General features: G+C 45.1%; 5 protein-coding genes across 7 annotated transcripts; 2 read left to right on the top strand and 3 right to left on the bottom strand.

The window, feature by feature from the left end:
* The first annotated feature begins 356 nt into the window (after window positions 1–356).
* On the top strand, window positions 357–44846 carry RBM44 (RNA binding motif protein 44). Its single transcript, XM_054172918.1, is given in 18 exon segments — window positions 357–1202; window positions 1205–1260; window positions 1262–1814; window positions 1948–2006; window positions 3130–3306; window positions 3822–3996; window positions 5370–5472; window positions 5784–5903; window positions 6533–6603; window positions 6701–6774; window positions 7234–7432; window positions 8190–8335; window positions 8437–8564; window positions 11104–11190; window positions 11536–11732; window positions 12881–13007; window positions 33290–33428; window positions 44061–44846. Coding segments are annotated over 18 exon segments (3513 nt in total). The 3' UTR covers window positions 44317–44846.
* A 3642-nt stretch (window positions 44847–48488) lies between these two features.
* On the bottom strand, window positions 48489–138547 carry UBE2F (ubiquitin conjugating enzyme E2 F (putative)). Of its 3 annotated transcripts, none has more exons than XM_009900832.2 (10): window positions 138434–138547; window positions 135710–135843; window positions 126623–126652; window positions 124194–124259; window positions 116643–116710; window positions 105705–105775; window positions 98392–98449; window positions 84452–84484; window positions 81059–81121; window positions 48489–48872 (listed from the first exon to the last, which is right to left on the bottom strand). In XM_009900832.2, exons 2-10 carry the CDS (start codon window positions 135825–135827, stop codon window positions 48822–48824), a joined length of 558 nt encoding a protein of 185 aa, XP_009899134.1. In that variant the 5' UTR covers window positions 135828–135843; window positions 138434–138547; the 3' UTR covers window positions 48489–48821. The 3 variants fall into 3 exon arrangements, with proteins under 3 accessions (XP_009899134.1, XP_054027843.1, XP_054027850.1); XM_054171868.1 differs by having other exon boundaries at window positions 138430–138543; XM_054171875.1 differs by lacking the exon at window positions 126623–126652.
* A 14910-nt stretch (window positions 138548–153457) lies between these two features.
* Window positions 153458–154665, bottom strand: LOC104300550 (interferon lambda-3-like). Its single transcript, XM_009900846.2, has 5 exons — window positions 154504–154665; window positions 154153–154236; window positions 153835–153978; window positions 153643–153723; window positions 153458–153553 (listed from the first exon to the last, which is right to left on the bottom strand). The coding sequence occupies exons 1-5, from the start codon at window positions 154663–154665 to the stop codon at window positions 153458–153460; spliced, it is 567 nt and encodes a 188-aa protein (XP_009899148.1).
* A 6810-nt stretch (window positions 154666–161475) lies between these two features.
* On the bottom strand, window positions 161476–165483 carry LOC104300538 (putative methyltransferase DDB_G0268948). Its single transcript, XM_009900834.2, has 6 exons — window positions 165332–165483; window positions 164884–165044; window positions 164209–164422; window positions 163096–163196; window positions 162226–162363; window positions 161476–161660 (listed from the first exon to the last, which is right to left on the bottom strand). Exons 1-6 carry the CDS (start codon window positions 165440–165442, stop codon window positions 161570–161572), a joined length of 816 nt encoding a protein of 271 aa, XP_009899136.1. The 5' UTR covers window positions 165443–165483; the 3' UTR covers window positions 161476–161569.
* Window positions 165484–178248: 12765 nt separating this feature from the next.
* Window positions 178249–195721, top strand: MREG (melanoregulin). Its single transcript, XM_009900847.2, has 5 exons — window positions 178249–178411; window positions 182759–182918; window positions 192004–192094; window positions 193832–193995; window positions 194375–195721. The coding sequence occupies exons 1-5, from the start codon at window positions 178320–178322 to the stop codon at window positions 194507–194509; spliced, it is 642 nt and encodes a 213-aa protein (XP_009899149.2). The 5' UTR covers window positions 178249–178319; the 3' UTR covers window positions 194510–195721.
* The last annotated feature ends 48072 nt before the right edge of the window (window positions 195722–243793 follow it).

Genomic DNA, 243793 nt, shown 5'->3' with positions numbered 1-243793 from the left:
TGTAGGGGAAATAAGATTGACTGATCTCTGAGAATGCTTTTACTCAGTTGAAATCACTCAAGCAAGGATGGACAATTCTCTTAACAGCTTTCCAGGAGCTGTTAGGATTACTGTGAGAACATATCATATAATTTCAGTTTCTATAGTAGCATGCAGTAGGTGAAAATAATATGATTGATTTAACATACACTTTTAAATAGTAATGTCCTCCTGTATGGCCTTGGGTATCTTAAACTTCTCTTAATTTTTATTAAAGTGAGAAACTGATAGGAAGAGACAAGGAGGTGACCGAGAGATTGCCATCTGAGTGAGTTGTGTGGATTCCTTCTGGGGAGGAAGGCTGAAGTGTATGTACCATGGAGTTAGAAAAGAAGAGCAATGTTGAAAACAAACCAAGGTGCTTCAATCAGACCTCCCAGCTGTTTTCTTACTCTGAGGAAGCTGAGCAGATGCTCGTCAGAGATGTTGCACCAGAAGCTAACCACTCTGGCTTTGTCCAGGCATGTTCTGCCAATGTTTCAGTATTAAACTGTTCAGAAGAAAACTTACCTTATTTAAGTTCATCGTTAGATGCAGACATTGAAATGTATAATAAAATGAGAATGAGAATTTGCTGTGCAGAGGCAGGTGAAAGCAAAGAAGCTGGTATGTTGGGAAGGACAGGTGACAATATGCACTGTGACTGCGGAGTGTGTGATGATTGCAGGCAAAGCTGTTTAAGTGAAGATTCACAGCTGCAGTATCTCAGTGCTCATGAGCAAGATTTTGATGATAAGAATAGTTCAAGTGAGTTTTCTGAGCAAAGGGAAACTACAGGAATTGAAACTTTAAAGTGCATATCTCCATTTAATGAAGTTCCAAAGGGTGAAGTCACACAGGAACACAATCTCATTGACGTGTCAGAAGATTGCTCTGCTTCTGAATATGGTGCAGGTGACCAGACCTGCCCCGAAGCAGCAATGCCAGAGCTTGCTGACCAGCTTCAGGATTCTCTGTTTCTGCCAGATTCCAATGACATGACATGCAAGCATCAGGAAGAGCAGACAGAGTATCATAGCATTGTCTGTGAAAGCCTGCTGGAAAGTCATTCTTGTGGGAGAAAAGACAGAGTCTGTCCAAGTCTGCTTTTATGTGACAGTGTAGAAAATGGAGAAGTCAAAGACATCCCACTGAGTGGTGAAAAGAATGACAGACACATTTGTAGCATCTCAGTGAAGCAAGATGGTCCTTTCCTGTCACCAGTGGAGAGGGCCTCTGCAGTAGCCATGCAGTTGTATGAATGTGCAGGTCACTCTGACTTCTACAGCTCTGAAGACCTGGGGGTGTGTGCACATGGTGACGGCTGTCTTGACTGCGCTGCAAAGGGTGTTGAAACCCAATTTCCAGTTGCTGAAATTCTCACCACTGAGAATCCCTTTTTTGAGGTGGAAGTTGCAGATAAATCCTCCTGTGGAAATACCAGCTTTCTGAGCTCAGGGACGGAGTGTCGTGAAGCCTTGAAACACGTTCACAGTGACTTTGCAGTTAATCAGGCTGTTGATGCAAGCTCTGATTTTAGAGCTTGCTTTACAACAAGTAGAAGTTCCAGTGCTCAGGTTTCTCTCTCATCCAGAGCTGTTAATACAGAGATAACAATGATGAACAAATCTCGGCCCATGGGTTGTCACTATGAAACCCATACAGACATTGCTTGTAATACAGAGTGGTCATGTGGAGCCAGTGGTACAGAGAAAGTTTGGTCACAGCTTACTGAGGTGCTAGAAGAACGCTCAGAAGGCAATGCTGCAGCAGCTGAAAGAAGGTCACAAATTCAGGTAATTAAAAAACTAACAACCCACAAACAAGCAGTTTCATATATAGAACTTTCTAAATATAAAGTTGCTTGGGACTTGTCCTTATGCATGTTAATCTGTAACCTTTTCTTATGTTTTATGTTTGCCTGTTTAGGAGCAGGAGATATCGAAAAATGAGTTCTGTAGCAGCAGTGTAAAGAGAAATACTGACAGGTGGGTTGTGAGTTGTTTGAAATTCAAGATGCCATGTAATATATTTTTCCATGATTGAAAGATTGTCCCTCACATAGCAAAAATTACAGTATTAGCAATTGGTGAGCTGGAGGGTAGGAAGGGACCTGGGCAAGTGAGAGAAATGAGCTGAAGATTCCCAAAGTCAAACAAATACCAAAGTAGCCTTGGTCTGCAGTTGCAGACTAGCCAAGATCAAGAGTATAAATCAGCAGTGCTCCCATATAGCAAAGATGGGAAACCACATCCTGGGGCTGCAGTAACGAGCACAGCCAGCAGCTGGCTGGTAAGTCACATCTGAAAAGGTATCTCCAGAGTTGTGGGCGAGATAGGCAGACTGGGGGAAGCCTACCAAAGGGCCATAGGGATGGTGAGAGGAGCTGCAGGAGCACCCAATCTGTGGGAAGAGCTGAAGGGTGTAGGTTTGGTAGCCTAGAGGGGGGATGGCTGAGGAGATGGGGACCCTCCCTGCAGTTCTTGGCAATCTGGTGGTGGGTTGCCAAGAAGATTTGAGTCAGATTTTCAGATTTTTAGCAGATGTGCATTTTGAAAGGGTAAGAGCCAGAAGTTTACAGTGGGGAGAATTGTAAGTGGATGTAAGAAAAAGTTTCTTACAGTGGGAGTGGTATCAGTACTTTATCCTTTCTTGGAGATTTAAAGCATAAAAAAACCCCCACCAAACCCAGCATCAAAGCTGGGCAGTCTAAGTCCCCAACGTTGTTATTAGCCCTACTTTGAAGAGAGGTTTGCTCTGCAACCTCCAGAGAGTCTTTCTAACTTAAATTATTGTGTGAGTGGGAACAGAGAATAAGTGTCTCTTAGCAGAGTTTATAAGTTTCTTTTTGTTCTTGACAACCATGCTTTTTGGATAGAAATCATTATGGTGCCTGTGCAGTTCCCACCTCTTGGTTAAAGCTGATAATGTAAAAACTCTGTAGGACTAATTTTTTTTCTGTGTAGTAGCTGGGAGGAACTGATTTAATTTTTCTTTTGTTCCTGAAATCATATCAAAACCAGCTTCTGAAAGCTGCTTGTTTCAAAGTAAAACATAATGAACATAAAGTATTGGTTCAAAGACTTCAAGATTTTGTTTGTTACTTTAAAGGCCAATAGATCTTGACAAACAGGCTGTGAAGAATTCTGCATCAAGCCACTGTCAAAAGTTACTGCAGAGAGCAATTGAAGCTGAATTGCAGATTCTAAAGACTCATTATTACATGTGCTGTCAGCACTGCTTGAGGATTTACAAACTGGCTTTGGAGGAAAGAATCTGTTTTGGCAGGTGTGTACTTAAATATCCTTCTAAATGAAATGGTTAACTTGGCTAAAAGGCAATAAATGTGGCTGGTGTGTTCTGTCTATAGCTGGTAATGGTGTTTATAGTTATGTTTATTGTCCAAAAGAGTTTACATTCTCCTAACTGTCAGGTTTTATTTTCAGGCTAAAATTTTCTGTACCATTTGCAGACCCAGAAAAACACAGTTTGTTTCTAGGAAAGTCTTTCTGTACAGGAAGAAAAGTACTGAAGGAATAGTCCAGAGTGGACAAGATGCATGCAGTGGGTTAGCTGTAAAACCTTGTTCCCTTGATATCCTGTAGTAGAGTTCAAGGGAGCAGGCTGCAGTGCTGTGAAAGAGGGCATGGCTTCAGCGGGCTACTGTGGGGTTGAGCAGTGAGCTCCTCTTGTGCCACGTGGAGGAAGCTTTAAATGCTGTACATTTGGGCAGTTCTATAAGCAGTCAAGTAAATCAAATGTCTGTTGAAGCTGCTGTCATTTTCTTACATGTGTTTTAACAGATGTATTCAAAATGCCGAATTACGTTCATCTGTCACATTGGTTTTGGAAGAACTGAAAAAGAAATACATCATCATGAGAATGCACATAAACAGAGGTGTACCATTAAATGCTCTTCCACCACTATCAGTTGAGATTAAGTTACTCCAAATCTCCTCTTCTTATGTCCCCTGCAAGGTAATTGCTTCACTGCTCTTTGTTTTTTAATAACAATAATTTCAATCATTTTCTTCAGAAAATTAAGACACTTTTTTCCCTTTTTTTTGGCAGCTGTTCAGGCATAATCTTTGCTATAAGTAAGTAGCCCTCGTTTGTGGTATTTATTAAAGTATAAATGTCACTTAAAATTCAATCATAATATAGATGCGAGTTTAAAAGGTGTTAAATGTAGAATTTCTTTATCTCGGGATGCATCTTGTTGCTTCAAACTGCTCACTTGAAAGACTAGCATAGAAATTTGGGTACAGTGGTTTTATTTTAAGGAAGTGTTCACTTTGTAATTTTCTAATATGCAGACTGTGGAGTTTTTCATTTACAGGCAATTCTTCTGTTTCCCTCCTTTCACTACTAAAATCTTTGTCTCTAATCTTAATGCTGCGTGTCTTCTAAAAAAGCTGCCAAACCCCACTAAACCAAAAAGACTGCTGCCATCAAAAATAACACAAGCATACAAGCAGCCTTACTGCTGTGGAGATCATTCAGTTATGAGGAGTGATAGAAAAACAGCTTTGTGTTTCAGGCAAACGTGCAGTATTGCATGTTCAAGAACGGTGTACAGTCACTTTATGTAAGTGGAGATTAAAACACGTTTGGTTAGAAGTGTTTCATGCATTGGGTAAACAACTTGAGATCTTTTTTTCACATTTCTTTAAGTATTTGTAAAAGGAATCAAAACTTGGACAGAGATTTCAAATAATGAGGCCATATGCTGAAATTTCACTCAGAAAGCCATCTCTAGGTATAAAGGAAAACCAGCTTGACGTAAGCCTAGAGCACAGCTTCAAGATTTAGGTTGCGACCAATGCTTTCACAAAATAAAGATGTGGGAAAACTGTGGTTCTATTTTAAGCAAAGCTTTATTAACCACATTTTGTTTTACCATGAGCTTTTTGAAATACTTTAATTTTTCAGAGTACACAGTGTCATTGTAGAATTTAAAATATTTGTGACCTATTTTGTGAGAAATGCTTGGATCTGTTTTAGTTCTGTTTCGGGCATAAATGAAGCTGGCTTCAAGGCATCAAAACCACAAGAGAGAAATACTAATCTCAACAAGGTAGGGTTGTTTTTCTTACTGAGTTTTCTAGACATCATGTTGTGAAGCATGCAGGCATATGCAAGTGCACAGTCCTCAGGACTCAAACTGGGATTCTCTGCCAGTAATGGTAAATGCAGCTGATGTGACTGAAATTTTGCTTGGGAGTCTTCGAGGATGATCAGTAGGTTAACTTCTTTAAATTTACCTCTTTAACCATTTAATATTCTGAGGCTCAGAAAAATACTGTATAATCAGGTGCAAGTGCTATGTCATAATGGAGGTATGTTTGTAGGATAATCCACAGACTCTGTGTTTCACTGATGGCCATCAGTCACATGACTCAGCTTCCTCTAAGACAACTGAAAAACAGCATGAGGATCAGAATGTGAAATGTGGTAAGTGATCTGCCTACATGTACTTGTTAATTAAGTTGCTGGAAAGCAAAATAACCTTGTGCAAAACATATATAGGGATACTCAACCCTCCTTCCTGTGATGAATTGCTTAATGTTACATCATGTTGGCATCTTAGGAAAAATAAAAATTACTGCCTAAAGGTGACACCTAGTATGTGTCACCTGTTCAGTGCCAAGTCATGCAGGTAGCTGGGATCCTGGTAAGCATAGAAATTTAATCTTTATTTATCCATTCATATGAGATACCACAGTCTGAATTCTAACACAGTGAATTTCATTTCAATTGTCAAGGCATTGAAAGGGATGATTATTGGTTTGAAGCTAAGGAGGATTTGACAGAAGCAGATAGTTCAGTAATAGCTGAAAAAACAAAAGAGCAACAAGAAAACCAAGATACAGCTGATTTAAGAGGTGAGGTTGTGTGCTTTAAGGTGCAGTACCTAATAATGATACTTGTTTATCGTTTGAGTATTTTGTTCCTTCTGCAAGCATAAGGAAACTTGGAAAAAATGCCAGCTGAATTCTCAGATTTTTTTTTTTTAGTGACTTACAGTGTATCCTTATTCAGCTCTTTTCATTCATGTTTTTCCTTGAAAACAGTGGATAAATTCAATATAGTAAATGTCCAGCTAATCATGTAGCTAGAAATAATCTTTTTTTCTTTCCCCCCTGTTTCCTCCTCCTTCTGCTTCCTTCCCCATATTGGCTTCTTAAGAGTTACTTGGGAATGGTCTCTGCTGGGAGACTGAAGGCAGATGGTGGGGGTACTCACAGCACTGTTGCCCCAGACCAGTGTTCTCTCTGGTTGTACCTCTTCTGCCTCTTCAGACCTCAGGAAATACTCAGAAAAAAAGAGATTTCACAAACTGAACTGTTCTGCTTCTCAGGACCCTCATTTTATCTTAGAAGATACTCTTCATTATTTTAGGTTTTTCAAAGGTTTTATTTCTACACTTTCTGAAATCTACAGAGATGATGTTAGCTTGAACTGAAACAAGAAGAGTTAGTCACACTTTCTGGTTTCTTACATTTATTATTAGATACAAAGACAGTGGAGAGTGGACGTGAGGACTTCATTCCTGTTAGTGGTCCAAGTTCCTTAGTGCCAGAGGTATGCCTGTTCTTATTTATAAAGTAGTAGTAACCTCTTGTCTCTTTGAGTCATTTCATACTACACATTTGCAACCAAATATGCTTCTCTTTTATAGGGTGATTTAAGATCAAATGTCCAGGAGTATCAGATTTCAGACACTCTTACCTCTGTGACTTCTAGTAACTACAGGTACATTAATAGAAGTTGTAATTGTTTCAGAATTTTTCTGTCAAAGTAAGCAAATAATGAGAGAGAAGAAGTTGTTCATCGAGTTGTTTTAGTAATTAATGTAGCTGCAGACAAACTGATTAAAAATGTGTCATTCCAGACAGCTTCTCATTTAATGAGAAGTTAAGGAGTCTAGAATTTTCTGTTGAGTTTAATACTAGTTAATAGTCCAGAGATGAGAACAACCATGTGTTCTTACTGATAGTAATTTAATGTATATTACCTAGTTTCCAGGTGGTTTTGGTAGTTTTATGCCTTAGATGTGCAATTCCTTCCTGACACTTATCTGTAGAGGAAATGAACCAGAAAAAATAAAAGGAAAACCAGTACTGAACTTGAAAATACTTCATTAGGTAGTAAATATTTGGTTTCTCAAGTACCTACAAATAAGCTCCTGCATGAAATCCCACCTGTTCATAGCAGTCAAAGAAATGGTCAAGATAAAACACTCACTTCAGCCTCCAGTGCTGCAAAAGCACCTAATGCCACCTCTGCTTCTGAGAAAATGCATCTCCTTCCTGGAACAACTTCAAACACTTCTTGCTTTACACAAGTACCTTCAGAAACAAAGTGCCCTGATCTGAAATCATCTACGAAAGATTCGAGAGATATTCAAAAGGTAAATAATTATTACTAAGCCTCCTTTGTATGGCAGATGAAGAGCTTTAAAACTTACTGTACCTTAACACATTACATTTAATATATATAGCGAATGATGCCAGGGTAGGAAAACACGGTCTGTCAGTCATAAATTGCCAGCATGCTGCAGAAGAGTAGGAGCACCATTTATTTGCCCCTGCAGCAAATTGTGGTACTCCATCTTTTTGTTCTTAATCCAAACCATTTGCACTAAATTTTTTTGTCTTGCTTTTCTCCTCTCTTGAGTTTCCACTTGTAACACTTCTGTTCCACAAACACCTTGTGATTTTATGCAGGAAGGGCTTGGGATAATGGAGGGGAAATTCTTGCATTTTTATTGTAACTCTAAGAAACATCTCTGCATAAATATAGCGGTTTGTATTCATCCAGGCTAGTCCTTGAGGGATAAGGCAGACTTTGTAATTGCTGGTGGTGTTCTCATGAACTAGACAGATATGTACCCTCTGTGGATTTAACTTTACACACACTAGTCTTCTGGGTAAGAGAAATTTGATCTAATTTAAAGTAGCAGGAATAAATGTGTGTAGTAGTTTTATTTTGAACTACACACAGGGCAGTATGACTGGTTGTGTCAGAATAAATTATTAATCTGAACCTCTGTCTGTAGTTTTTTTATTTCTTCATGGCAGGAATATTTATTAGTAGTAAAGATACCTTCTGTTACCTGTGTGGTACTTAACTCAGTCATTATTTTGCTTGTTTTGATGTAATTCTAGGATACTGGAGAAGACCTTCTGCAGAAGACATCTGCTTCTTTCTCCTCTAATGCACATGATGCCTTTGTTTTGCCCAATACACTGAACTTGAGCAGCTTTGACAAATTAATGAGGAAACTTAAAGAAATGCATCCAGAGGCTAGCAGGTGAGAGTATTTTGGTTTCATTTCACTCCTGATGGGTAATGGATCCACTAAATGTGTTGCACAAAATGGGACGTAAACAGTTGTGTCTTCTGTTCATATAGAGACAAAATTGTGGATGCTCTGCTAGAAGTGAGGGAAAACAACAAGGGTGTCCTAAGTGGATTGTCCATCAGATCTATTGTGGAAAGGACCTCTGTAGTTCTGAGGAAATCAACCCCCAGTTGTGGGTGATAAAACCAACATAAATGGTGAGTATTCTAGCCTACAGAAATACAGTGAAATAAACCTGCTTCAATTTGGATAGCTGTATAGCCTGACCAGATTAGTAATTTAATTCAGTATAAAGCTCTGCAAGAAATACCTGCATGAATCCACTGAAACAATGGTTTCTAAGGATTGTAGGCTGGCTGCACATCTATAAACAGATAACTCACTAGCTCTATGCACTCCATAGAACTTGCTATGCTGGGGGTTTTGTTAGGCAAACTTTTACTAGGAACTCGGTGAGGAAAGTTGTCATACATAGTGTGGATAAAGGTGACACCTAGTGACCAGTCCGTGTGTAGCATTTCATAGAGAAATGCCAGCATAGGCTCAACTTTGATTTAAAAACGAATCATTTCCGTTTGATGTGTGAGATTCGGTTCTGAACTAGAAATCTAACAGGTTGTAAGGTTTTGTGTCTGCTTGTGTTTTCATGCTGAAGGACATTTTGCATGATAACACAGCACTGGACGCTGCAGGATGCTGTAGCAAGCTGATCATGCTAAAAGCACAGCCCAGAATTCCAGGGATATGTATATGGATTTTTTGCTGTAGGACATGGCATATCTTTCAGCACTGTCCCATGTGTTCTTAGCAATGCTTTATCTCTGCTTTTGTCCACAAACACAATCTGTAAGAGACTTCTTTTCCTGTAGTGTTTCTTCCTGAAACTGCACCAAATTCTTAATGCTCTGAGCTTGGTCTCCAGGCTCCTGTTTCAAGGATGACAAGGAGCCAGTTTGGTTTTAATTGATGCCACCTCTTCCAAGATGAGTGGTATTTATGCTGAGAGTTTTACGTATCTAAGTATCTTTCCTATCTATTGAATGCTGCTTTTCAGACTGCATTCTGCTACTCAGATGCCTCTGTGTGTGTTAACTGGAGTGCAGGAGTGAAGTGTAACACTTTCATAACTGGAATGGAACATTGTTCTGGGAAGTATTATCAGTGACCAGAAAATGTCTTCAGAGAGGCTGACTGTAGGTCATGTTAAATACACAGAGCGAGAGGATAGGATTTTACATGTGGCATGAGATTGTGCCTTCCATAGTGGTGTAGAGCGTGAGAGGGTCTCAATCAGTATGCTTACTTGACAGAGTTCTTTTGAAAGGATTGATGTGGCACATTGGTTAGTTTGGCATTTGCCCTATGAGCTTTTACAGGTATGAATCCAAACAAAACTGAGCAAAGAAAATACTTCATTTTAATCTGCTGACTGACTTCCATGGGACTGCAGATATGGACGTAACAACAAAGGGAACCCAAACTGTCTTGCACTTGAAAGTACTGTCAATTAGTAAGGCTGTAACACCTCAAATGTGTTGTGCCTCCGTTGTCAAGTAATTACTGAGGGTTTCCAAATGGTGTGTTGGCTTTAACATTTTGACTCTTCTTATTACAGTCCTCTTTTTCTGTTGCTTTGCTGAAGACCTGTAACAACTTTTACTTTCATTATGAGGCATCTGTAAAATAGCCAAGTCATTTGTCAGTAATGAGGAAAAAGAATGCTCATCTTTCCATAGTAAGCAATAGATGTATGTTACATGCTTACGGAAAGGTGATTCTGCTCGAAGCTTATTGCACTATTTCTGGTATGTGTATGGCTTCTTCAGGCTTTCCTGAAGGGTAAGCGTCCACTAAGACATACCACCTCAGAGCCTTAACATTCTTGCAAGCTGACGAAATGTCCACAGTTGTACAGATAATACCTGTATGTCAAGCTGGATTACGTAGTATTTAACGTGTAAGAATTTAAATTCAACTTTCTCAATAAGGTTGGAAAAGACAATCTTGCTTTTTTCTTTGACATAGCCCTGAATTGAACATCTGACTGTTTGTAGGTCCTGTATAGTTATTAATTTTGAAGGACTAACTTCATTAGAAATGGGAAGTTATAGATTTTTGGACTGAGAAGTCCTTTTATTCTCATTAGTGAGTAACAGGCATTTTTATCTGAAGAGCATGCATAACCTTTTCCTAAATCTAACTGTAAGGAGCAGTTAGCAGGAGCTGTGATGCTATACAAGTTCCTCAGTGCAGCATTAGGAATGGCTGTGTCTTTAAAATTAATCAATACCACGTGTCCATGCATGCATGGAAGCTTTCTGTGAAATGAACGATCTGCATAGTAGAAGCTGTAAAAACAGTGCAGTGGAGAGGGGGGCTGACCAAAGCATAACTACAACAGTGCTTGGAGAAACATGAAAGAATTGCCTGGAGTCTATGTATGCCTAAATGTTGTTTTGATAACTTGATTTTGAATTAATTAAAGTGTCCACCAGGTATAAATTGTTGCACAAAGATTATCTATTTTAGTGTAGTAATCTCTTTCCTGTAGTTTTTGAAGCTAGGAGACCTCACTCTTCTGTAGTACGTAACAAGATTACTACTGATGCTAGTGGTTTTTTGGGGGGATTAAAACTGCTCATACTCCTTCTGTGTAGTTTGAGTGTGTTCATCCAAAATTTACCTGCACTTTTTTCTTCTGCTTTGTTTTTGAGTAGGTGGCTTTCCAATTACGAAGACTCTGATCATCTCCCTTGAGAAGAGTTTTGCGAGTTCATTCCTCCAGCTTGTTCTGGGATCGTACTGTACTTATTGTTTCATTAATTTCAACAGATCTTAATGAAAATTCATAGCATCACTATGATATGTAGTCTTGTTCAGGAGAATATAACCTGAAGATCAGTTGGAGGTACTTTTCTGTTTATCCAAATGTTAAATGTTTTGTTGTTCCCCATAGTTGGTTCAAGTGTTTCTCAGCAGGTTTCTCTAAGGTAGGAAGGTAATGCTTCAGTGAGCAAGACTTCTCTGCTACTGTCAGGGCATTTCTAGGCTGAAGTACACAACCCCCAGTTCTTGCATGCCGCTTAATTTTAGACAGGATGGTAGCTGCTGCAGTGTTCATAAATAACCAACACACTTGTGCTTTCCAGATAATCTGATTCTGAATAGTCTGTGGAAATTCCGTGTATCTTCTGAATACCAGGGAGGCACAGGGGAGGGCTTCGTTACAGAAAACCAGGCTCAGAGCTGGCAGTGCTGGTGGACACAGTTACATAATGCTGAGCTGCAGCAGAGTCATCTCGTGTCCGTTTTGACTCAGAAGCGTGTTGCGGACTGCAGAGTTCTGGTACAGCCAAATGTTTCCTTCAGCATGAAGCCCAGATGTTAATTTAGTAATTTTGTTCATGGCATTTTGTTGTCTCATATTCCAGTTTTGTTGCTGCAAGCAGAAACTGGGCTTCTAAATCCATTTTTTTTGCTGTCCCCTGGCCTGTTACAGTATAAAGCACACAGTCCCTGAGGCTTTTGGTTTGGGTTGATACAGGGGGAGGAAGAAACCTGGGGACTATACAGCCTTTCATATTTGTGGTGTTACCATACAGAAGAGCTCTGTGTTTTAAATACTCTTCTGGTAAATGAAGGAAAGGCAGCTTAGGTGTACGTGTCTGGTCGGGGGTGAGGGGGCTTATCATTGATTGACGTGGACAGGCTCACACTGTGATACTGCAACAACAAATTGTACATCGCTGTTGTCCATCTCCGTTGTACTTTGTTGCATTTGCTACTGCAAACGGCAGCCCTACTCACCTGTGAATAAAGTTAAAATTTCTTCTTCAGAAAGTTGTGTGGGTGTTTTACTGTTTTCAGGTCTCATCCATTCTCTCCCTCAGCAGAACTGCTGTAGGTAGCACTGTCAGAGCCCCAGCCTTATCTTTGAAAGCCAGATCTGTGAATGTGGCCTGAAGCTGCAGGTGAGGTCATGGCTTTGTTTTTACCCCTCTTCATATCAAGGTGAAAGCAGCTGTAGGCTTTCCTCCACCACATTTTTAATAGAAAAGCTGCCCTTTGTGTTCTCCAGGCCTGATTCTGTAGTTAGGTGGTGTTAATAGTTCAGAACTGGCTTTCTAGCATGCAAGTTGTTTTGTTGGGAAAGCAGCAATGGGTATGATATGAAACACGAAAGTTAGCACATTGAACTGTTCGTTCGCGTTTTCTTTGCTCTTCTCCCTTTGAAAGAGAGAGCCGATTAAAATGTGGGAGAACCAATCTGTGGGGCAGTGACCTCCTTACAGATGGAGCTCTCGCCCAATGGGATGATAATAACATACCATGATCCTGAATGCGCTCCTGAAGGACCCATGTGCAGGCAAGGAAAAACGCAGCTCTCAGCTGTAGGTGGAGCTCTACTAGCTCAGTAAGGATTTTCCGCTCGGTAAAACCCCACAAAACGTTTATTTTCCTCCGAAGATTGCATTACATCCTCTATGTTGATATTCTTACGTCCTGGAAAGCGGAGCAGAGCTGCGACGGGCTTGGGGGAGGATCCCACCCCGCAGGCGAGCTGGCTGCACGGCAGTGGAGATGGCTCTGCTCCCGCGGCGATTCCTCTGCTTCGTCCTGGGTAAGTGTGTGGATCCTCCGGGAGCAAACTTCCAGTGTCCTGCCTGGCACCGGCGCCCACCCGCTGCAGCAGCAGCAGCCTTCGGCTGAATGCCGATGCTGGTCAGGACGTGGGAAGTGCACTGGTACCGTGATGAACGAGTGGAGACTTGTACGGTGCTTGTAACCTGGATATCTGCGGCAAGAGGCTCTGAAGGGTCATGTATTGGTCCTCTCTACAAGAAGTGCCTTTGATTAAGGTTACTTGAAAGGGAAACTGCATACCCTCGTCCTAATGCTGATCTTCCATGTGTGCGCTTTGAGGACGCATGGATTTCCCTTGCCTCCCCTTCCTTCTCTTTCTTTCTCTTGCCTCCCTTTCCTTCTCTTGCCAGTTTCCTATTCTAAACCCTGGTGAATAATGCATTGAGCTGTGCTGCATGTAATGTCCTTAGTGGTACCATGTAATTAACTATTTACTCCTCTTTGCTGGTGGCTGTTTGCAGGGAGGAGAAAGCTATGGCTTAGACCAACTAAATTCTCTGGGCTTGGCTGTGGGGAAAGGCTCTGGGTCCCTGGCTGGGGGAGAGAGCAGTCCCGTGCAGAACCCTGTGATAGATTTTGCTGCCAATGAGCACTAATTTCTTCTTAGCTAGGATTTCTCTCTGCTCTGTTTCCCCAAGTCCTTTTGCCCTTTCCCTGTCCCCTCCTTCTCTTGCTTTGGGCATTATAACTTAACTTTTGGAAGCAAAGAGTGGGAGTTGGTGAGACTCCAGGCTGCCCTTTTCCATACTCCAGGCTGCCCTTTCCCATCTCCCATAAGCTTGGTCGCAGCAGGACGCCTGCCTCTGTGCAAGCCACTTAACTGATGACAGCTAATCATGGTATTGAGTAGCGTATGCAGTCGTCTTTTGCTGCATCCTCCCGAGATTTTTGGGCTCTTGAGCATGTTCTGCACTGCTAAAAAGAAAGAAAGAAAGAAAGAAACAAGCAACCCACAAATCAATAGAACAACCTGTCTGTGTCTTTCTGCTTTCTGGCCCTGCACACAGGGCTGCTCTGAAATTGCACTGACAGCTGAGAAAGCCCAGAAGTTATGATGGAGTCATAAATTTTGAGGCTGCTGATGTATTTGAGGAAGCAGGTGTTTTAAAATGAAAAGAAGTTGTGGTTTGGTTGGTTTTTTTAAAGGGAAATATTAAAGGGCGGGGGGCAGGGAGAGGAGGGCAGAAAGCTCTTCTAACAGGTGTGCTAGGACCTTGCTCATGAGCACTGAGGGGCAGACAAACCTGGAGTGCTTCTGCTCAGCACCAGATCTTAATACCGATGTGAGGAGCGTCAGCTTTGTTCCTGTAGCTTGTGCCACACACCCACCATGGCAGAGTCTCTCTGGACAGGCAGCAGGCAGGGAGGATGAGCTTTACAGTCGTGTGTTGGCATTTTTAGCCAACACCACTGTTTCATGTTGGGACATGCTCACAGACGGCTGCTTTTGTCATTAAAACGCCTTCCCTTGCTGATTTTTGAGAGCTTTATAAACGTTGAGCCCTGAGTGGTGGCTTATGATGCTCTTCTCTCCAGATCCATATTTCTGGAGCTGTGTCTGGTCCTAGAGACTGCCCACCCTGAGCCCAGGGCCCTTTGCCAAGCGTGGTTGTACCCCTTGCTGCGTTTGGCTGCGGTTTGCCGCCGCAGCCCACAGCAGGATGAAGAAGTGGCATGGGGAGGCCGTCTTTCCATTTCAGAAGTAGATAATGTTTGAGATGCCCAGATAGCATCCAGAGTAAAACAGAGGGAGCAAAGTTAAGGCTGGTAGTGTTTTGTTGTGCCTTCAATGAGTTGGTCATTTCTGCTTCAAGGGAGAGCACAGCATCTTCTGCCACCAGTTGGGACCATCCTCCTGCCCTGTTGACCACAGCTTCGGTAAGACTTACTGGCAGTGGGGACTGAACTCCTGGCCTAAAGCAGTGTGTGATCTGTCCTGCCTGATTGGAGCCTTTTTCAGGGTAGTTCAAAGCTGTTGACTCCCAAATTTGCACATGGTCTGGGCCACAAGAGGATGACACAGTCCTTTTCCTGCCAGTGTAACTCCCAAGCTGTACCGGGGGGTCTAGGTCCTGATGAGATCAGCTGAGCTTTCCTCCTGTGCAAGAAAAGCTTTTTTGTTAGAGCTCAAGCTTTAACTTTGCCACTGGCTGCAGACTCCTTGAAGAGCAGAGACGGCTGAGGTATCAGCTTCCTCAGAATACCCTAGTTTCATTCAGCAAGCCTAAGATGCAGCTGTATCCCAAGCTCTCCAATTCCATCAGAGGTAAAATTAGGGATTTTTTTCCTCCGTTTTGGCTGCGGTTGCCTGTAGAGGCTGCTCAGAGAGGAGGAAATGAGCCATGCTCTCACTCATTTTCAACTGGAGCAGTGATGATTAGTACCACAATCTGCAGCCTGATTTCAGTGTTTAAGGGGTTACCTGAGGGCTGGATCTCACAAGGAGACTTGTAATTGCTGGTGATGATGGGTGAAGTGAGATTATGGCTTGGGAGCCAGGTCAAGGTTGCACAACTGAGAGTTTACAGGGAACCCCTGTTATTTCTGCTGCTAAACCCCAGGCAGGTTTGCTGAGAGACAGATCAACACCAATGGCACTTCTGCATACTGGAGCATGATTCAGGGATGTGCCAGGAGCCTCTAGTGTGCCTGGGGATGCTGGCTGGTGTGAGAAGGGCCAGGTGATGCCTCTCACAAATGTGCTAGTGGACGGCTGGAGAACCTCTGAAGATGGATGTTCCCTACACAAGCGTTTCCTGTACTGCTTCTGTTTGCACACAGTGCTGTGCTGCTTTGATTTCTTTTGGGTTTAGATAGCTGTATTATTGAAAGAGATAAGAGGGAACTGCAAGACCAGTAAAGCATTAATATCACATTTGATTCCCTGAACCTTCTGTCTGTGCTGTCCAGCACTGTTTGTGCATGTTCTACAGGAAATCATGCTTTCTTAAAAACAAAAACACTTATTGACACTATTTATGGGCTCCCCTGGAAATTACAAGAGCTTTTGTATCCTCTGTTCAGCTGCTCAGAGCTCTGAAGTCAGAAGGAAAGGTGGCAACTTAAACCTTTGAAGTTCTTTGGAGTGGTTTAGGTTGTCTTAACTTTCTGCATATAAATATAACAACTGTGATGCCTGGACTTTGGACCAAGCTGCCTCTGGAAAAGGAGGTGGCAGTGAGAGGAGTTCAAGAAGGACATTGAGACACTTGAACGTGTCCAGAGAAGGGCAACGAGGCTGGGGAGAGGCCTTGAGCACAGCCCTGTGAGGAGAGGCTGAGGGAGCTGGGGTTGCTTAGCCTGCAGAAGAGGAGGCTCAGGGGAGACCTTATTGCTGTCTACAACTACCTGAAGGGAGGTTGTGGTGAGGAGGGAGTTGGTCTCTTCTCCCAGGCAACCAGCACCAGAACAAGGGGACACAGTCTCAAGCTGTGCCAGGGGAAGTTTAGGCTCGAGGTGAAGAGAAAGTTCTTCACTGGGAGAGTTGTTCACCATTGGAATATGCTGCCCAGGGAGGTGGTGGAGTCACCATCCCTGGAGGTGTTCAAGAGAGGATTGGATGTGGCACTTGGTGCCATGGTTTAGTAGTCATGAGGTGTTGGGTAACAGTTTGGACTTGATGATCTTTGAGGTCTCTTCCAACCTTGGTGATTCTGTGATGCTGTGGGTTTTCTGTATTTGCCTGCATGCCTGCATATTCTCTTTACCTTGTAGCCATCTTTAAACCGTTATACATTTTACCTTAACACCACCAATCAGGGCTTTGCAAGCTGTAGTCAAATCATCACTTGAATTTCCCAAGCTCAAAAATAACAGTAATAGGAAAAGATTCACACTAAAAGTAAAAAGATAGGGAAACTTCTGCCTGTGAGCAGGAGCAGCTTGGTGGCTGCACTGCTATCACAAAATTTTGTAGCACTTTAGGGTTATTTCTGTCTTCCTTCCTTTCTTTCATTAAAATACTGAGTCTGTCTTTAGAGACTAATTGAAGGCTCCCCCATTTCTGGGTAAATCCTCTGAAATATTTAGCATGTGTCATGTTAGAGAACCCTGACAGTAAACGTTCCTCCTCCCTTTCACAGCCTCTCTGAGAAGGAAAGGACTTGAGGCTTCCTGTGCATTAGAAGAAAAGCTTGCAAATAGTGAAACATAAATTGCTGCCACCATGTAATTCCACATCCTGCTCCCGTAAGTGTCAGCTCTATTGCCTCAGAAACTGGTGGCATGTGGCTTTGATCGGCTGGCTGCAGCCTGTGTTATCTGGTCAGGAAGCCACTTGGCTTGGAGAAATTGAATTGCATTTATTAACTCTGGAATGCTATTGAATTAAACAGCCGTTAAGCACCGACACTGTAATTTCGTATTTGTAATGACCCTGGAGGTTGTGGGTAATGAAAATATAAATGCCATGACCTGGAATGAAATTAGAGCCCTCATAATCACTAAAAATGGGGTTGGCGTCCTTCATGGTTTCAAAGGGCTGGAAATCAATGTTGGGTAGTTAGAGATACAGAGGTCTTGGAAACCTGCGGATGGAAATATGGAGTTACTGCTCTGCTGTAGCAGAGGTTCTTCTGCCTCCCCAACAGACTATAAAGTCTAGCTCCATTGGTATTAGCAGGCAGGTTTGGAGGAGGTTCCGGCCCCACAGCAGTGGTTGTAGTCACAGCCCTTGCCAACACAAACCCTGCACTGAGCAAGGACTGAAAGCATGGGGCAGCACTGGGTTTGAAGGAGAGAAGAATTAAAGGGGGATATGCAGCATGTTTTGACTTGCTCAAATAGCTAAATGCCTTTTTCTCTTCTGAAAGATAATTATAGCTGGGGTTTGCTGGGCAGATTCCCACTGTGAATAGGTGGGAACCAGGGAATCTGGGAATCCCGAGCCTGGGGTGCTGTTGCTCTGCCCTTCTGCTGGTGTGTAGCTGCCTATGAGCTCTCTGCTTTTGATCGTCAAGTCCAGTAATGAAGCTGCTTAATGGTTTGGGTCCTTTGCCTCTGCGTTTCTACAACGTGAGCCTTTGAGGATTTAAACCCACAGGCTGACACCTCTGCAAGGCATTCCAGCAGGCCGCTGCACTGGGAAACAGGCAGCAGCCTGGGTGAAAAGCTTTGGCAGTGCTGGGTTTCAGCCAAGGGCAGGGTGAGATCTGCCTGGGCTTTTCCTGTGTCCTTTGGGCGATGTTTGCTGGGACAATCTCAGCACTCTGCGTGGGTCAGTGGCAGAGAAGTGCCATCTCTGTGTGTTCTCAGCTGGAAGAAAAGAAAACTGCATTGAGGAACCTCTGCTTAAAAGGAAAAGAAATTATTCCTGGGCTGCTCCTGTGGCCCAGCAACAGATTTTAGTCTGGAAGCTGTGTGTGGAAAGTATTTATTCAAGCTGCTGTTCTTCACAGCCTGTGATGAAGGCACCAGCAGGACAGAACATCTATTTATTTTGCTTTTCTCCCCAACAAATTTTTACATTCCTTTATTATGTGCTTCTTTATAGGCAATCTGTTTGAGTGTATAACATTTGCCTGGACCAAATTTCTTTATCTCAAAGGCAGTGCAATAGAATGGTTCATAGTCCCTCGTACCAGAACAGGCCGTGTCTAACACACACAGAGCTGTGGAAACCTGAGCCAAGGATTCAAGCACGTTGTCTCTAAACCCATGCCAGGCACTTTTAACCTTGGTGTTAGTTTGCCTGTTCTTATTATAGCCTCCATCAACTGAAATAGGAAAAAATAGTCTGGGGGCAGGGGGAGAAGAGTGCATTTGCCTTTAGCATGTTCTTGAGATCTTGAGCGTGGTAGCCACTTATTTCTCCCTGATTTTCTTCAACAAGGCTAGTACAGCTTTGAGACCCAGCCAGCATCTGGCCTCTTTTGACATCCCATGTTTTGTTGCTCTTCTAAAAATAATTCTAAAGCATAGGTCTAATGCCAGGTTAAGGTGTAGGGATGACAATGCTGGAAAATTTGTGTCCTCCCCTGATAAGCAAGGGAGATGCAGCTGTTTCCTGGGGCTGACATCCCTTCAGTCTCTGGAAGCTGCTGCTGCCCTCCCCGGGCTGTTTGAAATGGTGCAGAATTAAATGGAGATCCTCGGTTTGGTTCATCTAGGTCAGTGAGTGGGTATTTGGTGATGGTAGTGGTCAGGCCCAGTTTCAACTGGGAGTCGGTGAAGTCACTGTAGTCAGAGCTGTAGCATCCCAGACCTCCAGCATATCTACAACCTGTGGTTTTTCCTCCATTAATTTGATCAAGGCAGGTTATTTTTAAAAAGACCCTGTTATTCATTAAGGGTATAATTAAAACTAACTACTCGTGGCAGAATTTTCCTCCTCTTGATTTGCAGTCAGCCAGTAGCTGGTTTTTACCACGCCTGGGCTTTCATTCCCTTTCTCCTTTGCCTCTTCTCAGCTGGTTTTGATTTTACTTTACTTACTAAATGATTTTGGTAGTGGAAAGGAAAGTATTTGTCATTCTGCCTATGCAGAATCAAGGCTAGGGACATGCGAGGTAAGTCCTGTTCCTGGAAATCTGCTTGGCAGCCACTGATGGCTGACAAGGACATACCATAACTCAGGCTGCTACAGCTGGAAACTGAGACAAGGGGAGAAACTGGATGAGGGTCCCGGCTCTTTCAACAGCCTATTCAATGCATTTAGCGGTTAGTAGTATTTAATAGCAATACTAGATGGCAAAAATGGAGCCCCAGCTAACCACCAACTGTCCTGCACTGGGCCATGTGTTGCTTTGATTTTGAATTTGAATTATAATCCTATATGCTGCATCTGAAAGGAGCCCTTATGAGGAAACCTGTATCAGAATGGCATTAAACCTGGCGTGAGATTTAACACATCCAAGTGCCGGGTTCTGCACACTGGCCGCAACAACCCCATGCAGTGCTACAGGCTGGGGTCAGAGTGGCTGGAGAGCAGCCAGGCAGAAAGAGACCTGGGGCTACTGGTTGACAGTAGGCTGAACATGAGCCAGCAGTGTGCCCAGGTGGCCAAGAAGGCCAATGGTATACTGGCCTGCATCAGAAATAGTGTGGCCAGCAGGAGCAGGGAGGTCATTGTGCCCCTGTACTCAGCACTGGTTAGGCCACACCTTGAGTCCTGTGTCCAGTTATGGGCCCCTCAGTTTAGGAAAGATGTTGACTTGCTGGAACGTGTCCAGAGAAGGGCAACAAAGCTGGGGAGGGGTTTGGAGGAGAATCTGAAGAGAGGCTGAGGGAGCTGGGGTTGCTTAGCCTGGAGAAGAGGAGGCTCAGGCGGGATCTTGTTGCTGTCTACAACTACCTGAAGGGAGGTTGTAGCCAGGTGGAGGTTGGTCTCTTCCCCAGGCAACCAGCACCAGAACAAGAGGACACAGTCTCAAGCTGTACCAGGGGAGGTTCAGACTGGATGTTAGGAAGAAATTCTTCACAGAAAGAGTAATTTGCTATTGGAATGGGTTGCCCAGGGAGGTGGTGGAGTCACCATCACTGGAAGTGTTTAACAAGAGACTGGATGAGGCACTTAGTTGTATGGTTTAGTTGATTAGATGGTGTTGGGTGATAGGTTGGACTTCATGCTCTCAAAGGTCTTTTCCAACCTGGTTGACTCTGTATTCTGTATCAGAATGACATTGGGGAGGGTGTGGCTGTTACATTGTAGGTTCAAGGAAAGTTGCTTTCTGCGGTGTTCCATAGAACATTGAATTTGAAAGATGAATTACATGGGGCAGGAGTATCTGTACTACGAAAACATCTCCTGAGCATGGAAGGCATCCAGCTGAAGAGGCTGGATAAACTGTTTTCTGAGGGTTTGTTGAGGCAATCACTTGATGCTTTTGTGAGTCACTGCATCTTGCAGTAGTTTAGTGCTTTGGAAGCCTTACACCATCCCATAGAACTTCCATGTTGCTTACGTCCCTCAGACCCTCAGAAAACTAATCACTTTCATATTTAGAACTGGCGTCATGCTCTCCACCCAGAACTTAAATGCCTTTAATCTGATTTATTAACTCAGTGGAAGAATGAGAGGCTTCATCCAATGGGACCCTGCTCCTGGAATGGTTATTCTCCTTCCTCTCATTACACAAAGCAAAATAAATGGACAGCTTTTTTCCCCCACCATCACTGATGAGATGGATACTTTGCACACAGCTGAACATAATTGTGAAACTCCAAAGGATATCTGAGGTTTTAATTTTGGCATCCTGTTGTGCCTGTGAAGGAACTGAGAGATTTATCCGTCCAGCTGATACGCTGCTGACTTACAGTCATTTAGTTTTACACTGGCATGGGGGTGTTTGAGTTTTTGCCATCATTTTATTGTCATCTCAAGCATTGCAAGAAGGCACAAAATAAACTGCCTAAAAATAACTGCCAGTGAATTATTTGTTGAAGTTGAGAGAGGAGCCAGCTGCCTGTCTGGGGGCTTTTTTTACTTCTTATTTTTTTTTAAACAGGTGCCAAATCAAGCTGATAAGGCAGGACACTTCCAGCCAGTGGACCTGATGGTATTTGTATTAATTGGTGGTTGGAGTTCCCACTCAAGCCCAGCTGTGAGTTGGGGGAGTAGAGTGGCACTGGTCACCTAGGGGTGGGGAGGGTGGCAAGGCAGGAGCTCTGTCAAGCAGGAAGTGGTCACTTTATTGGCAGAGGTGGCCAGGTGAAATTGTAAAATTGTAGAATGGGTTGGAAGGGACCTTTAAAAGGTCACAGAGTCCAACCCTCCTGCAGACAGTGGGGTCATGTTTAACTAGAGCAGGTTGCTCAGAGCCTTTTTCAACCTGACCTTGAATATTTCCAGGGATGGGGCTTCTACCAGCTCTTGGGGCAACCTGGGCCAGCGCTTCACCAGCCTCACTGTAAAAAAGATTAATACTGAAAGGCTGTAATAAGATCCCCTCAGAGCCCTCTTCTCCAGGCTGAACAACTCCATCTCTCTCAGTCTGTCCTCACAGCAGATGGCTTCCAGAGCTCTGATGATTTTTGTGTCCTCCTCTAGACCTGCTGCAACAGCTTCTGTGCTGAAGACTCCAGAGCTGGACACAGCACTGCAGGTGGGATCTCACCAGAGCAGAGCAGCTGCTTTCGGTGCAGCCTGGGCTACAGCTGGCTTCTGGGCTGTGAGAACACATTGCCAACTAACATCTAGCTTTTCACCCACTGGTGTTCCCAGAGTCCTTCTCCACTGGTCTGCTCTCAATCATTTCATCCCACAGCCTGTATTGTTGCTGGTAGTTGCCTCAACCCATGTGCAGGTCCTTGCACCTAGACTTGTTGAACCTTATGAGCTTCACACAGGGCCACTTCTCAAGCTTGGGTAGGCTTGCCTGGATAGTCTGAAGGCTGTAGCAGTTTTCATCTCAGTCTCCCAAATTATTTTCCTTCCTGCAGAGCTGCCACCCTGTGTAGAAGGAAGACACCCCCCACACACACCAATGCCCAAGAAGAAAAGTGCTTCAGGCCAGATCCCTTGTCCCACGGGAAAGATTTTTCACAGTAGGGAAGGCGAGTGCAGGTCCTCAGAAGTATGGGCAGGGAAATCTCTGTTATTATGTGGTCCCTTTGGCAGACAGCAAGAGCCAGGGCAGGGCAAGGAGGTGTCACACTGTGAAGAGAGACAAAGGCAAAGACTTCTGGACTCTTGTACTGGCCCTAATTAGGGACCTAGCTGTGGAGTTGATGGCTGGGCTTGAGAGAATGTGCTGCTGCCCTGCTCCTTGTGCTGCCACAGAGGCAGGGTGGCAGAGTGGGGATCCGAGCTGTTCCTTTGCCTCTCTGGGGAAAAGAAGTCTTCATGCTTGGGTGCAGCTGCTTTGGTAAAACCTGGTGCCTGGTACTGTTTCAGAGCAAGCCTGAGGTGATGCATTTGTCCAACGACCCTTGGGCTGCCAAAAAAAGCAGCAGGGGTGTAGTGGATGGTAGTGCCCTGGTGCTGTGTGCCCTGTTTGCACAAGGAGGGGACCAAGGAATGCAGTGTGCAGGTATGGAGCTGTCACAGGAACTGGGCTGGCATTTGTGCTGAGAGCTGCGTGCAGGTGCTGGGGGGCAGCTGAGCCGGAGCCGATGCTCGTTTCCCATCTGCTTGTTTCCGTTTGACCTTCTCCTGTTACCGCCTTTTACTGTAAATAAGTCTTCATGCTTGGTGATGTTTATCCCCAGGAAGTGTTCCTGGAGCATCTCTGTGTTACCTCCAGCCTGGCACAGCTCTTGTGCTGGCTCTGCTTCTGGGGGACTCCTGGGGATACTCCTCTGGAAGCAGTGGGGGATGGTGCTGGCAGGACCACAGTGTGCCCTTCAGACCCACCACTCCTCCTGACAGTGTGGAAGCCTTTGGCCTGGTTAGAGAGCATCTGCCACCTGAGCTTTCCACATGGCCAGGTTCCTAACAGGGGAATGTCCCCAGCCTGACCAAGCAGGGACTTTCTCTACTAGTTCTCTATTTAGGTACCCTCTGTCTTCCAAGCCATCAAAGTTTTACTGACCCTCTCCATTGCTCATGCCCCTGGCATGGCACTTAGCTGTGGGACTTAATGGAATTGGCTGGCAAGTATTTATGTTGCCCGAGGCTGTTCTGTGAGCAAGCCTGGGTGGAGGGAGATGCAGTACATGGACTTGAGGACCCGTGGCGATGCTCTGCCCTGGAACTGCAGCTCCTGCAGATCGCTCCCCAGAGATGCATAAGCAAAGCCACAAGGGCATGGGTGTTTTCCAGAGGAATAGCTGATTTCCTAAAATAGAGCTTCCCTAGCCTTGTCTCTTTGCATTTAACAGTTTTTCCCCTGCCTGAGTGACTTCTCTCCCTTTGAAATTTCCTGGGTCCTTTGGAAGCTTTACCTGTCAGGGAAAATATGAGGTAAGCCCTCCACTTGCAGACCTTGCTGGGGAGCTCCAGCTGTGTTTCATAGCCACATCTATACCATGCATACAAATGGCTCCATTTAAGTAGGAGCCAGGATAGTTTCCTTCTGCTTCTCCATCTGCAGCCCCTCCCATCCAGGGAAGAGAGAAGGCAGAGAGCTTCCCAAAGCAAGTGGTGGCAGCATGTCCACAACATCCTGGGATCAACCCTCCCAGGTGCCAGGAGAAAGGCAGATGTTCCACTCACCTCCCAGCATCTGCTCTGCTTCTGGAGTCCTTGCTGCCCAGCAACTTAATGGCCTGTTGAAAAATCCCTGCTCCCTTTCAGGATCCCCCCCCCCCCAGATCCTCTGAACTCCCTCTTAGTTTACATACTGAGTGGCTATGTTGGGAAGGAAAAGTCTGCAGACTAAGGAACAGAGTCACAACATGCCAAGTGAAGAAGCGTGCAGCAGACAGGGAAGGCAGAGGCTTCCTGGTCTGGGGACCTGAGGATACTCCAGAAGCATCAAGGAGCAGGTCTGGGACAGAGCAACTCTCTGAACTGATGCTGCCAGGATGAGAAGTGCCCTGCTTGCATTAAACAGGATGGTGAGTGACTACTTTGTGTGATCAATGAGTCCTGAGATCCCCAGGTGGTGTGCTTGGGGGCTGCTAGTGCTAGCATAGGCTCTTCCCACAGGCTCACCTGCCACCAGCCACACACCTGCATCCCTACAGCGAGGACTTCAAACACATTCATGAGTTTTTGAGGTCTCTAAACGGGATGGGTGCAGGGAGCATGGTGTTTTGCTGTGGTGAAGGCAGCAGCACCTTGTTCAAGAAATGGATTAATAAATGAAACCTTTGAGAGGCTGCATATCATCCATTTTCCTTGACCCAACTTATTTTGTCAGAGGTGGCAGCAGGTTAGCTCTGGCAGCATCAGGCCTGGTGGGTAGGTGGCTGTGGGCTCTTTTTCTGCCTGTTAAATAACAGTTACAGATTTTCTGCATTTACAAGTGCTTTGCAGAACAGGCCAAGATGATGATCACAGAATCTCAGAATGTTAGGGGCTGGCAGGGACCTCAAAAGATCATCTAGTCCAACCCCCCTGCCAGAGCAGGGTCCCCTGTACCAGATCGCACAGGAACGCATCCAGGTGGGTTTTGAATCTCTCCAGAGAGGGACACATCTTCATGTGTTGTATTTCAACATGGGTCTGGTCCTCACCCACAGTTGAGGAAAGTGAGATACCTGGAGTTAAAAGCTGTTTCTCAGGCCAGGACAACACGTTGAGCAGGGAGGCTGTGCCTGGGAAGAGCAGAGAAGAGCAGAGAACCCTGTGCCCCACATTGTCCTTTTACCATGTTTGCTGGGCTTGGGAGGAAAAGCTCTCTGGAGCTGTAATGCAATAATCCTCTAATCTGGACTACAAAATCACCACAAGGAGATGCTAAAAGCCTCCATGGATTCTCTCCTGCAATGGGCTAGTAGTGAGAGGGAAAGATGCTGGAGATGAAATATTGCCAAGTTTGGGAGAAAAGAGACCAGAGTATCATGGAATCATAGAATAGAATCATAGAATCAACAAGGTTGGAAAAGACCTCAAAGATCACCAAGTCCAACCTGTCACCCAAGACCTCATGACTACTAGACTGTGGCACCAAGTGCCACGTCCAATCCCCTCTTCAACACCTCCAGGGACGGTGACTCCACCACCTCCCTGGGCAGCCCATTCCAATGGCTAAAAACTCTCTCTGTGAAGAACTTTCTCCTCACCTCCAGCTTGAGACTGTGTCCCCTTGTTCTGGTGCTGGTTGCCTGGGAGAAGAGACCAACTCCGTCCTGGCCACAACCACCCTTCAGGTAGTTGTGGACAGCAATAAGGTCTCCCCTGAGCCTCCTCTCCTCCGGGCTAAACAATCCCAGCTCCCTCAGCCTCTCCTCATAGGGCTGGTGCTCAAGGCCTCTCACCAGCCTCATTGCCCTTCTCTGGCCACGTTCAAGTGTCTCAATGTCCTTCTTAAACTGAGGGGCCCAGAGCTGGACACAGTACTCAAGGTGTGGACTAACCACTGCAGAGTCCAGGGGCACAATGACTTCCCTGCTCCTGCTGGCCACACTATTCTTGATGCAGGCTAGGATGCCATTGGCCTTCTTGGCCACCTGGGCACAGTGCTGGCTCATGTTCAGCCAGCTGTCAATCAGCACCCCCAGGTCCCTTTCTGCCTGGCTGCTCTCCAGCCACTCTGACCCCAGAGGACTGGCTTGTGGAAAGGTTGGGCAGAGCCTTCATAGGAAGGGATAAGGATAGGGTTGGGCATGAGGATGGAAATAGAAGTGGATGGAATAAGGTAGAGGATGGGAATGTGCTGGTGGTGGAGCAGCTTGGGTAGGCTACTTGAGAAGGCGTTGGGTCTCCATCTCCCCTAAGATCACTTGTGGAGTTTTTGTGCTGGTCCATTTCAGTTCCCAAGCTGCTGCAAAGCCCTGACAGCCCCAGGAGCTGCTGTCAGATCCCAGCAGCCTGGGGCAGGTGCCACTGCCCCCAGCCTGACCCAGCCAGGCACGGATGAGAGGCTTTAAAAATACATCCCCAGTGCAAAACCAGAACAGGAATAGCCCAGAGGGGTCATCTGACTGAGGGGGCACATCCCACGCTGTCAGCAAGCAGAGATGTTAGTGGATGGCTCTCTCCTTTCTGACAGAGAAATAGCATTGAGCCAGCCACCCAACACCAACATCTGCAGCTCCAGCTGAAGGGGCTCATGTGTTTGCTAAGCACAAGCTTCATTCTTTCCTGGTGAACCAAGGGAAGTGTTTGCAAGCTCTGAAGTCTTTGCTGAGCTGGTGGCTTCCTGAAGCAGTCCCAGCAGTAGATATATTTTTAAGCAGAGGGTGCCAGGCCGCATCTGGGGGGTTATGAGTCTGTGGATACTAGAACAGTAGTCATGCTTCTCTTCCTGCTTCTCCCTAACTGGCATGGGTGACTTCCCCTCTCTTGTTTCGTGGCATGAGGTTTCTTGCACAAGACCTGAGCTTCCTGCTAGGTTATGTAGTGGTTTGATTTTTTAAGCCCTATCCAGAGCCGTACCTCATGAAGGTCTTTAGAACCAGGCACAGAAGATGCTCCTCAAGTGGGTGAGATGCAGAGGAGGTCGATCCTCAATGGCAGGATTGTAGCTCTGTTGGTACAGCCTCTGTTTTGGGGAGAGCATCTGACTTTCAGCTACTACCATGGGGGCCAGTGGCTCCCTACAAAGCAACAGGCTGGAAATACTGCTGTGCCAAATCTGACTCTGTCTGGGGAGCACAAAATTTGGCTTAGGTGTGGATACACAGAGACAGGCAGTCAGGGAGGTCCTCAGGGCAGGTTTGCAGCAACACTGGCAGTCCTATGTTGATAGTTTGCAGGCAGCAGGCAGAGCTCAGCCCAGCCCTTTACGTGCGAGCGCTGCTGGGAGCAGTGAGTTTATTTTTAGCCCTGTGAGCACTTACTCCATTCCCTACAAAACCATCTGCTGCCTCCAACGAGGCTGGTTTGATGGCTTTGAGTCAACAAAGCAACCCCCTGCCAGAGTTTTCTGTGTGTTGGTCACAAACCGGGATGTTTGTCACACGCATCTTCTGCCTTTTGCCGCTATGTCCTGTCCCTGCTCTCCCACGCGTGCTTTGGATACAAAGTTTTGGGCTGGGTCTGACCCTTCCCTCAGCTTTATGCTTCAGTCTGGGAAGGGCACTGGGGTGCTGGGAGAGGCCTTGCTCTAGCACAACCCACAGAGGCTCCCACGGGTTCATCAGCCCCTTTGCTGGGAATACTAGATGCTCAACAGGCTTCAGATGAAAACTGAAGCTTAATTACTAATTAGCAGTGGATGTGGTGGCTACAGTGAGCGAAGGCAAACATGCTGAGAAATGCATTTGGTGAAGACTGGCTCAGATGGTCTGCTTGCAGATGTGGGTCCCAAAATGAAGTGTTGAAAAGCAACATAAGGCAACCTGAGGCTGATGAAAGTGTGCTCCCCAACTATACAGTGGCTTCCAAGGCTTCTCAGGCCTATGCCTGCAGAATCTCTCTGCTCAAAACCTGCTCTCCCCAAGCCATGTGGTACCTCCAGTGGAGACAGAGCTGTGGTCCCCACTTAAGGCTTTTGTCTTCACAACAAGTGGCCCAGTAAGGACAGCTGTGAGTCCAAGATGGCCAGGCGATGCTGGCTGCAAGAGAGTGGGACAAATGAGGTTTGGGTTAAACACAAGTGACCATCTCCTCCTCAGCATCATTCCCAACAGGTGTGTACCTGGTTTGGCAGCACACAGCACTTGTGTCCAGCTGGGATTTACCTGGTTTCATCTCACAGGTTCATACCTGCTGGGGCAAGATCTATCCTGCTGGATGGGGACGTGGCAGAGGCAGGGCTGGAAGTACACACAGCAAATGAGCTCCAGATTTCCAGCTTTAGCTGGGTTTTATTTTGCAGCCGGGTCCAAGCCACAGGGCTTGTTCTCAATAAAACAGAGTAAACAACCAGACCAAAAAGGAGAGGAAACCAGACTGTTTTCATCATAAGCTTGCTGAGACACCTAATCATCTCATGGAGGGGGTCACAGCATTTGGGAGAAGCTCAGGAGAGGATACTGGGAAGATTGTTCTTTGAGGTTTGGTGGTTCTCAGGCTTGGCTATATGTGGCTTGTTCATTGCCAGCCCTTTTGTGACTGTCACTTTGCAATCATCTGTCATCTTTTGGGCTTTAATGAGGCCTCTCAACTTTTAGAGGAATAACTGGATATTTTCTGCTCTTTGCTATGAAGTTCTGAATGGTTTCCAAAAAAAACCCCTTGCCAGTCCAGCTGCAGCCAGGATGGTCTGGGCTTCCTCCTTGGATGATACTCCAAATGGTTGGGTGCAGTCCAGGTGCTGGGTAAGGAGCCTTCAGCTGCAGGAGGCACCTGACTGATGGCTTAGGGCTAACCCTCAGTAGCCTGAACACTGTTAGGTGTTTCATGGGATGCTTCAGGACATCAATCCCAGGGCAAACAAGGATCTGGGATGCCTGAGAAAACCTTCCTTCTAATTATCTCCTCATGACCTCTCTCCAAATGTTCCCTGTGAGGAGGCAAATTAAGGATCCCTAAAGTTCCATCTTTTAATCAGCAGGGAAGGGCATTCATCAACAGTTGTGCAGGTATCATGCCGAGATAAACGCCACATTGGATGGTGCCTCCTTCAGAAGGAGCCTTTGCCTGCAGAAGGCAGCACACACACATGCTGCAAGAATGAACTTTGGGTGGCTCATAGTGGCATCAGCTGTATGGCCACATAGGCTGGATAGACCTGGGAAGATGGAGATAAGCTACTGCTCCATGTCTAGGTGGCACTGAAAGACCGAGTGGGGCTTTGGAGGTACCACGTGGCTCTGTTAGGATGTTCTCAGGAGATCTCTGTGCAGCTACTGATGTTCTTTTCCCCAAAGGAACAGGGGACACATGAGCAAGGAGCTCTTGGAGGCAGCTCTGCCTCTGTACTGTCAGGTTTTGGAGCACATTTATTCAGCAGCTCCTTACAGCCTTCACGAGTGGATGCTGCCAAGCACAGGGACGTGACCGCTCCATGGCTCAGTTATTCACAGCTCACTGCAGCTGACTTGTGATACCTCTGTCAGCAGAGCTGAGCAGGGAAGGAAAACCTTCTGGAATAAGAACCAGGAGATAGGAAAATCCCTCACTGCTTTTTTGTGCCCCTGGTCATTGCAAACCCTGCACCCATCCCTGCCTGAAGTGTTGATAAATGTGCCTTTGGGGGAAATCCAAGGAGCAGCAGGGAAATATCTGTGGGGTTAGATGGGAACCATGTGGAAACATGGCAGAAGGTTCTCCTCTCTTTGACCTCAAAATGTGCATTTAAAGCTAAGGCAAGTTCTCCCTGGCCAGCTGAAAACAGAAGAGCTTTTTGACATCGCTGTGCCCAGCTTTAACACAATGGGCTCTATTGAGCCTTGCTCCACTTGGATGCTCTTTGCCTCTCACGTATAAAACAAAAGAGCCCTTTGCAACCTTAAAAGTCAAATGTCCTTGTGAAATGTCTTGGACATTGGCTGATGGATCTGCTTTCCCCAGTTCTCTGGGGAAAAGGATTTACAGACAGACCCCATGTGTAGATGTGGGAGATGGGTGGGTAGAAACACCATCCTAGGAGTATGATGTCTACACTGCTTCTTGGGGTTGCCAAGCCAAGCCTTGGGTATTGGCATCTGCAATGGTCACTGCTGCAGAAGTCCTTGTGGGGAAGAAGGAACTCCTGCAGAACGTTGCAAAGAGCTGCCAGAGTGGAAGGAAGGTCTGCAAAGGACTTTCAGAGCTGCAACAGGAGGCAGGAACAACACATGAGTGTACAAGTCACATACTTGGCAATGACAAAGCTTGTGCTCTTTCTCCTGCCTGCCCACACCTGTATTCTGCCCACCACCATGTCCAAACCATCAGTGTCTTTTCAGCTGCTTTGATTGGCAACTGCAGAGAGCGCCTTGGGTTTACATTTTCACTTGGTTTGGGTTGGGGTTTTTTTCCTTTCTTTTTATAGTAGGACTCATTTTCATGCTGCCTACCAGATAGAGAGAGCTTGCAGCCACTCAAGCTGGCTTTGCAGCCGCTTTGCAGTTTTCAGTTGCTTCATCCCCATGGTTTATTTAGTGTTTCTCATCCCTCCACCCAAAGTGGAGCTGCCTATTAAGGTGTTTTCCTCAAGGTCCATCCTGCAGGAGCATCTGTGTGGTCATCAGGAAATGTTTGGGCATCTCTAAGGGTGGTTGTTTTTGTGGTAGCCGAGCTGTCTCTAGGCTCATTCATGTTAATTGGGAGAAGGGAAAAGCAAAGCCAGGCAAAAGGCAGCCTGACCATGCTCAGTTAACTTCTGCTTCTCTTTCTTTCTGTGCTGCATCACTTTGCTGCTGAGTTTCTTAAAGTGGCTTTGTCTTCCACAATCTCTCTCCTTACTTTGCGTGCCTTGCTCATTTCTGCCTGCTTCCATTTCCTCCTTTGCTCCTCGATCCCCTTGGCCACTCGTCTGCCTGTATTTTAACCTCTTCACTTCCCCCACTTTCCTTCCCCCCCATGCAGATCACTCCTGCTCCCTGCTCAATGTGTTCACTGACAGCATTTTCTCTGCAGGCTCTTTATCCAGAAACGTGATGGGTGTGATGTTTGAAGAGTGCTTGTCCTTGACAGTCTGGTGACCTCTTGAGGTGCCACCTGAACCTCCCTCAGTTGCTGGTGTGCACTCAGCCATGTCACTTTTCCACTTGATTCATCCAAATTTGAAGGGATGAGAAGGGGAGGAAAGCCTCCCAGCCATCAATCATCCCTGAGACTGCCAAGAACGAGATTAGCAGTCCAGCTCTCATGTAAAATTATTGCACCTTCCCTCCTCTTTCCTCTCCTCCTCCTCTTCTTCCTTGTTCTGTGTTTCACTTTATCATCTCAAACCTACCCATTCCAGAGTGTGCCTGGCTGAAGCCATGTTGTACAGGTGCTGTGGGGTGAATCCTAGGTGGTAGCATCTGGGGAGAGCTTTAGATTGGGTTTATTACTGCAGCAGTGAGGGTTTGCTGCTCCCTAGCCCCCTTCCCTTGGCTTGATAACCCAAGCTGTTTTATCTTAAGCCAGACTAAAGCAGCTGCCACAGCATGGGGCAGAATCCTGCAGCCATCCAGGAGCCTTGTCCAATGGTCTGGGTGCCTCTCACCATCCCAGTGGGTTCCAAGTTCCCACCCATTGCCATAGGATGCCGGTACCTGAGCACTCTAAGGATCTGGGGGGCTGCAGAGGCACTGCTCAAGGAAGGCATCCCCAAGGTAGGAGCTGCTGGGAGGTGTCCCATGGCTCTCATATGCAGATTGCTAAATAGGTGGCTACATTCTGTTTGGTTAAAAAATAAGACAAAAATAAAGCCCCCCTCTTCTGTGCAGTTATTCACACACAGCAAAAAATAGAGCTGGTATGTGATGCCTGCCTGCAATGTACTCCAGGAGCTGCAAAGGCACTGGCTGGCACGTTTGGACTAAGGGCAAGGTGTTATTTATAGCCAGGCTCAGTAAATCATTCCTCTGAAGGCTTTTTCTGCTCCCTCTTTGTAGCATTACTGTCCTTATCCCTTTCCACTTGCTAGCAACATTGCACTAATTGTGCACAGACTGGTAGGGAAGGAAGCACCACCTCTTTCTTCTCTGGTCCCAGAGCAAGAGGCACCATGTGCCAGGGATATGTACCCAGAGGTGAAATAAATCAGGGCTGTGCAGATGAATTTCACTGTTCTTGTCCCTGTGCTCCATTGGAGATGACAAAATCATAGAATGGCTTGTGTTGGGAGGTCATCTTAAAACTCAGCTAGTTTCAACCTCCCTATGGGCAGGGACAGCTCCCACTAGACCAGGTTGCTCAAAGCCTCATCCAGCCTGGTCTTAAACAATTCCAGGGATGAGGTGTCCACAGTTTCTCTGGGCAACTTGGTCCAGTGTCTCATCGTAATGAAGAACTTCTTCCTAACATCCAATCTAAATCTCCCCTGCTCTAGTTCAAAACTGTTGCCCCTTGTCCTACCACCACATGCCCTTATAAATAGCCCCTCTCCAGCTTTCCTGTAGGCCCCTTCAGGTACTGAAGATGAGATGGATATTTGTTTCCAAGTGTGTCTCTGTGCTGATAATTTTTAAGGGGCCCTTTACTCAGCAGCAGCAGCATGGTACTTGCTGGGACACATGAAGTTATTCCCCAACTCCCTTCCCCACCCCCTCCCCCACCCACTCCCACCCCCACTCCCCCTTCTTCATTTTGTAAATGGAAAAAGCTGAGAATTTACATCCCAAAGATGTGTGTCAGGTGATCAGCAGAGAATAAATCTGTGTCTATATGTGTGACTTACCTGGCCTACGCTGCATGTTGATTTATTTAGTGGCAGGCACTGGGGAGGACAACAGAGGGTGATACTGCAGACTCAGAGGGCTGTGAAGAGGGAAATAAAACCCTGAGAAGGAGGTTTAGAAGAAGGTGATTGAGAGTGGGGCTGCTTTGCTGTCCAGCTTTGCTTTGACAGATGGCTTCTGCAGGAAAACCTGGGGGTTGTAGTGGATGAATGGTTGACCATGAGCCAGCAATGTGCTCTTGTGGCCAAGGTGGTCAATGGTATCCTAGGTTGTATTAGAAAGGGTGTGGTCAGTAGGTCGAGGGAGATTCTTCTTCCCCTCTACTCTGCCCTGGTGAGGCCACATCTGGAGTATTGTGTCCGGTTCTGGGCCCCTCAGTTCAAGAAGGACAAGGAACTGCTTGAGAGAGTCCAGCGCAGAGCCACAAAAATGAGGAAGGCAGTGAAACATCTTCCTTACGAAGAGAGACTGAGGGAGCTGGGGCAGAAGCTAACCGCAGTGACTGTTGCCTTCCAGCCCATCACTTCATCACGGCGACGGCGTGCCAGGAGGCCGACTACGGCTGGATGATTCGGCACTACTGCCTGAAGCAGTTCCAGCTCAGCATGGAGGGCATCGGCCAGCGCCTCTGGTGTGACTGGGACGAGACTGTGGGGTAAGTGAGGGCCCTCTGCTCACCACTCCTTTCCCAGCATCCCATCAATGGGATTAGTTAGACCTTGTTTTCCTTTTCCAGCCAATGGTGGCTTGTATAGAATAGAATAGAATAGAATAGACCAGCTTGGAAAAGTCCTTTGAGATCATAGAGTGATAGGTGCACTCTGCGCTGGGTTAGGAACTGGCTGGATGGCTGAGCCCAGAGAGTGGTGATGAATGGTGCCACATCCAGCTAGCACTTTGGCCACAACAACCCCATGCAGCACTACAGGCTTGGGTCAGAGTGGCTGGAAAGCAGCCAAGCAGAAAGGGACCTGGGGGTGCTGATTGACAGCTGGCTGAACATGAGCCAGCACTGTGCCCAGGTGGCCAAGAAGGCCAATGGCATCCTGGCATGCATCAAGAATAGTGTGTCCAGCAGGAGAAGGGAAGTCATTGTGCCCCTGGACTCTGCACTGGTTAGTCCACACCTTGTGTCCAGCTCTGGGCCCCTCAATTTAAGGATATTGAGACATTTGAACATGTCCAGAGAAGGGCAACAAGGCTGGTCTTGAGCACAAGCCCTATGAGGAGAGGCTGAGGGAGCTGGGGTTATTTAGCCTGGAGAAGAGGAGGCTCAGGAGAGACCTTATTGCTGTCTACAACTACCTGAAGGGTGGTTGTAGCCAGGTGGGATTTAGTCTCTTCTCCCAGGCAACTAGCACCAGAACAAGGGGACACAGTCTCAAGTTGTGCCAGGGGAAGTTTAGGCTCAAGGCAAGGAGAAAGTTCTTCACAGAAAGAGTTATTGGCCAGTGGAATGTGCTGCCCAGGGAGGTGGTGGAGTCACTGTCCCTGGAAGTATTCAAAAAAGGACTGCATGTGGCACTTGGAGCCATGGTTTAGTTGTCATGAGGTGTTAGGTATTAGGTGATAGGTTGGACTTGATGATCTCTGAGGTCTTTTCTGAGCCTGATTCTATGATTTACATTCTACCACTTTTTTACTCAATCTGTGGAAAATTCTCCTAGGCATCAGCCTAAAACTACCACCATGTGTAAGGAGCTCAGTGGTGTGTTTATTTCATGGTGGGGGAAAACAAAGGAGACATTTCACTTTGCTTTGCTGGTGATGCTGCCCTGAGTCCATCACTGCTACCCAGTGTGAGAGAAACCAGAACATGCTGAACAGAGTCCAGTGAAGGACTGCAAAAATGATGAAGGGACTGGAACATGTCTGCTATAAGGGAAGGCTGAGAGAGCAGGAGCTATTCAGCCTGGAGAAGGGGAATCTTATTAAATTCTATTAATGTCTGAAGGGAGAGTTCAAAGAGGATGGAACCAGGCTCTTCTCAGCGGTGCCCAGTGAGAGGAACCGTGGCTGTGGGCACAAATGAAGCAAGGGAGTTTCCCTCTGAACATCAGGAAACACTTTTTTCACTGTGAAGGTGTCCAGGCATTGGCACAGGCTGTCCAGGGAGGTTATGGGGTCTCCTTCCTTGGAGATATTGAGAAGTTATCTGGATATGGCCATGAGCAACCAGCTGTAGGTGGCCTTCCTTGAGCAGAAGTGTTTGGATGAGATGGGGTAGACCTCCAGAGTTCAACAGTTTTCAACATAAGTAGTTGAATGAGCCCAACATAAGCCATGCTTGGAAATCAGGATATCAGCCTTGCTCAATACAGTTCTGCATGTATGAGAAAACCACATGCCCTAGTGGAGGAACTTTGATGGGAGAAGACCAGTTGTGCTGGGTATTAAGGCAGCAGTAGGTTGGAATCCCTGTCACAGCTCCATTACCTCTTCTGGTGACTTGATGGACATATTTTCCATTAGATTTTTCTCTTTTTTTCTCAGCACTCAAGTCCTCCAGACAGTCCAAAATGCCCTAGCTCAGCTTGAAAACCCACACCCCACAGAGATGCTCTCAGATCCTCTCTATTGGAAAAATCTCAGGCTGTCCCACTGGCCCTACTGGCTTGCCCCCTGCTTCTAAAAGCAGCGTGTTGAGGGAGAGGCTGGCACGGTACAACATGGCTGTCTTTTGCCAAGCCTCCTGTTTGTAATCAGTGTCAGGGAATTAGTGCTGGTTTGTGACTCAGGAGAAGCAGAGATGTGGTCTGCTTTCCTGCTGGAGCACTCAGCAGCAGCCTTGTGGGAATAATGAACCACAGAATGGTAGGGTTTGGAAGGCACCTCTGGAGATCATCCAGTCCAAACCCCCCACCAAAGCAGGGTCACCTAGGGCAGGCCACACAAGCGTGCGTCCAGGTGGGTTTTGGAAGTCTGTAGAAAAGCAGACTCCCCAGCCTCTCTGGGCAGCCTGTTGTTCCAGTGCTCTGTCACCCTCACTGTAAAGAAGTTTTTCCCCATGTGGAGGTGAAACATCCTATATTCCAGTCAGTGCTCCTCCTATCACAGGGCACCAGTGAAAAGAGACTGACCCTTTCTTCTTGACAGCCACCCTTCAGATATTTGTAAACACTGACCAGATCCCCTCTCAGCCTTCTCCAGGTCTTTCAGGCTTCCCCCACGAGTTCCAGTCCCTTAATCACCCTCATAGCTCTCCATTGGACACTGCAGTATATCCCTGTCCCTCATGAACTGTGGAGCCTGGAACTGGGCACAGGACTCCAGAGGTGGTCTCACTAGTGCAGAGCAGAGGGGAAGGAGAATCTCTCTTGACCTGCTGGAGAGAGGGTGATAAGGGAAGCCTACGTAATGCAAGAGCATTGGGAAGAGCAGTGACATTGCCTTTGGGGAAGGTGCTGCTCTGTGTGGGTCACACTTAGCTTTTCTTTTTGTTTATTTTTATTACAAACCACCTGAATGATGTTCACTTTGGATCAGCTCTTCCCCGGTTGTCATCAGCAGAGCTGAATCTTTCAGTACCAACACAGTGGAAATCATTCTCCTGGTGAGATGGTTTTGATTAAAGCGCTGAAGACCAGTCCAGGGATGTCTGTGTCTAGCTTGAAGGCCTACAAAGAGTTAAAAAAAATCCCCCGTGGTCCACTCTGAGCTGGAGTTGTGCACCACAGAGTGTTGTGCTGTCACTTTTCTCCAAGCAAATGAAGCAGTGGACAAAAATGAGCTCTTGTGACACAAGGGGGGATTGAGATCAGTTGGAAAGGATGAGCAGATGTTGCTGTATGCCTTGAGTGTTTTGCACAGAGAGAAAAAATAGAGGGGTTTGTAAGATTTTGGTTGATTTCTTGATTTCTTGCTTCAAGCCCCTTCATGCCCCATGTGCCAAATTAATAGATATCTATGTGTGTATGTAAACAGACATCTATATGTATCACAGTATCACAGTATAACTAAGGTTGGAAGAGATCATCAAGTCCAACCTGTCTCGACAGACCTCATGACTAGACCATGGCACCAAGTGCCACATCCAATCTCCTCTTGAACACCTCCAGGGATGGTGACTCCACCACCTCCCTGGGCAGCACATTCCAATGACGAACGACTCGCTCGGTGAAGAACTTTCTCCTCACCTCAAGTCTAAACCTCCCCTGGCGCAGCTTGAGACTGTGTCCCCTTGTTCTGGTGCTGGTTGCCTGGGAGAAGAGACCAACCCCCTCCTGTCTACAATCACCTTTCAGGTAGTTGTAGAGGGCAATGAGGTCACCCCTGATCCTTCTCTTCTCCAGGCTAAACAATCCCAGCTCCCTCAGCCTCTCCTCATAGGGCTGCGCTCAAGGCCTCTCCCCAGCCTTGTTGCCCTTCTCTGGACACATTCAAGTGTCTCAATGTCCTTCTTAAACTGAAGGGCCCAGAACTTGACACAGTACTCAAGTTATGTATAGTTAGTTAGCTGTGGAACAGGACAGCTTGGATTTTCTTTCTCTTTATGGGTGGCAAAATGGAGGGGAAGAATGTTTCTAGTTCTGGAAAACCTCATCTGATCCTTGCAAGTATCCAGGGATGCTGCCACTGCTCCAGCCCCCAGATGCACTGGGGGTCTCTGCAGGGCCTGTCCTCCTCTGCACCTTTGGAGGCAGCTTCCAGATGTGGTGAGTGGCAGGCAAAGGTGATAACCATCTCCTTGGTGTCTCCTGGCTTTGCTTGCGGTGAGCTTCTGCCCCTGAGGCCATCCCAGCAGAACTGTCACCAACCACAGCTGCCCCAGCAGCAGGATCTTGTTTTGGTCCAGGTTTGGTGCTACCTACAAGCTTGATGAAAAGCAATCTACCTCCTCCTCTAGATCTTTGGCACAGCCCTTGCAGAGGAAGCAAAGGTGTATTAAAGAGCTTGTTCTTTATCTCTGACATCCTGTTTTATTTCTAAATAGCTTTCACTAAACTTGTTATCTGTGAGGCACTTGGAGGAAATGTTGATAAACTTGCAATGGTTAATGTCATTGTGTGAGGCCATTTACTCCGTGCCAGCACACAGCTCAGGGTTATTTAAGAGACGACATGCCTCTGATCCTCCTGTGGCTGCAGGGCACTGGGAAAATTGGATAGAAATAGCTCAGCTACTCTGTAAATAAGCTTCTCTGGAAGGATATGGGGTTTGGGTGGCTACCTCACTCAGCACCCTTGCTCCTGGGGCATGCATGAGATTCACCATCCCTTTTTAGGAGTAGAAGATCTGACAGGAGATGTCCCTACAGGAGTGGGCAAGGGGGTAGCATAGGTCTGGCTGTTCAACCCTCTGACTTTATGGGGAAGGGTTTGACTTCCACCAGGTGTGAGATGAAGAAAGAGGACATCTGCCCACAGCCTGTTTCCTCTCCACATCTTTCCCCAAAAGAAGGAGTCTTGTTGCTTGAAACCTCTGTCTGAAACGAGAAGAAATGTTTGAAGGTTTTGCCTCTGCCAGGCTCTGTGCCAGCGGCAGCATCGAGTCTGGAGCTGTGATTCTCGTGTGTGGCTTTTAGTGGGGAAATGCCCCTCAGGCCCATCATGTACTGCTCAACTGAGAACCACACCATGGGAACATCTGGATAAATGAGTTGTCTCAGAAGAGTTTGTAATTCTGCTTTATTGGTCTTATTTATAGGCTGTAGACTATCCTCCCATCAGAGGCATTAACCAAGCTCTGGTGCTGCTGTGTTCAGATGTAATGGAATGGCCTCTCTGGGCCAGGTGAAGTTGGGCTTGGACCACATGGACAAGAGCCTGCTCTCTGAAAAGTTGTGTCTGGCACTGTGAAGCTTGGCTGGCTTTCTTAGCTGTGCTTATTTGAGAAAAGTTTGGGTGGGGTTATCTGCAAGCCTTTATCATGCACATGGGGAACTCGTCTGAGCCATCAGATGTTTCAGGAATGGGGTACCAGGTGGTTGCTCGTTAAATAACTCCTTCCGGGAGTTGGCCGTGAACACTGCTTCCTGGGAAGGGAGAAGGACTGCTTCTGAGAGGTGTTTTCCCTGGGGTCATCTGTTTTCCTTCCCTCTCTTCCTCCCCAAAGGAAGAGCCATTTGCCATGGCCTCAGATGCTCCTGCTGGAGGCATGCATGCCATTGCCTGCCAGGTCAGTTGCCCACCTCCCTGGTCTGTCCAGCCTCTCCATGGCATTTCCCCATGGATCCCTGGCCTGAGAGCAATTTAGACCAAGCACTCTGGTGGATTTTCTTTTCCCCAGGGCTTGCAGCCATCCTGATATTTAAAGCTGGAGCTGCATTGTGATACGGTTGTATGGTGGAGGCCAAGCTGCTTTGACCAGGAGCTCAGCTGTGCGTGACCAATTCTCCTGAAGCTCAATGTGGCTATTTTGATTCCAGGTCCAGATCAATCAGTGTGGCTGTTGAGCCAAAGGATTAGCTGTTGTGACCCTCAGGGCAGCTATTTTGGGGATGTGGAGCTCTGCTGGTAGAGCTGAGGCTGTTGGAGGGGTTAGGCTGCCTGCCCACTCATGCATGAATGCATCAGCAGGGCTGAGGACTTGCAGATATGTTTCCAGCACAGTTTTGGCTCATGGTGGGCTGTGGCCAGGGCACAGCTTTGCAGGGTGGATTTGCACAGTGTTGGTGCACCAGGCAGCAGCAAGCAGGATGGGATGATGCCTGCTGCACAGAGCCCTGCGCAGCTGCAGCTGTCACTCCAGCCCAGCCAGGCACCTTCATCCCAAATATATCTACCCCATGGCATGCCTAAAATTCTCCAGGGAATGCTTGCCCCTCGCTGTGGACATCCTGCAGGAGAGGAGCTCGCCAGTGCTGGTCTGACATCTGCAGCCAGATGCAGAGCTGAGGGATGATGCTGCCAGCTCCCAGCACGCCTGGTGGCCTGCCCTGCCCCTACCCCTGCCACAGGGCTGCTCTCACAGCTGTCAGTCTCCTGACAGCCTGTCTCCAGGTTATTTAGCCATTATCTTATACAAAACAGATGGATCTATTATCTTATTATTTCATTATCTACTTCTGGATACCTCTGCAGCATGTCTCCAAGCTCACCCTGCAACTTTGCAGAGGATGAAGTCAGTTTTCACTTTTAATTTTGTTAGTGGTTGGATTTTTTCCCTTCTGAAGCAGGGGGTTTAGGGAGGAGAAGCCCTGATACTCATGGCCAAAGGGAGAGCTGGCCATCCTGTGATCCCCAACCAGCATCCACCATCGGCACCCAAGTGCTGGCAAAGAATAAATGGCAGATCAGATTCCAGTCTCAGTTGCAGTGGTAAAAAAACAGAGGCATTGCTTAGGATTTACAGCACTGTGAGCATTCAAATCCCATCAAAACATAAATCAGTCCTTGATTGCTTCCCACCAGCGGCTTGTCCCTGTCCTACCCATGGGCATTTGTCCCCACGTGGTCCCCATGCTGCTGGGCCTCTCTCTACAGCAGCATCCTTTAAACCCAAACTGTTTCCATGGCAATGAAGAAAACAGTTTTAATTGCAGTTCACATTGGGTAGGGGAAAAAAGATACTTAGAACTATGCACAGCTGTATTTTTGAGGGTAGGGCTGCCTGTCTCCCTGCTTCAGCCTCTGGTGGTGGGATGGCTTGGGAAAACCTGACCTGTCCCCAGTGCTGCCCTGCAGCAGCTCAATAATCACCATGGTTTTAATACTACTTTCATCAAGTCAGCAATTCAAGCTAGTCTTTTAAGACATTTTTTAAGGATTTTAAATCAAGATGCTAGGATTTTGAGGCAAAACTGAGAGAGGAGGGAGGGCAGGAGAAGGAGTTGGTGTGGGCCAGGAAAACAACCTCTTGAGATTTTTCATCATCAGCATAGGCTGAATTCCCCAGTGGCACATCACTGGCATGGTGCTAATGTAATAAAGCAACTTTGTTTGTGGGGAGAGAATGAACCAGATGCCTCCTTGGAGATGCAACAGGATGAGCACTCTCCATGAGCTCATGGCTGTGGCTGGGAAGAGCACACTCAGCCTCAGGCATCAACACTGCTGCTCTCCGGTGGGATCTTGATCCCTTCTGACAAGGCATCACAGGCAGCAGCCTGGGTCTAAGTGGTCTGGATTATCTGTATCCCAGCGAACGGATCCCTTCGGTACCCACCCTCTCTAGTATCTGCTGGATCACCCTTGGCCAAGAGCTCAGCAGCCCTGCTTGGCATTTCTACATTCCTAGCTGTCGCTGAAAACGTTTCTTGTTTCCTTCCAGTCCCTTCCTGCTCACTCCCCCTGGGCTTTGCGGGGTGTGGGGGGGGTTAATGAGCAACTATGCCCACAATGCCACCCTGCTCCTGCTGAGGACACAGTCCAACTCAGAGCAGGGAGGCTTTAACTAACACAGGGAATATGGAAATAAAATGGACAGATTTGGGGTATCTTCAGTCCACCAGGATGGCAGAACTTCCATCCATGTCTGGACAGACAGTTGTAGCCCCACGGCCACCGCCTTGTCTTGTGGGGGCTGTAGGCACTCTCCTCATGTCCATCCTCTGCCCATCTGGTGCACACAGAGCCTTCGGAGCACTGAAATACAGCTGCTGCCTCAGTGCAAAGTGTAATTACAATTTATCCTCATTTACTGACACCACTTTGCTTTGGCCACTTGCACATCTTCATGTATCCTGACAGGAGCAGCTATTTATCAGCACGAAAGCACACTCGCAGCCAGGACAGGGCTGTTCGGCCCTTCAGCTTTAAAAATAGCTTTGATTCGCTCCTCCCTTAACTCTTTTCGCTCTGGCTTGGGAAGATCCTTCAGCAAGGCCGCTGATGAAGGGGAAATGGTAATTTTACACATCGGGATGCTGAGCAGAAGCTGCTTTCCGTAGCTCCGGGCGCCCCGGTAATTAAATCAGCGGAGTCCGCAGGGGCTTTCTGCGGCGCTGCCGTGTGCCGATGAGCACGGCATGGCACGGCACGGCACGGCCGCCGCCCGCAAGCCTGGCTTTGAGACGCAGAGAGGCTGCAGAGAGTTGCTGTGAAGCTGCTTACAAAATATTTCTTCCCCCCCAGGCAGGTTTTTAATTGAATGGTCAGGTTTTGCTTTGCTTTGCTTCTCTAGGATTAGATGTAATTGGGATTGGGGGGGGGGGGATTATGTGTGTGTATATATATGTGTGTGTATACACACACATATACACACACACACACACACACACGCACTTCCCCGCCCTGCCCCTGCCTCATAGCCAATTTTAAACCAGGATTTGAAGCTCATGGTAGCACCTCTCCTTCTAAAGGATGGCTGGTTGGGCCAGCAGAGGGGCCATGCTCTCTCTGGGGTACCTCTTGCTCAGGTTTCCAAGGATAAGATAAAAAACAAAACAAACAGACTTGCTGGCCATTGAGCGGTGGGATGTGTGGTGGTACTGCAGACTGACAAAGCAGATTGGATGTTAGAAAAGTTCTTCCCCATGAGGGTGGTGAAACACTGGAACAGGTTGCCCAGGGAGGTGGTGGAAGCTCCATCTCTGGAGGTTTTTAAAGCCAGGCTAGATGTGGCTCTGGGCAACCTGATCTAGTGTGAGGTGTCCCTGACCATGGCAGGGAGGGGATTGGAAGTAGATGATCCTTGAGGTCCTTTCCAAACCTTACAAATCTGTGATTCTAAAGCAGGGTGCTGCAGATTGATGAGCCCCACAAGAAATGTCCCCACGTTGCCCCCTTTTCTAGGCAATTAAAATAATTTTGAATAGATTCAATGTAGTTATTTCTGTTCTCTTTTGGATGAACCCACACAAGGTAAAGGAGGGAGGCCTCAAAGGCCAACAGCCAGCTCTGTGGCCCAGGATGGGTTTCCTGAAGATCTGTGCCTAAAGGTCTCAGAGGGTTCCGTGGGTCCAAGTGGTATTTTCTAATAGCAGCAGCCCAGCCATGAAATCCTGCAAAGAGCTCACAACCAAAACCAAACCAAACTTGCATCGGTTTGGTTTTGTTCCTGGTTTTGTTTTTCCTGTAAATATTATTTGGTTTCGTTCTGTAAATGAAACCTCCTTGTGCTTCTGGCTGTGTGTGAGTACTTAAATGTGTGATCAAAGAGGCAAAACCTGCTGGGTATTAGAACAAATACATTCTTTTTATACCTACCTACAATCTCAAAAAAAAGAAAGTACCTAAAAAGTTCGAGTGGCTCAAGTGACAACCTCAAACAGCGTCTCCAACAGGCACACCTTTAGCAGAACCATAGAAGTGTTTGGGTTGGAAAAAGACCTTTAAGATAGAAAGTGTCTAATTTTTCTATTATATTTTAATATATAGTTATATAAACATGGCTATTATAGTTACATAAACATTTCTATATATTTATTAGATACATATATATTATATAATTATATATCATTTATATATAATATATATATATTGACTTGCTGGAACGAGTCCAGAGAAGAGCAACAAAGTTGGTGAGGGGTTTGGAACATAAGCCCTATGAGGAGAGGCTGAGGGAGCTGGGGTTGCTTAGCCTGGAGAAGAGGAGACTCAGGGGTGACCTTATTGCTCTCTACAACTACCTGAAGGGAGGTTGTAGACAGACGGATGTTGGTCTCTTCTCCCAGGCAAGCAGTACCAGAACAAGAGGACACAGTCTCAGGCTGCGCCAGGGGAGATACAGGCTGGATGTTAGAAAAAAGTTCTATACAGAAAGAGTGATTGCACATTGGAATGGGCTGCCTGGGGAGGTGGTGGAGTCACCATCACTGGAGGTTTTTAGGAGAAGACTTGACAGGGTACTTGGTGCTGTGGGTTAGTTGCTTGGGCGGAGTTGGATTGGTTGATGTGTTGGACGCGATGATCTTGAAGGTCTCTTCCAACCTGGTTTATTCTATGTATTCTATGTATTCTATAATACTTTATATATCACGGGGCTGTTTAGTCTTGAGAAGACTGAGAGATCTCATCAGTGTCTATAGGCATCTGAGAGGTGGGTGTCAAGTGGATGGGGGGCCAAGCTCTTTTTGGTGGTGTGCAATAAGACAAGAACCAACAGGGTCAAGATTTCACCTCAACATGAGGAGAAATTTCTTTACAGTGAGGGTCATGGAGCACTGGGACAGGCTGCCCAGAGAGGAGTCTCCTTCTCTGGACACTTTCAAAACCCAGCTGGATTCATTCCTGTGCTGACTACCCTAAGTGATCCTGCTTGGGCAGGCAGGTTGGACCCGATGATCTCTGGATGTCTCTTCCAACCTCTAATGTACTGTGATATATTTTAATCTTACACAGGGTGGCATGCTCGTGGCTGGCTGCTGGTCCCTGATGCCACCCCGGTGGCTTTGTCTGTGTTGCAGCACCTACGGGGAGCTGACGAACTGCACGGCCCTGATCGCCGAGAGGCTCGACTGCTACTGGCCCAACCGGTTGGTGGATGAGTTCTTCGTGGCCGTCCACAAGCAGTACTTCAGGAACTGCTCCCCCTCCGGCCGGGCGCTGCATGACCCTCCCAACAGCATTCTCTGCCCCTTCATCTTGCTGCCTGTCCTCGTCACCCTGCTGATGACCGCACTGGTGGTGTGGAGGAGCAAACGCAGCGAGGGCATCGTGTAGGGACATCCTGCCGCCAATGCAGGGGCGGGATGGGATGGGGGGACCACCCCCTCAGAACATGCTTGGTTTTTTGGGAAACCCTGGCAGAGGGGCATCCTGTGGTGGGGGTTCCAAGCCCTGGAGGCAGAAACAGCAATGCCACCGCTCCTCCCTCACCTGGTGCCGCGGTGCACCGCACACGTGCCTCTTGCCCAGCAGTTTCCAAACGAATCCATTGAAGACATGGCTGCTTGGCGAGGCCCTCATGGGCTGCCTTGGTGGCAGGAAGCCCTCTCGGGTTGCTGGGGAGCACAGCTCGCCCCGGGCAGCAGCACCGCCACATCTCTGCTCAGCCTTTGACAGCTGCTTCCCCCAGCATCGCGTGCCAGCAGAGGAAAAAGTCTAAAGAAAAAAGAAGAAGCAGAAGAAAAGAGGGCGGGGAGGGTGAAATCCTGCTGGCCCTGTGGTGCTGGCCTGGCACTGGGAAGTGCCAGTGGTGGGTTGGTGGGTCTGGGACACAAAGCCACCACAGCTTCCCCTTCCTGTGTTTTTTTTTTCCTCCACACAAGGAAAGGCACCTTCTCCCCATGGCCCCCAGCACAAGGAGGAGGCCTGCAGGGGCTGGGTTTTGCCTAGGCCTTGGGAAGCTATGTGTTAAAGTCAGCAGTTGCACCAGTGGTGGCCTTGGCAGTGCCCTGGGGCTAGCAAGCAACGGGAAGAAGGTGCTTTTCCTGCCTAAATAAATACAGAAATAAACCATTTGCCTGTCTCTGCTTCAAAGCATCAGTGCTCTGGGGTCAAGCTGGATTGAGGGGGCTTCACCAAATGGTCTCCCATGATCCTGGAGCCTCCCCAGCAGCACTGATCCCCGTGCCATGGGCAACCTTTGGGGTGCCATTGGGAGTCCCAGGAGTGGGTTAGGAGGGCCGAGTGGAATCTGCCCCTTCGAGGCAGCAGGGTCACTGGAGGGTGTTCCTCATGTGGGTGGGGGAGTCAGCAGTCCAGGCTGGGGGGAGGAGCAGGGTCAGTTCCCTGGTGGGAGACTATGTAACACCTAAACTGGCAGGGGTTGACCCCCTGACCCTGCCACTCATCTCCATCATCATTGATTGCTTTAGACCATTCCAGACTCCCTTCAGTGCTTTGCTGGCTTTGGAAGGGGTCCCCTGGGGAGACCCAGCCACTGTTCCATCTGGCCCTCACATTTCCCCAGCACCCCCGAAATCGCACACGCTGGGCAGTGGGAGCCCCATTGGACCCAGCCAGGCTCGGCTGCCCAGTCCCAACTCCTGTTGCTCTTCTGGGATACAGCAGAACTTTTTATTCTCTGCCATTTGATACTTGAGGCTTTTCTTCAAGGGCAGTTGAACAATTAATAAATAATCAGCATTATTTGATGGGGAGCAGCCTGGGCTGAGGAATCCACAGCCTCTGCAGCAAGGAAGAGCTGAAGAGACTTTTCTGGAAGTTGGTTACCCATCTAGGATAAAAATAAACATATTTTTAAAAACCCAGACCCAAACAAAAACAACAAACCCACAAGTAAAAAAAAAGGAACAATTGTTGCAAAAGCTGCCCAAAAGTTACAAGAGCTGATTCACACACAGGTACTATTTGCCGATGAGCCTCCACCTACTGACCAGCCCTAGGGGCAGGGGACACTTCATGGCCACTTAGGATAGTTTGCCTTGTGGCACCATACTAGGCCAGATATTAGGAAATACTTCTTCACTGAAAGGGTTATCAAATGTTAGGAGTAGTCTGCCTGGGGCAGTGGTGGAGTCATCTTCCCTGAGGGTGTTCCAAGCAGCTGTGGGCCTGGTGCTTGGGTATGTGGATCAAAGGTTGAACTGGAAGATCTCTGAGGTATCCCCCAACGATGTGTGTGCAGGGAGTCCAGAGGGGTGAAGGGTGGAGATAAGCTCCCCCTGAGATTGCTGTAGGAGTGTTTTGGCCACATGCAGTGAACTGTGCTCCTGGGGACACCCTAGCTTAGTGATCCAGTGAGAGGTGGAAATTGAAGGTGGCTGGTTGCATCTGCACAAATGCACATATAAAGACATAAAATTACATATAAATATATACATATTTATATTTTAAGCTCCTTGTTCAGGAAAAGAGAAGTGGTTTATTTTCCCGGACCATGGGGCCTTTGAGGATGAGGCGTAACATTTTCCTTCCTCTGTGTATTCTGGATGGGAAGAATCTGGTGATCAGACCTTCTACAGTATTTAGTAGTACCAAACTTTTAATGTTCTGCTCACTTCCTCTCGGTAAGCAAAAATATAGTGAAGAAATTATACAGCAGGACTGTAGTGGGAGGTGGGCTTGGTTTAGATGATTGCATCCCTAGTTCTGACAGGGCCCCAAACCTACTGCTCTCTCCACCACAGTTGCTCCTGGCTCTTTGAGGCAGTACCCTCCCTTTTCTCTGCCCTGGGCACATGTGGTTTCTAGGCAAGAGCAGGGAGCCAGGAAACAAGGATTTTGGCCCCTTCTGCTGAAGCATGGAAGGTGATGTGGTACCAGGGTGCCTCTATAGCAAGGAGGGCTCATCTTTGTTACAGCAAACTGGTTCACCATTTTCAGACAAAAAGAATCCTTTGATTCCGTGGGCATAAAAGGGACATACCTCCCCCTCTTCCCATTTTTGTTTTATTCCTCACCTTCTCTGACATTACTGTTTTGGCAGCAAAGACCTGGCACCAGAGTTGCCTGCTTAAAACAACATGGTGCTCCATTGTCACTGTACATAGGCACAGTGGTGATGCTGCCCAAAGCTGAAGCTTATGACAAGGCTCTCCTGGCTGCACTTAGTCTCCCTGTTTTCCTAGACCTCCAGGAATGTCAACAGGAGTCTATGAAGCTGTCAGGGAAGACTTAAGCTCAGTGCAGCCTTGCTTGTTGAAATTTACAACCCAACTCTACCTCGCTAATGATGGAAATAATTTTGACTTGCTGCAGTGCCTGCAGAGGAACAGCAGGAAAGAAGGAAGCTTAGCCACTTGGCGGGGATAAAAAGCCAAGAGCCCCCGCCAAGCGTTACACATACACTTGCTGCGTATGAAACCACACCAACATTTATTTCTATGGTTCATCTATTTATAAAAGCTTGAATCAGTTCCATGACACCTCCTCTGTGTGATCCCACAAGCAAAATGTGTTTCGGTCTCCAAGGCTACGCTGATGCCCCGGCTGGGCAGCCCCAGGCACCGCCGGGGTCGGCAGGCGAGCAGCGGAGGGAGCTCTGGAACACGACAGGCAGCAGACGACTTCTCACGGCATTGACGCTGAAGTGATTCCTGAGGTACATGCTACTCTTTTCTGAGGGATCTCTGCTTGCACAGGCTACGTGTTTGATACACAGCTACTTACAGAAAAGGCAATTACAGCATCATACCCTTCCAAGCTGCCAAAAAAGCCAGGCAGGCCGAGCGGCTAGCAGAGGGTGCCGAACAGCCTCGCTGTTCTCGGCTGTGCTATTAGTCATTCGCTTTCAGTGCAGGAGTTTGAAGAACACAATAAGGGTGGTCTCTGGCTAATGGTGCTTGAATTTACTTCCATCAGATCAAACAGCATCTGATGCTCCCTCACCACATCCAGATCAGAAAGCTAGAGGCAGATTTCTTACCATAAAAAGAAGAAAGAAAAAAAATCTTCCCTTCATTAAATCTTCACAGAAATATATAATATTTATATATATATATATATATATAATTTTACTAATACTACACATTTACTTAAGTTACAGATTAGCCTGCAGTTCTTTTAACTACTTCACACAGCGAATAGGAACGGGGCAAAAAAAAAAATACTGCAGCTCAAACAGGAGCTGAAAATAACAAGGTAAAAATTAAAAAGGAAAAAAAGAAGTACTTACATCAAATGTTGGCCAGAATGGCAACAGCAGAAGCAGTTAACCTGACTTAGCAAGGTGCCTTCTGGCAAGCTCTGCACCTTAGCTGATGACTCTTGGGCAAAGCTTGCACTGTCTCTGCTCATCAAAGGCAACAGTTTTGTCGTTTGGTTCACAGGAGACCATTTTATTGCCAAACTTGAAGTGTTCCAAAACCACACCACCTCTTCCCTTTGGGGGTTTTGTTGTTGGGGTTGGTTGTGGTGGTGGTGTTTTGTTTTGTTTTTCCTTCCTCCCCACCCCCCACTTCCAAACTAGGCAAGAGTTTAAAAAAAAAAAAAAAAATAAAATAAATGGTGTAATTACAATTTCAATAGGGATTTGTTTTACCTTCTCAAGCATCTCTCATCAACAGGATATACAGTACAGTTCAGAAGAGTAAACGTTTTTAAATGTAAGCAAACAACTTTTTCAACCAACATACACAATTTCTTGCTGTATTTATGCTGAACTCTCCTTTTAACATGGACAAGTTATGAAGTTAGTTTTCTTCTTCAGTACAACATGGACACAGGACTAGTACAATCCGGGCTGGTTTTGTTGTTGTTGTTGTTGAAGTTAAGGACAGCTCTAGTGCGGAAGCCATGGTCCTGCCATCCATCTCCCTTCATCATCTCGCATAGCGCTTAATGTAATCTTCAACTTTATTCCGAAAGTCCTCCTGGAAGAAAGCAGAGGCAGAATTACCCTAAGCAGGTCAGAGAGGGACTCAGGTAGCACTGCAGCAGTGGTGGAACCCCATGTGAGCATGGGTAGGGTCAAATTCCCATCAAGCAAAAGGCCTGCTGCTCTTCCTGAGGTTCCCAAGGTAGCAACAGCTTGAGTCTGTGCAAGGATGTCCATGCTCTGCTGGGGATCTCCTCTGGGGAGATAACAACTGAACACCTCTGTGTGCCACCACCAGCTACAAACAAGACTCTGTATGATGGGCTGCTGGTAACAGGTGGCCAGGTCCCAGCATGGCAAAGATGTGCCCTTTGGACAAGGAAGGGAAGCTGGCTTTACTGGATAAACAAAAGCAGGCTGTGGCAGGAGCTGCTGCAAAAGCTGCAAGCTCTGAGGCAGCTCTGTCCCAAACACTCATCCTGTCGTCGTTGTCCCCCGCACAGGGTAACTGCATGCTATTGCCGCCAGCACAAAGCTAAGACATCATCAACCACAGAATGGTCAGTGCTGGAAGGGACCCTGGAGATCATCTAAGCCCACCCCCCTTGCTAAAGCAGGGTCACCCAGAGTGGGTTGCACAGCATGGCAATGTCCAGGCAGGTTTTGTCATTTATTATGGTCCAGAGGATCAGAAGTTCATTGCCCAAGTCACTCATTTGTTGAAGCGGTTCAGAGGGAACAGGCTTCTACACCTGCAGCATTCCACAGAAAACCTACAGGACTGCTGCCTAACCTCTGTAGCTATGGGAAAAGCACACCTTCCTGCAGTTTATCTTTAGAAAGCACAGAGATGCTGAGTGAGAGAAATTCTGACACACTTTCCTCATTTGATTCTTGTCCAAGCCAGGATGTCAGACAGATGCTACTTTACTCTAGTGTTATTCTGAGTCTGAACCTTGCCTTGTGTGCTTACAGCCTGGTATTAAATATAGAATCATAGAATCATTCAGGCTGGAAAAGGCCTTTAACACTGAGACCAACCATTAACCTAATATTGCCAAGTCCACTGCTAAACCATGTCCCTAAGCACCACATCTACACATCTTTTAAATACCTCCAGGGATGGTGATTCAACCAGGCAGCCTGTTCCAGTACTTGACAACCCTTTCAGTGAAGAAACTTTTTCTAATGTCCAATCTAAACCTCCCATGGCACAACTCAAGGCTTTTTCCTCTTGTCCTGTCACTTCTTACTGGGGAAAACCAACCGAACTCCACTTCACTACAATCTCCTTTCAGGTAGTTGTAGAGAGAAAGGTCTCCCCTCAGCCTCCATTTCTCCAGCCTAAATGACCCCAGCTCTCTCAGCTGCTCCTCACAGGACTTTTTCTCTAGACCCTTCACCAGCTTTATTTGCCTTCTCTGGACCTGTTGTACTATGTTCAACACTAACAGATTAAGCGGCCCATGCTTCAGATTCAAGTAGTGGGGTGACAGTAAAGTGCTTCTTGGCTTCCAGCTCCCAGTCTTCTGTGCTGGCTAGAATATAAAAATACCAACACAGAGACACACCAGATGAAGAGGTTTTGAAAACAGCAGAGCTTCCTGGAGAGCAGGGGCCATGGAAGCACTGAAATCCTCTGCTTACCAAGCCAAGGGTCTGCTTTGATTAGAAAGGACACAAAGTCGGTCTGCCATGGTCTGTGGGCTGTCAGCAGGGCACACTCCTGCTCTAATCAATGTAACTCGTCAGCTCCAGGTTTGCTGATACATAAAGCAATGCCCTTTAAATGCACACTGTCTTAGTCAGTCCACTCAGATAACAGAGCAGCAGTTCCTGCCCCCTATAAACAATGACTGCTTATTGTCCAAGGACTTCAATACTGGATCTTTTTCACTTTGTCAACAGTAGATAAGAGGTGAGCACTGCAATATTCACCATGCCCATGTGCTAAAACTGCTAAGAAGTTCTGAGGGGAAGTGAGGAGTAGCTTTGAACTGTGAAGCTTGTTTTAAAAATGGGGGAAGGGGGAGGAGGAAACTGTCCTCCCTTGCAGGGGCAGGCAGAAACCCACCCTGAAATCTGAAATATATGGCAAGACATTTAAAATGGACACAGAAATCATCAAAGCTAAGTATGTCCCCTCAGTTAAATGTGCCTATTTCTATCTTGTCTACACCAGTTCTGCACTTCCCTTAGTGAAAAACCTTTGGATTTCCCCCATGTCCTGATCAGTCTTTAGCTACACACTGCCACTAAAAACTTCTGCTAGACATCACAGGAAAAGCAGCAGTAGATGCTTTTTGCTATTGTTAGCCTTGCAGTACCTCACATGTCCTTGGCCTCAACAGTACGCTTCAGTCAAACACTTCCTGATCAGCTACCTTTACACATTGACTTCTTCCAACAGAGAAAATACAAAGGTTATCTCATGGTTAAAGCCTCAAATCAAAGGAAGAAAAAAGAAGCATCAAAGAAGAACTATGAACTATCAGAAACATTGTGTTTGCTTTTATTGTCCAGCTCATCAGGTGCATCACAGAGATGTCCCTGAACTATATGTACAGTGCTCTGAATCTCAAAGAAGTTGAAAACACAATTTAAGGCCAGGAATATCATAGCTGTGGAAATAAAAATGTAACTGCACTTTAGGGAAAAAAACACCCACCACTAAAGGCTCTTCTTGAAAGAAGTACAGACCTGTGCTTTGGAAGAAATAAAAGCAGAGAGCAAAAATTACAAGCACCCCTTACAGGAAATCATTGCAAGATGCCTGACATCTTGGCATCAGGCAGTAGGAGATCAGGTGCAGAGAGCAGCCCTGCAAAGATGAACAGAAACCAGTTCTTCAGGGCTGCAGAAATCCCTTTTCTCCTTAGAGACAGCCTGCTTGTGGTTCTGAGAAGGAAGGAGCAGCTATTTTGGTACACCATGGCATCTGCTAAACGCAGTATTCTGTGTAGTGACTTTTTAACTCTGCTGCAAGCACACCCATCTTCACACTCACACAGCCATACATGAAATGTGCTAAGAAGCTAATACTACAGAGCTAATGCCATCTTCATTTTAAATAAGATTTCAGATACCAGGCAGCTTCAATCCACAGATGAAAGCTATGATTGCTGAGTGTCACATTAAAGCGTTAACTGGGAACCACATCTGTCAGAGTAGTTCCCAGATTGCAGGCTGCTTCAGGTAAGAAGAACCTCTAGGTACCCTGAGTGTTAAAATACCAGACAGACAAAAGAAAAGTGACCCTTTGAATTTGTTTTCAGCTCTGACACATTGTGGACTAGGTTGATATAAACTGGAATAATTACTCAAAATGGCAACCCTACACTGGAAACCTCTCACTTAGTGGTTGAGGTGGATGTTCTCAGTCAGGGACTGATGGCTCGCAGCAGCAACACTCACTGTCAGCCTGTTTTGGGACACTACAACATTGGAGCACGGGGGTCACAGCCTTGCACCTGAGAAATTAAGCCCTTTAGACTCATCATGTTACTGGGTATAGAGGTACATAAAAGGCAGGTAGCTCCACAAAGTCAGGAAGACCCACCTCAGCAATACTGGGCATCTTTTAGAATGACCAAACTGGTGACACTTCCCAGTAGTTTCTTGCTGGCTTTGCAACCACTCAAGGTCAACCATATGAATTAACCAAGGGCTTGACTGTGTGACTACTCTTACTTCTCTGAGGGATGAGTCACTAAAATAAATTGGGCTCAGAAATACCACTGTACATGCAGTAGGGCTAACTGCATCTTCACCGAGAGCAGCACAGGATGGACAGCTAAGAGCATCCTCCACTCTTTCACCTGTACTTTTACAAGGTTTTCAAATGGGGAGATGGGCTCTCAGCAGTGACTTAACAGAAGCAGGACCTCTGTAAAGAAGGAGAGATGCAGAAACCCAGAAACCCACGCTGTCACTTAGGGTGAGGTGCCTGATGAAGGAACTGAGAGTGTTGCCAGGAATTTATTAATGTGGTACTCGCTGCATGTGAACCTGGTTGCTGAACAGGAGGTTCTCATCCCATAGCTGAAATGCTCCATCTTCACAGGCCATATGGCTTAACAGCTCCCGATTAACAGGGGGCACTTTTCTATGTGCACATCTGTTTATGTGCAGTACTGGATAATCAGAAGTAAAAACAATTAATCAGAGCAGCACGTATTCTGCATTATAAAGAGGCACATTCAAAACCCTGCTACAAATGCTAAGGGAAAGAAGAGGAACTCGTTTCATGGGGAGTGGAGCTGAGACATGGTCACTGTGTGGAAGCAGCTGTCACCAAGCAGCAGAGGCCTGCCCTACCACTCTCCGTGATGCTAAGTGGTGCATTTTACCCTCTCTAACTTCCTATCAAGAGAAGATGCTATGAGTCAAGACTACCAGAGAGATGAGCAAGGTGGCAGCTTGTGACAAACACCTATTGTTTTTCATGAGACTCAAAACTACCTACTCAAATGGAGCTTCTTTCTCTGATCCTTTCTGTGGGTGATTTCTGAGGAACTGTACCCAGCCCTGAGACTGTATGAGTGCCCTGAGCCCCAACCATTGCCAAGACAATGAGGAAATCAATGAGGAAAACCACACCAACTCCTGTGGTATTGATGCTGAGAAGAGGGAAGGGTAGGGCGGGGTTTGCTGCTGGAAATTCCCCACCAAAGCAGTTTGTGCCAATGACCATTTATGCTCCTACCAGGACAATAATCTAGCTGATGGTGTTGGCTGTGTTGCCCTGTGGGGTTCCTGTCATGTCCCTCTGGACCTGGATCACATCCTACTGCTGGCTTGGCCAGAGGCACAGCCACCTGTCTCTACTCTGAAGTAATTTCCTATGTCAAGCCCAAGACTGATGAAGGTTGACTGTTACCGTGACGTTTTACTACTGATAATATGACACACGAAAAACTACATCAGGAACAGCTCAGTCACAGCCTTTAAGCCCTGAAAGGTCTAAGTGAGTGCTGGAAATACCACCTAGAGGAGCTTTTCAGAGGGAAAATCCAATCTTAAACTACCATCATTTGCCTGTCACCAAGCCCATGGTGCAGTATTTCACAGATTTCAAGACAAAAGACAGGTGGACTCAGAGACTGGTAAAGCTGATCTTGGCTTCTCTGGAGATGTGCTGGGTGGTGGGAAGGCTTGGATTTGGTTTCTGTCTGGGAGTGGCACCTGCAATCTTGCTAAGTTAAGGGAGAGGTCTGTGCCTGGTGCTAATCCAGGAGAGATGCCTCCTCCATGCACAACAGAGTGACAAGATTCAGGGACCTCAGTTAGGTAGTGGCCTCACAGGCAGTGTGGGAAACCAAAGTTCAGACAGTGCCAGTGTTCCCTTAGCACAAAGGCCACAGTGCTGCACAGCAACAGGACTGACAGTGCAACTCTCAGATCATACCATTCAACAGATGCCTTCCCCACACCTTCTGAAAAATAAAAATTGGAATTATAAACAAATAAAAATGCAAACAAAACAAACCACAACTCTAAGCATACTCCAGGAAAAGCAGAGCAGGTCCTCTCACAGCTCCATCTGGAGGCTAAGAGGCACAGACAAGCACAGATAAGAGCTCCACAGGGACTGAGGGCCCAACCATCCAGCCCCACACGTCACTCCTATAGCTCCCAGGCACTGGGTTGCACCTGTGCTATCCCAGTCCTCACCCTTGGTAAGTGAGACTCTTGTGTAACTCCAGCTTTGAAGGCTGTCAGTTCTCAAATCCATGTGTGACAAAAAGCCACCGAAAACGGGAGAGTTCTGGAGCAGACCCAGAGCAGCTTTGCCTGGATCTGCCAGGAGGTGAGAGGGAGAGAAGAGTAGCCCTGGGGGAAGCATTTGCTGGATGAGAAATGATGGTCAAATCACTGCTTCATTCAATGAAAATCATATGGAGACAATCAATTGAAAGGAAATTCAAAATCCATCAGGGGATGAAGAGTATGGAATACAAGCCATGAAGTACTTCACAACATCATCACCTGAAACATGAGTCAGGGCACACACCATAAAGTTAAACCTACATCCCACTGTAACTTCTCCTGGGTGTATTTTTGTACTAAAACAAGTAAGTTTAACAAATAACCTTAAAGTAGATAAATACATATATAGAGAGATATATATGCTTTAATAAAAACTCTGACCAGAGATACCAAACAACTGATTTCATGCTTTTCATTTGTACTGCATGTTCCTACCAAACAGCATGATGCATGCAATGATTTGCATGAAGAAAATATTACTAAGCAAATCCTTATCTAATTAGCTTTAGATCAAAACAAAACAAAACCTGACTGATGTAATATTAAAACAATTCACTTCAGTCTCAACTCGTGAGCTGCTTGTCTTAAAAACATGCCACTCTGAAATGAGGTGGAAAAAGCATGGCAAATCATAAGAAGTTGTTACTACAAGATATTTCACAAGGCAGGCATGTGAAACAACCCCAGCACCTGGCTGAAGTGGGAATTTATCACAAGTTCTCTGTCTTTGAGGAGCATGTGGGAGAGGATCTATAGACAATTATGGAAACCAAAGGAAAAGAGCTGTCCCAAAGCTCCAGAAGAGAATCATGGTCTGCAATTTATTAGAACATACTGAGGCATGCACTCAAGAACTAGGCACCTTGTGAAAACTGTTTGACCTCATCTGACTTCTGAAAGAGAAGACTCTTTCCCCAACCATTTATATTGTACTGAGCTGTACTAATGAACTGCTTGTTTATTATATTAAGCTTTTAACTTGAAAAAGAAAGATCAGCTCAGTTATCCAAAGCAAACACCATACTTCTCTGTGACAGCTACCAGAAAACTTTGGAAAAGTTGTAATGGAAACTTTACCTCAGGAATCTTTTTTCTTTCTTCATTTAAAACCAATGTACACATAACAATTAAAAAACAAAACAAAGCAGATTCAGCTCATTGTTGTTAACATAATCACTGCTAGTACGACTTTACATACTACGGTATTTGACAAGATTTTCCTTCTTCCTACTCAGAATACTGGCTTCACTTTCTGTCCTCAAATACAGTAGAGACCAGAGACTATTCCTCCCATTCTAGGGGGCTGTGCTTACAAGGCTGAAGGCCACACAAGCCAGTCCCTACAAGAAAATGCACAGTGTATCTGTCCCTTGATCATGACTACAACTACCTGATACTGTGACCTCTCTGATCCCAAACTGCACATCGTTCAGATTTACAATTCCATAGAATTCAAACAGAGACAAAAAAAGATCACAAAAATACTCACTTGTTCCTCTGCCCTTCCCTTCATGTTAAAGTGAAATAATAATAATAGTAGTAGTAGTAATAATAGTAATAATAATAATAACAACAACAATTTTAAACCCACTATTTTATCAGAACACTATTTGAATCCAAAGTTTATCACCAAGATAAAATTCCAAACAATTTCTGTTAGGCCCTTACTTGCAGTCTTACTTAAAGCGTGGTTTAATAAAGGGGTCGTCTGAGTTCCAGGAACATGACATCACTCAGCTCCAGCCAAAGCTTCAGGAGAAGGTTATAATGATCAGGCAGATTTACCCATTAGCCCTAGGAAATGTATGTAAAGCAACCTTTTCGTTGTCTTCCATCTTACAGGAAACAAACAGCACTCACGCCTATCAACCCCCACATTCCCACTCCCACTTTAGAAGGAGCTGAATGAAACCTTTGAGTAATACAAAAATCTGAAGGATGAGGTGCTTTTCCAATTCATGTTCCTGCCTTGCTATCATTTCCCAGGCATTGTTTTATTTAGCTTGGCCTCTACATCACCTGAACAACTTTCCAAGCTCTGTAATTAAATTTGAGTTCTATGGAGAGGGGGAGATCTCTCTCACAGGCTCCTGTGCCTAGGAGGTGCGGTTGAAACTGTCGATTTTTGTGACCTATGTTCCCTACTTCAGATTTTAAACATCGTTTCTAGACATGAAGCAATTCTGATGTTGCAGAATGATGAGAAGATGTCTTTGGTTGCTAAGCCCTAAGGGGAAAAAATGATAGAATTTTTACTGCAGGGAAAAAAAATAAAACCAGAAAAGAACAGAAAACAAACCAACCTAGAAACACCACTGCTGCTTTTACTATAACCACTTGGGAAAAAACCCAACATTGTGGGGAAGGTACATATTGCACCTTTCTTTGAAAACTATCTGTGCATAGAGGTAGGGTTACAGAACTGACGTGAAAAGCAGTGACCTGCTGCCAGGACACTGCTCTGGGGAGAAGTTGAAGATGTGTTGCAAAGACAGAATGAAGCATTAGCACGCTGAACATGAAGCGGCTCATCCACTAGCTTGAGATTCTCAGATCTTAAGTGGGAACCATTTCCTTCATGCTTCCAAGAACTTTCTGTTGCTTCCCAGTGAAGCAAAGATAAAGGAAAAAACAAAAACTCTTAAATTATCAGAAAAGGACAGGGCTATGGATCAGGTGACAGGGTGTGAAAGCTGTTGTGGTAGCCAGGGATAACTACATCTAAATCTAGAACACCAAGCCAGCTGTAGAGGGCAAAGCAGCTTCCTAAAGAAAATAATTCCCTGGATCAACTGCAATGTGGTCCTGACACTCTCGCCATACCTGCCCTTTGCCTTCTGGAACAGCTTGGCTGGAGGCAGATGATGGAGGCTTTTGCTCATTACCATATAGGATTTCACCTAGGTTGCAGAAAACACAGAAAATCTCCTGGGATTTAAAGCAAGGAGCACAGCGACTTCTCCCCAGAGACTGCTGGGGTCAGCCTGAGGCTGGCGCCAGGCACACTGGCCCTCTTGTTGATACAGCTGTTGGCAAGGCTCATAGAGACAGCCCTTCAAAAAAATTACCTGAATCATCCCAATTACAGTGATGTGAACCGCCTCTGTGCTGCAAACACACTTCCACCCATGAGGACAATGCTTATTCCCAAGAGAGGATACATCCTTGACATCGGAGATCTTAATGGATAAATTACAAGTGCAGAGGAAATGTGAGCTGCCAGGGTCTGGCAAGAGGCTTTCTGCCAGCCATACTCAAGTCCAAACAAACCTGGCCGGGCAGGTGGAGGCACATAGGAAACTCAGCTCAAAGTGGTCGGATTCCTTGTTTGTATTCAACAACCCTCCAGTGTGTTTCCATTTTAAAGCTGTGCATTTTTCCACAGAATGCACGGCAAAAGCTCTCTGCTTTCCTTGTAAGCCACTTATTTGCCTAGAGCAAGTAAAACAAAGGCTTTCAAACATCTGCATTTCTTCCACATTTCTCTCATTACCTCAGCAAGTCAAACCATCTGCAAAAGCTTAATCAACTTTGCTGAACCTGAAAGAGGCTCCATCCATAATCAAAGTGTTATGAAAGATGGCTAATGGTTTCTATAAATACTTTTAGGATTAGAAAAGTAATGTTTTCCTTATTTACAGCTGTTAGCACAATTAGCAGCTGTTCTGCTGCTCATTTGCACACACTGCTTAATGCACTTTATGCTCACTGGGGAAAGGCTTCAAAGCCTGTGACACAGAACATAAAATGGGGAGGCTATCCAAGAAAAACCCCAGTGCAGTTCTCCAAATGCAGGACTACTGCAGAAAAACAACTCCTGTGGCTGCCGCAGTTTCAGTGAGAACAACAAAGACCAAAGAGGGTGGTTGGGTGTGCAAAGGAAGCAAAGGATTTACTGCAATAAATACAGAGATAAATAAATGTAATGACTCACAGGGAGAATTCTTATGCAAAGATGTTTTTGGACTGGCACAGTACTGTTGCTCTTAATAGGACAATTAAGATGTAATTAAGGAGTAACAAAAACCCCACGGCAAACATTAAGCGGCTTCCTAAAAAAACCACATCAAGTCTGAAAGCCTTTTGGGGCTGAATTCTTTTCCAGTATGGTAGAACATTGAAAAGCTAAGGTTAGCCTTGACACAGAGAGGTACTTTGCTTGAGAAGCTACTTCTTCTGCTTACTGTCTGGAAATACGGTCTCCACAGGCACTTGTATTGGCTGGAGAGACAGGATCTAAAACAAACAGCTTGAAGGGAATTTCAGGACAGTGAAGATGCACACACTGACTGTAAGCAATTGACCTGCCAACATCTTCAGGTGTCACAGTGACACATGCACATCCCCACCATCGGCATGAAATCAGATGGGTGCCTGGAGCAGCTGACGTCTGAGCAGCAGCAGTGTACATCAGGAAAATGAGGGTGCAAGGTCTGGATCAGTTATGAGCACTCTGGATTCATTACAAACACGGGGGCAAAGAGTTTGCTTACACAAGAGATGAAAGGCTTGTCTGGCCAAAGGTGAATATATACTTCAATTCCTTAGCTGCACTCCGCTGATGCATTTAATTAGAACAATTCTTCAGTGTTTTGTAACACCTTTTTGAAGAAATCAGGAAATAGACACTTGATTCAGTATCCAAGAATAAATGCAAGTTTCTTATTTTACTTGAAGAAGGTTAAAAAAACCCTCACACTTTCATCATGTCACAGTTCTGTAGTGTAAGATAATCAGTGTTCTTGAAAATGTTCAGAACTAGCTGCTTCCTATTAGGAAGAGAGATTTCAGAATGTCAAGGGCTGGTGCAGGGCTATTAATTTAAGCAAGGGAACGAGGTTAAGTAGAAAACTAGACAACAAAGACAGATCTCAGTCCAGAGAAGCTCAAACGCAAATAAAACTCACAGAAGGATGAGACTACACTAATTTAGCAACACACAGGCTCAAATATTCTACAATGCAAACAATTTAAAAAATGGAGGGCCTGATAGCTAGGCTTGAAGCCAACAATGACAGCAAGATCTGGGAATGCCTCCCCTTGTCAGCTTTTGCCTTGACAAGTACTGCTAAAAAGCCTGAGTTATTGACCAAGTCCAGCACTGAACAAGTTCAAGATGAAAACACTGTACTTTGCATCCCAAATTCTCAGACCCAGAAGACAAATCAAAAGCTTGGGGAAGTTCCTGGAGGCCTAGAACCATCCTGGTAGTACTGAGTCTCTCTGGAGGAGCAGTGGGGGAAAAGAAACGCAGAGTGGGCCAAAGGAATGGAGGTGTCTGTCCTGGGTGGAGAAACCTGCTGCTTGTTTGCAGTACAAAAGGTAGCACTGAAAAGAAAGGTGAGGTCAGCACTCCAGTTTGGAACACTCTAAAATCTTAGAGAGACCATTTGTAACAAGAACCTTGCAAAGCAATTACTCTTAGGTATGATGTATCAGTGTTACAAGCTCTGGGGCAATCCCTGCTAAAATAAACAGAAAAAACAAAACAAGCAGAGAGAAAAGGAGTAAAGAGGTCAAATTATAGCTTACCCATGCCCTTATCCATTTCTTTTGCAGATTAATTGGATAATCCCATAGAAAGAACTGCCTGGAAAGCTGTCATGAAATTTCCAGACATATCTCAACTGGAGATGAAGCATCAGGATATCCAGCAAAGACCAAGGGATTCTCAAAGTACAGTAGCAATCACCACATTTGGCAAGACATTTCTTATACTAAACTGTTTTTAAAACAATACCTTCTTACCCTTTCTATGGGCACAGAAGTAGCTGTATCACCTCAGACTCCCTTTGCCATAGCCCTGGATCCTACAGCAAATACTTGGGAACTTTCTTTTTCACTGTAATTTCTTGCCAAGACAGACTGTGACCTCACAAACTCCACATCAGAGTGATTCCAAGACCACGTGGAAGAGTGAAAGTAAAGAAGGAGAAATCCAGTTTACAGACAAATTGAAAACAACTAAAACCCATCAGAGGTAATCCAGGAAGATGCTGAGATGTTATGAAAAGGGTGGCAGAATGCATGCAAGCACAACAGGTAGTATGACATGGTACACAATTTTACAAGGGGTTTTACAGTGCCACTCTTTCTGTAAACCCTGAGAATTAATCATGCAAGATGAAGAAGCAGTTGCTTCCAAGTCTTGCCCTCAATTTCTTCCTAACCAATCCTAGTAGTATGCATCTTCCCATTGTTGGAGTAAGAGCTATCAGTATGAAAATGAAAAAATGAGTTATGCAAAAATCCCCTGAAAAGGAATGTTTATGGTAACCTGATTACTAATGGCTGCATATATGGCTAAGCACAGGAGAAGGAAAAAGACAAATACAAGTAAAAATATGCAGACCTCACGATCAGTGTGAAGTAATGGAACCCCCTGCCGCGTCTGAATGGCGTGCAGGTAGCTCTCTACCAGAATAAAGCCTCACTTAGCCTGCAACAGTCTATTTGCAACCCACACGTTTTCACCCCCCACAGCTAGGGAGTATCTAGCACAATCAAGAAAGGGCTTTAAGAGACACTTTCAGCAAGCAGACTGCAAAATCTGCCTGCTTATAGATTTGCAGACTATCATTACAACTCCCCTCCCTCTCCACATTATAGCTCTTTTTTGATACTCTTTACCACCTCCTCTCTCCCAGCAAGAACAGCAGTTCCCTCACCCTCCTGCAGCCTTTCTGGGTTGTACCAATGTCTCCTCACCATCAGCTGAGGGAGAGAAAAGCACTTGGTGTGATCTGAGCCAGGCCCAACAGCAGCCCATCTGAAGCAGGTCCTGGCTGAGTTTGCACGGCAGGCTTGGATCACAGCCATGCTGGATGGTGCTTTGAGCAACCTGATCTAGTAGAAGATGTCCCTGCTCATGGCAGGGCAGTTGGATCTTTAAGGTCCTTTCTAACTCAAACCATTCTATGAGTATATGACTTTCCTGGTGGCTCACCCCTAGAACATCTTCTTGCTGCTGCTGCCAGTTTTTGTGATCATTATGGCAACTGGATGTAAGGATTCTACTGCTCTATTAAATGTCACAGAAATTGATGTGTGTGTTTAAAAGCCACAGGAGCTGAAGGGGAGACTGGACTGAGGGAGGGTGCCTTATGTCTTTATAAGGAAAGAGCAAAGCAATGGCTAAATCATAGAATCATTTTGGTTGGGAGAGATCTTTCAGATCATCAAGTTAACTCGGCACTGCCAAGGCATCACTAAACCATGTACCTCAGTACCACATCTACACAACTTTTTAAATACCTCTGGGGATGATGACAGTGACAGGGTGAGAGGGCATGGGAACAAACTGAAACACAGTAAATTTCTTCTAACCATTAGAAATTGGGGTGATGGAACATGGGAACAGGTTGCCCAGAGAGCTTGTGGAGTCTCTGTCCTTGGAGATACACAAAAACTTACTGTACAGAGTCCTGGGCAAGCTGCTTCAGCTGACTCTACCCTAAGCACAGGGGCTGAACTTGAAGATGCCCAGAAGTCCCTTCCAGCCTGAGTGACTTTGTGATTTTGTGAAATACCTTCTGAAAAAGTCTCAAGGATGGAGTGCTGGAAATCCTAGTTACAGAACAAACAGCCCTCCTAATGCAATTCAGAATCACTTTACTTGGTTACACTGGGCATAAGCAAGAAAGAACAAATAAATATTTCTATCAGGAAATTTCACCTGCAACAACATTAAAAACACAAGCTTCTTTTAGTGCAACCTGCCAGCTGCCTAGAAACATCTTCCAATTTCACCCTTATCCATTATTTTGTATTTCTTCAAATTAGTCTGCTGCTGTTACAAGGATCTTAGACTGACAGACTCCAAAACAATATCCAACTTCTATCAGAGAAGCGAAACGATAGAAAAGAGAAATCCTTCCAAACCAGTAGTGCCACTGAAGCTGACACATCTATCCATATCAGTGATGCACCAAACACAGCAACATTTTGTTACAAGTATAAATTTTAGTCTTGAGATGAGAGGAGGAAATGTTGGGCTTACCAGCTCTGCAATTCCTTTACTCTCAGCTCCACAGAAACTCTTTTGTTCTACAGCTAATTACTGTTATCGCGTATTCCAATATGTTCAAGATCAGATTGTTTAGCTTATAACATATGGATGGATTCCCCTCCTCCCACTACCCACTTACAGTTTTACAGTCAAGGCAAGTTTAATAAAAAAATTACTTTCAACCTGAAGCACCCTGCAGTTCTGTCTCTCTCCCCACTTACAATCATTTAATCATATTACACTGATTGCGATTAATGATCAAGACAAAAAAAAAATTCTTTTCCCTTCCACCTGTTTTAGTAGCTATCTGCCCTGTAGCCTTGTCCAGGAAATAATCATCCTGATGGCAGCCTTTATTTTTATTTTTAAAAAGATGGCTGCAGACTTGAATCACAAATTATAGCTGGGTCTGCCTGTAGACTACAGTAATTACATCATGGATGAGTAAACACTCATCATAAGGATGAGTAAATGCTGTGGAGCCACTGCCAAACCATTAAGAGCAAAGCCCCTCTTGGCAGCTGAAGCAGAATGGTTCAAAAAGCCCAGGTGAAACCTCTTTTGGTCAGTGTTAAGCAGTGCCAAATAGGGTGTCAAGGGAGTATGTCTATCTGAACCGATTCAGACCTGAGAGTTAATTACAGTTAGGGACTCAGTCTTAAGACTTGCTCTGATTTCACTGCCAAATGTTCTTCACTCTGTTTATCACAAACATGGGCTGAATGTAGGGTTGAAGTTGCGAAGACACAAGAAAGAAACCCCGTAGGACAAGAGCCTCAGCTGTGATTGTAGTCAGGGAAGCACAGAGCTGCTTTAAACCACAGTCCAATTTCAGTTCTCAAAACCAGAAGAAGGATTTATTTTCCTGGCAGATTTAAAAAAAAAAAAAAAAAGTAGAATGTCGAGCTTTGATTACAAAATTGGTTGCTTCTCCCTTTGTGCATTTTAGCTTTTCTGTGTAATGGGAACCTTTGGCATCTACAAGGAAGAAGGGCAGCACAGCACAGAAAAGTGGTCCGTCTTTATTCCTTCAAACTGAACTTGTCAGAGCAGAGATAAAATAGGTGAGAAAGGTTGTCTGTGTAGGAACATTACAGCAAGACTGAGACACATTCAAGTCAAAATTAAGGAAAGGATAAGAAACAGAATGCAATCTAAATGCCAGGGTATTAATCCAGAACTAAGAGGATCCAAATGAATGTCCAGACTCCCACTGCTTTATCAACCTACACAGGGTGAATCACTTCTGTCTCTTCATCATGATGTTCCCACCAGCAAAACAGCAAAAAAACACGGTGAGCTCTCCATCACCGTGTTCTGTTTCCATTGATGAAATGCCCTAAATAGAGAGCTAGGCAGTAGATCTCAAATTTAACTGAAGAGTTAACTGACTCCAACTGACTTAGTGAACAGAGAATACCTGAGCATCTATAGCCCTTGCTACTTCAGCAATGACAGGAAATAACTGCATCCTCTTACTATGATTAACATGTCCTCACCTGCTTCAGGACTCTGGTAATTTGCATAACTAAGTCCCATCCATAAGAAACTTATGCTCAAAATTGCAGTGCTAGATGATCAGACTCAGACATCTGATATTATTCTACTCACACTAGAATAAGCTATCTATAAATTCTACTGTAAACTGATATTAACCAGCTTCATGAATGCAAAAAAAAAACCAACCTATTTTTCTTTAAACCCATTTCTTCATTTTATAATTAAAGATATGAAACTGAAATCACATACAATCACTACTACTAATTTTAAGAAAAAAAAGACTAGGTGAAAAGCTTGACTTGACTGCAGCCAGTGGAGAAAAAGAACTAACCCAATAAACATGTCTGCAGTAGTGAAACAATCTTCACTACCGATGAAGGAAATAAGAGTCTTAAATCAAAGGACCGTCTTTGTTGCTGCCTGTAAAATCTTTCAGGGTTATTCAAGCTCTGCAGACAGACCTCTGTGAATTTTCAGAAAACATGAAATAAACAGAATATTAAAAATATGTCCAAACCTCTTCCTGCTATTAAATGAAATTCCTATTCATGTTTCAAGAGGGATTTCAGCTTGCAGGTTCATATGCTCAATGACACTGAAGAATCAAAAGCAGCTGTTGTTTTCTACAACAAGCATTCTAAGTACTTTGGAAGTTATAAAAGGACTTCTTTTTAGTTGAGTGATATGCTAATACCCCAGCAGTGCAAGATCAGTGCTTTACTGCAGTAGTGCAAGCAGCTCAGCTACCTACAGCTACAGCAGTCACTAGGTACAGATTTCACTGCTGCTGCATACGTACTCCAGCAGGTTCTTTGGCCAGCAGCACTATTAGGAGTTGCTTCTGTTGCTGCAGCCAAATAAAATGCACTAAAAGCAATTCCCCAGTCCTCTGGGATAAATATTCATAATCTAAGCACAAAATTAGAGTGTCTGGCCATACACCGAGATCATACAAAGTATGACCTAATCAGAGGAGAAGTCATATAATAACTACCATCCTTACGATATCCTCAGATGAGGATGCTTGAAAAGGGCTGTGGATAGACATGGCTGTTACATTGTTCCTATGAAACCCATTAAAAAAACTGCTTTTTTCCCAGTGCTAAAATCAAGTGGAAAATCTGCTGAAATTAATGTCAATATTAATAACTGCTGACTCCAACAGACAGGGCTAGCTACACATGTGATCAGGAATGGCAGCTATGGTCAATCCATACGTTCAACAGAAGGCCATGGGCTCAAAAGTAGTAACCTACTTGTAGCCTCTGCTGAGTAATTAAATATATTGCATGGAAAGGAATTTGCAGGTTACCTGGTGTATGTTTTACTCCTCAAATAAATATCTTCTAGGACAACAGACCAAAAAAATAAAATCTGGCTTCCGAGATTTTGTTACTGAATATTCACAATACTGACAAGGTACTCACTATGTGATGACAAGCTGAAGTTTCCAGAATGCTTCCTCCTAAGTCTGCCAACCCAGGGCTGGATTCCATAGCAAAGACCCAGTTCACTGACAACACTTCATCTGGCAGCTGCAACCAACCCACTTCTCTCCATTTATTTTGCCAAAATAAACTATAGGCTAAACAAGGTAGCATCTGAAGTTAGCACTGGCACAGTGCTGGAAAGAGATTCCAGAAAAATCTGCTTATTGCAGATCTACCACTTTCTTATGCCATGCTCATCAAATGAAATTTCAGGCTATTTTGACAAATATTCCCTTGACTGACGTGTATGCAGATGTAGTTTCATAGATAAGAACACAAACAAGCAAGATGCTGTCAGACATTATCCCTTCGTACTGTGACAAGCATGCCACCGACCACAACACCCAAGAGTGCTGGCAAAGGCTCATACTCTGGATGCAGAAGACTGTGACTAAGGAATCACTGCCTTGAATCATGAAACAGCCAGCACCACCAGATACTCTACACAAGGCAGATGTTCCTTGCTTCCATTTGGACGAATTCATACCAAAATTCTCCCGAGCTGCTTCTGCACAACAGGTGTGCCTGCACCTGTTTCTCCTTGAGTCATTTTAGAACTGGAAGCTCCTCTATCTAAAAGAATTACAAAATAAATTGGACGAAGGCAAAAATCCAAGCAGTTAAAGCAGTTGTCAGCCATGAATTTGAGATTACTGACAAGCATGCAGCAGAAAACAGGTCGGTAATGTGACATGCCAGATTTCATAACTCTACACAATTAGCAAACTGTCAGTCTACCTACATCACCTTGGAGCTGGATATTATATTACATCCTCCCAGTAACAGCAAAGTTACATTCTGGTTTTATCTCCATTCATTTATGCAAGATTGCATCAAGGTATGTTAACCCAGCACGTCACTAACAGCTTGTGACCCCTCTCCATGCTGCCATCAGCCTTTGTTCTTGCACACAGGAGACTGAAACGAGTGGCAGATAATCTGTATTCACACTTCATTACACCCTTGGGTCTTGCAGGAGTAGTTAATACATTTTCATGTGCTGTGCTGAAACGGAGGAAGGACAGTTAGCTAATACTTGTTTGTGGAGCAGTTGCTGCAAGATCGATGCAAACCTAAAGACTCATCCTTAAAAACTCTGAGCCACCTCAATTCTTTTTTAACGGAAGGAGAAACTGAGGGCACCCAGCACTTTGCAGACGTTTAGATGCACAGCATGACTTACAGCGTGTTTTCCAAACTACCACTGAGTGGCACACTCCAGTCTGATCCTTCTGCCCTGCCAATAACTGATAAAAGATGCTTTCCCAGTATTCTAAAGTGACCGTCAAATAATGCTTTGATCGTCTACATTCTCTATTCAAGTTGGCTCAACAGATGAAAGCAGGGGGTTTATTGTAAAAACCTTTTGAGCTTTCAGTTTGCTATACTATTATGTTATTGGACATGTTTAGGGAACGAACTTTGAGTATTATACAGCAATGTGCCCAGTTTTTAATTCCTTAAAAATAATCAAGCAAAACTTCAAAGCATTTAACAGGTTGTTTTCAGTGAGGAAGTACAGGGCAGAGCCTGACATTCAACTAAGTGAAAGACAAGAAAGAACCACCTTGGAAGATGGACTCTAATGCATTGTGACCTGCATAGGTAATGTGAGAAACTGTTTTGAATATTTGGCTTTCGCAAGGGGAATTACTGGGGAGTGTGGGGTTCTGTCGTTGGGCTGATTGGTTGGTTATGGTCTGTATTGTGTGGGGCATTGGGAGAGAAGGGTGAGGCGCCAACAGGTCTGAAGACTGGCCTGGTCAAGAGTGCAGGTTTTGTCTCAGTCCTGATGGAGAGGGGTGGGAGCGTGTTGGGGAATCTATGAATATGTATGTTTTAATATATGAATACGTATGTTTGCCGTCTATATAAGTTCAATTCATGTTGGTAAGGTGCACCTCTAGCAAACTCGCTCTGCGCCCAGCGCTGTGTTGCCTTTATTTTATAATAAACTGGTTATAAATTTCAGCTGTGAGTTCGTTTCTCACAGTAAAGATGTAAAGCTGGGGCAAGGGAGAACCGCAAAACCATGATGACCTTTTAAATACCCACTTACGTTCCACAAGCAGGAAAAAACCTGCACTGTACTGAAAGAGACAACAGTTGTGAATTCTGAACTCACAGAGCCCTCCACTATAGTGGTGATTTCTAGACTAGACACAGGATCACTGCAAATGATATCTTCAGAGTACCTAACCAGATGGTTCCACAGCACCTAGTGGATTTTGGTTGGGCCACCTATGCAGGAAATTTTAGTGACTAACCAGTGAGAGTAACACAAAATAGAAGAGCTACCAAGAAACGTGATTGTCTCTTTAGCCAAACTGCAAACTCAAAACTTTCCACTTTAATCAAAAGCATTTTCACCCAACAAAGCTGTCAAGGTTATTACAATGAAGTGCAAAAGTAATTTTGTGTGAAGGCTCTTCAGTAAAATCTGGTAGAAGAGACTGAAGAGGCTCCCACATCAAACACAAGGAAGAGCTGTGATATCTAGTAAGATCTATTGCTTCTCCGTGGCAACTCTTCCAGTGGGAGAATAGTACTTCTGACACTGGGGAAGCTTGGACTCTGAGGAGCAATTCTTCTTCCCACCACTTGAAGCTTGAGGGAAGTGGCACAAAGAAAAACCAGCCAGATTTCAGCATGCAATCTTAGAAAGAGGCAAAGCACAGGTTTTCCGTCTGTAATGCAACAATGCAAGTCACTTAGACATGCTCTATCACTTCCTCCCACTGTGAGATAACCAGTTTATTATAAAATAAAGGCAACACAGCGCTGGGCGCAGAGCGAGTTTGCTAGAGGGGCATCATAACAACACAAGCTGAACTTAAATAGACGGCAAACAGACATATCAATATATTAAAACGTACATATTCATAGATTCCCCAGCACGCTCCCACCCCTCTCCATCAGGACTGAGACAAAACCTGCACTTTTAACCTGGCCAGTCTTTAGACCTGTTGGCGCCTCACCTTTCTCTCCCAATGCCTCACACAATACAGACCATCACCAACCAATCAGCCCAACGACCGAACCCCACGGTCCTTGCGAAAGCCAAATATTAAAGGCAACACAATTTCTCACACCACCATGTCCCCCTGCAGTTAAACAAGCAGGGAGCAGAGGAGAAACTGCTCTGCATCACTTATGAGCATCTAAGCACAACCAACCTCACGCATGGTTGCTCCAGCTCAAACACATTATTAATGATTTTTTTTTTTTTTTAGAAGACCACTTGAAGTGAACTTCCAAGTTAATGTTCTCAAAATGATGTCTCTGTTTGAAGGCTAATTTTCCAGCTCTCTTGAGCCATCACTAAACTTCAGGCATCAGAGCTTAAAAGAAGAAAAAACAGTAATGATCAGAATTTTTCCAATATCATTAGCACTGTTTGCATGCAGAATTTCATAGGGTTACATCTGGGAAACTGGGGGAAAAAACCCAACACAACAGTATGGCTATGAAGGAAAACTGCTGGCAACGGTAATGAGTTTGACGAAGATAATTGGGGTAAAAAATAATGCAGTGATGAATTAAATGAGCACTGGCTTAAAAAAAAAAAAAATCCTTAGAGAAGGCATTAGAAAATATGGTTTGCCATTAAAAACCTTTGGAGTATACTGTCTGGATACAAACCAATAGAGAAACAAGTACTTAGGGAGAAGAAACAGGATGTAAACTCAGGTAATACAGAGCTGGTTTTTGACTTCTGATGCCTTTGTCTACTATGCAAAATAAAACCATTTCAACTCCTTTCAGTTTCTTTGATGAATACTGCCCCCATCACAGCCACACAGCTATTTCACATAATTCATCATCATCTAGAAAATAGAATGCTTGTTTTAGAGTTATTTCTAGTTCTTTTGACCACAAATAATATCCCCTCTGAAATGTACAGTGACAAGATGCAGCATCTGTGGACCACGAAATTTTATTTAGTGTATTTTGTATACCGTAAATGTTTTGTAATGGGATGTCTTTCACAGAATCCTGGACAATCCTGGTGAGTAGAATCCATGCAAACTATTTTGCACCCAAAGTTAGCAACAGTTAGGACAGACCAGTGGATAATATTTCTAATTCTCAGATAAATTTACTTCAATACTTTCAAGTGTCAACAATTGAATCTAGCAAGCAGAAAACCCAGAGAAGAACACCCAAAGAAAAGCTTTTTGCTTCCAGCCATACAAACCAAAGTTGGAAGAAATGCTCTCAACAAGTCATTTGCTCCTCATTTACAGAGGACAGCCAAGCCAAATTCTTCAAGCAAGAAATGTCAATGCACTAAATGATCCATTCTCTACAATAGTCATGGTACCTCTGTTCTTAAGCTCTGCAATTTGTCTCAAAGCACTAAGCAATTCTGTCCTTGAGTTTTACATGAAGCCAAAGGTAAAACTCTAAAAAGCAGAGTCTAAGCAGTTCTCAGGTAAGGGGAAAATAAAGAAAAGATTCCTCCCAGAGATGCTTCATTCATTTCCAACACAGATATCAGCTAGTGTCTCAAGTGAAGGGCAACAGTTCTCATTGCTCAGTTGTTATATTAGAATACATAGAATACATAGAATAAACCAGGTTGGAAGAGACCTTCAAGATCACCGCGTCCAACCCATCAACCAAACACCACCCAAACAACTAACCCACGGCACCAAGCACCCCATCAAGACTCCTCCTGAAAACCTCCAGTGATGGCGACTCCACCACCTCCCCAGGCAGCCCATTCCAATGTGCAATCACTCTTTCTGTATAGAACTTTTTCCTAACATCCAGCCTGAACCTCCCCTGGTGCAGCCTGAGACTGTGTCCTCTTGTTCTGGTACTGGCTGCCTGGGAGAAGAGACCAACATCCGTCTGTCTACAACCTCCCTTCAGGTAGTTGTAGAGAACAATAAGGTCACCCCTGAGTCTCCTCTTCTCCAGGCTAAGCAACCCCAGCTCCCTCAGCCTCTCCTCGTAGGGCTTGTGTTCCAAGTCTCACCAACTTTGTTGCTCTTCTCTGGACTCGTTCCAGCAAGTCAACATCCTTCCTAAACTGAGGGGCCCAGAACTGGACACAGTACTCGAGGTGCGGCCTAACCAGTGCAGTGTACAGGGGCAGAATGACCTCCCTTTTGTTTCAATATGCAAAGGTGTTGCTCTGCATTGAAGTCACCAGTTTGTGAAGGCGCCTACGCTGGCTGGCAGCCGCTGGCAGCCCCTCCTTCTATTTCTGCAAAGTTTGGGATGGTTCAGGAGAAGCTGCAAGGGAAAAGAGCTAATCTGTTCTGAACAGGAAGAATCACTGCAGGAGCTAAGGGAGCTAATGACCTTGATACCGAAATGATAACCAAAAAAGAGCAGGTATGGCAGAGAAACAGAGAAGTTAGCAGTAAGACCAGTTAAATGAATTACTTCTGCAGGTCTTCTTGTTTAAGACATATGGATAATGAATATTTTTTCCCCTATAGTTTCAAGTTTTACTTTTATTTTGCATTACTATTTGTTTTTAGAGTATTCAACACACCTGTGACATGCCAGCACTTATACCATGTTTTTCATTCACATGCATCACAGCACATTTCAAACAGGCTAACTTTCTGATATATGAAATCACATTAATAGGAGAAAACTAACTTCAAAATGCTCAATGACAAGACATCAAGAAGAATCCCAATTTGAAGACACTATTAAGTTTCAAATGCATTTTGTCAGTTACACAGTAATATGGATTTTCAAGGCAGACTTCAATCTAAATGTAATTATGCCTTTACTATGCATAAGCACAGAAACAAAACGCCAGGAGGATAAAAGTACAGCTGGCCACAATATTGTTTTGGAAGAATCTTTAGAAGGACCAAATCTGAAATGATACACAAGCAGTGAACTCTGGGACTCTTGAAATGCCTCAAAGCATTATTGGTCTGAGGACAAAGTTACTCTGATCCAGCAGAGATGAAAGATCCCAAATCTGCCAACTTCTGTGCTTAGCACCTCACAGGGAGGCTTGGAAAGCGCAAGGCTTTGGGTCTGTGTGGCAGACTGGCTTACGGTGTTTGATAAAACCTGAGCTGAGACAGAACTGCAATTCCTTTCCACTTGGAGAATGGGCTTCACAAATTTCTGATGTGAAAGAAGAAAACAAACCACAAGCAAAGAAAAAAGAAAAACCAAAACAACAAAAAACCCTAACCAATTGCTTCTGCTCCTGGCTGTTCCTCTTCCACCAGAACAAGAGGACACAGTCTCAGGCTGCGCCAGGGGAGGTTTAGGCTGGAGGTTAGGAGGAAGTTTTACACAGAGAGAGTGATTGCCCATTGGAATGGGCTGCCTGAGGGGGTGGTAGAGTCACCATCACTGGAGGTGTTCAGGAGGAGACTTGATAGGGTGCTTGGTTGCATGGTTTAGTTGATTAGGTGGTGTTGGATGATGGGTTGGACACGATGACCTTGAAGGTCTCTTCCAACCTGGTTTATTCTATTCTATAACCCCAAACAACAACAACACCTCCCACCCCCCAAAAAAAACCAAACACCAGCCAACCGAAAAATCAACCAACCCAAACAATGCTCCTGGTGAAAAAGACATTTTACAGCTTCAAACTGTTGCTGGTTTTTGGTGGTTCCAGAACGAAAGAGAATATGCTGGGTGAAAGATTTTGATGCAGAGGGACAATTTAGGGGAAATTTCAACTTACTGTATTTCAAAAGAGATGCCTAAATACCTTGTTACAGACATGTCTGTATTTGTTCTTTATGATTGTTAACTTACAGGCAGACATCCTGCAGACAACTTTAGCTTTCAATAACTTCCCTGTTTTCAGAAGATACTTTAATACCCTCTCCAGGATCTGGCCCAGGAGTTTTGTCAGGTGCTGCTGGTTCTTGCCCAGCTGCCCAAGGAAGGGTTTGAGAAATTATGATTATCCTATAAAAATCCTAAACTGTTTTCTGTTTAAGGACTTGAAAAACTACATACAATTATGGAAGGTTATAAAAGCTCTCCAGTAAAATATGTAGTCGGCAACTGTTCGCAATTATCAATGGAATTTCTAATGGAATTAGATTAATACTCTCACTTGTAAAGACAAAATGACAGTCCTCAAATAATTCAAGGAAAATGTTCATCCCAGAAGACTCATTAGAACAACCTCCAAAGACTGGAATGAATTGAGAGGAGAGACTTTTTCTTTTTTTTGAAGCCTAGCTTCCTCAGGAACTGAAGCTATGCAGGGCAATTAAAATTCTAAGAAGAAACTTTAAAAGAGGCAGCTCCAGACTCCATTAACAACATTAACATTATAAATACATCTCCAGAGAAACCTGAAATAAAAACCTTATTTTATTACCAAGAAAAGCCTTTAATAATAAAAAGAAAACAGCAAAAAGCCAAGCAGTTATGTATTTTCTAGAATTTAAAAACAGGAAAAAGATTCAGTAGCTGTCACAGCACCAAGCAAGTGGCACAAGGAGAAGTCTGCCCCAACACCCCTCCTCCCCAACAGCTTCTGGCTTCACATATCACTGGTGCCAACACTGACTGTGTGATTCATCTGAGGACACAGATAAGGAAAATATAGCACTATATCCCAGGTGAAATGAGGCTGGCAAAACTGTTGTTGGTATCTTCTGGAGGGTTTTTGATAGTGTGATAGCATTGCTGTGGTGAGGAACCAAAGTGGCATGATTTGAGCAGGACCAGAAATTTTACCTGTAAAGGATGAGCTATTAAAAAACTAAAGACCACAAGAATTACAAAGGCTACACTCAATCACATCAGGAAAGTTGGGATTTGTATGTAATTAATGAATTTTCTTCTCAGTAATCTTAGAAATGTTCAACCTCCCCTCCCTCAGAATAAAAACACATCCACATGTCATAACAGTGTATAAAGCTGCCTGAAGACGGATGGAATAGAAATACAATTAGTGACAACTAGAGCTGCTGAAGTTCAGCAGCTGTAGTTAAATTCCACACTTTCTAAAACCTGGGCCCAGAACCAAACTCCTCCACACAAATCTATGCAAAATAATTAATCACTGAAGTATGAACACAACAGCTACAAGCTTTGCTACTGATCTAGCCATGGAAAAGGCATGGAAACAAAACTCCCTTTGCTGACAGCAGTAGGAGATAGCCAGGGGAAAAAAGGCAAAGCCAAGAAATCTTTTACATAGGGATGTTATGCTGCATGTTCTTTAAAAGCTGGCAGAAAACTGGAAATACAACAATGCAGGCACAGGTCAGGATGATCAGTTCCTGCAGTGGAAGCATTCTGATCCCTCTGCATCCAAAAGCAACTGGGTGTTTCCAGCAGTAATTACACTGAATCTGACAACATCCCTCATTCCCCTGGCTGGGGCAAGCAGAGAGACCACAGAAATGTGGTATTAATCTTCTTTTGACGTTATCAACAGCGAGGTGACAGCACTCCTATTCAGTATTGGAAATAGACATTGCTGCTTTCCAAAGATGTAAATCAGAATCATAGAATGTTAGAGGTTGGAAGGGACCCCTGGAGATCATCTAGTCCAACCTCACTGCCAAAGCAGGATCACCTAGGGCAGGCCACACAGGAATGCATTCAGGTGGGTTTAGAAAGTCTCCAGAGAAGGAGACTCCACAACCTCTCTGGGCAGCCTGCTCCAGAGCTCTGTCACCTACACCGTAAAGAAGTTTCTCCTTATGTTGAGGCAGAATCTCCTGTGTTCCAGTTTATACCCGTTGTTCCTTGTCACATTACTGGGTAGCACTGAAAAGAGACTTGATACCCACCCCTGAGATATTTACAGACATGAGTAAGATACTCCCTCAGCCTTCTCTTCTCCAGACTAAATAGCCCCAGTTCTGTCAGTCCTTCTTCATAGGAGAGATGTTGAAGTCCCAGAGTCATCCTTGTAGCTCTCTGTTGGACTCTCATCCCTGCCTCTCTTGAACTGGGGAGCCTCAAACAGGATACAGTACTGTAGGTGTGGTCTCACTAGGGCAGAGGGGGAGGAGAACCTCCCTAGTCCTCATGGTTGGCATTTAAGATGGATCCTTGGCAAACACTTATTCTGGTAAGATTTCTCAGCTTTGGTACTTCAGAGCCACTGGCAAAAGTCCCATGAAAGAAGACATGCTAGATTTTAATAAGGGGGTAAAACCTCCCTCTCAGAGTGGTCTGTCTCACTCTTGCACAACGACACAGCAGGAAGCACTTCCCTACACTGAATACTGACAGATGAGTTTCACTGAGAAGATGGAAAGGCTGCGCAGGAAAATAACACAGGGTAACGTTACTCAGCTGCTCCTATTAAAACAGCTCACAACAGCATAGATGAGCAAGTAAATGAATGTTTGCTAATCTGCAGGATGACAAAAGTTGCTTTTAAACCGCACCAAATACATCAGGCAAATGCAATTAGCATGAGCATTCTCGATATGGCAGGCCTGGGTAAGGAAGAAAGCTAAGAAATATTTGGAAAAGCATTTCTACCTTGAGCCACATGACCAGCATAAGGAACTTTTCTGTTGTGTACTGCATGCACAGCTTGGGAATGTTCTTTGGCAAAGAACTTTTAAGGGACCCAGCAAATTGTGATGTCCTGAACTAGTATCTCAAAGTGACCATGACAGATGGGACATATGGGGAGAAGGCTGAGGGAGCTGGGATTGTTTAGCCTGGAGAAGAGGAGGCTCAGGGGAGACCTTACTGCTGTCTACAACTACCTCAAGGGTGATTGTAGCCAGGAGGGAGTTGGTCTCTTCTCCCAAGCAACCAGAACAAGAGGACACAGTCTCAATCTGCACTGGGGAAGTTTAGGCTGGAGGTGAGGAGAAAGTTCTTCACTGAGAGAGTAATTTGCCATTGGAATGGGCTGCCCAGGGAGGTGGTGGAGTCACCATCCCTCGAGGTGTTCAAGAGGGGACTGGACATGGCACTTGGTGCCATGGTTTAGTCATGAGGTCTGTGGTGATGGATTGGACTTGATCTTTGAGGTCTCTTCCAACCTTGGTGATTCTGTGACTTTCTAGATTTCAGCTAACAAATAGCAGACAGCACCAATAGTACCTTTGGCTAAGGAACACAAAAGTCCTGAACTACTAAGCTGATTCAGTGTTGCATCACCAAATTATATCCCTATTATCTCAGCATTCAGCCTACTTGGCTGCCACAGAGAGCAAATCAATAGAGCTCTATTTGTGCAAACCAGCAAATCCTTTGATTTTTAGCACACAATTTTTAAGTGAGTAGTCATTAATATGTGTATTTAGTAATCTGTGGAATCAATTTGACTGACAATTAATGGCTCTGGTCATCCACACAATTACTGACAGGTTGACTTTTCCACTAAAGCCAAAGCAGTCCCAGCTACTCAGCTAGGACATGGTTCTTTAAATTCAACAAGAAAACTCATGCTACCAAACTGACGAGACTGTACCAGTGTGAGAAGACTGAATGGCTGGAAATACCTTTTGTTTACATAGACACATTCTGATTTATGAAGTGCTAAACCAAGAGAGAATGGTTACTTATCTTCCATCGATTTGGATCTAACTGCCATGCAATGTAGGCATCGGGAACATTCCAGAAAGTAACACTACTAAAATGAACAAAGGAATCTTTCCTTAAGCTGGGAACAGTTATGAGCTAAATGAAGGCAAGAAGGATGGGAAAGCACAACTGTATCTGAATGCTTTATTAGATGGTGAAAGCCACAGTCAACACGTGCACAATAAAGTTTGTTTCAATGTAGAAACTGGCAAAGTGTGGAAATTAGCACCAGATTTACAGAAATACAGCCACTAAAGATGCAGCAAACATGCTGGAAGGCAACCCACCCTCCAGAGGGACCTGCATAGGCCTTGGGAGACCCAGCAAAGCCAGTATGAAGCTCAGTTGCTGGGAGGGACACACTCAGCCCCTGTACAGGGACAGTCCCAGATGCTGGACTGGGGACAGCACTCATGGGAAAGCTTCAGGGTGAGGAAAGACTGAGGGAATCCTTCCATGGAGAAAGACCTTGGAGTCCCAGTGGACAGCAAGTTATTCATGGGTCAAGCAAGGTACCCTTGTGGCCAAGCGGGCTGATGGCATCCCAGGGTACATCAAGGAAAGTGTATCCATCAGGACTAGGGAGGTTCTACTCTGCCTGGAATACTGTGTCCAGTTTAGGGCTCCCCAATTCAAGAGAGACAGGGATCTGCTGGAAAGAGTCCAACGAAAAGCCACAAGGATGACTGGGGGACTTGAACATTTCTCCTATGAAGAAATACTGAGAGAACTGGGGCTGTTTAGCCTTGAACAGGCTGAGAGGGGACCTTATTAACATATACAAATATCTGACAGGCGAGTGTCAAGATGAAGGTGACAGTCTCTTTTCAGTGGTGCCCAGTGATAGGACAAGGAACAACGGATATAAGCTGGAACACAGGAAGTTCCACCTCAACATGAGAACAAACTTCTTTATGGTGAAGGTGATGGAGCACTGGAGAGGTTGTAGAGTCTCCTTCTCTGAGTCTTTCTAAATGTGCCTGGATGTATTCCTGTGTGATCTGCCCTAGGTGATCCTGCTCTGGCAGGGAAGTGGGACTGGATGATCTCTAGGGGTCCCTTCCAACCACTAACATTCTGTGATTCTGTGAACAGAGCTTGTCGGTGGAGATGAGGTGGCCTTGGAAGGACCTAAAAGCTGCCCCCCAAATACTGACAAGGAGGTTATTGACTACAGAGACTTTTTGGAGGTGCACAACAAGAGAACATAAGATTGAGCTCATAAGCTGAAAAGGTGACCATGTGAATGTGTATATGATTACCATGTGGATAACTAAGCTTTGGAGCATCCAACATCACTTAACAGTGCTAAGATAAACTCAAAATTGGGAAAACTGAAGTCTTACAAAGCTGACTGCAGTGATGAGGAAATCACTTGAACAGTAACATTTAATGCAGATAAATACAGGAGGTCCTGTCTCTGCAAAATTAGAAGTCGCACAAAGTGGCAGACAGAATCCTCTGTCACTGAGAAGGACTTTTAATGAATATAACCAAATACAACACAGGCTCTAGAGCACTTGTCAGGTTTTGGATATGTTAGTAGAGGGCTACCAAGTCTGAACATTGAGATAATTTATTTTTCTAGCATTTGTGAAAACGTGTAGTGACATCTCTGCCCAATCGTTTGCACAGCCTTCCAAAAAGTTACTGTCATCTCCCAAAGTGCAGAAGCAATCATATGTGATCTAAAAAAATCATTCATGTAAAATGATCACTGGCTGAAGGAAAGTGGAAAGGAAGAAAATCAGTAACCAACAGATCCTTCCTGGAGCTGAAGGAGGCCCTTGAGGGCTGAAAGATGAAGATGCATGAAACACAGACCTGAAATAGACCAGCTTTTTAAAAGGAGTCAATTGAACAATGTGAGCTCTGAATTTTGAATCATTTTTACATCTTAGAACAAGGCTGCTCTCCCAATGGCCACACCTACATGCTGAGGTGTAAGTCATAATGCAAAAAATGAAGAGGTTTCTTATGCAAGAAGAGATTAGAACTGTCCCTTCCAGCCTGACCTGTAACACAAACATTCACAGCACAACTGTTTTCCAAGAATCAATAATAAGGATTTGATAACTATAATGTGACCTCTTCCAGCATCTACAAGGCAGCAGTCATTTCTGATGACTTATTACCAGCCTGTCTAACTGAACAAACTCCAGTCTCTCATTTTCAATAACCAGAGGCAGGCTTCAGATAAGCTGTTAACCTCTTGGAGAGCCACGCTTAACCTGGAATGTCAGCAAAAGGGATCCTAGGATTTCAAATCTGAAATGACATCAGTGAAATACTGAGTCATTTTCTGGAGAATCACAGAAGACAGCTGGAGGGACATTTGTTTTGGCTGTTACAAGCTGCATACTCCCACACTGTCAAATGACCAGAGGCATTCTCTTACAGTATCTGTTAGACACAGATGTTTGCATACACAACTGAATATACGGATACATTTGCACATCTGTGTGTATGCAGATTGTGCATATGGGCATAAATATTACAGATAAATTATATTACACACAAAAATATCTCAGGGAAAATTCAATGGTATTTCCATACTAACCATATCACGTACTGCAAGTACTTTCTTAAGAGACGGGGCAGGACCACAGCAGTTTGACTTTACAACAAAGTGCTTATATGCTACATGACATCTGTGTCTGCAAGAAACAAAACCAAACTCACTCTGCCATTGCATCTTTTGAGGCTAACTGTAAAAGCAGCAATTTCTCTCCCTTGAACAATTTATTCTCTCCAGACAGACCTCATTAGTTTTGTCTTGATGTTGCTGTATGATACGCCACAGAAAGTCCAGCAGTACCTGGAGTTGTCACTATCAATTTCTTCTCTAAGCTAAAGTCAGATGAACTCAAAAAACCCCACAGTTAACATGGCAGATTATTAATTTTACAGATGCCTGTGAAGAGACTATGCAGCTTACTACATAAAAAGTTTGTTCCAGAAGTATTTTTCATTTTAGAAGACTGTCAAAAAACCACTCAATTTCCCTTTCACTTCTTCCACAGCTGCTGTAATCTGAAAACACCCCAACCCTTCCATGCTATTAGTGCAGCAGGTTGTATTTTGAATGCTCATCTCTTGATCTTAGAGAGGGGTATGTTTTTAAAAGCAGGTAACATCCTTCCTTCCTGTGGATTCATAGGTTTTCCAATTTCTGAATGAGGTAGAGATGCATTTTATCATTTTTTTTGGGAAGAGGACATAACTCTCTGGCTGGTCTGAGGTCTAACAATTTACTTGATGCACTGGTGAGGTTTGTCTATCCCAGTCTCAGCACATCCAACACAAAACTGTAAGTACTTTGGGAGCACTTCTGCTTACAAAAACCTACCCAGACACACTACTTTTCCTTGGCAGCAAGTGCCAAATTTGACACTCAGCCACAGTTGTGTAATCCCACCATTGCCACAGAGCTACAAATTTCCCTGGCACGGTATTAGAGAATAATTCAGTCCAACAATGCAAACAAAGAAAAATATTCAGTCTGCTACCTTCATGACACTGGTTTTGTTTCTTGGGCTGTATTCCTACTATTACAACTTCCAGTGTTTTATGGCTTGGAAGGCTTCCTGGCATCCTTTGTCAAAAAATGTTCCAAAGTAGGTGTCTATTACATTTTTCTCACCTCAGGCTTGAAGTCTCATCCCAGCCATGCAAACACTGACAAAATACTACAATTTGACAAGATCTTATTAAACAAGAAAACAGCTGAAAGGATGAACTTGCAATCCTGATGCTTCCTCTTGAAAAAATGAGATAAATTAGGTGCACTGCTTGACTTTGCATTTTCAATGAACTCTTCAAATCAGCACTTACTTGGAAACTTTCTTCAGTCTTTAAGGTTAACACAACAAAAGTATCAAAAGAGCTTAATTAAAACAAGAGATCTTCGGCACAAAAAAGTTACACTTGGCCTGTTTGAGATATGCATCTACAAAACATAATGTGACACAACTTCTGAGACCCATACTATGGAGGGGTTAGCACTTTTGTTCACCTCTACTTCCATGTTCAATCACAGTTGAGAGGTACACAGATGTTCCTGAGACCACTAATCAATACACTGTCTTTTCCTAGTCCACAATACACAGATTAAGTAAGATCAGTGAAATGAAGATAGAGTTTCCACTCCTATCTTTCAAACAGAGAAGGCTCTGGAGAGACCTTATAGCAACATTTCAAAATCTGAAGGGGACCTACAAGAAGGCTGAGAAAGGATTGTTTAGAGGGGCTTCTAGCAATGGCACAAGGGGCAGTGGTTTTGAAGTGAAGCAGGGTAGACTTAGGCTGGACATAAGGAGGAAGTTCTTTACAATGAGAGTGGTGAAATACTGGAACAGGCTGTCCAGGGATGTGGGCGAAGCCCCATCCCTGGAGACCTTCAAGGTGAGATGTGATGTGGCCCTGATCTAACTTGAGGTGTCGCTGCTGACTGCAGGGAGGTTGGACAAGGCGACCTTTGAGGGTCCTTTCCAACCCGATGCAATCTGTGAATCTGTGGCTTAAAAATAACCACACAACATGTAAGAGTTGTGAAGAACAAGTTGCATTTTGAAGGAGACAAAGAAGGGTAAGATCTTTCTGTGGGTCTTCTAAGGTAAAGGCTACTCCCAGCACTGCACCAAACCAGTTCACTGTCACACAGAGAACACATACAACTTCAGGGAAAAATCTCAGAAACGTGAAAGAAAATATCATCTATTTTAGGGATGTCACTACATTATGGTCAACAACTCTGGCATACGGTGAATAACACTGCTGTGGCAAGTTTACTTTCCCAAAGTACATTTTGTTTGAAGAACTGGTAGCTGATACAGTGAGTCACTCGACCGCCTGAAGTAGCAGCTTGCACGCTTTAAAAGGACTGCCTGGGAATTGCCGAGGACCCTGCGTGCATCTGTTTGGGAACAGCGTGCTTTAAATAAACTGCTGACTCACCTTGTCACGCAAATGATGCTCTGCAGCCTCAATATTCAAAGGATCGTCAAAATTCAAAAGATCCTGGAAAAGAAACAGACAACGTTGTGAGGTTCCCACTCACTGCATCACACCAGGAAGTCAAAATAAGGAAACCAAGCAAACAAGACCAGCAAGCGTAGTGCCATTTCCTTACGACCTTTATAGGCATCCCGGCCAAAGGCAGATGCAAATGAGTTTGATGATTGCAAACCAAATCACAAGTCAATTAAAGGCATTCGACCCTATCAAGTGGTGTGCCAGGCACAGCTCTGGCACACATCTCTCTGGCAGGGATGCCTTTCTATTTGAAATCTAATGCAGTTTTAAATCTAATTTTGAAGGAACACTCAACGTTTCGGAAGGCACAGTTCCCATTGATTTTTGTTCAAAGGTAAACTCAGCTCTTAAGAACCCCTCTACAAACAGCCTGGTGATAAAGCAGGAAGAGTTTCCTTAACACCATCTATGTAGCAAAGCAATTTCATTTCTTCTGTGGAGCAACTGTACAACCTGGAGCCTGACAGGAAAGTTTTAGTGCAATGGGAAAAACAGGACTGAGAAGAACAGGAGTGCAAACACCCCATGAGCTAAGGGGCCAGAAAGCAAATATAATCTCAGTTCTGCCAGTTCAATCTCAATAAATATTAACTTCAGAAGGAGAAAGGGTTTAGGGTTAAAAAACAAGAAACAATGGAGACCAAGATACTGATAGAAGGGGAGTAACACTGAATCACAGTCCCCCCTGCTCTGCCCTGCCTGCAGCCCAGATCCCTTTCCAAGGCTAGCCTGTGATGGCAATATAATACTGTCACAAATGCAACAGGCTCATGTCACTCTCCAACTTGTTTTCAGGCAACAATCTTTGCATTTCATTCAAACCAGGACACCAATCCACTTCATTTTACCATAGAATTGCTTCAGTTGGAAAAGACCTCTAAGATCACTGAGCCCAACCATTGACCTAACAGTACCATGGTCACTAAACCATGTCCCAAAGTGCCATGGCTACATGTTCTTGAACACCTGCATTTTCCAGAGCTGTGGGTTTCCTCACTTGTATGCTATAGTCTGTAGTTCAATATGATGCACCTAAAGAAAGCCTGGTGTGTCTATGCTATCAGCTATCTCCTTGTTCTCTCGCAGCTCCCAGTTGTGCAGTCCTCTGTCCTAGCTGACATGACCTCCAGGTCAGTCCTGGGAAATGCCCTGACCCAGCAGCATGGATGCTGCACTCTCGCAGTTCCTGCCTTGGGCTGTTTGGCAGTGTTTCAGCATGGCTTCTCCTTCCAAGCTGCCGGCGGCCGGCCTGCAGCTAGGAATAATGGAATAGGACTCCGTGTCACCATGCTCATTTGCATGTGTAAGCCCATGTGCACCATTTCTCAGCAGCCTTTGCTCCTTGGCACATCAACAGCCAGGCTGGTGCTGTCACAAATACCTGGGCTGGCCATGGTCAGAACACCTGGAATGGTGTTCAAGGGGAGATTGGACGTGGCACTTGGTGCCATGGTCTAGTTGTGGGGTCTGTTGGGACAGGTTGGACTTGATGATCCTTGGGGTCTCTTCCAACCTTGGTTATACTGTGATACTGTGACCACAGATGTTAAAAGAGATGAGTGATGGTTGTTGGGCTCACGCTCTCCAGGAGCTGAAGGAGGATTTCTGCATCTTCAGTACATTCTGTGGCATCAGCAGTGCGGTGCTGTGGTCTCCAGCTGGCCATCAGGCCACACATGGAAGAGGAGTGGAACAGCTGGCCCAAGGAAGTCATGATACTGCTCCCTAAGAGGTGGGAGGCATCTGCTGCTGCAGACCTCTCAGCTCCAGCCAAGCCGTGCCCTGTTTTGCCCAGTGTCTCAGAGGAGCATGAGATTAACCAGGGTGATCAGCCGCTTCTCCAGAAGACCTGGCAGAGAGGACTTTTCTCTCACCTCTGGGGCTGGAAGAAGCACTGGATAGCAAAAGTAGTCCCTGATAGACCCTGTGGCATCAACGGTGAAGAGACCCCAGGTGAAGAAAATATCTCCAGAGAACCTGTTTTTTCCACCTTTGATTTGTTTTGTGTTTCTGGTTTTTGAGTGTTTCAAATTTAGTCTTTCCTTTTAATGAATAAACCAAAGTGCCTTTTAGACACCTGGGGGAAGCCAAAGCATCTCAAATCATGACAAAGTGGGTTCCCTCTATTTGGTGACTTAGATGTGCAAGAGGATGTGCACCAGGGTGCTGAATGGGCATGTCCCAGAACTACGCACATCTCAGTTGAAAAGGTCCTGGACTGGACAAAGTGCCTTCAATGTGTCAGGACACAGATTTCTCCACTCAGCTTGTTCAGAGGCAGACTACCAAGAGGCAGTTTCATGACTACATGTCACTATCTTCCTCCCATGCACTTTCTTCAAGAAAACCCCAAAAGAATCTGCCAGGCCAGTACAATTCAGTGCCAGCTACTCAAAGCCTTATTATTCATAAGAAGCTGGATGTGAAGGAAATACAAGTGCCAAGCTGGGAAGCACAGCTCTGACTGCCCATGACAAATCCCCATGGTCTCCAATGCCTGACCATCGCTCTTTGGCAGCTGTTTGCCCAAAAGATTATTTTTACCTGCAGCTCTGCCTCCAAAAGCACTTTTTTGTACCTCCAGTGGATGTAGCTTTCTTCCACTTACTTAGCATGCAGTGGGAAACTGTGAAATGCAATTACTCCTTGTTGCAAAGGCAAATGCACTCCAATCTTCTAAATCAATTTACCAAAGAAGCTGTTGAAATAAATCAAGTCTTTGGATGCCAGGAAAGCTTAAGAGACTGTAGGTAGTCAGTGGCTTGGATTTTGCTAGAGGTTTTAGAATCACACCATGATCCTGGTGATGGTGCTGGGAATGAAATCACTGCTCTGCCCCTCCTCCTGCAGATAGCAGCAGAAGGAATTTCTCTCTTCAAAACCAGGCTGGGGCTAGCAAAGCCACAATCTAAACAACCTAGGAATCCTAACCATCACTTTAAATCCCTAAATGTAGTTTTTTTAAAGCAACACAATTCCTTCTCAGACCAATAGGGATTTCTGTTTCCTGCAAACCAGCAGAAAGAATTTCATACTATGTGGAAGATGCCAGGTGACTTGTTACCAAAATACCCCATAATGGATTTGTAATCCAAAGTAGGAATAATGTACATAAAAGTTGGCATTTCAGACCATCCATGTGAGTCTTGCAGTCCTACAAACAAAAGCACAAACTGATTTCATACTTGTACAACACCCTCTGAGGCCAAAGGAAATAACCTTAAGGGGACACAGGCAGGGTTCCTATTAGGTGATGCTGAAACCCAAACAAGCACAGTAAAGGAAAGTGGATATGTAAAATAGTAATTTACTTACAGTAAATAAAGAGTTTAACCCCCAGACAACATCCTGCAAAGGAAAAGCACAGTCAGTGAGGTATGAATTTCAGGTGTTTTGAACACATTCACATAGTTTGTTTTTCTATTAATCCATGACATTACTAGACATTCCATCTAGATTAAGGGTGACATTTTACTAATTTAAATCAAAACATTGACAAATATTTCCCATTCCATGAGTGCTTGATATCTCTAAGTCACCAAAACCCAAATACTGCATATTCAAGCACAAGTTCAGATGTTTCTTTGTATATAGGAGCCTTATTCCTGTTTGTCCTCTGCTCAAGAAGATGAATTAGTATCTCAGCATATATATGCCACCAACTGAAAACTGCACTGCTTATTTCAAAGGGCAGGTAATAAAACTTAACAGACCAATCCATTCTTAAACAATTGAAATGGTGTCAGACAAACATTTGAAGCTGCATCAAAATACCAAAGAGACTGAGGTGTAGTACGAGCATGGAGAAATACTGTTCTTTATACAAACATATCTCAAGTAGAATACATAGAATAAACCAGGTTGGAAGAGATCTTCAAGATCGTGTCCAACCCATCAACCAATCCAACCCACCTAAACAACTAAACCATGGCACCAAGCACCCCATCAAGTCTCCTCCTGAACACCTTCAATGACAGCGACTCCACCACCTCCCCAGGCAGCCCATTCCAATGGGCAATCACTCTCTCTGTATAGAACTTCTTCCTAACATCCAACCTAAACCTCCCCTGGTGCAGCCTGAGACTGTGTTTTATAGCCTTTTAAGTATCTATTGAAACACAGAGAGGGTTTGCAGTTCCCTCAAACTAGAAGCTTCAGGGCAATCATGAATCAGCATCATCAAACACCAATTATTTTGAGGTGGGCATCTCCAAAAAGGTTCTATTAGCACTGATCTCAGAGTCTACATCCTCCATTTGCAAATTTCAAAGACTAAGGTAACAGACAAAATCCAATTATTACAGAAAGAAACCTAGAAGGATCACCTACCACCAATTCCAAGGCTAAGTTCTACCTATAGAAAAGATTCTTTTCTTCAGTAGCAGCATAACTAAGCTACCCTACTTCAAAGTCCCACTGAAAGATGGGCACTGGAGCTCCTACCTGAGCTCAGCTCAGTCCAGCACCTACCACTGCCCACCTATCAGATAACTAAGACCAGCATTGCATCTCCTGCCCTTACAGTGTGCTAGCACATGACATGAAAATATGATTTCCAGTAGCAGGACAAACACTGCACACTAATTGTTTCTCAGCTAAAATGCACCTTTCACAATAAAGCCTTAAAGCAAAAACTTCCTACCCACAGCAAAGAACTTCAACAGATGAGCAAATCTGAGCTTGTTTCCTGCTGAGTAGAGGACAACAGAAATCCATATCCCTTAAGAATGCTATCCAATTATGCCCTAATGAAGAAGACACTATGTCAGCATTATCTGGACACAAGCCTCTCAGGATCCAATTTTCCTTTGCTCTTGCAGAACAAACCTCCTCAGTTTATCTGCTTTTAATAATGTGACTCTGCCTGGTAAAGCTGATACTGTCAGACAGCCTTTTCAGCTTCAGCATCTTCTGAAATCATTGGGTGTGGCAAAGGCATCAACTCTTTCCACTGTAGCCATCACCTATGATGATCACTGACACAAACTCCAAGAAAGGACACATGCAGGACACCCAGAAACTAGAGTTATGTGAATATTTTAGGATGATAGTGCTGAACAGCCATCCCCACTCCCAGTTTGTTGGCAAGTATTATAAAAGGGACTGTTTCAAATAACGGATGGGAGTCATCATTCTACCCTTTAAGTGCTGCACTTACTCTGCTGCAACCATTGTCACAGAAACTGGGCACAGCAGAGTTTAGAAAAACATAGTATTAAAGGAACATGGTATTAAGCAATCCTGGGGATAAACTATTTGTATAGTACTCTAGTGCTGGAGTGAAAATAAACCAAAGTCACTGCTTAAAAGAAGTATTTCAGCAGTGTGGAGAGCCTGAAGAGTAGGAACAGGCATGAAGGTCTTGGGCTCCCACTTCACCCTCCTACAGTCAGGCATAAGAGGGTATGCAGCACAGCACAGGCTGCCACAGTGCCACTGCTCTCTAAGTCTGTTTCACTTCAGTACCCCTGGCATGGATGCAGCCTGAGGACTGACCGAATCAGAGCAGGTAACCAAGGATGGCTGGGAGTGCCTCTGCCTACAGCCAGCCATTCTGCCCCAGCAGATGCTCTGACCTTCAGGGCTCAGAAGCCCATTCCAATGCTGCCCTCAAAAGCTGTATTGTCGTTCAGGGGGGCAAAGTGAATGTCTTGCAATCAATTTTAACCTGCTCTATGTTACCCACAACTGTTGTTAACAGGACCTTACTAAAACACAATAATTTACGTTCTTTCACCTGAAGAAGGAGTAAATTAACTTTTTAAAAGGTTGTCTTTCATCTACACCACAATAGCAGACTGCAGCTGGACAACGTGATGCAGAACTACAATACTGCACATCAAAGACATCCTAAAGAGGTACGAGGAGCTCACAACAGCACACTGGGGAGCAAATGCCAAAACAGCACTCATGGGCTTGCAAACTATGCACAACTGTTCAACCATTTACCAGCACAGCTAAAAAGAAACAAACAAAAGAGCAACCAGTCGCATTGATTCTGAAATCCTGAAGAGAGCATCATCTCTACATCTAACAGTGCTGAAGCTCCAAGTCTCCCAGAGTCTCCCCACCAGGGCACTTGAGCATTTCCAAACAAAATAGTTTGTGCTCCAACACAAACAGCAGTGAGCCATACCTTACCACAAGAAAACACTGCAACTCAAAACAGAGATGTAAACCGAATCAAATTATTTCCCCATTCTATAAACATCTGCTTTTGCAGTTTACCTAAATTGCTCCCTAATTCTCATTTGCTGAATCCTGGTTTTAAGAGGGACTTGACTCACTCAGGCTGGCTTTGCATAGAGTTCTATCAAAAAACCAAAGCAAACCCAACTCAAAAACTCCAGCAAAAACCTCTGTAAGGCTTTGAGTTTTCAGAGTGCTGTATGTTTTTCAAAGCCATTCTAGAAACCAAAAAGCATAAAAGAATTATTAGTATTACTACCAAATAACTTATGTGTGAAATTCTTAATATAGTTTCTGATGTTTCCACCTATTCAAGTTTTATGATTTGCTGGATTTATTTCATGCCACTGCATGGCACCCTAAGAAAACAACGCTAAATTACTGCCAGAGGTAAACACTTTCTGTAACGAAATTGAGGCTAGCCTCAATTTAAAACTAGGATATGGAGAAAGGGAAGTGGGATGGAACAGATGAGCAAGAGTGATGCAAGCATTTCATATTTGAAAGACGTGACACTGTTGCATCGCAAAAATAATCACTTTGCATTATTGACTTCAGCAGAGCTGCTTGCTGCATGCAGATAAGCCCTTGGCTGAACACTTGCTTCACATTTTCCTCACAAGATAAAAAGATTTGCAAGCCACCAAAGATCCTGTCAGATTTATCAGTTCAAAAACTTCCATTTTCTTTTAATGTAACAAAGCAACATCCTTGGCTTCAAACACTTGCTGAACTTCTGGCTTAAATACTCTGAAAACAGGAAGTTAACCCCATGTACATTAATTTTTAAAGGTTACCTTCACACACAGGAGCAGGGGAGATGTCACCTTAAAATGTTAATAATGCTTTATGCTGCTCCATTTCAATGGGAGAACCTACTTGCAAAAGGGGATTCAGACACAGGGATGTGCCTGTTCACACAGTGCATACCTGACAAGGCTGCTTCTTTTACAATGCATTTTTTTGTCTACTTTCTTCTATATGCTTAACATCAAAATTACAGAGTACAGCTGCAGTCACCACTCAAGGGCAACCTCTGAACAAAACTGAGGACCTCTTCTACTTTTCATAACTACGTGGCACAGTCTGCTCATGACAGAGCCTGCAGAATAGACTGCAGAACTCCCTAAAATGTTTTAGCTGGTTTCTGCTCCAGCCATGCCCAGGCAGACTCCCTCTGCATCCCCTTGGTATCCCAGAGGATTTGCATCAGCACAAACATCACTCATGAGGTTAAATGCCTTTGTGAGCCAACTGCAGGCCTCGGGTATGTAAGTGTTTTTCATTTGCATCTCTTCTACATTAGTTCAGAGGATTCAAGTATGACAGCTGACCTGAAGAGCCAGGGCTCCCAAGCAGAGCAGTACCATGTTAAATCCACAGCAGGTGAGTGGAAAGGGGTATAAGTGAAGGAAACACACTCTACTCCACGGCACTGTCACCATTTTGAGCGAGTGTGGGTAAGTCAACACAAGCAAGTCAGAATATAAACAGACTTTTATAAATAACCTTTATAAATTTGAGTGAGAAGTTACATTAAGCCCCTACCCAGATTTATTTATGGCATGCCAAATGAGGAAAGAATAAATAAATAAATATCAATCTGCCACAGCAGCAATGTTTAAAGTTCAAGAGCAATTAATCAAAACCCTGAATACAGCTTTTGAAATAGCCTCTCCTGAGACTAGAGAGCCTCAAAGCATTGCATTTGTAGGAGGTCCTAATTCAGTTAGTCACCAAATCTTCCCAAGTGGCAGTTCTCACAAGCACTTCACAAAGACGGTGTCACTGAAGCCCTGTCACAGACAAGTGTTTAGCTGCACTGGCCAATGTTTGGAAATACAGCCACACAGCACTTCTGGTGAAGAGATATAAACATGGAAATTGTAAATGAAGGTTTTCTTTTAATAGGCAAAGCATATTTAATACATTAAGCAGAGAACAAAGCAGACAAAAGCAGCTAATGAACTTCCAATCAAAGAAATTTCTTTAGAGATCCAAGGAGCATTTCTGATCTAATAGAGTGATTAAATTACAGCTCATTGCTAAACCATTTTTTATACACATAAAAATTAACCCTTCAGATCAATGAAAGGAGCAGCAGTCATTTATACAAACACATGTCTAGAGCAAATTTTTCTATTTTTTTTCCTAAACAAACTGAAGCAGTGGCTCAAATAAAACAAGTACCAAGCTCTATACACCATGGCTTAGAAGACTGAAATTACACCTGAAAACTCAGCATACTAAAAGCCAGGCCACTGCATGGCTGCCTCCTGGACAGCTTTCTGCTATTGACCACCTCAAGACAGCTTTCCCCTACCACCCACACTCTTCCACTGCCTGGTACTAACAAGCCCACCATCTTTCTCTCTTCATTGCAGGTTAGGAAACCAAGCACCCTTCATCCCACCCAGCCTCACTTTCCCCAGGCTCTGCTGGACTTTTCTTCCAGCTTCTTCCACAAACAGCTCGTATTTCCTCTATGGACTAATTACCTGCCTGCAACCGCTACAACATAACTGCCTGCACAAAGCTTATCATAGGTCCAAGGGGGTAAAGAAAGAAATGCTTTCACACCAGAGATGGTAGACACTTCTTAGCTAATGAAACAACTGCTTCCCTCCTAAAGAGTTCTCTAAAACGTTCTCTTTTTTACATTTCTTCTCCTGTTCCTGCTCCTCTCTAACATTGCATTTAATGCTGCGACAGTATCTTGCAAAGTTCCTGCAGCAAGTAAAACACTGCTTCCACCTGACATAAAGTGATGAAGAGAACATCAGCTTTCTTTAGTCGAGGCCATCTCAATTCTCATGTGCCTGCAATCCCAGCTCATGCTTCCCACCCAAACACAACAACAGTAGCTTACTTAGTGGGCTTTGGGCAATTTAAATGGCATGAACTGCTCCAGTTAGCAAACACAAAAAAAGGAGGAAGGCTGGAAAACGATTTCTTCTGTACTCAAACATACTAGAGGGAAGAAAACAGAAACAATAATAGTCTGTTCCTCTCCCAGACGAAGACAGCTGTGAATTGCCAAGTATGCAGGAGCACTCATCTAAAATCCCTTACTTTTGTTACTGACTCCTTGACATTTGTCCCCAAGGTTACTTCACAGCAAGAATATAATCTTTTATAAATTGTTCCCTAGGGAATTCTGTGATAGTTTCTTAATGAACTACACTACAGTGATTACGAACACCGTAGTGATCGCCCTCCGGAGACCAGTCTACTCAACTGATTAAAGTTGACACAAATTGCATATTCAGAAATCAACAATTTGGGGAAAACAACAATGGTTTAATTAAATTTACTAATGTACTGCGTTGTTTTACTGGATCACCTTTTAAAAATCTGCTAGTAATAACAGCTACTGTATTTAAAACAAAGATGCATCTTTAGCAGAGCCATTAAAGAGAGGGGAAAAAAAGTGTTGCAAATCTTGAAGCAAAGATTCCTACCAGACATTCATTTGTCTAAGTATTTTCACTGGCCTGGGCATGGAGAGAGAGAGAAAAAAAAAAATACAATAACTCCTTACAAGACTCATAAAGCTGATTTATAAAATCAGAATACGACACAATGAACCCCTGCAGAAAAAAATCCTGAAGATTATATTAAGAAAAACAGAATATCAGATCAAGATGGAAGATTGTATTCAGTAGCTTATAGCTTCTCTTTACCAAATACTGGGTCTGAAGTTTTTTGTCTGCTGCTTATTCAGTTTTTAGAGGCAAAGAAGAAAGGCACAGAAATGAAAGCTTGTAACAATGGACATTTAATCCCCTTAGAAAGCAAAGGTGTCAAAGTAGTATCAATCTTTTGCAGTGCTCTTTTCTGCCAATTACTTCCTCTCCAGGGGGAGAAGTGAACTATTGAAAGGTACCATGTGATGAAGCTATGTCTTTTGCAACAGCTACAAATACTTATCCAAATTGTGAGCAACAAGGACATTCAGAAATGACATCCAAATCTTCCTCAGTTTGGTTTTCACTGAACACATTCAGGCCCTCCCCAGCCCCCTGTGCTGATCAGAGGGGCAAAGGATGGCCCAGCCTTTGTTGAGAACTGTCCCAAGCTCAGGTGCTTGCACAACAAGCAGGGTGTTGATGAGTGGGTTGCAAGATGGTCCAAAGCTTCTCAAGTGTAATAACCAAGTAGTAATAATAGGCAACTGCCAAGAAGGATCAGGAAAATCAGAGGACATCATCACAGCAGATGACAGAGGAAGCCCCTGCTCTCAAGTCTCAGGAAAACTGTGGGCTAGGGCCAGTCTGACATCTCATTACAGAGGATCTGAAAAAGATCTTTAGTTGGGAGCTCATAATGGAGCTTCTTGCTTATGAATTATGCACACCCTAGGATACACAAGATAATCTAGAGAAGATGATGCTTTAAACATACTCCTCCCTATCCTGCAGAAAATCCTTTCCGGCATACATCCAGGGACACTCCATCATCTTGCTCCTCATCCCAGCTAGCAGCAGCAACTCCCTTGCACTTCTCCCACTTTTAAATGCATAAGCATTCTGCTTTTCTGTATGCATCTTAGGGTGGCATGGGAGTAAGGCTTTAGTAGAAGTTATACATTTGTATATAATTTACGTGTGTGTTGATATATCTATATGAGATGGAGAATAGTGTTGCTGTCTTTAGCAGCATCACTACAGGTTCTGCTCCTGCTGCACTGATGAGAACAGAAGATAGCTTTGAAGGAGTCCATGTTATTTGCAACATAAAGCAGTCTGCAACAGATCAGTGCCCATACCTTCAGGGACATGAAATGGCTGACACACTTGCTTTTCCCTCCTCCAGATTCCTTTGATCAAGGCCCAAGTGCTCACCTCACACCCTTCCGGCAAGTAAAAAAATAGCTCTTCAGGGAATAAAGGATAAGACTAAACACTTGCATTAACCTGTTTCTCTTAAAGCTGCAGACAGAGCTCCCTGCTGCTGTGGTGGCCTTTCCCTAAAGCTACCCCCTTGCAAACATGTTTTATTTTATTATCCACTTTGTTAAGTGGGGAAAAGAGTAAAGATGTTAGCAGGAGGAGACATTGTGCTAATAGGTCCTAGGAACCTCCATGAGACCAACACACAAGGGATAGACCTCCAAATGCACTATGCATGTGAGGGAGGGAGGCAGCTCTGCAAATGAAGTGAATGAGACACTAGAGAGAGCAGGCATAATCCTCCTCTGAACAGTGTTTCAACCAGGTCACCCATGAAACAGCACAGCTGAGGAGGTGAGGACTCCCAGGAAGTTACTCTGCATATTCTTGCTCCTCAGAAATAAAGAAAGCTCACACGCCTGAGTGTCACTGATTCCAGGTGTCCTTCTGGCATAGCTGCTGCAGGCACAGAATTAAATTCACCCCCTTCCTTCCCTCCTAGTGTGCCAAATACTGCTCCAGGTGGGGAGCAGGCTTGGGTGACAGGCACCACCATGTGTCTGGGAAATGACACATGGAGGAAAGCGCCCTTGAGATCTCCTGCTTCAGATGATGCATACAATTTCCCAGCTGAGCAGTTTCGTAACCTTGGTGATCATGACAAAGAAGATCCCAGGAGATGGCTGCAGAATTGCGTAAGTTCAAGAATCTCCTTGCTAAGCTATGATTGACATCCTCCTGCACTAGAAGAGCTGGCATTTGTGCTCCTTGCCACTGCCATGAAGACTAACTTTCTTCTTTTGATGACTTTCTTCTCCTTGCTTTACCATTAGGGGGACAAAGGTACTCCAGATGCACCATTTAGGAAGGCAGCTTTTCCAAGTGCATGCTTTGACATATCTACGTACAGTATGAAGACTTATACAAACCAGAACTTGAATAACTTCACAGCAGAACAATCTTACCAAAATGCTGTCTGAGAAAAATATTAGCAGCAGCAAGAATTAATGGGAACAACACAGAACAGAATTTTTCCTTTCTTCTTGAAGACAGTGACAGTTATTGTCTGTTTAAAATACTCCTCTATACTAACTACATGTCTTTTTGACAGTGGACCACCTGGTTTTGTTAACATGATGAATGAAAGCTTTGTGCTTACACTGAAGCTTTTAGAACTACACAGGCTTATGCTTAAACATTGAGGTAAAGGTAACTGAAAAATTGAGTCAAGAACCACCGATTTATTTCTCCAAGAGATCAGTTTGACATTTGCATGATTTCAAATAAATAATTTCACTGCCAGAAGACAACAGCTGAACCAACCCAATAAACAGGGCACATTTTCCCATTTAGTATTAAACACTAATTAAATAAGCAAGGTTCCTAAGGAGAAACTCCAAATAGCAATAGTTTATTGTAAATGAGTTGTAATTCCTTTTAGATTAGATAATCTAATAGCACAGACATATTTCTTAACCTAGCATCTGAAGTTATGGGAATGGAATTCCTGGGGGTGAGACCCTACCAAAAAACAACCCCCTAAAAAAAACCCCACCCAAACACCACCACCCCACTGTTTTCCTATAGAATAGAATAAACCAGGTTAGAAGAGACCCTCGATATCATCGTGTCCAACCTGTCACCCAACACTATCTAATCAACTAAACCATGGCACCAAGCACCCCATCAATTCTCCTCCTAAACACCCCCAGTGATGGCGACTCCACCGCCTCCCTGAACAACCCATTCCAATGGCCAATCACTCTTTCTGTGAAGAATTTCTTCCTAACATCCAATCTAAACCTCCCCTGGCACAGCTTGAGACTGTGTCCTCTTGTTCTGATGCTGGTTGCCTGGGAGAAGAGACCAGCCCCCACCTGGCTACAACCTCCCTTCAGGTAGTTGTAGAGAGCAATAAGGTCTCCCCTGAGCCTCCTCTTCTCCAGGCTAAGCAACCCCAGCTCCCTCAGCCTCTCCTCATAGGGCTTGTGCTCCAAACCCCTCACCAGCTTTACTGCCCTTCTGTGGACACGTTCTAGCAAGTCAGCATCTATAGGTGCATATAAAAAGCTGTCTGCCTATCTATAGCTGATGAGATGTTGTCTTCATGTTTCCCATTCCTGTGCCTGTCTCTCCTGACAGCAGTAAGAAAAATGACCCCAAAAAAAGGCACTTAAAAATATATCCACAAGGAACTGGAATGCATACAAAACTTGCCAGTGAACATGAAAATCCTACAGAAAGTAGTTCTCCAATTCTGAGACCAACTGTGGCTCTATCAGAACAGGGTTACAAAACACAGGACCAAGCACTCCTTGTGAGCATCCATCACAGATTTTGAAACACCGGTTTTAACATTACCATGCTCAGCCCTCCAGAGTTGCACATGTGTGCTTTGATTATTTTTATGGTTCATGAATCAGTCACTGACCAATTTCCAGTTGCAGTTTGTGAGAGATAATTGCAGAACGAACAGCTTGACTTTTAGAACCAATTAGGCAATCACAATACACAGACTGACTCCTTCCTTTATTTTTTAAAAGCCAATCACCCAAGGTAATTTTATAGCAAGGTGAAAACCAGCTTTTGAAAGAAAGCTGATGAACAGTAGGGAGGCCTATCTTTAACTAGGCACATGATAGTTCATGTTGAGGACAAACAGCAAGCAGCAGGGTGTTAGAGCAACAGCAATAGCATTATTTCATACTAGGCTTTTAAAAGCTGGGAGAATGGAATGGAATTAAAAACATCTATTTGCTTTCCGACAGGAGACCTTCAGTTTTGACCATCAAACTTAAAATCAGGAGAAAAGCAAGTTCACATGGTTTGAGCAGAGGCTCAAAATTAACTTCCACTGTCCTCAGCTTTAGAAACATTGCTTTAGAGAGGAAAGACATCTCCAACAAAATGATGCAGAACGGAACAGAATGGAGAATGGAAGCTCCTGCTGCTAACTCACAGCTAGCTACAAAGGAGTAAAATATTACACAAAGACCAGTTAGAAAGCATTTGCATTAGTTATTAGACAATCCATACTCTGTGGACCAAACTGGTACCAGAAATTGTGTAGGCATTTAGGATTCAGGAGTGTTCATACAGAAAAAGAAAATGTTTACAGTTACATCACCAGTGATTAAGTACATGTAGATTGTTTTAAAACATTAACCTTCCAATGATCTGGTTTAGGGTTCAAGTCCACCTTTCTTCTCAACCTGATTTAAAAAACATCCAATACCAGAATTCAGAAGTAGCACATTCTCTAGTGCCTTCACTAGTACACTGGGGGCTGTTAACAGTGGTCCACGGAAACATATTCAGTAGCAGGAAGAAGTGGAGAAAGGACAATGCTCCACACTTAGTAACTTAAAGAGTATTCAGTCACCGAGTGCAACAAAACACTAGACAATAAAATTGCTTTTGCTTTTTTGCCCCCTTAAGAATTCTCCACACTGTTAAAAAATGCAATATATCAGATAATTCTTACAGAGTATTAAGAAGGCTTTAATTTTTATTTCAGAAAGTTAAAAGGCATCATTTAAATGCCTCTTCAAGTTTCTAACATTTTCTTTAGTATCAAATGGGTAAAAAGGTTACAGCAGATTATTTTGAAGGATTTTTTCACTTAAGAGCTCTGCTGCCACCACAAGGATTCAAAAGATGAGACAGACTCTAAAGCTTCTAAAAGGTTAAGCACATAACATGAATGCATGGAGCTGCACGCAGCAGAGCTGGTTTCTTCACGTGGCTTTTTGAGGTTCTGTGTTATCTATTTGAATGGTTTTACCAATGCAAGCAGAATTGCTTTGGTTGGAAAAGACATCCAAGATCATCAAGTCCAACCATCAATCTAACACCACCATGGCCACTAAACTATGTCACCAAGTGTCACGTCTACATTTTTTTTTGGAACACCTCCAGGACTCCACCACCTCTCTGGGCAACCTGTTCCAATGCCTGACCACTCTTTCAGTAAAAAAGTGTTTTTCCTAAAATCCAATCTAAACCTCCCTTGGACAATTTCAGGTCATTTCTTCTTGCTTTATCAGATGATGCTAGGGAGCAGAGACCAATGCCTGCCTCACTACAACCTCCTTTCAGGGATTTGTAGAGAGCAATGAGGTCTCCCCTCAGCCTCCTTTCCTCCAGACTGAACAATTGCAGTTCACTCACCTGCTCCTCTTAAAACTTGTTCTCTAGACCCTTTCACCATCTTTGCTGCCCTTCTCTGGACATGCGCCAGCAACTCCATGTCCTTCTTGTGGTGAGGGGCCCAAAACTGAACACAGTATTCAAGGTGTAGCCTCACCAGTGCCAAGTACAGGGGAAAAATCACCTCTCTACTCCTCCTAGATGTGCTTTTCCTGATCCAGGCCAGGATGCTGTTGGTCTTGACCACCTGAGCACACTTATGGCTCATGTTCACCTGTTGCCAACCAGCACCCCCAGGACCCTTTCTGATGGGCAGATTTCCAGCCACTCTTCACCAAACATTACATGGGGCTGTTGTGACCCAAATACTGGACCCAGCATTTGGCCATCCATCCCCATTCTCAAACTAAATATTTTACAAGGATTTCAGAATGTTCCATTGAACAAATTTGGCTATTTCTCCACCAGAAAACCAGGCTGCTTTCATATTTTTGATTAATAGAATATGAAATACTGACTTTCAAGTCCACCATTAGTCAAGACTGGATACCATCCATAGCACTACTGTGCAACTCACACAGAATTCATTTGTGGAGATGGGCAGGTTCTCCAAACCATGGTGTCCAAACATCAGAAACAAAGTATTGAAAAAGGCTGCATTAGTGAGTGCAGAAGCCACGCTGAGAGCTAAAATTCACCTGGGTCACACCTCCTGGCTCTGGTTTGCAACTGGTCACTCACTGTTCAATGTAATTCTGTGGTCTATACTCAACATGTACCTGCCACAATTATTAATGCACACTGGCAAATAACTTGGTGGTGTGGCCATACTGCCAATAAACCAGCAACATTCTCTACCTCAAAAGCGTGTGGTGTGGAATTGAAGTACTCTGACACTAACCTTATTTTTTGTGATCATATTTAAATCACAGGAAGTGACCACCAGTGAGAAAACACTGAAACTGCACATTTCCTTCAAAGGGAGACTGAAGATAAAAATTAAAGCTTCTCAATTTGGGGTTTGGTTTGGTTTTTTGTTTTGCTTTGTTTTTAAGGCTACAAAGCATGAGCTTACAATTGTGGTGCCCATGGTGGAGGGAGAAAAAAAAAGTCCAAGGAAGATGCATGATCATGATCTTCTTTTGTTTGTTTTTCCCCCAAAGTTAAGGTATTACCTCTTTTTTTTTTTTTTTGTTGGTGGATCTTTCATTTCAACACCCACAAAGTTCCTGGTTTTGGGGTGTGGGGTTTTTTTGTTTGGGGTTGTGGAGGTTTTTTCCCCTCTTCAACTTATTGAAGTCAAAACCACCCTAAAACACTTCATAATATTCATCCAAAAAAGGACTCTGCTTTATGCAATACCCCAGTGTAGATGCACTGCTCTCCACTTTGAACACTAAGGATGTGACAGAATTCAAGATGGAGCAACACCCTGATTCCATGCCACATGATGCTTCTCCCAAATGCAACTTGCCTTTCACTTTTTCAAATTCTTCTGCTCAGGGGAACTTTGGAGGATGGAAGACAGACAATTGATTTGTCAGGAATATCAGTACAATGGAAGTTACAAGGGCTATAGATTACTGCCAGTCCTGCTCATGTAATGCTTCTGTATTTGTAGGTTTGGTTTAAAATAAAAAGGGGAGGGGGCGGGGGGAACAACAACAAAACAGAAAAACCACATGCCGAAAAACCCAAACAAAAACCCACAAAAAAACACCAAAACACCAACAAAATACACCACCACCACAACCCCAAACCCAAACAAAAATCCAAACAAAAAACCCAAAGCAGACAAACAAACAATATCAAAGCAGTATTTGTGCAGCTATGATAAAAACAGCAAGCATTTTCTAGTCAGTTAGCATTGTACTTGTTATTTCAGTATTGCCATCGACACTTGCTGAAAGACAAAAACCTCAGTTGTTTCTAGAGCAAACCACATCATCTGTCTCGTTCCAAGTCCATAGAAATATTTTTTTAAATGCATCTGTTTTGAGATGTATATCTGAAAGAAAACAGTACCTTTAATGTTCTAGTTGGAGCCCAGCCAGTGCCATCAATTGAATGTTCTCTCAATAAACTGCAAAAAAAGAGACACACATGATACAGTGCAACTTCTGGTTAAACCACCTTTGTCAGAAATCTGCTCAGAATACATTAATAACTCATGAAGAGCTGCAATATAAGAGTTACAGACCTCTTGCACTGTACCTGCTGCAGGCATTTTAAAGCACAAAAACTGGTATGCCTTCCTCAAATGACAATCTACACAGTGTTATTACAGAGCTCCTGATTGGAGCTTAATCTTTGTCAAAAAAGCCAAACTAAATTATTATTATCAAGCACAATAGGATACCCTTGTGTCAGTCTCAACATTGAGACAGACATGTGCTCTGGTTTAGAGTATGTTCATCTTTAGTGAAGACAAGCTTACAGAATGACAGCTCATCAATTCTGCACATTTCCCTCAAAAAGAAAAAGAGAGGAAAAAGAAGGGAGGGGGGACTTCTTAAAAGCAGGGATAGGAAAGTGAAATAGTCTTGGCCTGCCTGCATCCGGAGCCTGCAAGGACACAGTGCAAGACAGTCTAGTGGCAGAGTCTTAACTGTCCTCTTGCAGCAGGTGAGCTATAGCTCACCCAGAACATTTTAAGGCTGCACAAACAAACCCAACACCACACATCCAGCTGGAAATCACAATGAAGACTACTCTGGGCAAGACACACTTCTTACAGGAAGAGAAAGTTCCTTATAAACTGTAATACATGCTGTTGAATTTAAATATAAATACATCTGGATATTAATACAAATAATAAAGATATAAACTTTCCTATATATACACATACTGTGTAGAAACTTAACATGATCTGCATATTATATTGGATGTTGTTAAGTGCAATTAAGTGCACCCCAAAACTTAAGTGCACTTGAGTGCAGCAAAGCTGCTGGGTTATTTACAAGTAGGAATTACTGAGGCACGTTCAGTTGTTTCACTGTTCCTGGACCTTTGAGGGCAAAACATCAGCAGTCATGAGAAGTGAAAATACTGGAGATTAAAGAGCATAATTGAGAAATGAGCTGATGCCTTGCACACATTCATGAAAGCAAAAGTAATCATTGGCATGAGAAAGTCTAGAAAATTCCTTGAAGCACCATTTCACAAACATATCTTCTCTGTTAAGAAGTCATATAAAACTGGAAACTCACAGCACAGTAGCAAAGGAGAAAAACCTCATTGCCACCAGCAGCTTCCTCTACTGAAATGACAGTATTGAAGTGAAATAGTCTCAAACTATTAGGTTTTACCAACCTTCAGGATAATGTGTAGTAAGTAATTTTTAAATTACAACAGATGGCTGGACCATTCTAAGCTATTCATATAGTTATTTATTGAATGAACCAAGTTTCTAATCCAAGGAAATAAACCATAACTAGCATTAGGTTTTGTTCCTAGCCTCTCTACATTGGACGAGATCATCATATTGGACAAAACCTTTCCATCCTAACTGTGCCGCTAATCTCATTTCTGTGCCTTAGAGATGAAGTATGACTGTATCACTACTACAGTTCAAAATTCCAAGAACATTAAAAATAATTTCTCATGGGTGCCAACTTTTTTCGTCTTACAAACGTAAAAGGAAAGACCCTGAACAGGGAAGAGCCAGGATTTTCAGCATTTGAGCAAGTAAGAGGCTGGGAATGGAGTGGCTGGAGAGCAGCCAGGCAGAGGGGGACCTGGAGGCACTGGTTGACAACTGGCTGAACATGAGTCAGCAGTGTGCCCGGGTGGCCAAGAAGGCCAAAGGCATCCTGGTCTGTATCAGAAATAGTGTGGCCAGCAGGAGCAGGGAGGTCATTCTGCCCCTGTACACTGCACTGGTTAGGCCACACCTCGAGTACTGTGTCCAGTTCTGGGCCCCTCAGTTTAGGAAGGACATTGAGACACTTGAATGTGTCCAGAGAAGGGCAATGAGGCTGGGGAGGGGTTTGGAGCACAAGCCCTAGGTAGAGAGGCTGAGGGAGCTGGGATTGCTTAACCTGGAGAAGAGGAGGCTCAGGGGAGACCTTATTGCTGTCTACAACTACCTGAAGGGAGGTTGGTCTCTTCTCCCAGGCAACCTGTGACTGAACAAGAGGACACAGTCTCAAGTTGATCCAGGGGAAGTATAGGCTAGAGGTGAGGAGAAAGTTCTTCACAGAGAGAGTTGTTGGCAAGTGGAATGTGCTGCCCAGGGAGGTGGTGCAGTCACCATCCCTGGAGGTGTTCAAGACGGGATTGGATGTGGCACCTGAAGCCATGGTTTAGTCAGTCATGAGGTGTTGGGTGACAGGTTGGACTTGATGATCTTTGACATCATTCCCAACCTTATTGATTCTATGATTCATAAACCTTTGCTACAGCATTCTCCTTTACCTCTTCACATAGCTCACTGTGAACATAAGAAGAGAGGAATAAAAGTTAACACACACAGAAAAGAGCACAAACATACCTACTGATATAACTCAAAGTGCCTGAGCATGTAAGCTAAGCCTCATTAATATTCTTCCAGCTTTCCAAAGCATCAGAGCTCTCACTGTGTACCTCCAGCTGGGGATATCAGCAACTAGGACTTGAGAGGCCTCATGGCCCTCACAGAAAAGCAATAAAGATACATAAGTGTACCTTTGCCTAATATTTCTCATTTGCTGACATAATTCAGTTTTAGAGCAGTATCCTCTTTATTCCAACAGATTGGGAATGGTCATTAGGCATTTAATCAAAACCTTTTCCCAGCACAGAGTCTAGAGAAATCGCATCTCATGCTCTCCATGGGGCTGACCTAGATATAATTGCCAGTTTGGAGGCCTGAATGGTGATCTGCTCAGACTATCACACTCAGAGCAGAATGAACACCTAAATGCATACAAATACACCAAACACATCATGAACTACTTCAGTGATCAAGCATCTGCATGAAGCTTCTGTTCAAGGACCTGACATCCACATGTCCTGCTGCCATAGGGGAGCTGGACTACTATAAAGTACTCAAACGGCAGATCCTGAAGAGTTTTCATCACCTCACCTGATCTACCAGCTTCAAGATACCTGATGGGCAAGAAAACCTCTTTACTTGAAGTGACTATTCTGAAATCACCAGGACTTGGCTGTCTCATGCTGGATTGCCAGAAAGCTAATCTAGTACTATTTAGATTGAATAAAACATTCAGAAGCTTCCATTATGATGCTTGAGAATGAATTTACAAAAGAGGTACAAACCAACTGTGTAATTTCTGCAGCATTTCAGATCGTTAAAGCTAGTGAGCGAGTGTGTGCCTTAGGGAAGAAGCTGCACGGCTGACAGGAAGGTGAGTGCTGTGGCACCAGCAGGAGTTTGTCAAGTGGAGAACTTCACCAGGAACAGGGAAAGGACACTATTTCCACTTGCTTTGTCTTCAGCTGTAGTAGGATCTGAGAAAAGCTGAGTGCATCCTTAGTCATGAGGGAACGGAACTGAAAACTGCACCTTAACATCTGTGTTTATCTATGGAGACCTCCCAGAATACAGTTTGAAGTCTTTTCTTCTGAGTTCCCATGGGAAGACTGCAAAAATCACAACTTTTGAAGCTATAGTAACCCAAACAGCCACTGGTGTGACCAGCCAGCCAGTCAACTGTCATCTTCACAGGTATCTTCTCATTCTGTAATTCCTGAACAGAGTAAAACTTTGAAGAATTTTTGCTTTTAAATGCTCAGCATGTGAAAGAGTTCTTGTAAAAGTATATATTTATCTGGGAACTTGTGTCTCTAGCAAGTTTAAAACTTCCTGAAACTCCAGCTGACAGGATTCACAGCTTAAGTGACTAAAAACTACAGTCCTGGAAAAAACCCACTGTGTAAAGCTCTCAGATAAATACATTTATCAACATAAAATGCCAGCTGCAACCAACCTTCTGCCTTCCTTTTGCCAAAAGAAAGTATCATTCAAAGTACATTTGAATTAAAAAGCTGTAAAAGCACTCCAGAAATCCTCCACTGGCAGGGACGAATTATAGGAGTTACACTCTTGCTCCACCTCCTGTTGCCCACCTCCCTGCTCAGTTCAGCACAGCCAGTATAACTATTCTGGAGACCACACTATAGACTGGAGAAGTGGGACAATCTATACAGAAAGTCTTTCTAAAAAGCTTTTTGCTCCCACATTGACACATTAGGGAAGACTGGGAAAAGCATTAGGGAAAAGACATGAAACCAGCATAGTCAGATTTTGTAACTGCAGAACTCACAACACTGAGCTATACCAGATAACACAACCAGCCTTCAAACACTTCTCCACTCAGCAGCCTTTAATATTGCATCATGAAGCAACTAAACCTTAACTAATAACATACCCAACAGCACTGACCGCCTGAGCAGAAAAGCAGTGAAATTTCAGAGTGATTAAAACATTCTAAATGCTTATGCACTCAAGGAGGCACAAAACCGCCAGCCACAGGCACAGATCACATCAACAGGGAGGAAAAAGATAAGTAGACATGAATTACATATTTTCCAAAAAAAGTAGTCTCCTGGTGTAGGAAGAGAACAAACATCCTTTCCCAGGTATCTTGATGTTTTCCATCCACATACGCAGTGGAGGTGAGATCCACAAGTACAGTCCAGACCTAATTAATATGGCCCATTATTAATTTGATCCTGAGTAACTGCAATCCATAAAGCACAGACAAACATCATTTTTCCTGCCCAAAACGATTACACTTGACCACAATGTGCACTTGCAGCCCAGAAGGCAAATTACATTCTGGGCTGCATCAAAAGCGGTGTGGCCAGCAGCTTGAGATGATCCTGGTCTGGTGAGGCCTCATCCAGAGTACCATGCCCAGCTCTGGAGCCCCCAAAACACGAGAGACATGGATCTGACGGTGCAGGTCCAGAAGAGTGCCACAAAGATGATCAAAGGGCCAGAGCAACTTTCCTATGAAGGCAGGCTGAAATAATTTGGGCTATTCCAACTGGAGAAGAGAAGGTTCTAGGGAGACCTTATAGCTACATTTCAGTATCTGAAGGGGACCCACAAGAAGGCTGAGGCAGGACTGTTTAGAAGGGCTTGCAGTGACAGGATAAGGGTGAAGTGGAGCAGGGTAGATTTAGGTTGGACATAAGGATGAAGTTCTTTACAATGAGAGTGGTGAAATACTGGAACAGGTTGCCCAAGAATGTCGTTGAGGCCCCATCCCTGGAGACATTCAAGATCAGACTCACAGCGGGGCCAGACAAGATGACCTTTGCAGGTCCCTTCCAACCCAATGCAATTTGTGAAAGCTTAATCATTTAGTGTGTTTTAATTCAGGGATGGTTATCAAACCAATATATACCATAGCATTACGTTTACTAATATATAGTTGGGGAAAATACAGGGATATTTTTTTCTGTTTTTAAAAACAACTGAAGCTATTTTTATGTAGAGAATGTTGTATAAGCTGATTGCAAGTACTATATATAGAGTGCATTCTCCATTATAACAGGCACAAAGCAATCCAAGTTATTTTAGCTTCTTCATCTAAATGGTAAGATGTTTCAAAGGTTTGATATGTTAAAGTACCTGACAATTAAATACAGCTGACACGTCAGTGCAGATGCTAAATTAGAATTATGATGTTCCAACACCACATTCATCTTTCATAATCAAAACTAAAGACAAGAAACAGTGAAATATCCTCAAGAATGTGACGGTTTATTTAGCCTCTGAAGATGTTGCACTGTAGTCACGAGCTCAAGCTTGATTGTTTGATGTTTTGTATTTCTTGTTCCCTGATTCCAAACAGCTGACTTACAAATTCCTCTCCTTGTGCTATTTGACTCAAAGTGTGTAGGTTTTTGTCCACTGACTAGGTCACAGGGACTCTGCTGGAATTTAAACTGTAAAAACCTGATCCCCTAATCAGCCTCAGCACTGACCAGTGACAAATTTAGCTATGTAAAACACAACAGGCCTGTGGGGAGAGAGAGGGAGGGGCACTGAGAAACAACAGGTGGGGTAAATTTGCCAAAAGCAGCAATCCACTTTGGCAAAACAACCTTCCTGCATCAGCAGCATACAGATCCATATTATGGACAACCAGACTTCTAGGTAGTCTCAGTGGTTTTAGCATGTTTTCCCAGTGCTTTTAAATCCTCCAATCCCCAAGTGAGGTAATGCTTAGAGACCAGCCCTTGCAGTCTGTTATCCTTCTGCAGTTTGGCAGGACCAAGCACCAGGAACATACTACAGCCTCCTCAGGATGGTTTTTAGCACCTTTTGACAATATGAGCTTCTCAGAAGCATGGAGCTGACCACTGTGGCTAAAAGCACTCATAGCAGCACTTCAGTTATCAGCTGATGAGCTTGACCTGCCTATGAAGTGTGACAATTCGTGAAAACTTCATTTTCACCAGGACTTTGCACACAGCATGTAGATGATTTTTTAAATCTAGAGGAAAGAAAATACTTTTTTCTTTTTTTATTTTGCTACACATGGTGGCAATGATTTTGGAGTTAAGTAAGATTGAACAGCTTTCAATCTTACTTAGATTCATTGCTTCTGCTTCATCTACTTTTTCTTTTATGCCCCATTAACTTGAAAAACAACAGTTATGCTTCTCACTTCTGTTTACATTAGGTTTCTGGCCAATTTCACCATCAGGTACTCATTATGACACACTGAAATTATAAAGTTTCAAGACACTGATTTTAAAGAGGAAACATTTACTACCAAGCAAAACCACCAGCGACCTAAGCCACTTTGGTACAGTAAACCTTTTGGGCTTTGTACAGAATCATAGAATGTCAGGGTTGGAAGGGACCTCAAGGATCATCTAGTTCCAACTCCCCTTGACTTACACTCTCCCAATTCTTGGGACGTGACACATGTCTTGGAGTCAATATTAAAGGTCAAAATAAGCAAATGGCAAATATAGAATAGCTAGTGTCAAAGTTTAAGGAGCATGTTTTCCCTTCTTTTTGAAATATAAATTATTTTCAAGCACTTAACACATTAAGGAATTAGGAAAGCTGGAAGCCCTCTGAGAACTTTGCATTTATGGAGGGAGAAAACAAAAAACATCCAACGAGATTGCTTCAGGATGGAATTTACATTTCTACCCCAAGCAGAACAAAGCATTAAGTATGAATTCAAAAAGCCAGGCTCTACATAGTCTTACACATGGCAAGAACAATACTCTGTAGATTTCTAAGTTCCTAAGAGTCATATGTCACTGATCTGTAGAATCTATTAAAAAGACCCCTAGCATAAAACTCATACAATGTTTAATCACACAGAAAAACCTCCCAGGTTAAATTAACAGAATATTGTTACTACCTTAGGCAGATTTCTCCCGTCTCTGTAATGTTTGGGTGCCAGATTCTTGTCAAGCATTTTACCTTTGGAGGCTGCCAAGAGACAAGAAAATAAATTATGATGTTATCCTTTAAAATAAAAATCATATAGCCGTTGCAAGTCACAAAACTGGAAAAGGCAAATAGATTTGATATTTACAGCCTAGGTTTGTGTATTAAAGACACTGATAATAAAACCCACAGGAGTTGCACCAGCTTTCTCTGCCCTCTTAGTTTCTCTCAGCTTTTTACAAAAGCTGGGCTAGTGTTTGGCTTTTTCCTAGAAATACAATTGTAAAGACAGTCGTGAAAATCAGGAATAGAACAGGTTAGAAAAGACCTTTGAGATCATTGAGTCCAACCTATCATCCAACACTATCTAATAAATTAAAACATGGCACCAAGCGCCCCACCAAGTCTCTTCCTAAACACCTCCAGTGATGATGACTCCACCACCTCCCTGGGCAGCCCATTCCAACGGCCAATCACTCTTTCTGTGAAGAATTTCTTCCTAACATCCAGCCTAAACCTCCCCAGTGTAGCTCGAGACTGTGTCCTCTTGTTCAGTCACAGGTTGCCTGGGAGAAGAGACCAACCCCCACAGGGCTACCACCTCCCTTCAGGTAGTTGTAGACAGCAATGTCGTCTCCCCTCAGCCTCCTCTTCTCCAGGCTAAGCAACCCCAGCTCCCTCTCATAGGGCTTGTGCTCCAAACCCCTCACCAGTTTTGTTGCCCTTCTCTGGACACATTCCAGAAACTCAACATCTTTCCTAAACTGAGGGGCCCAGAACTGGACACAGTACTTCTCCTGTCTCCTTAAGGGGAAAGAAAATATTCCAAGTCAGTTGCTTTCTTACCACTTAATCAGTAAGACGGTAATTTAAACTGGAAAGCTACCAAGTGTTTTTCCCCAAGGCTTATGCAAGTCAAGCGTTTGAAAACCAGCAGAGGATGCAAACGATAATAACGACGTCAAAAGAACAGCATCTTTTAAACACTGACCTTCCTGTTCACCATTGAGTAAGTATAACAAGAAGCATCAAGAAGGCACCCAAACTGAAGACACTAAAGTAAAACCCCACAAAACTTCTTTTCAGGCAAGATCCCCAGATTTCTGAATGCCATAGCGGGTTTTGAAATACAAGATCTTCAAGCAGTCTCGTTTGCTCTAGTTTCGTGAAGTAAATAAAAGGAGTGGGTCATAAAAATGGTGGTAGCTTAGCAACAGCACGTTGTTGTTCCATCCAAGCTCTCCAAATTACAATTTGCAGCTATCAATCAAGCAGATGATTTCTTATTGTAAGTGTACTGGAATACATCAGCAGAGACCAGTACCTTTCGTAACTTCAATTAAATCACACATTATAGATGTAGAGCTATTTGTCTCCACTACTTCCCAGAAAGTCTTCAGTCAAGAGACAAAATACCTCAAATAGCTGTGCTTGTGTGGGGGCATAATGTGTTTTATGCAATGGCTTTGGTCTCAACTGCCCAATTGCCTTTTTTAGTAAAATATTAGTTTAAATAAGACTTCATGGAAAAGAGGCAAGAGATACGCAGTGTACTGAGCTACCAATAACGTGTCCAGCATTAAAAGACAATCACTCTAGGTGATCCCGGTCTGGCAGCAGGGCTGGACTGGATGACTGTGGCAGTTTAGGTTGGGTGCTTCCTGTTACTGCCACATAAATTACACCTCTGGTGTCCCAAGTGTCCAACCCAGTAATGTGGACACAGGAAATAGCATAGTTCTACCCATAAATCCTGCACCCTATAAATTCATCTGCAAAGTGATTCTCTTTCTTCCCCATCTGCTTCCATGGGATATGCTCCCTATCAGGTAATGGAGGGGGAGTATCTCAAGGCTTCTTAGGCCTGTCTAGGCCTAATGCCAGGAGGAAAAGGGGGGGGTGTCAGTCTCAGACCCAGCCAGCCTGAGACTAGCCTAGCAGTAGGGAGGGGGAGAGAGGGGGATGGGGGAAGAGCACTGGGGGTTTTGGGTATACCCTCAGGTATACCCAGGGGAGAAGGGAAGTGTTGGGGGCCTTTGGGTGTAGTGTAAGGGACTCTGCATGCTTTGGGATATCTTGCCACTATGCTTGCAATTTCTGTAAAATTGCTTTTCCATTTAAACTTTGCATCATTTTCCACTCCATTTGTGTGAGTGGCATTCTCTTATCCTTCTTGGGGCAACATAGGATCTGTCCAGCCTTAAACCAGGACAGAAAGACTTCATGGCAAAGAGGCAAGACATACACAGCATACTGAGCTACCAATAAACTATCCAGCACTAAAAGGCAACCACTCTAGGTGATCCTGTTCTGGCAGCAGGGTTGGACTGGATGACCTTTCAAGGTCCCTTGCAACCCCTAACATTGTGTGATTCTATGATGATACCTCTCACAACACAGCCATAATTCAAACAACAATTTTCCTCCATTCTTCCTTTATGTTTGTTCAGTAACTCAAGGGGTAAGGGCTGCCCCAGTGCTAGATCACAGCATTATTGAAATTTAAGTGGCATACAGAAAACAGAGTTTCTTTCCCCCTTCAAAAGAAATGCTGTTCTTAAGTTTTCAAACAGCATGTCTTTCCATTAGCTACACTTTCACATAGTTTTCAAAGACTAGTTCTCAAGAAAGGGAGAGTAGCAGTGTTTGCTGTGTTTATTCCATGCTGGTAGATCAAGACTGAAGAGTACATTTCTACCATATGTACCTTCAAACACAAAATATACAGAGGAGTAGGAAAAAGTCAAAAACTCTATGCAAACTAAATCTTGTGTGTTTTTTTAAATATCTTATTTCCAAATCCTCACAGTCAGAGTGAATTAACTGGTGTCTCATCTGTTTTTGCATCATGGAAACAAAAGAATTCCTTTATCCTTTCAAAGCCTTCTTCATAGCTAAAAATTAGAAAAACCCACTCCTGACAGTAAGACAAAGATTTTCTCTTTTCTTTCTCTGTTAGACAGGACAACTGCAGCAGAATCAATAGAATTTATCTTCAGACAAAACTTCGAGTGTGTTCCAAGTTATATTTGGCTCATTTCATCGCTTACACTCTTTTCACCTCAAATAATGAAAGCTGCACAGGTAGGTCCACCTTAGCAGGGGGTCACAACAGTGAGTCCCTCCATTCTTTGTATTAATTTGAGTAGTCATTCGTATTTTGGGATCTCTCATTAGTTTTGACTACAGAAACTAACTCCATCATTCTCAGTCCTCTTAAACATACCAGTGAATACACACAGACAGTACAAAGAAAGTGTTGCATGTGAGAACTCCACGTATACTGACTTTAGAATAGAATACAATACAATAGAATTAACCAGGTTGGAAGAGACCTTTGAGATCGAGTCCAACCTATCATCCAACACTATCTAATCAACTAAACCATGGCACCAAGAACCCCATCAAATCTCTTCCTAAACACCTCCAGTGATGGTGACTCCACCACCTCCCTGGGCAGCCCATTCCAATTGCCAATCACTCTTTCTTTGAAGAGCTTTTTTCTCATCAAGTGTCTCTAACTTCTTTTAAAATGCAGCTAATAAATAATCTCTCCCCTCCATTATATTCTCTCATTTGGTGATAAAGTGCTAATCAATACATGAACTTAATTAACAGTTTCAGATCTTGGTCAATTCGTTTCCTAACCTTTTCCCTAGAGAGGTGATGGGAGTTCCTAGCAGAAATTTGGAATTATTTAAAATGTTTTCTCTAGGCACCAGATAGTCCCAAAGCATTCATATGAACTGCCCTGCAACTATGACTCCCATTTTTTTCTCCTCAAAAGAGGCATTAACAGGAATACAGCTTCCAGAGACCAAGCTACCTCCAAGGTATTTCTTGCCACTCTCCTGTACCAGGTCCTGAAGATCTTACTGAGTTTGGCTGAAACTGACCACCAAACATAGCTAAGCACATAGTACAGAGAACGGAGTTGAAAATTAAGCCACATTGCCCTGTGCTTTTGATGGGCTGGATTACCCAAGATATCTTACAGGAGAGTGGTTGCAACACAAGTCGTCATGCACTTTGAATCCCTGAGCTTCCTTGTACTGCCTCCAAATTTCCAGACAGAGGCATTATGAACTTGAACTCAACTCCCACTCCAACAATTTCAAACCAAGAAGTGTACAAATAGGGTCAAAGAAGTAGATGGAAGCCCTTTAAGCGTGTGACATCTGATCCTTTAGGGGGCAAATCCCCTTCAATTGTTTGCCATTTCCATAACTAACTTATTGGCCAGAAAAAGGGCCAAGATTAACAGTCACACTGTTACATTTCCAGTTTCTGACCACTGCTTAAGGCACCAAATGTCACAGAAAAATGCCAGTAAACTGGGGAGTCCCTAAGATTGTCTAAGATGTAAGAAACACAGCAGCTGCAAAACAGACCTGGCTTCCAGTTACATTTGTGAATGTTGAGCCAGATCAGTATTATCGATCAGGCCCCATTCCTTAAAGGACCAGCTCCCCAGTCTTGTAGCACCTATTATTCATCAGTTATACTTCAAGGCAGAAAAGAAGGGAGTATGTTTGTTTGTTTTTTAAAATAAATTAATCCCTTGGTCACTGGGCTGGTTTTCATTTTATTATTTGCTTCCATCCTCCACTGCCCTCTATTTCTGGGCAGCCGGTCAACTGGAAAAACAAAACTGTGCTTGAGGAACAGAAGCTAAGAACACAGAGGTCAGGCAGCAGTACTTGGTGCTAAAGACATTTGCTGTACACACCATTAAGCGCTTTGCTTGCTGTTCTGCAGCTTCCTTTAATGTCTGTACGGACAGCAACATTCCCAGCAGGTTTTGTAAGCACAAACACTAACAAACTTCTGTTTGCTTTACACAAAAGCTCAGGAATGTGCAGCCTGTTTCCTAACAAGTATAAGTCTCTCAAATGGCAAGTGAGAAGTTTACCAAAAGATTTTAACATTTCTAATGGCACAGTAGTTTGAGGAGACCTGAATTACCTAACTGCTCCAGCTTTCTTCTCACCATCTCCCTGCAACATCTGTCTCAGTACCAAATGCTTTGTTGGGACACACTATCCCACCGCCAGAGTCCACAGGCTCTCTGGTAAATGATACATTACATTGTTAAAGAAGTCTTTCCTTCACTCTGCACACCTAAGGTTATAAACAGTACATTTGGAACACATGAAACACACTAAGGGCAGATTCATGCACAAATGGATAGGGAAACAGGGATCAGCCATGTTTGCTCCCAAATATGATGAAATATGAAGTATTTTGAACTGTGGCACAGGTACACCCAACAGACCCTGCCTGGGACGGGAGAAACCACTCTCAAAATCACAGAATGTTAAGGGAACAACCACTAGAGATGATCCAGTCTAATACTCCTGCTGAAGGAGAATCACCTAGGGTAGTCCACACAGGAATGCATCCAGGCAGGTTTCAAAAGGCTCCAGAGAAAGAGACTCCACAACCTCCCTGGACAGGCTGTTCCAGTGTTCTGTCACCTTCACCATAAAGAAGTTTCTTCTCAGTTGAGATGGAACTTCCTGTGTTCCAGTTTATATCCATTGTTCCTTGTCCTATTACTGGACACTACCAAAAAGAGACTGTCACCTTCATCTTGACACCCACCCCCCCAGGTATTTGTAGATGTGAACAAGACCAACCCTCTACTCCCCCCCTTAGCCTTCTCCTCTCATATACTAGTGGCAGCTGGCATTTCTTTTGGAAGAACTGAGAAAGAAAGAAAAAAGTGAAACTCAAAAAAGCCATTCAGAACGGATAAAATTTTTGATTTCCCAAAGGCTTTTAACACCCTAAAATAATTTAAAAGTGAAACATCAATAGTCTTACTCTTCTCACTGTAGGAAGGCAGCCTCTCAGGATGATTACTTTTTCTTTTTGTACTCAGAATATGGACAGTTCCTACAGAAAGGAAAACACTGAAAACATCAAAAGCTCAAGCCCACTGATTCCATCTATGGCATGCCCCTAAAACAGTGCTAGAAAAAAAATAAAAATAAATAAAATCAAGGTAGTCTTGGGTGTGAAAGAGATTGGATCCAAGCAGAGGATTCTGCAGATGTAATACCAGGTTCTCCCAAGGCTCCAAAAAGCAGACAGCCTGACCCAGTTGCCTACACAAAGAACAGATCCAAGATGCTCAAGTTTCTTTTGGAAAATATTTTGGGGGCATGTCTGAGATTAAGCACTCCTTTCAGGATGTTTTTCACTTTGACTGCCCTGGAGAATAGAAGCATTTCCATTCAGGACCATGTTTATATGCTTGTGTCCTTGAAAGCATCACCAGCTACTTCCTTCATTAGAGCTGCAGGGAGCTTCACCTGACTGCCCGCTCCAATGCCACAGAAAGGATGAAGAGAATTCCTCATTCTGGCCCCATTTCCCATTGGGCAGTTTAAAAGGTGAGCAGTAACTTTTAATATTAAGGGTTTCTTGTAGTCTTTTCAACTAGCACTTAAAAAGAAAAAGAAGAAACAAAGCAAAACAAACAAACCCAACAATCCCAGAGTCTGCCTTATTAAGGCAGAAAGAAATTTAACCAAGAACACTGGAGAGAGTACACACTAAAACACCAATCCAAGAGCAGCAAGTGCTCATTAGTGTATTAACTGAACCAACTCAAAAATGCTACTGAGGCATGTGACTTCTTGGGTGCTGCCTTCACAGAGCAGCAGTGTAGAAAGATCACTTACAGAACACAGGTGCCATCAGGTCCACAGCATTTGATTACCAATTGGTTCAGCGTAGCCAACACCAATACTTGCTCAGTTTCAGTATTAAATCAGCAATAATGAAAATACATGGACTAGGCAACACGGCAATGCACAAGTGCAGCACTTGGAAGAGTTCCCCTCTTTGGGCAACACACCATTGCAGGAAAAGCCTCTGGTGAAGTCTCTTAGCTCTCATCAGCCTTGCTGGAAAGCATGCAGTCAAATGCAGGAATAGAGTGACAATCTACTGCCAGCACTGTAGCACAAATCTGTCTGAGCCATCTGTATGCCTCCAATACCTAACTGAAAATAGGAACCCTTACCAGTTCTTACACTCAGCTGATTGTTAAATTATCCACCACTCCCACAGTTTACATAGGTTAATTATGGATACAGAGGAAGAACTCTTACAATATTGTACTGCATTACAGACCATAACAAATATTTCTAATATTCACCACAGCTGTTCACTGGTAGAAAAGTCTTTCAGCCCTACCCTGCTGTGCGCTCTGTCCCACAAGCAAGAGGCACCAGTTCACAATAGTGCTTGCTCCAAAGCATCCCTGCCACGTTTCAAGCTCTTGAATCTTTGCACCAAGGAAATTCATAGCCAAGGTACCAAACACGACCGTACATCCTAGTCAGTTACACCTGTGGTAGTTTTAGGCTATGCCTTTAAGAAATTTTCACACATCTTGAACAGAAAGTAGTAAAATGTAAATAAATCACTATTGTGTGTAAGAAGGAAAATAATGATAGTTCTAAACAATACCATTGGAAGAGATAAAGGACTTAAACTAGTTGTACCAAAACGATCTCTCTCACTTCTTCGGGCTGGAAGATGCTAGCTGGCTTTACTGACCTTGGCTGCATCGCTTTTGTTGTGACTGGTATGAACTTCTCCGCTCTATCTCTTGTCCCTTTTATGCACAGGGCGATGGGAGGTGGGGGGAAGGGGGCAGGGAGGGAGAAGCTATAAGCCTCACCTGGTCTTTGACCAGGAGTTCCTTGTGGTGTTTATTAGTTGTAAATACCTGTAAATACTGTGTACTTTGTACATATTCATTGCACTCAATTGTAGATTGTAGTTTTGCTTGTAAATACAGCTTTTATTTGCTTCTAACTGAGCTGGTCTGGCAAATTTAATGGGGGGTGGGGGGGGTGGGGGTGGATTTTCAACCCACCACAACACCTAAGCACAAAGATAAGTTACTTCTCTGTATTCACAGACCCACTATTTTCTGAACAACCTCCAATGCTTTATTCCCTGTGCAGAGTAGTATGCCACACCTGCAAGACACAACAAAATCTTCCAAGCTTTTCCTCTGTGATTATACATTGTCATACTCTTCCACTGCACCACCAGTCCAAACATTCACTTTTCCCAGTGCAGAAGCTGAATGCTGAATTTGGACTGAAGGGAAGGGGGAAAAAAGAATAAAAAATTTCCCCAGGGCAGAAGCAAACATGCAGGACTTCAGCAACACAATACTACAGAAATTAAAGGATACCATTACAGAAACTGTAACTTACACATCTTGTAGTTTTAGCAACAGGTGCTCTTTTTCCTGCAGGCTAAAAAGATTAACTAGGAAATGGATGTAGGCTCTGAAGCAAGGCTATGACGACTTGCCAGTCTTGTCTGTCCAATGTTTTTACTCCTGACATGTTCAGCAGTCCTGCAAGGAGCTTGACACATGCAACATCCTAACCTTGTTTGTGGGCTGAAAAGAGCACTGGCAGGTCTGACGAGCTCCACTAAAAACACTGTCATCAGACATTTCACTCTTATTCTGGCTGGCAGAAAACAAACCGTGGCCTCAGAGTCATTATCTCCATAAACGTGAACACACACACATTTTCATTAATAACCTGACTATAATCCAACATTCAACCTATGGCAATTTTTTTTTTGGACTTGCACAAAGGCAAACTTTTTACTTTCGTATTGTATGAGAGGTGTTCAGAATCAAAATGTAATTACAAAATGTCTAATTAACATTTGCTGTAGATTTGCTGCCAGTGCTGAGCAGGGAAGCATAACAAATCAGATTTTTTAATTATAGCAATTGGGATTAAAAAAAAAAAACACCAACCACCTCCCAGATCAAAATTAACATTCAGCTCTCCCGTTACCACACAGTAAATACTTTCCAGCTGAGGTGAACATCTAAACACAAGAGTTTGAGAAATCAAAATGAGTATACATTGTTTATGTTCCCACGTGTGGCTTTGCCACAGTGGTTAAATTGCTGTGACTGAGATGACTAAAAATTAGACCAGCAGAGAACATGACAGGGGTGCCCCCTTTATACTGAAAGCCATATTTCTCAGGTATGTGATGGCACAACTTACTCATACGGGAACAAAGAAGTAGTCAACACTAAAACACACACAAGCTAGCAAAAGTCATCTGTATTGCCATATGCAATTCTTTGGTGAAGAGAAACTTAATAAAACCACATAACCAAAACCATCCAACTGCAAGCATGATTAGTACATGTAGGTGTTTTAGACTGAAGTAGATCAATGAAGACAGGCAGGATCTTAAACACTTCCAAAAAACACCACCAGCTTGAGCATACTCCTTGACCTCACTCTACAAGGAGAGAACAACTACCAGAACAAAGGAGGGGGAAATTGAAGGCCAGTTCAGAAATGCTACAGTCCTCAGATAGCCTGAGCTTTTACAAGATGCAAGCTCCATGCATTCATAGACTGTAAATAAAGGAGTATTAGGAAGCTTATGAAGGCATCTCCTGCAATACGAAGCCAACTCTGCTTTCAGAAACAACCTTTCTACTCTACTAGCAGTGTTAATGCACTGTTCTCCAAGCTCTGTCTGGGAACTCAAGCTATTACATTCCAGAACAATGCACCTCCTTTTTATGTGCATGCAAACAACGCTGTGACCACAACTACTACCTGTATATAATGCTGAATTTAGGCTTGGTGCATTTGCACGAGCCAAAGGTCTGCCTGGAAACACTTGTCTGGTATCCTCCACTACATGTTCTTCAGCCTCTCTGAAAAAAGAACTCTGAACTATCAGAACCAAAAGTAAGAAAAAGAGAGAAAGTAGAATGATTGGAAAAAAGTTACTAAAGGAAGCAAAATTATCAAAACCATTCAAAAGAAAATAAAATAAAACTCATATAACTAATTGCAAATACTGCAGCTCAAATGAATCTTGTTTCCTTACACACCAAACCACTGTGAAACAGAGTGGCAAGTGTAATTCCTGAGAACCAGATGTACGCCCCAATCATTTCCCATTTCTGGAGTCAATCTTTGCTGTTTCAACAGCTAAACTCTGAAAACAATACCTCCGTTATTTTTACCACACTTGCAAGGTTCTGCAGTTTCACTAACATATAATAATGAAATACCAACTTGTGCTTGAACAGGCCAAACTGTCTGGAGCTTTCCATTTATCTACAATAAGATATCACAATCATTTATATGTCCTCTGAAAAGCTGTTTACCTAACCACTGAAACTGGTAACCCAGTTGTCTCAGTATCACTGAAGGCTGTTGGGTTGTAACCACTGGATTGCAAAACCACAGCCAGGGAAATTATTATTCCCATGCCCTTGGACTCGTGCGACACTGAACCCAGAATTGCATCCCATTTTTAATCCCCTATTACCAGACAGACTGACAAACTGGAGTGAGCCCAGCAGACAGCCACCACGGTGGTGATCAGACCAGAGCACACACAACAGAAGCAGAGCTGAGAGTCCTGGATTTATTTGGTCTGGAAGAAGGCTGAAGGTGGGGATGCTATTGTTGTCTACAACTACCCAGTGGAAAGGTATAGAGGAGACAGAGTCAGGCTTTTCTTAGAGGTGCACAGTGATAAAGCAAGAGGCCACAGACAAGCTGCAAAAGGGCAATTTTGACCCATTATATGAAAAAAATTCAGAAGGGCAACTAAATGTTGGAACAGAGGTCCAGAGAGGTAGTGGAATCTCCATCCCAAGAGACTGTTAAACGCCAACTGGCTCAATGCCTGGAGCAATCAAACACTAGCCCAACGTCTAGAAGGAGTTCAGATGACCTCCAAAAATTCCAGGCAATCAAGATTTTTCTACAAACTCATGATATTTTAGTAACAGACAGAAGGTCCTTTCTTAGTCTGAATGCCACATTCCCTCTAAAGTCTTATTGCCTAAAGATGTAAAATGACAGATACTCACCACCATGTTGTAGGCATCAGGAACTTCAATTTCAAACTGAAACTTTCCACCTTGGTAATATCCCTCATCTAGAAAAGAAAACCAACAAAATTAAACAGGAGACTCAACAGAATACGAAATGAAATAGCATAGGACTGTCATCAAATATCTAACACAGTCATATCATAACATTAGCTGCTGCTAGTCCAAAGGCAGTATGAATGCAGTGTCTCACTCCCCCTCCAAAACCTTTACAGTGGAAATTGTAAATCAGAGTGACCCAGGAAAACCCACCTTCCTGATCAGAACACAAGGCAATACCAAGCTCAAGGAATCTTTAAGCTTCTCATGTCTGTATGAGCAATATCCTGCCACGTATCAGCCCTATGGCATGCCATACCGCACCACCAGCCCTTGGAATGAGATGGATACATACTTCACTTTGCAAAAGCGTGCCAAATCCTGCTCCTGGATTTAGCACATCTTCTCAGATGCATGCTAGTAATCACATAATCATAAGCAGTATGAATAATGGTATGCAAAAGCATGCTTCAGAGTGTACTACAATAAAAGAGCCAAGTTGCTCTTTTGTTGTAATTATCCTAGGATCATATATCAGGTAGGAAAATCTGCCTGCCTCTCTGTCAGCCCCAGACTCTATACTGAATTATTAAAATAGCTAAATTTTAAAATATGAAATCTGAAAATATCTAGTTGCATTTAACCAGAGATAATATAACAGGGTAATAGCCAGTCTGCAGTTCTTGAGATGGTTGTGCTTGGAAGCTGAACTGCTTCTAAGTGATCTAAAGTGTGTCTGCCTAGCATTGCCATTATGGAGAGGTGTTGTTTTTTTTCATTAAGAAAGAGAAACAGAGAGATAGCCAGACTGGGACACCTCAGGAATTCTCTGGGTCAAACCACCTTCAGTAGTCTCTGCATCACACAGTCCGGCCACAGTGAAGGCCTAAATGTCAGGAAGGCTGGTCATCATTGTGCGACATAGTTTTTTAAATATTGAAACCAACACTGCAAAGGAAAGTTCTGTGAAGCAATCCACACAGTTTACAGAAAGATTAAAAACAGTTTTCTTATTATGTAGCTTATTCTAAACCACACAAAAAAATCCATCTATCTCCTCTACTATAGGCCATCAAAATCTTCATTCAGAATGGTGTCTTGGACCTGCTGCCTTCCCAGTCCCCTACATAGTTTTAGCACAACGTTAATTTCCTTGTACCAACTAACACACCACATCCACTTGCTCAAGTTTCACTCCATGCTACAATCTCACCACTGTCACCACAAGCCTGTAGCTTCCACACGGTAATGGCCACAGGCACAAGACAGCGGCCAGCTTCTACTCTCCTCTTTGTTGTATCTCATTATCTGACTTACTGAAAAGGAGAGGATACCACCCTGTAAAATATCAGACTCTCCATTGTAGGGGGAAGAGAGCAAGCAACTTCTGCAGCTGCCTCCACACTGAATTGCGCAGTGCAAAGTTGCAACCTGTCCAGAACACAGGCTTTTCAAAGGCATTTCCCCATTTCCACTCCAATTCAGTTCTGAACTATGTTTGATTTATTAAGCAGTCTTCTCAGACACACAATGCTTCACCAGAAGGTAAATCCAAATGCACCAATTTTTATGGGAAAAGCAAGATAAAAGCATTTGTCTTTTGTTTCCAAATACTCTACTGATTTTTATCTCAGTGTAAGGCATTTCTAAAGAATGAGATGTAAAAGGTGAGTTCTGATGAAACTGCTCCCTGCCAAATGAAAGTGAGACACTGTTTTGGGAAGGAATGATTAAGGAAATAGATAAGATTTTACTGCCTCAGTGGACAATGCTGTTCACTTTCTCTGCTGTCTGAAGCGTCTTCCTTTTGTCACCTGAAACAATCTTCCTGTCATTGAAAAACATCATTATACCACTACTTGCCTCTGTTCTTATTATCTATGCCAGTACCTTACTGGATCAAAAGCTAGGAAAAATAAGGAGAGAAATTATTAGAACACAGTCAGAGTCCTGCCTGATGCACTAACATTTGGAGCACAAAACTGGAAGCTGAGGCTAAAACATGGCAATGATCTGGGGGAAAAACAATCAAATAAATAAAACCATGAGTTGAAGTAGCAAGCACATGAAGAAAACTAGAAAAATATGTAGAGCCAATGCAATTTTCTTGCAATTCCCAGACAGCTAGGGTAGTTTGGAGGTAGCATGATTGTTTGAGTGTCCTGTTCTTCAGGGAATTAATCAAAGGCCTGTTTTCTGGTTTACATGCCATCAAATGGCACACATTGGTGAGCACAGCTGAGCATCTAAACACTGCCGACTCAAGAAGCTGCTATTAAAAGTACATCCTTTGTGGCCTATGTTAATTATCTTGCATTTTCTTTTAAAGAAAAAAAAAACCAAACCAACAAACCAAAAAACAATTTGAGTTTAGTATTTTCACAGCATTCTTAGCCAAAACACCTTAAAAATGCAAACTACAATTCAGAGTCAGGCTGTTAATGAAACTTGAAACCAGAGTGGGAGAGATGGTTGCTCTAGTAATAGGGCTTGAAGACATAAATTTAAGCAGTAGAAGGAAAACTAGATCTCAGACACAGTCCCTTTTTTGCAAAAGTCTCCTCTGTGGCCAACTTCCTAAGTTATGTGCTAAAGCCATTTTCTTTGACTCTTATTTACAGTACTTTCCTCACTATGAGCTTTGCCAGAACTTCAGTTTTTCCCACCACTGCTACACGCCTCAAAAAATGGAGGGTCTTTGTCACCATCTGTATTCATGCAGTGGGATACAGGGGAAGAAACTACCATGTAGGCGAAGGTCTTTATTGGCTCAAGATGCTGTAAGATGACTTCATTGTGAAGGCTTATCTTGTTAATGCGTTGCAAGGTTTCTGGCTGGGAGCTGAGGCTCTCCAGAGAGAGGAATTTTTAATATACATTTGAGTGATTAATGATGAGCAGCACACTTTATTGCATTGTTCAGTGAAAAGATTTACAAACATACAAGGAGAATTGTGAGGGGAAAAATAGCAAATAACAAATTCAGTAGGGTACCCAGTGTATTTTTTTTGATTAGTGGTAGCATGGCATGATGCCAAGATAAACCTGAAACAAAAGGGGTAGCTGTAGTGCAAGACAACAATGAGTTGTCTGAGGGAAACTCAATCACAATAAACATATGGAAGTGACCTGCAGTGTGAAGTGCGATGTCCAAAGTGCTCCAAGTCTTCCAGAGAATTTTCAGTCTTATACAGAATAAGTAATTTCATAATTAATACATAATGAACCTCTAATGGTCTCTGGAGGTGCTAATACATGGTTAGAAAGTGCCTGAGATAATCTAAAACTTTTTTGCAGAGAAGAGGTATTCTTTCACCATCTGATCCTGCTGCCTTCTGCTGACACTGGTGATAATTTAACCCCTCTGAAGACCATTGCATCTCAGTAATCCTGCAGGAAACTCTGCACTCATTGTGTGAGAAAGGGCTTGTACTCTTCAGCTGAGCTCACCTTGTCTGATTTCATCCTGCACATGGACACGGGGAGTTTCTGCTGTGGCCAGGAGGAATTAGATCCATCCTGAGCTAGGTCTAAAGGGTGAGGAAGAGCAGAGAAAGCAAAGAACAACTGTTCAGCTTTCCTCCGCCACCTTGTGCCTCTCTTAAGCAATGTCAAAGCGATTTTGCTGTCTGTGCTTGGAGTTAAGGGCCTACCTTAATGCTCCTGCACACCACAGACTCTGTGTACATGGTGTTTTCAGTATGCAAAGGGATGTGGAAAGTGGTTTTGCTCTTGCTGCGTGACTGGCAGGAATCTGACAGTCTTTTGGCAGGCTCTCCTCCCTTGGTGCTGCTCTTGGATATTTCTTTTGGACAACTGTATTCCAGGGAGCATTCTTTAAATCTGAGGATTTTTTTGGACACATCCATCAGCAGGCATCCATTTCACATTAGTGGGGTGGAATACAAAAAGCTGCTGCACACTTTGCTCCGAGTCCAGAAAAATCAAGGAACTACTGAAATTAAGCCAAGGAAAATAATCCTCTGCTGTTGGACTTCCTGAGCAACCTTAACGAGAGTTGGTGTTTCCTCTTTACCAGGCTGAATCAGCAGTACACTTCTCCCTGTGCAAGCTGGTGTTCTGTGTGACTGCTTATGCTGGGAAGTGATCCTTGGAAACAGTGAGGAGTTCTGACAGCTGGTTAAAAAGCCATTATAGTGGGTTGCATAGTGAAGGATAAAGTGCAGTTAGCGGTGTACTGTCGGGTAACTTGGTGATGCTCGATCCGTTTGAACTCTCAGGAAATACTGGACCATTTCCCTAATTTTCTAGATTGTGCCACTAGATATCCATCCATGGTGCACTGCAGAAAGCTTTAATGTAAAGGAATCAGAATTTCTCAGGACAAGCAGCATTTTATGTGAAATAAGCAATCACTCTTGCTATGACTTTCTACAATTTGAAATGAAATTTAAAACTCACTGTCACCAGAATAATTCTGTAACATTAAATACTAAGAAAAGGTTACTGGGAGAAGTGGAGAGTAAGAGAGCTGAGAGTATTTGATGGTAAAGCTTATTTTTTTATTCAAATTAATCCTTTTTTTGAGAACACTAAAGAAACTTCCTTCACTGTCCTTTCAAGATCAGCCACATTTGAAGTGACTGCATAAAACAATGCACCCAAGAACAGAGTTTCTCAGTAACAAGGCTAGAACACGGACTGCAAAAAGTATTTCTGGAGTTAAATACCTTCAGTCAGCACCTCATGGTACCCTGACAGCTGACTACTTTCAGAAATTGCCTTGGTGTAAGGTTCCTTATAGAATGTGGTTACAGAATTCCAGCTCTCATGTTAAATCAGAATATAAAAACAATGTAAACATAAAATCATTAGCACTCCTCTACCCAATCTGTCACAGAAAGGTACAGTCTCTGTAACTGCAGATAAGGAAACTGATCACCATAAGAAGTGAGCCAGCAAGAGCCTCTGCTGTGCAGACTACCAACCCTGGCTTACTCACACTTACTACAGAAGCTCTAGCAGTAAGAACTGCAGGGCAGCACTAGACATGCCTTGGGAGCCCTAGCTACACTGAGCCCAGCTCTTGTTACACAATTGGAAAGCAGCAGAGGTATTTGCAAAGCACTCCTTTAAGAACCAGATTTATGACCAGGATTTCTAGAAGTAACACAGGTCCTCAATACAAGAGTGTTCCAGGCAGGAGGAGGAATCTTGACAGTCCAGAGGAAGTGCCAGTTTTCATGCAACATGGTTTCTACACTATAACAATAGTTGCCTCAAGCAAAGACTTTGGCCTATTTATGCAAGAAAAACTCTTTAACAACCACTTAACTGTCTCTCTGCTATCTTACAGAAAACTAAGATTTAGCATACTCTGAAAAAAATCCCCAATAACAAGGGGAATCAGAGTTAGAAAGATTTTCTTGGCATGGGTTGCATTCTGCCTTTAGAGAGCTGTGCTGAGATGCAGCTGATCACAGGATTCTGTACCTGAATTACACACAGCTGAAAATAGATGTTTACTTCCATCAAACTGCAACTGCACAGACTTCAGCTGTGCTGCTATATTTAGCTTAACAAAATGTTAATTAAGATCATCTCATTCCCAAGACCATTTCAGCAATGAAGCTAAACCCATGCTCTGCACTCAATGACTGTCTTCTGACTACAACACAAACCAAAAAATGACTGTATTTAGACCTTAGAATTAGTATGAGGAAGCTATGACTGCTTCAATTCAAGACATCCCTCACCCACACAGTGACAATCCTGTCAAGTCAATTCTCTCCCAAAATATAAGGCAGCATCATATAAACTGAAGGGTATCTGGTGCAAGCAGACTAACATTGGTCAAGTGAATGCGAGTATCTGTCATGCACAGAATGAGAGGTTAAAAGTTCTGTAACAGCACTTGCATTTATTTTTGATTACACTGTCTAGGGCAGCCTTACTCAGTTTTCCATCACAAAAAGGAGTCGCATGAATGGCCATGTTAACAAAGACCACCCAAGATTCCTACTGCCGGGGAAGTACTAATTGATTTTGGGTAATAAGCAGCAACAGTGACATCTAGTGCCCATTTGACTTCAAGATCCTGAATTCTATCACCCTGCTCAGTGTAAACCATTATTTCTCTAGGTAAGACATCAGGATGTCTGCCATATTCCATCTGAATTCTGTCATCAATAAGCATCTACAGAAACTGCATCTAGAAGAATTAGGTGGCAGGGAGACACTGATCCCAACACATCTAACTCAGGGTACTTCACATATCAATCCTCCAAGTAGCTGCAGAGTCTCAAAAGGTAACACAGCAAAAATAAGAAGTGCATGTGTGTGGAGGTTTGAAAGGAAAGGCTCTGCTTTCCCTCCCCCACTGAGAAAGAGACCACGGCTAAACCCAGTCGGAGAAATGAGAGTATATTTTACAAGGAAACAGATTATATGTAACACAACAAATACAGGTATTTTACAACATATACAGAAATATACAGCAAATAAACACAATCAGAAACCAGACCCCCAACAGAGGGGGCTTCCCCCTATGCCCCCTTCACCCCCCTACCTCCCTTCTCCCCCAAAGAGGTAGAAAAGAGGTAGAAAAGAGGGGTTAGCACAGCAGACAGAGGCCTATGCACAGGGAGTTGGTTTCTTATCTCTTGGCAAGAAGCCCAGAAGCAGATCCAGCTGAGAGGGACAGCGAAGAAAGGAAGACTGAGAGAAAGTTCCAGCCGCGCTGGGACTAACCTCGCCTCCCACCTTAACTTGGCCAATGAACTTCGTTTAGAATACCAAAATATTTTATAAACATTTAGCCAGTGTGCCCCTTTCTTAAAGGCACAGCCTCAAACTGCCACAATGTGAACTTTAAATAATCTTCCACGCAAATGCCTCTGTAAAACACAAATACAACTTGCTATTCTAAAATGGACAGCTAGGCAAGCAAACTCTAACTTCAGATAGCTATTAAGAGCCTTAGGTGGAAATGGTACACTCCAAAAATTATTTTATTGCTTAGGATGCCAGCAGAAGCTTCACAGTGTAGTTAAGTTGTATTAATAATAAAAGATCCAATTTCCACATAATTGAATATTCAAAGACTTCAGACATGCCTACATTTGAAGTTTTCCAGCAGTGTTATATATCATCTGTCTCTCCACCTCTGCATAATCAAGCAATCAGTAGGAAAGAAAAAATCTGCACCACACAGGGCTGCAGGACAGTAATTTCTCTAGAAGTACTCCAAGATTTTCTCAGCAATTAAAACGAGGCGATTTGCATTTGGCTGAGAAAAAGTTTTAAGTGAGCAAATGAGCTGAGTATTTCCTAAACATACTTGATTTTGGTGGCCTTTTTATTGGAATCAAGATCTCAAATCCAGCCCAGTTTCTCCATTGGTCTTGTAAAACAATCACTGTATTACAGCCAATCTTTCTTTGACTGGAAAGCTTACTCTATTCTTGAGCAAACTTTCGGAATTACACTTCCTAAGCACCAGCACACACAGAAACAAGAAGCAAAAATTACCTGGGATTACAGTTAGCTGAAAGTAATGAAGCTTGTTTGGATCAGGAAAATTCACTTTACATGTACCTGTGAAGCAAAGGAACAATTTACATCAGACAATTGGTTTTTCACTGTTAGGAAAACAATTATATTACCTTTCATACTGTCCAAATTCACTCCTCTACCTTTCAGTCAGGTGATTCCCTCCTACACTTTGTCTCTAAGCATTTCCCTACACAGCTACAGATCACCTGCAGTGATGCCACTTCACTTCTTTGAACTTTGAAGAAGCTTATTTCCATTGAGTAACGGTCTCAAAGACCTTGCAATACCAAAGGACTTGTTCTACCTCGTAGGTTGTAACTACATGCGAAGACAACAGCATGTAGAATGAGCATCTCTTCCTTACACATTTGCACACAAACAGAAATGATTACAGACTGCAGTCCGCAAGAAGTCATGCCACCATGGCCCTGGGCTAACAAAGCATTATTGATACCTGCAAAGTATAATGAGATACAAGCTTTACTGAAAGCCTCACCCAAAAGCCCATGAAATGTCTATCCAGCTGTCAAGATGAACAAGTTTCTTCTGCGCAATCAACTACATGCATTAACAGCCAAAGTTACGGAACAGCATTACAACACAAACCCTGTTTTTATTCTCAGACTAGATGAATTTAAGAATAGAAAGGAGAACACAAGTGGGGGGGTGGAAATTAAACATCAATCTGATGAAACTAGTCAGTGGTTTCAGTTCAACAGCTGCAAGCTCACAGCATAACAGCCTTTTGTTTGCATTTGATGACACAAACCAAGTTGCACAAAACTGGCCTTTCTTGACTATGACACAGACAAGCTGTCAAGCTGGCACTAGAGGATGTGTATATCAATGGATACATTAGAATCTATGTCAAGCAGCCTTTAGCTTCTTAACCCATTGAGCTGTCTGGTCTCTTCCGTAGTCAAGGAGCTACATTTCTGAGATGTAGAGCCTATTTGCCTGTAAAAATAACTAGAGCTGTACACAAACCCTGGTAATGCATTCACATTGCAATAATGACAAACCCTGATGTGTCCCACTATCAAAGAATCTAAACAAAAAAGTTTAACAGAAGTTAAAAATCACTGAGTAAAGTCTCTATAACTGCCTTAAAGAAACATGTGGATACTGAAAGGAAGTGTTAAATAATTACTTTTCCTGCCCTCCCTTTTTGCAGCTTCTGTTCTGTCTTTTCCCTTTGGTATTCCTTCCACCAGTCTGGACACTGAAAGACCTGACTTTTAAGATCTAAGCATTGATCTGGATTTAGAATCATTAGCAAGTAGAAAAGGCTCATCAGAAGCAGTACACAGAAATATAATCCGGGGGGGGGGGGGGGGGGGGGGGGAGGGGGGGGGGAGGGGGGAGGGAGCGTGTGGAGGGGAAATGGTAAAAGTTTTCATTAAATGGGGAAAGACTAGAAACATCCCAAGCTACCTGCCAGCATAATCAGAGAGAATAGTCACTGCTTTGCCTTTCAGGATAAGCAGACGGACAAGACAGCATGACTGCACAGCACGGTAACAGTCTGCATGTACGCTCTGCCTGCTGCAAGCGGCTCTGCCTCTCTCCCTGCAGGGAAAACATCTTAGATTGCTCTGAAACAGGAACGTGCACCATGGGAAGTTATGTAGAGAAAGCAATGGTCTCTGAATGCACCCCTGAGCGTACCAGGCAATCACTTGTGCTTGCCTGTATTCCAAGAATTCATGGCAGAAGGATGCTGCTCTGGTCAATGTTTGAAGGGAAAGAAAATTTGGCAACAGCTCAGCTTCACTGTCAACAATGACCCTTAGCAACGTATGCAGATAGGTAAGAACTTTACTCCCCTTTGTAAAACAGCTATATGTTCTTCTGTCCGTGACAGGACTAGGCTTTCTTAGGCTAAGGAACAGAAAACCTAACTATCTATTCTCAGTTTAGCAGCAATGAGCAATTTCACAATTAACACACATCAGGTTACAGTTTGCATGTGAAGTGAGAAAAGCACTAGGTCGGCTTAATATGTTTCCTGAGAACAGAGCTATTTCCTCTGCCTCTAAATCAGAATCTGTTTTGAAACAGACAGAATGAAGAAAGTAAAACAAACACACACACCACACAAAAAACCCCAAACAAACCAGGAACAAGGCAATAAAGGCACTTGCCAGTTTCAGGTATCTTTTGGGTGTTTCATGAGAGGGAGGCTACCACTCCATCAGCACTTAAATTCAGGACCCAAAGGATCTATAATGCTTTCCAAGGTCCACCTCTCTACAATCTTTTATCAGGGAGCAACAAAGCAAATCCTGAGCAGCAGGGTTTTGCACAACTTCCCCTAAAGTTAACAAATATCATTAGCATTCGCACTGCAATCCAAACATTTAGTTTGATGATCCCTTACCCTTTAAAATGCATGCTATACTTACAAGGTAAATTAGCTTCAAGTTCTGCAACCTCTGTTGAAAGAAGAAAAAAAAAAAAGAGAGAGATAAATACTGTTACTTATGCAAGCATAAAGCCATTCTTGAAGACCAAATTGGCAGATCTAATTTAAGCCACCCTGTAAATCACATTTTACTTAAAAATATAACTAAGCTGCAAGGGAGTTTTACCTTGAAATTTCTCCTTAAGCCATGCAATTCATTACTAGAAATGCTCATTTGCCCTGTAGAGAAGGCAAATGTATCCTACTGTGATTAGGAGGTTCAGCTCTGCCAAGACTGAAGCATCAAAGCTTCTAATACACAGAGCATTGGCATTTCAAAAGGCATATCCAAACTTGCCTACATAAGGCACTAAAACACATAGAGCCAGAATGTCAAAGCCTGCAAAACACAACGGCAGAAACCCCTCAGGGAATCCAGGTGAGAGTCCAGTGATGGAAACAAGCACAGGAGGTTCACAGCCTGCATAAGCATCACTACTCTCCAGCAGCTACTGCCAATGTACTTCTGCCATCAGCTACACAGGGCCAAGGTTATGAGCAGCTTTTATAGGGAAGCCTCCAGACATGATGAAGTGTCCTGCACACTTGAAAACAGCTACTGAAACCCTAATTCGAGGGCACCGTCATACTAGCTGTGGTCCTGCCTGCAGAAATCAGCATAAGGAGCACCAAAAGAACAGTGAAAGACAAACTTCCATTTCAGGCACCTGGCACTGCAACATGCACTAGTCAGTGACAAAAACTACATCCACTGAGCAACTTTCCCCAAACCACTGCACTGCTGAACAAACTGAGCAGCAGTAGGAGTACTTTGCTCCTGTGCCTGCTGGATAGTCCCCCTGGGGGCACAGCTTGCTACAGACAGGCACTTTTGTTCAACTGTGATTTCTTTTTATTGTATTTCCCATGCATAAAACTTAGAAGCTACTCAGAAAAGAAATACCCTCATACAGCTGCATAGCTCCTAGGAAGACAAGTTTATTCATAAGCTCTTTCTCTGCCATGCTACTTTCTCTTGAAGACTCCCTGCCTTCTCCCTCTTTTGTGTACATTGTTGAAGTCTTACTTTCAACTACCTGTATTTCACAGAAGTGTGAATGAGATACATTGATATACTTCCTTCTTCTAAAGTTCCAGGGAACTTGATATTTTTGCATTTCCTGTAGTCTTCTTTCCCCCATTTGATTTCTAACTTTACTTTCTGGTCTGCACAAACCTAGCTCTTTCCTAGCTTTGTTTTTTGGGGGGGAGCTAACAACATGTAAACAGATTTCAACACTAACTCTCAAAAAGACACCTAAAGAAAACTGTAAGTCAATTTAGGATACAGGGGGTGGTTTCTTGGCACAGAATTCAAACTGATCTGAACACAGTTAAGAGCTCACTAGTTCCCCAGAACTTTTCTTGTATCGTTGCCTACCAGACCTGGCTGGTCTCCGCAGTGTTTATGAGACTCACACTTATCTAAAAAGTTCACAACTGCACTCTTTACCATCCCTCACTCTGCACCACTACAGCAGGCACAGCTGATTTAACCAAAACAGCAAAGAACACACTATACTGCGGCCCTACTTTTGCTGAAGTTTTCCAAGAGCACTGTCTTTATAATATACCAAATATGTAATTTCATTTATAGTAAGAGAAGATATGACCAACTTCTGAAGGCTGAGCTATACAAACCCATCATAAAAGTATTCTCTCACCCCTTTCCCTCTGAGCTCACCAGCCTTTCATACTGGAAGGCATCATTAATCTTCTCCAGAGGGCACAGTTTAGGACATGGCTCTTATTTTAAGGTGTTGACTGCTTTCCTTATTGCTTGTGCATTGCTCAGCTTTACAAGCCCTGCCTGCCTCTTGCTTCAGTTCTGAGAAAAGGGCAGTGAAGAAGAGAAGCACCAAAGGACACAACACATTCAAACCCATCAATGGCATGGCTGCAGCAGCTTTGCTGAGCTGGGACCTCACTTCTGCGTCCTGCAAGGTTCAATAGAGAATTTACTGATCACCACAATTGCCTTGAAGGACGAAAAATGTCCTGTGATGCATTCACACATGTGTTTCCTTGTCTTGGCATAAGAATGAGTGGGTTTTCTTGTGAAAACACGAAAATGAAAGTGCTCACACCCACGAGCAAGGGACAGCACTCTACTCTTTCTTTGAAGGCGTGCAAACGTGGCAAGGACACATGAAAGTTCTGTGACCTAAAACAAGGTCCCTAAAACTAAGAATTCTATCAACTCCACCAAGAAATCACTGAAACTAAGAACAAAGGAACTTTCTAAAGACAAAAAAAACATAGAGACATGCTTCGACCTACATTTTTAAAGCAACATTGAGGCAGGCAACAGATGTTACTAGTAACTGTGCCATATAAATACTGGTAATTAACAAGAGCTAGCACATTTAATGGGCCAAAGCTGCAGTGTCTGAGTTTCACAAATTCCAAGACCCTTTGGCAGTAGCAGTCATGACACTGAAATCACCTGTGTACTTTCTACTCGTCAGAACGCAAACACTTTAACCACATTATCCAAGCTCCATTAAGATTCTGATGTTTTAAGTTATGTAACTTCTACTAAAATAATACTACTGACAGGACTATTCTCCATAAGAAAATACCCCTTGTACAGACTGCCAACTTATTGGCATGGTTTAACAGGTTCATAAGTAAGCTCTAAGGCACTGAACTTCCAAGACCTCCAAAATCCTCACTAAATTAAAATGCAAGCTTCATTTCGCATTTCCCTTCATCTTTCTGGCCTTCTCTATCAAAAAAATAATGTAACTACAGCTGAGCAGTAAAGAAAATCTTTTCATAGTGCTTTGCAGACAATCAGTATGTGTGTCACAATCCACAGTCAGGATCCTCACTGTTTCTTAGCATGCAGAGACAAAACAAACAGATAACTCAAGTCTCTGAAATAGCGTGCGAAAGCACTTCCGAACTGCCACAGGAAAATGGTGCTCATCAGTGTTCATTCAGCACCAGCTTAGACACCATGAGCATCTGAACCTCTCTCGTAGTCAAGGCGGCTTATTGCCAAGAAGTGGCAAAACCCAGAGCACTGCAAGGCCCTGCACCCACTCTGAGAAGCCATCCAGGGTAGGTCTGAAAGGTCCCAAGTGCAGACACATGCCAGAGCTTCTGCAGGATTACAGAAAGACAACAGACCCTCAGGTGCAGACACAGAATCACTAAGGTTGGAAGAGACCTCAAAGATCATCGAGTCCAACCTGTCACTACAGACCTCATGACTAAACCATGGCACCAAGTGCCATGTCCAATCCCCTCTTGAACACCTCCAGGGATGGTGATGCCACCACCTCCCCAGGCAGCCCATTCCAATGGCTAACAACTCTCTCAGTGAAGAACTTTCTCCTTACCTCGAGCCTAAACTTCCCCTGGTGCAGCTTGAGACTGTGTTCTCTCATTCTGGTGCTGGTTGCCTGGGAGAAGAGACCAACCCCCTCCTGGCTACAACCTCCCTTCAGGTAGTTGTAGACAGCAATGAGGTCTCCCCTGAGCCTCCTCTTCTCCAGGCTAAACAATCCCAGCTCCTTCAGCCCCTCCTCATAGGGCTTGTGCTCGAGGCCTCTCCCCAGCCTCATTGCCCTTCTCTGGACACGTTCAAGTATCTCAATGTCCTTCTTAAGCTGAGGGGCCCAGAACTGGACACAGAACTCAAGAAACCTTATGTGATCTGTTACAGAGCACACCCAAGTGGCAGATATATTTGCAGAGTGCTGCTTTTGATACCGGACTGCTTTAGCAGTTACAAATGATCTTTTAAACCATAAAACCAGTAAAAAGGCAAGGGTTGAATTTAAACCTACCACAGACTTGTGAATGAAGAGCTGAATGCAAACTGATTATATCTCAGAAGCAGCTTAGGATCTTTTATAGAAGAGGAGAAAGCCAAGCCTAACACAAGCAACCAGAGCTATTTTATAACTGATTTCACAAACAATAACTCTACCTACCCATGACAATTCTCAGGATAGACATGGAACACAGACTCCTGATATGTGAAGGTTTATGAGACACCCACATAAATGTTATCTTCAATAATGTACAGACTACAATCACATTGTTCTGCTCCTTCCTCTACCCCGTATAAACAAGTCAGAATACAGAAGTGCTTTGTTTATTAGCCATGTCACATCAAGTCAAGCCATATGCTTCCCACTGGAGTTTGTTTTTAAGTACACAAAATGGAAGTATTATTGCCTCAACTGAAATGAGCATCCTCATCCACAGCAATACTAGTTTCTGTGGTTTTATCAAAAGATTTCTTTCCTGTTTAGGTGGATCTCTAACGTACATCTTTAACTGCTAGAGATTAAATACCTTGACACACTGACAAAATCTCCATTTTCCAAGTATTAATTCTAGCTGTATAATTCTGTTTGCTTCCTAATCCATATCCATCTATCTTTATAGCTTTCCCTGCTTAGCTCCAAGCTGTACAACAATACTGTTCTGTATTAGAGGTCAAACAAGCCCCCAGTACTTCCAGTTTTTCAATTAAGAGATGTGTATTTTCTTTCCACTTTCTAACATTCGGATTTTGAATTTTTGGGGTGGGTTGTTTGTTTATTGTTTTAAACAAGGCACCATCAATGCACACGCTCCAGCTTCTATACACTGTTACAAGACTTAGAATGCTGACATCAAGCCACTGTGGTTGGAAATCAGTAATTCTGCAATGTATCACTTCATACTTCAGGTACACTGAATAAATAAATAACCCAGAGGAGCACGATCACTTCCCTTCTCCTGCTGACCACACTGTTCCTGATCCAGGCCAGGATGCTGTTGGCCCTCTTGGCCACCTGGGCACATTGCTGGCTCATGTTCAGCCTCATCAACCAGCACCCCCAGGTCCTTTTCTGCCATGCAACTCTTCAGACACTCTGCCCTATGCTTTGCATGGGGTTGGTGTGACCCAAGTGCAGGACCCAGCACTCGGCCTTGTTAAGCCTCGTACCATTAACCTCAGCCCATTGATCCAACGTGTCCAGACCTCTCTGCAGAGCCTTCCTACCTTCAAGCAGTTCAACACTCCCATCCAATTTGTTGACACCTACCAACTTACTGAGGAAGCACACAATCGCCTCATCCAGATCATTGATAAAGATATTAAACAAAGACCACCCCAAAACTGAGTCCTGGGGAACATCACTTGTGATAGGCCACCAATTATATTTAGCACCATTCACCACAACTCTGTGGGCTCCAGCCAGTTTTTCACCCAGCAAAGAATACACCAATCCAAGCCAGGAACCAACAGCTGCTCTAGGAGAAGTTTTGCCTGGAAGAGACCTTTAAGATCAAGTCCAACCACTAACCCCACATTGCTAGGTCACCACTGAACCATGTCCCTGAGCACCACATCTGCATGTATTTTTAATCCCTCCAGGGGTGTTGACTCAACCACTTCCCTAGGCAGCTTGCTCCCTTGCACAACCCTTTCTGTGAAGAATTTTTTCCTAATACCCATTCTAAACCTCCCCTGACACAACTGGAGGCCATTCCTTCTCATCCTATCACCTGTTACTTGGGAAAGATCAAACCCCCACCTCACTACAAGTTCCTCTCAGGGAGCTGTAGAGTAAGAAAAGTCCTGTTATGCCTCCTTTTCTCCCGACTAAACAACCTCAGTTCCCTCAGCCGTTCCTCTTAAGGTTTGTGCTCTAGACCCTTCACAAGCTTCAAATCCCTACTTTGTACTGTACAACAACACTAGACACGTAAGCAATCAAAGTAACTGCTCAGAAAAAACTAACAAAGGGCATAGTGGAGAAAAAGGAAATTTGTGACCATCACTAAAGACAAGGACATTGCCTGATGACACTCAGCTGATAGCTCACATACTTCCAGTTTTAATAAGAGTATTTCAGATACTGACTTAGAATTTTCTTCCCATTCATATAGTACAGACAGCTAACATGGTATCTAAATTATAAGTTATTTTTCCTCCTTCAAGGCAGCATCAGTTTGCAGACACATAGCAGGTTTATACCAGACCTCCAGAAGTCTGTATGCACTGTCTACGCTTATCAGTGGCTGAGGTCACAAAATGTCATGGATGCATTTACTAGTCAGTGTGCACACTACATCTGAGGACTTCAGGGTTATCAGCGTGGCAACACATTCTTCAAAGAGATCCTGTAATACCTCCCTGGACAGGATTCTCAACACAAACAAGGCTGTTTTTAATTTACTTCCAGATAATAACCAGACACTCTCTTCATCTGGGCAGTGTCTCTAGTAAAACTGGCAGACATCTGTCTGCGGACTTCAATAGACTATCACCAATTTACTGTGGGTCGGGAATAGGCAAGCATCTCTACAGCACAGCAGCACTTGAGCTGGAAATCAGCTATTCTGACCTTGGTTCATACACTAGTACCAGCTCTCAAGGCTGGAGGGATTTAGGATACTGTGCCAATAATCACCCTGAGCTAAGCTTCCAGGACAGCACACCACATGTGGAGGACCACGCACATATCCGCCACCTGCTGTTCTCCTACTGAGTCAGGAGACGACTTACCTGCAGCCAAGATGGATCCATGTGTGTGCTACAGAAAGCACACAGCTATCACTGAGCTCTCCTAATGTATATGACTGTGGTTCCTTGTTCTTTCAACTCAAAGGCTTTATACAGTACAATAAAACCATCTCTACTAACACTGTTAAGAGGTAGAACTCAAGCAGCATAACCTCAGCACAGCTCAATCGAACATGCCAAGCCTTTTCTCATCTCCTCCCTCTCCTTCCTTACTGATGGCCAGCATTTCTTTATTTTGTAGAACAGATAATCTTGTAATTCCCAACTGCCAGGAGACTCACCCGAGCCTTTCACTAACTGTGCAACTGTCACCTGTTAAGTCCATCAGTACAACCACTCTTACACCTCCCTCCTACATCCAATACAAGTCTAATAGAGTTTCATACAATCAAGCAGTAAAAGGCACCTTCATTGTATGCACCCCTTTAGCAAGCAGCTGTTCTTTTCCCACCAAACTCATTCCTGCAGATCTATACATGACCTACAAATGCTATCAACATCAGAAGTCCATTTTGATTCAAGCTCTCAACACCGTAGATGCTGCTGGACCAAGTTCTATAAACTTTCATAACTGGATGGTCTACATTTAGCTTAAGAAGTAACTCAAAAGAGAATATCCCAAATAGATCTTTTTCATACTCTCACTTTCAGAGTAATTATGCTGAACTGCTCTGCTTCTACTGTCAGGTCCCACTTTGGTTCAGAATCGATCGTAAGCAGACTGACAGCTCCTCCTACAACTCTTTTGGGAAAGCCATATGATGCAACTTTCACACATGATCAGATCACAATTTAGCGCACACAGTCGTCAGAAGAATGCCAGCAGTGACCTGCTTTCAACATGTATCAGTTTGGGACTCAACCCATTCAATACTTAGCCTGCACTGCTTTGCTAATGGTAGCTATAGCAATCATAATGCCAATACTAATTTTCTATAGCTTGCATTCTTTCCTCGCCCTGCAAACTAAAACCCAGTAAGGTTTCAGTCATAAGAGCAAAAAACTCAATTGCTCTAAAGGTAGTGTAAAATTTATTATGGCACCATGCACTGTACTTGAAGTGTATTTCTATTACACTGCTATTCTGCCCTCAAATCTACATCTGTAGGTTAGTTTAATTCTCAGATTATATATATATATTTAGTCATTTGGCTTTGTAGCTTAGCCTGGTTAAAGAGCTTATTACTCCTGCCTGAAATCTTTTCCCCTCAGAACTGGAGTTAAATGAGGATTTCCAAACTGGAAGTCTGACTTAAGCCCTTTGCAAGAGTTACCACATCAGGGTTTAAACTGATTAAAACTCCCTGTCCTTTCAACACCACAAGTTTTCACAGAAAATTGTGACATTCCTACAGCCTAGTTGATGCACTTCTCAGTGCACTAAGGCAGGAGCATTTGCAGTGAAACCTCATCCCAGCATACAGTTACATGGCAGAATCTACCCTAACTCAAAAAAGCTGTATGTCATGCCAGAGTTCGGGCCCTGTCACTCAGGCAAACATACCAGTGTCCATCTCAAGTTGCTCTGACCCAAGAGCAGGAAATGCGAGTTTCCTTGGGTTGGCATGAATCCTAATAGTGACAGTTCACACATTTGCAGCTGTCTGTTCACTATTGATCATTTTTAGCAGAAACATCAACCTAAACAATGTCTTCCTTGCTACTAGGTTGAGCATTAAAACTATCAACCAGATGGTGTAAACCTGAGTTTAAGATCATAGTAACTGCAAAGTGTCAGCACTTAGATTTTTTAATATAAGATTACCTATGCTGCAGGGGAAAAAAAAAAAAAAGGCAGCAAGAAAGACCTGTCCCAAATTTTACTATAAAATAGTTTAATTGTTGTCTCACAAACCACCTCACTTACCCAGAATGTAAAAAGTTTGTTGTGGGTTTTTTTTCCTCCCACCAATGACAAGCCAGTTAGTAACAACCTACAGTAACCTTCCGAGAACAGACCATATCATACTACAAAAGTGAGTACTGGCTTTTTATCCACAGCTTCATATTCAACTTCTAAAGATTCCAGGAGTACAAAAAATACCTCTTTGCATTACTTTATAAAGCTTTTTAAAGTCCATTGCCTCTGATTTATACCATTGAAGATCACAGATCATTGATGTTACTTTTGGGACTTACTTTCCTATCACAGAGAGCTACAGTTTTGATTAAAAAAAAAACCAAATGGCCTAAATATTAATTGATTTTTTTTTTAAATCACTTTTTAATTGATGACACATGCTAGTGATGGAGTAATTTTTCAGCAAAGGAGGAGACTTTTTTTTCACATTTTGCATTATTCAATAAGTGTTCCTCAGGCAATGAGCTGTTGGAGATTTGATATATGCCAATATATACCCTACAATATAAATTCCGTATTAAGTCACAAGCAATACTTCTGGAAATCATTTTATGTGCAATTTCATATTGTTTACTAGCAGCACACCTGTAAATGTAACCCCCCCAGGATATTTAAATGTAAGTGCCTTTCACCTTTAACAAGTAACTTGTCTCGAACAGACACCCTCCGAGTTGAGTCAGAAGCTGGATTGGATGCACGGGGTCTTCTGACACCATCATCCCGCTTCAACTTGCTTGCCAGAGTTAGCATTACTGCTGTCTTCAATCTGGAACACAAATATTTACAACAAAGTCAACTGTCAAAACTAAAGCACTAAAGGGAGGGGAAGTACAGGTTACAGTTAATTCCTTATTCAACAATTACCATCATATACTTAGCAATGCAGTCAATATGACAAAAATAAAGGCAAGGATGGCCTAGAGTACTTGAAGAATAAGAGTTTGTTTCAGATGTGAATACTGAGGGAACTAGAGTATCTTAGGCCAAGAGCAAGTTCAGTTTCGCTGGAGAAAGGTCAGACTTTCATCACTGTTTACAAATCCATTTCGGTGCACCATCTCCTGCAGTACATCACTGCTTGACATCGCTCCTTCAACAGAGTTACAGTGAAAACACTGCTGCCAGATCTCTGGACAGACAACCTGCTACAACCATTCTCATCCATACTGGTAAAAGAAAAACCTTTTGAGATGATTAATTAAAAAAAAATAAACAAAGAAACAAAGAGAGAGAAAGGGGAGGTGTTCCTGGAATAATTGTCTAGCACTGGGAAGTGATCTTTTGAGTGAGCTACCAGGACAGAGGAAAGGAAATTAATATAAACAGCAAATAGGGCCATTATTTCTGCAGCTGTCCAGCAGTAGCTCTTCAGTGTTAAAGCAAGAGTGAACAACATTACACACAGACATTTGATAACTGAAGAGGGTATTTTGCTGTGACAGTCCACCCTCATAAAGGATAACTGCACTGATGAATTACAATAAAAGGTGGACAGAATGCCAAAGGCAACATCATGGCTTAATACATTTCAGTACAACTCCTAGTTGAAGGTAACTCGTTCTTCTCAACATTTTGGCCAAAACCAACATAATGCTAACAAGATCCATACCCTTTAGGCCCCATGATAACTGTTTATCCTTCAGTCATGCTGAGTTAGTTAAAACAAACCAACCAACCACCAATTTGTTGAAAGTCAGCATAAAGCCTTCACAGAACCAGTTTGCAGAGATGACCAGATAGGTATGATGCAGCAGTTAGGAAGACATGAAACATGCTCAGGTAACATCAGCCCTCAGAGTATTGAACAGAGTATTCACAATGCAGAAGGCAAAGTCCAGTAAAGCACCAAGGTGAAGACAATCACACCATAAAAATGACAAGATGTGATTAAAAAAAAATTATTTATCTTGGGCAGCTTCGGTTCTGTATGTCTGGACGCTTCTTTCCTTCACCGCAAACAAGCCCTGAAGTGAAATTTACCAGGTCCACAGCCACAGCAGTTACTTGGCTTGTCCATTTCACAAACCAGGAGATAAGCTTCTGGCCTGCTAATCTACTCACTACGTTTGTACAAGTCAACTCCACCGCTTTCCCAAGGTTTGGGAGAGCTGACGGATTTATCCCAAACACCTAGCTAACACCACAACACCAGTGAAGGAGCAAGAATGAGAAATGAAACCACTTACATGACACTCAGATATGGAGAAGAACATAATAGATAAGTGAGTTGCAAAAAACATATTTCACAACAGAACCTAATAGTATGAAACTCTGGTAAGACCTACAAGCAAGTCAAATTCTCTGAAGCCGAGATGGATGTGTGTTAGCTTCAAGACACCTATTAAAAAAAACCAAAACCATACAAAACACCACCAACAAAAAACAATAGAAAAACCCCACCACACACACAAACCAAACCCTAAAATTCAGTAAAATTCCAGTTTGCTCAGCTGAAGCATACAGTAGGTTTTTTCCTATCACTAACCCAGAGAAAGGAGACAAAACACTCTTTCTTTTTTCCCCTAGAAAAGCAACAGCTTTTTAAAGAGGATGGATACTGTATACCAGGGAAGTAGTGACACATGCTCCTAAAAGAAAACAAGAAGAAAAGAAAAAAACAAAAGCACCAACATCCCTTCGACCCTTCCCCCCCAAAATAAAAAGCAATAAACTGCAGACAACACCCTCCTCTCCCACTAGAGAAACTCTTTCAGGTGTCACATGAAATCAACTTCAATGTGAATTAAATATCTAAATGTCTTTATAGATCTGTTTCCTCAGTCTTTATCCTAGAAACCAAAGAGGAGTGTGACCAGTGTGGAAATGCTATGATTCTATTGATTCTGTGATGCATCAATGGAGCAGAGCGAGGAAGCACCCAAAACTTGCTAACCGCAGGGGCAAAGTAAGGCTTTGCCCCTGCACGGCACCGGGAAAACAGGAGACAGAAGAGTGCTGTGCTTATCTATAAGGAAAGGCAAGAGAACCCCGGAATTGCTCCAGCTGCCTTGCGACCGGAGGCAGCGGAGGAAGGAGGAGGGAGGAGGGAAGGAAGGGGCAAAGGGCCGCCCTGCCCCACTCCGCTGTCGTTACCAGGAAGCCCTTCTTCAGGGGGACTCGCTGTGCTCCTGCGGTGGAGCAGGATCAGCTGGAGGCAGGGAGTGGTCCCGAGGACCCAGCGGAGTTGGTCCCCTCCGGCGTCGCCGGGGTCCTGAGGCCTGGCGTATCAGGGCCGCCCCGGGAGATGTTGGAGGGGCAGCAGGTCGGGCAGTGAAGGCCCAGGAACTGGGAAAGGCCCAGGCCTGAGCTGACGGGGTTAGCCATGGCCCGGAGAGATTAGGGGCGGCCTTACCTACCTGAGCGCGGCGTCAGGGCCCGGCTCCCGCGGCCAACACCATCCCCGGGGCTGGCCCGGGGCACGGGGAGGCGGCGCAGCTCCTCCCTCTGCCCGCCCTCCCTCCTTGTCCTCAACGGCGGCGCCGGAAGTGGGCGGGGCAGGGGGCGGAGCAGCACCACCAGTAGCGCGATTGATCTCGCGAGATTAGAGCGGGGGCGGAATTTACTCAGTTCTCGCGAGAGTTGGGCTGACAGCCGGACAGGTTACGGGACGCCGGCGGCGCGGGTCTGTCTTTCGTGCAGCGGAGGAGTTCTGGCCTCGGGGGTGGCTGGTGGCTCCTGGCCTGGTGCCTCATGGCGAAGGGGTCCTGCTGTGCCTAAGGAAAATCATCCCCCTGCCAGCGGGAAGGGCCAAGCTGCAGTAGTTAAACACCTCACTTGCTTCAGTCTACACATTAGTGCCTGCTTAGTTCCATTAATTTACTTTGTACCTGCCAGCACCGTTTTAGTGGAAGCAATGGTCAAGCAGATTAAATGTATATGAAGGACTGATTGTAAGTGCACTTAGTGTTGGAGAGTAAATGGCTTGGATTGCATGACTCTGACTTGACCACTGGAATCTTTAGAATCATAGAATTGTCAGGGTTGGAAGGAACCTGAAGGATCATCTAGTCCCACCCCCTCTGCCATGGGCAGGGACACAGTATCACAGTATAACTAAGGTTGGAAGAGACCCCAAGGATCATCGAGTCCAACCTTTCTCAGTAGACCTCATGACTAGACCATGGCACCAAGTGCCACGTCCAATCTCCTCTTGAACACCTCCAGGGATGGTGACTCCACCACCTCCCTGGGCAGCCCATTCCAATGACGAACAACTCGCTCGGTGAAGAACTTTCTCCTCACTTCAAGTCTAAACCTCCCCTGGTGCAGCTTGAGACTGCGTCCCCTTGTTCTGGTGCTGGTTGCCTGGGAGAAGAGAGCAATCCCTTCCTGGCTACAGCCACCTTTCAGGTAGTTGTAGAGGGCAACGAGGTCACCCCTGATCCTTCTCTTCTCCAGGCTAAACAATCCCAGCTCCCTCAGCCTCTCCTCATAGGGCTCACACTACATCAGGTTGCTCAGAGCCACATCCAGCCAGGCCTTAAAAACTTCCAGGAATGAGGCTTCTACCACCTCCCTGGGCAACCTGTGGTGGTGAACTTCCTAACATCCAATCTGAATCTACCTATTTCTATTTTTTGTTCCATTCCCCCTAGTCCTATCATTGCCTGACACCCTAAAAAGTCCCTCCCCAGCTTTCTTGTAGGGCCCCTTGTGATACTGGAAGGCCACAATAAGGTCTCAGAGCCTTCTCTTCTCCAGACTGAATAGTCCAAACTCTCTCAGTCTGTCCTCACAGGAGAGGTGCTCCAGCCCTCTAATCAGCCTCATGGCCCTTCTCTGGACACATGAAACTCAAGATCAGATCATACCAAGCTGTAAAACTTAACTTGTTGAAAAGAGTTCTACTATTTGTTAGTTTCAGCTGCACAAGGGAACTGTAATTAAGGTATTAGAGAAGCAACTGGGTTAAAAGGCTGGAGGCCAGACAGGGGAAAGTTTAGCAGACACCAATTAAAACACTCACTGCAACCTAAGCATCCATTGCACCAATACAGCTTCACTAAAAAATTAAAGAAATAAATGGAATTTAGCTTGGTCAAATCCAGTCAAAAGAGTGCAGAACTGCAACTTGAAGGCTTTAAATGTCCTTCACCACTTCCAGTTGCTCATGCCTTGATCTTCAGTGGGAAAAAAGTAACCAAAAGATGGGAGAACAAGTAGGCATTTAGAAAAACCTGCTCCCTACTCTGGCTTCAACAGCACGGGAGGCAAGAAGGGAACTAAAGGGAAAAAAACACCCAGTGTGTGTATATGTGCTGATGATGGCTATAAACAGTGAACATGGCAGTCCTTTTCCTGCCCTAGCTTCATGGCTATGCCACAGACACAGCAGCCAGGACATCCAAACATTGCCATCTTTAAGAGGAAAAAAAATCTCCACAATTATCTGAACCTCTAAACCCTAGGGGTGTTTTCTGATTGCTGATTACTCTGAGTGCATGTTGATCCAGAATGAGCCTATCAGCTAGCTGCAGAGATTCAGGAGACAGCTGTGACCCTGGTGGTGCACCTTGCACCAGACATTGTCTGTTCACATCTTGCCACCTGCCTCCTTCCTGGCATTGCCACAGCAATGGGTCTCTTCTCTTTGCCTTGACAATCGCCCTTCTCCTTTGCCAACTGGATGGGTACTATGTTTGTAAGCAACTCAGACACTAAATGTCTTTAAAAAGCCTCTGTGTGACTCTGCATCCAGATTCCCATGCCAGTGCAGCTAGGAACCAGGGAGATGGCCTGAGGATAGTTACACTTTCAACAGCAAACAGCTGCTGTGGACCCTACAACATAGCTTTGTGACCCCCATCCATGGGGATACAGGATCAAAAAAAGGTTGCAAAGTCAATCTCAGCCCCAGGATTTCTTGGCTCATTTGCCTTTTAATAGTGACATCCTGGAAATACAAACTTGACTATTCAAGATATTGATGAGGTTTTTTTGCTGGGTTTTTTTCTCTTTTTTTTTTGCTGTTATTTTTTTGCTCTTCTGAAGCACACTGCCAAAGTCCTAAATTGCCTTGCCCTAACAACAGCTAAGCTGCTTTTCAGAGAAGCCAAGGAATGTTCTTCTGTTTTATCTTCAGTTATCACCAGCTGTTCTTTCTTTGTCTGTGGTACAGCAGTTGAGTGAATATCTGGTCACTGTGACCTGTGCAGGGATTAATAAAATATATTTACAGGCCAGTTCATAATGGTGCTGTCAAGAAATTGCTGCCTCCTCTGAAGACTAATTAAAGCTGACCAATAGTGTGCAGAACAGTCTCCTTGCACCCTCTGCCAATTCCTCTTATTAGCGATGAGCAACATTCAGCATCTGATGTTCAGGGACCTTCTGAATTACTCAGAAATCTCCATTTTCCAACAGCATGAAGTCTTTGAAAATCAGGTCAGTCTAAACCCATGGCCTGGCTGTTCTTTTTCTTCAGACACTGTTCTTGTAAGTCTAGACAAAGAGACAGCAGTGCCATTTGCTGGAAGTGAGAGTCTCCTCTTTTTACTGTGCTCCCTCTCTACCCACACATCATCTCGGCTGGGAAAAACTAGGTGAAGGTGGTGTATATGCACAAAATGTGTATAAGTGATACATGGTGCATTCACACACTTCCCACTGCCACATTTTCTCAACTCATATTTATCCATTTGTTTGTTTTGTGTTTGGCAAGATTTTTTTTTTTCCATAGTCTCACCCCCTTTTGTCTTATAGACTTGAGGAGCATAGTGTAGTCTACTCCTGAAGCTCATCTCTCAGTCCCCCAGGCATGAGGCCACAAGGATCTTGAGAAATACTGTTTGCTTGAAGAGTATCTTGATTTTTCACAACTACCAACTGTTCTAGGGCAAATTCAAATTCCTTCAGTGAAAACTTCCCTGGGAGGGAGAAAGTTCTTCACAGAGAGAGTTGTTAGCCATTGGAATGTGCTGCCCGGGAAGGTGGTTGAGTCACTGTCCCTGGAGGTGTTCAAGAGGGGATTGGACATGGCACTTGGTGCCATGGTTTAGCAGTCATGAGGTCTTGGGTGACAGGTTGGACTTGATGATCCTTGAGGTCTTTTCCAACCTTATTGATTCTATGGTTCTAAACTGGGCACTGCATCGTGTGTGTGAGTCATGAAAAGAAGGTATTTCAGAAGGTGGTGCTGAAGAAGCACAAGTCTCAAAGGTTCTGCACCTAAGGAAATAACCTAAGGAAATAACCACTGGCCAGAGGACATTATAAAGCAATTTCATAATGTTACATCTACACCTGTGTATCACTTAGTACTTAAAAGCACTAACAACTGGGTGAAAATTGCTAATAGTTAAAGCCCACTCTCTGTTGATGCAGATGTGATGGAGTATTTTCTTTTCCCATCACTGTGCCTGTGACTTGGCAAGCATTTCATCTTTCACACAGCAAGAATTTGAGCAGTTGCAGACATCACCTGGTGTGGCAAACAAACCCAAGGTTTCTCCTCTGTTGGATTCCAGGCAATCACCCAGCCACTTTCCATGACCCAGCTGTGACTGTTTTTAAAACTGGAGAAGATGAAACAAGCATCTTGCATTTAAACTATCCCATCATTTAATGACCATTTATGGCTTCTTGTGTCTCTTTTGTTCTTTTTCTCATACTTTTATTTAACACATACATCCTTTTGCTGGAGATGAAGCAGAGGAAGTCTGCTTTTTGTTAAAGTCTCAGCTCCTGCCTTAATGAGCAATTATGGAATTTCTCATATTGTGAGCAAAGAGAGCTAGCTATTATCCCAGCTCCCTCATGGGTTCTCCAAACACAGCTTTTCTATGCTCTCACTTTAAGAACACTATTTCTGTATCCAGACACATTCCATCTGCTAGAAGATAAAGTCCTGGCTGCTCATGTTTTGGTCCCAGCATTTGCAGCCTCCAAAGAGATGCTCGTTCTGTGTTTGTACTCGCATGCTCAAGCAAGCCAGGGCAGCTAGGATCACACATTTTGCCTACAGAAAATTAAGAGGCCTTAATGGAGAAGGGTAAACGATCTTACACCTTAATACAAGGAATGGATAAGCTTGGGTTTAAGGCTTTTTGGATAAGAGATCTGATTTTAAGTACAAAGATAAACACAATAGGATAACACACCATTTGCAGTGTTTAAACAGTGAAGGACTGGCAGAAAATGTCCTCACTAACACTCTTTACTTTTTTACCACCTTTGTTCCTTCTTTGATTTTAACCTCTGCTGGCTTTTTCCACTCCCTCTCTTAAATATGAACATCTGCTTTTAGAATTAAATCATTGTAGACTGACCTGTCACACCAGACATGAAACTGTCTTTGGAGCATCAGAAAGAAAAGGCTGCTGGGCAGCAGTAACTACAGCAATGGTGGAGTATCGTAGCTGCTAGTTTGTAGTCTCTTCTCCCAAGGAACAAGTAATGGGACAGGAGGAGGTGGCTTCTGGTTGTGCTGGGAGGTAGGGAGTGGGGGAAGAGGGTGTTAGGTTGCACAGTAGGAAAGATTTTTTTTCCCAGAAGGGTTGTCAAGCCCTGGAACAAACTGTCCAGGGCAGTGGTGGAGTCCCCATCCCTGAAGGGGATTAAAAAGCCATGTAGATGTGGTGCTGGGGGATGTGGTTTAGTGGTGACCTGGTTAATGGTTAGAGTCAATGATCTTCAAGGTCTCTTCCAACCAAAACAATTCTGCCATTCTGTGATATGCCAAGACAAAGTAAATATGACTGATGTGAATCACATGAGATCATTGCCACGTTTTGCCTTCTGCACAGTTCAGCTTGTGTGTGCTGCAAGCCATTTGGAAGAGCAGCAGACTGCTGTAGTTTCATTGTGGTCATGGTAGCAATATCAAAGCTTTTTCTCGACACTGCTTTATTAAGGTCATATGAAAAGGGGATCTCAAGAGGTCTTGCAGCAACAACTGCCTTCTTATTAATCAATAAAATTGGGCATCACTGTGGACAGCAGAGCACTGAAGGAGAAACATGCCAGAAGAAGACCAAAACCAGCCCCATGGGCTGTGTCTTGTGATGATTACCAAGTGGCTGAGATTTGATGCATTCTTTATAACAATCACACAACCCTCTGATTAAAATCAATGTACATGTCTGGATGCTGATATCTATCAGAGAACTGCATTGACCTGGAATTTAGCTGCTGCTTCCCTTGGGCTCTGTTAAAAGCAGAGTAAAAAACACCAGAGCAAGGTTCAAAATCAGATTAGAAAGTAAGGGTCCACCTGCAAGGCCAGGGAAAAACAGACAAACAAACAAACAAACAAAAAGCCCCACACTGATTTTATTTGGTTTTTGAAGCTGTGGGTTTCTTGCCTAGAAAGTTCTAATCCTGGTGTTTGAGTATTCTTCTCTTTCCATCTCTTAAAGTGTAGTCTGCCCCATGGGGTTACACATCCATGGTGATCACAGCCCCCAGTGACAGCCTGGACTTTGGAGATGGGGTTAATCTTAAGTTCCAGTGCTCTACCACCCTCAACAAAAAGATGTTACTCCTCATGTTTAGATGGAACCTCCTATGTTGAAGTTTGTGACTATTACCTCTTAGGGAGGTGGTGGAGTCGCCATCACCGGAGGTCTTTAGGAGAAGATTGGATGTGACACTTGGTGGCATGGTTTAGCTGATGTCGTGGTGTTAGGTCATAGGCTGGACTTGCTGATCTCAGAGGTCTTTTCCAGCCTCAGTAATTCTGTGGTTTTGTGATTGTGTCCTGACGCTGAGCACCACTGAAAAAAGACTGGCGCCATCCTCCTGACACCCACTCTAAGTGCCCATAAGCACTGACAAGATCCCCCCCCGTCCCCTCTTCTCTAGGCTAAAACCCCCAAGTCCCTTAACCTTTCTTCATGAAACAGATATTCTAGTCCTCTAATCATCTTTGCAGCCTTTTGCTGAACCCCCTCAAGCAGTTTCCTGTCTTTCTTGACCTGGAGAGCCCAGAACTGGACACTGTACTCCAGGTGAGGCCTCACCAGGGTGGAGTAGAGTGGAAGGCAAACCTCCATCAGCCTGCTTGCCACACTCTTCTTTATGCAACCCAGGATACCATTGGCCTTCTTGGCTACAAGGGCACATTGGTGGCTCTTGTTTAATTTGTTGTCCACCAGGACTCCCAGGTCTTTTTCACAGAGCTCCTTTCAGTAGGAAAGGAACAGACCTTAAGGTTTTCAGCTCTGCCTCTGTTATCCACAAACATCCTAACATCTCATCTCTACATGCTGATGTAGTAGAACACATTGCCTGCAGCTGTGATTCAGTTGGGATGGTCAAAACAGGTGACTGACACCACAGCCTATGGAGATGACAGTACCCAAGGCAAGTTCTAGGCAGCATTTTGCAGAGATGAAAAGCCAAACAGTTTGAGACTATCAGGCAAACTCAGCAGCTCTGTTGTGCAAACAGGGCGCTTGAGATTAACCTCTACTCTTTCTTGCACCTACAAGACAACGCTGCAACAGACAACAGCCAGGGAAGTCTCCAGCTCATAGGCATTTAGGAAGAGAAAGAACCTTCAGAATTGTAAGGAGCAATGGACAGCCCAGGAACTGAGAACTCCTTTGCTCCAGTTCATTGTGTAGCTCTTTTTTTGCTACCTAAGATGATTCCCTGTGGAAGTAGCACTTGATGTAGCATCAAGAAAGCACAGTCATGGTCCTCTAGCCCCACCCATATGCATCCTCCTGGACAAGAGACCATGAAGCAGACTAGGAATGACTAAGAGAAATATTTATGAAGTGTATCTGTATTTTTCTCCCCTTTTTTTTTTTTTTCTTTCCCCCCCAGCATTTGGGGATGGAACCATTCAACCATTCTCTTGGGCCTGTGAAGCCTCCTCTCAGAGCTTTCTCATGAAACATCTGGACTTCTCTTATTACTTTGACAACTCGCAGCCATACTCTAGCAAAGGCAAGAGGTGATTCCTTTAAATATTTACACTCTTTAAACCTTTAAATGCCTTCACCAAAGTTACTTCCATTACTACATTTTCCTGATATGCCTTCTCCCACTCCTGACAGGTTTGGCATAAACCACAGCCTTCCATTTTGTAAAGCTACTTTTGGTTTTCTTTTTTCCTTCTCAAAGATTCTGTCAAGTCTTACACCAGCGCTGGTCCCAAAGATTTCAGGCTTGTACCAGAAGCAATTGGAGATGGAGGGATTTGTCCACTGGAAGGAATGCTCAGGCACAGAGAATTGCAGACTCAGGACATTAAAATCTCCTTTCTGAGGACATAGAAATAAGATTTCTTTTGTGATGTCAAGGGTTAGGGCTGTGCCAGCCATTAAACAAGTGACAGATGCTGTCTATTAATCCCTCTCCATTGCCAAAGGAGAAAGAATTATGGATTGGAAGACTAAAGCTACTTTACTTAAAATAATAATAGTAATAGAATGAAATATATACAAGATCAATATTGAGCCCAACCTCCCTGAAGGTAATTGCATCACTGTCACCACTGATACCGTGGCCAGGCCCTGGGGAAGTCCCAGACAGGACTCAGTGGCAGAAGGCAAACTGGATTCAGGAACTCGTGGATCAGGACTGAAGGCAGAATAGTGCCCTCCTCTGGACGCCAACCAGCGAAGAAGAGACCTTACCCCTTGTGGTCCATCAGCTTTATACCAAATATGATGATGGGATTCCTCCTTTGTCAGTTAAGAGTCACCAATCCCGCCTGTCTGCTCTCCCTGCAGGTGCAGCCTTTTACTCTGCATCTGTAACATGGTACACAGGATTTAGCAGTGACCTCGGTCTGTACACCAGTCCTTGGTGCTAAGTATCAACACTGAGTGTTGTCACAGCCAGAAGCATCCACTGTCTGGGAAAACATGCCCTTAGTTGCAGAAAGTGCAGGCACTGAGAAGAGACTGAGCTGAAACCTAAAAATCGCTGAACAGAATTAGTCCTGTTCTGACTCAAACCAAGACAAATGAAACAGAAAATTAAGAACACCCTGGGACTGGAGCATCTTCCCTGGAGGCAGAAAGCTTTCCCAGCCCCATTTGCAAGCAGTTCTATGGGAACCTGAGTGCAGGGGGAGAATCCGAGGACGTGAGTGGCTGGGGGAAGTTCACCAGAGACAGAGGAAGCGGTTCAGTCGTGGCTAGAGGGGTGACAGCCAAAATGAGACTTCTGAAGTGCAGAGGAAGCTCATCATTACTAATTCAGGCAGCAGTCTGGAGTCCCGAGAGCCTTCAGCAGCTGCCTTTTGGCCTGTTCCTCCAGTCCAAAGTGCTGGGTTTTGCATGAAAATGAGTAACCCATCACAGCTACTTACACACGTGCAGCTGAAGTCACCTCCAGTTCAAAGTGAAACTTCACTTCGAAGTTACTTTGCTTCAAAGTTCTCTTCACTTCAAAGGTTATTTGAAAAATAACCTTTTTTGTCAAGGCAAATTAAGAGCAGCCAGATCTCACTGAATAGTCTCCCCAGATAGCAACATGGGAACATAACAAAATGATTCCCAGTACTGCTGATGGACAAGAATTCTTATTTTCAATTATAAACAGCACCAGACAGAAGGAGAAATTGCAACATCAAGAGCACCAGTATCAAGCATATTAAAAGCCAGTACATGCCTGTAACACCAGCAGCTTGTTTTTCTCTTCCTCAAGGTGCCAAGCCTAACACAAAACTCCCCTCACCCACTCAAAGGGAAGCTGGCCAGGAGGTCTCCCAAGCTGGCACAGGCAAGGACTACTGAGGTTTAATGCAAGCAAGATCTTGCCAACTTCTGCCTGTTGGTCACCAGAGAGGAGCCAGAATCACCACTGCCACAAAACATTTTGCTCCCTTCAGCCACAGAGCTGTCTTCTCACGATTGTCTTTATGTATCACTCTCCAACAGTTCAATTATTTCCATGACACAGTACTTTCTCCATGATGTTACAAATCACAAGTGAGCAGCTGGCTCAGGGCAGTCTTTACAGGAGTCACCCCCTCACCCCCATCCTTCTTTTCCAGCCACTTGGTCTACCCTTACTTTCCCCCCATCATTTTCCAGCAGAACTTTTCAAAGAAAGCTCCCCTTCACACAGATTAAACATGCATCCATCTACTTACCCCTTTGGGTTTCTTTCCTGTAAATTTTACCTTTGGGGCTGGAGATCACAGTTTGCATAGAATGAGAGAAGGCACCTCACAAACACCACGGCTGTAGGGAGACACAGCAAAGCTGAGATGTCTAACACAAGGAAGGGCACATCCTTCTCCTTTTCCCTGCAGAGGCTGGAGAATAGCCTTTATTATCCCCCTATGTCAACCAGCCAAGAGCTCAGTGATGCTCAGAAAATCTCTGGCTGCCCACGACCTCACAGGACCATGGGATGTTAGGGGTTGGAAGAAACCTCTGGACATCATTGAGTCCAACTGCCTCTGCCAGAGCAGGAACATAGAATGTAGCATAGATCACACAGGAATGCATCCAGATGGGTCTGGAAAGTCTCCAGAGAAGAAGACTCCACAATCTCTCTAAGCAGCCTGTTCCAGTGCTCTGTGACCCTCACAGTAATGAAGTTCCTCCTCATGTTGAGGTGGAACCTCCTGTGCTGTAGTTTATATCTGTTGCCCTTTGTCATATCACAGGGTGCATCTAAGAGCCTGCCCCCTCCCTCTTGACATCCAGCCCTCAGATATTTATAAACATTTATTAAATCCCCTTTCAGTCTTCTCTTCTCCAAACTAAAAAGCCCCAGGTCTCTCAGCCTCTCCTCAAAGGGCAGTCCTCCAGTCCCTTTAACTATCCTTGTAGCCCACCCTCCCTGAGCCTACAGAAAAAGCTGAAGCACTTCTTGCCTACCTGCCAGCACCCTCCAGAAGAAGCAGAAGGGCTCATGCTGAGCTACAAAAAGCTGTCAGAGGCGTTGGGCTAATGCTGGCCAGCTGCAACTCTTGCAGCTCCACCCCTATCAACCCCCATTCCTGCGCTCTGAGGGACAACTGCCCTGTTATGAGGCCTGGTCCATCTGGCAAATGAACAAAAATCATCACCCCAACCGAAATTTGCAACAAACTTGCTTTGCATGGGAGATACTGGAAGGTTACCCTGCCAAAGGCAGCTGTACAGGGGAATGGGGAAGGTAGCAGCACATCTTTTATTTCCTGCCCTTGCAGGACATGCAGAGTGAGGATCACCGTGATGGAAATGATGCCTCAGGAACCTGGTGGGAAGATAAAGAAGGATTGCTGTTCCCTTCCTCAAGAGTAATTTCTGCCCTCACCTTCTCAGGAGAGCTGTGCTGCGACCCTACTGCTGCTGCAGAAACTGAGCTAAATTCCTTTCCTGGAGAGGGATGTGCAGGCAGCCCTGAGCCTTCCTCCCAGGTGCAGCAGCATCACGTGCCTTTTGGCAGCAGCTGCATTTCACAATGACTTTGTAGATGCCTTAATGAGAGCAGGAAAATCTAAATACATCTGGTTCAGGGAATGAATAAACACCTTCTGCCCTCAACAGGCTTTCCTCTCCAGATCCATGTATTGTTTGGATATTACAGCCTAGCACTTTGGGCTAGAAATGTTTTTAAAACAGCCTCCCCTACAGACGTTGGCTGCACAAAGGCCCTGGAGAGAGGGAGTCCTCACAAGACTTCAGAACTGAGGGGTGAAGCTGTGAGCAGGGCCAGGAGGAGGGGACAGTGAGACAAACCCCTCCAAAGCAGGTACCAACAGCATCTGTGTTTCCTGGGAGTGTGTGGCCAGACAAGTATTGCTGCAGCCTGGGGTTTTTTTTTGAGAGATGAGCTGTGCCTCATTTTAAGCAGAACTGGGAACCAAGACACAGTACTAGACAGACAGCTGGGGCTTTGCTTGCCTCTCCATCTTGTTGACCCTATGGCATTTCCCTCTGGATGGCTTTTCATTGCCTTGGGTGTTACTCCTGACACAATCATAGAATAGTAGAACTTGGAAGGAACCTCTGAAGATCATCAAGTTCACCTCCCCTGCCAAGGCAGGTTCACCTAGAGAAGATCGCACAAGAGCACGGTCAGGCAGGTTTTGAATGTCTCCAGCCACAGAGACTCCACCGCTTTAGTTGGCAGCAGATGGATAATGTCTGGGGCACTGACAGATGATTAAAGGGCCTGGCATCCTGCCTCTGGCTTCTCCCTGTCTTGGTGAAGCCACTTGATGTAGCATGGAAATGCCTCTTGCCTGAGGTTTCTGGTTTTGGGGTGTCATGCTTTCGTGTGCATGCAGCAAAGCATCTGCACACCTTCTTCCCTTGGGATATGCTTTCTTCCCACCTTGATGCAGACACAGTGCAAGTATGCAGGCCAATTCTTGAAGCTGTGTGCTTGGATTTGTCTTGAGGAACCAGGGCCATCAATCCAAGAGAAAGAGGCTGAGGCCAGCTGCAAAAGACAAGCAGCATTTACGTGCTTTACTGCCTGCCTACCTTAGTATAAAGCATAATTTAGGAATAAAAGAGAAAAAACCTTTTCCCCTCCCTGTCAGCATTGAGGTTTCTTTTGCATGGCATCCTTTTAAAGCCTGAGCAGGACCAGTGAGTGGCACCTGGGACACACTTGGTGGCAAGTGTCTCTCTTTGCAGAAAGCCATGGTCATGCTGTGGCTCAGCTGCAGGCAGCTCAGTCACCAGCCCTGCAGTCTAAAGGCAGCAACCACAAAATTACCCCAGCCTCAAGCATCCTCTCCTTTCTGACTCTGAAATCTGCACCTTTTGGGACCCCAGGCCTTGGGTGATCCCCTGGTTCACGTGATCACTCACATCAGATGTGGCCGTCACGTGTATGTGTGGCCACTGTTGCTGGCTGCCACCAAAGAATCATCACCCTGACCTGAGGAAATAGAGATTGAATGAAGTTTGGACCTGATCATGGGTCCTTCTCTTCTCCTTGCTGGGTGCCCACATTTCCTAGCTTTTTTCTCATCCTGACCTCCAGTTTGGTGGTTAAATCATTCAGAGACCTTCTGAGAGTTCCTGGGATGGGCAAACCTCCTACACCAGGATGTGAGCATCAGTTGGCAGCACAAATATTGGAAATAAGAAAGCATAACTTACTGATAGGAATCCACATTTAAACTAAGAATCCACTGCAACTGGGTGAAGGCCCAGCTATCCCTGTTTGTGATGGAAGCCAAGAGGAATGGCTGGGGCCAGGTGTGGGCTCTGGAATTCCTTTTGTGGCAGTTAACTATTCCTGGCCACAATCAACTTCTCCCGGCAGAATTTGATTTTTCACAGCAGAAGATGACTTTTCCTGGCAGAAGACACCAAGTCTGAAAGGTCCGTCATGAAATGCTTGTGCAGCTGCGAAGCCTACTTAGTGATGCAGCTATAGCTCCACCCCAACACTTCACACAATAGCAAACCGAGGTGTGAATACCAGCCCTTTTGGAAACCAACAAGAATTCAACAACAAAGCCCTAGGCACACCTTGATGGGTTTTGTCTTCCTTGCCCTCCCCAGAAGGGATGCCTTTTGGTGAGCTGCACCTGGGCTATGCTATACCTGAGTGTACTTTGTCCTGGGTAATTACGCAGGTATATGTAGTTTGACCTTGTTTTGCCTGAAAACTTTAAATAGAATAGAATAGAATTAACCAGGTTGGAGGAGACCTTTGAGATCATCGAGTCCAATCTATCACCCAACACTATCTAATCAACTAAACCATGGCACCAAGCACCCCATCAAGTCTCTTCCTGAACACCTCCAGTAATGACGACTCCACCACCTCCCTGGGCAGCACATTCCAATGGCCAATCTCTCTTTCTATGAAGAACTTCTTCCTAAACATCCAGCCTAAACCTCCCCTGGTGCAGCTTGAGACTGTGTCCTCTTGTTCTGGTGCTGGTTGCCTGGGAGAAGAGACCAACCCTCTCCTGGCTACAACCTCCCTTCAGGTAGTTGTAGAGAGCAATGAGGTCTCCCCTGAGCCTCCTCTTCTCCAGGCTAAGCAACCCCAGCTCCCTCAGCCTCTCCTCCTAGGGCTTATGCTCCAAACCCCTTCCCAGCTTTGCTGCCCTTCTCTGGACACATTCCAGCAGCTCAACATCTTTCCTAAACTGAGGGGCCCAGAACTGGACACAGGACTCAAGGTGTGGCCTAACCAGTGCTGAGTACAGGAGCAGAATGACCTCCCTGCTTCTGCTGGCCACACTGTTCCTGATGCAGGCCAGGATGTCATTGGCCTTCTTGGCCACCTGGGCACACTGCTGGCTCATGTTCAGCCTACTATTGACCAGTTAAAAAAAGGAACAACAGGAGCAGTAAAGATAATTACAATTGTATTTTCTGCAGGCTGTAGAGCAATTTCTGCAGTTAAGTCCCTATCATTGGCAATGGCAATCCTGTAGAAGTGTAAAAAAAACATGTGTTATTGGTGTGTCTGGCTGCTGAAATGCAAGCAGACCTGCAGCTAACTGGGCTGCTTGTGCATCTGGTGACTGATAACCGCGGGAAATTGTGGTGGTGTTCGTGCATCCCACTACTGCCTTTTAAGGCAAGCAGACCTACAGCAAACCAGGCTGTTAGTGTGTCTAGTACTGGATCTACAGCAACCCATCCTAACTGGGATCCCTATGATGAAATAAGTCCAGCCACCCCTAGCCCCTCTGATCACTGAGGTCTCGGCTAGAACACCACAGGGTTCATCTCTTATTAAGTTTACTCCCCCAATTTCACACAACAGCATCGTGTTAGGCTGTGGGCTCCTCCAGGGTTTATTCCCTGGTTTGCACCACCTAAGACAGATGGCCAGCAGGCTCCTTTCCCTGATCAGGCAGGGACAGCCCTAGCCCCAACAGCATCCCTCTGTCCTTGGGAGGGTGGTCATGGTGCTGGAGATGAGCATGAGTGCCTAAGTTCTTCATTTTCAGATCCTCAGAATTCGTCCCCCTCACCCCCACAGTGACTCACTTTTCCAAAGGGACAATGTTACAGCGAAGAGTAGTAAAGACATACGATGGCAGCTGGTCAGTTTATGGCATCCAGTTTATTTTTCATATTATACAGCATGTAAAAAAATAGTGGATACAGGCAAATGTACATAATATAATCTGTAATAAATAACAGGATAAAAAATAGATGTCATTTTTAAAAAAGAGTGGTTTAAAATCCAGCAAACCAAAGATTTTCAACAAATATAAATATACATATAAATATGAATATAAATATACTCCAGGGTGGGCTTTTCTGTACCTCCCCCTAAGCCATACACCATAAAGCCCAATAATTTAAAAGACTGTGAAGAAGAAACTGCTCCCTGAGCTAAAAAAACCCCAAACCAACCAACCAAAACCAAAACAAAAAAACAGGCTTAAATAGGAGCTACAGCCTAAGGGTGCAATAAAAGTAATTCTTCCTGGTCCTCAGGGCACCCCTTGGTTGGTGAGTGGCCCATGAAGCGCTGGCCATGCTGTGCGCAGGGGCTTAAGTGCACTGGTCCCGGAGAGCTGCACACTGCAGGTCCTTCAGGATGTGGAAGATGTGGAGGATGGCAGAGGCCTCCAGGCAGCCCGTGGTCTCCTGTGGTGGGGAGAAGGGACAGGTTAGCAGCTGGAATGGGGTGCAGCTGCTGACACCCCAAAACCCCTCGCCCCACTGGCCTGACTTACTGTTTTCCTGGCTGTCTCCAGCTTTTGCAGCTGGTGCCTCAGTTTCCTGGAGGGCTGATGTGAAGGTGCCTCTGTGGCCATCTACAAGGAAAACAGCCACATGAGTACTGGCGATGCTCTACAGTGCTGCTGCTGTCAGCCCTGGGGCTGCTGAGCCGGCACAGGGCCAGAGGATTTTGCAGGGGCACTCACGCAGTCTCGCAGGTCCTGCCGGGCCTGAGTGAGGAAGGCCAAGGGGCGCTGGCGCGTCCCAGTGAATCTGGTGGGGGCAGGGAGCTCCAGCATGGTGATGGCAAAGTCCAGCTCAGCTTCTACCAGCATCAGTCGGTCAGGTACCTGCAGGGGGGACCCTCCTGGTTAGGGACCCAAAGTGCTAAGGCTGCCTGTGGGCTGGAGAAAGGGGCTTCGAAGCCCTGCCCAGGAGTGCAGATGTAGGTAGGACTAGCCGATGGAAGGTGCCAGACAGAAAGGGGGCTGTACCCCTATGTTACAGCATCGCCTCGCTCTTACCGACAGCTCTGCCGCCACTAGAGTCTTTTTCCGATGGAAGAGGTTGGTGTGGCATCTGCGGTCTGAGAGCAGCAAGAGGTCATCCTCCTGCAGGCAGAAACCAAAAGGGATTGAAGTGCTGTCATCTTGACTTTTGGGGATGATCTACAACCCCCAGCAGCCTTGAGGGGTTTGAAACCAGGACAAAATTTGGTCCAGCATCCTTGTCCCCAAACTCCCTTGGAAAACAATCCTCCTCATTCCCAAACTGCTGCAGAAAATATCCACTTTGTCACTCAGGGTCTTGAGTGTGGCATCCCATCTGCCTTGCCTCCCACCAGCCCACGGACCCTCATTGCCAGTGGTACTCACAAACTCTTGTTTCATCTTCTGCACAGCCTTCAGCTCATGGGGCACGGGGGACTGGTACTTGGACAGACTGCAGGTCTTCTTGAGGGCGTCTGAGGGGAAGGCATCCCCGAGACTGGCCCCAAGTAACAGAACAATTAGCAGGATGAAGTTGAGGTGCAGCATTTTGCCAATGAGAGCTCAGCAGTGAGCAGGTTACAATATGGCAAGAATCCAGAGGATGAACCAGAGCCAAGTCTTCTAATTCCCTGCTCTGGAGATGCTGGGCGCGTTGACACAGGTGGCTCTCTCGGCTGCGGGGCTGGTCTTGGAGTTCTGCTTTGCTTCCCTCGGTGTGACTGCCTTGCTGCCCCATCTCCCTAGCTTTTTATTCTGCCTGTACCAATTGCACTTTCAGGTTGGCAGGAAAATCCAGAGCCTGGCAGCTCTGGCAACTCTGGAAAGAGGAAAGCGAAAGCGTGTGAGCGAGGGAGGCGCCTCCTGCTGCCGGCCTCGACTGCACGAATGCACCCAGCACCGTGGGAATGCAGGGAGTGCTTGAGCTGCACACACACCTCCAAAGAGCTGAACGAGGGACACTGCTGCCACACTGAATGTCACAGAGATGGTGGGAAGTACAGGGAAGCCTGGGCATGACCCAGCCTAGCACCATGTGAAATCTGTGAGAGTCCCCAAGGCATGCAGCCCCATGGGAACATCAGGCTTGGGACAGCCAGGACAGTTTTAGAGCATCCCAGGTGGCATCAAGAGTTTGTGTCACAACTTCCCTGCAGGAAGTGTAGCACAACAGCCATGGCAGGGAGGAGACAAAAGCAGCATCCAGCAGTGGCTACTGCTCAAGGTAAGCTGTAGGCATGAGTTTTACAGGTGTGTGACCCTGAGGGACCAAGTTCACTACAAAAGCAGGATAAAGGCTGAAAGCAGAAGCACTTCCACATTATGTTTTTCAGGTGGGACAACAGAGTTGTGCGGCAAGGCAGCTGGAGAAAAGTGGGGCTGCCACCCTCACAAGCTGCTGAAGTTTCTTTCCTGTTTAGCCTGGAAATGCAAATATTGTGTACTGACATGCCTTTGCTGGAACTGTGTGCTCATTCAGCAAAATCCATCCTTTCCTTGAGGTAACCTCCTGCAACCTGAAGCCATCATCACTCTGCTTGTAGCTTCATGCATTCATCAAGTGTTAATTGGAAATTAGAGCAATAACCTGTATCTAAAAAGCAAACACACAACAACACAGCAACAGGCATAAATGCACTGTGTGGTGCCTCATGTAGAGGAATGCTGCTCCAGAAGGACCCAGTTATTAATGTTCACATTTGGAAACAGACTGCTGGCTTCAAGGAGTCTGTGCAAACAAGAAAAAGTTCCACAAGGCTGAGGAAAGATACACCTAGAGGCAGGCAGACCAACATGGACACGCTGTGCCAAGTCATGGAGATGGGCTGGGACCACCCCAACCCCTATTATAGCAAGATCAGCTGGAGTAGGTTGCTCAGGATATCATCCAGTTTTGAATATCTCCAAGAGTGGAGGCTTCACAGTCTCCCTGTGCAATCTGTGCTAGTGTTTGACTACTCTCGTGGTAAAAAAGTGTTTTCTTCTGTTCATATGAATCATGCATTTAGGGTTGTGCCCATTGCCTCCTGTCCCATCAACAGGCATCACTGAGAGCTTCTGAGCCTTCTCTTCTCCAGCCTGAAAAATCCCAGATCTCTCAGCCTTTCTTCATATGATTGATGGTCCAATCCTTTCACCTTCATGGTCTTTGTTGAACTCTCCAGTATGCCCATCTATCCTTCACACTGGGAAGCCCAGAACTGTATGCAGCACTCCAAGCATAGCCTCATCAGTGCTGAGCAGTGAGAGGGATCACCTCCTTCAAATGCTGGAAATACTCCTCCCAATGCAGGAAAGGCATCACAGAATAACAGAGTTGTTTCAGTTCAAAATTACTTCTAAGATCTCAAGTCTAACCATCAGCCTAAGACCACCATGGCCATTAAACCATGTCCCAAAGTGCTATGACCACACAACTCAAATCTTTCTGGGCAACCTGTTCCAATGCCTGACCACTCTTTTGGTAAAGATATTTTCCCCAATATTCAATCTAAACCTCCCCTGGCACAATTTCAGGCCACAGGAGGGGGAGGGAGCAGTGTGGCTCGGGCAGTGGCTATCTTGGCTTTGACCAAGTCAGATGGACACGGAACCTGGAGAAGAGCCATGGCAGCCAAATGTGGCACTAAAGCATAGTGGGAGTAGAGTTTTCCTTCATGGCAAGTCGTGGAGGATGTTGCTGGCCCAAATCCCATTCAGGCTGCTGTGCCTGAGCCCCAGCCAGGGCTCGAGTCCCTTGTCTGCACTCTGAGTGAACAGAACCACAGCACTGTCATTCCTTCCTCTCCTATTAAAGAAACATACCGATTTAGAAACATCATTTTTTCATTCAGTGGAACTCATTCATGATCAATAACAGCTACAAAAATAAAGCCCAAGGCAGCATAACTTCACCTATGATGCCTGAGCTCAGCTGGAAAAGATGTCACCTTAGTGAAAAAGCCTGATGGGTGTAAAAATAGACATGGTTCTCATGAGGGAGAGGAGAGAGTGGGGGTCCTGGCTCTGCCTAGAGCTCTTCAGGTCACAGTGAAGGGGCTGATGGTAGCTCAGGATCCCAGGTGGTGGAACCACTGCAGTGGATTTCCTCCTCCAGACCCAGGTACAAGGAAGGTTGGAGTTTTTTGCCACCTGGAATGGGATCTCCAGCAGCAATCAGTGGGGTTGGAGCAAGGTTCCCAGCACCCAGACTGTGATGTCCAGCACCTGCTGTGCTGTGATGGCTTTGCCTGCAGACCTAGAGAAGGGTTGGAAGATTGCCTTCTGTGGTGGTGGTCACACCTTCACATGCTGACAGACCCACCATGAGCTGCTGCTTCATGCCCTGGACCCCCACTGGGGACAGCACTGTGGTCACTCTCGGATCACGTCAGGTCCCAGAGCAGCGTCATATCCTTGAGGTACCCAGCTTCCCTTTGGCTCCTTTCCCCCGTCACTGTGGCTTTTGTCTCATGGGTATCACTTCTGGTTGGAGAAGTAGAGTGAAACTTCATCTCTTCATTCAGGCAGAAGAGTTCTGGAGTCACCAAAGGAAAAGCAAAAGCCAAGTGGGGAAGTCAGGGCTGTGAGCACAGCTCACAAACGGCAGCTGTGATGAAGGGCTGAAGATATCCAGGAGGCCTTGCACAGATATCTGTGCCTTACTCACCACCACCCATAGCCAAGCCCACAGGTGCCTGGCCAGGCAGCAGTGAGGGCTCTTCCCTGAAGGCTCATGGTCTTTCGATCCTGGGCGTCAGCACACCAGCAACCTTCTCACATGGTGACACCACTCTTCACCATACCCTAGTCACCAGCCTGGCAGGCAAATCCTGTCTGTATTTGGCACAAAACTGCACTAGTGCTGGCTCCTGCCATGACAGCAGAGGGTCTCCCAAAGCTGGCATGGGCTGGAGATGCCATGTCATGCCCAGTGGGGTCTGCAGGGTGCTGGGAACTCATTTCAGTCAATTCTTCAGCCCCAGCAAGTCCCAGTTCTGACTGCAAACAATGGTCATGCTGGTAAAGCTGTGCAGATGGCACAGTGGAGTCCCCTCCTGAGATTCACATGGCTCGAGAGGCTAGATCAACGCAAACCTACTCAGAGCAAGAAATTCCAGGCATGTGGGAGATCCCAGGTGCGAGAAGGAAAGTGAAAACAGGCAGGGCTGTGGGCAAGTTTGGTGCCAGTGCAGGTGAGGTAATGGCTCTATGACTCATCGGTGCCGCGTGGCACGAGCATGGAAATGCCTTGGCCACAAGACACGCCGCTGGTGCAGGGAAAAACGAGCCCAGATCACTCCTTCCTGATCCCCTCTGGAGCTGGTGGGCTCATCTGGGAGGAACTGGCACCTACTAAAGTCACTGGTCTTGAAAAAGAAGTTAGAGCCAAAAAAGTCAGCTTTAAAAAAAAAAGGAAAAAATCCCTGTGTGATGTGTGGGAGCCCTGTTCACAGCTTGACACTGCTGGGGCACAGGACACCAGGTGGCTTCTGCTTGGCAGCCATCACCGGGCCCGTCCCCACCAGCCCAGGGTGTCAGTGCCACCAAGTGCTGCTGGTGCCACTGTGCACCCCAGAGCTCTTCATCACCTCTTGGCACGCTGCAGCAGCCACCACGCTGTCAGACTGGTTTGTGCCACCCCACACTGCTGACATCATGCCTGAGCGTAGCGCTGATGCAATCCATGGTGGCACGACAGCCAGGCGCCCACTGTACCCTCCCGGGGGATGCCCCGAGTGTCCTGCTGATGCTGGGGAGGGAAGGACTGCTAATTATTACGTTATCTAGTGAGTGGATTTAAAGGGCTTTAAATTTAAAAGCGAGGAAAAGAAGCACTTCTTCCCCATAGCGTTTGTGCCAGCGCGGTAGGGACACCTACCCGGGACACCTCCCTGCCCAGGCATGGCTGTGGGGATGCACCTCACCAGGACAAGCCCTGCCGGCCGAGCAGGGGCTTCTCCGGCCAGGGAAGCCGTATGGGCTTCCCGGGAGTCTATCATCTGGTGCAGTCCTGGGCGGGGAGGGACCTCTAGTGCTCCTTCAGGAGGTGGCAAGCCATCAGCTCCATGCTCGCCCAGCAAGATAGGTCTTTTTGGCCACTGCTTGCCCAAATACAACCTGTACCTGCTGCAGCTTCTGCACCGAGAGCAGGGCTTGATCCAGCATCACTGCTCAATGAAATCTTCTCCAAAACATGACCACTGACACAAGGCCCAGCCTTGCATCAGCAATGGGCGTTCCTCCCTGTAGCTGCCCTCATGGGACCACACCACCTTCCTAGGAGGCAGCAAGCCAAGTCAAAGCCTTTGCTCTGTGTCACATTACAGGTAAGATCTTGCTCTCTGCCTGTCTCAGGGTCAGGGCTTTTTCTGGAACTATCTGGCAACATTTATATTTGTCTCCCTTTCTCCAGCTCCCTCCAGGTGCTCTTGAGGGCTGGAGCAGAGGTATCACTTTTGCCTTCCTTAATAATGCACTGATGTGAGACAGAGTGAAGCTGCAGCTCTCCCCATGGCATCAGGGTTGACTTCTTGCCCAGAGCTGGAATTACAGGTAAGGAGGCTGTGTCTGGTATTAAAAGTATCCAGAAAGCAAACAGGAGGGAACCTGTACTGGGCTGTGCCCAGCCTTGAACCCCTTGCCTCCATCTGCCCCTCCCAGAAGGTGCAGCCTCTCATCTCCCCTTGGCAGTGCCAGGGAGTGATAGCAGGCTGAAAGCCAGAGGAGCACAAACCTGGTCCCTGCAGCTGCAAGTGCAGAAAGGCTCCCAAGCTGTGAAGACAGTTCACCTTGTGAGGGCCAGAGCTGCAGTGCTAGCACAGCACTGAGCAACCCTGAGGCACAGATCATAGAATCAATAAGGTTGGAAAAGACCTCAAAGATCATCAAGTCCAACCTGTCACCGAAGACCTCATGACTACTAGACCACGTCCAATCCCCTCTTGACCACCTCCAGGGATAGTGACTCCACCACCTCCCTGGGCAGCCCACTCCAATGGCTAACAACTCTCTCTGTGAAGAACTTTCTCCTCACCTCAAGTCTAAACTTCCCCTGGCGCAGCTTGAGACTGTGTCCCCTTGTTCTGGTGCTGGTTGCCTGGGAGAAGAGACCAACTCCCTCCTGGTACAACTACCCTTCAGGTAGTTGTAGACAGCAATGAGGTCTCCCCTGAGCCTCCTCTTCTCCAGGCTAAACAATCCCAGCTCCCTCAGCCTCTCCTCATAAGGCTTGTGCTCAAGGCCTCTCACCAGCCTTGTTGCCCTTCTCTGGACACGTTCAAGTGTCTCAATGGCCTCCTTAAACTGAGGGGCCCAGAACTGGACACAGGACTCAATGTGTGGCCTAACCAGTGCTGAGTACAGGGGCACAATGACTTCCCGCTCCTGCTGGCCACACTATTCTTCATGCAGGCCAGGATGCCATTGGCCTTCTTGGGCACCTAGGCACACTGATGGCTCATGTTCAGCCAGCTGTCAATCAGCACCCCCAGGTCCCTTTCTGTTTGGCAGCTCTCCAGCCACTCTGACCCCAGCCTGTAGGTCTGCCTGGGGTTGCCATGGCCAAAGTGCAGCACCTGGCACTTGGACTTGTTGAATGCCATCATGCTGGACTCTGCCCATCTGGTCAAGGTCCCTCTGCAGAGCCTTTCTACCCTCTGACTAACATCTGTTCCCAACTTGGTGTCATCTGCAAACTTGCTGATGACTGACTCAACCCCCTCATCCATATCATCCATGAAGATGTTAAAGAGGATGGGGCCCAGCACTGATCCCTGGGGGACGCCACTGGTGACTGGCCGCCAGCCGGATGTGGCACCATTCACCACCACTCTCTGGGCTCGGCCCTCCAGCCAGTTCCTAACCCAGCACAGAGTGCTGCTGTCCAAGTCACGGGCTGACAGATGCTGCACATCCACCTGACTCAGGCAGGGATGGGGGCACAGAGTAGGTGAGAAGAGCCTCTTTCCATCTCAGGACTCCAAAACAGCTCCCAGCTTAGCCTGGGCAAATGGCCCTTTCTACCCAAAACCACCTAACACAGGAAACAGAAGGCCACTCAGGGCCTAGGTAAGCTCTGAATGTGAAGCACAGTAATTCCCACAACAGGTACTCTACAGACTCTCTTAAAAAGAGGGACCACAAGTAACTTTTCTTGCAGCTTTTGTTATTATTATTGTGTAAGAAATGCAGTGAGTTTCGTAGCTGTTACTGTGATTCTTCTCGCCACGGCCAGTCCGACCACCAGTATGAAACTGGACCCTTCCAGACACAGAAGGGCACACCACTCAGCAGACTGGAGCACCAAAGTGGACAGGAACCAAGAGCAGGCGTAAGCTTCTGCTTTCCACAGAAAATCAAGCTTCTGAACACCCAAATCATCATCAATCTTCCCAAGGAATATAAGTGATTAAAAGTGGGACAAGCCACTTTCTCCTTCCACCCAGCACCAGACCAGCAGAAGTGTTTGTTCTCATTTTCCTTTGCACCCCAGCACACAGACGTGCCTCACACGAAACTCCACTGGGGTTTCAGGTGAATTAATTCCCATTGTTTCCAGCATCCTGAAACAAGAAACAGAGGAAGAGTTTTGCTCTGCCCAGGCAGAACTATCCACAACCAGAGACGGGGCTCTTCCACCCAAGCACAGACATCTTGATGGCAGAGGCTCCCAACCCGTGCACAAAGGTTGTTCTGGTCAGTGAAGAAATTAGCAGGCACAGAGGCATGTCCCCTTCCCAGCTTTGCAGCAGGCCAGTCTTAGGGGCTAATGCAGACTGGTTAGGATGCAACTGTCAATATTTCTCTGGCTCTCTGCTAATCAAGAGCAAGGCAAAGAAACTCAAGATATCTCTGACATCAGCCTTACATGGATACATCACTGCAAGACCACCACACAGCCATAGGGACTTGAAGTCAACTGACTCAAACTGAAGTCAGTCCTGCTTCAGTGCAGTTGAGGATATGGTGCTTCACCTCTAAGTTTTTGCCTGTACCTGAGGGGCAGAGGGAGCCCGTCGCTGCACAGCTCACATTGAGCTTTGAGAGGCTCTCCAGAACCTCACACTTTGTGCGTGATATAAGGCAGGTCCTCCATAACCTGCTTGATTTCCCAAGCAGTTTTCTCACCTCTTTTCAGTCTCCTGGAGGAGAGATTTTGCAGCTTCAGGGTCATTCTTCAGAAAAACTTGATACGAAGAGGTAGACTCCATATAACCAATCACACCAGCAACTGTCATGGGAATGTTGTCAAAGATATCAGTGATTCTAGGGAAGAAAGGAGCAAGTTAAATCTCCAAGGCAATGGAACAAGGGTAACAGTTTGAGGGAGTGACCAATAAAATGCCTGACACCATCAAAGGACCTCAAAGGACCAACAGAAGGAAGCAACATCTGATAGAGGCACTTTGTGGGTCAGGAGCTCTAATTTATTCACCACTGGAGAAGCACAGATTGCTAGGTTGTCCCTGGGACCATCTGTAACTCAATCAGCCTTTTTGACACAGGCCTATCTGCTGAGTCCACTCCCTTCTGCAGCTGGGACTCTAACAACTCTGCACCACCAGCACATCCTTATTGACTGCAGTGTCAGTGCCTTGGTCTGTGCTGGGGGACCAGGCACTCGCTCTCTGGAGTTCTGAGGCAGGTCTCTTCTCTTATTCCATGTTGTCCCTTCATCCATTAAGTGAGCTGCCCAGAAGCTTCAACAGACCATAAACTACCAGCTGAAAAAAAATCTAACCTAATTCTGCCTTGAGCAGGAAGGCTCCATGCAGCCCTTATGACCACACTTGCTGGCCCAGGATGGAGCAGCATCAAGTCCATCAGGACATGGCTCTGCCACAATGCAAAGGAATCTGCTGAAACCCAGCAGCTACCAGCTCTGCCAATCCCTGGTCCCCTGAGTCCTCACTATGCCAGTGGCAGAGAAACTCTATGGAGGAACCAAGACACCACCTCTGTCCTCTCCCAGTGCTGCACCAAAGGGTTTCTGCTCACCTCTTCTTGTCTGGAAATGGCAAGGCCTCAAAGATCGTTTTGTAGTCGTCTAAGACGTATTTTATCCTACTGTGTGAGTATTTTAAAATTGTGTCCCAGCACTGTAAAAGACAGCAGGTTAGAAAACCAGCACAAAACCAGGTGAAGCTCTCAGGTTCCACTTCACTAAGGTCTACTTGACCCTTGATCTGATGCAGTCAAAAATACACTTTTAAAAATACTTCTTTCATGAAAACACCAAAATCTTCTTAGCATTTGGAATTTAAGGTCCCTATTTTCTTATAAAGGGTTCTGTCCTCCTCCCTATTGTGTTCTTACTCACCTAATGGAAAGTCTCACTCAGTAAAATTATTGAATGGTTTAGGTTGGAAAGGACATCAGAGATCATCTACTCCAACCCCCCTGCCATGGGCAGCGATGCCTCCCTACTAGACTTGGCTGCTCAAGGCCTCATCTGTTCTGGCCTTAAACACCTCCAGGGAGAGGGCATGCACAACCACTCTGGGCAACCTATTCCAGAGTCTCCATCATCCTCATTCTGAAGAGTTTCTTCTGAAGATCTAGTCTAAATCTACTCTCCCTAAGATTAAAACCATTCCCCCTGTTGCTAGACACCTTGATGAAGTCTCTCTCCAGCTATTCTGTAGGTATTGCAAGGCAGCTATAAGGTGCCACTGGAGTCTTCTCCAGGCAGAAAAACCCCAGCTCCCATAGCCCATCCTCATAGCAGAGATGCTCCAGCCTTTGGTCATCTTTGTAGTCCTCCTCTGGACTCCAGCATTAAAACCTCTCTTTCCAAACAGTTTCTATTTCCCATTCATTTCACTGTAATCAAGAGAAGTCTTTCCGATGCTTCCAGCCAGTCAAACGTGCTCTGCAGCCCTTCTCAACACACAAGAGCCTGTCCTATTGTCCTACCCCTCCCTTCATCCATCCATCCCCAGCACTACATGGGAGCCACTAAACCCTATCTCAGCCATGTCCCACCCCACAACAGAGGCCCTCTAGTTGTGCCCCTAAGTGCATTCTTTTTTTTTTCTGCATGCAAGTACGTTTTACCCTGCCCGGACAAGTAAGGGAAACCCTGTGGTTTAGGTTGCATCATCACCTCACCTCCCTGAAGATCTTGGTCAGCTTTTCGGAGTAGTTCCCATAACAAACACTCATGTCCACAGTATAGGTGCTGATGGTCACACAACCACCTGGCTTAAGCACTCTGTTTGCTTCTTTCATGAACTTCTCGATATCAAACCAATGTGCAGCTGCAAATGAAGTCAGGATGTCCACCGAAGCATCCTCAAAGGGCAGCTCCTCTGCAGGGCACACCCTGGACCAGATCACAGACCACAGGATGTTAGGGGTTGGAAGGGACCTCTGGAGATCATCGAGTCCAACCCCCCTGCCAGAGCAGGGCCATAGAATCTAGTGCAGGTCACACAAGAATGCATCCAGATGGGTCTTGAAAGTCTCCAGAGAAGGAGACTCCACAACCTCTCTGGGGAATCTGTTCCAGTGCTCTGTAAAGAAGTTCCTCCTCATGTTGAGGTGGAACCTTCTGTGCTGGAGATTTGGGGCAGGACATGAAATCAGTAGGCATGTCTTTGGAGTCAGTGATGACCATTTAGGATGCAAGACCATGGCTACTGTAAGTCTAGGATAAAGCCTACTTATACCAGGAACCCTATCAAATGGGTTTTACTTTGGCACCCACTGGCTTTGACAAGATTTATACTCACAAAACACCACCTCTGCATGAGGACCCAAAAGCTTGCTTACCCTGACACTCACAGGTAGGAGATGTTTGGCATGGAGAGGGCATCCTTGGCCTCCTGGATCTGTGCTTCACTGATGTCTGTTCCCACCACTTTCTTGAAGTGCTCCGCAAGGAATTGGGTGCCTTGTCCAGACCCACAGCCAACATCCACCACCAGCTCAGCAGGGCTTGCTCTCTACAGGGAGGAGTGGATGCATCTCAGTGGGCAGCCACCCAATTTCTGTGCTTTTACCCCATTCTTTCCTTCACTGCCCACAAACAGTTTCCTCCCAATGTCCACAGAGGAACAGTGTCGGCATGACACAACCTGCCAAAAGGCTCTTCTGTGCCCGTATCTTAAGTGCTACCAACTGCTTCTACCCCATGGCACCAGCCAAGATAACACTCCCAGCAGGACAAACGCTATTGCCCACAATTACTACTACCTCCTTTGTCCCTACATCCTGGCCATACCCCACTCACCTTCTCTTGCAGGTAGGTGAGGATGGTTTTCTGCAGCTCTTTGCCTGGTGCAAAACGGTATTTCTGGTAGACAGCTGCATGCCCTCTCCCCTCGAACATCTGAGCTGACATGCTTGTGTGCGTGACCTGGAACCTGGGAGAAGGACACAGGAAGCCAGGTTTGTCTCAAAGGCATCAAACTCCTCCTTTGCGTGGGACCACAGGCACTAAATTCTCCAGTTCCTGGCAGTGGCCCAGGGAGGACTTTGTCCACGAGGCTTCAGCAAGGGAGCGTGAACCTGCTCTCCAAGTATCCCTCCCACGGTCATGAGCTCATTGCAGAGGCAAACCAGCAGCGTCTGACACGGAAAAGCTTTCTAGGTTTTTAAGCCCTTCTCACCACTCCTTTGCTTTCCCCACCCACCTGGGTGGCACTGATCACTGTTGCAGCTGCAACATCTGTGGCTCTGGGGGCAACTAGCAGTGCATCAGGCAAATTAACTGCAGAAATGTTCTGGTTTGGGTTGTTTAAGGAAATCTGTGCTTCAGCATGAGCAGCACAACCACACCAACTCCATCTTGATTTCCGAACCATTCCATATTTTTATTGTCCCTTCCTGTCCCAGGAACGCTCCGAGTCTCTCAGGCCCAGAGCCCAGCTGAGCCCTTCATCCCCGAACTGCGGCGAGCGCGGCCCCACCGCTGGCTCCCTCCGGCAGCCCAGCGCCATGGCCGCCCGCTCTCCCCTCTCGCACCAACACCCAGCTGCCATCAGCCCCCGGGTCCCGCACAAGACGAGGCCCAACCCTTCCCGGAGGGCTCCGGCCGCACATTGTGTATGGGGTGCCCGAGCAGGCGCTGTCTGTGGCCGCCACCGGGTGCTCCGGGTGCTCCGAGAAGCTTCTCCCACCAGCGAGCCCTAGTCCGCCGCTCGCGAGTAGCTTCGCCCCCCGCCTCTTACCGCCTGCACTGCCCGCTCCGAGAGGCTCCAAAACACCACCGGCTCCCGGAACCTCCCCGCTCCGATCTGCAGCCGCTGCTGGGCCCCGGGCAAAGATAAGGGAGCACCGCCCCTGGCACCGCCCGCCCCGGCAGCGGGAGGACTGCGGGGCTGGCCTGGGCGGAGCGGCCGGAGGGGTAGTGTCGCGTAACGTTGGGTGGCTGGAGAGAGGTGCGAAGTGCTAGGCGGCTTCCAGAGCCTCTACCCCACTGAGGTCCTGGAGCCCGAGAGCCGAGCCTGTGCCTTTGCACAGTTTCCGTGGTTGTTAATTACGGGGAGGTCTCAAAATGCCCACGAAACAAGGGTGGGTTGTGTGCTCAGCAGCACTGCACGTCTCGGGGACGGGGAGTGACGGCCAGCAGACGCTGCAACGTTTACCTGAACGCGGTTTACCTGCTGAAGGTATCGAAAGCCATACTTAAGAAGTCTGGCTGACCTAGAAGCCCCCTCCTGTTGTCCATCAGAATGAGAGCCTGTATAACCCCCGAGCTATAAGGCCACAAAGCATTGCTATTTCAGGACTATGCAAAGTCCTTGCCCTGATTCAGGGCAGGATTTTACCCCTTGGCACACTAGGAGTGATGCCAACTACATCCAGATGAAGCCAGCAGACCCATGTTTCCTTTGAAGCACATTTACTTCAGTCTGGATTTTAGACTGTACTTGTGAACCTTTGCCCACCCTTTACCCCCCTCCTACTTTGAAGAGAAATCAGTGGAACTTCTCTAGGGGCTGGACATAGAGACCACCTTGAAGCTGTTTGCTGAATCGGGGCCTGGATTGAAATTACCAGGCTTGTGTCCTAAATATCTCATTTGAGTCACCTGCTGCTGAGCTGTATCAGGTGCACACCTGCACCAAGAGGAGAAAGAGCACAAGCACCAAAGGCCCCCATAACTTCATAACTCACAGTGTCATGCAGCATCTGGCAGGAGTCCAGCCTCCTGGAAGTTTAGATACCCTAATTTGGTCCATGCTTTGGTGAGAGCATGACTGCAGGCAGGAAGGGATGATGTCCTGAGGTGCCCATTCTTTTTCTCAGTGTAATTACCTGACATGCAAGGGAAACAGCACTGCCTGATGAAAACAAAACATCTGACATAACCTTAGCCAGGTGTTTTGATATTTCTGAAGATTTCCTCCCCCTTCCCACCCTATTCTGGTGTCCATGGGAAGAGCTGCTGTGGTTTCTCCAGACAACGAGTGTCACCCTCGGCCTCTCTCTGTAGCATTCACACTGTCCCCAGCGACAACCTGTGGCAGAAAAATCTTTCCTAATTTCACTTTGTAGAACTTCTTTCTCTGCAGCTATACAACATGTTACAAAACTCATAAACACTTTCTAACTAATGGGATCTATTTCTTAAATGAAAAACTAATTCTCATTTATTTTCTCCATGCCTGTATTTTAAGTGCAGCCACTCTGGGCCTTGTGTGTTTTTACCTAGGCAGATTTATAGATCATAATGAGTTTCCTGTTTTCTCTAATGATGTGTCATTCACCCTCCTTCCACACTCCTTCTCTGCAATGAAATCAGTGTCTCCCTCACCTCCAGCTTATCCCACTCCTGTGCCAGCCTTTCCCCATAGGATTCTGCGTTAGGGCTCAGATACTGTCAGACAAACTAAGCGGCACCTTTCAGAGCATCTACCACTTTCTAAGGCTCCAAGTACTGAAGCACTTCCAAAATGCCTTGCTCAGAGGGTTCAGTTCTCCACCTTTTCTGTGGATAATCCCATATGTGGAAAACACTCCAGGTCACTTTCCACGCCTACCTAGAGGAATTTGAGGAAAACCTCCATGTCTGGCCCACTGCATCCTCACTAGAGAATTTTATTGTGGTTGCTACTAGGTGTGGATGGAAAGGGACACCACTGAACCACATTTTGCTAAACTCAAGGTGCCAAGAAGATGTGTGGTACCCGAGCAAGTTTGGGATACTCATAGTTTACTCATTCCCTCCTTTCCTTGGGCTGGACAGCTCTTACAAGCAGTTGCATAGGGGTAATGCTGCAGGACTTGACCTCTCATAGATGAAGTGACTCCTGAATTCCCTTTCCCTGGTACTGGGAAAGGGACCATCCTCTATTGGCCCTGTATTTAAACAGAGACCTTAAAATTGCAGCAGTTCTGTAGCCTACAACCACGGGCTTGCTGCTTGTCCTTCAGCAGCACCACTGCATCCTGTCCCTGTGAGGAAGACAGCCTTCACATCTGGACAAAGCAGTGATGTGATATGCAGCCCTGTTTGTAGAGATTTTGAATGCTGGGCAATTCCCAAGAGGAACTGGGACATGTAGGGTCCCAGCTCACACATTGGCACCATCCTTACTGCTTGTAATGAGCTCCAAGGCATTATCCTGGGAGAATAAATCCAGACCCAGTATGTTTATCAAGAAATGTGCTGTGCCCACACTGCAGTGAGCTCTGATGATGTCTGGAGCTCTGTTGCACCTGACATTGCTCTGACTCCTCAGCACAACCTGTGGAAGGTGCTGAGGTCTATCCTACACAGCACTAGCCTAATGGCACTGAACCCTGCAAATGGATTGCCTGGGGCATGGGGCTAAAGAGGAGGTAAATCACCCTGTTGTGGTGCTACATTTAATTTCCAAATGTAATTGTTTTACATTTCATTGCAGGTTTGGTTGACTGGGCAGCATTTTGCCATGCTGGAGGGAGGATGCCCAGAAGGTGGGCAGAAAGGGTGAGGAGTTGATGCAGGGAGGGCTGGGTGGCCTGGGGCCAGTCTGCCCATCACCAGGATACTGATCCAGAATGGAGCTGGTACCATCCTCCTACCTACCAAGCGCTTTTGAGTGTGGGAGACATGAGGCTTCAACCTTGAAAGTGTTCAAAACTGGGTTGGACCTGGCCACAAGCAACATAGTCTAGTAGGAGGTGTCTTTGCCCTTAGTAGGGCAGGTGGAAGAGATGATCTTTAAAGTCCCTTCCAGCCCAAACCATTCTATGGTAACTACTGCCAGGAGTCAAAAGAGTCCAGTGGGCTCTTGCTCACTAGCAATAAAGACACATGGAGTAAATCTGCCCACCTTGGAGTCCCACTCCACCAAGAATGTAATGAGACCTCAATGCCCAAGGGAGAATGAGCAAAATAGTCAAGGCACAATGCTCCCTGAAGCATCTCTTCTGTCTCTGTCACCTGGGTTATTTACACTGCAAGAAGCTGGTGATATTTCTCTTACCTTGTGTGAGAGACTAAAGCTTGTCCCTCTTTGTGTAACTCAACAAAGATAAAATCACTTGCTGCTTGCTGCTTGTACTCAGCTCTGGTGAGGCCACACCTCAAGTATTGTGTCCAGTTTTGGGCACAGGAGAGATGTGGAGGTGCTGGAGCCAGTGCAGAGGAGGGCAATGAAGCTGGTGAAGGAGCCTGGAGAATAAATCTTATGAAGGGCAGCTGAAGGAGCTGGGGCTGTTCAGTTTGGAAAAGAGGAGGCTGAGGGGAGACCTCATTGCTCTCTTCAACTGCCTGAAAGGACATTGTAGAGGGGCTGGTAATTAGTGACAGAACAAGAGGGAATGGCCTCAAGCTGTGACTGGGTAGGTTTAGACTGGACATTAGGAAAACATTTTCATTGGAAGTGTGGTCAGGCATTGGAATGTGCTGCCCAGGGAGGTGGTTGAGTCACCAACCCTGGGTATGCTTAAAGGCCATTTGGATACCTTGCTTGGGGCTATGGTTTAGGGGTGAACCTTGTAGAGTAGGGTTGGACTTGATGATCCTGAGGGTCTTTTCCAACCTGAATATTTCTGTGATTCTGTGATTCTGTGAGTCTGCCCCTATGTACCCTCGGGCAGAATTGACAGCTAAGGAAGCTGCTGTGCATGTCAGACCTCTCATTAAAACTGAAGTTTTATATGAGGATGGGGAAACTACCCCCACTATCACAACTGAAAATGCACCTTTCTCCTACACTGTGCCAGCCAAAATTCGTAAAGAATTTACACGCTCTGCTGGGGAATCTGAGGTGGAATATGTGTGGCAAGTTTCAAAAACTGGAGGTGATCAGATTATGTTAACAGAAGCTGAAGCCATGGACTATTGGGGTGATAATGTTTTTCTAACCATGAAAAACAGAAGTGGACCCTGGAGCCTTACCCAGCGAGCTGCCTATTGGGCAGGGGGGTTTGATCCAAAGGAGAGAGGGGAACCTGTAGTTCTGCAGGGAGGGATGAAGCACATAATGGAGAATGTGCAAAAGGCTGCATGCCTGCAAATGATATATGAAAGAGAACTAAAACATCATTTTGAATCCCCCCTTTCTCTCCTGGTGGATGCAAACAGAATAACTCCTTTAATCAGGGGTCTCCCTGACTCACTTAAAATAAGAGGTATCCAGCTCCAAAAAGAAATAGCTAAAACCCCACTTTCTTCCAGGACATGGGAAGAACTGGGAAGTGAGTTATTAGATCATGCCAGACAGTATAGTATTCCTGAAGAAATTAAAAAACCTCAGAGTAGAGGCTTGAGGCATGTGAAAATGATTCACCCAGGGCCAGTTGCGCCGTATTCCTAGTAGGCACCTGGCCAGGGGCAGGGAACACTTGAATACCCGGCAATATTGGTGGGGGGTGGGTCAGAAGAAAGGTATTCCAAAAGAAGTGGTTGATGGGGTATCCACGAGGCAATTAGAAATCATTGTGAAATGCTGGGCCTGAGCCTAAAAAGAGGGCTGAGACCACTGCTCCCCTCTTGTTGGGACTCTTTGGTGAGGGGAGGGGTATGCCCCCCAGGGCAACTAAGGGCTTGACTTCTCAGTGGTGAGTGGGGGGTGAAGCATGAGTCAGGAGATCACCAAACAAATCGTACTTGGTTTGGGAAAAAGCTTTTGTTTATGTTTAGCTTGGCTTTGAGGGAACCTGAAACGATCAACGATACTTACAGGCCCATTCAAAGTAATTAATCCAACTCTTTCAGGGACATCAGTTGAGAGGGTGACTCAGAGAACCTCTGTATGGGAACATGGAAATACCAGTTTTGTATGTTTTAAGGTTGTGTTTCTTATTTAAGTTCTAATGCTAAAGATCACCTGTTATTCAAGTTCTAATGCTGAAGACTACCTGATGTATTGTCAGAAGGACTTGTCTTGTTACAATATAGACCTCTCAAGTGTTGCATCACAGAAGACATCTCTTCAAGGACTGTACTTTCCATAGCCCCGCAGACATTCAGATCTGGAAGGAAGCTCTCACTTCAATTCCAAACTGAAGGACTGACGGGGTGGGGGAGGTATGGGTTTGTTCTCCAGGCTTCCAGGAGGAACAAGGATGCTTTCACCTTGTATAATTATCTGTTTTAATTTTGTTCTATTTTGCTAGTATTGTTAATCTTTCACCTTGTGTAGGTCCCTGTTGTATACAGTGATTGAACATCTAGTGTCCAATATGTAATTTGTGTCTAATGATGGTATACAACAGATTTGTGCCATTAGCCAATCAAAACTTATGTCTATTGAAAAAATTGTTTAAAACTTCCTTTTTTCTTTTCTTTTCTTTTCTTTTCTTTTCTTTTCTTTTCTTTTCTTTTCTTTTCTTTTCTTTTCTTTTCTTTTCTTTTCTTTTCTTTTCTTTTCTTTTCTTTTCTTTTCTTTTCTTTTCTTTTCTTTTCTTTTCTTTTCTTTTCTTTTCTTTTCTTTTCTTTTCTTTTCTTTTCTTTTCTTTTCTTTTCTTTTCTTTTCTTTCTTGCTTTTATCTTTGATTGATGGGGTGGTGTGAGAGACTAAAGCTTGTCCCTCCTTGTGTGACTCAACAAAGATAAAATCACTTGCTGCTTGCCCAGACAATAGCTGACATGTGTTGGGCAGAGCCACTGGAACGACCCTTGGAAGGTGCAAAAGATAACATCAATCACTGGCCCACAGCTGGCCTCACAACAATGGACTGAGGCCACCTGCGGGAATATGCATAAGACAAGATCCTGGGGAACATACCTGGACCTAAGGATGATTTCCTGGCCCCTGAATTCCTGAGGGACAATGCTTGGACACATACCTAAGGACTAAAAACTGTATAAAAGACTTGAGCCACTACTGGCTTGGAAGAAGAACAATGCAGAAGAAGGACCATGCTGCTGAGAAGGAAGGAAAAGCCCGGGACAATGCTGCTCCGGAGAAAAGAGGCCGTGGAGCCTGGGAGAAGCAGACTGAACCCTCTCTCCATGTCCTAAGTCCCGCCTACTGCAACTCATGGAGCTGAAGAGGCTGCCCAGAGGACCACATCTCTTCTCCAGCCAAAGCCTCAGCACCCTTGCTCTACAAACCCAGCATCTCCTGCAGCACCATTCCTCCACGGACTCACACTGTCTTGGGGGGGGGTGGGGTGTGAGGGGTGTGGTAATATAATTCCTTTCCTATTTTCTCTCTCTTCTCGCTCTCCTTCACTATTTTCTCCCTCTCCCCTTCTTATTTCCATTTTATTTATGTAATAAATAGTCTAGCTGTTGATATTTTGGCCTCATTTGTGCCTCTAATTTCACAACATGGGAATATTCAAAAGAACTGAGTCCCTTTCCCTCTCCGGACCGAGACACCTTGTGAAGGAAATTATTTAGTTTTAAGACGTAAGGCTTCAGCTCTCAAGAGACTTCCCTCTGTTTATTTGTTCTCTAATGAAAAAGGAACAAGATTTATTATCACAACAAGGAATAAAGGAACTGGAAAACACTTGGTATTTCTGCAAAGCTCTTCTTAAACCTGGAGGACTCAGACTTTAAATTAATGAAGAACATAATTCTCTTGGCTTACAAGCAGTGGGGCATGGGATAAAATCTCCTTGTAAGGAAGGGAGTTAGCCAGAAATCAAGGATGTCTCAGCTGATTGCAAGGCTCTGTGTGCTCTAACTGTGCCTTGAGGTCTCAACTGGGGTTGGGGCCGTCCTTGCCCTTGGAATCTGCAACCCATCCAAAATCAGCATTCATGTAGAAAGAGGGCACAGATGAGAGAGAGACCCAGTGGATCAACCACTGAGGGAGAGGGGAGGGAGAGGGGAATCTCTGCAGCAGTATTTATTTTGGGGAGCATGCATCCATGCCCGTAAGTGTCATGGCCAATTGCTGGATCCTTTTAATAGCAGCTGGCACGTTGCCTGGCTGTTCTTGTGCTCAAGCACACAAAAGGCTGGAGAAAAACAAAGGCATGCAGGGGCAAGCTAAAGGGCAGAAGAGGAAATCTGCAGAGGAGAGCGCCCTTGACTTTGAAATCCTGCCTCCACCCTTAGCTTATCCTGCCATAAATCCTGGTGAATGACTGAAGCACAGTACATGGGGGAGCTGAAAACCCTGTCTAAGAGCAAAGCTCCAGCACTGGAAGCTTCCAGAAACACTAAGAAACAAGTCCTCCTCTCATCATTTCACCTTTTAATTAAGGAAGATAGGAAGAGTGATTGTGGGGCAGATGAATGAAGTGAAATTTAGAAATCACCTGAGAATCCATGGCAGAACATGCCGAGGTCTCCCATTTCCCACACATAGACTGAAGGCTCCCTGCCACTTACTGGCTCCTGTAACATCTTTATTTGCTGAGGAAAGCAGCACCAACAGCTTGTCCTTGTCTCTAATACCTTTGTAACTGTAGAGACATTGATCTTTCATTACCCGATAGCCTTAAACAGACCCAAATGTCCCAACTCACCTTGTTGGCACTGCAGTCCACCCCTGCAGTCTTCTATGCCAAGTGGGTTCCCACAGCAGCCCATGAGAAGGTACCAGATGGTCATTTTGGTGTTTGTAGGTGAAGCTGTTTCTCAGCAGGATCTTGACAGGCCCATCAGCTTTGTGGTGCTGTTGGCTTTTGCTTTCAAAATTTGCCACCATACGCAGCTCCCCATGCAGCAGCTTTGAGATGGGACTGGAGCTGGGCAGGAGAAGCCCACCCATGTTTTGACTGTAGAGTTTCTCTTCTCCTTACCAGAAATGATTATTTTTAGACACTTGGGAGCAAACAAGATCTCAGAGAGACACAGAGAACTCTTGGTCTCCAGGTTTTGGGTTTGGTTTTTTTGAGAGTGGCAAATGTGAAGACCAGGATTAGACATTCTAGACAGTCCTTCAATAGCTGGGAAGCACCATGCACCTCTACCTCCAGCTTCAGCCCCTGCGTTTCAGGTGCCCAGATGTTTTCTGCTTCCAGTCTCTTCAGGTGGACACAGAAATGGAGAAGGGAGGCGAGTCCCTAGGAAAAGCCACTACTGATGCTGCCTGGGTTTGTGAGTGATGGTTGCGGTGCCATGTGGTTTAGTTGACTCCACTTAAATGTTCTCCAGATGAATTCCCCTTTCTGACCCCAGCTGCTCCTGCACCCTGGCAGGAGTCTGAGAGCCTCCGTGCTTCATCTGCCATGTGAAGTAACCACCAGAGAAACCTCACTAGGGCTGGATTTGGGTGTTACAAAGTCGTCAAGTTGAGTAAATTCCTTCAGGGAATTTTCGAGGCTGTGACAAAATGGCTTGTGTCCTGTCAAGGAGAAAATCTCACTTCCCAGGGCTCTTGGGTTTCCAGGGGACCATAAATTCACTGATGGTGAATGAACAAGCCCTGAAACTAATAAGAAAGAGAGATAAATATGAGTGCAAATTGATTTTATTTCACTTTTCCTTGTGAAAAAGTGTGTGCTGGGCACAATGATAGAGTAGATTATCACAGTATCACAGTATAACTGAGGTTGGAAGAGACCCCAAGGATCATCAAGTCCAACCTGTCTCCACAGACCTCACGACTAGACCATGGCACCAAGTGCCACGTCCAATCTCCTCTTGAACACCTCAAGGGACGGTGACTCCACCAGCTCCCTGGGCAGCACATTCCAATGACAAACGACTCGCTCAGTGAAGAACTTTCTCCTCACTTCGAGTCTAAACTTCCCCTGGCACAGCTTGAGACTGTGTCCCCTTGTTCTGGTGCTGGTTGCCTGGGAGAAGAGACCAACCCCTTCCTGGCTACAACCACCCTTCAGGTAGTTGTAGAGGGCAATGAGGTCACCCCTGAGCCTCCTCTTCTCCAGGCTAAACTATCCCAGCTCCCTCAGCCTCTCCTCCTAAGGCTTGTGCTCAAGGCCTCTCCCCAGCCTTGTTGCCCTTCTCTGGACACGTTCAAGTGTCTCGATGTCCTTCTTAAACTGAGGGGCCCAGAACTGGACACAGTACTCAAGGTGTGGCCTAACCAATGCAGAGTACAGGGGCACAATGACCTCCCTGCTCCTGCTGACCACACTATTCCTAATACAGGCCAGGATGCCATTGGCCTTCTTGGCCACCTGGGCACACTGATGGCTCATGTCGGGTGTCAATCAGCACCCCCAGGTCCCTCTGTTTGGCAGCTCTCCAGCCACTCTGACCCCAGCCTGTAGCTCTGCATGGGGTTGCCGTGGCCAAAGTGCAGCACCCGGTACTTGGACTTGTTAAATGCCATCATGTTGGACTCTGCCCTTCTGTCCAGCCTGTCAAGGTCCCTCTGCAGAGCCCTTCTACCCTCTAACTGACTAACATCTGTTCCCAACTTGGTGTCATCTGCAAACTTGCTGATGACTGACTCAACCCCCTCATCCATATCATCAATGAAGATGTTAAAGAGGATGGGGCCCAGCACTGATCCCTGGGGGATGCCACTGGTGACTGGCCGCCAGCCGGATGTGGCACCATTCACCACCACTCTCTGGGCTCGGCCCTCCAGCCAGTTCCTAACCCAGCACAGAGTGTTGCTGTCCAAGCCATGAGCTGGCAGCTTAGCCAGCAGTTTACTGTGGGAGACGGTGTCAAAGGCCTTGCTGAAGTCCAGGTAGACCACATCCACAGGCCTCCCCACGTCCACCAGACGGGTCACCTGATCATAGAAGGAGATCAGGTTGGAGAGGCAGGACCTGCCCTTCCTAAATCCATGTTGGCTGGACCTGAGCCCTTGGCCATCCTTCAGGTGCGCAGTTATTGCCGCCAGGATAATCTGTTCCATCACTTTCCCTGGCACTGAGGTCAGGCTGACTGGCCTGGAGTTTCCAGGTTCCTCCATCCGTCCCTTCTTGTGGATGGGGACCACACTGGCCAGTTTCCAGTCATCTGGGACCTCTCCAGTGAGCCAGGACTGGAGGAAAATGATGGAGAGCGGCTTGGCCAGCTCATCTGCCAGCTCTCTCAGCACCCTAGGATGGATCCCATCCGGTCCCATGGACTTGTGAGTGTCCAAGTGGCTCAGCAGGTCCCAAACTAATTCCTCATGGATTTCCAGGGCATCACACTGCTCCCCGACCCTATTACCCAGCTCAGGAGGCCACTCATCCTGGACTCCTACCTTGCTGTTAAACATCGAGGCAAAGAAGGTGTTCAGGACCTCAGCCTTTTCCTCGTCTTCGGTCACCGTGTTCCCCTCCAGGTCCAGTAAGGAGTGGAGGTTCTTCTTGCCCTTCTTTTTAGTGTTATTTGTAAAAATGCTTTTTATTGTCTTTCACAGAGGTGTTCAGCTTCAGTTCCAGCTGGGCCTTTGCCTCTCTAATTTTATTCCTACATAATCTAACCACTTCCTTGAACATACCTCGAGAAGCCTTCCCCTCCTTCCAAAGGTGATACAGCCTCTTTTTTTCCTTTAACTCCTCCAGGAGCTGCTTGCTCATCCAGGCCGGTCGCCTTCCCCGCCGGCTCATCTTTCGGCACATGGGGACCGCCAGTTCCTGTGCCTTCAAGAGCTCCTGTTTGAAGTAGGTCCAACCCTCCTGGACCCCTCGGTTCATGAGGGTTGGTACCCAGGGAACTTTACAAATAAGTTTCTTAAAGAGGCTGAAGTTTGCCCTCTGGAAGTCCAAGGTGAAGGTTCTGTTGGTTATGTTATTATATCTAGTGGGGTAAGCAAAAATTCCAGCGGTGTCAGGAAGCTGCTGTGCTAAAATGAAATGACTCTTTGGGACATGTATGGCCAACTACACTTAGAGCAATTGCTTTGAAGCTTGGTTGATACTTGATGGTCTGTTCTGAAATGCAGTCAAACCTATGGTGATTAAATGGGATCCAGGCCCATTTTAATTCGGTGTTTAAGATTTTTTCCTTCTTCCTTGGAGTCTAAGCTTGGCATGTAATGGGAATATTCAATACAAGAAAAGAAGAAATAGAGGGGAAGGGAATGACCTTTTAGGCTCTTCCCTCTTTACTCCAAAAACCCCTGTACCAGGAGATGGTTGAGTCCCTCACCTTCTGCCCATTTCCCATTGCAGTGCCCAGGATCACAGCTCTGTGTCTCAAAAGCCAAGCAGGAACAAGCCTAGAAGTGTAATGGTGGGCAAGACTGGGGAGGAGGAATTCCTGGTTTCTGGCCATGCTGTGATGGCCAGTGGTGGCCGGTGTCAGATGTGCATTCCCAGCTTCTGGCCCTTGTGCTGCATCTGAAACAGGCATTGAGGAGAGTGCAGGAGGATGCAAGAGGGTGCAGAAGGGTGTGGCAGTGGGTAAGGGTATGCAAGAAGGTGCAGGAGGATGCAGGGGTGTGCAATGGGGTGCAGGAGGATGTGGGAAGATGTGTGAAAGCACAAGAGGATGTGGGAGAGTGTAGGAGGGTGTGCGAGGATGCAAGAGGGCGCAGGAGGGTGCAGGAGGGCTCAGGAGGGTACCGCATGCAATAGGAGGGAGCAGGAGGGGTCGGGGGGGATACAGCAGAGAGCGGGATGGTGCAGGAGGGCCGGGGAAGATGCAGCAGTGAGCAGAAGGATGTGGTAGAGAGCAGGAGGGCTCAGGAGGGTGCAGGAGAGTGCAGGTGGTCTCAGGAAGACGCAGGAAGGTGCAGGCGGGAGCAGAGGCTCTGTCCCCACGTGGAGACGCCGCGGCAGCGGCTGCCGGGCCAGGACGACGGGGCGGTGGCGGAGGCGCGGCAGTCGGCAGTGCCGCTCTCCGCCGGCAGCGGCGCTGCGGCACCGGGGCCAGGACCGGGGCCGGGTCCAGGGCTGGGGCGGGCCGATCTTGGGGCGGGCCGAGCCCATCCTGGGCCGCCCAGCGCGGCTCTCTAGCGGCGCTGATGGGGCTGGGGTCCTGGCTGCGATCGCTGGGTGGATGCTGCGGATGCTGCCGAGGGGAGGCGGCGCCAGCCGAAAAGGAGCCTTTGATCAGGTGAGACTCCCCCAGGCCCCTTCCTTAACTCGCGGTCCCCTTGGAGGGATGGGGCTGTGTCCCCGTCGCCTTGCGCAGGTGGAACGATGTCCTGGTCCACAGCCACCTATGTGCCCCACATCGCCCCCACTCCGGCAGCGGCCGGGCCCCTTCCCGCAGGTTGGCTGGCACAAGCCCAGCCCCGTTTTCCCCCAACTCCTTCTCCAGTGCTTTTACTGGAACCTCCGCGGGGCCATCTCTCCGCTGCTGGAGCCGGAGAGGCTCGAACGGCGTTGTGCCGGCGGTAACAAGCTGCCGGGTCGGCTCGGGGGTTTCTGACACCGGGCATGCAGGGCGGGGTGCTGCCGGCCATGGCGGGGATTGTGGCTGAGCTGCGGCAAGCAAACCCTGAGCGGCATCCCTGCCGTGTTCCCATGCCCCCCTTGCCATAGGAACCGTCCAGCTTTTGTCTTTCCAGGGTGGGATTTCAATAGAGGAGGCCGAGGCGCTTAACAAAAAGGGGGTCCCTGCATCAGTAGGCAGGGGGTCAGATCCCACCATCTGCACAGAGCTCCGCTCCGGGGTCGAGGATGCTGGAAAGGAGAGAGCAAGGCACTGCTGGAACCAGCTTTGTGTGAAAGCAGCGTGTCTACCGACGTTTGCAGAGCAGATCTTTCTCTCCCGCTGTCGGTTGTATCCGTCTTGTGGACGGAGCCGTGGGGTTGGGGGTGGAGGGTGTGTGTTTGTGTGTGAAAAGATGAAGCTCCGAGTTGTGGATAAGAGCTGGGAGCTGTGCAAGGATCTAAAGAGGTTTGGCATGTTGCAAAACATCCGTGTGTGGGGTTTGTGGCACCTCTTCTTCCTTCCTCAGCTGCCAGCCAGCGTCCTGGCTGCCTCAGATGTCTGCAATGGGTACCCCAGCCCTGGGACAGTGCAGGGACTATGCCTTCTCTGGGACATCAGTGGGACAGAGGCATTTCAAGGAGGAGGGTGGGATGCTCCCAGTGTGGCCTACATAGGTATCAGATCATGGTGGAGCCAGCAACAGGGTTTGAAATGTCCTAGTTTTGTGCTGTTAAAGGAGTTAGCTAAATATCAACCAGATAATCCTGAGCATGGGGCCTTCTGCTCAGGAAATTGGCATTAACCTAACACAAGCCAAGTTCATGTGTGGAGAGGCTCCTTGCCGGTCAGAGCAGCTGTCCCTCACTGGGCACCTTTCTTTAGTAACATGCCTTCTGCTGGCGAGCCAATTAATGCTGGCTGTAAGCAGGAAAGCCTGTATAAATGCTGGGCATTCAGAAGGCACCTGCTCTTGCACAAGTGTGCCAGTGTAGTTGAGCTACCAGCCTAATCTCTGGCTTGTCCCTCTACAGGAGGCATTAGGGTTTCGTTTCATAGGAGGATCTTGCAAAAGCACACTGGCTTGCACTTTCATTTTTATTGCAGTGCTGTTTCAAATGAGAGACTTGCTTGAGATTTCAGATCTCTTAGCTGAGTTTCAGCTTTTGGAAGCTAGTGTCACTAGCAAAATGTTGACTTGATATGACTTTCCACCTTATTTTCCCCAAGAGGAGTGGTTGCAGCCTCATAAACCCAACGTGTCAAAGAAGAGAGCAGTGCGGAGGAGGTGATGTGTGTATAAATAGGTCCGTATGCTACCCAAGTGTGTACGAGGCTGGCTGTAACCCGTGACAAGGGCAGTGACAGCAGCCAGCGCTGCACATGGAGGTGGAGATGAGCACGGGTGTAGGCACAGTGCTAGTGTGGGGCTGGGATAAGAAACCCTGGTCAAAGCCAGGAGGCCAGGCTGCCGCAGCAGTACAGCATCCAGGCTGCCTGGCTGTCTCTCCATGCACAAAGGTGGGATCTGGCTTGGATGGTGAGAATGTGGGCTCTGAGTCCTAAAGCAAGTATGATCTGGACCCAATGTGTCCTGGAGCAGAAACTTGTTAATGAAGCATTAGCTCACTGTTTCCTGGACAAAGCCCAGAGTGTGAAATGGTCTGAGTCCCTTTTGGTCTGATGGAGGCTCCTGTAACCTGGAAAGCAGGCTGCCATTCAGGCGTTCCATTTCCCCTCTCCCATTTCTTCATTTTAAATGTTGCTTGGAATCTCCAGCATGCTCTGGATTTGCTCACTGTTGGCAGATCTCTCCATGCTTGCATGGGTTTGCTAGCTTCTGGGCATTGCCTGTATCCCTTACTGCTGGTTGCTCCATGCCATGATCTGGAAAGTGATGCATTGGGAAGTGTTTTGCAAGCTGTGAGGGAGTGGCTTGTATAAGTTAAGGCATGTTAATGTTATTGCAAATACTGTTTTTCCAAATAAGTCAGATGTTAAGGAAACCAGCAAGCCACTGAGTGGGAAGAAGCCTCTGGAAGACATGTTGGAACCAAACTCATGCTAATGAAACAGCTGGCTCCTGAATGATCCCTTCTAGGCTGGGATCCTGCCTGCTCCACCTTTGAAGGGTGGTTTGAGTGAATCCGTGCTGGCTCCAGTGTAGGACTGGCAGAGTTACACCATCCACACCCTCCAAGTTACGTTTGTTTGTTTATCTTTAGTGAGAGATTATAAGAGATTATCTTTTCCCTTATTACCTGTTGCTCAGGTTTGGGTTTGTTGAAAGTCTAATAAACCTTTCTGCAGGAATGCTGATGTGGCTTTTTTTTTTTTTTTCCCCCCCATTTTACCTATTCTCCTCAGCATTTTTTAATGGCTTGACATCATGGCTAAAGTGCTCACAGGGTTATCTGAAGTTTCCCTGTATGCTAAAGGAATGGGGTTTGGGCAGCAAACAGAATAACCAATGGGTTGCTCTAACAAGGAGTGACCAGTGATTGCCATGGGATGGCTGATAAGACTGTTGGGTAAGGCTGAAAATACTTCTCTGCTTGTGTTGTTCTGCTCAAGTGTCTGGACATCTTGATTACAAACATTACAGAAATCCTCTGCTAAGAGTTCTCCTGGCAGAACTGAATAACCCTATACAAAAAAATACACTCATCCCAGTAGCAACATGAAACCATAAACCACCAAAGAGTGTAGAGCAAAGCTTCTTGCCTCAGCAGGGACAGCCTTTCCAAAACGTGATGCTCTGCTTTGCTGACCACTAAACAAATCAAGCCTGGAATTCACAAGCAGGCTGAGGTTATTTCCATTCCCAAATAATGATGGGGCTAAATGTTCTTTCTGTGCTTTGGCACAGGTCCTTGTGCAGCTCAGTGCATTGTTGTCCCTCTCAAGTAGGAGCTGCTGCAGGCAAGGGCACCTGTAAAGATTGCCTGCAAGATTCGTTAGGGTTTGGACTGCTGAGGGGGGAAGAGAGCTGCAGGGTCACACAGAAATGTGCTCATGGATGTGGGACCCCTGGAGAGCATCCAGTCCAACCCTTGCTTGAGCAGGGTCAGCTGGAGCAGGCTGCCCAGGACCCTGTCCAGTCAGGTTTGGAGTGTTTTCAAGGATGGAAATTCCACAACCTCTCTAGGCAGCCTGTACCAGTGTTTAGCCACCCTTCTGATGATTAAACAGAATTTCCTGTATTTCAGTGGGTGTCCTCTCATGGAGCATCACTGAGGAGGGTCTGGCTCCATCTTCTTTGCTCCCACTCATCAGGGAGCCATCTCTTCCCCTGGCAAACCAGTCCCAGCTCTCTCAGCAGAGGTGGCACATATTTTGTCTGAAATAAAACTGTGTCCAATGGCACTGCCTTTGGTGACAAGATGGGTAGAAACTGCTCCTATGGTCAAGAGGCAATAAAGAGGTGTTCACAGGCCTCTCCTTGCCTGCTCACAAAGTCTCTGTGGGGACAGACCGTGCTGCTGGGATCTTGGCACAGATGCAGGGTTAGCTGGGCAGGGATAAAATACCCTCCAGAGCTGCTGGGATTTCTGAGTCTTAGTTAATTAGAACTGTTCCCATGTACAGCTCAGAGAGGCTGGGAGGGCTTGTCCAGGGTTTAGGTTGAGAAGGTGTGATGGGAAGCAGGGCAGGGGGCTGCAGGAGCAATGAAGATATGCCACCTTTCACCCTGGCAGATGGATGCTCACAGTGCCGTCATCCTGGCTGCTCATTAGACAGTGTCTAATGTCTTTAGTGAAGACAGTGTCTTTAGTGAATTTGTGTGTCCGACAGTCTTTTGTAGCAGCCCTGGCTGGTTTCAGCCATGGCTTCTGTGATCAGGACGTTTACCAAGGTGAAAAACATTTGATGGTCTTCCTATTCCGTAATCTTCCTTTTCCTCCCCTCTCCCAGGCAGGCCATTGGGCTGTGAGAGAGGATGTCACAGCATCCCTTGGGAAGGTAAAAGGAGGCAGCACAATGCTGCAGTAGCTAACACTGCCTTGTCTCTCCCCCTGTCTGCAGTAACAACAACCCCTACGCCTCGTTTGGAGCCACGCTGGCGCGGGATGAGGAGCAGAACCTGTGGAGCACGCCACACGATGTGACGCACACGGAGGCGGACGACGATCGGGTGCTGTACAACATGATCGTGGTCAGGAACCAGCTGGACAAGGACTCGGAGGTGAGGCGGGGCCGCTCCTCGTGCTCAGTTTCACCACCCACCGAGGCTTGGTGCTTTGGGGTGCCTTTATTTAAGTGCTCGTTAAGCTGCTGCAAGGGCCTCAAAGTCCCCCAGGGTGGCTCCTGTGGTAGTTTTAGGCTATGCCTTTTAAAATTTTTTCACAGATCTTGAACAGAAAGTAGTAAAAATGTAAATAAACCACTGTTGGGTGTAAAAAGGAAAATAAAGATAATTCTAAACAATCCCACTGGAGAGACAGCGACCATAAGATTTAGTTCCCAAAACAATTTCTCTCTCTCCTTGCTTCTTCGCTCTGGGAGAGATACTAACTTGCTTCTGCTTGATCTTGGCTGCATTGTTTTGGCTGAATCTAAATCCTTCTGCTCCTTTCTCTTGTCCCCTTTATGTACAGGGGAGTGAGGGGGAGGCAGAGGGAGAAACTAGTAGCTTCCCCTGGTCTTTGACCAGGGGGATTCTTGTGCTGTTTATTAATTGTAAATACCTGTAAATATTGTAAATACTGTATATTTTGTACTGTATATTTTACACACACTTATTGCATTTCATTGTAGATCGTACTTTTGCTTGTCAAAACAGCTTTCATTTGCTTCCAATGGAGCTGATCTGGCAAGTTTAATGTTGGGGGGGGACAGAATTTTCAACCCACCACACTCCTGTAGACATCAGGTCTTCCTATCTTCTCTTGTGCCCTCTGTATCTACTCTGTCACCTTTCATCCTGTATCTGGTGTGGATGCATCTGTATCATCTCATCCCTTGGGGATATCTCTGGCAGCTGAGTCAGGAGAGCCGCCCTGAGCCGGGGCAGGCATTTCTACCACCACCTACAAACTTGCAGTGGTAGCACTGGGACCCTCAGCTTGATTTCCTAGCTTTACTGGCTGTTTTGGCTTGGTTTTTTGTGCCTGGTTTGGTGTTTCTGTATGGGACTGGCATTAGCCCTGCCTGCAGTGGTGTTTGCCTGGCAGTGGCAGCACCTGGAGCTGAGCTGCCGCTCCAGTGGCGTGTCAAGTTAGATACTCCTCTAATGGGTTATGTGGCAATTACTGAGGAGCAGAGAGCTGGCACAGCTCTCAGGGCATGAGGGGAAAATCGTCACTGTTACATAAAGGCTGTTCTGCAGCCCTGGTTTCCTTCAGTGCAAAGGAGATTTCAGCAGCCTGATTAGGAGCAGGCTGTAGCAAACAGTGACACAGTTTTTTTTGCCCCTCTGATTGCTTTTAAGGCTTTGTAATGTTTGCAGGAAAGCCTAGAGGCTTCACATTTAATTTCAGCATGATCCTACTGCAAGGCTGTAACTCTTCCTGCAGTGATAGTCCCCTCAACCCAAAAGCTAGTTCGTCTTTCCCAAGAAGTCCAGAGGTACAGCTGAGAGCAAAATTACAGTTTTTAAAACCTAAAATGATGTAATGTATACTGTTGGCCAGAGTCCCCGTGGAATGTTCCAGGATTTTTTTGGTGAGGATCGGATTAATTGCGGTGTTTAAAATAGATGGGTTTGTAACAATGCATGTAGAAGTGCAGGGATCTTTTTCCCACCCCACCGCTGTTTTGTTTACTTTGTCATTGCTTGTCTTAGAGAAGACAGGAAGCTTCAATCAGCTCAAAACTGGCTGAAGGAATAAAGGACAAGTCTGTTTAGGAGGCTTCACCAGTCCTGAGTTGCTGTAGAGCTGGGTGTATTTCAGGGCAGCAGTGATTCCAGCCTGCAAACATGTGAGTGGACTATTAGCTCGATGTAGGGCTTGTTATGAGGCAGGCCTCATAAAGGGTGTTATTAGTTATAAAACAGTGTCATAAGTGGATAGGCTGCTAAAAAGACATTTCCCTGGGCAAAGGAAAGTTGTGACAGTCTTGCTCAGCTTGTGGGTGAGCAGGAAAGCACTCCTGCACCTCCCAGTCCCAAACTCAACATACCTGCTTCTCCTAAATCCAGCGCTTTTGCCCCGTTTGCAGCATGTCTGGAGGGGTTTTAGTGGGTCTGAACAGTTGCTGTGCCTGTGAGTGCAAAAGGAAAGTACAAAGAGCATGAGTCTTCCTCTCCACAACAAACATAAGAATGTGTATCCTGTTTTTTCATGCAGTGCAACTAACAAAAAAGCATGAGGAGTACACCATCAGGCTGACTTTGAAGAAAGCCAACGCACAATACACTTGGTTGAATTATGGTACAGTGCCCTTTGCATCTAGTGATGGCCAACCTGTCTGCAGTCTCTATTTTTTTAGGGAGACTGCAGTTTCCAGTTGCACCTTTTTCTGGACAGCAGGACAAGGAGGGACTTGGCTGGCAAGGCCAACATTCCTGCATTCAGCCCTGGGTGCTGAGATCTCTCCTTATTCCAGTGAGCATTTCAAAACAGGCCAGATTGTGCTGCCCTCCTTTCCTTATGAGACTGAGAGGGAGAAGAAAAAACACTAATTGCAAAACAGCACTGGGCTGCAAAAGCCATAATCTGCTTTGGGAGCTGCTCTGCTTCCAAAGTCCCTGGGGAGAGCGTGTGGATGCTGCAGGACAGCAAACCGAGCAGCAGTTTCGTGTTCATGCAGTACACAAGCATTACAAAACCACAGGTTCTTTTTTCCTTTTCGGTTAAAATCAGACTGAAAGGACAGCTACTCCCTGTACTTCTGCTCCTTCAGTGAACAAAGGCATTTCAGTGTTCCGTGCACTTTCTCTATGCTTTGCCATTCCCTACCTTCATCATAGCAGTTTCCTGCCACGCAAGACTTTGGAAGGATCCCAAAGAGCAGGTTGCTCTATATCATGTGTTCTTTATCTGTATGGCACCACCTCAGCCCCAAACCACTATCATGTTTTTCTTAATCTGCCCAAGCCACTTCTGCTTTCCTGGGAATCTTCTCTTCTTTTAAAATGGTTGTTCACATAGTGACAAAGTGCTGTGATCTAGGATGGGAGAAGCGGTGGGCCAGGATGCAGTGGTGACATCAGCGCAGAGCTGGAGGCCAGTGGGCATGATCCACTGTGGCTCTTTCCTGGCCAGGACACATTGTGGATTGCTGTAAATAGATAAACCAAACTCTGTGTGTGAAGGGCCAGGCACTCTGACACTGAGTGCACCCTGAAGCTCGGTCAAGTTTCTGTGTGTTAGATCATTTGTGATGGGGCTGCCAGCAACTGACAACACTGGTGTTCTCCTTCAGGGCCAGTTCCTCACCCCTGCCATGGGGCTGGACCAGCACCCAATCTATGAAGAGCTGTTTCTTCTCCCTGCCTCTTCCCAACAGCCCTGCTCCAGGAAATTTGGCAGCTCCAGCCCAAACTCAGTGTGACCTTAGCTTGGTAAGGATCCTTAGTAAGGATGGTATGGCTGCTCCACCCTGCTCCTCACTGATCTAGGGCAGCAAGCTCTTCAAAGCAAGCACCATGATGTCCTGGGTGGGGTTTCAACGCCCACTTGTTCAATGCCATATGCTGGGAGTGACAGCTCATGGGGCCATGAACTTAGGTGGAGCCTGCTGGAGCACCTAACTTTTGGCAAACCCATTGTGCAATAGGTAGATGAGGCAGGGTTTGCTGGAGCCTCCTAAAATCATATGGACTGAGGAAGCTGTCACTTGGCATTTCTCTCTGCTTGAGGCCAATGAGTGTAATTTGCTTGGATGCACTTTCAGAAGCAAAGTGTGGATGAGGGTGTGCACTGAGAAAACCACAAAAGCTGTTGCTGAAGGACTGACTTAAGGGGCTAGTAAAAGTGATGCAGTCTTTGGAGATCAAAGCTGTCAGCAAAACATTTGAAGGTTGGCAGACAACATTTCAAACATTGAGAAAACATTTGTTTCCAACTGCTGCTCTGCAGTGTCATTGAACTTAGAGTGTAAAGTAAAAATCTGGGGTTGAAATGAGGACCCCTAGGAAAACAGGATGTTATTTGAAGCTGTCTAGGTACAGTCCAAATCACTGTTTCAGCATGTACCCTGCTAGTGCAGAGGAATGTGTTTTATGGGGAAGGTAGACTACTGTGCCTTCACTGCCAACAGCAAGAGCTGGGTTTATTTGGCTTATGTGCATGGTGTGGCAGATGCCTGCCTCCATGAGGACCAGTTTGTGGTGGCCCTGGTGCCTCTGTGTCCTCTGATGGAGTGCATGGAGTTACCCAGCAGTGGCAGAAAGTCTGAGCTGTTGCACCAATACTGGCTTTAGAGAAGGAACCAGGCTGAGGGCAGCTATGCTGTGGGTCTCTGAGCTGGAGCTACAGGAAGGGTTTTTTATGACAAAGGGAAAAACACTGTTCTTATGGCTTATTGTAAATGCAGTGTTTCCTTCTTTTTTTGGCTTATTCCCTGGGGGGAGGTTGGATCATAAACCCCACTAGCAAAGACAATTCCTCAGCCTGCGTCTCTGCTGGGGGCCTGGCTAACAGAGCTGCATAGGCATGATCCTCTCAGCAAGCCCATTAATGAACTAACAAGGCCTATTTTTCTGCTTCCTCCTCTCCTACAGGATTATTCTTTTTTTAACAGGTCCCAGATAAGGTCAGTATTGTGACATGCTGTTGCTGGGGCACAGAGAGGTGACAGGATTTGCCCAGGCTTGGGGATGCTGTTCAAGGAACCCAAATGGACCCTCTTAACGGCTGCATGCCTCTCTTAAAACCAGATCCAGTTTAAACATGTTCATGGTTGATGATTCAATAGATGAGCATGGATCTAGAGTTTGTATTTATTCAATTACTTCCAGTGGAGCTAGTTGCAGAGACAGAGGTGGGAACATCCCTGGATGTGGCACGGTACTGACCTGGACTGATATGTTGCAGTATGTCCCTGACAACTCTGTTCTGACTGGATTTCCAAAATAATTCTTGACCAGAAGGGTGACACCAATTGCTTTCAAGAGAATAAAGGATAAGGCTTTGGTAGAGGATTGCTTTGGCAACATAAGGACACCTGCTTGCTAAACAGGGCATTTCCATATGAGCAGGGATGAAAAGTTGGGCAGTGCTTGCCTGTTCTCCTGGCACATTTTATCCTGGAGCTCTCACTTATGTACCAACCTGGCTTCCATTTCATGCTCAGTGTTTCCTCACTTCCATTCAGCATTTGCAGAGTTAGTACATCACACTGCAGAGTCTGGGGAAGTTTTCTGGGTAAATGAAGGGCTGAGTGCTCAGAGGAGAGAGGCAATGGGGCTTTCCTACTGCTCCCAAGATAGTCTTCACTCGTGTACAAAGGGTTTTCCCCCTGGTGTGTGTTTTCCCCTGCTATGTAGGTTTAAAAGGGCAAAAGTGGTTGCAAAAACACAGGGACAGGACCTGCACCCTGCTTTGGTTTCCTGTGGTTGGTTCAGATTTTGGGAAAAGGGTATCTTTCATGAAGGATTGACTTTGGATGTGTTGCTGGGGTGTCCCATACCCATAGGAACTCCAAGCGGGTAATTTCACAGTATTGTGTTCAAGAAGCCTCCTCATCACTCCAGGTGCAGGAAACAGGTCAGGGAACAGAAGTGCATGAGAAATGCAATGTGAAGCCAGGTTTTGGGAGAGAGCTGCTTGTCCAGCACCTGCTTACAGGCTCAGACACCTCACTGCAAGCAGGTCTGGTAGGGAGCCAGCCTGGGATGAAGCACTGGGGGCAGCCTGCTCCAGGGCTGCCCAAGGACCTGTGTGCTCTGTCCTGCATTTTGCCAGTGCCCTGGTATGCTGCAGCCATCCCTGTCCCAGCTGAGGGAGTGGGGGTTTGGCATGGAGCCCTGGCTGCCTGCCCTGGGGCTGCCCAGCAGTGGGTGCTGAGTATCGTCAGCCTCGTGATGCTGCCTTTCAACATGGTCACATCTTGGTGACTCATGGGATGTGCATGGGGAACACCCTCCCCAATGTCTCTGAAGTTGTCCATTCTTATGTGCCAGCAAGACAAGCTTTGCTATTCCTTTGCTGCGTCGTTAAAGGGAGATGGTTTATAAATTAGTTTTGGGGGTGGAAAGATGCTCTTAACTTTATTTCCTCATTAAAGCAGCACAGAGGACAGCCCTCTGCTCGCAGTATTTAGGATGTCTCTGCTGCAAGGAATCACCTGGGACAACTCAGGCTGGTGGAGAACAGGGCATGAGTTCCTTCAAGAGCTCAGCCTGCCTCTGAGGCCAGCTTCATTCTGATAATCTCTGCTGTCTCCAGTTGCTTTTCAATGACTGGCACCATCTGCAGTGCACTGCTCCCAGCTCTCTTTACAGAAATTTAAACACACCCAGCTCTGTGCTCAGGCAAAAGAAATCCCACCAAAACAAAAGGTGTACCCCTAGGTACAACTGTTACACATATTTTTATGTTCCAAAGCTGCTTCCTTACCTACTCCCCAAACTCTTCATCAACAGAATACTGGTCTCCTGGGACCGTATTTGCTTTTATAATGCAGCTCAGTAACTGTGATGTACAAGAAAGCTGTAACCTAGATTCCCTTCAAACAAAAATAGACAAGGGAAAACCATGCTGCTCTTAATCTGGAGAAAATCAGAACAGCTTCCCTGCATGTTTAGCTTAGTGAGGAGTCTGGCTTGCTACCATGGGGGTAAATCCCTGCAGCCCTCAAAGCTGCTGCTTGGTGTCAGCAGACCACATTTTGAGAAGAGGAGCATCTTTTCCACCTCCTCCCCCAGCTAATTCAGCAGTGTGAAGCAGGCCTGTAATCACAGTGGCCGTGTCCATCGATCGATGGTCTGCCTTAAAGCGCTTGTTTATCTCTGCAGGAGACACAGCTTATTTCCCCACCACATGTCTATGCTAATTTGTTCTCCTTTCTGCTTGCACCACGAGGTCACAAGTGGGCTGAGACATTTCTGAGGATCCCTGCTTGCAGTGACCAAGGCTCTGTGCAGCCTTTTAGTCTCTTTTTAAAAACTGTCAAGTTTGCAATAAAGTTCCACTAAGTTTTAATACAATAAATCCCTTTCTTTCTTTTTCACTGAGAGGAGGTCAGTTCCTATCTATGAGCATATGTTGTGAGAGAGGGCTACAGAGGCATTTTGATAGGAGGCTGCTGTCCTATGCGAGCAGTAAAGCTGTTCTCAAGTACCACTGCTGTCAAGAGAAATGTGCCTCTGATCAGCAAAACTAGCTCATTTTGAGCAGCAACACAAAGCTAAAAACAAAGGTGACTGATTTTGCTCTCTGAGGGGACAAGTGGTGCAGACCAGAGTGTCTGCAGGCAGAGTGGTGTTTCTTTCCCTGCTCTCCTGGCCTGAATTCACCAGTGTCTTAACCCACCAGCTGCTTCTTCCAAAGTGTAATCTCCAAGGGCTTCCTGCAGCTATCACTGGACTAGAAAACAGGCTCATTATTTAATTCTCTGCAGTTGTGGTGTGTCAGCCAGGTTCAGGGAAAAAAACCACTGAGAAATCTCCAGCTCTTTATTGAATCAGTTCAAGTCTGAAGGGACCAGGTATCAGACAAACTGTGGCATTTCTAAACACAGAACCTGCCTTTGTGGGTATTGTTTAACCTCTTTGAACCCGGTTCTTCACATAGGAAAATCCCAGGGAGACAGCACAGATTAACACCCATTTATTCTACAAGAGTAATCTGGTGCTGAGAAATCAGATTAATTAAGGTCATTAGTGCGGGGAAATTAACTGATTGATGGTATGTGGAAGTTCTGTGAATGCTTCTGTACAGGCATCCTGTGCAGTGTGTTCAGTGATTAAACTCAGCTGGGAAAAGTGCGCCTGTTTTCTTGCAGAATGCACACATTTCCCCAGGAATTCTGACTTGTACAGATGTGCTTAATTGTGCTGCTGTGACTGTGATGAATAACCTCAAAACCTTCCCTTGCAGACAGTGTCCCATTATAAAGCTTGAGGTCAAGTGCAGGAGTTTAAGCTGTGTAGTTAAGTGAGGCATTAATGGCAGCAACCGACAGCCACTAATAGTTACTATGTCAAATGACTCCAGCTCAGCCCTCAACCTTCAACGTGCATCCCACTTCTCTGCTCTGTAAAGTAGGGCGTGTTACTCTTCAAAAAGTTGATGATTCTTGTTTTCTAGTGCTTTTGAAAGTCTACTTGCTCCAGTTAAATGACAAAGAGAGGGCTGAGTAGTTTGGAGAAGCCATTGTGTGCGTGACCCTACTGAAAGCAGTAACTATTTTTCTGGCCTTTGGTTTCCAGTGGGCTGTCATCAGCTGTAAGAAAATGTGTCATGACAGATTAACTGCAAGGATATGAAAAGAAGGTGTTGCAATAGTTTGTAGAAGCTAATCATTAATATGTGGTTGTGATTTCTCAAACTGTAAAGGCCAAATAAGGCATTGCCACAACCTCAGGTTCTGATACTAGCTGGGGTGTCAAGGTTTGATGGATCAAAGGGTTTTGGATCAAAGATACTGAAGTCTCTCAGATGAGCTACATGTAGAAGTTCATATTGTTCTTTCATCTAGGACATGACTACTATGTGAAAGGAGGTTGTAGTGAGGTGGTTGTCAGCCTCTTCTTCCTAATAGCAAGTGGTAGGATGAGAGGAAATAGCCTCGAGTCGTACTAGGGGAGGTGTAGGTTAGATATTCCAAGAAACTTCTTCACTGAAAGGGATATCAGACACTATAAAAGGCTCCCAAGGGTGACTGAATCACCATCCCTGAGGGTGTTTAATAAACACAGAGAAGCTAAGAGACATGGATTAGCACCTGCCTTGATAGAGTTAGATAATGATTGGACTTGAGAATCTTAAAGCTCTTTTCCAACCATAACGATTTGGTGATTCTGTAATTTCCAGCACAGCACTGGAATTACATTCTTTGCTTATGACTGAGGAAACTACTTTGGTCGTCAGCAATGCCTAAACTAAATTCTGTAATCTCATCTCAAGGCAACTGGATGCCTGTTTTGTGCGTGCAGAGAAGATACAGAGGTACTGTACCAAACGTCAAGATAAAATGTTCTATGGTGGTCAGTGTAATTTCTTCCAGGGGCAGCAGCAGTCTGGCCATTGACCTTTCCACTGCAGTCCCAACATCAGCAGTCCAACTCTGCCTCTGTTTCTAAAAACTGAAATTCCTAGAAAAGCAGCAGAAACCTCCCTGCATGCAAATGACTGCGTGTCTTTTATCCCTGTGCTTTGCAGGAATGGCAAAAGCTCAACTATGATATTTATACCTTACGGCAGACGCGGAAAGAAGTGAGAAGCAGGTGGAAACACATTTTGGAAGATTTAGGTAAGCCAGAGAACAGAAGGATGTCATTTGTGTTGTGCCGAATAAGAGGTCCCACAATGGTTGAGGATGGGAACAGCTTCACAAAATCATACTGATAGAGGAGAGAGGGAGGAAATTACAACAAGGCTGCTGAGCAGTGCCATCAGGAAGCCCCCATGGCAGCTGAGAGCTTCTGGGAGGCTTTCCAAGGCTCACGCATGGCTGAGAGGAGATAGGGCCACCGTGTCTGTAGGCACATCACAAAGCCCACAAACCATGACCAGCAGGAAAGCCTTTCAAGCCCATGCATGCACACTCATCCATTTCAAGCTTCCTTGTGCAACCTTGGCAGAAATACCTGGGAGTTCAGCCTGTTTTTTCCTAAATGAGATAAGCAGGGAGAAATGAATATTCCTTTCAGATTTGAATGCAGATACATCTGTTTTCCTTCCTTAGCCCATGCCAGCTGATCAGAGCTAAACCACCCACTCTGTTTGCTCCTAAGTGAATTTGAAATATTCTTTCACCAAATGAAATTGCTCAACAGTGGCCCTCCTACTCCTGCTACTTCCTAGCCTGTAAACAGTGAACTGCACCCACCAGGCCTGTGTGCTCAGCTGCTGCTCCTCTGGAGAAGGCAGTGATTGGTGTGCCCTGCTTTTCCCCATGGCACTGCACACAGCATGTGACACTCGGGCCAAGGAGATGTGTGGTATCAGCATGTCAGCTTGGTGGCTCGCACCAGGCTCTGGAGGTGGTTGGCAGCTGACGATAGGAGGATGTGCGAGTCGAGTACACTTGTTGGGCCATTCAAGGATATTCTCACTGGGAGCAAAAGAGATGAATATCTCAGCTGCTCCTGTCCTACCTGCCCTTCTGGCATCTGGATGGGAGGAACATTATAAATTCATAACTAGGTATCAGTGTTCATCTTCACCCAGGTGCTCCTGCAGCCTGTGCACATCAAACACAGGAGGCATCACTTGACATCTTTACATCTGTTACCGCACGTTGACAAATGCTCTCCCACATCTCTCTCACGTCTGCAGTGGCTCTGGAGCTGGTTTGCAAAGGATGGGGGAGCTCAAGGCTAGGGCTCATTTGGCCTTAGCAGTTGTGATGTACAACCAGATACCTTTCCTTATCTAGACCTGTGCTTTAATCATAAGACCACCACTATCTCCATATGTGTTTTTAGGTGAGATGTGACAGCTCCAGCTCCATGGACCTGAACAGAGTTAATGGTAGCCATTACACATAAAGATCCCTGCATTCATTCTCCTCCCTCTTTCCTTCCCTGGGCACCCTTCCCATAAGAGGTGCTGACTACTACAGGAATCCATGCAGCCTTTATTACTACAGATTTTTTATCACTGTCACCTCCTAACAATGAGAGGTGTAGTCAGTGGGCTGCTCAGGAATCCCAACTAGCCCTGAAAGCTCTGGCAGTGTCAGGAACGTGCAGGAGCTGAGTCAACGCCCTGGGTGTGGATATTCATACATCTTCTCTGGAAAACTAGTGCTGCACTAGAAACTTGCTCAGAATGGATTTATGTTTTTTTTGCCCTCCACCAGCAAGCTCATACCTGCCCCAAGTACAGGTGTGGAGCATGCCTCAAAGAAACACTAGTTTGAGCAAATAGGGGACACAGCAGCCCAAAATGGAGAGGGAATAAGGAACCTTGCAAGAGACTGGAGGATTCAGAGATGATCCTGCACACCTGTTTGACTCAATTCTGTAACACATCTCCCTCCCAGGTTTCCAGAAGGAAGCAGACTCCCTCTTGTCAGTGACCAAACTCAGCATCATTAGTGACTCTCAGAACATGGGCAAAGCCCGGGACATCCTGTTAAGGTTGTCTGAGGAGACAAACATCTTTCCAACCAGCTGGGAGCTTTCTGAGCGCTACCTCTTTGTGGTGGTGAGTAGTTCTGAGCATGCCTTCCTCCCCACTGCCCTGTCTCTGCAAGTGAGCTCCTATGACGGGGAGTAGATAGGTGAGCTGCACCAGAAGACACTCACATGGTGGTATCCTGGCCATCCCTGTGAGTTGTTACACTTGTAACCTGGCTGTTCAGCTTTCTTGGAAAGGTTAGTGCTGTAGCACCGCAAATTTGACCCCTCCCCACCAGCTTCCTTTAAGCCTGTGTAACTAAGTGCTCTTGCAGTCTGTTAATGAAGTGGGAAAAGATTAGACCTAATGCTTGACTTAATTTGAAAGCTGCTATGGAGGGAAGACCCTCACTGGGGAGCTGCCCAAAGCAGCCTGTAGTGACTGTAAAACACTGTTGCTTTGGCAGGATCGGCTCATAGCTCTGGATGCTGCAGATGAGTTCTTCAAGATGGCCAGCACGGTGTATCCAAAGAGACCCAGCGGGGAAAGAACGGACGATAGCCAGAAGGTCCCACAGCATCTCTCTGTTGTGGTACCCTGAAGAAAGTGCCTTGCTGGTGCAAGATGGACTTCAGATTTCCCTCCTCTGCTAAAGGGTTTGCACGAGTAGTGCTGCTCCTTGTTTTCTTGCAGAGAAGTGAGTGGGCCAGCTGGAGCAGGGCAAGGAGGTCAGCCAGCCATGCCCCACAAGGAGGGCACTGGAAAGTGGATGCTGGCCCTGAAGTGCTCCCAAGCAGAAGGGAGCAAGGACTGCTGTAGCATAGCCCAGGTGGTAGACCTCTAGCTGAGTAGTGTGTGCACTAGGCATGTGGGGAACCCAACTTCAAGGTGTTCCTACCAGTAGCTGCAAAAGTTGAGCTGTCCCTAGCTACAAGCGCTGTGAAGAGATCTGCGTTTCCACCTTCTGCTGGTATCTGCCACTGTCCCCTCCCTCCACCCCACTAGCTAGAAGGACCAGCAAGGAAGGAAAAATACCTCAGCTGTCTACAACTCCCTGATGTTTCTCTGTTCACTGGTCCTCTTCCTCATCCCTTGCCCTGGCAGCCCCACTGGGCAGGTCCTGGGGAATCCTGCAAAGAGGCCAGAACACTGCGTGGCTGGGAGGGGAGTTAGCACTGGGCAGCAAAGCCTTGGCTCAGCGCTGCATTTAGGTGCTGTGTTCTCTGCTATTAGTGGTCTGGAGGCATTTGTGTCAAGGAGTGCTCAGCCTGACATCTTAAATGGAGGTAGGTTTTAGGAGGGTGCCAAGGTCAGAACTGCTGAGAATTTGGCTCCTGTGATACCCTCAGATTGGTTGCCCAACATCTTAATTAATCTCTGGAAGCTTTGATCTCAGCTGCATAAAGAAACTCCACTATAAAGCTGCATGTACTGTCAATATGTGCTGTCCCTACTGTTAATGAGGATTTGTAATGAACGTCCTTTATATCTTGGGGTTGTGTCTGATAATGAGCAATAATTTTAAAACACTGGATTTAATAGTTTAAAAACAAGTGGAAATTCTTCACTGGTTAACCCACATGCTGCTAAGTGGCCAGTTGAAAGTGCTGGTTACACAGGACCTCCCAAAACAGCAAAACAGAGCTTTTATTTGTCTATACTTGCAGTGTTTGAAAGATATATATATATATATTTATGAATTGTTTCTGTTTATCAGTCTTCCTGGGAAACATTTCTGTCAGCTCAGGACCTCAGTGAAAACTGAGTTTAATAAACAAACCACACTGCAAACCCAACGGTTCTTACTCTCTCTGTAACCCCGGTCAGGCAGCAGCATTTAGCTTGACTGATGATAGCAAAAGGGTTGAGGTGTTTGTAGAGCATATGCCTCTGTGACCTGATCTCCATACACTTACAGTTGCTCGTTGACTTGAAAGAATAGGGTTGTTTGCCAGCCTAAGGCCTAAGACCAAAGTCTCTGTAGGAGATGATGGGGATTTAATTTCATTTCATTTCAGTGAGATTTGGAGCTAAGTGCCCAGTTCCCATTGATTTTAATTTATTTATTTTTAATAGCAGAAGCTCAGCTGCACTTTGGAAAACCTCTCATGTTTTTATAGAAAATAAACTTCAGTGCATCGCAACTCCAGGGGCTGAGTTGACAAAAACTGTTGCAGAAACAGAAATATCTGGTGGTCTGAAGAACACCGTGCCAAAGGACACCCACCACCCAAAAGTCAGCCCATGGGATATTACCACTTTAGAGTACCACGTGTTACATAAAATCTCCTGAAATCTCACAGGCGAGGAGATACAGAATCACACAGAATCACCAAGGTTGGAGGAGACCTCAAAGATCAAGTCCAACCTGTTACCATAGACCTCATGACTAAACCATGGCACCGAGTGCCACGTCCAATCCCCTCTTGAACACCTCCCTGGGCAGCACATTCCAATGGCTAACAACTCTCTCAGTGAAGAACTTTCTCCTCACCTCAAGCCTAAACTTCCCCTGGTGCAGCTTGAGACTGTGTCCTCTTGTTCTGGTGCTGGTTGCGTGGGAGAAGAGACCAACCCCCTCTGGGCTACAACCACCTTTCAGGTAGTAGTAGACCTGAAGGGTAATTGTACCTTGCGAGCTGTGGTGCTGCTTGTTCTGGTGACAGAGTTCAATGTTAAAAAACATGTTTGCAGAACCACTTTTGCTGTCACTTGCAGCTGTGAAACTGGTTCTGATCTCAACAAAACACATTTTGGACAGGAACTGCCTAAAAGGGACCATAACCCTTAATCCAGAGCCAAGGTCTTATGAGGAAAGGCAGCTGTTTAGTCTGGAAAAGAGGACTGGGAGGAGATTTTACTGTTTGCAAATATCTGAAGGGTGGATGTCAAGAGGAAGGGGCCAGTCTTTTATCAGTGATACCCTGTGAAAAGATGAGGGGCAATGGACACAAACTGGAACAAAGGAAGTTCCACTTCAACATGAGGAAAAACTTCTTTATGGTGAGGGTGACAGAGCACTGGAACAGGCTGCCCAGAGAGACTGTGAAGTCTCCTGTGGATGCACTCCTGGGTGACCTGCCTTAGGTGATCCTGCTCTGGCAGAAGGGTTGGGCCGTGATTCTGTGATTCTAATTAGGATCTCTGAATGAGGGCTTTGCACAGGGGAAATGCTGAGTTTCTGAGCAGAGCCACAGGGAGGAGCAGGAATTAACACAGGAGCAGATTGGAGCAGAGCTGCTCACTCCTGCACAGCAGGGACTTATGCATCAAAAGAGGTCTGTCAGTCCCAGCACTCAGTGGTGATGTGGTAACCTGCAAATATTGCAAACCAGCCGTGGGATAAATGCAAGGATGCAGAACTTCTAAAATCTGCAACTTGAAAAATGACAGAAGCCATTGTTTTCACAGAAGTCCAAGCTCAAGTTTGTAACTCCATTCATCTCAGTAGGAAATGCCCCCTTTCATGCACCTGAGGTAGCAGACTGAAATCCCATATTTCAGTCAACAAAATGCAGATAGCAATTGGCCTTTTCTAACCTGCACAGAGTTTACCAGGGTGATGCACCTCCAAAACTTTTATTTTGATCAGATTTGGGCTTTCTCTTCTGCCAGGAGAAGAAAACTCAACTATGTCTCCAACCAAAGCCTATGACTGTGTCTTAGGAACCAGCAGTAGAGGAACCCACCTGAAGCCCAAGAGAAAGCACACACCATAGGCTTAGCTACCACCCAGTTGCTTATTGATAGTGGCCTGCCAGAGGTGTTCAGAAGAGTTATTTAGGCTCAAGCAGCAGAAAAGTTACTCATATCTATCCAGCAGAGATGTTGGGACTCTCCTGTTTAATGGCAAGAACAAACATGAGAAAAGAAGTGCAAACACATCTCCCAAAGAAGTCCATTCCAGATTTTGGGCAAATTAAAATCACTGGCACTGACAAGGGAAAGGCTGTAGGCAGCACTTGCATTTTGGGTGTCAAATTGAGAGGGTGAGATTAAACCAAGGTGGTGTTCAGGTGGCAAAAACAAGTCAGACACACACAGTCTAGCGTCCCCTGCTGGAGAAGTTGCAGCATAAACTCGGTCTCCTAGGCCTCTGGGTGGACAGGCTTCCCCACCAAATAGATCAGGGCACCTCATTAGGCAGCAAATTCCTCTCCATCGAGACAGATACAATAAAGATTTCATTAAATGTATAAATCTTGAACAGCATCCTAGTCAGAGAGTACCTGGTGATTCTCTTGTTTGATTCACCATCCAGACCTCCAGCTGCCATTCAGATGGGCTTGAGACTCCTGTAGGATTTGTATCACCTCAACACTTGTACAGATATCCTCGACATCTTACAGATCTCAGGTGGCACTAGAGCACAAATCTTATGTGGAGTGGTTGAGTGAATTGAGGTTGTTTATCCTGGAGAAATGGAGACTCAAAAGGAGACCTTATTGCTCTCTGCAAGCGATTAAGAGGTTGTAGCGAGATAGGGGTTGGTCTGTTCTCTCAACTAACGAACAATAGGAGAAGAAATGGCCTCAAGTTGCACCAGGAGAGGTTTAAAATGGATGTTGGGAAAATATTTCACTGAAAGGGTTGTCAAACTCTGGAACAGGCTGCCCAGGGAAGTGGTGGAGTGATCATCCCTGGAGGGATGTGGTGCTGAGGGACATAGTTTGGTGGTGATTTGGCAGTGCTGGGCTGTTAGACCTCATAATCTTAAAGATCTCTTCAAACGAAAATGATTCCATGACTGTGACTCTGGATAGCCGCACGGGGGGAGCCAAATCCTGCCCAGAGCCAGCAAAGCCTGCCAGCAGCTGCCCGGGAAGTTGTAAAACAGCCCAGCGAACACCAGGTGCCACTGTTCCCTTAGCCATGCTGCAACACGCTGAGGGAAATCATCTTTCCAGCGCAAGGGGAGTATTTCCAACCTTTTCCTGCATGCATCCAGTCTCTCAACCTTTCAAGAATTTGCTTTCTGTTAAAGGTTGGGGTTTAGATGTCTCCTTCTCTGGAGTCATTCAAGCCCCACCTGTACACCACCCTTTACAATCTGCTCTAGGCGAACCTGCTCTGGCAGTGGGGTTGGACTAGATGATCTCCAGAGGTCAGTTCCAAAACCTGTCTTTCTGTGTGATTTAATAATTCCTCTGATGCTTTCCAGGAGACAGTGGTGAGGCCATCTCTCTTTCAAAGGCTTGCAGGGCTGGGGCCAGGGCCTTTGCTGCTGCTTGGAAATGCCACTTGGCAGGGGCCTGGCTGCTGTAGGAATGTTCATTAAGAATGTTTATTTTTCTAAATAGAGGGTGACTTTGGCACCCCCCTTCCTTCACCAGGAAAGGAAAAAATGTCAAACATTCATTACAATGAGTGATTTGAGACGGTTTAAAGTACCTCTGGGTTCACCTGGCTTTTGGATACAAAACCAAGTTGGGGGGGAGGGATGGGAAACAAACCAAAAAGTGTTTAACTAATTGGGGTGGAAGGGACCCTCAAGGATCATCTCATCCAACCTCCCTGCAGTGAGCAAGGATGTTTAACTAGATCAGGTTGCTCAGGGCCCCATTGAGTTTGGCCTTGAGTGTCTCCATCTTTGGGGCCTCCACCCCATCTTTGGGCAACCTATTCCAGTGTTTCACTGTGAAGAGTTTCTTGCTAATGTCTATTTCAACAGAAAGGAAGGAAACAAAAATGAAGGAAAGAAAGGGAGGGGAGGAGGGGGGAGAAAGGGGCAGCACATTTTATTTCTGTTCATAAGCCGCAGACATGCACCACTTGAGTTTCCTTTTCCTACACCACAGCAGAAGCAGACACAACAAACAGTTCGTGTGTTAACTTGAAACAGATAATCACTGGGCACTGATTTACACTAACTTATGGTCTAAGCTTCCTTTTCCACCAGCACCTGTTTGGTTATTTCAGACATTGCCTATATCAACCAGGCTGCAGAGCCTGGAAAAAACACTCGTGCCTAATCTTTGGCCAATGTGTTGATTTAACAGTGGCTGAGCAAAATATTTTCATTTCTTTGGGCCATGGGGAACAATACTGTAGAATTCCCTAAGTTAAAGTTAGGAATTAGGTATGAACCAGTCGCTGCCTGTAGTAGAGACTAGCTAAAAACAGTAGAACATTTTACAGACCATCTTTGCTGTGCATTTGCACATATGCTTTCTTCTCTTTATGCCAAATTTTCCTAGGATGGACATCATGAATTTGGCAAGGTGAGAGAGGAAAAAGAAATCTTGCTGAAAATTCGGCTGTGAGCTGTAAGACAGGCAGAAGGTGGCAGTGGAGGTTTTTGCTAACGGCCAGGGAAGCAGTAGGCAAAAAGAGATGAGAGGCAGTGGCCTGAAAGGAGCCAGACTTTCCATTTTACTTGCTATGGATGTAAATCAAAGTGTAAGTTCTGATAAATAATGAGAATGGACATGGGAAAGAAAACTGTCATCTTTGAAATTTCAGCTATAGGAAAAATTACCATTTCAAACCACTCGGTTTCAATCATTTCTAATGTTAGAAATTCCAACACTTACATACTCTTCCTGGAGGGAAAGCTTGTACTTTTCTAATCTAATGAGGCTCAGGAATGTTTGGCACTGATGACTGATGATCAGCAACGTTTGTTACCGTGACTAACCACAAAATAGCTCTCCAAAAGCATTTCTCTTGAAGACAAACAACGATTTTTGCATGAGGAGTCCTCGTTAGGCAAGTTATGGATTATCAGAAACATTTACCTTATGGGCACATCCAGGGAGGAGCTGCCCTTGCACAAGGGAGGCCATGGAGAAATCTGCTCAGTGACTGCTCTTAAATGCCCTAGGAAAAGACTTATGTAGCCAAAGGCTTGTCTGTTTTTCCTGTCAATTGGTCTAAGCAAATGCACCACCTCTCCCCACAAGCCTGATCCCTCTAAGAGCAGTCGTTTTTCAAAATGATAGCAAATTCAAGGGACTATTTTGTCTTACATGGATCAGGAAAGGAAGATGCCCTGTAGGCATCCTTGATGCAATAGGATCCCGGCAACATTAAGATAAGCAGATTTAGTCAAGCTAGCAAAGAGCCAAAGAGGTAGAGCCATATCAAAGCAAAGGCAAGAGGGCAGCAAATGGAAGCAAATGGGCACAGCCCAGCCAGTGCCCAAGAAAAGGGAAGAGTATTTGCGGGGTGGTGAAGACCGTGTAACTGTACACTGTCAGTGACAAAGCGCATTGCAGTGGCGCAGTAGAGTGCATCATCTGGGTAGCACCAGCAGGATGAAATGTGTCTGAATATGCCTGAATAACCATCTTTAAAACCCATCATCATTTGATGATAGCTCACCAGCAGATCAAAAAGAAGAGATATTTATGAAACCATGTGTTACCAGAAAGTTTATCCTTTCAAGAGTGGCAATTTTATATCTGTTAAGCTTCTGGGTTTCTTTCCATTGGCTTGAACGGGGTTTGAGTCAGACTTTGGAGACACAAACATCAGGGCAAGTCCAGACACCACTGAAGTCAAAAACAAAACTTCTGCCAGCTACCCATCTAATCCTCTTCTTCATTAAAGTCTCAAAAATTAAAAAAGGTGTAGTTTCTTAAAAACATTTCCACAAATGGTGACAGGATCTACCTGTACATGCCTCAAAGAAGAAAGTAAAGCCCATGGCCAAAGGGTAAAATTCAGGTCAGAGGGGACCTCAAAAGATTATCTCAGACAGCCTCCTTCCAGGTCAGAGGAGACCTCAAAAGATCATCTCAGACAGCCTCCTTCTTGCTTGAAGTAATCTCTCCTCTTTTGAAAATGGCATGAGCAATTTGTATGGAAGGCATTATTGGCACACACCATATTTCACCCACCAAAAATGTAGTGGTTGGTACAAGGAAATAGATCAAACACTGATGTTTGGGTTTTTTCCTTACCTTATAAAAGTGAAACAGAAGATTTGTGAAACTCTTCTGGAGGGCAGGTTTGAAATGAATGAATCCCTCTATGAAGTATTCATTTGATACCTCTAACTTAAGTGGCCAGGGCTAGCTTTAAACATACATTTCCATTCTTCCTTATGTGAAAGAGCCAGACAGAGGAGTGATGGGAGCCCAGAGCCCTGCAGGTGATTTACCCCTCCCGGTACATGCCTGGTGGGCTGATACAGTTAGCAGAGAGACAGCAGTTCCCAGTGAGCCATTCGGGAATAAAGGGGGAGGGCAGGAGGAAAGGGAATGGTGTTATCTTGGTGATAGGGAGTTGGCCTAAGATTTGGAAATGCTGTTTCCATTCCCAGACCTGCCCCATCTCTGTCTGCCCTTCAGGTCATCCAAGTGCAGGACGGGGAGATCCGACTAGGGCTGATGGCAAAACAGGCTTCCTGTACTGGAGGTATTGTCAAGGTCTTGATATTTCTGCATCTGCCTCCAAGCAAAGCTTTGTCTCTCTAAAACATCCACAAGGCTATTATCCAAAAGATTCTGCTATAATAATTTCAAGATGTTTTGCTTCAGTTCTGACTCTTATTTTTAATGCTCTCCAGCTTTTTAGTATAATCCAAATAAAGTATTGTTTCTATCCAGAAAATAAGTCTTCAAATTGAGATCACAGCAGTGACTTTTAAAGTGGTGCTAAACCAGGGCTGGTTGGTTGTGGTTTTGTTTTGTTGGTTTGGTTGGTTGGTTTTTTAATTCTGGGGAATACCTATTCCCAGAAATAGTTTCAGCTTCGATAAATCAGCATTTCCAGACAGAAAAATCAGTTAGTTTAGTTTTGTTTTAGATCCTAACCCTGCCTACTGCTTGACTCTCTGGTGTGAGCTGCTTTGAGATTTACTAACAAAGTACAGTGCATGGCAGTCAGTAGTATTGTGATTATTTTTCAAGTCAAAATTATGTTCCAAAACATAAGGGAAAGGCATCTTTGAATCATTTTGACTATGTTTAAGTGAGATCACCAAGACAGACTATAGGTCTGCAAAGGACACGTGCAGGCATGCCTAGGAATTTGGCTTGCCTGCAGTTTATCTGTTCCAATTAAAGGCAGATGCAGCCTTTTGTTTCCATGGGTGTTTATGAACTGGCAGATTTGCTGAGCAGGGAGACAGTTAACATACAGCACCTGGTCCTGAACTAATCAGACACACAATTTTGCAGAGTTCTTTGGTTTTAACTTGCCCAAACGCATGAAGAAGATTTTCAATTTCCCTTCCTACTTCCTTGGACAAGATGCAGCACAGAAAGTACCCAGGTTTGGGTTATCATGTAGTTAGCAGTTTGTGTCACTTCTCTGAAGTCTATGACAAGAGAGGGGAATTAACAGTATGCACAACGTGTCAAAGCAGATCATACTCCAATTTTGCTTTGCAGAAGAGGAGCTTCCCTGAAGTATGTGCCAACATACTGAGAATGGAAAATGGTTTGGAAAGCCAAATAGGTACTTAAATATCCAGGGAGTCACACTGGATCTGACCAACACCATTCCCATGCTGAGATGCTTGCTGATATCCTACCAATACAGGTAATAAGTGATACAACAAGAGGGAATGGCCTCGGGCTATAAATGAGTAGGTTTAGATTGACATTAGGAAAAAAAATATCACAGAAAGAGTGATCAGGCATTGGAATGTGCTGCCCAGGGAGGTGGTTGGGTCACCAACCCTGGATGTGTTTAAAGGTCTTTTGGATGTGGTTCTTGGGGATATGGTTTAGAGGTGAACCTTGTAGAGTAGGGTTATCAGTTGGACTTGGTGATCCTGAGGGTCTTTTCCAACCTGAATGTTTCTGTGTTTCTGTTATGAGCACATCAGATGCCTGGTGAAGCTGCAAGCAAGTCTCCACCGGCACAGCTCTGGTGAAGCTGCAAGCAGGCATCCACCAGGACAGCCTTGATGAAATGAGCACACCTATGTACCTGGCTCATTGCATCCCAGGGAAGAGCAACACCAGAGTTAACCCCCCTAACTGCTCTGATGTGTCCCATAAGCTCAATTCAGCCTGGACATTCTTCAGAGCTAAAACATAGTCACAAACGCTGCACCCTCTCGATATGACTTAGCTCCTTGTCCAGGAGTGGTGCACAGAAGGCTCAGTTTCAAAAGGCTGTATAGGCAATCAGATGAGCTGCACAAATCTGCTGCCTCCAGTTGCAAGCCAACACAAACCCAGCTAGACAGACAAGCTGGTTTTGCTCCTAAACGCATACAAATATGACTTGCTAAGGTTAATTTCTCTTTAAATTATGTATACATGTCATTGAATGTTTCAAGAACTTGAACAGCAAGGAACATTTCACACTGCTGAGGAGCATCTTTCTTCCCTCCCAAGCCTTTATTTTTCTTAACAGTGACAATTTACGTTGGTAGTTGTAAACACTTGGGCTCATTTTCCAGCCCATCACCATTTTTTTCATCTTCTTTCCTTATGTCTGATTATTCTTATTTCATGTTAGGTTTGCCATTACATATTTGCTACCTTTGAGCCTTCTCTTTCACACTTCTCCATTTCCTCATTCTTATTATTGTAAACCTCCACATTTTAAAAGTTAATGAGGTGGTAGAGGGCTGGTGGGGAACAGGACTGCCCAACACCAGCGATTACCAAGCTTTCCCTATCTTTACAGCAAGGTGTAAGCATGGAACTGCGAAATGAAAGGTGGCAAACCTACAGGTACACTGTGGTACAGACATAAATGCTGGCCTGGGACTGAGTCTCACACCCACTGCACTGAGGAAAAAAGCTTGCTAGAGGTAAAAAAAACTTTCCTTTTTAAATGAGTCATAGAATCATAGAATTGTTAGGGACCTGAAGGATCATCTAGTTCCAACCACCCTGCCATGGGCAGGGACTCCTCACACCACATCATGTTGTTCAGAGCCACATCCAGCCTGGCCTTAAAATCCTCCAGGGATGAGGCTTCTACTACCTCTCTGGGCAACCTGTGCCAGTGTCTCACCATTATCATGGGGAAGAATTTCTTCCTAACATACAATTTGAATCTACCCATTTCTACTTTTGTTCCATTCCCCCTAGTCCTATCACTACATGACACCCTAAAAAGTCCCTCACCAGCTTTCTTGTAGGGACTTAAGATACTGGAAGGCCACAATAAGGTCTCCTTGGAACCTTCTCCTCTCCAGACTGAGTCATACAAATGCAGCCATTTGCTTCAGTGAAGAGAGCTTGAAGCTTAAATCTGTGAGGGCTGGTAGGCACTAGGTCAAAATTTGAGCACTGAAGAAGGATCATCCAGAAGCCTCATCCATTCCAATCAGCTTTTTGTTCCTGTGTTTGCAGCTTCTGTTAGAGATGACATTCTCCCTTTTCACCCCCCACCTTCTTTTGTGTTAAAGACTAGCATTTGGTGAACTAGTATTGGATATAAAAGTAGCCTTCAAGTGGGGAAAAATGGAAATGAGCAAGCTGGAGAGGGAGGGCAGTCATCCTGATGTTGTGAACAACTTAATGCTGAGTTTTCCCTTGCTAAGCTACAAATATGAGAATGGGCCAGCAGGGCAATCTCCTCCAAACACACAAAAGAACTTAATGCATCCATCTAATTTTACATGAAAAGCGAATTTTCCACACAGGGAACAGTGAATTGTGGGTAAAGAAGAGGTCAGTATGGATGTCATGACTTAGCTGTAAACACACCTGATGGAAGCAGTTTATCTTTGTGCTGTAAGTGCAAGCTATTTTTTCATTTGGATTCCTATCTCATACCCCTCCTAGGTTCAGCTGGATGTCAGCCTGCATCCCCCAGGCCAGTGGAGCATCATCACTCACAGAAGGCAGCACCCTTGAGATGTTTCTGTAGCTTCAAAGATGGGTGAGGAGCAACAGGGTGTGAAGAAACCCAAGCCAGGCTGCCACCTCACCAGACTCCTTCCTATGCTACAGTGAAGATGGATGTTGCTCAGGGCACAGCCCCCTTTTCATGGCTTTAATGAGCTCTCTTGGATGAGATCAACTCTCCAACTGATGCACAAGTGGAGGGGTCTGTGCCCTGGAGGACACAGACATAAATCACCACAGCTCTGATGATTCCAGGTGTCTCAGGACTTGGCCTCACACACTATATTTGCACAATTCCTTCCGTTCCTGACTACCTATGATTGATTTGTGTCTCTTGAAGATGCAGAACTGATTTCATCCTGACACAGGACAGTGGCTCCCTCTGAGATCTGGTGACCTGTTGCCTGGGTTAATATGTGATATATGACAGCAAGGAGCAAAGGGCGTTTGCTCTGACTCTTAAGTCTCCAGCAAACAAGGGGACGGAAGCAAACACGCTTTCCCCCTATTAATTTTTCTGTTTTAATTTACTGCACTCATTACAGCCTTTTAAAATGATCTCCCATCCTAGGAAGAGGCAGATGTGGCGTTTTCACAAGCTGCAGGTACATTTTGCTTGCTTTGCACTGCACAGGTCAGCACCTTCCTTAGCCAGAATATGTGGGGCTGGAGAACATCAGTGGGTACAGCCAATTTCTGCCATTTCAGTTGATGCTTTTATTTAGCCTTTTTTAGGACCACATGCTTGCTCCAAGAGGGAAGAAGGATCCCTTGCAGGGCAGGGATGAGCATTTAGGCAATGGAGTTTGGTGGGAGAGCTGAAAAAAATCCAGGTCCCTACATTTGCCCACCCTGGAACACAGCATTCTCTTGCCAAAAGACTTTGGGAAGAGGCAGCAGCAGGAGTTTCTCTCCTTCTATTCCAACAGGCACTAGCCTCTCTTGAGCTGATATTCTCTATGAAAGACCCTATAAAAAAACTAAATTCAAGCTATCTGTTCCTATTTGTATTCTTTTTGCATACTCTTTTGAAGCATGTTTTAATTCTCCCTGTTCCCCAACCTCATTTCAGCTAGTGCTGCTGGAAGGTATTTAAAGTTACAGCCATACTCCCACAGGTCACCATGAAAGAAATTAGGGAAAAGAGGAGAAAAAAAAAATAAAAGGAAAAAACCCAGAAAGAAAGTCTGAGTCTGTCTGATGCACAGCAATGCTTATATTTCAATTACAGAGAGCGAGGGGCCAGACTCAACAGAGTCTGAGACAGGGAAAGGAAGAATTATGTTGGAAAACCAGACACCGAAGCCATAAAAGAGAGACTGCCTGTAAATGGCTAATCCAGTTAACAAAGCAAGCAGGTGGCAACCATGCTTCTACCCCAGTTGAGTGCCAGCACAGCAGGCCATGCTGACTTACACTGGCTGAGGGTCTGACCTGCAGCTGTGCTGCTCCTGCAGCACAGGGATGATTCCTGGACCCAAGTATAATAGTATTAAAACACCAACATACTGTCACCAGCAACGCCCCCCCCTGCCCACCCCCCCAAAAAAAAAGAATCCCCAAACCAACAAGGAATTGCTCAACCCTATCTCCTCCATCTTAAAGCTTGTTCAGACCAGGCAGCTTCCCAGTTCCTCAACACCATCTTTGTACTCGTTCCTTCCTTGAGATGTTGGTAGCAGGGAATTTCTGTGTGACCCACTGGAGCTTGGTGCTTGCCTCCCGCAAGAAGCATTTATGGCAGGCCTGATCCTGCTGCTGCCAAACCTTGCACAAACACTCTCACACTGCATCCCGAGCCATCCTGAACCCCAGCAGGAAGGACAAAGGAGCTCTCTGTGCTTTCGCACCGAGCACAGCGCCACGCTGATAAGAGGGCTCTCCTGCCCCCCATCCCAGGCTGGCCTGGGCAAAGCTCCTGTCACAAATACAGAGCTTTCGTGGGATTTCATGAATGAGGCCGGGCAGGGATTTGTGCGACAGAGGTGACACGGTGCAGCTGCCTCCCCTGGGGAGGCTGAAGGCGAGATAAACAGCCCAGTTGGCTCCTTGAGGCCACTTCTCTGATTACCCAATATTTTCCTGAGATGTCTCATAAATCCCCTTGCCATTTGGGCCCCAGGCAGCCATGGGGGCTGTGAACGTGCATCCAAGCAATGCACCCTGTTCCTAGGCTAACAAGGGACTGTTTGAAAGAAACTCTGAGCAGGATGACGTCAAGCCAGAAACCTCTCTGAGGATGTTGCAAGCCAGGCTTTGAAGGCAAGGTTTGTTTAGGGACATCAGGTTTCAGCTGGATCTGCTGATACTGGACATGCCAATAAGAAATCCCAATTACCAGGCAAAATTGAGTAAGAGACTTTCAGGCTGTGTGTCTTTAGCTGAGCAGCACATAAACATCCTGCCCTTTCCTTGGCAGGAGGGAAGGAGAAACCACTCTGCCTTTTGTGCTCTGTCTGAATTATATCAGAGCTCCCAGACTTCCCCAACAAGCACAGCCCTCAGCACCTCTTCCTTCCCTAGGTATGCAGAAAAATCAAACTGTCGTAACAGAAAACTGGCAGAGGCTCAGAATAAATGGTGTGTGTTGAAGAGGGCTTTGCCATACCTGTCCATGAGGCTCTGCATGCAAAGACACTCTTCAGCAACATCAGAAGCCTCATCCTCATCCACTCAAATCCATGAACAGAAGCTTTGCCTCTAAAGGAGTAGCCACTCAAGATCCTCTGCATCTTTCTATAAAAAAACCCACAATGATTTGATTAGGTCATATAAAAAGTCCCAAGTCATGGTAGTTATATCAAACAGCTTGATGCTTTTAGGACCTGTAGTGGATACAGCCAGTCTTTTATCTTCCAGGGCCTCCAAATTGCTAGATCTGTAGTTTATGTCAATAATCTCTCAATTGCTAGTCTTTACATAGAACAAGAGAACAGACCTGTTTGGATAACTCTTTGCTTGGTCACTTTTTGCTTGTATACTTCATTCTGGTTTCCCTTTCCAAGAGTTTGTGATAGGGCTTATTTTACAGCCTGCACCCAGACACCCAAAAGATGTCAAGAAATCAAGTAGAGCCAGAAACAATCCATGCCACCCTACCCACTATAAGCCAAGACCAGAGCCTCTAATTGCTGTGAGCTTCCTTTGCCCACCAGTGTATCACCAGCCTGCAAAAATGAAAGCAGAGCTGCTGCACCCAGCTCTCTGTGTGAGCGTTGTCAGCTGCTGATGGCCTCTCCAAACAGTTTCACTCCAAGCTATCCATCTGCAGTCATATTCCACCAACTCGCTCTTCAGGATTTTGCTGACCTTATAAAGCATGATTTGGCTTTGTTTAAAGAAACAAAACTGCTTGGCTACAGGATACTTTGATCCTAAACAGTATTTGGAAGTAATGGGGCTGGGAAGAGGCTAAGAGATGATCTTCCGGTGAGTCATGACACCACCTTCCATGGTGATTTGTTTTGTCAGACAGTGCACTGATTTTCTTGCTCAGTGTCAAATATTTGCTGTCTGTCTGAGTATAAAGGGTATTTCACAGCAAACCCAAATGTCTGTCTTTACAGTGGTGCATCCTTCAGCTGCTGGCTATTCTCTCACACATGTGTACATGCACTCAGGAGGCGAACATAAAGCCAAGGTAAAAGAGCAATAAACCAAGTTGCACACAAAGCAAAAGAGATGCCCCTAAAATGACATTAAACTTCCAGGAAACAGCAAGTTTTCAGAGCCCAAATCACTCTTGGTGAGAGCAAGCCCAGCTCCATTAAATTCAGCAGACACAGTTACACTTCACTGGAGTAGGTCTTTTAGGGTTTATTTGAGGTTAACTGCCCAAATCCCTGGCTTACAGACCTCTTTATGTCCAAGATAACAAATGTAAAGGCAAACAGGAGCTAAGAAGCCATGCTAGGGCTGGTTCCCTGCCCTCTGGCTCTCTGTGTTTGCTGACAGCGCAACTATGCAAAGCATTTGGCTCACTTTGTGGCTGCCCTGCTTCTGTTGCGGTGCTTCCCAATACAGCCCTCTACTCTGTTTGCTCTTTGGGGACCTTGCATAACAGCCAGGTAGGAATACCAACATGAAGTAAACAGATCCTATCTGCACTTTTCCTTGATTATTGGCAACAAAAGTCAATTATAAACAGGGCCTAGGAACCCAGGCACAGAAGTCAGGCTCTGTCGGCACCTGGAGGATGCTGCAGCACAAAAATTCCAGCACTGGGATAAAATCCTGCGCATCTCATGGGCCAAGAGTGCTGTTCCCTGGTGCTCTGCCAAACCAAGACTCTCTGGGGCTGGTGGAGTTGAAGGTTAGGACTATGACACCCATCCTGAGTACTCCCATGTGGGCAGGGGTAACCTGGAGTGCAGCAGCGTGGTCACTGTCTGCCTAGAAAGTGGGTGGACAAATGTATCATGCCTTGAATAAGAAGCAGCTGCTTGTAACACAGCTGTCTGCATTTGGGCAACACAGCCTATCTTAATCTCTAAATGGAGTTGACAGTGCTGAGTAGCACTGTTTGAGGCAGCTCCTGAATGCAAGGAGATGTCCTGGGCCCAGGGCATAAAATGGTGATTTTTTCCATCTCCACTAAGCACCAAGGGAAAAAAATAATAAATATCACAAACCAAAACCAACCAAAAACCCCCAAACCAATAAAAATCCACCCAAACCAGACACACACTCCTTTTGGTTTTTTTGTATTTTTTAGTATTTGTCTTTCAGTAAGTATGATGCTTCTAACAGCTATAAGACACCATTAAAAAATGCACCAGTCCAGGAGTAAAGCTATGGAGTGATCTAAGTTATTAGCCCAGCAACAGGGAAAAGAGCTCACTCTGTCTTGTGGGTGGTGGGATTTGTTTCTTTGTCTTTCTCTCCCCTCAAAGCACACTCTATCCAAGTCAGCCTTACACGGTAGTAGGCAAGAGCTATGGGTTTCAGAGCTGCCACATAGGATGCATGCTCCCATAGAAAGGACACTGGGACAACTGGCCACGCCTCTGCTGCACCATGGTGGAGTTTTCCACCACTACTCAGCTCCTTGCAAACTAATTACAGAGGCAGATCAGCAGTAAGAATGTGTCTTGGTGGCTGGTACCCCCCATAGTATCTCTGTATCATGCTGCTTTCTCATCTACAAGCAAGTCTGTCTTCTCTATGCAAGTCTCACATTTAAGCTTATGTTAGAAGGGTCTGTATGACCCAGACTTTAGATCCATTAAGCACAGTATCAGACATCAAAACAGTCTTTCTTTAACGGACAGCTCAACAACGGATAGGTAAGGTCGGTAGGGGATGACAGGGAGAAGGAATAGAGCTGGACAAAGTGGTGCTATGATTTTAAATACTCATGCCCCTGGGATCAGCAGTGAAACAGATGTGTGTATTCTTCTAAGGTCATATCTGGTGCAGGCTGTTATGAAGCAGAAGTTATGTGTTAATAAGAGAAGGTGAGCACACACACAATCTGATCAAAGGGCCAGTCTGTATTGCTATGGGACACGCTTTTTCTGGGCCAGCATTCAGACAGTACTTCCCACCTGGGACGACTTCTCTCCTTAACTAACATCCCCAGACCCAACACTGGTCAACACATAACAGATAATTGCTTGCATGGCCTTTCTTGATACTTTCATTTTCCAAGAGTCAAATTTACATGCCACTGTCCCCATGCTTGCCTTGGGTAACCCCAGACCTTCACTTTCACCCAGCTGCGATGTCACATCAAAGAGGAAGCCAGGAACAGTGACCTGTTCCAGGCAATGAGTTCTCACAGATGTGAAGTCCCTGAGAAAGTCCAAAAGGGAACAACAAGAAGGATCAGAAGACACTGGTAATTTAGTCTAGTAGATTGTTTCTTCTGCCCTTCAGATACATGCAGGAGAAAAAGGAATGGATTGATCTTTTCTAAGCATTTGTGGTGGACTGTAGAAGTAGTAACAAGCTTAAACTGCATCAAGGATGATTTTGGTATTTAACAATACTTACATAATTTCCTATGCTTGCTCTCCAAGCTTGCCTGTGGAGTCTTCCTGGAATGTTAAAAATTAATCCTATTTTTAAATGCTGTGTTGGGGCTTTTGTTTGTTTGATGTTTAATTTATTTTTTCTTAATTTTAATTTTTGTTGTTGCTTTGCACCTAGGAGTGAGGAGCCACCCTCTCCTCATGCAGCACACCAACAGCTAAGCCCCATTATCCTGTCAGCAACTGATCCCTACCATCAGACAATGGCAACCCTGAGAAATGGACCAACTCAAAGCCTCAACTCTTACAGGTTACCTTGCAGCCTCTGGAAATTGCTTCAATCATAGAATCAATAAGGTTGGAAAAGCCCTCAAAGATCATCAAGTTGAACATCCAACAGGAGTACTGGTAACTTCAGTCCTCCTAACACAAGGTATTTTTTAAAAAGTCCATAAACTCTCTTGAGAACTGAGAGGAAAACCATCCACTTGCACCAGTCTCATCTTTTCCAGCTGAGCTGTTGTGACCTGCTTGCAATGGAGGCCAGAAGCTTGCAGGTCCAACCTGGGCTGCAGTCACAGCTCAGACATCCAAGCTGGTTAGCTGCTACTTTGGGGCTGGTTTCACAGAGCCCTAGACATGGAGCCCAGGACATAGCAAGTTCCACCCTTGTGCCTCAGCAGGAGGCGATGGTGGGATGTGTTATCTCAGGGCTGATGGCACATCTGGGTCAGAGGAGTTCCCAAGGGATGCACTGGTCAAGGGAAGGCAGCTGGGGAGACGGTGGGAAGGGAAGGAGGCGGGGTGGGGGTGGGGGGGTAGAACAATAGTTATTTATTTTAATTTTAGAACCCAAAATGTCTAGTTTGTTTATTCTGCACTCTGGAGATACAGCACAGATTCCCAGAAGACATGTCTGGGAAAAAAAAAAAAAGGGCTCCCATGTCCTTCAGCCATCAAAGAATAAGACCACAATGTTTATTTGAATAAAATAAAAAGACAAACAAGGGCAAGCAACAGCCTCAGAACAGCCCTTGTCCACAGCCACACACAGGCACACATGGACACTGACATATGCCTGCCCACATGATCAGAGTCATAGAGGGGTCTGTGTTGAAAGAGGCCTTTAAAGGGACAGGGCTTCTACCACCTCTCTGGGAAACCTGTGCCAATGTTTCATCACCCTCTATGTAGAAATATTCTCTTAGATCTAGTCTAAATCTCTTTTATTGTAGTTTAAAACCCATCATCCTTTGTCCTGTTGCAACAGGCCCTGTGAAAGAGATTGTCCCCACTTTTCTTAGAGGCTCCCTGTAAAGTACTGAAAAGCCACAATAAGGTCTCCCTGGAACTTTCTCTTCTCCAGGCTGAACAATTCTACTTTGGTCATCTTTAAGCCATCTCATTGCCACCATGGTCCTCTCTAAGCCTCCTGTCATCCCAGAGCAGGTTTGCTCAAGTAGTTTTTACACTCTGAATAGGCATCTCTATCCACCACAACACTGGTCCTGGTCCTTCATTTTATATTGCCCACCATAGGTTTTGGAGAGAGGATGTATGAGAGAGCAGAGAGATGGGTAATTAAGTATCTTAACTGATGATCCCAGTGGTTGAGGTCACAAAAATACACAATTCAGGATTTCTCCTCAGCCAATCACTTCTGTCACTTATACAAATCCCTTCAATTTTCTGGACATCTGACTTTGGCCCCAAGGCTGAGTCAGAACATGATTAGACACCTGAAGCACACACCAGGATTTGCAATTTTGCACCCACCCTTTTTCTGCCAACTGCAATGCACTACAGATAATCCTGAAGCAAACCTTGAGAAATGAGGCAAGTGGCTTGCCAAGTTCTTTTGACCTCAGTGTGTCAGCCAGAACACTTTCAATTATCTACAATTATCATAACTGGTTGTTTTTGTTCCCCCCCCTCCCCCCATCTCTTCAGTTTATCTCAAGGTACTCAAGCACAAAATAACACAGGAGTTGCTAGAGCTGGTGATGCTGCCCAGGGAGCAAATTTTGCTTCCTACTGGCCTCCACTCTGAGAATTGCAAAGGGAGAGGTGTTCAAAGAAAATGAGCTGCTTTCAGCCTCAATCCCCACTCCTCTTGCAAGAAAACTCTTGTCTTTGTCTGCAGCAGAGATGGAGCTGCTCTGCAAGAGCAGTCTGGGTGGGCTGCAGTAGACCTTGGTAAAACAGATAAAGGACTTTACAGTCCCAGAAAGCACAGCTGTGCCAGAAACAGAGGAGTGCCAGATTCCCAGGATGGCAGAAAGAAGTCAATTAAAAAATAATAATAAATCATACATAGATTCAGTACATTATCTTTCATCTTAATCGAATGTTTGTACAAACTGCAAGTAACTCAAACTGAAGTCTGGATGAACACTGAATGGCTGCACAGCACAATACCTTGTGCCATTAGACCTATCATAGAGTCCAGGTATGGCAGAATTAATTTTCTTGCCTTTCTCCTGGATACATTTTAGCCAAAGCAAAAGCTTAACTCTTTGTGTCCTGTAGCAGACAGTATGGGATATTACACATTAGTTTGATGGCTGAACTAAAGGAATCTTTTGTTTTGCTTAGACCTCAGATTGGAGATGTCAAATCTGGTATTGTTCAGTTGAAGAGTTCAGCAGAAAGACACCCTTGAAAGCAGGCTTATTCCAAATGCTGGAGAAGGAACTTTGCCTTCAGTTTTTTGTGAGCAGATATCTGAACATCAGGTTTTAGTGGGAACTAAAGTATACCCGTAAGCTCACCTGGAGACAGCAGTTCACACGCTGGTGGAGCTGGAAATGAAATATCCAGCGGCTGCTTAGGAGAGATGTGTCTCAGCAGGGAGCCAAGTCAGCTGCAGCACATGGCCTAGCTCCTCACTGGCTTTGGGAAGACCCAGGTCAGCTAGCCATAGCTTTGCACAGAGAGTAGGAGAAGTGCAAGAGATGTCCCAGCCTGGGGAAGAGACATGCATGAAAATTTGGCACTGAAGAGACTTGGCATGGGAAATATGTCAAGGAAAAAGGTTGGTGGAAACCCACATCAGATACATACAGATGTCTTGTGGGTTGCACAGGTTAAGTCATGAAGCAGCAATGAGATCCAAAGCACATCCACTGGCCTGGCTGGAATCAGCTTAGAAGCCATTTTCACTAACTTTTAAGAATTGGAGACAGATGGTGAGGGCTGAATTTCTCAGATCCATCACAGGTACTGCAGTCATATTCCCCTGACATATTTTGCAATATTTACTTGCTGCAATAGTCCCTGGAGGTGGTTTATCTCTGCACTTCAGGGAGACTTCCTAGACTCCCACTGCTGCTACACAAGTGGGAGGTGACTGCAATTCCCTATGGCTTCCTCCACTTCCCTACAGAATGTACTCTGAATGCAATACCCTTGGTGCACAGTGAAGATCCTGGTGATGTCCAGCTGCTAACCAACCTCATTCTAACTTTTCCTTTCTCACTATATCTCAAACATATTTAAAGGCTTCAGATTGAGGCTCAAAGAATGTCTATTGACATTAGAGCTGTTTCCAGTCTCTGTGGTAGGCAATAGAGATTTGGTCAAATTATGTTTCTCACCAGGGGCTGAAGGAAGGCAGGGAATCACACACGAAGAAGTGCAAAAGGCTATTTTTATCCTGACTGGGTTTACACCCACATATGTTGCATGAACTGATTCTCAGCTGCTTTGTTGATAAAACCAAGGAACAATTAAAATTCTGAATGGAATCGCCCCAGTTTAAAACAATGAGTGATTTGGCCTCTAAGATCTACTGCAATAATTCAAGTATGCCTTTCTTGCCAGTTAAGTTGTGGAGAAAAATTGACAATGAACTCATTTTAGTGTCACTAATGCCTAAATATTACTTAACCTTACAAAAGGAGGCTATTGAGAGAATTTCTGGTATGTAAAATGTGGTTAAGTAGAGCAGAAATACACTAAAATTTGGTATTTGGCAGTGATCTCAGAATACACAAGAGAGTAAACTGGATCAAAGCTGTAGACACAGCCTCTGGGCTTCAGAGATTCCCAGGTTGGACTGGTGAGTGTTGAGTGGGTAAGTCCGTGGACACTTAACTCCATTGTGCTGTTCTATGTGTTCTTCCCCTCTGCAGCTAATACCAGTCTCTTGTGGAGGGAGGACACTGGGAAAAGTGAACCTTTGCTTGAGCCACTGGAGGTGTCCCTGCATTTGGTAAATGATGATTAGGCCAAGCTTTTACTCCCTTCCAGTAAATTTCCATCTTTCCTTTCTAATAAAGTAACTATTATAGAAATGACTTTAGGAAATAAAGCACAAGGAGCAACCCTGTCCTGTATTCTGGCAGCAAAAGCCTAGAGAAAATTCTCTTGCTTTGCAATTCTGTATTCTCTTTTAAAATGCTTCTCCCACTGCAAGCAGCCCTCAAGATTGACCATGAGTGCTTCCCAGCCTGTGGAATAGTTGCAGCAAGCTGCATTTACCATACGAACTTCCCTTTTTTCATACCTCCTCTCCCCAAGATACCTACATCCAGAAGATCTCTGTGCAAGAAGAATCCAGAGGCTTCACCTCTGGGGAAAGCAGGGGTTGTTTTCATTATTTAATGGTGAACTTCTTACCCTTTCTCTATCAGGGGTGTTTCACATCCTGCTGACTAGACCCTTCATACAGCAATTCAAGCCAAAGAGACATCCCTGACCACATCTGCACAATGGCAGCACAAATTCAAGATTGTGTACATATTTCCCTTCCATCCCCTCTGCTGAAGTTTCCATCCAGTGTGATTGATCAAATATTTGCTTTTCTGAAAGCAGATAACATTTGTGAACTTAAAGACTTCAGCCACAAACCCTTATCCTCCCTGTGCTATTTATCTCGAGTACAAAGGCCAATTGATTTCTTCCATGACAGCCAGACTCAGGCTCTCAGCTTTCACCTCTGCTGCAGCTCCTGGTTTTAGTCTTTGGGTTGGACTCATTTGATTTAGAGGACAAGGGAGAATAATAGGGAGAACAGGGTCAGCAAGGAGCAAAAGTGAACGTCAAACAGAGTTTACCAGTCATCTGGGTACAACAACATCACTCAGCTTCTCTCCACGGTGAGAGACTAATTTAATCTATAGTCTTTTTAAGGCAGTCCCACCAATTTCTGGCACTTTGAATAGAGGCTGGCACTTGCAAAAGGCAGAATCACCCTCCTAATTGAGTCAGAGAAACTATACATCCAGCTTGCAGTGGCTATAGCTACCCAGGAAGGTAGTTCAGTGATGCTGTTCTGCCAAGCACTCTACACACCCCAAAATATCAAACATGGTTAGCGCCTCAGGATTAACTTCTGAGCCTTGAAACAGGAGGTCAAATCTCTACTTGAGAATCAGAAGCAACATGCTGGTCTGCAAGCCCCAAAGCACAGGAGGAGATAGCTGGGAGATACTGGCAATAATAAGAAAAGCACAGCTTGGCAGAAGGACAAGCTATCACCGCTTCTTAGTTTCTCTAACAATTTTCAGATGCAGGTCCAGTGGGCCAAAGAAGCTGCTGGAAGAGTGATACTATGAAGATCTGCAGCTTTAGGATGACCTTGAGAAAGTAAATCACTGCAGGAAATAGAGGTATGAGGAAAAGATCTATTAAAATAAAAATACAATGGAAAAAAATGCATCACTTGGCTTAGGTTTACTTTTGAGAGCAGGGAAGGAGCCTTAAGTTTCTCACTCCAGCGTTTTGTTTTTCTTAAGCCTTCACTACAGAGGAAAGATGACCTATGCCTGTGACTTGTGGCTGTTGCCTGAATGCATGGAGAGATGTGTCCTCTGTTAATGGGGATCTCCAAAGGGCTTGAGAGCCAGTCCTCTAACTCTGTATTATGTTTGGCTTTCAAGCAGCAAGGAGCTAGCCCACAGATTTCCTTTCTGCCCCTGTAACAACCCTTTCCACTCTTTTGCCGAACTGCTTAGCTGGATACTTGGACACCAGTTGTCACCAGTCCACGCCAGTTGGACATCAGTTGTTCCTCTTAAAGACCTTATGGCAAGCTCTTCTCCCCTTGAACCTAATTGAAATTGCCCTTTCTTGGGTACAGATACTGTAAATGGAAAGGAGACAATAAGAATTAATGCTTTCCAGGAGTGCCATGAGCAGAAGGAGTTGGATCCAGGGCTGCACAAACTAGGGAGCATGCAGACAGCTGGTGTATAAAACCAGTGGGCTGGAGAAGCTGGTAGAAAAAGTCCGGGGGCAGGGAGGTCCTGTGTTAGGCAGGGAAACCCCTCTGTGGAAAGTAGATCTCTTGCCAGCAGCCTTTTGCAATGTTAAATTTGGCATCCTGAAAGTTTGGGTTTCCCCTCCAGATTCAGCATGTCCAGGACCTTTTTTTTTTTTTCTCCTCCCCCACATACACTTCTGCTTTTCCATCATACTTTGAAAGATACTCACTTAAATCAGCAGCCTAATTCAGGTTTCTCTGGTTTCAAAGAAAGCTGTTGGAGAAGATAACATACAGCTAGGGAGACGCTTTCTGCTTTTGAGCCATTCTGATGAGTCCTATAGCCACAGCATTAATGTCTGAGGCCTTGAGCAGCTCTTCAGCCAATTTTCCCCACTACATCCTTTCTCAGAATTAGTCATCATTGGAATAGTGGTAAGAGTGGGTATTGTTGGAAGCCAGTTTCAGACTTGAGAACCATTAAATAACTTGATCCAGAAGTTCACTAAGGCCTGCCTGGCATCAAGGGGGAGACACATGGTTTCCTACTCAGCTGACTAAGTTTTTCCTTGTATTCTCTCATTTAATCACAAGTAGCGTCATCTGCATAGCATAGATACAGCAGAAAAAACAACCAACCAAAAAACCCACACAACCCAAACACAAAGCAAGAGCTGCATGCTGGAAACTGAGCATAAGAATCAGCCAAGAACAATAATTTATGATAAGACTTCTCACTTCAAACATCTTATCCAATTGTTTGAAAAACATGGTGGAAAAGGAGACCTTAGATTGTTTCCCCCCTGCAAAAGCTCTTAATTTTGCAAAGAGCACTGAGAATGCTGGCTGTAGGTAGATGCACCCTGTAGAACACTTCCAACATCCTCAATAGGGGAACCTACTGTGTGCAACTTAGTTTTCTGTCTTCCAAAAGACAGAAATAGAGCAAATACTGCCAACCACTGCTGTCCCATGGGTATGCAGGCAAGGCATGAGTTGATATACCACTTCTCCCACAAGTATAGCTGTTCTTCCAACTTCTCTCAACCAAACATACCCTTGAACATCTCAGAAGATAGAATGAGAACATAATTAGAATCATAGAATTGTCAGGGTTGGAAGGTACCTCAAGGATCATCTAGTTCTATCCCCCCTGCCATGGGCAGGGACACCTCACACTAGATCAGGTTGCTCAGAGCCACATCCAGCCTGCCCTTAAAAACCTCCAGAGGTGGGACTCCCACCACCTCTCTGGGCAGCCTGTTCCAGTGTCTCACCACCCTCATGGTGAAGAATTTCTTCCTAACATCCAATCTGAATCTACCCATTTCTATTTTTGTGCCATTCCCCCTAGTCCTATCATTACCTAACACACAATTCAGAGCTTCTTCAGCATTTTTTTTGTTTTGTTGTAAATTCAACCCCCTAATTGATATGTTACAGGGTGCTACAATGTAGCACAAACTAGAGATGTTCATTTTTATCCTGTAGATATTCAGGAAATTTACTTTCTTTAAGGAATCTGAAAGAAAGGGAGGTGGTGGGGTCAATGTCCCTGGAAGCATTATGATAAGACTGGATGAGGCACTTAGTGCCATGGTTTAGTTGATTAATTAGGGTTGGGAGATCATTTGGACTTGGTGATCTTGGAGGCCTCTTCCTATCTTGTTGATTTTGTGAAAGGGAGAGGGCAACAAGACATACTGGAAGCAGGCACTGCTATGTTGAATCTACCATGGTTAAATCAACATAGAGAAAGCCAGGGTCAGAAACAATCCTGTTAATTTCAGTTTACATCAGCTCAGAAAGAGCCCCTCAAAGTTTTAGGGACACTTGACCTAGCTTTAGGAGCTGTGGATTATGGGATCCTATTCACTTTTAACACCATGAAATAACATATCTGGAATTTGGGTTGTTTGTACATGAACTCAATAGCAAAGATAAATGAAGTGGGAACTGTCCACAACTCTTGTATATGGAAATCTGTGTTTAAAAGCAAGAACACCCACACAGTTAATTGTCATGAGATGAGCTTGTTGTTTTGTGGTTGTGCTCACAATAGGACACTGTTCCATGGTACAGCACTTTCAGCCTCTGCTCTTGTAATTCTCAGGGCACCTCTATTTGCATGTCCAGTCTCATTGAAGCATGAAAAGTCAATATTAAATGGATATCAACAGCTTATTGTTTCACTTTACAATTCTTGATGACTCCCTCAACAGGATGGAGAATCAAAGATGGGGAAGAAAAAAAAGTACCTGTGCTTCAGAGGATACATAAGAAGCCCTGTGTCAGATCCACGGTGAACCAGTGGCACAACTAGCTGGTTGGTTTTAATCTCCTCTTCCTCATCCAGAATATTACCTTATCCCTGTTTCACTTCCTCATTTTAAGAGCTTACTAGGAGTTGCCAAGACCATTTCTTGTCAGATGCATCTCACACTGAGTCCAAAGGTCCCACAAGAGCAGCCCCCAGTCCTGCCCTGTCTCAGGGGGACAGTGCAATTTCTGGTTCCACTTGGGTCAGGCTGGGATAAGCTTCTTTGACTAGGGACTTCTCACCACAAGCAGCAGCTGATTGGCACAGACCCTCATTACCAGTAGCATCTACTGGCATGGATCTTTACAAGTGCAAAACTTTTATCATTTGTCTTATTTTATAGAGGAAGCAAAATTGAGCAGGTTTACACAGGAAATCTGGGATGGAGAAGAAAAATTAATAAATAAATCATCATGATCTCCTTACTTCCTGCTTTTGCTAAACCAAGAGTCAAGACTAGAAATACTAGATGAGACCAGGTTTCCAGAAAGGGTTTCACATCAAAAGAAGCTTTTAAGAAAGCTCTCATAAGCTATTTCTGCATTTACTCTTACAGGCTGGGGGAAATGTGCCTCATCTGTTAGAGGCTGTGGAATGAAACAAACCTCATCTCCAGTGCCTCTTTGATTACAAGTGTCTACAGGGAGGGCAGCAGCAAGCATGGTCAGTGTCTCCTGAGCAGCTGTACCTTTAGCTTGGCATACATGGTTGGACTGCAGTTACTGAGGAAGGGACTCCCCAAGATGACCCTGTTAGAAATAAATGCAGCATCAGCCCAGTAGTTGCTGACATGCTTTCAGCTGTGCTCAGCTAAGGCCAGTGAGCTCCATGGAGCTCCAAGGAAGCAAGGTATTGCTCCTGAAAATGGGCCAAGGCAGTAACACATGACAACTGGATTGGATAAACAGGGAGCAGCTGTGCCCCCTTGTCAGCCACACACTGGGCCAATTCAGCAGAACATGAGAGTAAACTCGTGCCCTGCCCAGAGCCATGTTCCTTCACAGGAGGAAGAGGGTGGTAACATCGGCACTCACACTTGTTGACAGCCCTTCACACTCAGCTTTCCCCAGAGAGCAGTGAAATACTGCTTTCAGGAAGCAAAACACATTTTTTCCAGTGATGGATGGGAGAGGTTTGTCCCAGCCAGCCAGGAGAACGACCCCCCCAGGTCCCCACAGCATGCACACGCCCCACGTGCAGCTCAAGGATCACAGCAGGTTGCAGCTAGTTGGATTAGTGCTGCCCACAAAGGACACCAGCAGTGGGTCAGCATGAAGCATTGAATATCACTCAAGGCTCTCTATAAAAATCCATATATTCCTCATAAGCTACTGAGAAGAGTACATTGGACTCAAAGGAATAGGTGAGGATGTGCTTATCAAGTCCTTTATCATGAAACAGTGGATCTGCTCTCACCACACCAGACCACTCAGTAGCAAGCATGGGTCCCAATGGCCACTGTTTCAGTTAATCCAAAGCATTGTACAGAGATTTTTGCAGTGCCTGTGTCTGGGACCGAGGGACTCCAATGATCAGTATCTTGGGCACAGCAGGGAGCACATACCATGCTGCTGGGCTGGTTTCAGTAACATTGCTAGTGGTTCTGGTTGCCTTCTCCAGAGCAAAGAGAAGGTGTGAGGGGGAGGAAGCTGCAGCTAAGAAAGAGTATGGGTATCTGCTGTGCAGTTCCCAGGAATTCTCCTGAATTCAAGAGCTCACAAACAGAGGTCAAGTCCATGTTGACTCCTGGAGAGACATACCTTTTATAGAGGACAGATAGGTCACCACCTCTGCTCTAATGGTTCAGTACATCCTCCAAGAGACTTTCAAGACAGCAGCAGGGAGAAAAAATGAAAATGAAAAAACCCCACCTCAAATACAGAGCTCTTCAGTTTCCTCAAATACTCTTCCATCCCACACACACAGAGTCAATAGCCTTTGGACCTCTGGGGCTGTAGAAGCTTTCCATAATGCTTTTAATGCCTTGACCCTTTTGGCTAGCATGGTCCCACATTCAGGTAGTGAAGCCAGCATTAACATTTCACAGGATGGTTTTAAAGCTAGGATGGAGATGAAGAGATGCTGACACAGCTTGCTAAGCCCAAGGGGAGCTCTGAGTAAAGGAACTGGAAGGAGCTAAACAGAGCAGAGGAGCCTTTTTGTTTTGCAAATTGTGAGAGTTGCCAGCTCTCACTTACCTGCTAAACACATCTCAAGCATGTGGAAAAGCATTTGGGAATGAGATCGTGACATCTGCTGATGCTGGTGAACTCTTCTTGCTTAAAGTGCCAAGATGCAATCAGCTCTCTTGGGGGCAGAGCGTGCTTGGGGCCACGAGCAGGAAGGAGGACTCATGCCTGCAGGGAAGTTGACCTCGGGAAGGATGGGCTGATAGCCACCTATCAGCAAGATTTCCATAGCTAGTAGTTGGCAGAGTCTCAAGTCTGGCTGGACTGCTGCCCTGCTCCCTCCTCACTAAGCCAAACTTCCTCTGGTCCCAGCCACCTCTCAGCACTCCCCCACCACAGCTCTACTGGGCATTGTCCCAGGTGCAGCCCCCACACTGATCCCATCTGAATATCTCCAGATGGTTGCACACCCTGGTGCAATGGCTGGATCTTTCAGAGGGAGGTATGACAGAAGGAGGACTTCGTACCTTGATCTCCCTGCAGTCCTACCACGGAACATACAAATGATGAGAGCCAGCCATATCTTACTTCTTTCAGTCTGTTAATTCTTGGAATATATACAAAAACCACCCTGAAAACCCTACAACCAGAGAGACCCAGTGGCCATCTGTGCAAGCAAAGTGCTCACTTTAGACATAGGTCTCAGCTCACTGTCAGGGTGAGGTGTCCACCGCATCTTCCAATGCATTGAAAGATGGGTGGTTATAAAGAGCCAGGGGAAACATGCTAGAAGCAGGAAGGAAAGAGGGGTTTTCCCTGTTTGCTGTGCCTGGGTTTGTCTGACATCAGCACACCTGGGCATATCAAACCCTGTGGAGACTGGCAGCAAGGGGTAGGGGAGCTCTGCTTTAGCCCATCGCCTACAGTACATGGCCAAATGCAATCTGATTCCTGTGGAGAGGAAAAACACAACACACACATTCCCCAAGCACAAATCACACACACATAAAAAGCCAACCTCATTTTTCATTACAACAAAAACAGAAATAAGGAACCATGAAGGTCCAGGACAGACAAGAGGAGTTAAGCAGGGGCATTTAAAGCAGGACTCCAGAAGAAGTTACAGCTGGGAGTTAGGATCCCAGTTTTCCTCACCATCAAATTTTTGCCCCTTCAATCTACCACCCCTCCATAATACCAGCAGCAGCCCTTCCTACCCCAGTCCCCATTCAGCTAACTACACAAGTGGCTGCATGTGGACCAGATGTGTGCCTGGACGCAAAGCACATCATTGCCACAGGAACATTGCATGATGTTACATGAAGAGCAAAGCACAAACATACCACTAAAATATGCAAGCCCTGAGCCATGCTGGTGTCAAGTGGAATGTTGAGAAGTTTGTGTCTTGCTGAATCTTCAAGTACCACAGCTTATAATACAGCACTAAGTAGATCTGAAAAACAGAGGCTAAAGGCAGAGAAGAACCCAAATTAATTCCACTTCAGGAGGAGGAAAGAGGAGCTGCTAATCCAAAGAAAGGAAACAAAAAAACGCATTGAGATACACATTTCTCAGCATGGACTATCTAAGGGACATACTTTTGTGTCATAGGAACAAGATGACCAGGGCTGAAACAAACAAACCAGCCACCCCCCCCCCCTACCCCCCCCGCCTCCCAAACATAAACCCGACACATCACCCTGGAATACTGCCATTGCTTTCTTCACAGTGGAATTGTTGCTGCAGGACAGGACCTACAGCTAAACACTGGTGAGATCTCAAACACACAGTGCTATGAAAGGTGAAAGCATCCAGCACTGTTACACAACATTTTAAGAGGTTATGGATTTACTTCAGAAGAGGAACCAGGCTGAGGGGTTGGGAATCAACCTCACCTATGAGCAGTGTAACATTCACAATCTGTTTACTGCGCTACCTGGAGGCATCTAGAGGAACCTGCCAACATCTCTCAATCCTGTCCAGCTAAGATTAGGAGCACTGTGGGTTTTAATGTTACCCAGCAGAGACTCGATCATTCCTGTGGAGCAGCCACGGGTAAAATATCGGATGTACAATCTCTACAGGAAGTTGCTACTGCCTGTTCTCACTGGTATCCCTTTCGGGGCTTGCCAGACTACTTTGTGCCATTGATTGAGCACCTCTTGGGGTAGGAGAGATGTACATTCCCCAAGAGGTGGAACAAGGCAGTAGCCTTTCATTTTTGGCCACATGACAAAGCAGTGACTAATGTGTCTGCCAGGACATGGCCATACTTGGCCTGGATTCAGCTGCCCACCTACCCAACACAACTTCAGAAGATTTTGGTGGGAATTGCACCAGGTCCATATGGAGAGAAGGAGGACACAAAGAAACAAACAACAAGGATCTGATGAAAATCTGGTAAAGTTATGTCTTTTAAAATAGGTGTCTGAACTTCACTGCACTGCCCCAGCTACTCTGGTTAGACTGAACATGTTACCCAGGCCAAGAGTTTCACAAGAATGGTGAGAATTTGCCCCAGAACTCACAGAGCAATTTGGACACACAGAAGCAGTTTTACTGCTTCAATAACAGAAACCAACAGTTGATTTTTTTTCATTTTATAATATTTACATTGGTTGAAGGGGAGGGATGCATTTTCCATGTGTTGTGTTAAAGAGGTAATAGGTGAGCTACTAAGAGATGTTGTGAAGCATGGAATAGATTTTCTTGAGTCACTCTGCTTTAGCATAGACCTTCGCCATGACAAGTTTGTTGAAGGGAGCTGGCAGAGGGATACTTTCCTGGAAGTGATTACACTCACTGTCCGTGCAGCACCTCTCATTCATTGCTACTACCAGCTTACTGAAGCTCAGTGCAAAGGACAAACCATGGCACCTGGTTCAGGGCAGGTATCAACAGGACACAGGTCACCAAGGGTTTTAGGCTATGCCTTTAAAATGCAGTTACAGATTTTGAGCAGAAAAGTAGAAAAATGTAAATAAATTACTATTGGGTATAAAATGGAAAACTAAAGAGTATTCTAAACAAATTCATTGGAGAAATATCTGCTATAAGATTGGCTGCACCAAAACAATTCTCTCTCTTTTCTGATCTCTTCTCTGCTTGCTTTGCTCAGGAGAGATTAACCTGCTTTTTGGCTGACCTTGGCTGTGTTGTTTTAGTTAAGTCTAACCCCTGCTTTCTCTCTGCTCCTTTCCTCTCTTGGGATAGGGGGAGGGGGGGGCAGTGGAGCAGCTTCCTTGGTCTCTTTGTCCAGGTTTTTCTTTTTTTTCATGTTGTTTGCTAATTGTAAATATCTGCATCATATTGTAAATATTCATTACCTTCCATTGTAGAGTGTAGTTTTGCCTGTAAATACAGCTTTCATTTGCTTCTAACTGAGTTGGCCTGGCAAAGTTAATGCTGTGGGGGAAATCTCAACCCACCACAAGAGGCTAAGCAGGAGCCCAAGTTAAGTACTAAATTGGCTTCCCAGAAAGAGAACAGGTCCTCCCAGGCAAACTTGGCTTTTGTTTTTTTCCCCTGCTTGCTTACCAGGAGAATCTCCATCAAAGAATAAAGTCTGTTTTATTTGAGGACTTATGAAGCTTCATGCCCTCTTTTAAACAACCTCAAGTATGCACAAATTTTTCACAATAAACTGTCCACAACCCCTTCAGCAAGATCTGCTTAGTAATTAATTGGACCATTCATTTAGCCACTAAATACGATGAAGCAATTACCAAAAATTTCAGACCATAAACTCAACACCAAAATTCCCATCCCAAGGTCACAGTGAGCAGGGCAGGCGAGGATCCAACCTTCAGGAAAAAGAACAAGGCACCCTTTTGTGAACCCAGCCCTCAGGGCTTCTCTTTGTCATACAAGAGTAATTATTTTGGGTATCCCATCCTTGAATGAGCTTAATGGCTGCATTTCATTACATCCCAGGCTCAGGTGTTGTATCAGGCTTTGGGGAGAGCTGATCCTGAGGGGGACAAGAAGTGGATTTAGAGAGACTGATAAACCGAAAGCATCACTTGAAAGAACACAGTAGATAAAAGAAATAGAGTCCCCTCAATTATGCACAGGCAGTAATTAATTCATGCTATTAACTAATTAATGACTCACTTCAAGGACAAGGGAAAACAGTCTGTTTATAGCTTTAAAAAAAAAAAGTTATTGCTGCTTAGAAGACAAAAACAAAACATCAACTGAAGATCAAACCACTCTGTCAAGGCCTGAATTTGTTTCCAGGAAATCCTGTGCTCTTCTCACCAAGGAGCAGTGATTCATAGTTGTGTCTTGCTAAACAGACTGAAGCTGGGTGCTCTCATTTGCTCCACATTGACAACTTTTTACATTTTTTTTGGGTCCAAATTCACAGATTCCCAAAGCCAAAATAAGCTGCAGAGTGTCAGACAATAATAAAAACTTGAGATTTATTACAGGGTTAGTATTATTTTAGCACTTTGGAGACCTGGTAAAGAGCCAAGACGCCCTTCTCTTTCCTCTTTGCCAAGTATTGTATGAAACAGAACAAAACAATATGGTGCCTGCCCTCAAATATTCGCATCCCAGTGAGAGGGGACAAACACAGGCAGATGGCAAATGCTTCAGGTTGTGCAAAAATAGTGACTTTCCTGTGAGGCTGTGACAGGAGTGGATCACACTGCCCCCCTCATGGGCTTGGGGTACCCAAGTTTTGGAAAACATGAATGGTGATCTTGCAGTCCTATTGGTCTTGTCTCCAGACTCAATGATCTCCAGAGGTCCCTTCCAACCCCTACCATTCTGTGATTGAGGTGCTTGAGGCCCCATCCCTGGAGGTGTTTAAGACCAGGCTGGGTGAGGCTCTGGCCAGCCTGATCTAGTGTGGGGTGTCCCTGCCTATGGCAGGGGGATTGGAACTAGATCCTTGTGGTCCCTTCCAACCCTGACTGATACTATGATTCTATAAGCCTAAAAACACCCAGCTTTTGAGGGGAAGACAGAAATTAAGAGGGAGGTGATACTCCCCCTCTACTCCACTCTAGTGAGGCCCCACCTGGAGTACTGTATCCAGTTCTGGAGCCCCCATTACAGGAAGGATCTGGACGTACTGGAGTATGTCCAGAGAAGGGCCACAGGGATGAGCAGAGGGCTGGAGCACCTCTCCTATGAGGACAGAGTTGAGGCTGTTCAGTCTGGAGAAGAGAAGGCTCTGAGGAGACCTTATTGTGGCCTTCCAGTATCTGAAGGGGGCTAGAAGAAAGCTGGGGAGGGACTTTTTAGGGTGTAAGGCAATGATAGGATGAGGGGGGATGGAAAAAAAAATAGAAATGGGTAGATTCAGATTGGATGTTAGGAAAAAATTCTTTACCACGAGGGTGGTGAGACACTGGAACAAGTTGCCCAGGGAGGTGGTAGAAGCCCCATCCCTGGAGGTTTTAAAGGCCAGGCTGGATATGGCTGCGAGCAACCTGATCTAGTGTGAGGTGTCCCTGCCCATGGCAGGGGGAGTTGGAACTAGATGATCCTTGAGGTCCCCTCCAACCCTAACAATTTTATTTCCACTTTCTCTCAGTCCATAGCAGTGACTCAAAGCTGGCTACCCTAAAACAATTATAACAATCCATCTGCTTTGTAGAGAGAGCTCACATGGTGGCCCCTTGGATGAAAAAGGAGTAACATCATAAACTAAACAGAATTGGCATTCCCCATGCAAGACGACTGTTGAAAGAGGTTGGTTGGTTGTTGTAGCTCCAGAAATGAGAGATCTGGGCGCAGAATCTCAACTATCCAAACCTCTATGAACTGGAATAACTGTGCTGTATAGTTTATGGATGACCAGGTTGTAAGTCACTGTTCTGGCCCATGTGAAGCCTGTGTGAGACAAGAGAGAAGACACAGCTCTAGGCAACTGCTTCTTGCTGATTCTCATTCTTTCTATTAGGATGTGAATTTGGTCATCAGGCTAAGCAGAAGCAGTTGGTGAAAAAAGCTGAGTAGGCATCACAAATCTCAGCTACCACAGAGACAATAACAAAACAAAAATAATCAAAGAACTTGCAGGGCACCCTGCCCCCCAAAACCCAAACAACCCCAAACTCCTAAACTCACCTCACCCTCATTAGTTGACTTGCACTAAGAGACCAAAAGGTCCATACTGAGCATCCTACAGGACATACAATTGCCTAGATATCCTTTAATTTCCATTCCATGAAATAAGTAAGGGCAAATTGTTGTAGGGGCAGAATGACCTCCCTGCTCCAGTGTAGCCAGCAGGAGCAGGGAGGTCATTCTCCCCCTGTACACTGCACTGGTCAGGCCACACCTTGAGTACTGTGTCCAGTTCTGTGCCTCTCAGTTTAGAAAAGATGTTGAGTTGCTGGAGGGTGTCCAGAGAAGGGCAACAAAGCTGGGGAGGGGTTTGGAGCACAAGCCCTGTGAGAGAAGGCTGACGGAGCTGGGGTTGCTTAGCCTGGAGAAGAGGAGGCTCAGGGGTGACCTTATTGCTCTCTACAGCTACCTGAAGGGAGGGTGTAACCAGGAGGGGGTTGGTCTCTTCTCCCAGGCAACCAGCACCAGAACAAGAGGACACAGTCTCAAGCTGCACCAGGGGAGGTATAGGAAGAAGTTCTTCATAGAAAGAGTTATTTGCCATTTGAATGGGCTGGTCAGGGAGGTGGTGGAGTCACCATTATTGGAGATGTTTAGGAGGACACTTGATAGGATGCTTGGTTGCATGATTTAGTTGATTAGGTGGTGTTGGTAGATGATTTGGATGTGATGATCTTTAAGGTCTCTTCCAACCTGGTTTATTCTATTCTAAATTATAGCACTGTGGTAGGTTGAGAGAGGGCTTAGCTCGCTCTCCTCCACAGAGTAAGAAACCACAACTAGCCCAGTCGAAAAAGCAAGCTATATATTTACAAGCATATATGGAAAGCAGGTTATGTATAACACAATATATACAGGTATTTACAATATATACACAGAAATACACAGCAAAGATAAATAACACAACAAAAATCCCTCCCCGAGGGAGGGATCCCCTCCTTGGAACCCCCTCTCTCCCCCCCTACCTCGCTTTTTCCCCAAAAAGGGGTTAGAGAGAGAGAAAGGCAAGTTACTAAGGAAAAGAGTTGTTAGTAAGCTTCAAAAGCCCATGCAGGATTAGTTTTTGCTTATCTGAAGGCCAACTCCAGCAGTTTGCAGAGAACAGGCTGAAACTCCCCCCCAACTCCCCAAACCGAACTGAGGAAAAAAAAAATTCCAACTGCTCTACAATCTAAAGCTGCATTTTTGTCTATCCACCAATGAAATTCGTTTAGAATATCAGAATGTTTTGGTTCTAGTACCGAAAACATTTAGCCAGTGTCTCAGCACTGCTTGTTCTTAAAGGCACAGTGTCAAACGGTCACAAACACCAAGAGCATACATGAACATTTGCAAGGGGCTTGTCAGTAGATACATTAGTACTTGACTCCTCAAAATGCTATGGAGAGCATCACTTCCCTCTTTTCAGAGGAGTTCATGGACCTGCCACACTTCTAACAGAAGAAACCAAGAGCAGTCAAGCAAGCACACAGAATTGGAATTGAACAGACTATACTGGATTAACACAGTCTCTAGCCATTATTAGTAGAATATGTGAAGAATTTTAATTTGCAACACCAGACTTTAAAGACATTGATTATTCAGTCTAATCACACAGCTGAGAGTATCTCATTTGCTTTTGCATTTGTCATGACTTTCCCTGCAACACTGAGGACAAAGCTTTTGTTTTGTTGAAAGAGAAGAAAAATCTCTCAGAATCTCAAGCAGTTACACAGCTCTGAGCTAACAGAGAGAAGAGGAAGATGAAAGGTATGTCTAGGTACACAACAGATACAGAAAAAGTTAATATATACTGAGAGTGGCCTACACTTTTCCACCTTCTATTCCCAAGGAAAACGTTGCATTATATCCTCCTCCAAGGCCCAGTTCACATTATGCTTTCAGCTCAGCTCCCTACTTATTACAATTGCAAAAGCCAAAGTTACCCACATGGTCTGTCATTCTGATTATGAAAATAATAATTGCTGTTATTATGACAACAATCACAGTGACAACAACAATGAAAAGAAGAAAAAAAAAAAAGAGGAGCTTTTAAGGGCAGAGAAGATCAATTGAAACTGTCATAAGTGCTAAGCAGCAAGAAGGTGATGAGCAAGAAGAATCTCAAAAAGGGCAAAGTAATCATGGTAAAATTATCATGATAAGGATTATCATGGCTTTCCCTCTCTTTTTTTTTTTTTTTTTTGGTAGAACTTTTCTAAAAATGGTCCCCCAAACATGACTAATGCTACAGGTTTAAGGGTCATCACACAAACACACCTTCCCCCCCATTTTTTCCTGTCCTGTGCTACTCCTCAGCAGAGGTGCTTGAGGCCACCACATCAGAATGAGAATTCCTGACCGCTGAGGGGTTTGCTATTTTGGAAAGAGCAGACAGTGAGTAGAATAGATATTGAAGACCAGGCTGAGCAGAGATGATGGATATGAGTACTCTGAAAATGCACCTTGGTTCTGAAAGTCTTTTCTTCCTGATCGAACTATGTTCGATGCTCAAAAAGCTTTCAATACTAGCTTGCACTGAGAACACAGAAGAAAACCCAAACCACAACACACCAAATGAAAATCTTTCAAAGGGAAAAAAAATGTCAGCTGCCTTAATTTGGCAACTGTTGGAAGAGATTAGCCTTCATGCTACAAACACATACCAACTTCAATGGCAGGGGGTGGAGTGGGGGAAATGACACCAAAGGAGTATTGTTTAAGAAAAATAGCAAGAGAATGTTTCAGACTGCATCATTTTCCAGAAAGCTTTGACACTGAAGTAGCTTTGAAAAGTTCACAATTCTCACCCTAACTCTTTTCAAGTCACTTTACAAGAGTAATTTGGCAAAACCCATTCAGATCTGCCTTGCACATGGCTAGATGTGCGCAAGACAACAGCACGCGGGCAGCTAGTGATGCTGTATTATTTTTTTCCAGTCACATTGACATGTTTTCCTGTAATCTTCCATCTGTTCCCAATAGGATTAGAAGAGATAAAACACTACCTTCAACAAGATACACTCTTTTGGATGTTGTTTGTGTTTAAAAACAAAACAGAAAACTGAGAAATAAAATCAGAAAACTGCTGTCAAGGAAAAACTAAATGCCAGGGGTGGAGGGTGGAAATAAAGGGAATTGTCAAGAGGGTTACAGTTTCCAGAGAGCAAAGCATGAGTCAGCAGAGTGTGGGGGGGGTTAGTTTTACTTTCAATATTACAGAGCACATTGATGCCCTGAAGACCACAACAGATGAAACCTCTTTACATCAAGCCTGTGTGTGTTTTATCACTCAGGCAGCAAGATCTCTATCCTTCCTGACAAGGAAGCTCCCTGCAAAAGCAGCTGTGATGCCTTTTTGAAAAGCCAACCAACACACCCAAAAAACCCAACTTATTTGTTTTTTTGAAGAGAGTTTGGGCAACCTACATGCCCTTGAAGGGCTTGCCACTATGAGAAACTTCTTCCCTCTCCTTATAACTGATTTGTCACCACAATATAGATGAGCTTGCTTTTCTGTCTCGCTGATCTTATAGCTTTGTAGGACTTGGGACTTCTCAAGGGCTCCTTTTATTTGCTCTTAAATCCTGTTGAAAAGTTTCCCTTTCAGAAAAGATTTCCATCTCCTGGTGGCTGGCTATCATAAGCATCTACCACAGCTGTCAGCCCCTTTTGCTAGTGTTTACTCCACTTCGCTGGCACTTACACACCACTTTGGTGTCTACATTTGACTAACATTGTACCTTTTTGTGGAGAACATGCAAAAACTGTCCCACACAGAGTCCCACACTAGCTTTGTCTTACCATACAGACTAAAAGAGACACAGGATCACCGCATCGTTTTGGTTGAAAGAGACCTTTCAGATGACCAAGTCCATCCATTAACCCAGCACTTCCAAGTCCACCACTAAACCCAAAAAGCAGTCATACACATCTCCACAGCTCAGTCTCACCACTCAAGCCTTCTTAGGAGTCAGGTCCAGGTGCTCCAAGACCCCTTGATCCCCTCAAACACCTCTGAGCTTTTAGTATAATCTACTAAAATTGCATTTATTTATTTATCTCTGGCAGTAACATTATAATTTCCAGTCCTCCATCATGGTAAACTCCTCAGCAGCCTCATTATATCACTCAAATGACTAATTAGGATATTTGCCACTTGGTTGCAAAAGACTTGCTGTCAGAATAAAGACTTTGGCCAGCACACCCCTGCAAGAATGAAAGAAGAAAAAGAAGGTGCAATACCTGTATGTCAGCTGCCAAGCCCCAGCACAACAGAAGGAAAAACCAACAACACATAATGATAACTACCTGTTATAAGTGGCATCTCCTGGACTATCCTAGTGGTACTTGTGCAGTTGCTCGTGGTGACAGTTGGGACATTTACCTCCTTCCTCTGCTCTTGGGAACAGGCAGGACTCAAGGGTCAGGGTGCAAATCTCACCCTTTAAGGAAAGCTGCCTAACTGATTTCAGGTGTGGGGAGACTGGGGAGAGTTGGACTTAATGCAGCTGCCAGTTTAGCAGCCAGGGTAGGTGTTCTCAGCCAGATTCCTGCTCTTCACAGTGTAGACCCAAAGTGCAAGAGTACCTTTCCAAAATACCTCAGAAAGTGTCTCTGGAGTGTTGTGTTTATGCCGTCTGCCTCCCTACAAGTGTTCCAGGCCTCTACTTGAGTTCAGGGCTGGGCTAGGGCAATCACAAACACATTGTCCATGGAGATGGACAGGTTTGGGGCAGTCTGACTCAAAACTTGAGTCGGGATCACCCTGAACTTTCTCATGCTGCAGACAATCTGCTGGTCCTTTCAGTTGCTAGATGGGATAATTAGAGGTCTTCAAATGCAGCCAGGCTTGCATCAAAAATGACCCCAAATGGTGACACTTTAGGAAATGGAAAAGGGATCGTTTGCCTACACCACCGACAGAAGCTGCCAGCACTCCCCATGCTGGGAGAGCCTCTGACCTGTTTATTCGTAGGTGTCAGGGGCAAGATGGTGAATTGCAGGTCCCAGCTGCATGGGCTAAGGAAGAGCATTATCATACTTGAGACTTGAACATGCAGGCAGGCTTTAGAAAAAGTGACTTGTTTCCCTGTCCCTTCCGTGTGAGCACGCGGCTTTCTTGGGAGAGCTGGGCTTTTATTCTGAAGTGAGAGCTGTAATGGTTCATGCAGCCTGAGCTGTGCCTTTTGTCTCAAGCAGCATTCCTCCTCACGTCTGCAAAACATCAGACACTTGCTGTTCAAGCACATGTGGGCTCTTGCCCAGCTCATCCTCTCCTTTCCCTTGTCTCTGAGTAGGGCCAAGTACTTTTCTGCTCTATTTCCCCCGAGTGAAATGAGTTTTGAACTCAGTGCTTTCAGACCTGGAAGCCTCAATGTGTGACTTCACTACTCATTTGTATGAAAGCAGGCTGATATCACAGAGGGATGAGTGAGGAGATCTGACATTGACCCAAAACCTATAGGGATCAGTGGGAAGGCACTCAGGGGTACTTTGCATATGGCTGCTGTTGCCAAGTTCAAGGACCAAAGTGTCTGGACCCCATGATCTTGAAGATCTTTTCCAACCTTAATGGTTCTGTGATTCTGTGAGGTTCTACCCTTGGCACTTGGCTGTTTTGTCCTTCTGTATTTCACCAAACTGCTTCCACAGAACACCTCCATCAGGGTACAGGCCCCTGTGTAAAACATCTCTGGCATGACACAGGCCCCCTTGAAACCTTTGTGTGGAGAGAGTTAAGAGCCAGGAAAACACCAGTCCACTTTTCAGATGTCAAAAGGCTAAATGGAGCCTTCTCAAATGAACTGTGCCACCAAAATTAGTTACCAAGTAGCTGTGAATTATGAATGTATTGCGGGAAGTCAAGGTCAATTTGCAAACAGACCAAATGGGAGGAAATCCGATGCATAAATAATCTGTCATGAACTATTCACCCATTGCTATCCCTATTACATCCTCAACAAGCTAATAAGCAGGGCTGTTGCTCAATGAAAGACTGACAGCATATTTGCCTTCTGTGGTGTGATGTGATCACTTCTAATTGATTTTGGCCACCGGCTCATAATGCGTGGTGGATATCTGGGAAGAGCAATAACTTTAGCATGCAATCATCCTGGTCAGTGACCAAGACAAACTATTCTCCAACAATCACTGGATATCTTCCTGCATGAGGCTTCAGTGCTCCAGCTGAGCTCATAATTTGGGTTTCTGTCCTTTGCAGCCCTGAAGCACCTGCTTTCTGGAAACTAAGGCCCTTACTCCTTGCTATTTAATCTTGGTAATTTATAGTGAAATGTTGTCTATTTTTCTTCAGAAAAGCTAAACCCCTCTATTTAAGGGACTAGAAAAATCTCTGTAACCTCTTTGGAGCTATGTAGGCAAACAGCTGAGCTGCTGTGAACACTGTTGAGTGACACAGTACAAAAGTAGCTCAAATCCTAGCAGAAGAATAGCCCTTTCCTCTGTACTGTGTTTCATTAGTATTTCCACCCCCGTTACAGACCAAAATACTTCCCTCAACATCAAATACTCTTTTATCTGGCCAGACCTCCTTTCAAGATCTCTTGCTTGCATTGTTGAACTTTCACAGTGAGATTGGTCATAAGAGGTGTTTCATTTATTGCTCTAAAAACAACCACTCTCAGTTCAAGGCATAGGTTCATCTGCCACCAGATTATAGAATTTCCCAGGGAAAGCTTCCAGCCAGGATTTTGGACCACTGTTGCAGTGAAGAGCAAGGGTAGCTAACCTTACCTAGCTTGAATGAATTTTAGTTTTGTAAATCAAAACCAAAGAGGCACAACAGTAGATAAACCCAGAACTACTTTGCCAGAATAAGAACTTCCAGACAAGAGGTCAATTGATTTATAAACCAGTGCAGGTTCCTACACCTGCTCCTGGGAAGTCTTCCAACCTGTGGCTATGCATTAAAAGACATTGGTGCCCTTAGTTCCCCACCACCTTCTCTTGAGCAGAGGTTGCTTGCTGATTCTCAGAAGCATTTCAGTGCAAGCATGGCCCTTTAGGTTGAACATTTTAAATAAAAGACTTCACTAACACACATGGCTTTGACTGAGAAGGACTAAGGGCAATCTGCACTGGAAAAGGGTAGGAGGTGGTCATAGCAATCTGCTGGAGCAGGTCAGCATTGTAAGCTCTACAGCTAGGGAAAGGCATATGGATAAGCCATAATGGCAGCTAAAGGTATGGCGTAGGGGAGAAAGTATCAAAGGAGCAGGGCTTTCTGAGGTCAGCATAAAGGCCCATCATGCCTAGTATGCTGACCACAGCTAGGGAGGGAGGGCAAGAAGAGGGGACCCTGCAGGGATTGTTTCCTTCCCATGTCCTTCTCCTTGCATCCACCAGTGGGTCAGGGACCGCCAGCATCACTGAAGGACTCCTCCCTGAACCTGAGCCTGACATGCATTGTGCTGAATGCTCTCACATTTTCAGTCCCTGGTGAGGAGTTTCTATGACTTTCTATTCTCCATGCCATCTGTGATTGAAAGCCCTCTTTCTTATCCCTTCAAGGCACACATTTCTTGTTTTTCTCCTCTGTGTCTTTCCATTATATCCTTCATGAGACAAGATAAATAGGACTGCACACAGAATCCCCACACCAGGGATTCATATAATCACAAAGAGTATTTTCTGTGCTGTTTGCTATTTATCTGCAGTAAGTTCTACCTTTTGGTCTCTGGTGAACACTAAGCTGATGTTTGTACAGGCCAATCCACAGTAAACTTTCTGGAGCAGTGATAACTGGGTGTGCTCCTGGCTGGGGGTCCCTTTCTCCTGTGGGTTTTACCTTGTATTTGGCAAAATGAGATCTCATCTGCCATTTTACTGAATATCTTCCTCAGGACCAGGGGATCCTGCTGTGTCTCTTTGCAGTCAGCTTTAGTTCTAAATAATCATATACCACATGTCCTATGCTTACATACATACATATATATACATGTTATTAGCAAAGATGATCAGTTTCCCTGACACACTCCTGAGAGTTTGTAAAACACTTTGCTGTAAAATCCAAAGATTTTGTCTTGTTCTTTGTTTGCTATTATTACAAGTTTGTGACTGATGAAAAGTCTTTCCCTCCTGCTGAGGGGTCTTGTTAACTGTGTCAGCCAGCTCAGCCTCAACTAAGGGTTGTTTGACACTTCAAATAGTTGTAACAGATTTGTGAGGTGTGATTTCTCCCTACAAATGCCACATTAACTCCTCCCCAATCTATCAGTTTTATTCAAGTGTCTACTAACTTTAAAATTTCTGCCAGCTTGTCTGACACAGAAGTCAGGCTTCCTGGCATATGGGTCTCAGGAGATGTTTTAAGAACTGGTGACATATTTACCATGCTCCAAACTTTAGGCACAGAGACTGATTTAAGCAGGTGGTGCTGTAGTTTCCTATGTAAGCAACACCAGAGCTTCTAGGAGACCAGCATCTCATTCTAGCAATTTAGTGCTCTTTGTTCCCTCAGCTTGCTCTGATAAGGTTTTCATGTGTTAATGAGCCATCACCCACTAGGCAAGCTTGACTGCATTCATGTCCCATTACAAAGATGGAGGATTTTAAGTGATTGCAATTTACCTCACAACAGAATTGGATGAAGAAGACACATTTATTCCAGCTTTTCTGACAGGCAGTAACTAATTAGGTAGGACAATCGCACTGCTTGCAAATGTAAATCACTATCCTTGGCACACACCACGTTCATATTCAAACTAGCTGGGAAGTGACTCAAAATATTCACCTGTTCTGTCAGCCATCAAAGGACTTTCAGCCTGAGGACAAGGTGGGCACAGGGTGCAGGTGTTTTCCAGGTATGTTGGAACTCTGCACAAGTTCTTGTCTTTCTGTAGAGCCTGGATGTCAGGCTTACAACCACAGTCATTCCAAGAAAATTGTGGCATGGCAGGATAAGCTGGGAGTGAGGCTGCAGGGGTGAGAGGTTAAACAACTCTTGGGCTACAGACTAGCTGAAAATATATGAAGAGATCTGTCGCCAGGTTAGCTCCTAGAAAAATCAGCCTCAGCCCAAAGGGCAGATAATAAATTGGTGTGTAAGCTAAACCAAGTGCTGACACAGCCTTTGCTGGAGCCACACTCCCATCACGCTGTAATATGAGGCCAGGATGAAATTCCGCTGTGATTGACACTCTGCCATCACGTCATTTGTTACCAATTCCATTTTTTTTCCTCCCTTTCTCTGCTTTTCACTTCAAGGGACAGGACCTGCAGCAGCACAGCCTGCAGAGCCCTCCTTCGATCTGTTTTCCATCTGAGCATCCTCCTGTGAGGATTGACTCATGCTTCTCAACATAAAGCACCGCCTCTTTGGGCTCTTATAAGGGAATAGCATGAGAGAATCGTCTAAGTCAGACTTTTTGGCAGACTTCATATACTATGCATTATAGAGTGCATTTCTAGCCTTTTTGTGGTTTCAGAATAAACCAAGCTGCCTTCCTCAACAATTTGGGTACTTTTGCAAACTTGCAATGCCTTAGACCAAAGAGAGGTTTGGAGTAAATCAAATTTTTGGTGGAATTATTTTAGCATATGAACAAGAAACACTCCTCTTCTATTTCTGCTTTGCTGCTAATTCATATCACAGTTACTGTAGGATTTTGCTACAGGGAAATACATTTCAACATTAGATATGACCAATGAGATGCACTACTATCACCATGGCTATTGCCTGTGTTTATGGGAGCCCTGCATCTGTCCCATGTTCCCATCTTTAAAACCTGAGCTGAGAAAAAAATTGCCTGTAGTGAAACATGAAACCAAATGAGACTGACCTGGATTGGGATCTGGCTGTACATGGGAAAGTCAGGCTAAGTTCACATAGAGAGTCGTGAAGGTTCATGAACCTTGTGAGTGAGCAAAGGTACAATTCTGAACAGGCTTAGCCAAACGTTTCCCAGCCATATTAAACAACTGTGTATTTGGGAACACAGAGATCCTGTAAAATAAATAGTTTTGATAGAAAATCCTTTGGTATCTTCAGCAATGTTTAACATTAATGTGTTGAATGAATTGAAAGCTCAAGCTCTCAGAGAGGCTGAGAACTGTTGAATAAATAGGGCTGAATCACAACCCCCTTGTTCCTGGAGCTCCAGTTATAAATGTGTCATTTACAGCTCTAGAGTTAAAGAGAATTGTATTTTGCTTTTTTGGATATAGAGCATAGAATCATAGAATTGTTTTGGCTAGAAAAGACCTTTAAGATCATCGAGTCCAACCACTATCTAACTCTATCAAGTCTGGTGCTAAACCATGTGCCTCAGCACCATATCTCTGTATCTTTTAAACACCTCCAGGAATGGTGATTCAATCACCTCCCTAGGGAGACTACTCCAGTGTCTGATAACCCGTTCAGTGAAGAATTTTCCTGTACTATACAAACTAAACCTACCTTCATGCCCCTTGAGGCCCTTTCCTCTTGTTACTTGGGAATAGAGACTAACTCTCACCTGGCTCCAACCTTCTTTCAGGTAGTTGTAGACAGCAAGAAGCTCTCCATTCAGAGTCCTTTTCTCCAGGCTAAACAACCCCAGTTTCCTCATCTGCTCCTCAGAAGATCTATTCTCCAATATCTGCATGATCTCTGTATCTGCACTATCTATGAAATATGGATGTCTCTAGATGGCTGAGACCCTCATATATTGGAAGCAACTCCTAATTTCTCTTGAAAAGCCCCTCAGGAAACAAAAAAATCACTGTAAACTACCAATCTGCCATTTATTTATGTACCTCCTTGTGGTCAGGGGCAGCAAAATGCTTCACAAACACGGAAGCAAGCTAACTGAAGATTCAGCAAGCACTATTGTTAACAGAGAGGGTATTCTCATGAAAATCACCAGTATTTCTGTGGAATGGATCCTTACAGCCAGGTCCTCTCATTATGAGCTGGGAATTCACCAGAGTAACAGACTTTTTGTGAGGCAAAGCAGCATGCCAGCAACGTGGCAGCAGCTGGGGATTTTGCTTTTTTTCCCTCCCAGATTTGAATGTAGGAAATGGAAAAAAGATTTACAGTACGGCTAAAGACCAACCACCAAATCTCGTGACTTGCAGACTGGTATCTAACCTTTAAATTAGAAAGGAGCCAAAGCCATGAGTTTAGGTTTTCATTACCACTACCAGGTTCCTAGAAATAAGGGGAAAAAATATGATAATGCTTTTAAATGTCAGATTGCCAGTCCACAGTCTCATTAACACACTGCCATGTGCCAGACAAGCTGGTTCCAAAGTGACTCTTTGTCCCTTACTCTGTTGGTCTGGGCAGCAATGGTGATGTACAGAAACACTTTCTGCCCTAAGCTCCAAGCAGGAGGTACCTTGGTGGTCTCGGCCTCATGACCGTGCAGTACTGTCAGCAGATAATGAAAGTGAGTTAGGGGATCACGCTATTTTGGTGATGATACATTTGGCTTATGCCCCACCTGACATGCTCACTCCAGACATGAAGAGATAGGCAGGGCAGAGCAGTCAGCTCATCTGGCAGCTTAAAAACAGAAGGGAGGGAAGTTTTACAGCCAGATTGTTTTTTCTCAACAGTAAGCCTAGAAATTAGCCTTGCTTTCCACCAAGAGAACTCCCCAACCATACTACAATGGATAAAGGATTAAGAATTAAGAGACAGAACGGTGGTATGTGTGCCATAACCATCACTTCCGTGTGCGTTCCATTGCCAGAACACACATAATAAAGCTTAATTTCCTGGTGCTGTGCCCTGACTGTAATACACTGCCCAGATCTTCCTCTTGTTCTCAGTTGAGAGCCAAGTCATTCTATAGGATTATTTTGTTAAGAGCTAAACCATTTGATCTGAAAGGATTAACATCAGATTATGACCACAGCTTTTTCCACACCAGCAGCTTCAGAGGAAGAGGGCAGGAATTGTCTGGTGATTCAAGTTAAAGTCTGGAGCCTGGGAGACCCATCACATTCTCTGTATTTTTAAAGATCAGACAGCTTCCACTGCTCTTTCCAGACTGAAATGCAGGTTTTTGAGGAAGGTGATTCTATTAAAGACATTGAGATGCTCACCTATTAGAATAGAAATAGAAATAGAAATAGAAATAGAAATAGAAATAGAATAGAATAGAATAGAATAGAATAGAATAGAATAGAATAGAATAGAATAGAATAAAGAAGGTTGGAAAAGACCTTGGAGATCATCAAGTCCAACCTATCATCCAACATTATCTAATCAACTAAATCATGCAACCAAGCGCCCCTTCAAGTCTCTTCCTAAACACCTCCAGTGATGGTGACTCCACCACCTCCCTGGGCAGCCCATTCCAATGGTCAATCACTCTTTCTGTGAACAGTTTCTTCCTAACATCCAATCTAAACCTCCCCTGGCACAGCTTGAGACTGTGTCTTCTTGTTCTGGTGCTGGCCACCCTGGAGAAGAGACCAACCTCCACCTGGCTACAACCTTCCTTCAGGTAGTTGTAGAGAGCAACAAGGTCTCCCCTGAGCCTCCTCTTCTCCAGGCTAAGCAACCCCAGCTCCCTCAGCCTCTCCTCATAGGGCTTGTGCTCCAAACCCCTCCCCAGCTTTGTTGCCCTCCTCTGGACACCTTCCAGCAACTCAACATCTTTCCTAAACTGAGGGGCCCAGAACTGGACACAGTACTCAAGGTGTGACCTGACTAGTGCAGTGTACAGGGGGAGAATGACCTCCCTGCTCCTGATGGCCACACAGCTCCTGATCCAGGCCAGGATGCTCTTGGCCTTCCTGGCCACCTGGACACACTGCTGGCTCATGCTCAGCCTACTATCAACCAGCACCCCCAGGTCCCTTTCTGTCTGGCTGCTCTCCAGCCACTCTGACCCCAGCCTGTAGCACTGCATGGGGTTGTTGTGGCTAATGTGTAGAACCTGGCACTTAGATGTGTTGAATCTCATGCCATTGGACTTTGCCCATCTGTCCAGCCTGTCAAGTTCCCTCTGCAGAGCTCTCCTACCCTCTCCTACCCTCTATTAAGACAGAGATGACAAAAGCACCTCCCCACCAAAATCAGCTCTAGCACTGTATGGGCTAGCAGGGAGAACCAGCTTCAGGCCAGGCATTAAAATGAACTGTGGTTTCTTTTTTGTTTGTTTGGAGCTGGCACATTCCTTGCCCTGATGCACCAGAAGAAGGTTTTAACAGAGCTGGTGATTAGGGAGAATTCCTGGTTTTCATTGCTGCCATTTGAAGTTTCATTAATTATTTAATGGAAATTAATTCTCCCCAGGACTCCTTGAACTGCAAGTACATTCTCTTTTGGCATGTAAATATTCACTTTACATACATGGTTTATGAAAACTGCCTTTGGACTTTTGCACTGTAGTGTGTGCCACTGGAATATTCCTAGTGAAACACATGGGAAAACCACTCTAAAAGGTGTACAAAAGTACGTAGTACATAGAAGTGCCATAGATTTCTGCCCATGTGCATAAACAGACTCTGCTTCTAAAAGCACTCTCTGACAATTCCTTGCTTATAAGAAATGTCTTCTGTTACCTTATCCTCCCCTAACAATTATCTTCTGCCACACCTGCAGCTGTGGAGGGAAGAATGCCTTTCTCAGGGCTCTCAGTTGTGTTGACATAAACATAATCATCATAGGTGCCACTATGAACAAGTACTTCTGTAGTAATTACAAGGTATTTGACAGAGAGAGGATATCTTCAGAATTTCAGATTAGCTCTGCAGTGAGGGGAATGAAAGGTACCATACACCCCTTCCAGCCCATGGGCTGAGATTGGACCTGGAGACTACATCCTATCCCACCCCACCCCACCCCACCCCACCCCATCCCATCCCATCCCATCCCATCCCATCCCATCCCATCCCATCCCATCCCATCCCATCCTTCTCCATTTCCCCAGCCTCTCTCTATTTCACACACCAAAACCCTGACTTTTTGAATTTTATGCACCTGGAGGAAGCTGGGATTTGAGGAGCAGCAGTAGAAACCATAATCATAATTCCCATAACCCTAAGCAGCCATTGCAGGAAGCTCTGAATCTCTTCCAACTTTATAAAACAATGGCAAAACCTCCTTTGATTGCTATGGGAGCAGGCTTTAGTGTTTTTCTGAACCAATTAAAGACTTAGGGTTAATTCTTTATAAAATACTCACAGAGCCGTTCCCTTTGAGAACACGAAAGTGGTAGGTAAGTGGTTCCCAAATCTGTTATAATGTGTGTATGTAGCTACTAAGCAGCAACAGGGCCTATCACATACCAGGGTGCACATCTAACATGTCAAACCCTGTGGCAGTGGGAGATAAAGCTTCTTATCAGCTAGCATGGGAGCGCTTTGAATCTGCAGAATGGTACAAATCATGGACCAGCTCTGTGCTTTAGTTTAGAAACCACAAGACTACAATCATAAAAATGAAAAAGTAGCATCACTAAGCCTGGAAGAGAAAAAAGTTAATTTAAATAAACCATCATGGAATATAACTAGAATTACCAACTGTGTCCTCACTTACACAGCCCTGCCACTTATTGGAAATACTGATCAACTTAAAAATACAAAATAACTGCTCTTAAAATTGGAGATACGAGAGAAAATGTTTTTTTTTTTTTCCCAGTTTCATGATCTTTCTTTCCATCTCTGTTTCCAAAGAAGGGCAACAAAGCTGGTGAAAGATCTAGAGCACAGGTCCTGTGAGGAGTGGCTGAGGGAACTGGGGTTGTTCAGCCTGGAGAAGACGAGGCTCAGGGAAGACCTTATTTCTCTACATCTATCCAAAAGGAGGATGTAGTAAAGTGGGGCTTGGTCTCTTCTCCCAAGTACCAAAGGACAGGATGAGAAGAAAGAGCCTCAAGTTGCACCTAGGGAGGCTTAGAGTGGATATTAGGAAAAATTTCCTCATTAAAAGAGTCATTAAGCACTGGAACAGGCTGCCCAGGGAAGTGGTGGCAGCATCATCCCTAGAAGGATTCAAAAAAACATGTAGATGTGGTGATGTGGTTTAGTGGTGGACTTGGCAGTGTTAGGCTAACAGCTAGACTTGACCATCCTGGAGTTTTTTTCCAACCTTAATGATTCTATGATGAATTCCTGGATGCCCAAATGAGTATTGGAGATTGTATACATGCTATAGGTATCAATTACTAACTGCCAGTAACCAAATGATGGTATGCAATGAAGACGATTTTAAGCCTTGGCTAAAGGCACTCTATTCATTCAATGGACTTGCTGATAGCTTGTGCCAAAGGATTACTTTATTACTGCTATTCATGGATTAGCTCTTTATATTTCATTTAGAGATTAGCTTCACTGATGTAACAATAACCCTGGGCTTTCAGCTTCCCTACTGTAAGAGCAAAGCTGAAGGGTTGTCCAGTGATTTGCAAGGTCTGATAATTTGAGAAATGTGGTGCAGACAAACATGGTCTCCTCAAACATGACAGAAGGCA

Source organism: Dryobates pubescens, chromosome 2 (assembly GCF_014839835.1).
Source record: "Dryobates pubescens isolate bDryPub1 chromosome 2, bDryPub1.pri, whole genome shotgun sequence".
NCBI classification, from domain to species: Eukaryota; Metazoa; Chordata; class Aves; order Piciformes; family Picidae; genus Dryobates; species Dryobates pubescens.
The sequence above is the reverse complement of the archived record's forward strand: the minus strand, read 5'-3'. Positions and strand labels throughout refer to the sequence as shown.

Coding starts and splice junctions, on each gene's coding strand:
- LOC104300538 (XM_009900834.2), bottom strand. CDS start 165,442: ATGTCAGCTCAGATGTTCGAGGGGAGAGGGCATGCAGCTGTCTACCAG. Junction 165,045..165,331: donor TCACCTACCTGCAAGAGAAG/GTGAGTGGGGTA, acceptor TCCTCCCTGTAG/AGAGCAAGCCCTGCTGAGCT. Junction 162,364..163,095: donor CCATTTCCAGACAAGAAGAG/GTGAGCAGAAAC, acceptor TTTCTTCCCTAG/AATCACTGATATCTTTGACA.
- MREG (XM_009900847.2), top strand. CDS start 178,320: ATGGGGCTGGGGTCCTGGCTGCGATCGCTGGGTGGATGCTGCGGATGC. Junction 182,919..192,003: donor AGCTGGACAAGGACTCGGAG/GTGAGGCGGGGC, acceptor TGTGCTTTGCAG/GAATGGCAAAAGCTCAACTA. Junction 193,996..194,374: donor AGCGCTACCTCTTTGTGGTG/GTGAGTAGTTCT, acceptor TTGCTTTGGCAG/GATCGGCTCATAGCTCTGGA.
- UBE2F (XM_009900832.2), bottom strand. CDS start 135,827: ATGCTAACTCTGGCAAGCAAGTTGAAGCGGGATGATGGTGTCAGAAGA. Junction 105,776..116,642: donor CTGATGCCTACAACATGGTG/GTGAGTATCTGT, acceptor GTCTCTTGGCAG/CCTCCAAAGGTAAAATGCTT. Junction 81,122..84,451: donor GGTTAAACTCTTTATTTACT/GTAAGTAAATTA, acceptor TTTCTTTTCCAG/GATCTTTTGAATTTTGACGA.
- LOC104300550 (XM_009900846.2), bottom strand. CDS start 154,665: ATGCTGCACCTCAACTTCATCCTGCTAATTGTTCTGTTACTTGGGGCC. Junction 154,237..154,503: donor AGAAGATGAAACAAGAGTTT/GTGAGTACCACT, acceptor TGCCTGCAGGAG/GATGACCTCTTGCTGCTCTC. Junction 153,724..153,834: donor GGCAGGACCTGCGAGACTGC/GTGAGTGCCCCT, acceptor TTTTCCTTGTAG/ATGGCCACAGAGGCACCTTC.